General features: G+C 59.4%; 13 protein-coding genes across 30 annotated transcripts; 7 read left to right on the top strand and 6 right to left on the bottom strand.

Moving 5' to 3' along the window:
* Positions 1-4,451: 4,451 nt before the first annotated feature.
* EEF1A2 (eukaryotic translation elongation factor 1 alpha 2) lies at positions 4,452-13,034 on the bottom strand. The gene is made up of 8 exons (XM_082644952.1): positions 12,959-13,034; positions 11,400-11,620; positions 9,612-9,791; positions 8,849-9,145; positions 7,806-7,956; positions 6,388-6,644; positions 5,504-5,738; positions 4,452-4,855 (listed from the first exon to the last, which is right to left on the bottom strand). The coding sequence occupies exons 2-8, from the start codon at positions 11,541-11,543 to the stop codon at positions 4,728-4,730; spliced, it is 1,392 nt and encodes a 463-aa protein (XP_082501078.1). The 5' UTR covers positions 11,544-11,620; positions 12,959-13,034; the 3' UTR covers positions 4,452-4,727.
* A 22,029-nt stretch (positions 13,035-35,063) lies between these two features.
* PPDPF (pancreatic progenitor cell differentiation and proliferation factor) lies at positions 35,064-36,626 on the top strand. Its single transcript, XM_082643884.1, has 5 exons — positions 35,064-35,200; positions 35,625-35,705; positions 35,925-36,002; positions 36,090-36,186; positions 36,260-36,626. Exons 2-5 carry the CDS (start codon positions 35,651-35,653, stop codon positions 36,375-36,377), a joined length of 348 nt encoding a protein of 115 aa, XP_082500010.1. The 5' UTR covers positions 35,064-35,200; positions 35,625-35,650; the 3' UTR covers positions 36,378-36,626.
* A 718-nt stretch (positions 36,627-37,344) lies between these two features.
* Positions 37,345-45,162, bottom strand: LOC309816415 (protein-tyrosine kinase 6-like). Its single transcript, XM_082643883.1, is given in 10 exon segments — positions 37,345-38,352; positions 38,586-38,749; positions 39,889-40,070; positions 41,338-41,499; positions 42,106-42,181; positions 42,183-42,236; positions 42,238-42,261; positions 42,795-42,955; positions 43,243-43,364; positions 44,893-45,162. Coding segments are annotated over 10 exon segments (1,326 nt in total). The 5' UTR covers positions 45,093-45,162; the 3' UTR covers positions 37,345-38,171.
* Positions 45,163-52,064: 6,902 nt separating this feature from the next.
* On the top strand, positions 52,065-53,018 carry FNDC11 (fibronectin type III domain containing 11; the record flags this gene model as incomplete). The annotated part of the gene is made up of 1 exon (XM_082644924.1): positions 52,065-53,018. The coding sequence occupies one exon, from the start codon at positions 52,065-52,067 to the stop codon at positions 53,016-53,018; it is 954 nt and encodes a 317-aa protein (XP_082501050.1).
* A 10,089-nt stretch (positions 53,019-63,107) lies between these two features.
* Positions 63,108-88,819, bottom strand: GMEB2 (glucocorticoid modulatory element binding protein 2). 2 transcript variants are annotated; one of them, XM_082600321.1, is made up of 10 exons: positions 88,769-88,819; positions 79,597-79,761; positions 79,133-79,230; positions 78,451-78,578; positions 72,777-72,880; positions 70,216-70,373; positions 68,317-68,388; positions 66,659-66,796; positions 66,247-66,369; positions 63,108-65,732 (listed from the first exon to the last, which is right to left on the bottom strand). In XM_082600321.1, the coding sequence occupies exons 2-10, from the start codon at positions 79,725-79,727 to the stop codon at positions 65,074-65,076; spliced, it is 1,611 nt and encodes a 536-aa protein (XP_082456447.1). In that variant the 5' UTR covers positions 79,728-79,761; positions 88,769-88,819; the 3' UTR covers positions 63,108-65,073. The 2 variants fall into 2 exon arrangements, with proteins under 2 accessions (XP_082456447.1, XP_082456448.1); XM_082600322.1 differs by lacking the exon at positions 88,769-88,819 and adding an exon at positions 87,785-87,844.
* Positions 88,820-95,766: 6,947 nt separating this feature from the next.
* STMN3 (stathmin 3) lies at positions 95,767-100,109 on the bottom strand. Its single transcript, XM_082643514.1, has 5 exons — positions 100,022-100,109; positions 99,616-99,791; positions 98,210-98,401; positions 96,578-97,692; positions 95,767-96,166 (listed from the first exon to the last, which is right to left on the bottom strand). Exons 1-4 carry the CDS (start codon positions 100,101-100,103, stop codon positions 97,633-97,635), a joined length of 510 nt encoding a protein of 169 aa, XP_082499640.1. The 5' UTR covers positions 100,104-100,109; the 3' UTR covers positions 95,767-96,166; positions 96,578-97,632.
* An 8,930-nt stretch (positions 100,110-109,039) lies between these two features.
* RTEL1 (regulator of telomere elongation helicase 1) lies at positions 109,040-137,168 on the top strand. 5 transcript variants are annotated; one of them, XM_082645023.1, is made up of 36 exons: positions 109,040-109,120; positions 109,823-110,083; positions 111,008-111,203; positions 111,478-111,571; positions 112,083-112,164; positions 112,366-112,426; positions 115,184-115,259; positions 115,699-115,783; positions 116,095-116,160; positions 116,852-117,005; positions 122,858-122,896; positions 122,970-123,048; positions 123,924-124,021; positions 124,524-124,579; positions 127,950-128,021; positions 128,144-128,225; positions 129,183-129,315; positions 129,413-129,526; positions 129,602-129,642; positions 129,795-129,880; positions 130,008-130,085; positions 130,430-130,507; positions 130,966-131,112; positions 131,194-131,309; positions 131,460-131,583; positions 131,674-131,821; positions 131,967-132,127; positions 132,713-132,808; positions 134,214-134,412; positions 134,589-134,729; positions 135,351-135,467; positions 135,634-135,803; positions 135,953-136,090; positions 136,217-136,354; positions 136,444-136,547; positions 136,684-137,168. In XM_082645023.1, exons 2-36 carry the CDS (start codon positions 109,982-109,984, stop codon positions 136,769-136,771), a joined length of 3,759 nt encoding a protein of 1,252 aa, XP_082501149.1. In that variant the 5' UTR covers positions 109,040-109,120; positions 109,823-109,981; the 3' UTR covers positions 136,772-137,168. The 5 variants fall into 5 exon arrangements, with proteins under 5 accessions (XP_082501149.1, XP_082501147.1, XP_082501150.1 ...); XM_082645021.1 differs by having other exon boundaries at positions 135,634-135,864; XM_082645022.1 differs by lacking the exon at positions 109,040-109,120 and adding an exon at positions 109,127-109,456 and having other exon boundaries at positions 135,634-135,864.
* A 52-nt stretch (positions 137,169-137,220) lies between these two features.
* On the top strand, positions 137,221-139,015 carry TNFRSF6B (TNF receptor superfamily member 6b). Its single transcript, XM_082645026.1, has 3 exons — positions 137,221-137,902; positions 137,993-138,196; positions 138,610-139,015. Exons 1-3 carry the CDS (start codon positions 137,506-137,508, stop codon positions 138,897-138,899), a joined length of 891 nt encoding a protein of 296 aa, XP_082501152.1. The 5' UTR covers positions 137,221-137,505; the 3' UTR covers positions 138,900-139,015.
* Positions 139,016-139,737: 722 nt separating this feature from the next.
* ARFRP1 (ARF related protein 1) lies at positions 139,738-146,296 on the bottom strand. Of its 5 annotated transcripts, none has more exons than XM_082645029.1 (8): positions 146,149-146,296; positions 145,566-145,664; positions 145,211-145,298; positions 144,921-145,003; positions 141,833-141,988; positions 141,554-141,619; positions 140,885-140,985; positions 139,738-140,815 (listed from the first exon to the last, which is right to left on the bottom strand). In XM_082645029.1, exons 2-8 carry the CDS (start codon positions 145,656-145,658, stop codon positions 140,728-140,730), a joined length of 675 nt encoding a protein of 224 aa, XP_082501155.1. In that variant the 5' UTR covers positions 145,659-145,664; positions 146,149-146,296; the 3' UTR covers positions 139,738-140,727. The 5 variants fall into 5 exon arrangements, 4 of the variants coding, with proteins under 4 accessions (XP_082501155.1, XP_082501158.1, XP_082501157.1 ...); XM_082645032.1 differs by having other exon boundaries at positions 141,554-141,624; positions 146,149-146,295; XM_082645031.1 differs by having other exon boundaries at positions 141,554-141,624; positions 141,833-141,914; positions 146,149-146,294.
* A 36-nt stretch (positions 146,297-146,332) lies between these two features.
* Positions 146,333-158,094, top strand: ZGPAT (zinc finger CCCH-type and G-patch domain containing). Of its 2 annotated transcripts, none has more exons than XM_082645028.1 (7): positions 146,333-146,428; positions 146,822-147,461; positions 155,663-155,796; positions 156,023-156,178; positions 156,829-156,948; positions 157,035-157,443; positions 157,686-158,094. In XM_082645028.1, exons 2-7 carry the CDS (start codon positions 146,878-146,880, stop codon positions 157,822-157,824), a joined length of 1,542 nt encoding a protein of 513 aa, XP_082501154.1. In that variant the 5' UTR covers positions 146,333-146,428; positions 146,822-146,877; the 3' UTR covers positions 157,825-158,094. The 2 variants fall into 2 exon arrangements, with proteins under 2 accessions (XP_082501154.1, XP_082501153.1); XM_082645027.1 differs by having other exon boundaries at positions 146,386-146,543.
* A 99-nt stretch (positions 158,095-158,193) lies between these two features.
* On the top strand, positions 158,194-161,027 carry LIME1 (Lck interacting transmembrane adaptor 1). The gene is made up of 4 exons (XM_082645033.1): positions 158,194-159,637; positions 159,815-159,872; positions 159,932-160,453; positions 160,552-161,027. Exons 1-4 carry the CDS (start codon positions 159,540-159,542, stop codon positions 160,867-160,869), a joined length of 996 nt encoding a protein of 331 aa, XP_082501159.1. The 5' UTR covers positions 158,194-159,539; the 3' UTR covers positions 160,870-161,027.
* Positions 161,028-161,764: 737 nt separating this feature from the next.
* Positions 161,765-165,383, top strand: SLC2A4RG (SLC2A4 regulator). Of its 4 annotated transcripts, XM_082643364.1 has the most exons (8): positions 161,772-162,002; positions 162,293-162,417; positions 163,336-163,445; positions 163,940-164,118; positions 164,190-164,290; positions 164,375-164,615; positions 164,703-164,794; positions 164,885-165,383. In XM_082643364.1, the coding sequence occupies exons 1-8, from the start codon at positions 161,892-161,894 to the stop codon at positions 164,994-164,996; spliced, it is 1,071 nt and encodes a 356-aa protein (XP_082499490.1). In that variant the 5' UTR covers positions 161,772-161,891; the 3' UTR covers positions 164,997-165,383. The 4 variants fall into 4 exon arrangements, with proteins under 4 accessions (XP_082499492.1, XP_082499493.1, XP_082499490.1 ...); XM_082643366.1 differs by having other exon boundaries at positions 161,765-162,002; positions 164,375-164,794; XM_082643367.1 differs by having other exon boundaries at positions 161,766-162,002; positions 164,378-164,794.
* A 1,016-nt stretch (positions 165,384-166,399) lies between these two features.
* On the bottom strand, positions 166,400-223,993 carry ZBTB46 (zinc finger and BTB domain containing 46). Of its 5 annotated transcripts, XM_082600468.1 has the most exons (6): positions 205,445-205,563; positions 204,338-205,306; positions 190,170-190,454; positions 185,433-185,556; positions 184,735-184,774; positions 172,824-172,851 (listed from the first exon to the last, which is right to left on the bottom strand). In XM_082600468.1, exons 1-5 carry the CDS (start codon positions 205,458-205,460, stop codon positions 184,750-184,752), a joined length of 1,419 nt encoding a protein of 472 aa, XP_082456594.1. In that variant the 5' UTR covers positions 205,461-205,563; the 3' UTR covers positions 172,824-172,851; positions 184,735-184,749. The 5 variants fall into 5 exon arrangements, with proteins under 5 accessions (XP_082456595.1, XP_082456591.1, XP_082456592.1 ...); XM_082600469.1 differs by lacking the exons at positions 184,735-184,774; positions 185,433-185,556; positions 205,445-205,563 and adding exons at positions 166,400-168,890; positions 223,844-223,993 and having other exon boundaries at positions 172,676-172,851; XM_082600465.1 differs by lacking the exons at positions 184,735-184,774; positions 185,433-185,556 and adding an exon at positions 166,400-168,890 and having other exon boundaries at positions 172,676-172,851.
* Positions 223,994-235,224: the final 11,231 nt, after the last annotated feature.

Genomic DNA, 235,224 nt, shown 5'->3' with positions numbered 1-235,224 from the left:
TCCTCCCCCACCCCTGCTTCCGGCCCCACTCGGCCCACAGCCCAGGCCCAGCCCCCGGTTTGCAGCTGATTGGACCTCTGCGCTGGCAGCTGATTCGACTGGGCTCCCAGCCATGAGCCCACGTCTGTGTGGCCCTCGCCCTCCGCAGCCGACCCCCAAAGAGAGACGCCAGGAAAGGAAGCAGCTCCACTGGACACCAAGCTCCGTTCCTCCCCAACCCACCCAGACCCACCCCAGTGAAGTCATGAGCAGCCAGCGCAGCCCCCCAGCCGGCTTCTCCCCGCACAGGCGCAGGACCGGGAAAGCTCCCCAGCGCTGCCTGAGTCCAGCCACCCACTGCGCCCTGGGCTCAATCCTGACTCCAGTCAGCCAGCCAGCCAGCAGTGCATCTACAGCCGGGACACAGCTTGTGCGGGCGCACACACACTCACACTCGTGCACACGTGTGCATGCTCATGCGTGCTCCCTCAAGCACGCACAAGATGCACACATGCACACACGCCTGCACACATTCGCTGCCCTGGCTCCCGTGGGCTCCAGGACCCCCACCACGTTCTCCCCACACTCCATACAGCCACACGCAGACGTGCACAGCTCCACACCCAGGTCACACTCACACAGGTGTGCACGGCTGGATACACACACCAGGGGCACTCGTGTAACCTGGCACACCCATGGTCCCACTCCGAGACGCACCAGGGCACCCAGGAGGAGACACACCCACAGCCCCCCACAAGGGCGGTCACTCCCTGGCGAGAAGCCCTGGGGTCTGAGGCCGCTGTCCAGACACAGGACTGTCACCACCAGGGTCACCCAGGTCCCTGGGGGAAGGAGGGAAGGTGCTTCCTGTCTTGAGGGGAGGGCACCGGGAGCCCTGGGGAGACAAGGGCAGGAGACAGATCAGATCTGGCCAGCTCAGCAGGACCCTGCAGCCCCAAGGACTCAGAAATCTTTCGGAGGTGCCCGAAGTGCACGTTGAAGCCGCCAGGCGGGTCCTGGCACATCTTGCTTTCAACTATTCCCCAGCCCAGCAGAGGGTGGAAGACCCGGCCCCGGGTCTCAGCTTCAGGGGGCAATCGCCCAGCCTGGGCTCCGGAACTAGCCCTATGGCCCCTACGTCCTGCGCAGCAGCCCCGGCATCCAGGCCCAGTGTGAGCGCTGGCCTGTGCCCCCTGCTCAGGTCCTGGCCCTGAGGCTGTACCCCCGCCTGCACCCCAGGGTGCCCTGTCCGGGCTGTGGTGCCACCCACCCTGTCCACCCGCCCTCTGCCTCTGAAGCTGACGCCCCGACCCCAAGGCCCAGTGGACCCCGCCCCCTACCCTGCTCCCCTGCCCCACCCACCCACCAGACCAAAGGGAGGGCCCCCCACGCCCTCCACTCACCACGCAGCCTCAGCCCGGACTCCGATGGCCGTGCCGGGAGCTGGACAGCAGCGGAGGCAGGCCAGGAGGCAGCTGCGCAGCCCCTGCGAGCACCTGACCGCAGGGGGCTCCTCCACCCACCATCTGCTTTGTCCCCACTGGCAGTGGGTGGAGCGGGGCAGGAACCAGCACCCTCACCGCCTGCACTACTGCCCAGGTCAGAGGTTCTCAGAGTTAGGTCCAGGCACCCCGGGGACCGAGAACCCTCCAGAAGGCCCTCAAGATCAAACTGTCTCCCAGTAACGCCAAGGCCTTGTCTTTGTCCCGCCCGTGCCCCCTCGTACAGTGGGGTTTTCAGAGCCACGTGATGTGTGCCGACTGCGCTGTGTGACCTTGAGTTTTAAATGTTTCTGCTTTCCTTTCCGGTGCACCAAGTCTATGGCTACCACCTCAGCGGTGTCTGACCTTGACTGGGTTTGAGAACCGACACCCAGAGTGTGACGCTGGGCCTCTGCTATCCCACCCAGCCCTCCCCTCCCACTGCCAGCCCCGAGGTGTGGCCAGTGCCCACCCTCCCCCTGAAGCCCCTCCCGCTGAGTGTGTTTGGCTCCCGGAACAGCCCAGAGACCCAGGCCCCTGCCCACCCCAGCTCTGCAGGGTGCTGCTGGTGGGGGCCCCGCCCCGCCCCCCCCCCCCCCCCCCGTCAGCAGAAAAATCCTGGGAGAGGTGCTGTATGTGCTGCCCCCACGTGGACACCTGGAGGTACTGCATGTCCCCGAGAGTGACGTCCGGATTTCTCCTCCTCTGCCCTGGGGAACCCCACCCTGAGCAAGGCACAGGGATGCAGAGAGGTCCAGTGCCCTGCCAGGCAACAGACTAGGAGCTTGTACCTTCCTGGGGCTGCCTTAATCACTCCATCCCCGAAGGGGGCCCAAGGCCCCTTCCGAGACCCTCTGAGAAACCCCACCCTCCACCGTGGCAGGGACCCCCATCTTCCTCAGACTCCGGTGGGAGTGGAGAAGTGCCCCCACCTCTGTCCTCACACTGTCCTGAGAGTCCATGAGCCTGGAATGATCTGTGTCCCCCACCCCAGGAATGCTCACCTGCAGGGGTGGGGGCAGTATGGCTGAAATCCCCCCACCCTTGACATCTGGACCACAACAGCCACTGGGACCAGAGGGTGAGGGTCCCCTCAGGGACCACGTTGGGGGGCTTCCTTTGACCCCAGCCGGGGGCTGGATTCATTCTTACCCTGTCTCAAGCTGACAGGTTTCTCTGGCTTGACCGCAATTCTAACTGGGCCAAGTGTAAAAGGACAGCTTCCTGGGACAGACAGCTGGCAGGGTCACAGCAGGTTGGCCCGGGGGGCCCAGGATGGGCCGCGGCTCAGGAGAGCGGCAGGGGGCACCCAGTTTCCTTGGGTAGGGCCACCAGATAAAACACACCAACAAGTGTGAATCTCAGGTAAGCAGTAAATACTTTTTCAGTGTACATAGTGTATGGGACGTGTTTATGTTCAAAAATTATCCACTGTTTATCTGAAATCCAGATTTGCCTGGGGTTCTGTGTCTCTGTTTGCCTACTCAAGCTGCCTTCCTTGGAGGCCTCTGAGGGTCAGCCCAGACCCTTCGCATGGGGGTCTGCAGGCCGCCAGCACTGGGGAAGTGGGTCCCACTCCACACTCGGCTTGGCTAGTCTGGTTGCCCTTCTTCTGGTCCTACGCTCCCTTCATGCGCCCTCCGGGGGCCCACCCCCACTTTGGGACTGGGCGGGGAGACACCACAGTCCCTCCGTGGACACCCCTGCACCCCAGCACCCATCTGTCCTGGCTGGCCCCTCACTCGGTGGCATAATTCCCATCACCACCCAGGGTGGTGGGCTGCATATGCTCCCGAAGAGTTCAGGCCTCAGGCCCTGGAACCTGTGATGTGACAAGTGTCAAGGAAGTGTTTTGCAGAGGTGACTAAATCAAGGATCTTGAGTGGAGATGATCCTGGATTATCCAGGGGGCTCTTCAGTGACCTCCCTTATAAGCAGTTGGCAGAGGAGATTTGACCCAGAGAAGAGGAGACCATGTGACCATGGAGGCAGAGACTGGGGGCATGTGGCCACAAGCCAAGGGACTTCGGCAGCCACCAGGAGCTGCAAGAGGCACGGACCGGACCCTCCCCCACAGCCTCTGGAGGGAGCGGGCCCTGCCCACACTGGATCTTGTCCCAGTGGTACTAGACTGTGGGAGAGTCCATTTCTGTCGTTTTAAGCTGCCAGCTTGAGGCCCATTTGTTGCTGCAGCCCCAGGGGACTCATACACTAGGGGACCCTGTGGTTGGCCTGCTGCTCACCCTGGAGGGGACGCCCCACAGCCCAGTTCCCGCTGCAGGCGGGCAAGTCTGCACTGTGCCCGCAGTCAGGGATCTGCTCAGCCCCGCCCTGAGCTCCATCTGCAGCACCAACACCCGGCTCGGGCCAGGGGCTGCTTTCTGGAAGCAGGGAGAGCTGGGCAGGGAGCCATCCCTCCCCCCCCACCACCGTGCTTGCTGACCAAGGTCAGGGCTTGTTCTGGGGTTCCAGGGGCTGGAGTTCCTGGCTGTGCCGGGGGCCCCACTGAGGAGCAGGATGGCAGTGGTGCTGCGTCCAGCCACAAGTGACCGGCCTAGGGGTGGGAGTTGGGGAGGTTAAGAGTGGGCTTCCAAGAGCGTGGGAGCTTGAAAACCCGGGTGAACAACAGTGTGTGTGACAGTCACTCGTGGGGCATGGGCCCTCAGTTCATCCCATTCTCAGAGAGACCCCCAACACATTCAACCCCGCTTCTGCGGATCCAAAGTGACTCATTCTTTGTCCTGGGTGCCCCCACTGGGGGAACGCCAAAGCCCCCTCACCAGCTGGACTCTGGATCCAGTGCCCCACCGCCCCCCTGGGTAGCACAGGTGGACACCTGGCCAGGTCGCCCACAGGGGTGGTGGGTGCTGGGCGGGACGCCAGGTTGGACGGGGCTGGCAACTTGGTGGGGGGCCAGGAGGTGTCCTAACGAGCGCCCTCCCGCAGGGCGAGCCGCCCACCCCCCAACAGCAGGCGCACACGGCTCCGGGGTCGCTCAGTTTATTGGTAAAACGGGCACTGAGCGTGGCAAAGGCTGGACGCGGAAGCCGGGGCGGCGGCGGGGGCGCTTTTCCTCTTAAAGAACTTCCACTGGACCTTGATGGCGAGCATCCAGTCGCTGACGGAGAGCCTCTTACAAGCGGAGGTGCAGACATGCGCCTGGCGGCGGGGCGGGGCGCCGGGACCGCGCCGGGAGCGGGGCCGGGGGTAGGGGCGGGGGCGGGGCGCGGCGCCGCCGGGGAGGGTCGCGCCGCGGGCGCCCGCGCTTCACTTGCCCGCCTTCTGCGCCTTCTGCGCCGATTTGGTGACCTTACCGGCGCCGCCACTCTTCTTCTCCACATTCTTGATGACGCCCACGGCCACCGTCTGCCGCATGTCGCGCACGGCGAAGCGGCCTGCGGGGAGGAGGCGTGAGGCGCGGGCCGGGATACAGCGCGCAGGCGCACTCGCGCCCGCAGCATCCTCCCCAGCCCCTGGCCCTGGGGCGGGACCCTAGCGCTGGGCACCGAGCTCTCTGCGCCTGTTTCGAGGGGGGCGGGGGCAGTGGAGTACGAGGCTCCTGTCTCCTTAGGTGGCAGGAATAACACACATAGGACTCCACCAAGGCGTCGTTGTGGGAATTAAATGGTATGTGAACAGTACTTAGGGCAGGCTGGTGCAGAGAGTACAGTACACCCTTCTAGCTATCTTGAAGATGGCCAGCAACCTTGCATAAGGCAGCTCTCTGATATAGGTCTGTGGGTCATCCTTGGGGTATCTGTGGGGCGGGCCAGCTGGAGGCAGGCGGCCAGTCCTAACTCTGCCACCAGACTAGCTGTGGGCCTTGGGTGAGTCTGCAGAACAGGGTACCATCCCAGGCCCACCCAGTGGGGCCACCTGTGCTCCATGAGACAAAGACCAAGGCCGGGGGTCTCCTGCTAAGCTCTAAGCTGCAGCGGAAAAGTGCAGGACCCTCCGTCCACCCCACCCCCACAGTGGTCCTCTGCCCTTGGCCTGGATTGGCCACCACCCCAGGGCTGCTCCTCCCTCACCACCCAGCTCACCGAGAGGTGGGTACTGGGAGAAGCTCTCCACACACATGGGCTTCCCCGGGACCATCTCCACGATGGCCGCATCGCCGGACTTCAGGGACTTGGGGTTGTCCTCCAACTTCTTTCCAGAGCGCCGGTCAATCTTCTCCTTCAGCTCAGCAAACTTGCAGGCGATGTGGGCTGTGTGGCAGTCAATGACCGGCGAGTAGCCAGCGCTGATCTGCCCAGGGTGGTTCAGAATGATGACCTGTGGACAGAGGTGCATGAGGCCATCAGGCACACGCAGGTGGGCGCAGGGGGAGGGCACAGAGCTGGAGGAGGCTCTGCCCATCCCCAGGTCCCTGGGGCCCAGAGTGCTGACCATGGAGGAAGGTCAGTCTAGGGGGGACCCAGGCCCCCGGACCTGGACCCCGAGGTCCTCTTCAAGCATCTAAAAAGCCACAAGAGATAAACAATGATGAGGGCACTGTTTGAAAGGGCCAGCGGTCAGAGCAAAGATGGGGGATGACAAAACCGGACTTCGATTATCATATTTCAATTATATCTCAGTAAAGCCAATTTAAAGAGTCCTAGTCACGTGAGGAGGTGACTGAAGAGGGCACAGTGAAAATGTGGAGAATAAAGTATCACAGGCCTGTCCCAGGCAATAAACGGATAAAAGTGTTTTCAGGACCAAAGTGGGACCTCAGTGAGGCTGGGAGCACCAAGGCCGGGGTGCACCCCGCCTGCTCTTCCTGCCTGCGCCCTCGGCCGGCTTCAACCCTGCCCGGCCTCAGGGGCCCACTCTGCGAAGCAGGGGTCTCAGTCCTCCCCGGCGCCAGGCAGCCGCCTCGCCTGAGGACAGCCCTGGTACTGGTGGTGGTGGTGGGGGTCCCTGCCGGCCACGGGCTGCCCACCTGGGACGTGAACTGGGCGGCCTCCTGGGGCGGATCGGACTTGCTGTCCCCGCACACATTGCCCCTGCGGATGTCCTTGACTGACACGTTCTTCACGTTAAAGCCTACGTTGTCCCCGGGCAGGGCCTCGCTCAGCGCCTCATGGTGCATCTCCACTGACTTCACCTCCGTGGTGATGTTCACAGGCGCGAAGGTCACCACCATGCCCGGCCGGAGGATGCCCGTCTCCACTCGGCCCACGGGCACGGTGCCAATGCCTGGGCCGAGAGGAAGGGGGCCGTGAGGGCAGGCTGGCGTCAGGGGTGCCCTGTCCTCCCTGGCAGGTGGGGGGTAGCCACGTGGCGGGAGGGAGGGGAGAGGGAGACCCCAGGCAAGGCGGACGCTGACACGTTCAGACAGAAGTGGAGGCTTCCACGCCCCGCCAGCGGAAGAAGGGACTGAGGGAGAGAGTTCCCAGAGCACAGGGAGAATGGGCAAGGAGGGGTCCCACCCCTGCCCCCGGGTGGCAGCTTTCCCCGGAGGAGGCACTGGGGGACCCTCCTCTGAGGCCCCACCCTGTGAGGCAGAAGCACTGAGCAGATTGAGGACCAGCCCACTCAAGGTGGTCTGCCCGGCGCTGGTGCTGCTGTCTTGAGGGTCATTCCCAAAGGGGCGTGGGTGCCCCTGCACTTCTCAGGATCTGTTTACACGGTGTGGCTGCCCAAGGGGGGTCTGGTGCTCCCCAGAGTGGGGGACGGGGGGCGGGGGGCTCCAGCTGGTCTCCCTGGCTGTGACAGAGGCTCGTGTGGCATCGCGGAGACTGAGGCTGGTGGCTGTTCTCTGTGCTGGGTGAGTGTGACACCCCCATCCTGCACACAGCCCCTGCATCTCTGCCACAGCCTCCGGGCTGGGAGTCCCCCATCGCTGCCCCCTCGTGGGCCTCATACTTGTTTATGGTTCTATATCATTTCATGACCAGCTTTTCTCACTCCTGCAGTGGATCGTGTCTCCCACAAGACAGGGATCTCCAGGTGGGGAGTAATATGTGACTCTCCCTGTGCCACCAGCTCCTGGTATAGGGCTGGGCACTTATCTGGAGGGAGGAAGACCCTGGCCAACTCGGGACAGACTGATGGACGGGCGGGGGGAGGGGGGTGGATAAATGGACCGATGGATGGATGCATGGATGGACTGATGAAGAAATGGATAATAGATGGGTCAGGGGTGGGGATGGAGAGATGGACAGATAGATGCATGGATGGAGATGGGTGGATGGGTAGCCCCCCGGAAAGCGTGCAGCATGGGGGAAGGGGCTGAAATAACCCGGCCCGGATGCTCCTGGTCAGGGGCCCATTCTCAGGAGGGGGTCTGAGGGCAGAGCTGGCCAGGCGTGCAGGGTGGGTGCTGCAGCGGGCGGTGGTGATGGAGCCCTCACTCACCGCCGATCTTGTACACATCCTGCAGCGGCAGGCGCAGGGGCTTGTCTGTGGGGCGTGTGGGGGGCAGGATGGTGTCCAGGGCCTCCAGCAGGGACACGCCACTGGCGTTCCCTTCCTTCCGCTCCACTTTCCAGCCCTTGAACCACGGCATCTGGGCAGGAGGAAGAAGGCACCGTCCTAGAGCCCCCGCGCCCCCGCGCCACCCACCCCACAGCCATGGCCTCCGGGCCCACGGTTGGCTCACCCCTCCCTACGTGAGACCCCACGAGGGGAGCTCGATCTACGAGATACAAGCCGGCAGCCCGGCCAGAAGGGGCGGCCCCCAACCACGGGTGCAGGGCTGAGTTTCCCCTGGGGAAACTCCCCTGGGGAGATACCCCCGTGCCCACCTCCCTCAGTGTGGGCAGCTGCAGCCTGGCCAGGACTAGTGACCCCTGCTGGGCCAGGGGTGGCCTCTGGCTTGACCGGGTGAGGCACTTGGTCTCGGGCTCCACAAATTCAAAACAGCCAGGTCCCGCTCATCACCTCCTACCGAGTCAGAGTCCCCAGGACATGGGCTGCCAGAGCCACCAGCTTCCCAGCTGACCCCAGAGAGCCAACCCTCGGCCCTTTGCTGTCCCGGCCTGCTCTGGGCCTCGGGGAGGTGCCTGGGGGGCCTCGGGGAGGCCTGGGAGGCCTTTTGGCCTTGGCTCCTGGGGGAGATGCAACTCTGCCACGCAGGTCTCTGGAGACAGAGACAGGGCAAGGAGGCCTGGGCCCCGGCAGCCGCTGCCCCCGCAGTGTCAGCCTGGGGGGTGGGGGGGCGTGTCCCTGGCCAGAGAAGGGGCTGCAGCGGCTTTTGCCAGCCTCACGGGGAGGCTGAGCTGAGGGCAGAGCGTCTGGTCCCCCAGGAGCCTGGGGCTTCCACCAGCGCGGACACCCACAGGGGGCTGGCACCGCAATTGCAGCGCAGCCCTCTGACCTCCTGCTGGCTGTCTGTGCCCGCCCTGACCCAGGGCCCTCAGGGGGAGGTCCGAGCAGCCCCACCACTGCCGGGCACTCACGTTGGGCGAGGGCTCCAGCATGTTGTCGCCGTGCCAGCCCGAGATGGGCACAAAGGGCACGGTGGCTGGGTTGTAGCCAATCTTCTTGATGTAGGCGCTGACCTCCTTGACGATCTCGTCGTAGCGCTTCTCGCTGTAGGCGGGCTCCGTGGAGTCCATCTTGTTGACCCCCACGATAAGCTGCTTCACGCCCAGCGTGTAGGCCAGCAGTGCGTGCTCCCGGGTCTGCCCGTTCTTGGAGATGCCCGCCTCAAACTCGCCCACTCCCGCCGCTACGATCAACACGGCGCAGTCCGCCTGCCCGGCAGGTCGGGCGAGGTGAGCCCAGACCTCGCCCAGCACCCAAGCCCAGGCCCCTCTGGGCAGCAGACAGGGGCCTGGGCCATCGCCTGGGCATGGAACCTGGGGGTCCCAACCTTAGGGGCAGTGTCTGTCTGTCTGTGTGAATCCCCTGGCAATGTCGGATTGTCCGGGGGCATTTCTGCCCACATTTCAGTGTCCCCATCCTGGCCTCTGTGTCTTCTGTGAAGGTGGCCCTGACAGTGGCTGGCTGTCCTTACAGGCACCCTTGCCTGGCTGAGATGCTGGGGCACTTAGTTCTTTGGGGGGGGGCGAGTGGTGACAAAGGTGAGGGGTCTCATGCCCTGGCGAGGAATCAGAGGAGACCCAACTACCGCTCACCGATTCCAGGGCCCCCCAGGGTCTCCTGGATGGTGCCCTCGCCCCACCTCCCGTTCCCCCAGGCCCCCGAGGCCCCGCCCACCTGGGATGTGCCTGTGATCATGTTCTTGATGAAGTCGCGGTGGCCTGGGGCGTCGATGATGGTGATGTAGTACTTGGTGGTCTCAAATTTCCAGAGGGAGATGTCGATGGTGATGCCGCGCTCCCGCTCGGCCTTCAGCTTGTCCAGCACCCAGGCGTACTTGAAGGAGCCCTTCCCCATCTGGAGGGGTGGGGACGTGGCTCAGGACGGGACCAGGACTCAGCTGGCCTGGCCACGGGTCCCCCTGGGCCGCGGGAGCAGCATGTCACAGCAGAGAGACCCCTCGCTACTGCTGGAACCCTGGGACTCTGGACCCACCTCTGGAACCGGGGACACCCGGACCTCATCCCTGCCCTGCCCAGACCGGTCTCCTGCCGCCTAAACGGGCGCCACCAGCAGGGGGCGCAAGGGCCTGGAAGCAGCCTGAGAGCCGCCCTGGTTTCAAGCCCTCCCCTGGCTGAGGGCTCCCCTTTATCTGAAGCCAGGGTCCCCCCCACCGCACCCCCCAGATCCCTGTGTCAGCTGATGACCCCACTGGGTTTCAGGCTGTCCAACCAAAAAGCCCCTCTGTGATTTTTTTTTTCTTTCTTTTTTTTAGGGAAAAAGAAAGAAAGAAATCAGATGAGGTGACAAGGACGGACCTGGCTTTCCAGTTCTTTCTACAGCCGCTAAAGCTCCCCAGTGGCTCTGAGGCTCCTCCTCCACTCCCCGCCCCACCTGACCAGGGAAAGCAAGGCTGGGCTGCCCTCTCCCAACACCTGTGCCAAGTGCCCAGCGAGACCCCCATGCCCAGGGTCAGGGCTGCGGTCAGAGTGGCAGCTGTGGTCACTGCCCAGCTGGTCAAAGCTCCCTGCCAGGACCATGCACAGACAGGGCTCTGCCCTCCAGGGAGGCTGCCCAGCCAGGGCCCAGCTAGACCCGAACCAGACACCCTGCAAACACCCTCAGCCCCCCTCAACACTAGCCCCACAGGGAAGAAGAGTCACAGCTTTGGGGCCCAGGAGCACCCCCACGGCCCCATGAGCAGGGTTCAGCCCAGGCCAGCAGCTGCCGCCTCCTGAGCCCTGGCACCAGCCATCCAGGTGAGACCCCTCCCAGCTCCCCAACAGGAGCTTCTCCCAGAGCTCAGGGGCGGAGGTGGGAGACACAGAGAGCAGACCCCCACTCCATGGACACTTCCCACCCATGGGTCTCGGACGCTTGAGAGGATCAGCTTCGAGAAATGCGGGGTCAGCCATCAGGGCCCCTCTCATCCTCACCAGGTGACAAAGACTCCCCCCAAAAAAGGGTGCCACCCTGGACAAGCAGCCTGCCCCGGCCCGGCATGAGAAAATGGAGCTGATGGGCTGGATGCCCATCAATCAGCTATTAATAGCCGCTCTGAGTCCTGGCCCAGCCCTGGGACAAGCGAGGACAGCGCCACCTCCAGCCCCAGACCTCAGCCCTGGGGGAACCCAACCCTGGGGGCTCAGAGACAGTGACCTATACTGGGAGAAATGCACCTCCAGCCCCTCCCCCGCCTGGGGCTGGTCCAGCAGGTCATTCCACCTCCCCCCGACCAGGCACCTCCTCAGAGAGAGGCTCCCCCCGCTGCCCCCATGCCTTTCCCATCTGGATGCTGTGACATACACATCTCCCACATGGGGTCCTTGGGGCTCACGCCCCTCTTGCCCCAGAGGAGTTCATCTGAGCTACGTGCCCCAGGGTCAGGGAAGCATCAGCCCGGCTACCATGTGGGAACCCAAACTCATGGTGGAGACAAAGGTGGGAGCCCCCCCCAGGGCTCACCTCGGCCGCCTCCTTTTCAAACTTCTCGATGGTCCTCTTGTCGATGCCCCCGCATTTGTAGATGAGGTGGCCAGTCGTGGTGGACTTGCCCGAGTCCACGTGGCCAATGACCACGATGTTGATGTGGGTCTTCTCCTTGCCCATTCTGCCCGGGGTGTGGGGAGGGGCTGGCACGACCTGGGGTGTCCTGGCTCAGGGCGAGGGGACACTGAGCAGTGACTCTGTGGGTCGAGGTGGGGAGCAAAGGTGATGGAGGGCCTCAGAGAGAAGCCCAGCAAAGACACTGCCCTGCACAGGTTGGGAGCACACCCTGACCACATTCCGGGCCCCCAAGGCCGGAGCCAGGTCTCCGTGTTTAGCTGAGCAGAGCCCGGGGGCAAGCCCAAACGGGCCAGTAGCCGTAAATGTCTGAATGCTGTGCCCACAGAGCACCCCCACCATGAAAGAGGTTAACCCCCATCTAGAGAAACCGAGAAACACCAGCCTGGGTGAGCCCCGTGACCAGTCAGGAGCCTGGTGATGAGTCACCCTGCCCCGCTCTCCAGTGCCCTGTCCCCGGTGCTTGCTCCCCACCCACAGTCTTGGGCTGGGACGCGGCACCCGATCCCAGCCCCCACCCCCCTCCCCGCAGAGCCGCCATGGTGGGGAGACGGTCAGTGCTTCCCACTCCCCTCCTCAAGCAGGGATGGCGCCATCTTCCCCTCATCCCTGCCTGGCAGGCTGGCACCGGGGAGACAGCCTGGCCCAGAGCTCAAGCAGGGCGAGGCAGTGCCCAGATCAGGGGCCCAGAATAGCTCGGGCCCTCCCCGGGGTCTGGACGGGGGCAGACAGTAGGGCAGGGAGGTGGGGGTCCCTGCTGTGTCCAGAGGAGGGAGAATCTGGCCCCAGCAGCCAAGCTCAGCAGATACCAGACAGAGATGCTCTCAGCCTGGTGGGGGCAGAGGGCCATACCCTCCCCCTTCCCTCTGGTCACAGGGTCACAGCCCCTGCCCCATCCTGGAGGTCAGTGGAGAAACCTAGGCAGCCCGGGGTGGGGGTGGCAGGTGGCTGGGGAAGGGAAAGCGGGAGAAAACGGTGCACCCTAGGGTGCGGACACCAGGTGGACACCGCCTGCCCGGGTGGAGGTGGGGTGGCAAGGACCCCTCAAGTCTCACAGCCTCCCTCTCCCCCTCTACTTCGGGGTGGGCACCCCCAGCGCCCACCCTCACCAGCCCCCAGCGCTGACGACCCTTCCCGAACCCCACAGGGCCCTCCCCGGGCGATCCCAAGGTCACGGCTGCAGGTTGATCGCCACCGCCCAGGAGACTCGCCCCTGCCGCGGCAGCCCCGTAAACAAGCGCTACCGCGGTGCCCCCACCCCACCCAGGGCCGCCCGGGGGGCTGGCCCCGGTGCTGGGTCCGGAGTCCCTGGGCGGGCAGCCGATCTCCTCGGGGAGCAGCGCAGCCTCGCCAGGCGCCGGGGCCGACCAGTCTCTGCCCCTGGGACTGGTCCCCGGGGAAGGGACCCTCTGCGGAAAGCTGGGGGCGGGGGTGGGGACCCGGAGGCCCAGCGTCCTTACCCGGAGCCGAGGTCTCAGCCAGAGGGACTGGCGGCGCCGGCGCCGGCGGTTTTATCTCTCCAGGAGGGGGTCCACCTATTGACGGAGCAGGCGCAGTGCACTGCACCCCTGCAGTACGGCAATGCGGTACCGGCGCGGGCGGGGCCGGGGGCGGGGATGCGAGGGATGCAGGGATGCAGGGATACAGGGACAGCGGGCCCGCGGACGCACGCGAGTGCGACAGGGACGCGAGAGCAGGATGTGGCGAGGGAGCGAGCTACAAAGGCGGAGACGAGACGCACCCGGAGGGAGCGCGGGCGGGGAGAGAAAAACAGGCGGAGGCGGCGAGAGCCGGATGGGGAGAGGGCGCGGAAAGGAGGGAGGCGCAGAGATGGAGAGAGGCCCGGAGAGAAACAGCTAGCGGCAGAGGGCAGATACAGCAAGGCTGGAACGCCAGGCTCGGCACGCGAGGGGCGAGCAGCGCCGCGCCGAGCACAAAAAGACGTTTGGATCATAAAAGGAGGTCCCAGGGACGGGCCAGTCCGCAAGGACGGGGCGGGTGGGGGCAGGGGAGGAGCAGGTCAGGCCTGGGGGGTGGCTGGGGTCGGCGTCTGGGCGGCTGTCTGCCGGCACCTGATTTACATGGTGCTGTGTTCTGAGACATCTCTCCGGGGTGGCCCAGGGGATGCCGGCCCCCTGGTGGGGCCTCAGAATCTGCTTGTTTCCAAGCCCCCTGCCCCCTCATGTGCCTGCCACACAGACTTGCCCCAGCAGGCCCCCCGAAGCCAGGCTTCTGCACCCCGGCCCCGTGGTGTGGCATGGAAACTGTGGCCTCCAGGGTCCCCTCAGCTCAGCATCAGCAGATCCAGTCCGCTCAGCCTCCCTCCCAAGCCCTGGAAAGAACTGTTTTCTACTCTGGGCCCCTTTTGGTACAGGGACCACTTGAAGTCCACCCCCAGAGCCCACTGCAATCCTTGAGGGCTGCCCTGGTCTGCGCACATGGGCCGGGGTCCCAGGGACGCAGAGTTTGCCAAGGAAAGAAATCAGCTCTCAGAGAGTCCCAGGCTGTGGCCCTGAGGCCTCCCCTTGATCTGTAGGAAGCCGGATGTCCCTGAGGATCCTGGGCAGACCAGGGCAATGACCAAAATGGGTTTTGAGGTGGGGGATGGGTTAGTGAAGACCAGGGTCATGGCCTCTTCCGGGACCTCTGACCTTGTCAGCTCACCCATTACCGCATCCCCCCATGGCCGTGTCTCCATCTGCCTCAGAGCCCGAGGACACTCAGGTTATGGTCAGAGTCTCGGAGAAGGCGGGGCAGGGTCTCAAAAAATGTGTGGGGGGCGCAGAGGCCCCGGGGTCATCACCTCCTGGTGGGGCAGTGCCCACGGGGAGCCCCCAGAGGTGGGACCCCCAGCAGGTAAGGAAGTAAAGATGGGCCGGGGCAGTGGTTGGGCGCCAAGCAGGTCTCCCTGCCCCGTGGGGAGGGTCTTTCTGGGAGGGGAGGGGCCCTCCTGCCGGGCTGTCCCTGTGTCCGCCCACAGACCGGGCGAGAGGGGCTGGCAAGTGACCCGGCACTTCCTCGTGCTGCTGATGCCATCAAACAGTAGCCAGGAATTAAAAATAAACGCCTGTGCGGAAAGCACGGCCCCCCCGCCCTGCCCAGCTGGCCTCTGTGTTTAATGCGTCGCAGGATCTGGGAGATGCCGTGACTGACCGAGGCTGGGATGGGACGGACCGAGGGGGCAGGAGGCCCGGGTCCCTGTGGACACCCCCCCAACTTCCCCCAGGGATCTCCAGCTGCCTGAAGGCTCAGAGGGTGTTTATCAGACGCCCGCACGGGCCTGAGGCTCACCTCTCTGCTCTGGGCTCACCCACTGCTGTCGCCTGGCAGGAACCAAACCGCACTGGGCTGCCTGCACCAGGGGCTGGGAGGCTGTGCTCCCCAGAGCAATGGCCGCTGCTAATGGAAGGCAACGTCCCCCCCAAGGACCTGCTCGCTGACCTGGGGCAGGGGTCTCCAGTGGTTCCTCCAAGAGGCCTCCATGTCCCCAGGACATGCCCATCCGTCCTCAGCCGGACCACCTGCAGGGCCCTGGGAGCCCGGGCAAGATGGCGTCTGGAGACACTGGGCTCACACAGTGGAGACACGGAGGGAGGTACGGTGCCACATAACCCCGACCAGCAGCGCAGGGCTGCACCACCGCGTGGTCCAGCTAACTGGTGAACAGCTGCACCACCACATGGTCCAGCTAACTGATGAACAGCTGCACCACCGCATGGTCCAGCTAACTGGTGAACAGCTGCTAACTACTGAATAGTGTTTAATGACTACTAACTACTGATTCGTACTTAATAACCACTGAATAGTACTAAATAACTAATCGCTGACTAGTACTGAATAACTATGAAATACTAAGCAATCCTAAACACTATGTGATGCACTAAACAGCCACAGTCACCAAGCCTTGCATGGTGGGGCTCCCAGGCAGCCTGAGGACCCATGGACCAAGAGCCAACTGGGCACAGAGAAGCAAAGCACAGTGCCCAAGGTCACACAGCAAGGAGGGCAGAGCTTGCGGAAGGCTTGGAAGGCCTGAGCCGGGGCAGCGTTACTTCTGGACAAGCCCGCCCAGGTCCCAGCTATGCTCCTCCCTTCTCCCAGGTCAGGCTCCACCCCTGTAGCCCTTTTCCCACACCTGAGCCACTGGTCACAGTGGCCCCCCGTAGCAGCCAAGGGTATGGGTGGGGGGACGAGCAAAGAAGGGACTCCTGCTCATGAGGCTGGAGCAGCCTCCCAGGGCACTTTCTGGGGAGGGGGCAGGGGGAGGGATACAGGCCCCACCTTCTCAGCCCCTCCAGTAGCTCCCAGGCCCAGCCACGAGCTGTTTGGGGCGGGGCGACACAAACAACCCCCTCTTTGGCTGGCAGGGATTTTCACGAGCCTGGGGAAAGAAGATCCAGCTAAAATTAACCGTTATCAAGCTGTCAGCCCTGGAAATAAACCTGCCTCCCATTGGCTGCGGGTGATGTCACTGCTGGGTTAATAATAACCTGTGAATGCAGAGCTTTCCACCTGTACGTGTGCCTTCCTGGGGGGCCACGGCCCCAGCAGGTAGGGGCCAGCAACCTGGGTGATGGTCACAGGGGCCCACACAGCGGCCTGAGGCGTGGGTGGGGGGAGGGGAGGGCTGCGGGGTGTCTCAGAATGACATCACCCCCCGGCCTTGGGCCACGGACTGCCCTCTGCCCCTTGGGCATCGGTGTGCATCCTTACATGTAGGGTCAGTCGCACCTGTCTCCCAGCCTACCTGGGCAGCAGGACCCTGGACGGCCTCAGGGACACACTCCCCTGCCCCCAGCTCTCCAGGCTGGGCACCCAGGGGACCGAGCTGCCCTTGAGGCCGCTAATTAAGTGGTCTCCATGGTGAAGAGGAGCTCTTGGCTACCAGATCCCCTCAGAAGAGCAAGGTCACAGCCCCTAATCAGAGAAGGGAGCGGGGCCGGGCGGAGCCAGACCAGGTGCACACCAGCAAGACCCCAAGGCCAGCCAAGGCCCCACCAGCCTGCCAGCCCTGTGCTCGGTTTCACTGCCGAGTGAAAGTAAGTCGGGGCGACTTACTGGACAATCCAGGCCCCCAAACACACCTCCCGCCAAACCCAGCGTGTCTGGGAGGGTTTGTGAGGCTGACCTGAGTCAGCCAGGGAAGCCTAGAGAGGGGGACACAGCCCCTCAGAGAGGAGGAGGGCAGCTGGCCTGCCCTGCCCCCATCCACGCTGGGGCCACTGGAGCTGCGGGGCCACCGGTACCTGCCACGCAGCAGGGAGCCGTCACCATGGTGAAGGAGCTGCTGGCTCGCAGGCTCCTCCCCACAGGCCCTCACTCCCCAGGCACCCGGGGCGGGGGGCGGGCACCCATGCTTAGAGGGCAGCGGCAGCCCTGCCTGCACTGGCCCAGCTCCACCTGCTTCCCGCGAGCAGAGAGGGGGTCTGGCGGGCTGGGCCCTGGCTCTGGGCCGGTGTGCAGGGTCAGAGGCTCCAGCCTGGTGCCAGGAATAGGGAGTGGCCAGGCCCCCCATTTGGCCCATTGCAGGCTGGGATGCCAACCAGAGACGGGGAGGGACCAGCCTCTCGGGCCAAGAAGGGGCAGCCCTGCAGTGGGGCTGGGGACACAGGGGAGAACCAGGGGAGGGCTACAGGCTCACCGACCCCCACCACAGTCGCCTTCTCTGGGCCCAGGAGAAAGAAGGGAGCAGGTGGGCATTTGTTGCATCACCTAGCTTCTCCTGCACCTTGCTCGGTTCCCCTGGGCCCCTGGAGTGGGGGAGGGAGAGGCCTCAGTGCTAAGCCAGCCTCCCCACCCCCAGGTTCAGAAATTTCCCTGAGGAACAGGAAGAGCCTTAGCAACTCTGCAGCCTGCCTTTTCTGCTCTTTGAACAGAGCTCCCCTCAGCTGGGCAGTTGGGAATAACCTGCCTCAGGGGCTGGGGACCTCAGGGGCTCTTAGGATGAACTGATGCAGGAGGCTTTGGGCGGGGAAAGGACCGGGCACCAAGGGAGACAGGGCTCCAGCCTGCCTTTGACCAACTTAGAGAAACGTGCACAAATTAGAAACGTGCTTGACCACCAGATCACGAAATAGAGCACCGCATCATGCCCTCAAAGCCAACCACTCCCTTGGCTTCTCCCACTATACATCACTGTGCCTGCTCTTAAGCTTTGCGTGATTGTGTTCTTTTTTCTGGCTTCTTTCACCTGCCGTCATGTTTGTGACATGCACACTTGCTGCTGCATTTGGGAGGTGTTTGGGTTTTTTTCACTGCTGTGTAGTATTCCATTTCCAGTTTTGAGCTACTGAACCTTAAGCTGCTACGAACCTCCCCTGCGTGCCCTTGTGCAAGCATTTCTGTTTGCTGTGCGCCACAGGGGTGGGGTTTGAGCTGCAGCGTGTGTACATTATGCCAGTCATGCTTTTACTGCCTCTTGGCTGTAAGTTCATTTGCCACCGGCTCTGTGACAGTGGACAAAATTACAGTAAGCATTTCGCCTTTATAGTGAGCTGATCCACTTTTGCTGAGCAGGCAATGAAGGGTGAATTTACATCTAGGAGGAAATTAATTGACAGCTGGTGTTCTTCCTTGACAAGGAGGAAATTTTACTATTTCTTCACACGTCTAGTGATTTTTGACTGAATACTGAACATTCTGTAAAGACTCTGGATTCTGTTATCTTCCTAGGAAGACTGTTGGTTCTCATTTTAGCAGCTATTCAATTACTGGACCTTTGTGGGCTTGTTTTCATGCTTTGTTGGTTTCGATCTGGGAACCCCAAAGTGCCTCACAAGACCCTCGACTTGGCAAGATTCAGCTTCCAGTTTCAGTCCCCCCAAAGCTCTTTATGGGGCTCAGTTTTAAATTTTCTTAGATGAGCCTAGAGTAGGCATTGCTGTAGGTTGTAGTCTTTTCTCCCAAAAATAAGTAAGCAGGTCTCTCCATTCTGGCTGGGCCCAAGTGCCAGTGCCCTAGCGGTCCAGTAGTTAAGACTTCATGCTTCCACTGCAGGGGGCACAAGTTCGATCCCTGGTCGGGGAACTAAGATCCCACATGCTGCATGGCACCGCCAAAAAAAAAAAGGCGTGCCTGGACTCCTGACCCATGGAAGCTGGGTATATATAGTAAATGTGTGTGTGTGCGGGGGGAGTTTGAGGTTTTTTGGGGGGTTTTAATTGAAGTATAGTTGATTTACAATGTTGTGTTAATTTCTGCTGTACAGCAAAGTGATTCAGTTATACATATATATACATTCTTTTTTATGTTCTTTTCTATTATGATTTATCACAGGATATTGAATATAGTTCTTTGTGCTATACAGTAGGACCTTGTTGTTTATCCATCTTACATACAATAGTTTGCATCTGCTAACCCCAATCTCTCAATCCATCCCTGCCCCACCCCTCCTCCCCCTTGGCAATTACCAGTCTGTTCTCTATGTCTGTTTCCGTTGCGTAGATATGTTCATTTGTGTCATATTTTAGATTCCACATATAAGTGATATCATATGGTATTTATCTTTCTCTTTCTAACTTATTTCACTTAGCATGATAATATCTAGTTGCATCCATGTTGTTGCAAATGGCATTATTTCGTTCTTTTTTATGGCTGAGTAATACTCCATTGTATATACTGTATGGACCACATCTTCTTTATCCCTTCGTCTGTCGATGGACATTTAGGTTGTTTCCATGTCTTGGCTATTGTGAATAGTGCTGCTATGAACATAGGGGTGCATGGATCTTTTTGAATTATGATTTTCTCCAGATATATACCCAGGGGTGGGATTGCAGGATCACATGGTAGCTCTATTTTTAGTTTTCTGAGGACTCTCCATACTGTTGTTCATAGTGGCTGTACCAACTTACATTCCCACCAACAGCATAAAATGGCTCCCTTTTCTCCACATCCTCTCCAGCATTTGTTATTTCTAGACTTTTTAATGATGGCCATTCTGACTGGTGTGAGGTGGTACCTCATTGTAGTTCTGATTTGTAAAGGTGTGAGGTTTTTTTGTTTTGTTTTGTTTTGTTTTTGTGGTACGTGGGCCTCTCACCGCTGTGGCCTCTCCCGTTGCAGAGCACAGGCTCTGGACGTGCAGGCTCAGCGTCCATGGCTCACGGGCCCAGCCACTCCGTGGCATGTGGGATCTTCCCGGACCGGGGCACGAACCCGTGTCCCCTGCATCGGCAGGCAGACTCTCAACCACTGCGCCACCAGGGAAGCCCAAGGCATGTTTTTTAAAGCCACTAAATTTGCTATGCGGGAATAAATAGCTAGTACACAACCCATAGTGTCTGCTCTCGGGGAGGCCTCCAGCAGCACCCCCTCCAGCCCTCAGCCACACGCTCGAAGGGACCCCACATGAGTTTCTAGGCCCCAGCTGCTCTCTACCTTCAGCTGCCTTGCACCCCAGCTTCGGACTCCGAGCTTGCGGGGACCACCATGCTCTGCTTGGAGCCCTGCTTCAGGGCTGTGGTCAGACCATCCCCGGGGAGCCAGGAGGGTGGGCCCTTGAGAGCTCACAGCCCTGAGGGTCCAGTGTCCACTGACTGGAGCAGCTGCTGCCAGACTCCGTCCAGTTTCACAGTCATTTCTGGACGCTGGCTGGCCTTCCCGCCACTTCTCTGCGGTTGGAAGCAGGAGTTGAGTCCACACATGTCAACTTCTTTTCTGAAACAATTTCAAACTTACAGAAAAGTTGCAAGAGGACCAAGAAAGCTGCCTTATGCCCTGCGTCCACATCACTAATTCTTCATACCTGCCCTGTCTGCTGTACTGTTCTCTGTCTCTCTCTGTGTCTGCTTATATTATTGTCTCTGAAACATTTGAGAAAAGGTTGCATAAATCATTGCCTCGACCCCTTAATACTTCAGTGTACGTTTCCAGTTGATACAATCCCTCAATCTGCAGTCCAGCTTCTAATTGTGTCACTTGCCCCAGTGATATTTTTCGTAGCTGTATTTTTCCCAATCCAGGATCACACGTTGGTTTTGGTGGTCAAGGCTCTTAGTTTCCTTCATCTGAAACAGATCCTCGGCCATTTGTGTCTTTCATGACACAGACGTTTTTAAAGAGTGGAGACAAGCTGTTTTGCAGGATGTCCCTCTGCTGGGGGTTTTTCTCATGTCTCTGAATGAATAGATTCACATTTTATTTTTCCGGCAGGAATTCCACAGGAGCAATGCATGTCAGACAGGCAGGTGTCTGACGTCAGTGGCGGCGTTATCCTCGATCACCTGGTGGAGGTAGTGTCCACCAGCTTTCCCTACCGTGAAGTTACTCTTTTTCCCTTTGTAATGATTAAATACTTAACGAGGATGTACTTTGGATTCAATAAGTATCCTTTTCCTCATTAAAATCCCTCTCAGCGGGGCTTCCCTGGTGGCGCAGTGGTTGAGAGTCCGCGTGCCAATGCAGGGGACGCGGGTTCGTGCCCCGGTCTGGGAAGATTCCCACATGCCGCAGAGCGGCTGCGCCCGTGAGCCATGGCCACTGAGCCTGCGCGTCTGGAGCCTGTGTTCTGCAACAGGAGAGGCCACAACAGTGAGTGGCCAGCATACCACAAAAAAAAAAAAAAAAAAAAAATCCCTCTAAGCTTAGCACTCATGGAGAATTCTTAACTGAATCAATTTTACTGTGATGGTTGTGCTTTTTAAGTTATTTATATATTTTTATTTTTGAGTTATACAGAAAATTGAGTTTTTGAAAGATGTACAGTTCTGTGAATGTTAGCACGGGTGCAGACTCCTGTAGCCACACAGTTGGGACACAGAATCCCCCATGATCCTAAAAATCTCCCCTGTGCTCACCCTTTATACTCCCTCTTCCTCCTACTCAGAGTCACGGATCTCTTCCCCATCACCATAGCTTTGTCTTCTTGAGAATGTCACGTAAATGGAAGCCTACAGTGTGTTATGTTTTGGGTCCAGCTTTTCTTTTTATAAAGTGGGTTTTTTTTTGGTTTTTTGGGGTTTTTTAAAATTTATTTTTGGCCGCGTTGGGTCTTTGTGCGCACAGGCTTTCTCTAGTTGCAGCAAGGGGGGGCTACTCTTCGTTGTGGTGCGCAGGCTTCTCATTGCGGTGGCTTCTCTTTGTTGCAGAGCACAGGCTCTAGGCACGCAGGCTTCAGTAATTGTGGCACATGGGCTCAGTAGTTGTGGCTCACAGGCTCTAGAGCAAAGGCTCAGTAGTTGTGGCACACGGGCTTAGTTGCTCCATGGCATGTGGGATCTTCTCGGACCAGGGCTCAAACCCATGTCCCCTGCACTGGCAGGCAGATTCTTTTTTTTTTTTAACATATTTATTAGAGTATAATTGCCTTACAATGGTGTGTTAGTTGCTGCTGTATAACAAAGTGAATCAGCTATACATATACGTATATCCCCATATCTCCTCCCTCTTGCAGCAGGTGGATTCTTAACCGCTGCGCCACCAGGGAGGTCCCAGGTCCGGCTTCTTTCATTCAGCGTAATGCTTTGAGAGTCATCCAGGTGATTACGTGTTTCAGTGGTTCATTCCTTTTTAAAAATGAATGGTTTTCCATGTGTGGATGGACCGCAATTTGCTTATCCTTCACCCACTAGATGATGTCTGGGTTGTTTCCAGTCTTGGCAGTTATGAATAAAGCCACCATAGACATTTGTGTACAGGTTTTTGCGAACATAAGTTTGAATTTCTCTTGGACAAATGCCCAGAAGTGGGATTGCTTGATCACTTGTCAGGCGTGTGACTCACTTTTTAAGAAACTGCCACACTGATCTCCAGAGTACTGGTGCCATTTTGCATGCCACAGCAGTTGGTGAGAGTTCCAGTTGCTCCACGCCCTCAGTAGCACTTGTTCTTGTCAGTCTCTTGTTGGAAATTTTGTTTTAGCTCTTCTAACGGATGTGCAGTGCTATCCCATCCTGGTTTTAATTGCATTTCTCTTATACCCGATGATGTTGAAGAACTTTCCCTGTGCTGAATGGTGCATTCTCTTTAGTGAAGTTCCATTCAGGTCTTTTATCCTTTTAAAAACAAACAGCTTTATTGAGATGTCATTTACATACCATAAAGTTCATCCATGTAAAGTACATATATATAAGGCATAATGCAGTGGCTTTTAGTGTATTTAGAGTTGTGCAACCATCATCATAATCTAATTTCTGAACTTTTTATCACCTCAGAAAGAAACCCCGAGCTATTAGGTAGTCACTCAAAGCAAGCCCCTGGCAACCACTAATCTACTTCCTGTCTCTGTGGGCTTGCCTGTTCTGGACATTTCATATAAATGGAATCATCCAGGATGTGGTCATCTGTGACTGGCTACTTTCACTTGGAGTGTTTTCAAGGCTCATCCACACTGTAGCCTGTGTCAGTGCCTCATTCAATTTTTTTTTGCCAACTAAAACCTCATTCCTTAGTTATACCGTATTTGGTCGTCATTCATCAGTTGATGGACCTTTGGGTTGTTCCCACTTTTTACCTAATAGGAATGATGCTGCCATGAACACTCCTGTCTGAGTTCTCTGTGTGGATATATGTTTTCACTTATCCTGAGTAGACATCTAGGAATAGAATTGTTGGGTCATATGGTGACTATATTTAACCTTTCAAGAAACTGCCAAACTGTTTTCCACAGCAGCTGCACCATTTTACATTCCCAACAGCAATGTAGGAGGGTTCCAACATCTCCACATACTCACCAACATTTGTTATGGGTCTGTCTTTTTGATTATAGTTATTCTATGGGTCTGAAGTGGTCTCTCATTGCAGTTTTGACCTGCAGTTCCCTAAAGACTAATGATGTTGAGCATCTTTTCATGTGCTTATCAGCCATATGTATATCTTCTTTGGAAAAATGTCTATTCGGAGCCTTAGCCCGATTTTTCAGTGGGTTGTTTATTTTCTTAGCGTGGAGTTTTGAGAGCTCTTTATGTATTCTGAATACAAGGCCTTCATCAGATATTTGACTTGCAAATATTTTCTCCCTGTCTGCGGCTTGTCTTTTTATTCACTTAACAGTCATTCGTAGCACAAAAGTTTTTCATTTTGATGAAGTCCAATGCACCCAATTTTTTCTTGTGTGGAATGATCCATTGACATTGGCAAACCCCAGATCACAAAGATTTTCTCCCCTATTTTCTTCTAAAAGTTTTATAGTTTTACATTTACATACAATATCCATCTTGAGTTAATTTTCATATAAGGTGTGAGATTTAGGTCAAGATTCATTTTTCTTGCTTATGGATGTCCAGTTCTTCCAGCATCATTTGTCTAGAGATTATACTTTCTCCATTGAATGACTTTTGCACCTTTGTCAAAGCACCATTGGACCTATGTGTGGAGCTATTTCTGGACTCTGTTCTGTTACACTGATTTTTGTGTCTATCTCCACACCAAGACCACACTGAATCGATTATTGCAGTTTTATAGCAATTGCTAAAATCAGGAAGTGTGTGAAAAGAATAATCTCTTTAACAAATGGTGCTGTGATAATTCTACATCCACTTGCAAAAGAATGAAGTTGGATCCCTACCTCACACCTTATACAAAAATTAACACGAAATGGACCAAAGGCCCAATAAATCTATAAAACGGTTAGAAGAAAACATAGGTGTAAATCTTCATGACCTTGGATTTGGCAATAGATTTTTAGATATGACACCAAAAACACAAGCAAAAAAGAAGAAATAGGTAAATTGGACTTCATCAAAATTTCAAACTTTCATGCAACAAGGGATACTATCAAGAAAGTGAAAACACAACCTACAGAATGGGAGAAAATATTTTCAAATCATAATGAGTAAGGGTCTAGTGTTCAGAATATATAAGGAACACTTACAACTCCATAATAAAAAGACAAATAACCCAATTTTTAAATGAGCAAAGGATATGAATAAACATTTATCCAGAGAAGATACACAAATTGTCAATAGGCACATGAAAAAATGCTCAACATCATTAGTCATTACGTACCTAATAACAGACCATCAAAATTATGAAGGAAAACTGTCTGAACTGAAGGAAGAAATAGAGAGTTCTACACTAATGGAGACTTCAATGCTCCCCTCTCAATAATGGACAGAGCAACCAGAGAGAAGATAAGGAAATAGGAGACTGAAATAACGTGCTAAACCGACTAGATGTAACAGACGTATGCAGAACACCCCACCCGACAACAGAACACATGTTCTTCTCAAGTGCACATGGGACAATTTCTACAATAGGCCATGTGTTAAGGCCACAAATTAAATCTCAGTAGATTTTTAAAGATAGATATCATACAAAGTGTCTTCTTCCACCACCATGGGATAAAGTTAGAAATCAATAACAGAAGTAAAATTCACAAATTTGTAGAAATTAAACCACACACTCAAACAACCAATAGATCAAAGAAGAAATCACAAAGAAAATTAGAAAATGCTTAGAGATGACTGATAATGAAAATACAACATATCAAAACTTAAGAGACATAGCAAATAATAATGCTAAGGGTAAAATTTATAGCTATACACACTTACATTAAAATCAAGAAAGATCTCAGACTTCCCTGGTGGCGCAGTGGTTAAGAATCCGCCTGCTAATGCAGGGGACACGGGTTTGAGCCCTGATCTGGGAAGATCCCACATGCCACAGAGCAGCTAAGCCCATGCGCCACAACTACTGAGCCTGAGCTCTAGAGCCCACGAGCCACAACTACTGAAGCCTGTGTCCCTAGAGCCCATGCTCTGCAACAAGAGAAGCCACCGCAATGAGAAGCCCGCACACCGCAAGGAAGAGTAGCCCCCACTCGCCACAACTAGAGAAAAGCCCGCGCGCAGCAATGAAGACACAACGCAGCCAAAAATTTTTAAATATAAATAAATAAATAAATAAAAATTTTAAAGTTAGAAAAAATAAACAAGAAAGATCTCACATCATCAACCTACCTTTATACCCTAAGGAACTAGAAGAAGGACAAACTAAACCCAAAGCTGGCAGAAGGAAGGAAATAGTAAGATTAGAGCAGAGATCAATGTAATATAGAATATAAAAACAGTAGAGAAAATCAATGAAACCAAAAGTTGGTTCTTTGAAAAAAATCAACAAAATTTCCTTTAGCTAGATAGGCTAAGAAAAAAAGAGAGAAGATTCAAATTACTACAGTCAGAACTAAGTCCTCGTATATATGGTCATATGATTTTTGACTAGAGTGCCAAGACTACAGGGAAAAAAGAGTCTTTTCAACCAATGGTGCTGGAAAACTGACTACCCACCTGCAAAAGGAAGAAGCTGGACCCTTACCTACACTATATACAAAAATTAACTCAAAATGGACCTAAAGGTAAGACCTAAAACTATAAAACTCTTAGAAGAAAACAGGAAAAAAATCTTCATGACATTGGGTTTGGCAATTATTTCTTGACTATAACACCAAGAGCACAGGTAACAAAAGAAAAAAAACAGACAAATTGGACTTCGTGAAACTTTATTAATTTGCACCTCAAAAGAAGCTATACACAGAGTAAAAGCGCAGCCCACAGAATGGAGGAAAAGAGTTGAAAGCAGGCATCTGATGAGGAACTGATATCCAGAATACATATAAAACTCCTAAAATTCAACAAGAAAACAGACAGCCTAATTCAAAAATGAGAAAAATACTTGAACAGACATGTCTCCAAAGAAGATATACAAATGGCCAAGGAGCACATGAAATGCGGCTCAACATCACTGGTCATTAGGGAAATTCAAATCAGAACTACAATGAGATACCACATTGGACAGAATGTAGAGAAATATGAACCCTTGTGCACTGTTGGTAAGAATGTAAAATGGTACAGCCACTATGCAAAACACTATGGTAGTTCCCAAAAATATTAAAAATAGAATTACCATATGATCCAGCAACTCTACTTCTGGGTATATACCCTAGAGAACTGAAAGCAGGGTCTCAAAGAGAGATTTGTACACCCGTATTCATAGCAGAATTATTCAAAATAGTTAAAATGGGGAAGTGGATCCAAGTGTCCATAAGCAGATGAATGGATAAGCAAAATGTGGCCTATGCATGCAACGGAATATTATTCAACCTGGAAAAGGAAGGCAATTCTGAAACAAGCTACACCATGGGTAAACCTCGAGGACAGTGTGCCAGGTAGCCAGTCACAGAAAGACAAATACTGGGTGATCCCACCTACACGAGATACTTAGTCAAAATCATACGAAGAGAAAGTCGAATGATGTTTCTGGGAGGAGGGGAAATGGGGAGTGATGGCTTAATGGGGACAGAGTTTCAAGTTTACAAGATGAAAGAGCTTTGGAGACAGTTGGTGCTGACGGCTGTGCAACATAATGAATGTATTTATTACCACTGAACTGCACCCTTCAGAATGGCTAAGATGGGAATTCCCTGGCAGCCCAGCGGTTAGGACTCTGCTTTCACAGCCGAGGCCAGGGTTCGATCCCTGGTCGGGCAACTAAGATCCTGCAAGCCGGCGGCACAGCCAAAGGAAAAATAAAATGGTTAAGGGCTTCCCTGGTGGCGCAGTGGTTGAGAGTCCGCCTGCCGATGCAGGGGACGCGTGTTCGTGCCCCGGTCCGGGAAGATCCCACATGCCGCGGAGCGGCTGGGCCCGTGAGCCATGGCCAATGAGCCTGCGCGTCCGGAGCCTGTGCTCCGCAACGGGAGAGGCCACAACAGTGAGAGGCCCGTGTACCGCAAAAAAAAAATAAAAATAAAAATAAATAAATAAATAAAATGGTTAAACTGTTATGTGTATTTTACTGCAATAAAAAAATTTTTTTTGGAAAAAAAAAGAAAGTACTGATGCATGCTACAATATGGACGAACTTTGAAAACAGTACGCTGAGTGAAACAAGCCAGACACAAAAGACCAGACCACATGCTGTATGATTCCATTTATATGAAATGTCCAGAATAGGTAAAATCATAGAGACAGAAAGTAGATTAATGGGGCTGAGGGAGGGGTGTTGCTTAATGGATACAGGGTTTCATTTTGGGCTGGGGATGAAATGTTTTGGAACTAGATAGAGGTGATGGTTACACAGCATTGTCAATGTATTAAATGGTTGCCACTAAATTGCCCACTTTAAAATGGTTAGTTTTAGTTTATGGGAATTTTACCTCAATAAAAAGATTTGGGTATTGCAATTTCTCTATATTCTTATTTTTCAAAAGTGTTTTAGTTATCATAGTTCATTTGTCTTTCTGTGTTAATTTTAGGATCTACATCTTTTTAAAAAATTTGCTGAGATTTTTATTGGAATTGCACTAAATCTATATGTCAGTTTGGAGGGAACCGATGTCTTTACCGTGTTGGGTCTTCATTTACTTAGGCCCTCTTTGATTTCTTTCATTAGCTTTAATGTTTGGCCTACAAATCCTATCTGTGTTTTATTAGGTTTATAGCTAAGTGTTTCATGTCAGAGTGTCACTATTATAAATGGTATTTAAAAAAATTTCTGCTTGTAAAATCCCTAGTATGTAGCACTACGATTGATTTTTGCCCATTGCCTTTGTATCTTGCTAATCTCATTCACTCAGTTAGGTTTTTTATAGATTCCTTGACGACAGACCACCACGTTGTCTGTGAAGAGGGACAGTTTTATTCCTCACTTGCAATCAGCATGCCTTTTGTTTCTTTTTCTTGCCTCGTTGTATGGGCCTTGACTTCCAGTAGACGCTGAATATTCATCGCGAGAGTGGACATCTTTGCTCTCTACCCAGGCCTGGTGGGAGGACCCTGTCTTCCTCCATCCAGCGCGGTGCTGGCCGGGAGCTCGCGGGTGTGAGCGACGCTCTTGACAAGATCGAAGACGCCCTTTCCTATTCCTCGTTTCCGTGGTTCTGATCATGAACGTGTTTGTCAAGCTCATTCTCCGTCATTTGACGCGAGCGCTCACGCTTGTGTGTTGGTGCATTTTTACAGCAGCCTCTTTAAAGCCTTTGTCAGTCGTTACGGCATCTGCCAGCCCAGAGTCAGTGTTTGTTGGCTGGGTGCTGTTTCTCAGGCCAGCTGAGGTCCTCCTGATGCTTTGCCCTGGGTAATTTTATTTTATTTATTTTTAATTTTTTTGGCTGCACCGTGAGGCTTGCAGGATCTTAGTACCAGGGGTTGAACCCAGGCCCTCAGCAATGAAAGCTTGGAATCCTAACCACTGGACCACCAGGGAATTCCCTCGCTGAGTAATTTTCGATCTTATCCTGAAGTTCAGTATTCTTGATGAATAAACACTGATTTGTCATATGCCTTGGGTGGGATTCCAGGGCACTGAAATGCTTGCTTCTGACAGTTGTTCCCAGGTTTGTATTTGCTTTTTGGGGAGAGTCTTTCTGACCTCCTCACTCCTTCATGCTGGAAATCTGTAATGTCTTTTACTACACAATTCACCCTTTCATCAACTATATTTCTTTTTTTTTTTTTTTTTTTTTCAGTACGCGGGCCTCTCACTGTTGTGGCCTCTCCCGTTGCGGAGCACAGGCTCCGGACGCGCAGGCTCAGCGGCCGTGGCTCACGGGCCCAGCCGCTCCGCGGCATGTGGGATCTTCCCGGACCGGGGCACGAACCTGTGTCCCCTGCATTGGCAGGCGGACTCTCAACCACTGCACCACCAGGGAAGCCCAACTATATTTCTTGAACACCCACAACAGGGCTGATTCTTTCTTAGCCACTGGGGACTGAACAGGTGCAAGCTCAGCCCTCCTAGATTCTACTTAACCAGCAAAAAAACCAATTAGGTTATTTCCAGTAGTGAAAAGTGCTATAAATAGTGACTTTCACTAAGCACCTGCTATGCGCCAGGTCCTGGCACTTCCCGTTTTACCGACAAGGACACTGGGAAACAGCGGATGCTGGCTGCTGCTCCCTGAGGAATCATCTGGCCACACAAAGTGCCCCCACACAGTAGGCATTCATTAAACATTAGTCAGTAGTTTTATTTCTTCTGCAGATGGTGACCTCACCTACAGAGGCCCAGCTCCTGCTAGAGAGCCCGGCAGTCACTGCCACCAGGGAAGAGGTCTTCTGACCGGAAGGCAAGGGGCGGTCCGTGCCGTGGTCCTGGTGGGGAACCCCATTCTCCAGGAGCAGGTGGAGGAGCCCCGAGGGCCCCAGCCCTGCTCGGACTTTCCAGAGCCCTCACCTCACCCCCAAACGCCTGTGGCCAGAGCAACCACATGGGCACCGTGACAGCAACAGCCCCTGGGTTTGAGCAGCACCTGGCCCCTCCTGTCCGGTCTTCACAGAACACCTGTCAGGAAGGTTCTGTCACCACCCCAGTCCTGGCGGGAGGGGATGGGGCTCGGGAACAGCAGGAGGCCCCGCTGCACAGCAGGGACCCGAACCCCAGGCCCAAGCCTTGCCCCCCCAGCCTTGGGAGCCCACGGCCATCAGCCATCCTGCCCCTTCCACAGTGCAGACGTCCTGCGTGTGGCCATCTCCAGCCCTCCAGAGGATTCTCCTGTCACCACTTCCCAGGTGGCTGGAGGCTCATGTGCTGCGTCCTGACCCCGCGCCCAGCCTGCCCACCCTGAGCCCTGCACGAGCCTCCAGGCACACGGGCCATCACCCCCTGGGGCCAGTGGAAAGGAAGGGCTGACCTCTCCTGAGCTTGGCCCCTGTCCCAGACCCCGTCACCACCCACCGTAAAGACGGAGCAACCCCTGCCCAGGCCTCGCGGGTCACCATGGGCTGCCGGTGTTTGGGAACCTGCATGACCCCGTGTTTCCCCAAGGCTGGAGCCACACCCGGGGGTGGCCAGCAAGACAAGGGCCCTGAGGTGGACCCAGCGCCTCCGAGGACACCAGACGGGGGTGCAGCTCCTCTGGAGGTCATCCCATGCCATCTACGCATGGGCTGGGGTGGACCAGATGGAGGCCGAGACCCCTCACCCCTTTCCCCGTTCTAACCAGGACATGTCCCCATCTGCTCCGGGTCCCCGATGTTAGCTGTGGGGAGTGACTGGCGGAGCCCCACCTTCCTGGCTTAGTAAATGCAGCCTTTACACATTCGCTTTTAAAAAAACAAACAAAACAAACCCTCTTTTTGGATAATCTGATCTGGAAGTCATTGGCGAGGTTGAGAGTGAGGTGGACAGGGGCAGGCTGGCCCAGCAGGCTGCTGGAGGGTGGCCTGGGGAGGTGGGAGGCACCGCCACCAGGGCTCCTTCAGGGAAGGCCTCCCCACCCGGCCAGGAGTGCTCAGCACACGGCCCCCACCGCCCCTCCTTCAGGGTCGGCCTGGGCTGCAAAGCCGCCACACCCCCAGGCTCACTTCCCCCGCTGGCTGCCTGGGGCCTGACGCAGGTCATCCTGACGGTCTCTCCTCGCTCCGGGGCTCCCCATGGGCCCGCCGCAGCCCCACTGGGCAGCCGCCTGAGCTGACACCACCCCTCGCCCAGTCCTGCGTCCTCCCGGCTCCCCCCACAGGTGCAGGTCACCAACACACATTCTGCACCCCAACCCCTGCCTCAGCAGCTGCTCCCAAGACACTTCTACAGGAGGGAATCCCAGACAGGAAGTGGCCACAGCGGGTCACAGCCGTGTGCCCTGCCGGCCCAGGGTCCCAAACCCTGGCGGCCAAGGGTGACCCCAGGGCACGGCTGGCCTCGCCCTCAGCCCCGGAGGCACAGGCTTCACAGGCTCTGCCCAGAGAGGGGGTCACGTGGCCTGATCAGGCTCAGGAGGGCCCTGCTGGCTGAAGCCAGAGAACCGGGGTGGAGAGAATGGAACGGAGTTGAGGGCCACCAAGCTCTGAATATGGAAGAGGGAGCAACAGCCCCCAGGAAGTCTCAGCTCCGAGCCGGGCAGGGGGCAGCCAGAGGACCCCTCCCGGTACTTGTCCCCCCTCCCCGAACCCTCCTCGCCAGCTGCCCAGGCCTGAGCCAGGCCCAGGGAGCCCCAGGGAGGGAGCAGCCCGGGCCCCATGGGGAACAGATGGGGGTGTGGCTGCGTTGGGGCCGTCCCAGGGGCCCGGCACTGTTTGTGAGCCGGACGACGGAGGAGAGGCTGCATAGGCCCCGGGGGCGGGATGGCCCAGGTTGTGAGGCCGGCACAGAGTGACAAAGGTGCCACATGCTCTCCCCCACCCCATCCCCTGGGGAGCCCCTGGGACAGCTCATCTTCTGCTCCCCTCCAGGAGGTAGAACCTGACTTCAACCGCCCCATACCCACAGCCCAGTGCACCAGGGCTCTCTCCAGCCCCAGGGCCTTTGCACCTCCCTGAACTAGTGCTGAGATAGCACGTTCTGAGCCTCTGGGGACTGAGCCTGGAGAGGGCAGGGGCTCCTGCTCACCGCCCCTGGCACACCTGGCCTTGCACTGCCTGCGTCACGGCGGGTTACCCATGGCTCTGGATGGCTGGAAGCCACAGCAGCAAGGCCGGCACCAGCCTCCCTCCCCGAGCCCCTCCCAGCAGAAGCCCTGGTGGCCCTCCTGCCCCTAAGCTGACCCTGTTCTCTAGAGCAGCCCCCAAGTCTCAGCTCTCTCTGCTCAGACTCCGCCATGGGATGGCTCTACCCCAGGGGTTCCAACCCATCTGGCCTCCCACTTCTCACACGGCTGCTCCCCCCTCCCCCGGGAGTACTCGGCGTGCCTCCTGGGCCCCCGGAATGGCACCAACCCTCATTCCCCCAGCTGTGTCCCCTCCTGAGTGACCACCAGGCCCACGATTTGGACAGGGCACCTCACCAAACCTTACCCACCTCCTGACCATATGAGCGGTCCATGGCCCTGGGCAGGCCCCTCATGCTGGCCTCCCCAGCTTCGGGCCCTGGCACCCCAGTCCTGTTGGAGGCATGCATGAGGGGCACCCCACGAGATGCCCACACACTCAGCCGCCGACCACAGGGACACGGGAGTTCACAGAAGGGGCAGAGAGCCCTGTGGCTGAGGGTCCTTCAGAGCAAGACAAGCCTGGGTCTTGCCGGAACATTCCATCCTCCTGGTGTCAACTGCACTGACCAACCTGCTCTGTCAGTGACCCCTCAGGCCTGGCTGCCTCTCCCACTACAGGTCCTGCCACTGGCCCCCACCCCGTCCAAGGCCAGCAGCCCCCCTGCTCTTGCCCGGCAGCTCTGAGCGCCGGGCCCCTCCCCAGCTCCTCTTCAGCTGAAGCCTGACAACCCCTCTCCTGTCCCCCCTCACCGAGTGGGGACCCTCCTTCTGGGCTGGCCCCTCTGCTGGAAGGGGCGCCTACCTGACTCACCACCACTCCCCGTGCCGAGCCGAGCTGTTTGCACACAGTAGGTGCTCAGCCAACCCGAGCACTGGGTGAACAGAACAGCACACGGTCCAGTCAGGGCCCCCGTCTCACTCAGAGACCCCTTTCAGCGCCCCTGCCTGGCTCCTGTGTCCCTACCACAAACCCACGAAGGCGGTGCCCTTGTCCTCAGTTTCCCCAGCACGCGGCCAGAGCTGGCACCCGCCACCTTCGCAAACCACACAACACCCAACCCAATCATGCTTCAAGCTCACCGGAGGCTGCCCCTCACTTGGGGACGGCCCTGACGCTGCCAGCTTCCAACCGGTGGTGTGTCTCAGGGGAGGGCAGGAGGGGTAGACACGTGCAACCGGGCAAGTCGGTGGGCTGGGGTGAGGGCGCTCTGTTGCCCATCCCAGGCAAACATGTGGTCAGGGGCTGGCAGCAGAGCTGAGACCAGAGGGGAGAGGCTGCCCCGCACAGTGGGTGGCTCCATGAGGCCCTGAGCAGAGCTGATGGCCAGAGCCCACATGGACCCAAATGGCCAATAACCCAGCAACAGGGCCCTGGCACATTTGATCCACGACCAGGCTCAGGGTTTGGTGAGCATGGGAGGAGTGGGGGATGGCAAATGGCCCTTAAGAATTAAATTTGATTTGCAGTAAAGTCACCATCCAGAATTAACGCCCTGGAGGAGGGCAGGAAGACGGCCAGGCCGTGCCTGTGGTGACCCTGGGAAGCAAAGGTCTCTGGCTGTGAAGGGAGGTTGGGGTGAGGGCTTGGGGGACCACGCAGCTCTCCTTCAGGGTCTTGTCTCACGGGTATGAGCAATCCAGCTGACCCTCTCTGTGAACCACGGTTATCTTGGAAGCCCACGAAAGATGCGGCTGGATGGGTGGCAGGGAGAGACGCTGGAACCGTCCTTTTCCCAGTGACCAGAAGGGGCCCAGTCCATGGGGACACCAGGAAGAGACAGGGGAGGCCGAGAAGGAAAGAGAGTCACCTGGGCCAGGTAGCTGCACCCCCTCCAGGGTCCCCTGGCCACACTGTGACCCAAGCCAGGTCGCAGTTGAGGTCAGCAGCTTTGACCCCCACCCAGCCCAGTAAAGGGTCACATCCAGGGGCAGCAAGGCCGCTCCCCTCCTGGGGCCTCAGTTTCTCCGTCTCCTGAGTGAGAAGTGGTACTGAGGTTCAGGAATCCTGGAGGGGTCCTTGAGGGGGTGTGAGGATATGGAGGGCCCAGCCCAGGGGGTTATGGGATCTTCCTGATGGCCCCCCACCGAAGCCGCCACAGATCTCCTGAGACGCCCCCCGCCAGCCACCAGGGGCGAGACTGCCCAGCCAGGGCCTAGTGCCAAAGAGCCATGGAGAGGACAGGGGGACTTCCCCTCCCTACAGAGGGAGGCTGGGGGTCGGGGGGAAGGCTGATTTCCACACTGGAAAGGAAGTCCTCCTCCCGGTTGAAAAGCCAGGGTGTGTCAGGGCCCAGGCACTGCAGGGAACATTCTGGGGGATCTTTACCCCACCCACTGACACGAGCTCCCCCTCTGCCCGCCCTCCTTTCCTCTCTCCCTCCTCCCCCACCCACGCCTTGCAAGCCGCTGGATGCAAGCTGGAATGGGGAGTGGGTTCCAGAGCCCCCAGAGCTGTGAGGGGGACATGGGTAGGCTCCCCATCTTCCCACCTGCAATGAAGTCCCTGAAGGGCTGGAAAGCTAGAGGCACACAGCTCGTTCTGGGTACCACCCAGGCCGACAGCTGGGAGAGGGCACCCGCTGGCGGGGGCCCACGTCTGGTTGAGCAGATGTCCCCCAAGTATGGGTGAGAGTGGGGAGTGCCCCATCCTGAGCACAGAAGGCCAGAGCAGAGGGGCACTGCAAGGGCTGGGCCTGCGGGGCTCAGCCCAGGGCTGGGGGCAGCGGCAGAAACAGATCGGAAGTGCAGGGGCCACCGTCCGGCACCCCCGCCGCCTCCACGGAGCTGGAAAGGTGGAGACAGACTGGACCAGCAGCGGGCGTGGGTCCAAAAGGATGGCCAGGGCCCGGGAAGGTGGGACGAGAGGTGGGAGACAGGCCCTGCTCTAGGACTGGGGCAGAGGTTATTTAACCACCCCAAGCCCAGGTCAGGCCGGGATAGGCTGCCCGGGGAAGCCCAGGTCAGACGGACGCTGCCGGGCTGGACTTCCTCCAAGGGCGGCCAGCTAGGGCCAGGCCACGGGGGCGGGGCCGGGAGGGGCGGGGCCAGGCTGAGCTTGGGGCGGGGCCTAATAGGCCTCGCAGGGGTCCTGGGCGGGACTGGAGCCTAGCAGGGGCGGGGCCTCGCCGGGGCTGGGGCGGGGCCGGGATCGGGGCGGAGCTCTCAGGGCGCGGGGCGGTGCTGCCATATAAGGGGGGCGCGTCCGCGCATGCGCGCCCCGCGCGTCTAGGTCGTGGAGCCGTCGGTTGTGGCCTCCTTCGCAGATGGGCTCAGTGGCCTAGCGCCCAGATCCCCGCCGTCCGTGATTGAGCGCCGAGGCCCGCGAGGGGTTGCCGCCGAGGTGAGGGCCCGGGCGGCGCGTGGGTGGGGTCTAGCGGCCCGAATGGGAGCGACGGCTGGCGGGGCGGACCGCTCGGCGTCCGGGAGGACCGAAGGGCGCGGGTGGGGAGGGGGCGGCGGGCAGGGCCCGGGGCGCGGAGCTGGGAGCGCGCAGGCTGCAGGCAGGGCTGCTTCCCGGAGCCCCAGGCCGGCGGCCCCGCGCACAAAGCGCCTTTGTTGTCCCGCGCGGCCTGTTCGGGCTGGTTAGAGCCGCCCGCGCGGAGAGGGCGGTCCCGGAGTTCCGGAGCCCCGCCTCGGCTCGATAAACAAACCCGGCCTCCGCCCCTCCCGAGAGCCCACGCGGCTGACCCTGGGGTCCGGGTGGGGAGTGCCCTTCGCGAGAGGCATCGGTGACTGAAGGGGCTCCCCGACCCCCGCGTGCGCAGGTTCCCACCAGCCCACAAGCAAGAGCATGGCAGCCATCCCCTCCAGCGGCTCGCTCGTGGCCACCCACGACTACTACCGGCGTAAGTAAGCCCCTTGCCCGCCCCCCCACCAAGTCTGACCCGGGCTCCCCCACCCAGCTTGTGGTGTCAGCTTCAGTTCCTTGAGAATCCGTACCCGAGCAGGGGGTGAGCGGCTAAGGACCCCTGGCACCGGCCCTGTGCTGCAGGCAAAGCCCGCTCTTGGTCCGGTGGGCTGGGGGCTCAGTGCCCTGTGGAGCTGACCTGGCCTCTTCTCTCCAGGCCGCCTGGGCTCCACTTCCAGTAACAGCTCCTGCGGAAGTGCCGAGTACCCTGGGGAAGGCATCCCCCGCCACCCCGGTGAGCGCAGATCCACCCCTGGCTGTCCCCAGGGACTGACTGGAGGGAGTGGGCAGCAGCACCCTGACCTCACTTTGCTTCTCTCAGGTCTCCCCAGAGCTGACCCGGGACACTGGTGGGCTAGCTTCTTTTTCGGGAAGTCCACTCTCCCATTCATGGCCACAGTGTTGGAGTCCCCAGAGCAGTGAGTCCACCTTCCTGGGGGCCAGTGGGGGCGGGCAGTTGGTAGCAGCCTCTGACCACGTGCTCTCCTCCAGCTCAGAACCAGCCCAGGCCTCCACCGGCATGATCACCTGTGACCTGGCTCGGGAAGCCGTGGGGAAGCAGCAGCCTGGCGGCCAGCCTGGCCAAACCAACTACAGGCCCCCGTCCTGAGCGGCCACCACCAGCTGCCGGGCTTCCTCCCAAGGCGCTAGGCTCATCAGAGCCCCCCCCTCCTTCCCCTCCCTGAGAGTGAGCAGGCTGAAGCCAACAGAAGCAGTTGGGTTTTTAATATCAAAACAGCAAAACACCAAAAAGGAAGTTGAGAGAACTCCACTCTTTACTATCCAAGCCACATGAGAGCCTTCCCGGCACCCTCTGACCTGTGCCTTGCACCGAGTGGAAAATAAACTCCAAGCAGCCAGCAGCCACATGGTGTGTGTGTGAGCTCCATGCCACCCCCACCCCCATGGGAGAAGTCACCAACCCCTCAAACTTCTCACTTCCTGGGCGATGGGGAGCTGGCCCTGCTCCCTGGGCCTTCCTGGGGTCCCTCCCTAGGGGACCACCTCTGAGATCTGACTCAGGTTCACGTGCGCAGACAGCTCCGGTGAGTGTGGAGCCTTGTATCTGAGAAGAGGTGGGGTGCCTTGCTATTCTGGGGAGCCGGGGAGAGCAGGCAGTCCCAGGGCAGCCACTGAGGTCAGGGTCCTCTGAGTGAGCCCGCCTCGGCCCCTGCTGCCACGGCAGGAGACAGGGTCTCTGGCTTGGGTCCGGAGCCCTCGAAAGACCTCGAGGAGGCCGTCCTCAACCTGGTGTGGAGCAGCTCACACGCCCTGCTCTCTCCCACGTGCCTTCCAGTAAGGGCGGCGTCTCCTGTAGCCTCTTGTAGGGCACACTCTGGGCAGGGCCCCCGGCAGCCAAAACTTCCAGGGTGAGGGGAAGGGGGTGTGGGAGGCTCTAGTGGGCCCCCACCCGGGGCAGCCCAGCTTTGGGCAGAGTCCTACTCGGGAGCTCTGTGTGTGGCTGGGGAGTGGTCTCATCCTCTGCTGGCCTCCTGGGGGCAGGCGTGGGGGGTAGGCTGGTGGCGTCCACATGCCTCAGTGGCCGGCAGAGACTGGCCGGGGCCTGGGGGTCAGGAGAGGGCAGTTCAGTGAGGGGGCGGACAGAGGGTGTGAGGGCGGTGGCTTAGAGGGGTGGCCTCCACTGGTTAGCGGGCTGGGCTTAGCTGGCCACCCCACCCCAGCTCTGCTCTAAATCACGGGAGCCCATCCCAAGGCATTTGGGTGGCTCGTGGCCCCCAGAGGCTGCACCTTCTGTCCTGCCTGCCCTCAATGTGTCCAGGCACGGTTAGCCTGACCCCCACCCAGTCCTTTCGGTCACAGTGTCCAGACGTGGCCCCCAGACCCCCCGGTGGCAGCTGCCGTTTGCCGAGGCAGCTGGATAGGAACAGCGGCTGGCCCCAGGGAGCAGGCGTCAGTGCCCCTGTTTCCACAGAGGACTGGGGGGTCCACGCCCCCTTATATCCAGGTCTCAGGCAAGGCCAGAGGGCAAAGGGAGTGCAGCCAAAGCCTAGGTCCCCACCACGCATGTCCAGGGAGGCTCAGCCCTGATCCTGACAGCTGGTGGGCTTTGGGTCAGGACCAGGGACAGGTCCACTCCCTTAGGAAAGAGAGGCGACCTGGCTCCTGGAGCCCCAGGGCAGGTGTTGGCTGTGGAGGTCCCAGCACTTTCCAGGAGCTGGTGTCAGGCGAAGAGGCAGTCCCAGCTCCTGGCTGCACTGGGCAACAGGCGGGCCCAGGGCTGCCCGAGCCCCTTCTCGGGAGTGTCCGGCTGGTTCTGGGAGCTGTGGGTACCTTCAGCAAATCCTCAGTAAATCTGGGCCAGCGCACTCCCATGATCCGAGGTGGCTCAGGCCCCTCACGAGGGCTGGCCTGGCCCTCAGGCAGTGGCAAGGAGGCGGCCGACTCAGAGCAGGTTCTCGTACCTTCTGAGGCTGGAGAGCTTTTCCCGCAGCCCTTTGAAGCGGGGCCTCTGCTCGGGGTCCCTGTGCCAGCACGAGAGCATCAGCTTGTGTGTGGTGGGCGGGCACTTCAGGGGGCAGGGCATGCGGTAGCCCGCCTCTACCCTCAGGAAGGTACGGACATGCCTGTGGCGGGCAGGACAAGAGGGGCTGTGGAGGCAGGGAGGCCAGTGCCGTCCCCCCTCCCCCAGGAAGCCTTGGGCTGTGCCCTCGCCCTCTGCTTCCCTGGCACTCACTTCTAACTTCCTCCCTCTGGACGGTGACGCCTGGAAGGCATCAGGCACCCAGTGAATGGTGCAGGGGCCGTGTCCAGGTGACGGCCCCCTCCCGCCCTGCCCGCAGTCGGCAACACTGGGCGCCCAGTACCTGGATAGGGCATCTGACCCCTGCTGAAAATCTCATGGAGGAGAACCCCGAAGGACCAGATGTCAGATTTGATGGAGTAATGCCCTCGGGAGAGTGCCTCAGGGGCGGTCCACATCCAGTAAAGGATGCTGTGGTCATGGGAGAGGTAGACATTTTGCAATCAGACACGCTGGGGGCGGGCCTGGGGGCCGCCTGCACCCTCCCTCCCCGCAGCGTGGACAGGTTCGGGGAGCCCGGTGCTTGGTGGGCAACTGCGGTCGGGACCCACACTGTGTCAGGGCTTCCTGGGACCCGTGCTGCCCAAGCTGAGTAGGCAGAACCCGCCCCAAATGCCAACAGGCCCCGCCCCAGAGGACCATAGTCGCAAAACCCAGCAGAGAGCTTCCCAGGACAAGGGGCAGAGTTTCTCCAGAAGTGAGCTGCAAGGAGACACCGGGAGGGGTGGTGGGTTAGCAGCCAAGCTGGCGTGATGCTGGGGTCCGCTCGAGGAGCACACTGGCATGGCTGACACTTAGCTCTGGGGCATCAAGATTAAAGGAACCCCTCAATTTCTCAGTGTGTGACTGGGAGTCCTGGAGTGACTCCCTGGACTGGGAGTCCTGGGGTGCTGGTATCACCTGCCTGCTGGGCCACGCTGAGCACGGAAGCAGGACACTGGCCAAGGGCGAGTGAGGGTTGGGCCTGCTCGCCCCCCCGGCCCTGCCGCCTGCGCGCTCTGCCCTGCTTTGCTGCCCACCCACTCAGCAGGGACTTCCCTGCCCCCAGCCTCTGGGCGCCCGAGCTGGCCCCATTTAGCTGTCCTCCTGGACTCATCCAAGTGCCTGCACTGCCCTCCCAGGAGCCTCCTGATCCCATTAAGACCCAGCTCCGGGGGCTTCCCTGGTGGCACAGTGGTTATGAATCCATCTGCCAACGCAGGGGACACAAGTTCGATCCCTGGTCCGGGAAGATCCCACATGCCGCGGAGCAACTAAGCCCGTGCGCCGCAACTACTGAGCCTGCGCTCTAGAACCACGAGCCACAACTACTGAAGCCTGCACGCCTAGAGCCTGTGCTCCACAAGAGAAGCCACCGCAATGAGAAGCCCGCGCACTACAACGAAGAGTAGCCCCCGCTCGCCCAAACTAGAGGAAGCTCGCGTGCAGCAACAAAGACCCAACGCAGCCAAAAATAAAATAATTTTTTAAAAAAAGACCCAGCTCGGGCTCCACAGCCCACATCTCACCTGAGGGCGGGAGGCCCACGGGAACCTCCAGCTCCCTGCACCCTCTGCTCTCCGCCCTCCCCTGGCCCTACCTTGATGAGCCTGGCCAGCCCGAAGTCCCCGATTTTGCAGATGTTGTTTTCCCCCACGAGGATGTTCCTGGCGGCCAGGTCCCCGTGGATGTAATTCTGCAATTCCAGGTAGCACATGCCCTCGGCCACCTGTGCTGCAATGCCCACCAGCTCCGAGGTGGGCAGGGTTTTCTCATCGGAGTCTGCAGAGGCCAGGGGAGGCCAGGGTGAGTGGGGCCAGCCAGGGCCAAGTCCTCTCTGCAGACTCCTGCGCTCAGGATTGGGGCTGGGACAAAGGGCAGATGGCCTGATTTAAAATTGGAACTGTGGACCCACTGCAGCCCTTGTGGAGGGCTATTAGGTATCAGAGCTACCACAGTCTATACATACCCTTTGGAATTTCCTTCTGGGAATCCACACTGAAGCAATAGGAACTCAAAGACTTATGTACAAAGATGTTCATCACAGCATTATTTACACAGTTAAAAACCTCAAAAGGTTTCAACAACAACAGGCGCCTGTGTGGACGTGGCACATCCACGTGGTGGTGCACAGACCGTCAGGATTTCATTTCTGATGAACAATTAGTGATACAGGAAACTACAGTGATCAAGTGAAAAGCACTGCAAATGTTGCCGTATTAAAATATACCCCCCGGGGTGAGATAAGGAGGGTGGGAGGGAGACGCAAGGAGGAGGAGATATGGGGATATATGTATGCATATGGCTGATTCACTTTGTTATACAGCAGAAACTAACACAGCACTCTAAAGCAATTATACTCCAATTATACTTCAATAAATTATACTCCAATTATTTACTTGTTTAAAATGAATAAAATAAAATATACCCCCAGATACACACATATGCATACTGGATGTCATTTATCCTGCGGTGCACATTTCTTCCCATTTCAGCGTCTCTGAAATTGGGCTGCATCTGCATACAATGGCGCCTCCACGAATTGGCTGCGATTGTCTGGTTTGGGTGTTAAATGAAACAATGGGGCTTGTTATAGATGATGAGGTCTGTGCATCAACGAGATACGTGGTGTGTGAGCGTGCGTGTGCGAGTGTGGGTGTGTAAGCAGACAAACACCCGGAGGAGGGACAGCGCCTTCTAGGAAGAGAGAACAGCAGTGAGAAGCAGGCCTGTGTGTGCCACAAGTGGGAGGGGTGGGCAGCCACGCCAAGCGTTTGATTTAAATGGCCTCAGTTCATCGTAGGTGTAGGAATGATGAGTGGCTTTTCTTGTCTTTGTTCTTATCTGTATTTTGTCAAATTCCTGCAATGAACGGATGGTACATTTATCACAAGATATTTTAAATCCTTTCTTAAAACTGAAAAGGCAATCCCAGGCTGTCTGGTGAATGGTATGCGGGGGCGGGGGGCGGGTTTTCTTTTTCTTTCTGTGCCTGTTTCCTGTTCCCTCCAGCGGGCACGAATCATTCTGGTCCCCCCACCCCGCTCACCCCGCAGCAGCTCCAGCAGGCTCCCCTTGGGCAGGAGCTCTGTGATGATGTACACAGGGTCCCCCACGGACGCCACAGCGTACAGTGCCAGGACGTGCCTGTGCCGCAGCTTCTTCATGGCCTGGATCTCCGACTGGAACGTGCGCTGACGCAGAAGGTCAGCTGTCGGGGCAGGGGGGCGGCCTTGCTGGGTGCAGCCTTCGAAGGAGCTGAGCCCCTGTCCCACCCCACCCCCCGCCCGCACACAGCAGTGGCTCAGAAAATGTGGGCGCCCTCCCCGACGCCCCAGCTCCCAAGCCAGGATGCCAGGGCAGACACAGCCTGGTCCCCGACGTTCACACAAGGGTCCCCAGGGACCACAGACAGACACCCCCATGTGGTTTACGCCTGCCCAAGACAGATGTGGAGCTGGAACACCCCCTCCCAAGTGTGTTCCCTTGCACCCCTGGGCCCCTGGTTCCTGAAGTGGGCGATCCCAACCTCTGGTGGGTCCCAAGAAGATTTTAGATGAACCTTTTCAGATTTCTAGTGATCTACTTATTTTAATGGATTTCCTTCCATTTATATTAAGAATTTAAAATTCCCTTTTAAGATAAATGCATTTAGGTAACAGCATGAAAGGAGAATGCCACCCGGACACTGCGGTAGGTGCCACAGGTGATCCAAGTTAGGGTGGTGAGTGGTTGGCAGGGCGTCAGGGCCCAGGGCTGGTGGGCTGCCCCACCCCCGTGAGTAAAGCCAGAAGTCCCTGGCCTGGAGCCCGCTCACCTCGGACGATCACCTTGATGGCCACTCGGACCTTGTCCTTCCAGAGCCCTTCGAAGACCTCCCCAAAGTAGCCAGAAGCCCAGCTTCCTGCAGAGCGTGAACTCTTCCCGCAGCCTCTCCCAGTCGTCACAAGTTGGGCAGGGGCTCTGGCTCATGCTGCAGGGACACGGGGCGGGGGCACCCGTCCTCGGGAAGTCAGCCCCTGGTCTATCCTCAAATGTAGGGCCACGTCCTGCTTGGGAGGGTCCCAGTGTCCGGCATGTGGCCAGGCTCTCCCAGGGGCCGCCCCAAGCCTGGCTGACCCCTGCTGTGTCCTGCAAACAAACGCCACCCCGCCTCCCCCACACCTGCTCTGGGCCAGTGACACTGGCCTCAGTGCCACTCACACAAAACTCCTGTCTGGCTGCTAGCCGGGGCACGTGGCCCAAGCTCCCACCAGCCCAGAGAGACTCAGGACGTAGCAGGAGCACAGCTGACCTCTAGCTGGCCCAAGGGTGAGAGTGACTGGGCAAAGGAGGACACGTCCCCTGCCCACCGTCCCCCCGTGCCCGGCTCTGTACAACCACGGTTCCCACGTAGCCAGAGTCCCTGGGCTGAGTGTCCCTAGGGGTCCCCCAGCCAGTCATGGAGTCAGGACCCACACCCACCTCCACCCGAGGTCGTGTCACTGTAGGGGGCAGGGGGCCTACCTTTTGGTGGGGCGAGGTCAGCCACAGGCCATGGGACAGGCTCTGGGCCTCGTGGTGGTCCACGAGCTCAGGCAGGCCAGGGAAGGACACAGCCTCTTTGAGGTGCAACTGGCCGTCCTGCCACCAGATCCTGTAATGGCAAACGGTCTGCTGGTCCCGCACTGGACGGAGGGGACGCTCATGCACAGGCGCTAAGAGGGGCCCACTGGCAGGGGTTCCCCCAATGCGGAAAGGAGAGAACCGGCCAGACCCCAGGGAAGGCACCCAGGCCACGGGGCCTGCACCCACTGAGGGTCAGAGCTCCCAGAGCAGGGCCTGGACGCCACAGCACAGTGGAGGGGACAGGCCAGAGGGGCTGGGCTCTGCACACACGAAGGGTTTAGGGACAGGAGCCCCAAAGTCAGGCCCAGGTGGGGCTGCGGAGCGGGCAGGGGCGGGAAGCGGGTACCCGAGAGGACGCAGTTGGCGCCCGGCTTCTCGCTGACCCGCATCAGGAAGGCCCCCAGCTCAGTGCCCGCAGCCTGCAGTCGGTGCAGGGCTTCCGAGTGAGAGATCCGGCCAAAGAACCACCTGCGGGGCGGGGGGGACCCTGAGCGGCACGGCCCCTGCCTGTGCCCCCCACCGAGTCCCAGCCCACACCTGATCCTGCACCTGCCCCCAACCCTGGCCCACAGCCGCCCGCTGACACCCACTGACCCAAAGGCCCCTTCTTTGCCCATCACCGACCCCAAATGTCCCAAGTGGCCAGTTCTGGACCCCAGGAAAGACCCTGGTGACCCAGAAGTGGAGAAGGCCCCTCCCACTACCCTTCCCGGACTGTCCCCCGTCTGTGGGGACAGAGTCCCCCATCCTGTGGGTACAGCAGCCCCCCACCAGCCTCGGAGGTGGCTCTGTGGCCATGCTCTTGGACCACATCGTTCTGTGACTCTGTGGCCACCTTGTGCACCCGGGCCACAGGCACGCCATGCTGTAGCACCGTGGGACCTGGGGACGCACACGCACCCGCACATGTCCACAGGCATTCTCACACCCCAGCTCCCAGCGCCAGGGCAGGGCTGGGCCTGCGGAGTTTCCCAGGGGACCTCTGCTGCCAGCCGCCCCGCCCTTGCACCCTCGGCTCCCTCAGGCCCCGTTGGAACATGGGTCCCTGCACGGAAGACCACTGCCCAGCACTGAGCCCTGCGGGGTCTGCGGGCCACCCCAACCAATCCAGCACCTCTGGAATCTCTCCCATTTGCCCCACCCCCTGCCAACCACCCGGCCTCCTCCCACTTCTCGAATGTGCTGGGTTCCCAGCGCCCGGGGCCTCTGCACTGGCAGTACCGGCCCCTGCCTCATCACTGCCGGGAGCCCTGCCTGAGATGGTCCTGTGTGCGCCGTGCTTCTATGTCTCCCCCAGGAGGGGCGACCCTGCCCGTGTCGGCTCCGGCACACAGCAGGTGCTCAGTCGTGGCGTGCACAGGCACACGGGGGGGCCGTGGGAATCCCTCTGCCGGACCCCCCCGTCCAGAGCTCAGGGAACCACCTGGGGTCGTGTGGACACACGCACGCCGGGCTGCGCCTGTGGCCCAAGCTTGCTGGGCCGCCCTCAGGCCCACGGTTGTCTCTGGGAGCCACCTTGCCAGCGATGGGCAGCCGTGCTGGTACGGGCAACAGGTCTGTGGCCCACACCCGGGCGGGCCTGTCGCAATGGCCTTCCCGCTCCCTCTGACTAGGCCAACAGGCTGCTTTCCGGTGTTTGGAAGGTGAGCGAAGCTTCACTCCCCAAAACGCCCGGGCTCTGCCTTGGACTCACTGTCAGCTCGCTGCTCTTCTCTGGGTCCCGGCACGGAGGAGGGGCCGGAGCCTCTGCAGCCCCCATCCCCAGATGTCACACAGCAGAAGCCCGGCCAGGGATCCCAAGGCCAGGATGGTAGGCCCAGCCCCACTGGGGGGGCAGGGAGATGGAGCCACGGGCCACTCCTCCTTGGCAGCCCAGGGTCCCTGCCCGCACCCAGAGCCCAGCCACAGCGGTGCAGAGCTCTGTCCTGATAGACGCCCTGCAGGGCCCAGGGACGGGCAACTTGGAGTGACCCACAAGGGCCGTGGGGAGACTCACGGCTCCAACCCCACCGTCTCCTTCTCGGCCAGGGCCCTGCCCACCCCGTCCAGCAGCACGGTCCACCGCCACTCCTCCTCCTTTCTGGCCACGTGGAAGAGGTCCCCTGCCCGGAAGCTCAGCTCCTCGGCTGTGTGGGCCTCGAAGTCCCAGAGGCCCACATACTTGGGGCCCAGGGGAGCCTGGCCCGGGGACCCCATGGCCAGGGCAGTGGCAGAGCTGGGCCGCCTGGCCTCACCGCCTCTGCTCCAGCGGGAAGCAGCATGTGGGCAGGGCTGACCCTCACAGGCCGTCCCCGCCCCACTGAGCCGCCGCTCAGTTCCGTGTGACAAGGCAGCCGGGCCAGCCACACCTGTGCCACCAGAGATGCCCCTCCCAGGCCTCCCCAAGCACCCTAGGCTCTATACCAAGGGCCACCTGTCTTCCCACCCCCTGGGCCAGGTCAGTCTGGGCGCTGCTGCTACCCACCCGCTGGGGGAAACCTGCCCAAGTGGCCACTCAGATGCCCCTGCCCACATGGTCAGACCTAAGTGCCAGGAGGGTGGGGTCATCAATCAGACGGGGGCACTCAGCCAGGGGGCGTGGGACTCAGAGCTGGAGGGTAAAGGGCAAGGCACACCCTCCCCAACCTCCCAGGGCTGCTGGGACTGAGCCGGGACTCAGGGACGGCCGGGGGGGCTGCCTCTCTGCCCGCCCCCAAAGGAGCTCCCCCAAGGCCCAGGTGCCTCCTCCCAGCGGGAAGCTGGGGTGCCAGGGACTATGCCCCCTACAGAAGGGCTGTGAGGAGGATGACCAGGGGAAATCGAACACTATCCCTACTTGTTGGCGCTTTCCCTTTTATTGAGAAGAGATTATGGCACCACCTGCCTCACTTTGAGATCAGCAACAGGTATTTAACAAGCTCGTGAGCATATGGGGCAACCCGCTGACCAAGGAGGGGCGGGGCCCAGAGGGGAGGGGCGGAGCTGCTCAGCATCCTCAGGCTCCCTCACCCGGCACGCCCACCCCTCTCCGCCGGCCAGAACGGCCAGAACGCTCCGGGCCCCTCGGGCCTTGGGCTCCACCCGTGAGCCGTTTCCGGGGGGCCTCGGGGAGACGTGCCAGGTCCTGCCTGAACCACACGGGGAAACGGGAGGGATCCGAGGCTGAGGTCTGGGCCCCTCCCAGGGCACCAGCATCAAACCTGTTCAGCTTGTGCTGATGACACGCCCCAGGGGTGTGCCAGTGACCCCCACGCACACCTGGCTCCCCTGTCACCCCGTCCAGCACGCCCCTCCCCTCGCAGGACGCCTGCCAGCTCTGCCCCCCACACACCCCAGTCCCAGGACACAGAGTGAGCCCTTCAGTGTGTTCGGAGCCCCGAGCCCCACACTGCTGCTTGGTCTGGGAACCGCCCAGCACCGGGGGAGCCCAGCTCCAGCCCTCACCCTCGGGCCCCTCAGCTCTCCCAAGACAGGATAGAGGAGGGTCAGGGGCTGTAGCCCAAGTCAGAGCTGAGGCCTGGCTGCCCGGAGTCCCAAAAGGCTCAGGCGAAATCCTCCTGCCCCCTCCCCACATCTGCCTGGGTCAGGGGGACGGTGTCCAAGGCTCTGACCTACAACCAGGGTGGCTGGGGCCTTCCTGAAGTGGCCTGTCCTCCCCTCCTCCCTCTGGGCTGCCTCTGCCCGAGGTGTCACCCCCCGCCGCCAATTTCTCCAACCCTACAGATTCTGTTCTCTGAGCATCTGAGCAGCCCCGGCGGGGGGGTCACTTATCTGCACCTGAGGGTCCCAGCTTCCCCAGCCGGTGCCAGCCCCCGGGTGGGACCTGTGGTCATGGTGGGGACTAACTGGCCGCTGCGAGGCAGCAGAGCTGACCCTCCAGGGACTGAGGAGCTGGGGCGGCCATGCACGCCTCAGCTGGACAGCAGTGAGCCTCTCTGTGGGGGTTGAGGGGTCTCCCCGGCCCGCCGGCCTGGGGACAGGAGCCAGGTAGCTGGGGCTGAGGACACCACGAGTGTGGCAGCCCTTGCATCTCAGCGCAGACACACAGTCATTAGTTCTTCCTCCCAGCAGCCCCTCCCCTCCCCCAGGACCCTGCCAGCCGCCTCCAGGAGCTGCTCTCAGGGTCCGTCCTCCACCTGGAGGGACCGTAGGCCCCTACCCATCAGAACGGTTGGCTGTGGGGTGGTGGCCTGGAGTCCTCTCAGAAGGCACCTTCCTGTGAATCAGGCTTTTCCCCCAGATGCAAATCCCCCAGGAGACTGTGGGGACGCTGAGAGGCCCCCAGGATGCTGGAGGTGGCCTGAGTGAAGCTGAGACCTGCTGCTGGTCGGCAGAGACTGAGCTTGGTGCAAGACCAGGGGCCCGCGTCAGGGCAGCTGAGCCTAGCTTTGCTAGCCCTGTTCACCAACCAGCTTCTGGCCTGTTCTCAGCCAGCATATCACCTCTTGGTGCTGGGGCTGGGAAGAGGCATCTCTGACCCGAGGGTTCCTCAGCTGGCGCCCCCTCCATCTAGAAGTCAGGGATGGGACTTCCCTGGAGGCGCAGTGGTTAAGAATACGTCTGCCAATGCAGGGGACACGGGTTCGAGCCCTGGTTTGGGAAGATCCCACATGCCGCGGAGCAGCTAAGCCCGTGAGCCACAACTACTGAGCCTCTGCTCTAGAGCCCATGGGCCACAACTACTGAGCCCACGAGCCACAACAACTGAAGCCCACGAGCCACAACTACTGAAGCCTGTGCGCCTAGAGCCCGTGCTCTGCAACAAGAGAAGGCACCAAAATGAGAAGCCCACACACCGCAACGAAGAGTAGCCCCTGCTCGCTGCAACTAGAGAAAGCCAGCGTGCAGCAACAAAGACCCAATGCAGCCAAAAATAGATAAATAAAATAAATAAATAGAAGCCAGGGGTTACAGTGGCCAAGACATTCAGGAGAAAGACAGGTAAGGACCACACCCAGAGTGTGGATCAAATGTTTGAGGCCCATGTACTGTGTCCATAGCCACATGGCAGGGCCCTGCTCAGCGCTGGCACACAGCTGTGCCGGGAGGCTACCCTGTCCTGCGTACCCTGAGCCCGCGCCAAAAGGTCACCTCCTCTGGAAGAGTGCCCAGCCTCTGCTTCCCCCCATGATCACAGACTGGCATGCAAATAGACAAGTGTCTGTGCCAGCCTCTCCCCACCTGTAGACTGCCCTGGCCCTAGGGACCGAGGGCACTCAGGGCAATGGGTGGCTCCCCCACCTTATCCACCGCTCAAATGAACCTCTTTGGGAGCAGTCCCAAAGGCCAGGGCCATGTCTGCCCCACACCTGGCCCAGAGCAGGGGGGAGGGGGCCAGGTGAGTGAGGACAGGTGAGAAGGGTGGGTGAAGACATCTCTGTGACCCAGCTTATCACCCCTTCCACCCCCGGGTCACCACCTCACCCCCTCACAGCACAAGCTCACTCCTGTCCTCACCGTCTCACTCAGAACTGCATCCCAGTCCCCAGTGCCCTGCCCTCCAAGAAATGACCCCGTCAGCAAGGATTGCTGGATGCCAGGCCTGAATCCCTGGGTGTGAGCAGGAGGGCCTGGCGAGTGTGGCATGCGCACACACCATCCAGCCAGCTCGCGGCTCAGCTTAACCACGCCTGCCAGAGTCACTGCCACTTTCCCTCCTAGCGGAATCAGGTGCCCAGGCACACCATCCCTGCACCACACCTTTCTGCTTGCTTACCACTGTGAGGCGGGGCCTGGAGGAGTCATGCTGGACGTGCAGTCCCCAGACTCTATCCTGGCTTACTCCTGTCTCCCCAGAAGGGGCGGTACGCACGGTTGGTTCCAGAGCGTCTCAGGGGCGGCCTTGGCCACGCAGGTGATGGGCACGAGACCCGTGCAGGGCCAGCCCGCGAGCCTGCGGGCGAGGATGTAGCCGCCCTCCTCCCTGAGGGCGTGCAGCCTCTCCCCGCGGCTGACACTCAGCTCCTCCGCGCTCCGCGCCGTGAAGTCAGCGCCCTGAAGAGCTGCGCGGGGGCCGGGGGGTTGCAGGGCTCCGCGGTGGGGGGCTCCGCTGCCGCGGGTTCCGGCTCCACGTCGGCGTCGGAGTCCGGGTTCGGGAACCGCGGCGCGCCCGCCGGCCAGATCTTGTCCCACAAGAAGGACAGGAAGGTCAGCTGCTTCCTGAGGAAGGGCTCCACGCCCGGCGGTGCGCCAGGCCCTGCAGGGGACGGAGAGGGTGCAGCAGCGGGGCTCGGGGACCCCGACGGGGAGAAACTGGAGGGGCGGCGCGACGGTGAGCGCTGGAGCCTCGCTGCGCGGCGCCCCTGCTGGCGCAGGGTGGGCGGGTGAGAGTCGCTCCAGAGGCCCCCGCCCGCTCCCTGCGGTGCTCACATCGGCGCAGGGTGGCCCTCCAGCCCCGGCCACACGACGGCCGCCGCTCTCCTCGACCTCTAGGGTGTCTCGCGGGCAGGGCTGGTTCCCCAACCGCTCCGAGCCGCGTGCGTCTGGCGCGGGATCGGTCCCAGGACGGCGTCGGGGCGGGGCCTGGAAGAGGGTTTCCCGAAACCTGCGTCTGGGTGGGGCTATGGGGCGGGGTCTAGGTGGGTGGGGCTGTGGTGGGTGGGGTCTCGTGGGCTGTAGACGGGGACGCGGGGTGGTCCCTGTGGGGAAGGAGACGTCTGCGTCTTGACTGTCAAGGTCACGCTCGTGGTGTGATCTTGTAGGACAGCTCCGCTAGGTGTTCCCCTTGGGGGAAATGGGCAAAGGGTGCTTGGGATCTCTGTGTCATTTCTTACAACTGCAGGTGAATCCACAATTATCTCAAAACTGAAAGTTTAATTTTAAAAATTTAGCTGAGGAACAAGAAATAGGAAAAAAAAAAAAAAGACGGGGCCAGAGATGGCAGAGGTCCAGGACATGCCTGACCCAGAGCAGGAGGGGAGACTGCTCCGCCGTCCACCCTCTCTGTGGGTGGGCCGCAGGGCTGCGGGCGGCTTCCTCTCACCACTTTCCAGGTGCCGGCCTCCCCCTCAACCTTCAGAGAGCACCCCCTTTCCAAATAATCCAACTCTTGCGTTTCAGACCCCTAAATAACGACATAACAACAGCTACAACTTACAGAGTTAGCGCCCAGGGCACCCACGCACTCCCTCCCACGCCTGGACCCAGAGGACAGGCTGATGGGCGCTTAGCCCGGCAAAGCCTGCTCCCAAGAGTGAGGCTACCGGGAGTGGTGGGCGTGCCCTGGGAGGCACCTGCCACGGAACAGAATGGGAGGGGAGCTCAGGGGCAGACACCCTGTCCTGGAAGGGTCCCCACCAGTGACCTGCAAGGGGGTGGAGGCAAGTGGCGTCCCTCGGCTTGAGGAGGCATCCCGGCCGGGGCTCGGGCCGTGACACCCCAGGTTCCCAGGGAAGGGAGCGAAGCCTCTGGACGATCTGTCTGAGCTGAAACCTGGGGGCGGGCCCGGGGCTGAGACTCGTTGGTTCCTTCAGTCGGGTCCTGGGGTGGGGAGCGAGCCCCTCGCGACCTGCCCGCAGCCCCTCAGGTCGAGGTCGCCCGACCCCCACACCCTGGGCTCTCCGCCCACCCCGCCCCCCAGCCCCGGGGGGCGGGACGTCACAAAGGCCCGCGGTCCCCATGGCAACCCGCGGAACGCCGCGGCGCAAGGCTGGGCACCCCGGCTCGGCACACAGTCGGCAGCCCTGCTCCGCCCACTGCAGGACGAAGGGCAAGTGGGCGCGGGGAGGCGGGCTGGGGGGATGGAGGACTAGGGTGGTGTGGCGGAGGTGGGCAGGCGGGCGCGGGCGGCGGTCGGTTGGGGGGCAGTGGGCCTGGGGCCGGGGTGGTGGTGTAGGGGGTCTCGGAGGCGAGGAGGGTGTAGGTCTTGGGGAGGAGGGCCAGGACAGGAGGCTTCTTTGGAGGAGTTCACCAGCAGCCCCTCTGCCTTTTCCACCTGAGAGACGGTGGGCATCTGGAAACACCTCGGATCTGGACCCATAGCCAGGTCTGGAGCTAGAGTTCTCTCCAGAGGCAGCTTGAATCTGCCCCAGGCTCCGGCCACCGCCCAGATACCCTGTCTGCAGTGTCCAGGAGCAGGGTCTGCAGCCTCTGCCCCAGGAAGGTCAAGGCCTGGCATCGGGGGAGGGAGACCAACTTGGGGCCCAGCCTCACTGCCCCTTAGCAGAGCAGCCTTGGGCGAGTCACTCAGCCTCTCAACTCCCGTTTGGAATTCATCCAACCCCTGACACCACTGAGTCTGTCTCACTGCCCTTGGGGGTGGCTGGGACCTGGGACAGCACCCGGGGATGCTGGTCCCTCCTGCAAGGAGCCCCAGCCTTGTGGTCAGGGCCTGCCAGCCTGGGAGCACAGCTCTGCCCAGCTGTGGGGTGCACTGGCCCCTCCCACAGACACTCAGAGCTGGGAACCCAGGTTGGAGAGGGGTGCAGAAGGACACTCAGGCTCTGGGGTCTACGGTGGGCTAGAAGCCTGGATTGAGAGCAAGCTACGAACTGTTCTAGCTTCAGGCACCCCATCTGAGAGGCAGGGTAACCATTCAGGGGCTTTACTCATGGACTCAGTGAGCTCATGGAGGTCCTGAGGCCCCAGGACACAGCAGGGCTCGGTAACAAGGAACTGGCATGTTTCCTTCTCAGAGCTGAGGCCGGCAGCCACCCTGCCTCCTGGGCTAGGCCCCGGTCATCTGCTCTGCACCTGTAGTGGGGCGTGGAAGGTGTGCAGGACAGTGGTGTCCCCAGCTGGGGTCTGGTGCTGCTCAGACAGGATCACACTGAATCCTGTCAACAGCTCCAGGGAGCAGCGTGACCCCCTTTCAGACACGGCCGCAAAGCTGGGCAGTGGCTGGGCTTTCCGCACGGGCCATCCCGGCCCAGAGCCCCCGTCTCAGCCCTGCCCTGTGTCATCACAAACGACCATCAGTAGAGTGTCGTGCTGGCCCCTGCGGTGTTAGCTTTTATCTAGATCTGCAGCCTGCTCACCTGGCCCTCCAAGCAGCCCCTTTCCAGAGAGACGAGCCCTCCCCACAGAGTCCTCCCCGCACCCCCCCCAGCAGGCTAGAGGGCCCAGCATGGGGCCAGTGGGCCTGAAGTCACCCCCACACAAACACTGCCCCGAGTGAGCCTCTGGGTGGGCGGCAGAGGCCAGTCTGACCGTCCCGCTCATACCCTGCCCTCCACCTGCTGCTCCCAGACCATGAACTTGCAGGTGACTGGCCTGGACCCGGACAGAATGAAGCTGGACAGCCCTCAGTGCTTCCCGGACCAGGAGGAGGCGGAGAAGGCCGAGGATCGGCAGCTGCTGGAGCCTGAGACTTGGCGGACCCACGTGGAGCGCCGCAACGCTCTGCGCAAGTTCCTGACCTCGGACCTGAGCCCCCATCTGCTCAAGCGCCACCACGCCCATGTGGAGCTCCTCAAGAAGAGCTCCTACTACGTCAAGATCCTCCCCAAGCACCTGGGGCTGGGCAACCGGAACCGGCAGGTGCTGTCCACCATGTTCCAGTTCATCGAGCCCCTGAAGTTCCAGCGCATGAAGAAGGTGGGCGCGGACCAGGCCAAGATCCAGCTCTTGCTGCTCGGGGAGCTGCTGGGGCAGCTGGGCCACAGCTACTCTGAGCTGGACGCCCTGCTTGAGTCACCGGACCCTCGGCCCTTCCTGGCGGAATGGGGGCTCGTGGAGCAGCGGCTGGCAGACCTGTCGGCCGTCATGGACAGCTTCCTGGCCACGATGGTGCCAGGGCGCCTGCACATGAAACACCACCTGGTGTCTGACATCAAGGCCACCAAGATCCCCCACATCCAGCTCATGCTGAGCACCAAGCTGCCCGTCATATTTGACCGCCAGGAGTCGGTGGCCCACCACGACTGGGTCAGCCTGCAGTGGTATGTCACCCTCCAGCCGGCCGTGCCAGAGCAGTTTGAGCTGCACTACGAGCTGCTGGACCCACAGACACAGCAGGAGTGCAGGCAGTGTGGCATCATCACCGTGGCCGCCTGCGCCTTTGACGTCCAAAACCTGCTGCCCAACCGCTCCTACAAGTTCACTATCAAGAGGGTGGAGGGCAACATGCTGGTGTACGAGCCCTGGCTGGACAGCCTCACCCTGCAGACCAGGCCTAGGTCCCCTGAAGGTCCCGCCCCCCCGTAGGCTGGGCAAGCTAGGCCCGGCCCTGACCACACCTTCCTAGAAATGATTTTTTAGTACTTATCCACTAATAAAGGGGAGTATAAACACACATAGACAATTGAAGAAACAACCCTACTTACTTTTTAAAGGAGGCGGCAGCCACATGAGTGTTTTTCCTGACTCAGCCCAGCCCACCCACAAGTCCCTGGCCCCCCCAGCTCCTGCTTCCTTTTCTAGGGGGCGCCCCAGGCTGGCCTTTCCAGGACACTGACTCCTGGAGCAAGAAGCCTCAGCCCTGGCACGGCGCCGCCACTACCCATGAGGACAGCTGGTCCGAGGCTCTGCGGGGCGGCAGCCCCAGCCCCTCCCCCGTCCATCTCCCCCATCCCCATCACAATAACCAGCTGTAACACCTGGGCACAGGCTCTGGCCATCTTTCCTGCCTCTTACACTGGGATTCCTCAAGGGAGGGCAATACCCCCAAGTCCTGCCCAGACCCCAGTGGGGGCAGTCACTATCTGCAGTCACAGATAGGCCCCAGTACTATCAGCCCCAGCTTCATCGAGGCCAGGGGGCCCAAGGCCAAGAGGACATTTTATTATTTTTTAAAATGACAATAAAAGTACTATCTTCTCCCCAAAAGAAGCTGAAGAACCCCCATTATGAGGTGGGTGAGGGTCCTAGCAAGGGAGCCTGGTAGGGTAACACCCCCCCAGATCCACACAAATGCATACCTTCTGTTTGGGGGGGGCCTCCCTACAGCCCATCGCCCCTCCCCACCAGCTCCTGGTGTCCAGCCCCAGACGGGCGACCTAGAGAGTCTGTCCTTGCCCGCCAGTGTGACCCCCAGCCCGGCCAGCAGCTCGCTCACTTCCTGAAGGCGACGCAGTCATCGGCGTCTACCTGCTCCAGCAGCTTGGCCCTCCGGGTCCAGGAGGGGCAGCGCCGTGTACCCTGGCTACGGCCGAGGAGGACTGTCCACGGGAAAAGGCCAGAGCCACCCTCAGTACACTGCTGACCAGCTTTCCGTACGCACACCGTGATGGTCACTAGGACAGCAGGCCCCTGAGAAGATAAGGTGTGGCCAGGGCAAGGGGTCAGGAACAGGGCCCCTCCCCCACTGAGAAGCGGTTTGGTGAGGGGGGGACCTTAACTGGGTCGGAAAGGCCCAGCACCACCCACCCCAGCTATGGCCAGTGTCCCCTGCAGGGTTGGTATGGTCTCAGCCTGCGGCTCCCCTCCCAGGCCTCTCCAGCCGCCTGCGAGCTGCTGTATGCCACCCAGGGGGTCCAGCCACACTGTCATGCTATCTGTGGGTATGAGGGGCTCCCTCCTGGATGTCCTGCAGATGGAGTTGTCCCAAGGCTCCCAGGGGTCCAGGGCAGAGTCACTGTACTTGCTCCACGGAAATGTCCGGCACAGCAGAGGGTGGGGCGTGGCAGAGAGAAGTCTGGGGAGGGGACAAGAGCAGGAGCCGGCCAGGGGACCAGAGATGTGGGTTTGTGCTGGGTCACACTGATCCAGAGACCCGCACGCTGGGGTGAGGGCTCGCCAAGGGAGCTGCCCTTGGGTCCTGGGGCCTGGCACGCCGTCCGGGGGGACTTCAGGGTTGGCGCTTCCCTCCCCTGGTCCCGCCTCGCGACCTCACTGGGTAAGGCCGTGCTACTGCAGGTACCCGGCTGTGGGCGGCTCTGAAGCACCCTCCCGGTGTGGCCATGGAGGCCGGGGCACAGGTCCGCGTCCGCCCCGCCCCATCGTGCCCGCGGCTTTGTGCCTCGCTGGCCTCGCTCTCATCTGGACTCGTTGGCTGCCTGGCACACACAGCCGCAGGCTTCAAATCGCGCCCCAGACTTAAAAGCTTGGCCCTCACTGCGACGAGGCCCCGCCCTCTGCCCGCAGCCCCACCTCGCAGCTGTCTGACCGCGGCCCAGCCCCGCTTCCTGCGCCCTGCCCTCGGGGCTTCAACGCCTCTTCCTCCCCGAAGCCCTCCCTGACTCCAGGTTGATGAGGGCTTGGCTCCCTGCCTCGGGGCATGTGCTCCTCCTCTGTTCTAGCGCTTTTTCGCGAGACCCTAGAATTCCCCATGCCTTTGTGGCTGCCCTAGAAGAGAAGTGCCCTTTGGAGCAGGGCTCACCGGGCTGTCGCCACTGCACAGAGGCCATGGGGAAGTGGAATTGCACTGAGAGCGGTTTCCCAGGTCAGAGCTGCCTCGGGAAGGGCTGGGGTCGGGGGCACAGGTTTCCACAGAAGGCAGGACAAAAAGGCACCCTGAGGGGCAGGTGAAGGTCCTCAATCCTGCAAAGAAATGCACACCCGGGCAGGTTGTCCCAAAGGCCCTGACCTGGGAGCAGGCCTGAGGGTGTGAGGGAGCTGCAGAAATCTGGGTGGAGCACATGACAGCCGCCTGGGACACCTCCATCATAGCCCTGCACCCCCGCAGGGGTCTTGTCATCTGGTTCCCCTCCCAGGGTGCCAGCCCCTGAAGGACACAGGGCTGTGGGTCTGAGTTAGACAGGGCAGTGGGGCAGAGAAAAGGTGGCCTTTTCCAGGGAGGCCTCCTTGAGTGTGGGCTGAGGACCCTGTTCCAGTAAAAGACACTGGCTTTTGGTGTATTTTTTTTTTTAAATGGGACTTCCCTGGTGGCGCAGTGGTTAAGAATCCACCTGCCAATGCAGGCGACACGGGTTCAATCCCTGGTCCGGGAAGATCCCACATGCCGCAGAGCAGCTAAGCCCCCTGTGCCACAGCTACTGAGCCTGCGTGCCACAACTACTGAAGCCCGCGTGCCTAGAGCCTGTGCTCCGCAACAAGAGAAGCCACCACAATGAGAAGCCCACGCACCGCAATGAAGAGTAGCCCCTGCTCGCCGCAACTAGAGAAAAGCCTGGGCACCGCAATGAAGACCCAACGCAGCCAAATATAAACAAATAAATAAATTTTTTTAAAAAATGAAGTGAGGGGCTTCCCTGGTGGCGCAGTCGTTGAGAGTCCGCCTGCCAATGCAGGGGACACAGGTTCGTGCCCCGGTCCAGGAAGATCCCACATGTCGCGGAGTGGCTGGGCCCGTGAGCCATGGCCACTGAGCCTGCGCGTCCGGAGCCTGTGCTCCGTAATGGGAGAGGCCACAACAGTGAGAGGCCCGAGTACCACAAAAAAAAAAAAAAAAAAAAAAAAAAAAATGAAGTGAGCCCCACAGACGGCACCCAGTGTGGTCAGGGACAGCCAGAGACCCAGGAGCAGCCCTGACAGGACTCCCTTCCTGACCCCAAACCTTCCCAGGGACACCAAGTCTCGTGCCGGTCCAGGACCCCCCTACCCCCGAGATGCTCCCTGTCACCAAATGTCCCAGCACTGCAGGTCAGCAGGGAGGGTGGGATCACAGACCCTACCTCCTTTCTCCCAAGTTTGCGCACCAGGTGTGGCCTGGCCTGCTCCCAGCCCTGGAGAAGCCGAGACAAGGAGGTGGCGACTGTGGCCACGCCGGCTCCATGATCCCTGCTTGGTCAGGCGGGTGCAGGCGGCTGGGAGGTGGCCAGCATGAGCACTGAAGGCACGTGGGATCCTGCTGAGGGGCCCCCCCAGGCAGCGGCAGCAGAGGGCTCCCCCCCATTGTCCTGGCAGCCTGAGGGTGGTGGGCGGATGGGGTCTCCAGGAAGACACGATGGCCCCTCTGGACCTGCAGACGGCAGGCCGGCACCAGGCTGTGCTGGGTCTCACAGGTGTCCAGGTGTCCACTCCAGAGTGGGCAGCAGCAGTGTGGGAGGAGCTGGTCTCCTGCCAGTGGGGGGGAGGGGTCCGTGGAAGTCCCCCCCGAGTGCCCCTCCCCCCCAGGGAGCGGCCCCAGCCCTCCCCACCCCCCAGCAGTTCTTACCGATGACACAGAGCGCCACCTGGGCCCGGGTGAGGTTCATTTGTCCTCGTTGGCCGCGGGTCCAGGCCGCTCTCCAGGCAGGCACAGACGGTGCTCACCAGGGCGCCGCGCCACTCGCTCCCTAGTGGGGGCTGGGGGGCGTGGTGAGGCCCCTGCCGCCCACCCACCTGACCCGCCACCCCCAGGCCCCTGCTGCCGCCAGCCTCACCCCGTCTCTGGGTGACGGAGCACACGGTCACGCCGGTGACACCAGCTTCCTCAAGTCTCTTTCTGATCTCCAACACCTGGGCATGGTAGGGCTCGAGGACGGCGATGTCCCCAGGGTCCACTGTCCCTCTCAGGGTCAGCTGTTTGGTGATGCAGACCTGAGGGACCAGGCGGTGCGGGTGAAGCCAGCCCTGGTGCCTGTCACGCCCTGGGCTCCTTCGACGCCTCTACGTCTACCCCCAGGGAGCCACCCCTGTGCAAAGGGGACCAGGGAAGGTCCTCGCCCCCTTGGTTCATCAACACCAGCAGGCTGTCCTCGGGGCTCTGCACATCACCAGAGGTGACAGAGCTCCTCGCTCAAGTGGCCCAGGATGCTGGGCGGCTGCCTCAGGCCCTGCCACGGCTTTAACCTCTTTTTGTAGAACTCCACAGCAGGGAAAGCACAGACGCCCTCGTGCTGTAAGGCAAGTACCTGAGCCAGGGTCAAGGCCCGGCTGGCCGTCGCCCACGCCGGGGCCAAGGGTCCAGCTGCTCACCATGCAGTACTGCGTGTCCAGTGGGAGGGCGTCCCTGTGGAACCTCTTGAACAGAGACCCGTCCAGGCCCAGGTTTTGCAGCTGCTCATTCTTGACCACAGGCTGCAGCTGCTTGTGGTCCCCAAGAAGAACCACCTGGAGGGACAGGCACGCATGGTCCTGACCCCCCATGGCCATCACCGCCCCACCATGAAGCTGCCCTCCACGTGGTCCCTGCACCCTGGGCGGGAGGCCACACCCGGTGACATCTGCCCAAGCACCGAGCTCACCGCTCGCTTCACTTACTTTAGCCTGTGAGAAGCTCACCAGCAGGATGAGGGTCTTGGGCTCAGTGGCCGTGCCCGCCTCGTCCACGAGCATCTGCCAGACGTCCAGGTCCTTGAGGCCGGCGGAGGCTGCACGCGACATGGGGCACGTGGCCCGAGAAGCAGGCCCCTGGCCGATCTACGTGCTCCAGGCAAAGGCTGAGGCCAGGCGCCATGGTCCACAACTGCAGGGCCCGCGCCAGGAGCCCACACTGCAGGGCAGCGCTGAGCCGCGCCTGCAGCGTATCCCCGTTGCCCGCTCCTTCTGGCGCGGCTCCCAGGCTCCCGAGGCCGGGGCTCCTTCTGTCGCGGCTGCTCCTTCACTAGCTTCCAAGGCAGCATCCACGGGACGGTACTGCGTGGGGCCCTCAGGGTGACCAGCCTGGCCCCTCCTTCTCTGCACCAGACACCCCCCAGAATCGCCCCGCGGGGCAGCCTAATCACAGCCTCAGGAGAGGCTACTGCAGAGCCCAGACCCCCGCTGACCCACACCCGGCTGTACTGACCCCTCACCTCAGAGTGGACAGTGAAGGTCCAGGTGTGCTGAGTTTGCCTCTCCTGGGCCTGATGCGCCAGGGGCTGGTTGCAGTGCATAGATACGCCTTCAGCAGTCTCAGCCAGCTGCACAGGGAAGCCTGGCCCCAGCCCTGCCCCCAGCCACTCTCTCAGCCTCCACTTACCACCAGGACCTCACTGCGGCTCTGCTGGTATTCGGCCAGCGGCCGGGCCTGGTAAGGCACCAGCCCCTCCCGCCAGGCTGTGTGCTCCCTCAGCGCCACGGTCCCGGTGCGCTGGGTCCGCTCCTGCAGCTCCTGCTCTGAATGCGCCTTGGTGCACACGTCCCCGACCTCACAGAGGTTGGGCCTGGGGGGCGAGGGAGGGGGGCAAGAATAAATTCCGCAAGACGGCGCCTGGCACAGGCGGCTTCCCTATACCTCCCTTCCCCACCCCTCAGAGGCTGGGGAGGTGCTGGCCACACAGAGGGGACAGGGAACCCTGGTTCAAGCTGAAGGTGGGCGCATTCCACCGCCCCATCCTCACCTCGGGCAGAGCTCCAGCGTGGAAAGCCCAGCAGGCAGGCTGCGGCGCTTCCAGGGCACTGTCATGTCTAAGGGCAGCATCTGTGTATGCTCCATGGCGGAGGGCGCTGGAAGCAGGGAGAGCAGGGCTGGAGGAAGCGGCCCCCCTACTCCGCGCGGATGGCTTCGGCCAGGCGCGCAGCTCACCCGGGCCCCGCTGCCCCGCACCCGGGTCTTCAGCCCCGACGGCTGCTGCAGTACTCACGCTCAAAGGTCCAGATCGGCGCCTCCCCGGGGCCCCTGGCAAAGGGCCGCTGGTTGTGGTGGCGCCGGCAGCCGAGCCCCGGCTGTAGGAGCGGCAGAGCTGGCCGCGTGAGCCGCGGGATGGTGGGCGGGCGGTCTGCCTCACGCCGCACCCTGCTCCCAGGCAGCTGGCTTCAGGCGGGCCAGCGGGATCTCTTGGGGCAGCTGTGCTCCAGCCTGCTCAGGAGGTAAGTCTTTTCCATCAAGCCACTGGGTGCAGCGGAAGCAGCCCAGACACAGGTCCACCCGGGCGCGCAGGCCGGCCAGAGATAGCTCCTCGGCGGCTTTGCGACCCTGGCAGTGCCATCTCTGATGCTGGCCTGGCTCTGTGGGGCGGTATCTGAGGCTCAGCTGGTCCTCTGGGCTGTTCACCTGCGATGAGAAATCTGGGACACGAGGACCGAGGGGCCATGCACACCGGGCAGGGGCTCGGACACACTCTGCCTCTCCCACAGGCAAGGGGACTGACGGTGACACAAAGATGTTTTATTTATTTATTTTTATTTTTTATTGTTTATTAGTTTCTGCTTTATAACAAAGTGAATCAGTCATACATGTACAAAAGATGATGTTTTAAAAGGAAATGGAGCGTCAGCCCTGCGTCAGAGAACCCACCGCTCCAAAGGGAAAACCTGAGTCCACCTCCAGCAGGGGACCAGCGGTGCGAGCCCAGCCCGGGTTGATGGCCATAAACAGGGGCGGTTGGAGCCGGTTCAGGACCAGAGTCCAGAGATCGCTGACTCTCCCCTGAGCGATTGTGCCCCCAGCTGACTCAAACGTCTGAGTGTGGAAATTACCTCATGCCCCCCACTCCACTGCCCCCTCCCCCAGTCCCAGGGCCGCCCCCAGACCACAGCGGCCTCTCCGCCCCTGGGGTCGCCCCGCGATCCCTCTGCTGGTCCACGTGGGAGAGCCCCTGGGTCTCTGAGCAGAATTCTAGTCAGGCCCCGCCAGGGTCGCCGGAAGGCAGGGAGAGTGTGACCCTGGGCAGTTTGCTGAAAGGGCTGCAGGTTTGCGGGGAGAGAAACCCAGAAAAACAGAGCATGTGGAAGGGTGCTCCCAGCAGAGCTGGTGGGCGGCCCCCGCCCAGGAAGGGGCCCTTTCCTCAACGGCACCAGCCAGCCTGGGTGGGAGGGGACCTGCCCTCTAACCCGGGGAGACTCTAAGGTTATATCTACCCCCCTTAAATCCACCAAAGATGTCTGGCCTGTGCCAGGCATCACCCACCATTACTTGCCGTGACCTCATCCAGCCTCACCTCCTAGATTGTAGAGCTGCCTGGACAAGGGGAGGGCCGGCCGTGTAACCAGCAGATACAGGGACGTGTCAGGGACCCCGTGCTCCTCCTGGCTCTCCTGGGAGACACCGGAGTCACAGACGCATCTCCCAGCTCCACCACAGAGACCCCCAGACTGTGCCATGACCGTTTTAAGCCACCACCTTTTGGGGTGATGTCTTGCACAGCAACAGATGACTGATATACCAACACCCACCCTCCCACAGAAAGCCCATCCACGTCCACCCATGTGGGTGTCCTGTTGGGAGGGGCGGCAATGGAAGATTCCCATTAAGTCAGGAAGTTGGCTGAGTGCCATGAACTGTCACGTCAGGAGCCTCAACGTATACAAACATCCAGCTACAGGAAAACATTCCAAAAATAACAGCAGAAACAGAAGACCTGTGGGTGAGCCTAACAACAAATATGCAAGAGAACTGAAGAGCTCCCGAGAGCCGCAATAGAACACCTCTGATGATGGGATGGATAAGGAGACGCAGTCAGTCCTTCCTAAATGGATCTAAGAGTTCAATGCAATTCCCGTAAAAATGCGAAGACGAATTAGAGGGCAGGTAAGCTGATTTTTTTAAAAATTTTTATCTTTTTAGCATTTATTTATTTATTTGGCTGCTCTGGGTCTTAGTTGCGGCATGCATGCGGGATCCAGTTCCTTGACCAGGGGTTGAACCCGGGCCCCCTGCACTGGGAGCTCGGAGTCTTACCCACAGGACCACCAGGGAAGTCCCTGATAAGCTGATTTTAAAGTTCATTTGGAAAAGCACAACATAAACGAGCAAGAATAGGCAGGAAAATTATTACAAAGACGAGAACTAGGAAATTGAAGGAGAGAGAACACTCCCAAATTCAGCATTATCCTGATACCAAAGCCAGTTAAGGACACCACAGGAAAAGAAAATTACAGACCAATAATACCCCTGATGAATATAGATGCAAAAATTCTCAACAAAATATTAGCAAACTGAATTCAACAGCACATTTAAAATGCTGGGCTTATAGAAGGGCTATACCACAGCATAACAAAGGCCGTATGTGACAAACCCACACTTAACTCGATGGTGAAAAGTGAAAAGCCTTTCCTTTTAAGATCAGGAACAAGAGAGGGATGCCCACACTCGCCGTTTCGTTCATTCATTCATTTATGGCTGTGTTGGGTCTTCGTTGCTGCGCGCAGGCTTTCTCTAGTTGTGGCGAGCAGGGGCTACTCCTAGTTGTGGTGCGCAGGCTTCTCATTGCAGTGGCTTCTCTTGTTGCAGAGCACAGGCTCTAGGCACGTGGGCTTCAGGAGCTGCAGCACACAGGCTCAGTAGTTGTGGCTCGCGGGCTCTACGGCGCAGGCTCAGTAGTTGTGGCACACGAGCTTAGTTGCTCCGCAGCATGTGGGATCTTCCTGGACCAGGGCTCAAACCCGTGTCCCCTCTCCGCACTTGGTCTCTCCTGCCTGCCCAGGCGCTGACACTGCCCAGGGCCCCTCAGTGCGCTCTGCCCCTGGAGTGGCTATGCCCTGTTCACGGCCCTGGACATCTTCCACTCCCGACATGCCCCCTTGGGTGGTTCTCAGGCCACAGGAGACAGGCTCAGAGGAGTCAGTGGGGTCCTGGGCAGGCCCCACAGCTGAGAACACGGGAGCAGCCAGTGGGAGTGGGCGGAGGTGGGCAGTCGCCCGCCTGGGCTGCAGAGCTTCCCCAAACACCTCGGCCACGGCCACGGGCGAGGAGGACCCTGCGGCGTGGCCAGGGGCTTTCCTCCTGAGGAGTGGCGATGGGGGATGGTGGTCACGTGACCCCTAGAAAGGGCTGCGTGGAGATGCAAGAGACCGAAGACACAGAGGGACCCATAGCCTCTGCAAGGACCAGCCTAGGTGGTCAGCTCAGTCAGCAACTGCAGCTTCCGATCAGGACCAACCAGAGAGCCAATGTGTCCCCCAAACTGGTCGTGAAGGATGCCCCCTTGCCAGCCCCCTCCAGCGAACAACACCGGCTTCCCTACCCCCACAGGCCTCCCCAGCGGCAGCACCGCCCCGAGGTGAGCCCCCTGCCCGTTCTCTGGCAGGGCTTGACGGCGATGACCCTGGGGCAGAGAATGGGTGCTGGGGACGACGGGCAGGAAGACCCCAGCCCTGGACGCTGGCAGGAGCCTCCGACCCGGACGTCCAGGGAGCCCCATTCCCACACCGGCCCTGCACCCGCTCCGGACAAGCGGCTCAACCTCTACCACGTGGAGGGGTCATCAGGCCATGGCCCATCAGCGCGGCAGCCCACGTTTGATTCCAGGACCCAGAGGCCTCACCGCTGCCCGTGAGCAGTTAAGCCCGACCACCCTCACGTGTGAGAACACAGAGCACAGCCCACTGGCCGTGGTCTGCTGGTCGTGGTGACTCCAGGCAAGTCCACTGCACATGGGGGAGATCCAAGGCCAGACGCTCGACCTCAGGGCAGCAGAAGGGCTGTAGGCCCCTGGACCACCCTCTCCAGAGCAGGCTGGGGAGCGGGCAGGCACCGCCCCCAGGGGGCGCGTCCCCATGTCACCCACCCCCTCACAGCCTTTCATCACCAGACACACACACAAGTTATGAAAAACGTTTTTATTTTAAATCAAAGTACCAAGCAGATACTTGCAAAACAACATACAAAGTAGAACTCAGATGCCTCCCTTCCCCAGGCTGCCTCCGAGCCCCACAGATTCGGTTCTACCTTCCCAGACGCCCGAGCCGGGACAGCCTGCACGCGCCCGGTGGGTGGAAGGGGGAAGTGGTGGGTGGCGACAGCGAGATGGCCCGACCCCACAGTGGGCTGAAGTTTCCTGGAGGACAGTGGGCCCCTCCCCACACCCCAGGCTCAGGGCCCGCCAGGCGCCGGTGTCCGCAGGAGCAGCTGTCGCTGGCTTCCGTCCGTGTGGCTCTGAAACCCACTTTCCCCCTGGTGCCACGTGTCCTGCGGGCGGGGCGGCTTCCGAGAGGTGGCAGGTCTGACCGGAGAGGCTCCAAGCACAAGCCGCCCGGTTCCACTCACGACACGTTCTGATACGGTCTGAGCCGGACTCGGGACGGGCTGGGCGCCTTGTCCGCGGGCTCCCACTGCACGTGTATCAGAGACGCGCCTGGAAGAGGAGCGTGTAGCAAACAGGGAAGTGACATCGCGCTGACACCAGCAGGCCCGAGACAACGGCCAACCAGACGTGACGGAAACAAAACAGCCTCGGTGCTTGATGCGGGGCGAGGGCGCTGAGGTGGGGTCCGGGCCACCTGACAGACGGAAGGACGGATGGATGGATGGACGGAGCCCAGTTCCCTTCAAAGTGCGAGGCGGGCAGTGGCTTCTCTCTGGGTCTCCACAGGTGACAGACAGGAGGCCCAGGGTGCCCGTGGGGACCCTCTGCTGCAGTGGCTCAAGGCCTGCAGGAAGGCTCCTCCCTGCTCTTCCTCCTGAGTCCACAACCAGAAGACCAGAGGGCCGGCTGGCCCACGGATATCCTTCCCGCGAGCATCTGGGTGCCCCCACCTCACCCAGCACTGGCCCCGAACGCCCTGGGGCACCAGTGTTGGCCGGTGGGGTGCAGCCCGCCTCCAGGAGAGGGCCCCACCAGCACGCTGAACACAGGGGATCACGAGCCCTGATCTGAGGCGCGTCCCAACTGGGAGTGAACCCTCCAGAGCCCCTGCTTGTTCCTTCCACGCGCCCTCCTCAGGCCAAAGCCGCAGGGGACACCCACCATCTCGCTCCCCTGGGGGCCCTTCCGACAGTCCCTGTGTACAAAACACTCTGGAACCCAGAACAGATTGGGAAGCCTAGGCACTCAGCGTCGTTTAGGTTGAAAGCACTATAAACCTGACTCTTCCTAGAAGCCTACTAAGGAGTTCACTTAAAAATACCCCCAGAGCGTGTGCGATGGCCCCTGAGCCCCTGAGCAACTGCCAGGCAGGAGTGGGGGCGGGGTGCCCCGCTCTGGCCTGTGTTGCTCAGGCCCCTCGGCCCCTCTGGCCAGGCAGGTGCCCCGGGGTCTGCACGCCGACCCCTGGGTGCCCTGCAGCACCACCGATACCTGTTCCAGAGATGGGAGAACAGGGTGCTGGCCACGCTGAACCTACAGAAAACTGTGGGAAGAAACCAAATCCATAGGATCCATGGGTTTCCACACTTGGGGACGGTTCCCAAGACATGTGTTAGTAACGGCCGACCCCAGCCGGCGGGCCGAGGCCCCGCTCCCTGCCCTGCTTCTGCTGCCAGCTGCACCTGGGCCCCCTTGGCCTCCCCGACCTGGCTCCTGACCAAGGCCCCACATGTAAACAGTATTAATAAGCAACAGATGGAAAAATATATTTCCCAAGAAAACAGGGGAGGAGGCTCAGAACCCGGAGACCCGTGTCTCAGGCTGCCGCCATGTCCCTCTCCTCTCCTCTCCGTCTGTTTTGGCGTTTCCTCTCTTTGGTTCAGCAGCCCCGTGTGGCCCGCCGGGTGCCAGCGCTGTGCTCCCGGCCAGCCACGGCCTGAGGAGAGGTGGCCAGCCCTGTGCCCACGAGGGGCCTTGCCTTCTGCCGACGGCTACTTGTGCTCGTGGCCCTCCGCCATGGCGGCCACCTCGATGGTGGCCGTGTGCTCCTCGGGTCCCGGGGCGGCCACGGCGCTCTCAACAGCTCCCGTGGGCACTGTCACAATGGTGCTGCCCCCCGGTGAAACCTGGGCCACGTTCTGCAGGGTGGGGCCCAGGCCGGGCAGGGTGAGCAGCTGCAGCGGGCTCACCACCTTGACCACAGTGCTGCCGTCCTGCATGGCGGCTGTGCTCAGGACCGTGAGGCTGGACGCGTCCGGGTGGATCTCCACCGTGCTGGGGAAGGTGGTGCCCGAGGAGGCCAGCACCGTGTAGCCCCCAAGCAGCGGTGAAGCGGGGGAGCTTGCCGGAGCAGCCTGGGGCATGGCCTTGCCCAGCATGGGGGAGGGCAGGGTGGACACCACTTTGCCCAGCGGCACGCTGGTGAGCTGGGAGACGGGCACACCGGGGGTCAGGGCGATCTGGGCGGACTGGGCGAGCACCTGCGAGGCAATGGCGGCTGGCCCGGACGTGGCCCTTGCAAGCCGGGGCCGCTTCACAGGCGGGGGCAGGGAGACAGGCGTCAGCGTCATGAGCACGTTGCTGAGGTGCTGCGACTTGTGCTTGAGCTCCTTGGCCCGACGGCGGTGCTCGTCACACTGCTGCTCCAGGGCTGCGGGGACAGCGACAGGGCGTGACTGCGGGGCACAGCGGGCACCCACAACCTGCCCTGGCCAGGGCCTGCGCTGACTTGGGGCCTGACCCGCATGTCCTCAGAGTGAGGCTCCGTCCTGTCCCCCACGGCCCTTGCAGTGACACTCTCTGTGGGGCTGCTCTGATGGGGACCCACTGCTCTGAGGAAGCAGAAGAGTCACATCCTGAGCAGCTGCCTTGCGCTGCCCGACGTGGGGACAGGACTTCCCTGTTCTCTACTGTGTTCCAATCATCCTAGCGCTCACAGGAAATCTGCCTTGGTGACGTATTAAGATACGGAGGGCACAGCACGTAAGCAGCCTGTCTCATGCGTGGCCACAGGCACCTCCCCAGGAAGGCGCCACCTCACAGGCAAACCGCGGGGCCGAGGGTGAATTCACGGGAAGTCTGGCTGGGGTCATCTTGGTGTCACCGAGCCCATGCCCCCGCAGCTCCCGCGCAGCTGTGCGGGTCACAGCGCAAGGCCAGCGCACCTGCCAGGTCGCGGGCGTACTGCTCCCGAGAGCGGTCCATCTGGCACTTGTGGCTGGCCAGCACCTTCTTCACGAGGTCCAGCATGCCGAAGTTCTGCACGATGTTGTTGAGGAGGACGGCGTCTGCAAGGGCAGGGCGAGCACACGGGGAGCACGGGCACCCCACAGCCCCCGGTGAGATGAGGGATGGGGCCCAGCAGGTTCCTGATTCCCGGGCTCAGCTTCGTCCCGGTGGCAAGGAGGGACCTGGTGGGAGCAGGCTAACCGCCCACCCCCGCCGACGCTGGGGCTCAGCTCGGAGCCAGAAGGAGCAGGCTGCACCCATGGCGTCCTGAAGCCGCCCACCACCGCCACCACCACGAGCAGAAGAGGCCTCCGGGCCCACAGACCAGGGCAGGGCAAGGCCGCTCACCTCGGAGCTGCAGAGGAGGGTCCTGGACCCGCTGCTGCAGACCCTTCATGGTCTCCACCAGCTCCTGGTGGAACTCCTGTATGACCTCGTCCAGCAGGCCTGCATCCTTCAGCCCTCGCCAGAAGGCGAACGTGTCATCTGGGAGAGAAGGAGAGGCTCAGAGGTGGGGAGTCCTGCACAGGCAGCCCCACCGCCGGCTCCAACCACACGGAGGACCAGAGAACTGCCAGGGGGACACGGCTCTGAGGGGCAGCTGTGTCCCCCACAGCCATATGCGCAGGGCCCGTGGGTCGGCCCTGCGCTTCCTGCAAGAGGACGGCCCCCGGCGGTCTGCAAAGGCGAAGCCAGCCGCAAATCGGAGCCCCGCCCCAACACACCCCCTGGGTGAAAAGCCGCGGGAAGGCCCCGCCCGCTCCGCGAGACGCCCAGGAAGGCCCCGCCTCCCCACCTTGACAAGTCCTGGGAAGGCCCTGCCCCCGCCCTGAGAAGCCCAGGAAGGCCCCGCCCCTGCCGCGAGACGTCCAGGAAGGCCCCGCCTCCCCACCTTGACAAGCCCCGGGAAGGCCCCGCCCCCACCGTGAGAAGCCCAGGAAGGCCCCGCCCCTGCCGTGAGACGCCCAGGAAAGCCCCGCCTCCCCACCTTGACAAGTCCTGGGAAGGCCCTGCCCCCGCCCTGAGAAGCCCAGGAAGGCCCCGCCCCTGCCGCGAGACGCCCAGGAAGGCCCCGCCTCCCCACCTTGACAAGTCCTGGGAAGGCCCTGCCCCCGCCCTGAGAAGCCCAGGAAGGCCCCGCCCCTGCCGCGAGACGCCCAGGAAAGCCCCGCCTCCCCACCTTGACAAGTCCTGGGAAGGCCCTGCCCCCGCCCTGAGAAGCCCAGGAAGGCCCCGCCCCTGCCGCGAGACGCCCAGGAAGGCCCCGCCTCCCCACCTTGACAAGTCCTGGGAAGGCCCTGCCCCCGCCCTGAGAAGCCCAGGAAGGCCCCGCCCCTGCCGCGAGACGCCCAGGAAGGCCCCGCCTCCCCACCTTGACAAGTCCTGGGAAGGCCCTGCCCCCGCCATGAGAAGCCCAGGAAGGCCCCGCCCCTGCCGTGAGAAGCCCAGGAAGGCCCCGCCTCCCCACCTTGACAAGTCCTGGGAAGGCCCTGCCCCCGCCCTGAGAAGCCCAGGAAGGCCCCGCCCCTGCCGCGAGACGCCCAGGAAGGCCCCGCCTCCCCACCTTGACAAGTCCTGGGAAGGCCCTGTCCCCGCCATGAGAAGCCCAGGAAGGCCCCGCCCGCTCCGCGAGACGCCCAGGAAAGCCCCGCCTCCCCACCTTGACAAGTCCTGGGAAGGCCCTGCCCCCGCCATGAGAAGCCCAGGAAGGCCCCGCCCCTGCCGCGAGACGCCCAGGAAAGCCCCGCCTCCCCACCTTGACAAGTCCTGGGAAGGCCCTGCCCCCGCCCTGAGAAGCCCAGGAAGGCCCCGCCCCTGCCGCGAGAAGCCCAGGAAGGCCCCGCCTCCCCACCTTGACAAGTCCTGGGAAGGCCCTGCCCCCGCCATGAGAAGCCCAGGAAGGCCCCGCCCCTGCCGTGAGAAGCCCAGGAAGGCCCCGCCTCCCCACCTTGACAAGCCCCGGGAAGGCCCCGCCCCCACCGTGAGAAGCCCAGGAAGGCCCGCACCTCCGACGGCTGTGGTCCAGTCCCCAGGGTCCTCACAAGTCTCGATGGTGATAGTGGCAGGAGCCCCATTCACTGCAACCAAGATGAGCCCGGTGAGCCTCACCTGCGACAGGCCAGCATCCCACCCACCACCCACCCCAGCTCTGACTCGCTGCCCCCACCCGCATTTTCACAAAATTGACTGAGGTGCATGAGCACAACAGAGCATACACGTGCCTTGCGTTCTCATTTCACTGTTAAACATGTACAAAGAAGGAGCTGGAACATGCCTCCTCGAACCTGTCCACGTGTCCTCAACATTCTGCTGTCCTTGTCGCGGTCACGAGCTTCTACAGCCTGCTGGCCAGGGGCCACAGGCCAGCCTTCCTGCCTGGCCTGCTCTTGGGGTCTCTGTCTCACTGACACCAAGCGTCCATCTCAGCAGCTACCATGTTTCCATTTTTGTAAATCAGAAGTGGGACTTAGAGATGCAAGCCACCCAAGCTGGTTCACCTCTGACTCTAGTGTCTGCAGGGTCCTGGACACAGTTTGGATTTGGCCATTTGGGGCTTAGAAACAAGCCTGGAAACCTAACCTCTGGGTAAGCTTTCTGACCTCATGCCAGCCTCTTTCACATCTGACAAAGACGTCGTGCTGGGGTTGTTAGATGCCTGAAATAGCTCTTTCTTAGTCTGGGCTGATACAGAGCTTTTAACTCCACGAGAGGCAACTCAGGTGTTCTGAGGACTCTGGCTGGAGACCACCACGGAGGTGAGTTTAAGCAAAGCGACAGACCATCCAAGCCACCCAGGGACAACAGACTTCTAAGAGCTAAACCCCAAAACCCCATGTGGCCTTTACCGGACACGGCGCTCTGACTGGAGCGTCAGCGCCCGGAGCCTTCCTGGAGATCTGTCACTGCGGCCGCCTTTTACAAGGCAGAACAGAGAGTCTGGACCCAATGACCCGGAGGAGGCCCTGTTCCCACGGAAGCCCCCGGCCCACCAGGAGTGCTGTCTCCCTGTGTCTCCTGGGGGCGGGGGCCTTGCCGTGACCCAGCCCCTCCCACACTGTGTAGTGCAGTCCCAGGGCCGGCCCTGACTGCTGGCAGCCTGCGTGTTCCTAGAGCTCCTGGGAGGGACTCCCAAACTGGGCCGGCTGCCAGGCCGTGAAGGTAGGGTGCAGGGACTCATTCGGGGTGAACCCCAGGACCTCACTTTGACCCCGAGCCTCCCTCTCCATCCTCCCAAGTACAGGACAAGGCCCCTCGACCAACCACCGTCTGGTCAGCCATGAGGACAGTCCCTGGCCACACGGCAGCAGGCCCAGACTGACCTGTGGAGCAACAACTTAGGGACAATGCAATTCCCATCACAGGAAAGGTAGCGCCACCGAGTTATCAATGGGCAACATGAACAGGGAACTTGGGACCGGATTTCATGCTAACTTGTTTTAAAAAGAATCTCTGTATTCAAAAATCTGGAAGGAACTCCAGGAAATGTTTAGTCCTTCCACCAGTCAGAGCAACAGATGCCAACACAGAACATCATAAACACATCAACAAATCTCAAGTTGCAGGGAAGTGCACGAGCCGGAACCAAGTGCCACGGGGAGCGGCCCCAGGGCCAGGACAGATGGCAGACCAGGCGTGTGGGGCACTCCCTGAACTGGTCCCAGGTTGGGGTGGGCCCTGGACGTTTGCTCTGTTGTTCTTCATGCTTTTCTCTGCATATGAATCATTGTATTTTATAATAAACATGGCTTAAAAAGAGGACGTACGTCAGTCTTCCCTGTGGATGGAACAGCAGTTCAGCTAGACTTCCTCGGTGAGGAAGGAGGAGGTGGCTGCTGACCCCTGGGGCCTGGGAGGGACAGCTGAGCGGACAGGGAGGCCCCGCCTGTGGCCGGCCCAGCACGTACCGTCGGCCGTGGCGGGCGTGAGCGGGATGTACTCAGCCGGCGTGGGGCTGCCCAGGGACGCACGGGCCCCCGAGAGGTCGATCTTGGTGCTGCGGCAGGTGTTGGAGCAGACCCTGTCGTGCTGGTAGAAGTCCAGCTCCCCGGAGTCCATGATCTTCCTGAGCGGAGGAGGGCGGGGCGTCAGCCGTGGAAGGCCTGCCCCGGGGCGGGCCCACAGCGGTGTGTCTGCGCAGGCAGGCTCCACCGGGGCTCCCGGGCCGGCCTCGCCAACGCCCCAGCACGGCTCTCTCAGCCGGCATGGGCACGCCTGCGTGCGGCTCTGTCCACAGGAAGAGCGACCGCAGTGGCTGCTGCGCCGAGGGAGGTGGCTGTCGAGAGACGCCGGTCGGCACCGAGGGGCCGGGCCTCTGCGAGACGCTCTGCGGCCTGCCAGCCCCGGCGGGGGACTCAGGGCCAACAGAGGTGCTGACGGTGGCACACCCGCCTTGTGCGTGGCCCAAACAGCGAGGCCCTCCGGGAGCACCAGCAGCACCAGCGCCTCTGGGTGCTCGCCGTGTCACCTCCCGGCCTCAGTTTACCAGGACGGCACCACACACACCCTGCCTGCTGGGACGCCCCCAGGCCCTCCCCTCTGGCCTCTCCCAGAGGGCCTGGACTCCAGTTCGGCGCATCTCGACTGGCCCGCCTCAACCCGCGAAGGGATCGGACGGCTCTGGGCTGCCGCCCACCTCGGCCTCGGGGCAGCGTGAACGCGCTGGCTCCAGGGAGTGCGGCAGATGGCACCTCCCGGCGGTGCTCTTCCAATGAAACGGTCACAGCCGCACCACCAGGATACGCCCGGCGGCAGGTGGGGCTGAGAGAGGAAAGAGCTGGGTCGATGGGAGGGTGCAAAGCTGCTCCGGGGGAAGGAAGGGGCTCCCTAGGGAGAGTGACAGGGCTCCCACGGGCTGCAGGCGCCCAGGGCAGCAGACAAGCCCAAGGACAGCAAGACGCCGCTTCCCCTGGGAATAAGCACAGGAAGGAGCAACAAAGCGACCAGATCCCGCCACTCTGGACACCATGAAAAACCATGGCTGTCTCTGGACAGACAGGCAGCAGGGGCCAATTCAGAGGGGCAAGCCGTTACCACCAAAGCAGGAAATGTTAAAACGTGGAAATTAGGCATTAACGTTCCTGGGGGTATAAACACAAAAGCCTAGTCTGTCCTCAGCCTTCTTGGAAGCGGCATCACCCTTCCCGTTTCACAGGTGGAAGGGAGGAGCTCAGAAGGCCACCCGTGACAGGCCACACCCACCAGGGCGGCTGGTGGGACGGGCACCGCAGAGGGCCCTATGGGAGAGCCTGAGCAGGACACTCCAGACACTTGACATTCTTGGAACTGATGTCGGTGTGAAGTAGCAAAGAGCCGGCCTGAAGCTTCCCACCAATTCCTACTCAATTTCAAAGGGAAGACAAAGTGTACAGGGAGAAAGGTGACTAGACACCTCACCAAGACCCCGCCACCGACAAGGGAAGCCGATGGGGCACAGGCCAGCAGGACTGACTCTAAAACCAGGAAGTTGGGGCTCTAGGCCAAGACCCCCTGAGAGCGTCAATGCTACAACTGTCACAAGGTCACAGGAACAGTGCAGCTTCGAGGAGACCAATGCTGCCAGTGAACACAGACAGTCCGGACAGGGCCCTTGCTGGCAGACTGGCCATCCAGAAAGGACAGTGTCTGGACAACTGGACAGACGAATGCACAGCAGCTTAAAGAAGCGCCGGCTCTCAACAGGGACCCGAGTCTGGGGTGATGGCGGGAGGCACACGGGGGCAGGTGCTGCCTCAGGAGGAAGAAGGCTGGCCTGGCCACTGTCCTGATGCGCAGACAGCTTCACAGCCGGTGTCTTCCTGGTGACACAGTCACAGGTGCCTCAGTAAGGGACTGGTGGTGATCAAACCAAGACAGAAAGGGCCTCCCTGGGGGTGCAGTGGTTGGGAATCCGCCTGCCAATGCAGGGGACACGGGTTCGAGCCCTGGTCCAGGAAGATCCCACATGCCGCGGAGCAACTAAGCCCGTGCGCCACAACTACTGAGCCTGAGCTCTAGAGCCTACGAGCCACAACTACTGAGCCCACGCTCCACAACTACTGAGCCCACGCTCCACAACTACTGAAGTCCGCACTACTCCTAGAGCCCGTGCTCCGCAACAAGAGAAGCCACCGCAGTGAGAAGCCCGCGCACCGCAACGAAGAGTAGCCCCTGCTTGCCGCAACTAGAGAAAGCCCAGATGCAGCAACAAAGACCCAATGCAGCCAAAAACAATAAATAAATTTTTTAAAAAAAGCAAGACAGAAACCCCTGCAAGTCTGACAGGGTCACGTGCTGGCAGGGGTGTGGGCGGCCCAGCCCCGGGGACGCTGTCCACAATCCTCATGCAGAAAATGCCCCTCATCTTCAAAACGCAAAACCCAATGAGAAAGCAGTGGCCACAGTGCTCCCCGACATAGGGTCACCGGCCCATCCCTGCCCAGTCCCTCCCGCCGGTCCCCCGCCCCATCCTGTCTCCCGCCCCACCCACCTGAGCATGATGCCGTTCATGCGGATGGCTCGCTTCCAGTCCTTCAGGGTGGACTTGCCGGCCAGGTGCACAAACTCCTTGGGGCTGATGACATGCTCGTCGTACTGTGGAGGGAAGAGCAGAGCGGAATCAGCCCAGAGCCTCCCCACGGCCCTTCCCTCCTGCCTGACACCACCCGCCCCCAGAGCCGGCCTGGGAAAGGGGGTAGACGGCAGGGCAGATGCGGTGGAGCCGTGGGCCAGCTCTCAACCTGACATTCAGGATTCAGGAAAGAATCACCCTGTGAGACGAGCCTGACCCCTGTGCACAGGGGCTGGAGCGGGGAGCTGGCCTCCTCCTGCCCCAGCGGGTAGTCAGACACTGACCCCCAGCAGGGAGGGAGCTAAGTGCTTGGCGCTTCCCCCCAGCCACACACCCAATGCCTGGGACCCAAGGACCCCACACCACTCAGAAAGGCACAGCACTCTCTCCCTCCCTTCAGACAGCAACTGGCAAACCTCCTTATGCATAACTTATTCCACAAATAATGTACACATATGTCACACCAAGTAACAGGAGACACAGTGCACAGGGTCAGCTGTGAATGTCCCTTCAGCCGGCCTGGCCCACCCCTAACGGCAGCCTTCACGGCCCAGGAGCACACGTCCACTTCAAAGTCAGGGAACTGCTCCCCCCCCCTCACAGGTCTGCTAGTTTCCCCCAACAGTGGCCTGAGAAGGTAAAGTATCCTATTCAGTCTTATTAAACAAGAAATTACCGGAACCAAAGAACCAACGTAAAACTGCCCTTACTTAGAAAACAAAGGACTTCCCTGGTGGCACGGAGGTTAAGGATCCGCCTGCCAGTGCAGGGGACATGGGTTCGAGCCCTGGTCCGGGAAGATCCCACGTGCTATGGAGCAACAAAGTCAGTGCACAACAACTACTGAGCCTGCGCTCTAGAGCCTGTGAGCCACAACTACTGAGCCCACATGCCACAACTACTGAAGCCCATGCCTCTAGAGCCCGTGCTCAGCAACAAGAAAAGCCACCGCAATGAGAAGCCCACGCACCTCAATGAAGAGTAGCCCCCGCTCTCTGCACCTAGAGAAAGCCTGCGCACAGCTTTATTTAAAAAAAAAAAGAAAACAAGCAGGCTGGGGATGGGTAAGTCACTGGTCTCAGCAGAGGCAGAAACGAAAGCTCCAACTGTGGCCTGGATGCACAGCTGGACCCTGGCCAGGGTGCCGGCCGTCCCAGGCGTCCCCTTCCCAGGGTTCCCCTTGCCCGGCGGCTGCCTTTCGGGCGCCCTGCAGTCTGTGTCAGGTTGGGCCCAGGTTACCATGCCACTGGAGCAAAAGCACCTCAACTCAGCCACACTTGCTTTGTAGCGCTCCACAGATAGTCATATTCTGCAAATTGGAGGTTCGTGACAACCCCGTTTTGAGCAAGGCTATCGGCACCGTTTTTCAAGAGCAGTTGCTCACTTCCGGTCTGTGTGACACTTTCTGGTAATTCTCGCAATATTTCAAACTTTTTCGTCATTACTATGGTTGTTACGGTGACGTGTGAGCAGTGATCTTTGACGTTACCACTGCCGCTCCGAAAGCCCAGATGACGGCCAGCATTTTTTAGCAATAAAGTACTTTTAAGTTGAGGTATGTACATCGTTTTCAGACATACTGCTGTGACACCATTAACAGGGCACAGTCTAGTGTAAACATAATGTTTACATGTGCGAGGAAACCAAACCGTGTGTGTGACTCTTACTGCGACATGGGCTTTACTGAGGCGGTCTGGAACTGAACCTGCAGCGTCTCCGAGGTCTGCCTGTATCTCCAGTGCACTTGGTCGCGGCAAACGCCACCAGCCTGGGAAGCCCCTCTTGACTGGAAGCAGCTGTCCTAACTGCCTGAGCCCTGCACTCTTTCTCTGAGTCAGGAAGCCACTCATCCACTCAGTCAGCTGGTCGGGAGCCAGGCCTGAGCCTGGGCAGACAGGCAGAGTCAGAGTCGGAGGACCTCACCGGCCACTGCCCGAGCCCAGGAAGTCCACACTGGGCCCGGCCTCTGCCCCCACCACGTGACACCCTCTCTGGCCATCGCCTCTGGCCCTGCCCACACCCGGACGCCGCAGCACCACCTGCCGGCCTGTCTCTCCCTTGCGCCTTGTGCGCACCCCCATCCCGTCTCCCTCTGGGGGACCACGCTCTCCTCTGCTGGTTGGGCAGGTGTGCCCCACTGTCGGTGGGCCAGCTGACCCCACTCACAGCCCTCCCACCACCCCACCACAGAGCGTGCAGAGCCTCCTAGGACGCGCAGCAGCACTGCAGAGCCCATCACCTTAGACTCACTCACCTCCCCCGCTCTCCACGCCTCCAGCCACCTAAAAGCTCCTCTCTGGAACCACTTTCCCTCTGCCTGAAATCATTTCTTAGAATACCTTTACTTACGACTTGCTGGTGGCAAACACAGTTTTGCCTGAAAATGTCTTTGTTTCTCCTAATTTCTGAAGACGATTTCACTGTGTGCAGCCTTCCTCTCCTGGCACAAGGAGACCCGCCCTGCGCCAGTCCCCTGGCTCCCTGGGAGTCTTTAGAGCTCAGCTGCCAGGGGAGTCTTGCTCCACTGCTCTCGTTATTACATCTCTTTTGCTTCTAACTTTTAATTCTGCTGTGATTTCAACCTTATAAAATAACTGCAGGTACAGTCAGAGCCCCAGCGGCCCCTTCCCCAGGCTCGCTCTCCACACAGCGCCCAACTCTAAACGCTTGCGGGGTAGCCACCCTGAGTCCTTCACGCCTATTTTCTGAGAACAAGGTTCCTACATAACCACACACAGCTCTCAACATCAGGAAACTACCATTAATGTATTATTATCTGATCCACAGGCAATATTCCAATTTCACAAACTGTCCCAATAATGGTCTTTGTGGCAACTTTTCTCTGATGCAGGACATGGCCTGATTTCGCGCTGCACTGACCACTGCGTCTTGCCTCCTTGACCCAGAGCAGCTCCTCGGCCTGATGGTGTCTTCCTGACCTCAACATCTGTGAAGCACGCAGGTCAGTGTTTTTGTAGACAAAAATTGTGCCCCTCAGTTTTTGTCTGTCTGACGTTTTCCCAAGTAGAGTCGGGTTGTGGGTTTTTGTCGGGAATGCCACAGAATCCCTGCCCATTCGATCAGAAGGCCGGGATGGAGGCTGGTCCCGATACTGATGCCCAAACGTCATCACATTTAGGGAGTGATCTGCAGGCTTCCCCCTGCCGTTCCTGCTTTGCCTCTGTAAGCAGTACCTCAATGATCGGGGTACCTGGAGACCAAATGTCCGTCATCCAGCTTCCCCTGACTAGTTTCAGCACCCCCTTGTGGCACTCTGGCTCCAGCACCCCTTCTACATTTGTTAGTTGGTGTAAGAGTTTAACCTCTCCCTTGTGTCAATGTAAATAAATAACATGAAATACACTGCAATAAATATGGGCCCATAGATTCTTGTTTTTACTTGAATCATAATCCATAACTATCATTCATTATTCTGATGCTAAAGCGTCCCAGGAGCCAGTGGAAGGTCCTCTGCACTGGCACCCATGTAGATTTTGAAATGTGGCTGGTTTCTTCTTATTCATTCAGTTTAGGATCTGCTACGTCTCTTGAACTCTGGGCTGCTCTCTTTCCTTGGTTACGAACGTTCTCAGACGCTCTCTCCTCTCAGAATTCAGATAGATGCATTAGACTTTCTTGTGCTTCCATTTTCCCTCATGACATTTTGGGGGATCATTGTCTGGATAACTTCTTCACTTCTCTCTTCCATTTCACTAATTATCTCTTCAACTGTGTCTAATGTGCTGTAAAATCCATCCACTTAAGTGTTCAATTTTAATTCTGTTTTTCACTTCTAGTTTTTTTTTTTTAATATTTATTTGGTTGCACTGGGTCTTAGTTGCAGGAGGTGGGCTCCTTAGTTGCAGCTCATGAGCTCCTTAGTTGTGGCATGCAAACTCTTAGTTGCAGCATGCATGTGGGATCTAGTTCCCTGACCAGGGATCAAACCCAGGCCCCCTGCATTTGGAGTCTTATCCACTGTGCCACCAGGGAAGTCCCTCTAGCTTGTTGTTGTTGTTATTTTTAATTAATTTTTGTGTGTGTGTGTGTGTGGCTGTGTTGAGTCTTCATTGCTGTGCATGGGCTTTCTCTAGTTGCGGTGAGCAGGGGCTACTCTTAGTTGCGGTTCACAGGCCTCTCATTGTGGTGGCTTCTCTTGTTGTGGAGCACGGGCTCTAGGCGCTCGGGCTTCAGTAGTTGTGACACGCAGGCTCAGTAGTTGTGGCTCACGGGCTCTAGAGCGCAGGCTCAGTAGTTGTGGTGCACGGGCTTAGTTGCTCTGCGGCATGTGGGATCTTCCTGGACCAGGGCTTGAACCCATGTCCCCTGCATTGGCAGGCAGATTCTTTTTTTTTTTTGGCAGGCAGATTCTTAACCACCGCGCCACCAGGGAAGCCCTCTTTTATTTCTTGAAGTAAATTAAACGTAATTATTTTATATTCTGTGTCTCAAAATTCCAACCTGCAGCATTTGTGGGTCCGATTCTGCTATCTGTGGTTTCTGTGTGCACTCATTCAGGTGCTTTATTTCCTGTGTGCTCAGTGTTTTGTTTTGCTTTACTGTGAGCTGCTCCTTTTCTTGGAACTTTGTCTGTCAAAATCACTTGAAACCTGAGATAAAGATGAGTTCTACCAAAAAGGATTTTTCATTTGCTTTTGTCAGATTCCTGGGGGAGCTGCCAGCCAGGAACAACCTACGACTAAACTCTTAGCTAAAGGTGTTCACACTATACAGGCCACATGTGAATCCTCAAGAGGGTTCTCTCTTCCACCCGGTGCTAAGACATGAGACAGGAGTTTTCCATGCCCTGGGGGATAGAGGGGACGGGGAGTATGTGATTAGCATACTCTCTAACCCCCAACACTGAGGGTAGAGACCTCTGGAAGTAGGAGTATCACAGGGACAATCTCTGCCCCCAACAACACACGCAAGTTGGGAGCCCTGGGCTTCACCTTCTCATCTCCAGCCCCATGAGGCTGAGAAAATCAGTGTCGGGCAAAGGCTCTCAGACAAAAGCCGGGGTTGGCGCTTGGCCTCCCTCTATAATCCACCTTTATTCAGGCCCTGGGCATGACTATTTCGTCCTCTTTTACCAGCTTAAGGAGGTATCTAGAAGATGCGTTACGAAAATATCTTAAGTGGCATTTTTGGCTGTTTTCAGCACAAGGTGAGTCTGGGTACCTAAACCATCGCGTTGCAGAAGGAGCCGACCTCTCCCCTCCGTCTCACTCACGGCTGCTGCTGAGTCTTTGCAAAGCATCCCTCTCGTTCAACCTGCCCAGCAGAGTCACTGCCAATCCCAGCGTCAGCAGAGCTGCCTTCCCAGCCTCTCTCCACAGCTTTGCTCCAGGAACAGAGCATCTCTGCCCTGAGGCTCTCCGTGTGCCCCAGCGACAATCCTGTCTGTCCCTGAAGGCTCCTTCCTTCTCCTCTGCTCTCCCAAGCACGGGATTTCTGCCTTCTGAACTGCCCCCACAGGTCACACCCCCTGCTGTAGGGGTCTTCTTTTGTTTGCTTCACAGCTGCGGTACTGGGGGCCCCTCCCTGCAGCCCGGCACGCAGGCCTGTGCTCTGGTTGCACCAGAACCCTCACCTGAACACACTTCACATTGATGCCGGGGCACACAAACTTCCTCCAGATCAGGTTGGCTCTGCTGTCCCCGCAGGTGATGGGGTACACGATCTCGGCCTCCAGGCTCTCCTCCTCTTCAGCCATCTTCACTTCTCACCAGGTGTGTCGACAGGGAAAGGGGCAACATAGAAAATCAGTTACAACTTCTCCAAAGCACTTCCCGCAGAAGCACAACATTAACTACCAACCTAGAAACCAGAAACTAAAATCCAGGAGGGACTGAGACAGGACCAAGGTGGGCGGGGACATTTCTCATCAGCCCGAAATAAAGAGCCGCTGAAGGAAACAAACATTACCTGGCACAATTCCAGAGAAAACCTATTCTTAACATTTGGAAGAGCTCTGAGGCCTTCAGTGTTAGGCAACAGGAAAAGACCAAAGGTGATAAATCATCTTCACTGCCACTCACTGACAGCTACACTAAGTAGAACCGCAAAACCAAGCTCTCCCCGCCAGCCACAGGCCAAGGCCACACCTGGAGACCCTGGAGCCAGGGCCTCTGTGGCGCCACCTCTGAAGAAGAGCCCACAGGGGAGCCTCAGGAGCCTCTGACTGGCCCCCTACTGATGGGAGGACCGTCCCCTCGGAAAAGCCACCTCCAGAGTTGCCTGCGGGCGCTGCCACGAGAAGGCAGGCTCCCTACCTAGCACGGCCTCCTTGAGCTGCGAGGACGCTGTGAACGCGGCTGCAGCAGCTGCCGCGGCGTCTTCCGTCTCCATGTTACCCTCCGTCAGGTCACTCCTGGAACAGAGGGGAGAAAGGACACGTTAACGCCCGCAACGACAGCCGGCCCCGCGCTCTGCTCCCACTTCTGCCCGACCTTCCAGTCCAGCCCGAGGTCAGGGCGCGGCAGGCTCAGGGCCACGCGCTGCCTGTCACCGCGCTGCTGACCCCACAGGCGTTGCTCCTTGGCTTCCCTTGGAAAACCCAGTTCCTAACTGGCCCTACTGTGTTCTTGTCAGAGGAGAAGTTACCGTGCGCTTAGGGACACGAAGCTGTGACCTTGGTGTCGGGAGAAGAGTCAGGGAAGCGTTACTCGCTCCTGGCCGGGTGGCGGCTCCGCGTCCCCTGGCGCCCCCTGCCCCCAGGCCGGGTGCCCATCCTCACCCGTGCGGGCCCAGGTTGGTGGTGACCAGCACGGTCTTCACCTCCTCCACGCCGCTGCCATCCGCCGCCGTATCGGGCGTCGTCACCACCACCACCTCCTCCATGTGGACGCTCACGTCGGGGGTGGCCATGGCTCAGCGGACAGGAGGCGCCAGGGCACCGGGCCTGCAGTGCAACAGGGGGGCACAGGGTCTGCATGGGGACCTCGCTACCTTCTGACAGAAGCAATGCAAGAGAAGCGCTCTTCCAGGGCCTCGGGCTCTGGCAAGGATGGAGTGAGCACTGAGAAAGGAAGCCCTGGAAGAATCTCGGAGCCATGACAGGCCTGAAAGCCCACTGGTCACCTGCGGGGGACGGGGAAGGAACCAGAATGTGGGCAGACACTTCTGGAGGTGGGTCCCACGCCCTGAACTCAGGGCTGTGCACAGAAAGCCCGCGGAGGGACTTTCCTGGCGGTCCAGTGGTTAAGACTCTGTGCTTCTACTGCAGAAGGCATGGGTTCGATCCCTGGTCGGGGAACTAAGATCCCGCGTGCTGAAGCACGACCCAAAAACAGACAAAAGAAAGCCCTTGGAGATGAATCCTGTCTCTGGTCTGGGGGACCCTCCCAGGCATTATTTTGTCTTCACTGGCTCTGCCCTCCAGCAAGCCCCAGGGCCTCTAAACTCCATGACAGTCACGGCCAGGCAGGCACCGAAAACTCCGGGGACCCAGAGGCACCCCACTGCTCTCCTGCTCTCCATCCTGTGGCGCTTGGCTCAGGGCAGACCAGGTACTGATGCATCGTAGCACAGAGGACACGTAAGAGACCTGGCTTTTAGCCAAAGCACAAGGAAGGGGGTTCTGGGGGTCAGAGAGTATGCAGGAGACTGCGGAGAGGAGGGAGGCAGAAAGGGCCTGCCCCCAGCTGTGCGCGAAGGCCTGGGTCCCTCCTCACCTGTCCGCGTGTGGACCTGACCCTAAATGGCAAAAACCAAAGATGTCGAGGACCGACCTCCAGGATCGACCCCCACCCAGGTTTCAGACTGGCCTTGGGTGGCACCTATGGGACAGATCCAGAGAACACTGCACAGGCTGGAAGGCTGAACTGACTCAGGACCACGCCCGCCCAGAGGGGGCTCAGAACCCACAAGCCAGGTCCATTTCCTGCTACAACAAAATGCTCCATCCTCCACGGGGTTTAAACAAGAGCCAGAATCTCACAACACAATATTCAACGTATCCAGAATATGATCCAGAATTATCTAACACACAAAGAACCAGGAAAGTCTGACCAATTCTCAAGGGAAAAATTATACAAGAGAAGCCCATACAAGGTGACCACTGGAATCCACAGTGACCTCAGAGCTGCGGGCGCTCCTGCTTCACAAGTGGAGCCAGCCGTCCTTGAAAGGGCTGCCGCAGGAACCGAAGTCACAGCCAAGCGGAAATTTGAAAATTAAAAAATGTAATAACAGAAATAAAAAAATCTACCAGGTGGGCTCAATATCAGAATGGAGATGAGAGAGGAAAGAGATACAGCAATGAAAATAAAGATAGATCAGTACAAATGATCTAATCTGAACAACAGAAAGAAGATAGAAAAACAAAATGAACAGAGCTTCAGGGAATGCAGAACAATATAAAAAGTTGGCCATCTGTATCACCAGAGTCCCAGAAGGAAAGAAGGAAAAAGTGTGATGCTAAAAAAACTCTGAAAAAATAATAGCTGAACACTTCCCAAATGTAGTGAAAAATATAAACTTACACATCAAGAAGCTCAACAAACCTCACAAAGGATAAACTCAAAGAAATCTACACCCAGAACATAATCAAACTGCCGAAAACTAACAACAATGTTAAGAACATTCCAAAAGCAAAAGGTATGTATTTCCACATGAGAACAACAATTTGAAGGCCTGTGGGACTCTCTCCTCAGAACCACAGAGCCCGAGGCAGGGACATTTTTAACGTGCTGAAAGAAAAGAACCTCGGCCCAGGATTCTGCAACAGTGAGAAGATCCTTTAGAAATGAAGGCACAATAAAGACATTTTCAGATAAAGGAAAATTAAGAGAACTGGCCACAATCAGACCTAATGCAGTACTTCAGACAGAAGGAAATTACAGCAGAGGGAAGCCTGGAACTTCAGGAATGAAGGAAGGCAACCGAAGTGGTGAGTATCTGGATAAACACAATAAATGGTTGTTCCCTTCGGTTCTTTAGGCGTGTCTGACAGCTGAAAGCAAACATTCAACCCTGCTGGTGGGACTCAGTGTGCACAAACATAGACCACCTCCAGCTTCAAAGGGGATGGTGCCAGGGCCTACACGGTGGTCCCGCTTCTCTATCCCTCTGAAGGGGGAGAACACTGTTCTAAGCAGACAGAAAACTCAAGTCCTTCAACATGTGAATGGGGGAGCAAACTGCATATTCCATGGAATGACCTCTGGAAGGTCATCCAGAGACGAAAGAAGTGAGGTAGGAAGCCACAAAAAGACACGGCGGGGACTTCCCTGGTGGCACAGTGGTTAAGAATCTGCCTGCCAGGCTTCCCCAGTGGCGCAGTGGTTGAGAATCCGCCTGCCGATGCAGAGGACATGGGTTCGTGCCCCGGTCCGGGAAGATCCCACATGCCACGGAGAGGCTGGGCCCGTGAGCCATGGCCGCTGAGCCTGCGCGTCCGGAGCCTGTGCTCTGCAACGGGAGAGGCCATAATAGTGAGAGGCCCGTGTACCGCAAAAAAAAAAAAAAAAAAAAAAAAAAAGAATCCGCCTGCCAATGCAGGGGACACGGGTTCGAGCCCTGGTCCAGGAAGATCCCACATGCCATGGAGCAGCTAAGCCCGTGTGCCACAACTACGGAGCCTGCGCTCTAGAGCCCACAAGCCACAACTACTGAGCCCACGTGCCAAAACTACTGAAGCCCACATGCCTAGAGCCCGTGCTCCGCAACAAGAGAAGCCACCGCAATGAGAAGCCCGTGCACCGCAACGAAGAGTAGCCCCTGCTCACCATAACTAGAGAAAGCCCACGCGCAGCAACAAAGACCCAACGCAGCCATAAATAAATAAATTTATTTATTTATTTAAAAAAAGACACGGCAGACCCTTAAATGCACACTGTGAAGTCACAGAAGCCAGCCTGAAGAGACCAGTGGTTGCCAGAGGGTTGGGGGGGGGTGGGCAGGAGGATGAATAGGCGAAGCACAGAGGATGTTTAGGGCAGTGAAACTACTCTGTGTGATACTGTCGTGGTGGATATTCACCATCACGCATCTGTCAAAACCCACGGGATGTACACCACCAAGGGGGCACCCCAAGGTAAACTATGGGCTTTGGATGGTTCTGATGTGTCAATGTAGGTTCATTCTTCGTAAAAAAACATACCCTCTGTTGAGTGATTTCATTGATAGGGGAAGCCATGCACGTGTGGGGGCAGGGAGTACATGGGAAGTCTCTAGAACTCTTTCTCAATTTTGTTGTAAACCTGAAAGTGCTCTGAAAACTTAAGTCTTAATTAAAAAATATAAAAATAAAACATACACTGTACAACACCAAAAGTGAACCCCAATGTAAACTAAAGACTCTGGCTGATGACGGGTCAACTGGGGTTTGTGATTGTACAAACATACTACTCTGGTGAGGATGTTAGTGCTGCGGGAGGCTGGGAAGGGGGCACATGGGAACTCTGGGGGCTCCTGCTCAACTGTGCTGTGAACATAAACCTGCCCCCAAATGAAGTATGTATATTACAATACAGCGAACAGAGAATATAGCGGAAAATGCAAAGACAAGCTATAGGTGGAAGAAAATGCTTGCAAATTGCCATGTCTGACAAAGAACTTGCATGCAGAATATACAAAGAACTCAACAACAACACAATTTAAAAGCAGGCAGGAGTGGGGCCTTCCCTGGTGGTCCAGTGGTTAATAATCCGCCTTCCAATGCAGGGGACGCGGGTTTGAGCCCTGGTCAGGGAACTTAGGATCCCACATGCCACAGAGCAACTAAGCCTGCACGACGCAACTAAGACCCGACGCAGCCAAATAAACAAATACATTTTTAAAATAAATAAATGAAAGTAGGCAGAAGGTTTGAGCAGACACTTCACCAAAAGAGAAGTCCAAATAAGCACACAGAGGGACTTCCCTGGTGGTCCCGTGGTTAAGACTCTGCAGTCCCAGTGCAGGGGGCCTGGGTTTGATCCCTGGTCAGGGAACTAGAGCCCGCACGCCGCAACTAAAGGAGCCCGCACGCCGCAACTAAAGGAGCCCGCACGCCGCAACTAAAGGAGCCCGCACGCCGCAACTAAAGGAGCCCGCACGCCGCAACTAAAGGAGCCCGCACGCCGCAACTAAAAGACCCAGTGCAGCCGAATAAATAAATAAGTAAATAAATATTAAAAAACAGTAAACACACAGAAAGATGCTCGACATCATTAACCCACAGGAAAATGCAAACTAAAACCATAACGATACTACCACACCTATTAGAACAGCTTAAAAAGCTGGCGATACAAAGACTGTGAGGATGTGCAGCAACTGGAACTCTCACACACAGCTGCTCGGTGCGGCCACTCTGAAAAGGGTCTGGATGTTTCTCAGAAGGCTACATGTACTCTTATTACATGACCCAGCAACCCCACTCCTAAGTATCTGCCCCACAGAAACGAAGACCTGGGTTTCTTTCAAAACCTGTACACACAATTCTATGACAGCTTTATTCATAACTGTCAGAAACTGGAAACAACTCAAATGACCTTCAATAGATGAAAAGAGAAACAAACCTTACAGAAGAATACTCCTCAGCAATAAAAATAAATAAATAAATAAGCTACTTGATATGTGCAACAAGCTGGATGGATCTCCAGAGAATCATGCTGAGGGGGTTACACACGCAGACCCTGGAGGTATCAGCCACCACAATAAAGTGAATGTCACCATAAAGTGAGGCACATGACATTTTCCGTTTCTCAGTGCATATAAAAGTTATATCTACACTATATTATAGTCTATTATGTGTACAATAGCATTATGCCTAAAAATGACATACATATCTTAATGAAAAAATAATTTATTGCTAAAAAATACTAACCACCATCTGAGCCCTCAGAGTCTTAGTAGTGACATCAAAGATCACGGATCACAGATCACTGTAACAAACATATTAATAATGCAAGAGTTTCAAAAATTCCGAGAATTACCAAAATGTGACACAGAGACCCAAACTGAACAAATGTTGTTGGAAAAATGGAGCTGATAGACTTGCGCGACGCAAGGTTGTCACGAACCTTCAATTTGTAAAAAATACAGTATCTGCGAAGCACAAAAAGTGAAGCCCAATAAAACAAGGTGGGCCTGTAGGCTGTATGAGTCCACTTACATGACATTTTGGAAAAGACAAAACTCTAGTGATAAGAGAACAAATCATTGGTGCCAGGGGCTGGGGGAGGAGGATGAGGCATAAAAGGACAGCACAAGGGAGATTCTGGGGGTGATGGGATTGTTCTGTATTCCGATCATGGGGGCAGCTACATGATGAATCTATACAGGTGTTAAACTCATACAACTGTACACCAAACAACCATAAAAGTTTACCATTTGCGAATCTTTTAAAAAAATTAAATTGGCCAAAAAAAAAGCTACTGTATCCTGGCATATATGGTCAACTGATTTTTGCCAAGGGTGCCAAGACCATTCAATGGGGAATGGGGACAGTCTCATCCATATGTGGAGCTGGGACAACTGGACATCTGCAGGCAAAAGAATGAGGCTGGACCCTTACACCACAGACAAAAATTAACATAAAATGGATCAAAGTTCCAAACGTAAGAGCAAATACTGTAAAACCCTTAGAAGAAAACACAGGGGAAAATCTTCCTGACACTGGATTTGGCAAAGATTTCTTTTTCTTTTCCTTCTTTTTTTCGTTTTTTTTGGCCGCACCAGCACAGCTTGTGGGATGTTAGTTTCCTGCCCAGGGATGGAACCCAGGCCCTCAGCAGTGAGAGCGCAGAGTCCTAACCACTGGACCATCAGGGAGTTCCCTGGCAATGATTTCTTGAATATGACACCAAAAGCACAGGCAAAAAAAGAAAAAACAGGTAAATTAGACTCCGTTAACATTAAAAACTATTGTGCATCAAAGGACACTCTCAGGAGGCCGAAAAGACAACCTACACACTGGAAGAAAGTGCCTGCAAAGCATGTGTCTGCCAAGGGATTCACATCCAGGATACAGCTCAACAAGAACAAAACAACTTAAACCGTGGGCAAAGGACTCAGAGTAGACATTTCTCCGAAGGAAATATGCAAATAACCTGTACGCCATTGAAAAGATGCCCAACCACCCTAATCACTAGGGAAACGCACACAAAAGCCACAAGGAGGTACCACTTCACACCCATCAGGATGGTTATTATAAACAAACACACGCAAAGTACACGTGGTCAGGACGCGGAGAAGCTGGGAACACGGTGCAGCACTAGCTGACAAGCACAACGGTGCAGCCGCTGTGGGAATCAGCCTGGCAGTTTCTCAAAAAGCTACATGTAGGGGGGCTTCCCTGGCGGCCCAGCAGTTAAGACTCCGCGGTTCCACTGCAGGGGGCATGGGTTCAATCCCTGGTTGGGGAAGTAAGATTCTGCAAGCCGCACATTGGCCAAAAAAAAAAGACCACTTTAAAATCGGCCTTAAAGTAACATTGCTCCGTGGTGCTTGGCTCTCACCGAGGTACCACTGCTTCACCGGGTGGACTCCAAGGGGGCCAGAAAGCCACGCTTGAGCTCAAAGCTGCAGAAAGGCAGGGACCCACCCTATGGGCGGCTGTCCTCACCCACATCTCGAAACCGCACAGAGCGCTAAGCAGTGGGAACACACAAACCGGAATTCCTGCCTCTCCAATATCAAGTTTTCAAAATTCTTCTTTCCCAATTAACCTTGAGGTAAAGAAGATAGGAGGAAGTATTTCTAAAGTAGCATTCTTAGGCATAAATATACAAAAACAGGACAAAAATGTGAGTGTGCGGTCAGTACATTGGATTCAGATCTGACTTTCCGTGTCTTCCAAATAATCACAAATATTTTCTTTTGATAAAAATACCACTAGAAACATAGCAGAAGTCACAAAGCAGTGGCCCATGGACACAACTTTTTTTAATATATATTTATTTATCTATCTTGGCTGCGCAGGGTCTTAGTTGCAGCACGCCTGATCTTCATTGCAGCATGCGGGATCTTTAGTTGTGGCATGCAAATTCTTAGTTGCAGCATTCATGCGGGATCTAGTTCCCTGACCAGGGATCGAACTCAGGCCCCCTGCATTGGGAGCACAGTCTTACCCACTGGACCACCAGGGAAGTCCCAGCACAATTTCTTTGATTCTCACTGTGTTTCAAATTTTTTAATTAGTTGCCAGCTTTTTCAAATTTTACAGGGTTCACATTTTAAAAATCCAGATTTCCGGCTTCTCTTGAAAAATGTCACAAGAATTCATCTCTAGAGGTGGTCCCCCTAGTCCTGCATTTCCTTGAGAATCTGGGCTTCCTGGCCCTGCCCTCCTGTGGGGCGAGGGGGGCGCAATGCACTAGCTGACCAGTCTCGACCACACCCTGCGTCACACCCAGCCAGGACGCACCCGGCTCTTAAGTGTATGATGTATATGTACAAATCCCCGCCCCACCCCCCGTCCAGTATGTCTTCCCAAAGTTTTACACTTCCTACAAAGAAACAATTTTTGAACAGTTTGCTTAATTTATCTTGTTATATTTGGAATTTATTTAATCCATTTGGTTTTACCCTAAACGGACTGACCTACACTGTGGTACACTGTTGGTGGGAATGTAAATTGGTGCAGCCACTATGAAAACAGTACCCAGGTTCCTCAAAAGACTAAAAATAGAACTACCATGTGTTCAGCAACCCCACTTCTGGGTGTATATCGGAAGGAAAACAAATCAGGATACCCAAGAGACACCTGTGCCCCATGTTCACTGCAGCGTTATTTACAATAGCCAAGATGTGGAAGCAACCTAAATGCCCACGGACAGATGAGTGAATAAAAATTTGGTATACACATACAATGAAATATAACTTAGCCTTAAAAAAAAAAAAAGGAAATTTTGCCATTTGTGACAACGTGGATGGATGTAGAGATCATTCTAAGGGAAATAAGCCAGACACAGGACAAAATACTACATGCTACCACTTACATGAGGACTCTCTAATAGTCAAACGCGGAGAAGCAGACAGTGGAACGGTGGTTGCCAGGAGCTGGTGGAGGGGGAATGGGACACATCAAAAAGTACAAAGCTTCACTTATGCGAAATGACTAAGTCCTAGAGGTCTAAGTTACAGCATAGGGCCTATGGTTAACAATATCGTACTGTATACTTAAAATTTTGCTAGTTCAGCGTTCTTATCACAAACTAATAAGAGCGGGAATAAACTTCTGGAGGCGATTGACAGGTTAATAGCATAGATTGTGGTTTTATGGGTGCACACTTAACTCATCAAGTTATATACTTCAGTTATGCACAGATTTTTGTAAGTTAAAAAAGACTGATGTAACTGAAACTGTATTTGCAGTGTTAGCAAAGAAAGAAAACGTTGATTCACTGGAAGTGTCGCTCGACTACATGAACTATAAAGTTAAATATGTAACAGGTCATTACTGGCAATGGACCCATATTGATTGGTTCCTACCACGGGGTTCAAGCAAATACGGGTCTCACTAAAGGGTTGCACGCACGCGGCCCCCAAGGGAAAGGGGGGGCATTCACCAGGCACCCACGAGAGGGGCTGTATCCACAAGGCCCCCAAGGGAGAGGGGCATCCGCGCGGCCCCCACGGGAAGGGCGGGGATTATCCACGCGGCCCCCAGGGAAGGGGAGAATTCACGCGGTCCCACGGTAAGGGGGGGTATCCACGCGGCCCTCTCCACGCAGCCCCGCCTAGGGCCCTCCCCGGCACCCGCCGCCCGCGGCCCGCCGCCTTCCGGCAAGATGGAAGCCGCGCCGCCGCCGACGCGCCTGACGCGGGCCCGTGACGCCCGTGACGCCCGCCGCGCGCCGCCGCCCCTCCCCCGCTCCCCTCCCCCCGCCGTAACGTCCTGACGCTCCGCAGGGACCCCTGACTGGACGGCGGCGCGCGGCGGAGCGAGAGGCCTCGCCACAGGGGGGGCGGCGGGCGCTTACCTGGGCCGCGGCCGGGCCTGCGCGGGCGCCAGCGGGCGGGCGGCGGCGGCGGCGGCGGCTGCGGCGGCGGCGGCCGCGGGCTCCGCTCCTTGTTGGGGATTCGGCGGCGGCGGCGGCGGCGGCGGCCCGGGCGCGCGCTTCCTAGTGACGCAGGCGGCGGGGCCGCGCACGCACGGGCAAGGGCGAGCCCGGATATTTATTTGGCGCTCGGCCGGGAAGCGGGAGGTGCCGAGAAATAAGTCCCGGCTGGGCCCGACGCGCGTGCGCGCGGGCGAGGGCAGGGCCGGAGGTGGGTGCTTCGGCTCCTTGCTGGGCGGGTGCTCCGCGACCCGCCCGCTGGCTCAGCTGCCGGGACTGGCGGACACACCTGCTCGGCGCGGACTTCCCGGGTAGAGGGTGCGTAGGGGGACGCGCTTAGGGTTGGCGAGAAAGGTGAGTGACCTGCCCGCGTGTGCAAAGGGTCTCCCCAGAGGCAGGCGGGAGGGCTGCCCCGGGAGTCGTACAGTCCGAATCCTGCGATTATCATGGCTTATTTTTGTAGCAAGCGTTAAAAACGGCTTTGAACATCCTCACTTCTGGATCCGCGCGGCTCCCCCCAGTGTTCCTGTGTCGGCCCCCAGCCGCGCTGTCCTGTGCTGGCCCCCAGCCGCGCTGTCCTGTGCTGTAGTCACTGGCCACGTGTGCTCATTTCAATTTACGTTAACAAGTTAAAATTCAGTTCCTGCGCAATCACAGAGGCATTAAAAGACACCCTGATGAAGGGTTAGGAACGACTTGAAAACTCTCTTTTTTAATGGCTGGAGTGCAAAGTCCCTGCGTTTTCCAGAACGTGAGAAGGTTAGCATCACTCAGCTTTCCTGGAGTTCCTTTGACTTGGGAGCGAGTACAAACAGGCCTTGCTGTTTGATTGAAAGGTGCAGTGGGGGCCCAGGGGGTGGTGAGTGGGGTCACCTGCCCTGCCCAGGCCGGGGCACTTGTGAGGCATCCTGTTCCTGCCCCAGGACTCCTGGAGGAAGCGCTGCAGCCGTGGTGGGGTTGGGCACATCCCCACATCTCCCTGTTCTCTGTCTCCCCACCTGCACCCGGCAGTCAGGGGGACCCAGAGGGTGGCTGAGGCTGGCTGTTCTCAGACCAGGGAAGGCACGTGCGAAGTCTCCTCGTGTGTGGTGTCACTGCTCTGGCTGCTGTCAGCTGCAGGAGACTCGGGTGCCCAGTGAAAGGCTGCGGGGTCTGCGGATGCTCCCTGTCGGGAGACAGAGAAGACAGAAAACAAATGCCTTCTTTAGGACCAAGCCGTGAACCTGTGTTCATACGTAGGTAGGAAGACTACTGAAGGCCATTTCCCAGACTGGGAAGTTTCAAGCAAACTTCATTTCAGTGATGTTATAATTGGGAGAGTTAACGCTTTCATTCTGTTTTCAATAATATAGAGTGTACTCAAGCAAGTGATGAAAAGGTCACTGTTTTTAAAGATTAAACTATTGAGCCTATGTCAGTGCAGCTATTTTATCATCTGGTAAATACAAGAGCAGGTGTGTCTGGTCTGTGCATATCATTTATTTGAGTTTCCCTGTCCTCACGTTCCGGAAGTAAATGCCCATAAAGTCAAAGGGAGAGGGCTTCCCTGGTGGCACAGTGGTTAAGAATCCACCTGCCAACGCAGAGGACACGGGTTTGAGCCCTGGTCCGGGAAGATCCCACGTGCCACGGAGCAGCTAAGCCCGTGCGCCACAGCTGCCGAGCCTGCTCTCTAGAGCCTGCGAGCCACAACTACTGAGCCCAACTACCGAAACCCATGTACCTAGAGCCCGTGCTCCGCAACAAGAGAAGCCATCGCAGTGAGAAGCCCACGCACCACAAGGAAGAGTAGCCCCGCTCGCCGCAACTAGAGAAAGCCCGCGTGCAACAACGAAGACCCAACACAGCCAAAAATAAAATAAATTTTAAAAATTAATTAATTTAAAAAAATGTTAAAGGGAGAAAGCTCAGAAGGATGCAAGAGGCAGACCAGGCCAGGTCCTGCTGCTACACAGTTGGGATGAGCTGTGGCCGCTGGCCCTGGAGTATGGGCACCCCAGACTCCCCATTCTGAGTTTCCACTGCTGCGTGGCCTCCACGTATTTCTACCACAGGACCTCAGGCCTGGCGTTTGAATCTGCGCTCACCTTTTCTGTCTCCGAAGCATTGGGCTCTGCTTGGCTGACAGGATGGATTAGTTTCTCCTGGGGTCTGGGGTGGTGATTTCTCCCCTGTGCTCCCAAGGGGAGGGGAGCTTCCACTCTTGGTTTACTACAGAGGAGAGTAAACCAGGAGAGACGGAGTGTCATCATGGGCCCAAGGATGCTGTGGGGTTGTCATGCCCCACCCTCTACTTCGTCTCCACCACACACAGCCCCTGACCAGACTGGAAGCAGGACCAAGGCAGGCCCAGCTTACCCAGCAATAACCTGTCCCTCCCTTCCTCCACTCTGCAGGCCCCGAGGTCCAGGACCTCCTGCCTGGGGGAGGGTGACACACGCACTGGGAATTACAGAACCGTGCACAGGTAAAAGGTGTGTTTAAGCTCAGGACAGACCATTCAACCCGTGTAAGAATATGAAAGGTTTATTGATATGGTTTCAGATGCACAGTGCAGCCAACCTTTAAGAAACTACCCCTCATCTAGCTTTGGTTTAGTATTAAAGACCAAGCTATTGAAATAGTTTCTTTTTCCAACCATATATCTGTGTGTGGCTAGATTTTTTTCTCATATGCTTCAACCATTCTAATTCTTTTCTTTTTTAAGGAAAACGTCACTTTTTCATTATAAAATGTTAACATGTAATGGGTGTATCATTTTTTCGTGAATAACTTTTTTTTTAAATAAATTTATTTAATTTATTTATTTTTGGCCGCGTTGGGTCTTCATTGCTACGCGCGGGCTTTTCTCTAGTTGCGGAGAGCGGGGGCTTCTCATTGTCATGGCTTCTCTTGTTGCGGAGCACGGGCTCTAGGCGCGCAGGCTCAGTAGTTGTGGCGCACAGGCTTAGTTGCTCCGCGGCATGTGGGGTCTTCCTGGACAAGGGCTCGAACCCGTGTCCCTTGCATTGGCAGGTGGATTCTTAACCATTGCGCCGCCAGGGAAGCCCCTGAATTACTGATTTTTTAAAATATGTATTTGGCCGCAGCGGTTCTTAGTTGCACCATGCGGGATCTTTAGTTGCAGCATGCAGGATCCAGTTCCCTGACCAGGGGTCGAACCCGGGCCCCCTGCATTGGGGGCACAGAGTGTTAACCACTGGACCACCAGGGAAGTCCCTGAATTGCGGGTTTTTTGTTTGTTTGTTTTAATTTTTGGCCGCACCACATGGCTTGCAGGATCTTAGTTCCATGACCAGGGATCGAACCTGCGCCCTCAGCAGTGAAAGTGCAGAGTCCTAACCACTGGACCACCAGGGAATTCCCTGAATTACTGTTTTTTTAATTTCTGGGTTTTAATTCCCAGTGTGGTCCCTGTCATCCCGAATAGCCCACGTAAACAGCTCTTTGGGGGTCCTCCACAAATTTTAAGATTATAAGAGGTCCCTGGAACCAAAAAGTTGGGGAAGTTTTCTCAGAAATCCTAGTACATCCATGAAATAGATGATTGTCCGACGCTTGAAGCGATGTTTGTGAGGACGTAGGAGAAGTGTGAACACGCGTCTCAGAGGTCTGAACTCGGGCTCACTTCAGCACCTCTTGAGGGGTAAGTCCTCTCCAGGGGAAGGAGTTTGGTGGATCAAGACTTTTGTCTTTATACTTTGTAGTGTGCAGTGAACACGTATTATGTTTGTAACCAGAAAAAATGTTAGTGTCATAAGATAACGCCTACTCTGTTTTCCTCGTAGTGGACCTTGTGAGGTTAAAAACTTTTTTTTTTTTTTTTTGCGGTAGGCGGGCCTCTCACTGTTGTGGTCTCTCCCGTTGCGGAGCACAGGCTCCGGATGCGCAGGCTCAGCGGCCATGGCTCATGGGCCCAGCTGCTCCGCGGCATGTGGGACCTTCCCGGACCGGGACACAAACCCGTGTCCCCTGCATCAGCAGGTGGACTCTCAACCACTGCGCCACCAGGGAAGCCCGGTTAAAAACATTTTAACGTGCTTTAAAAAATCATAAACTACCATATGTAACATAAGGTTTTATTGACTCACATGCAGTTTCTCACAGGGCAGGGCCTGGGTTTTCAAATCCATCACTGTTCTCTGGAGTGAGACACACAGATGTAATAAGCACTCACTAAACTCATGTTGAATACATAAATTAGTGCATGGATGTTTTAAAGTTACGAATTATGTACCTACAACTGCTGCCTGGGATTGACTCGTGTCCTCCAGAGATGTGGTGACGTCACAAGTCCCAGGGCCTCAGAATGAGCCCTTATTTGGAACTAGGGTTGTTGCAGGTATAATTAGTTAAATAATGAGGTCGTGTTGGATTGGGGATCCCTAATCCAGTGACTGGTGTCCCATAGGGACAGACACACAGAGGGAGAGGCAGAGACACGTGTGCTGCGTCCACAAGCCAAGAATAGCCGGTGTCCAGCAGCGCCCGGCCTCAAGTTCCCAATCCCTGGGGTGGCCCCCACTGCGTGGAGGCTGGCACTGCTCATCACAGCGCCAGCCACCTGCGGGGGATAGAAGTCCAAACACTTCATTCCTGGCATCCTGACATCCAGGTCGCCAAGGAGAGCGCGATGCAGCCGAGCACCGACAGGACGAGCTTTACTCAGGAGAGAAGAGACCAGGTCGGCTTCCACCGTGGGCCTCGTCCCCACGCCGGGTCCTCCCCCTGCTGCTGGCTTGCACGCACCCATCTTGTGCTGCAGGAAGGACCTGACCCCTCCTGAGGAGTCTGACGTGCTGAGCGCTGGGGGTGCATCCATCTCACAACCGGAGGGAGGCCCACACACAGGCTCTGTGGGCCCCCATCTGTTGAAAAGAAACGGTGCTGTTCTTAGTGGCCCTTCGGGGGGCGGAGAGACTGCCTTTCCCGACAGCTGAAGCTGGGAGGGCCGATCCTGGCCCTCCCCTCCCCTCCAGTCCTGAGGGAGGTGGCCTGGCAACACCTGACTTCCAACTGAAAGGAGACACCTCTGTGGTTTCAAGGCCCCTAGTTTGTTGCACACGTTACAAGCAGTCGAGAAAACGAATACAGCTGCCAAATAGCACAATTGTTTTTCCTCAGCAGAAAGAGAAACAGCTGCAGTTTGTACCCACTCTTGCCACCTTCCCTTCTACTCAGCCACACCTGAGCTTGCCCGGCAAGGATGCGTGAGGGGCTGGAGGGAGGCCCCGCTGGGACAGGCGTCTGTCTGTGCTTCCATCTTGCCTGCCTTGCTGGACACCCTGTTTCACGGTGGGGGCCCACTGCTGCCCCCAGGCACCGAGCCAGCACCCACTGTGTCCAGAACTCACAGGGTCATCAAGGCAGAGTGTCTGAGGTGGTTTTAAAACCTGTCCCCAGAGTCTGTGACATTCCTCCTTTCCAAGGTGGGGCCTCACCCACCCCCCCACCCCACCCCCGCCTTGAGGGTAGGCTGTTCTTAATGACTCACTTGGGCCTCTGTGACTAGTCCACGCCCATGTGAGCCAGCCCACTTGGAAGTGGGCACTCCAAGCCCACGCAGCCTCCAGACAACCTCCACTGGTGTCCTGACTACAGCCTCCTGAGAGGCTCTGGGCCAGAACCACCCATCTCCTGGAGTCCTGACTCAACAGAAATGATGTTGGTTGTTTTCAGCCACTGCTTGGACTCACTTGTTACACAGCAGTGGGTAACGAATACAACTCTAACTGGCTTCCCAGGAGTCCCCGTTTGTTTGCTGCTCTTTGTTAAGGAGAAGCGTGATTGCTTTTCTGCAAAGGATTCCCCATCATCTCCCAACCTCAGAGACTCCATATGGTGACTGCCCCTCAGTGCCTTACCAGGGCCACCTAAGAGGTAAGAGGCCCTGACCTTGACCAGCTGCTCTTCTGGGAGTTCCAGGGCTGTGCGCTTCTATGTGGTGAGCATGTGGCTGTGAACCCAGATGACAGGCATGCAGAACTCACGCCTCATAAAAATATTTTCCGTGTATTTCCTTCCACTCCTGCAGATTTCTGATGTCTCCACCTTACTGGAGGCTGTGTGTCCTGGGTTCTGACTTTCCCACCTCTCCCTGGACAGGGGAAGGTGGGGAGATGGTGAGAGTTCCCTGGAGCCTGGGGAAGTAGCTAGGACTGCCCCAGGAGAGGGCTGTGGGTTTGGGGAGAGGTGAGTGGGTCTCTGGGTCCTGGGGAGCAGCCATCTCTCCAGGGCCTGTACCTGAGGTCCGTGTGTGGACCTGAGCATGGCTCAGCGTGGACGTTACGAAACATGCCTTCTCCCCAGCAGAGGGGTCCCTCCCTGCTGGGCACCCCAAGGGGCAGTTCGGGTCCCCTAGGACAGACATGTCCACCAGTGTGAGTCACGATGTCTGCTTGTCTCTTTTTGCCACTGCAGGTCCCCATGTTGGGGCCAGATCTGTGTCTGTGAACCATTAGCTGCCCAACGGGGTCCACAGAGCCATGGGACACACCCTGGGATTCTAGGACCACCCCCCATCCAAGCAAGTGGTGAGAAGGGCAGGCCGCAGACCTCAGACCCCGATCTTCCTCTGCAGCGGCAAGCTGAGAGCCCGGCCCACAGGAGGGCACCGCCCTGGGGGAGCTGGGGTGGCCCCACCTGCAGCGGAGGTCCCAGCCTTCTCCCTCCCACCCCCACTGTCTCCTGGGGCTCCAGAAGGGAAAGTGGGCTCGCGTGCTGTTTATATGCTCTTTTCTTAAAATCGCCATTGTCATGAGAACTGTTCGCAGTTGTGGTGATGACACACAAGGGTGGGGTTTCCAGGGGGACGCTTGCCCAGGCAGTGGCCTCGCAGCTCATCTGACCCCACAGATGCAGGACACACGCTGGGACAGTTCAAGCGTTTCTTAAACACACACATTTTTTTTAATCGTTCATTTGATTTAATTTTTAAGTTCACTTTTACTACGTGGATGAGATGGGTGTGTATTACACTAGGGCTTCCGCTATGAGAGAGCTGCCACCGCTCAGAGAAATCCAACCCTCAGTCCCTTTCCGCTCCCCTTTCTGAGTCCCACAAAAGCCACCGGTGGGCACTGCTGGGTTCCAGTCCTGGCTTGTCACTCCCTCGGGGGCTGTCTCAGTGGGGACAGGGAAGGGGGGCACAGGTCCCAACTTCCCCCGAAGCCCACTGCAATGGATCAGTACCCACCCATGCTCCCTGGCTTGGCTCTGGGAGGTCGCCAGCAGTGTCCCCATAGGTTTCTGTAGAACGAAAGCCAGGGGCACTGAGGGCTGCAATCATCTGGTTTCTGAGGCACTGGCTCTGGGTCCTTCCTGCAAGAAACACCTCATGCTTTCCACCAAGAGGCTGGCCAGCGAGGACTCGGACCCAAGCACCCAGTCGTGGGGCTGGTCTGCCATGGAGAAGAGGCGGCTGCTGCTCTGTCCAAGCAGGTAGCCGTCCTCGAAGGCTGGCGCTGGGGGGTCTGGAGGTGCCCCCAGACTGAGGGAGGGGGAGGAGGCCAGCCGAGGAGGGTCTTGGCAGGAGATAGAGCCAGGCCTCCAACCTGCAGGCTGGCCAGAGTGGGCCACCAGCCAGGAATGGAAGGATGGAGCAGGTGAGGAGGTGGCTTGGGAACCCTGTCCCCTGCCCCCCTGACATCTGAATCTTCAGGCACTGGTCCCCCACCCCCCAGCATCTACTCAGGGCTCCCAGAGGGGCACTTCTGGCTGCCACCCACTCACACTGGGCCGCCTGTCCAGAGGTGCACCTGAAAGCCCTGTGGCCAGGAGCAGTGTGGGAGCATCTTTTGACCAGAGCAGAGGGCACACGGGAGGGGGCTGAGACTCCAAAGGGCTATAAGGATGGGTCCTCCAAGGGCATCTGCAAAGCCTGGAGAAGGAGAGGAAGGGCAGTGGGAGGCTGGCTTTCCCCGCACAGGTGCTGGGCCAGAAGGAAGAGGGCCCTTCTGGGAGGAGGGGCCAGCACGTGTCCATGCTGCCCACAACCCTCTAGACCACGGCAGCTTGCTCATAGGTCCCTGGTGGAACATGCCCACTCCCCTGAAGACCCAGGCCAAGCCATACCCCACCACCACTCCAGCCAAGGGCAATGACCGAAGCCTCCCAGGCCAGCCAAGGGTGCCAACCTCAGGCCAGGGGGTCTCAGAGGGCCCCTGTGCCACCACATTAAAGCGTGCTGCAGCTCATACCCACCAGTTCCAAAAAGCACCACTGCACACGGGGTTCCCAGGGCTGGCCAGTGACAGGGTACCTGGCCCCCACTGCCCAGAGGTCCTTCTCTGTCCAAGTCTGTCTTCCTCCGCCCCCTCCTGCGTGCCCAGCCCCTCTCCCAGGGGAGGACATCCAGGTGGAGGTGGCCCTGCCTGCCGGCAGGAGCTGCCTCAAAAAACATGCCCTAAGTGACAAGGTGCTCACAGCACAACCCAGCACAAGGACCTGCGTGTTCCTGCCACCATCAATGGATTTATTGAGGTCGCCACCACGTCCACTAAGAGGGCTGCCAAGAGGGGACCCAGCCACTGCCAGCCTGGGGCCTGAACTGCGGGGCTGTGTGCCACGCCCTGGGGGCTCCACAGGAAGAGCCTGTGGTCAAAGCCTTGCCACGAGGGCTGGACAGCTCGGAATGCGGAAAGAGAAGCTGAAGCTGGGAGAACAGGAGGGGAGGAGGAACGGGAGCAAAAGCTGCATCTAGACAAAGTCGAACAAAACAAAACCGAAACCCAGTTGTGTTCTTGTCTCATGTCGGGATCCAGGCGCCGCGGTGTCCAAACGGCCGCTTAGCCGGACATCTCCTCCCGCTGCTCCTTGTTCCTGCGCACTTCGGCAGCGTGCAGCTCCTGCGGGACAGGCGGGGTGGGCGGGGCCCTGCAGCCGGTAGGGGCGGGGGCCTGCCCCCCACCCCTCCTGGGCTCTGGGGGCCCTATGGTCTTTTCCTCCCTAGACTGGCTCGGTCCCAGGTGCGGCAGATGCGACCAATGAGGACCCCTTAGTGACCAGGAGCAACAGAGGGCAGGGGCAGGCCCGCGTCACGGACTGAAAGTGCGGCTTGAGGGTGGGGGCTGGCCCTCAGTGAGCCTGGGGTGGTGTCCAGACCGGAGCATTGTGACTCAGGGAATTTCTCCGGGAGTGCAGGCTCGGGGCTCCCCGGAACTAACCTGGTCCCGCTCGCAGGGAGGCTGCTGCGGTCTGGGCAGGGGCTCGCCTCACCCTGGCTAGCCCCAGTAGGACGGGGCGTCACGGGGAGGCCGGACTGCGGGAGCGCTGCTGGCGTAGTGGGCAGGGACCGGCCAAAGGCCGAAAGAAGGGGCTCCTGGGGGCCCCCTGCGTCGGGCCCCGCCCCGCCCCGGCGCGCACCTTCTCGCGCAGCCGCTCACGCAGCGCGGCCAAGTGCGCCTCGCGGATCTCCTTGCTGAGCTCCATCTTGTAGTTGAGCTTCTCCTCGGCCATGCGGCTGAAGTTGTTGTTCTCCTCCAGCGCCTTGTGCAGCACCTCGCGCTCGTGCTCGCGCCGCTCCGCCAGCTGCTTCAGCACCTGCGCCTCCTGCGTCTGCGCGGGCGGCCGGGCGGGCGAGAGTGAGGGTCGGCCGGACCCACCCCGCCCCGTCACGCCTCCCTGCGCCGCTCTTCGAGCCCCGCCCAGTGCCCCGCGCCCCGCCCCGCCGCCCCGCCGCCCCGCCGCCCCGCCCAAGCCCACCGCCTCCCGCCCACCGGACTCGTCCTCGGGGAGTTCGGGGCCGCACTGTCCTGCCGTCAGCTGGGGTGACCACCTCATCCCCAGGCAAGCCCTCCCTGTCCACCCTCGGCCGCAGAGCTGCCCCCTCCCCGCTGGGCTCCGGGCGCCCCCGCTCCATCCCGCTCCAGAGTCCGAGCTGCCCTCGGGGAATGTGGGAGGAGCGGAGGAAGATCTTGCGGGCTGTCGCGGAGCCTTCCCCGTCTTTTCCTCAAACGTCTGCCCGCTGAGCACAAAGTAGGTGCTTAATACACACCGGGTTCTGAGCTCCCTAAGGTGCTGGGGGCGGTGGAGGGGTCCCAGGGCCGCTAGGGAAGGGACGAGTTGGAACGAGGAGGGTGGGGCTGCTGGCGCCACTGTCCGGCCCTGCTGGTGGCCGCGGGAGTTGACCCGAGGCGCCCAGAGGTAATTGGCCTCCCTCAGCCTCCTTCAGAAGGCTGCTGGGCTCCACCAACGTGCCAGTCACTACTAGTTAACCCGGAGAAGCCTGGGTCCCCAGGGCTCACCGGTCCTGCCGCAAGGGGGATAGAGCTGCTGCCCCTGCCCAGTGGGCTTGGGCACCAGGACAGCACTCCTGAGAACACGTGCTTCTCTGCGTGTGTCTCGGTTTCAGAGGGGCTGGTGTGAGAAAGGGTGGGGAGGGGCCTGCTTCTCCCAGGGGCCCCCTGAGCTCTGAGCTCATGGAAACCCTTCCTTCACGCTCCCCTGCTCAGGAGGCTGTCGCCCAGCCTCCTCTCCCAGGGCCCCTCCTGGGGCTACCACCTGACCCTCCCCCCCTGCCAGCATGGCCAAGGGTGCCCCTCCCAGCAGTATCTGGTTCCTGTCTTCCTCCAGCTGGCTGCCAATGAGGAATCCTTCCTCCCCCGTCTCATTCTGATGGCTCAGGAGGTGGCCCCGGGACCATGAGACCCTCTCTGCTGCAGGCCCACAGCCCATCGAGTGCTTGGAGCACCCCGCACCTTGGGGACGCGGTCTGTGGCCAGCAAGGCCCCCGACCGTCTTTATCAGGGCCCAGAGGGGTGGCTCCTTACCTTCCTCCGCCCCTCAGCTGCCTCCAGCCGCTTCTGCAGCTCCTCCAGGGAGGTGTCCTTCCTCTTGGGGGGGGAGGAGAGCATGGGACTCTCCGGGGACAGGTCGGAAGGGGACTTGAGGATGACCTCAAAGCTCTGGCCGGAGGCCCTCTTGTCCAGCTGCTTCACCTCCATGTCTGCAGGGCAAGAGCAGATGGGGGCTTCAGGGGGGCTGCTCAAGGAGGGGGCAGGCCGAGCACACACCCAAGTCAAGGGTTGAGAGGAGGGCTGAGGCTGCTCACGTGGGACTCCCAGGACCGCCCCCCCCCACAGGGACCCCTCTCCGGAAGGCAGCCAAGCGGGGGTTCACAGACGCCACGGGAGGGGGTAGCGAGGCCGTGGCGGGGCAGCAGCCGGGCACACTCACCCCCGTACTGGTAGATGGTGTTGGGGTGCGGCTGTGAGTAGAAGCAGGAACAGAGGAGGGACAGCACCGACAGCTCCTTCATCTTCCTGTAGGCTGCGGGTGTGAGGCCGGCCTGAGCAGGCGCCGTCCCTCGCACCTCCAGCCCCACCTCCCCGGATGCCCAGGCCTCCCTGCCTCTGCCCCCGTTGCTGCCCCCATGCGCCTGTCTGGGAGCCCGTTTACCTCGCTCTTTTGTGTCCCACATCTCTGACTCTCTCTGTCCCTCCCTCCCTCCCAGATGTTGGCTGTCTTTCCCTGGGCATGCCTCCCCGTGGGTGTCCTGCACTGGTCTTTCTGTTCCTGTCTCTGAGTCCCTGCCCGCCCCCCCCCGTGTCTTTGTCTCTCTCTCCCTCCTTTTCTCTCTCTTGGCATTTCTGTCTGTGACTCCATCCCTCTGTCTTTGTGGCTCTCCATATGTCACGACCTCTCTTTGGATCTTTACGTCTCCATGACTCTCTGTCACTGTGTATCTTCCCGACTCTCCCCCCCTCTGCCGCTCCACGTACTTCTCCTTCCTCCCCTTTCCCTCTCATGGACACTTGCCCGGTCAGTGGAGAGGTTAACCCCCACACTCGTGACTGGGCCAGCACAAACGTAGAGCTTCTGCAGGCAGCACTTTCTTGCGCTGCGCACTTAGGTGAAGCCCTCAGACCCTCCTGTCTGCCCCCCAGCCCACCCCCCATTTGCCCTGTAGTGCGCCCACCGTGGGATGAAATCAGGTTCTCGGCAGACACACACTGGCTGCTCATCAAAAGCCAAAGGGACGGGAGCTGTCCGTTCAGCACCACAGCCTGCCCTCTGGCCTTGCGGGGTGAGTGCCCACAGCCAGTGTCCACACTACCCAACCAGGAAAGGAGGTAAGCCTGCTGAGGCCCTGAGCCTTGTCAGGGGAGGGGAGATGCTCGCTCTCAGAATGGAAATAATTGAGCTCTTCGTGGTTTGTTCATAGCAAGCCAGGCCCCAAAGGAGACACGTGGGTCTGACGTCTCACTGGCTCTCAACAATCCTGTGTGCCCAGTACTGTCACCCCCACTCAACAAAGAGGACACTGGGCCCAGGTAGCTGGGTGACTTGTTCAAAGCTCCTCCAGGGCAACCCCAGGTGGTCTGTGTTCTTTCCACCGCTGCAGTAGGTCCCAAAGACTAGGGGGCTCAGACCCATGCACCTGCCTCCCTGGCTGGAGAAGCTAGTATAGGTCTCTAGAGAGATACTCCACGGAGAGCGACTCCGGCTTCCATGAAAGAGCATGCGTAGTTACCCACAGCAGTCTTCTGTGGGGCAGACAGGTTGGACAAGAAACTTTGTGATGAAATTTCACACAAGATAATGTTTTTAAATTGATTTCACGTAAAATTGGGGAAAATGCTGGTGTAGAAACAGGACACAGGACAGAAGTGACCAGGCCCTGTCTGAGGGAACAGCTTGCTGTGAGCAGGGTCCTCTGACAACCAGTGCGGAGAATGATGTTATTTGATCTAAATGTCCTGATGACCCAGACTCTTCTGGAGACAGCCCAAGAAGTTGTGACGGGAGCAGAGGGATCCTGAGCAAGCAGCAGGGAGAGCCTTTGGGGTCTTGGAGGAGAAGCAGGGCAAAGACACATGACTTGGTCACTGGCTCAGCAGTGTGGGAGGGAGGGCCAGGTAGGGGTAGGCCTCAAAGGGGATTTTGGCCTGACCTGTCGAGTTTGCTTTTTCACAGGCAGAATCTACTCATGTATTACTTATGTCATTAAAAGTTAACTTTAGAAAGGAGGCTGAGGGGTACCTCCCAGGACGTGTGCCTGGGAGGTAGAGGAGGCAGGACCGGGCAGAGCAGCTGTCCAGGAGCAGCAGAGCAGGAGATGTTTGGACACTTGGAGAAGCTGGGGAGGTAGCCAGGCCTGTGCTCAGAAGGGAAGGTGGGCCAGAAAGTGAGAGGGAGTCTGGTCAGAGGCCAGGGAGGAGGGGCCTCGGTCTAACCCTGCCAGCACCCACCACTCTGGCAACAGACACCAGCCCCCTACCCTGACCTTTCAGAGAGTCCTTTCTCATCCCGCGTTAAAACCTCCGAAAGAGTTCACCTTACAGGCCAGGAACCTGGGGCCTCACAGCTGCTCAAGGCCCTCTCTGCCTCAAGCCTGAGATTTTCCCAGGAAAAGGGCTGCAGATTAATAACAGAGGAATTTTACAGACAAATGCCAGGGGCTCCCTTCCAGGCAACTGTCACCTCAGCCTGGAGGGGGGCTGGTGGCAATTCAGGGGCAGGGGGGGGAGCTTGGGCAGGCGAGAGGGGAGAGGGCTGGGGGCTCGAGACCGAGGTCAGAGTCTCCGAGGTCATGGCTCTGCCCGGGGGACAAGTGTCCAACTGGGAAGTGAAGGACTATGTCCCGCGGCTGCAAACAGGGACGCAGCTTGGCGTCTGGGGGTCGTGGAGACCCCCTGGGTTGGTGGCCTTTGAGGACCTTCCTTCTCAGAAGACCCTTCCTCAAGAAGCCCAGTAGGAAGGGGCGCCTCCCCAGGAGGGGGCTTGGGAGTGAGGCCTGCGCTGTGGTCTGGCTGCAGGTCAGAGGGGACTGCATGGTGGGTGGGGAACCGGCAAATTTGGAGAGAGTGAGCAGGGGGCAGCCTGCACCGGGGTTGGAGGTCAGGGCTGGGCCCAGCCACATGCAAGACGGGAGGGTACAGCTGTATCTTCAGAGCCGGAGGGGCTTAAAGTTCCTCTCGTTGCAGAGGGAAGAGGTGGAGGCCCAGAGCTCTCCACAGACATAGCTCCAGCCAGGAAGTGGGGCCTCGAGGCACGCCCTCCCTTTTCTCTCCTCACCAGGACCCTCTCTTCCTTCCCCATCACTGACTTCAGAAAGTCATTAAAAACAAATCTCTACCATGAACTGGATTGCTTTGATCCCCCCTTTATAGTAAATGTTAAACATGCAAAAATGCATATTGGCCTTTTGGATGATGACATCTCAGAAGAGCAAGAGTTAGAAGGCACCAGATCAGCCTAGAGCACCTGGTAACAACAATAATCGTGCTCAAGGGGGATGGGGTGGGCACATCACACCCTTCCTCCAAACTGACTCTCAAGACCAGCCAGCCCAGGCAGACTCCCTCATCAGCCTCATTTCTACAGAGGAGAAGGAGGTGCAGAGAGGGCAAGTGGCACCCCCAAAGTCACACAGCATGCCAGCATGGCAGCCCTGTCACGAGCCCAGGCCTCTGCACTTTCCTGTTGGGAGCCCCATGGTGGGTGGGGGAGGTCTCCCAGAACTAGGAGGGAAGGGGCCCCACAGATTCCCGCTCACCCCTAAAAGGGCCCTGGAGGCTGCTGCTAACTGCCTCCTAACAGATGGGGCTTGTTGCCACCCAGGCTGCCCCTTTCTCACTTGTCAGAGTCGGGAGCCCAGCATGGCAGGAGCTGACAGCAGAATTCACCTTTCTCTGGGAAGTGTGGCTACAGCAGTCATGCTGCCTGGCATGGACTGGACACTCACCCCTTGCCAGGCCCCAGGCCAAGCACTGTCTCCTGAAATAGCTCATTCCACCCTCAGAACAAGCCTAGGGGAGGCGCTGTCACTATCACGGTCACCCAGATGGGGAGATTGAGCCCCTGAGAGTCTACGTAGCAGGTGCAAGGCCTTGCAGCTTGCCAGAGTTGCATGAGGAGATGAACACGAGCAAGTCTACAGAAGTGCCTGAAGAGCTGAGCACCTGGGAAGGACACCAAGACGCAGTGTCCTCAGAACGTAGCCCATCAGGAGGCACTCAAGGGAGAGGCAGGGGCAAAGCTTTCCAATCTATGCACAAAGATGAGGCTAAGAGCAATCCTGCAGCGACCACAGACCAGAGCAGAGGTGACACTTCAAGGCCACTGAGGCACGAAAGTCTGCTCCAATCAAAGATGTGTTTTCAGAGAGAAGCCACAGCTGGTTCACTTACACCAATTTTGGCCACAGTTACCGGCGCTGTCACGTAGCCACTTCTGGGCCAGACCTCTCTCCTATCAAACTGCTATGGCCGGGAGAAGCTGCAGGTGAGCACAGGTGTGTGTACACACAGGCTGCACTCTATAGAGGGCAGTGCTGATGACAGAACATGAAAGGCCCAGCCCCACGTGATGTCAGCTACGAGCAGTTCTCCAGCTGGCACTGCAGTATGTCTTTGCTGGCCATGCTGGACAAAACTGACCAATTGCACTTATGGTCTCCTTTCTTTTTTCTTAAAAAAAAATTTTTTTTTTTTGGCTGCGTTGGGCCTTCACTGTTGCACGTGGGCTTTCTCTAGTTGCTGCGAGTAAGGGCTACTCTTCGTTGTGGTGCACAGGCTTCTCATCATTGCGGTGGCTTCTCTTGTTGCAGAGCACGGGCTCTGGGCATGCGGGCTTCAGTAGTTGTGGCATGTGGGCTCAGTAGTTGTGGCGCACGGGCTTAGTTGCTCCGCGGCATGTGGGATCTTCCCGGACCAGGGATCGAACCCGTGTCTCCTGCATTGGCAGGTGGGTTCTTAACCGCTGTGCCACCAGGGAAGTCCCATGGTCTCCTTCTTGACACCAGGGGTAACTTGGACACCCAGAACAATCCTGGGAAAAAGCATGGGTCAGCAGTGCCCCAAAGTCTGGCCAAGAAGAGGGTCTGGTGCCAGGAAACTCTAAGGTCGGGGGGTCTGGGCCCAAGCCCTGACGGCCAACGATGGTGTGGCTTCGTCTGTGGCCCTCCAGCGCCTAACCTCAGTCTGCTCATGTCAGAGGATGAGAAGGAGGCCTGTTGTGCAGGGGTTTTACCAACGGGGTGAAAAGCTGATAAATGCTCCCAGGAGTGGCTGCCCACTGTCCCCCAGCTCAGGCACAGATGGTGAATGAGGAGGCACAGACCTGCCCCCGTGTGGGACTGGGGCAGCACTGGCGACCCTCACCTGCTGGTCCCAGTATCTCTGGGGATGTCAGGGAGAGGGCAGGGGGCGTATGAAGTCCAGATGGATAAGACCCCCAGATGGATTTGGGGGTGTGTGGTCAGTAACGCACGTGGTCCCCTGCCAGGCTCCTGCATAAGTCACTGGGGGCCAGAACCCCCGGCCCTGAGGGGCGGGGTCAGGGCGTAGCACACGTGGGTGGGCGGAGCTCTGGCGCCTCAGGCAGAAGCGGCGCTGCGGAGAGAGTCGAACTAGCGGGGGAGAGGGGATTGCAGAGAGCCGCCCCCAGGGCGGACGGAAGGGTGGGCGAGGTGACGGGGGGCGGGGGGCCGCCCGCCCGCCTAGCCATCTCGGGCACCGAGTGCAAAGGTGAAGCCCGTCCTGGGAAAGGCAGACTGGGCAGAGCGTTCCTGGGGAGAGCGACCCCCGCGTCCTTGCGCCGGGGGTCGCCTGGCAGCACTCCCGCGTCCAGTATCTGTCCCGCGTTTCCCGCCTCGCCCGGTGCCCGCCCCTCCGCGGCAGCTCCGCGCCTGCTGCAGGCCCGGGAGGAGAGGGTCATTGCCGTTGAGGGCGGTGGTCTGCAGCTGGGGAGGTGGAGCGGAGGGGGAGGGAGGGGCAGACGCCCCCATCCTAGAAAGAAAGGCTCGGAAACAGCGGCAGCCCATCCCCCATCCAAACCCGCAGTGTAAAGGGCGGTGGCTTTTTCGACCGGGGCGGGTGGCACCGTGTCACAGAGGGTGGTCCCGAGCCCGCGGCGGCGAGGGGAGGGGGCGGCGACGCGAGGTGCGGGCGCGGCTCGGCTCAGGTTTCCGTTTCCCGTCTTCTCGCAGCGCCCCCTCCCGTCCCCCGGCCCCTCCGTTGGCGCAGGGAGAGCCTGGGCCCCGCCGGCCCCGGGCTGGGACTCCTGCAAAGGGTCCCGCGCTCCTCCCTCTGACCCCCGAGAAGGCGCGGTCCGACCCGGGTCTGCGGTCGCCGGGCGCCTCCAGGGACCCCGCCCGCATCCCGCGAGCGCGCCCACCCAGGGTTCTCGGAGCCATCCTGAGGCAGTCGCTCCCGGCCTGGTACAGCGGCGCCCCAAGGGGCAAGGGCACCCCCGCACCGATGCCCCCACCCCGAGCGGAGCCCCTGCTCTGTGGCCCAAGTCCGTTAGGCCGGCGCCGCAATCCCTGCCTTATGGGAACCGGGTCTCCCCACCCGGCGGCCCTGAACCCCGTCTCCTGCGGGTTCCGCCCGGAGAGCGCCCGCGCCCTTGCAGAGCGTGGGGTCCGAGATGGGAAAACACTCCGTAATCGGCCCAGCGGTGGGCGAGGCCAGACAATAGCCTCTGCTCAGATCCGCCGCCCCAGGACTCCCGAAGCCCCGGTGCCTACCGGACACGGTGCTGGCCATGGTGCTGGCGGCGGTGGGGTTGCGGAGGCCGGAGAGGCGCGGGCGGTGGCTGGAGCTGCAGTCGGCGAATGCTGCAGTGTCGGGGAGGGGAGGGGGCAAGGGAGGGCAGGAGGCGGGAGCAGCGGGGAGAGGGAGGGAGAGAGAGAGAGAGAAAGCGCCTGGCTGTTGCACAGGCTGCAGCCGTCAGAGGGAGGGGATGATGGGAGGGGATGATGGGAGGGGAGAGATCAGCCTGGGACGCAGAGCTGAGCGCTGCAACCCGTTGCCCATCCTCCCACCGCTCACCACTTGGAGCCGGTGCCCCGCCAACTTGGCTTTGTGCACTCTCGGGGGGATGGCGGAAACAGCCCCCAATTCCCCAGGGTGGGTGCAGCAGGGGCGATAGGCCTCAACATCAAAGTGGGGTAGGAGAGCTCTTCACTGAGGCCAGTGGAGGCTGGGAGGTGCCTTCTGTGCGCCCAGGCTTGTGCTGAGGACAAAGCGAGTCATGGATGGTGAGGGTGGGGGCTGGTCTGGAAGGCCTCCAGGGGCATCCGAGAGCAGCTCCTGAGGCAGAGAAGAGGGTAAATTGATGTGAAGAGGCCTAGAACAAAGGCTTTGGAGCGAGACGGAGACTGGAGCCAATCCCAGCTCTGACATCTACTTGCTGTGTGACTGAGGGCGAGTTTCTGACCTCTCTGGGCCTCCATTTCTCGGGTGTGAGATGAGACAATGGTGTCAGTCCCCAGGTGGTGTAGGAGAGATGTGCACACTTGGTGAGTCGGTGGCGTCCTGCCCCTCCCCCTGCCAGACTCAGGGTTTTGGTTGATACCCCCAAAGGCAGAGCTGTTCCCGCAGTGACCATGTCACCTCTTTGGTGATGAGGATGGGAAGTCAGGCAGAGGGAGCGTTATTCCCATTTTAGGGACGGAGCCACCGAGGCCAAGAGAAATGCTGACTCCACAAGCAATGAAGTCCTAGAGCCAGATCTAGATCTCTGGAAAACCTCGGGAACACACAGAAAGATGAGGAGGGCCCAGGACCCCTGTGTGCACACACAGCAAGCGTGTGACTGGTTAACATCTGTCCTGTGGTCCACATGGGGTCTGGTCCACCGTGGGAGTCCCACAAAGCCTGGCAGAGCAGACGCTCAGTGCAAGTTCGTTGACTTGATCGAGATCGCTGTGCCTGCTGAGTGGGCTTGCTATGGCCAGCCTTCTTTTCCCCTTCTGCTCACCTCTCAGGACTCAGTACCACAGCATTTATGTGTTATAATTAATAGGAGCCTGGGCAGGAGTCCCTATGCACAATGTGTGACCAGGGTCCTCAGCTCCATTTCTGGCCCAGGAGTTTGCCAAGTCTCTGGGTCCTGGACTTCCCTTCCTTGGACTTTTATGGGGGAAATGTCATTACTTTCAGAAGACGGTGGGTGTGGAGGTGAAGAGTGGGACTCCTGGCTCTGGGACTTGCTGCCGTCTTTGGGAAATCTACTAACCACCCACCCTGTGCTTCCTTTCGTCACCTGTAAGGAGTGGGTCATAAAAGCACTTATCTCAGGGGTCGTTGGAATAACAACCGTGTTAATGCCTGCATGGATGATACTGAAATGTGTGCCTAGTGAGCATTCAGCAAGTGTGTGGCTGGGTCTCCTCTTCTCCAAGCTCCCTGCTGAGATAGGCACTCTACTGTCCCCTCACTGGAACAAGTGGGTGTGGGTGGATGCCAGTGTGTGCCAGGGGCTTCCCCAAGCATGATCTCACACACATCAGCCTAGACACTCATGTGGCATTCAAGTGCCATCAGTGGGAAAACATCTGGACATTAAACAGCCCACGAGACCCTCTAAAATCAGCCTTGCCAGCTGACTGTGGGCTGTCACTTCAGCGTCCATTTCTTCCTGGTGCTCTTTGGGGCATGCTGGGGTCACCTAGACAAACACTTCTTTTTTTAAAAAATATTTATTTATTTGGTTGCACTGGGTCTTAGTTGCGTCTCATGGGCTCCTTAGTTGTGGAATGTGAACTCTTAGTTGCAGCATGCATGTGGGTTCTAGTTCCCTGGATCAGGGATGGAACCTGGGCACCCTGCATTGCGATTGCAGAGTCTCAACCACTGCGGCACCAGGGACGTCCATAGACAAACACTTCTGACCACACAGAGCTGTGCAGACCCCTGGAACCTCTCTGTTGACTGCCAGCTGGTGCCCCTGGAACCTCTCTGTTGACTGCCAGCTGGTGCTCGGTGCTGGGGATTCAGAGGTCCCGCCCTGACCAGTGGGGGACATTGACCGGAAAAGCGGCTGGACCCAGAGAACAGTAAGGAGAGGAGCTGGTGAGGCCCTCAGGAGCCGAGTCATGGGCAAGGAGCAGCCATTTGCGAAATTTAGGGAGAGTGATCAGCTCAGACTCGAGGCTTAAAAAGACCTCTGGGTCTTTCGAGAAAAGGGGAACCACAGGAAACCTGTTAGAAGGCTTGTGCTGTTGTCCGGGCAGTTGTCCGAGGGGGCTTGGCCCAGGGGGGAAGTGGAATGGAGACCCTGGTGGGGAGGGAGGAGACGGCGGGACCCCAGGTTCGTGCCCCCGGACGAGGAGGTGCCGGTCACCGGGTTCAGGGTCAATGGAAGGGGCGGGTGGGACGTGGAACGCTGCGCGCCAGCAGAGCGCGGACCCCGAGGGAGGGGACCAGTTTCCGGCCGGAGCACTGCGCAGCGGACCGGAATTGGGGGCGGAAGTGCAGCGCGTTCAGGGATGACTGCGCGCCTAAGCCCGCAAGGTCGTACCGGCTGCCTGCTGAGGACGCGGTGGTGGTGAGTCGGACGGACTGGTGCGACGTCTTGGAGATCCCGGTCGTGGAAGGCTCCCCGCGGAGACCCTGGCACTGGAACCTGTGCCCAAGCGGCGGCTTCCGCAAGTGCAACTCCCGGCAGGCCCCGTGCAGCCCTCGGGCCGCGCGCTGGCGATTTTGGCGCGCTGCATTGTGGGGCGCGTAGTGCCCGGCTCCGCGCTCGTGGAGGGGGCCGGGCCCGCGGGAAGGGCGGCCCGGCGGAGTTTAGGAGCGCGGGCTGTTAGTCCGAGTATCCAGGCGAAACCAGGCCTCGGGAGGCTGAGTGGTTTGCTGGGCGCCCCACGGATTCGCGTCCCAGGTCAGAGCAGCACACGTGCTCTTTCGCTGCCCACCTGGGAGGGATGGGGCTGGCCCGTGGAGCGGAGGGTTGGGAGCCGCAGGGGCGGGGGGTCCCGACCGGCCCAGGCTGGGGGGGCTCCGCTGGGAACTGTGGCCCCTCAAGCTCTGGCGGAGGTCAATACAATGTTATTGAGGGTGGAGCACGTGGAGCTGCATGGGGCGGGAGAACAAGGCAGGGCCGACATCTCTCCGAGCTCATTGTGACAGGATGTTACAGGCTCGCCTTCGGACCTGTCTGCGGAGGCACTGCCTGAGGGGACTGGTGAAGTGGCTTGGCGCTCGGGAAAGGGTCGCTACAGTCTTGTCATTGTCGTCTCTGCCATAGGGGCTCCCGTGGAGAACGTGTCCCAGCGGCACAGGCTGGCATAACTTACCTGGAGCGGCTGAGACCCTGTGATGTTCGGAGGGGGGTTTGTCTCGCAGACCCACACAGCCTGCGTTTCAGCCAACCTCTGTGTCCGCCCGAGACCGGGAGTAGGCCAGTATGCCCAAGATAACCCTGAATGGTGTGACAGTGGATTTCCCTTTCCAGCCATACAAATGCCAAGAGGAGTACATGAGCAAGGTCTTGGAGTGTCTGCAGAAGGTGAGGCTGCAGACTGAGGGGCTTGTAACCGGGGGATGGGTCAGAGTGGGTAGAGCCTCAGCAAGACCTAATGTACGTCCTGTTTACTCTGGCCAGGTCCTATTGGTGACGCTACCCTTCTGGACGTGGGAGTCGACCATAAATAGGGCTCATGTTTTAGGTGGGGTAGGAGAGATGCTACACAAACAAAAAGCATAATTCTAGACGGTGAGGAGTGCTGTAAAGAAAAGACATAAGGTGATAGGCTTAAGAGTGCCTTGGGGGCCTCTCTGCGCAGGTGGAATGTGAGCTGAGGCCAAGCGATGAGGAGCGGCCAGCTGAGGGCCTGGAGGAAGTATTTCCACACAGAGGGACAGGTGGTGCCCAGCCCTGGTTAGGGGAGGTCGTTAAACCTCAGGGGGTGCAGCTTGCTTTCTGCTGGGTTTCTGGGCATGCCCTCTTGTACCCTGCCCAAGCCCCCAGCCCTTGAGGGCTGCCTCTGTAGCTGGGGCCATATTCCCATTCCTGCGGCAGCTGGGGACAGCTTTGCGGACATGCCTGTGTCTGCCCAGGTTTCCACTCAGGCTACCGGCTGAGAGCTATGTAGACCGTCAGATTCCATTCAGGTAGTGTAACTGCTTGGATCCAGAATCACAGAATCAAACTCCTTTTCTGGTGCTTGACACCTAATTAGTCATCTTCCTATTTATATTAGGCTGAAAAATACTGTGGTATTTTGGGTAATGCTCTGTAAATTGTTTTCTAACGAGACCTGGTTTGACCTACAGCTTTTGGTTTGAGAGTGGAGAGGTCCTGCGGCACTTTACGTCCCCCGCTGAGTGGGGCCAGAGCTGCCCCGGGGCTGCAGGGCTTGTCTCAGGTGGGCTGTGTGGCCTGCGGAGCCTGCCCCTGCTTCCCCGTGACCCTGTTCCCCACCCCATTTAGAAAGTGAACGGCGTTCTGGAGAGCCCCACGGGCACGGGGAAGACGCTGTGTCTCCTCTGCAGCACGCTGGCCTGGCGAGAGCACCTCCGAGACGCAGTCTCTGCCCGCAGAATTGCCGAGAGGGTGTCAGGGGAACTCTTCCTTGACCGCGCCTTGGCGTCCTGGGGGAATGCTGCCCTGGAAGGAGATGTCCCAGGTGATGCCCCTTTTTGCCCCTCTCCTGGCCCCGGGCTGGGAGGCGGGGAAGGAAGGAGGGTTGTAGCTGCCACGTCATTTCTCGCCGTCCTGGCTGTAAACCTAGGGTCAGAGCCTTAGGGCCAAATGAGGACCCTGCAGAGACCCACTGCACTCCTTCATGTAGCGAGCATCGGGCATCCAACGCTTAGCTGTCCCCGGGCCGAGTTAGCTGAGTGCCCCGGGTTAACTGCACACGTGGGCCGTGACCTGTCCTGTTCCCTTGTGCCGGGCAGCGTGCTACGCGGACGTCCCAAAGATCATTTACGCCTCCAGGACCCACTCGCAGCTCACTCAGGTCATCAGTGAGCTCCGGAGCACCTCCTACCGGTGGGTCAGGCGGCGTCCACCCCTGCCTCGGGGTCACGGGGGTGTTCTGCCTGGACCCCACCCTGGGGACGCGCCGTGCTCTGGCTGTGGGGCTGCCGCCCTGACCTCAGGCTCATACCCTGAGCTCCTCGCAGCCATCGGGGTGTCAGCTGTGGGTGTGGGTCAGGGCAGCTGCGCGGGGGAGGCCCTGCCCCGTGTTGGACCCCCCAGCACTGCTGCAGGAGAGTTGGTGTCCCCTCCCCGCCGGCCTCCCACGAGAGGGAGCATGCAGGTGGCAAGGTCTCCCCAAGGTCTGCCCCAGTCTCTCGGCCTCGCCCTGGACACTGACTCAGCGGGCCGTGCCACGTGAAAGCCCCTCTCGAGCCGACCCAGCCACTCCCTCTGGCTGCCCGGCGGGCGTGTGAGCCAGGCTTCCCTGGGCTTTGGGTGCAGCCACGTGGCTCCTGCCGCTGGACGGCGCTGGGGGACCCGCCCTCTGATCCTTGGGCCCCCCAACCGTCTCCTCCACCAGGCCCCGAGTGTGCGTGCTGGGCTCCCGGGAGCAGCTGTGTATCCATCCTGAGGTGAAGAAGCAGGAGAGTAACCACATGCAGGTGAGCTCCTGGGGCGCCCGGCCTGGCCTTGGCGCGTCTGCTGCTGCTGCGTGGGTGCTGCCCGGGCTTTAGAGCCCCCAGCTGTGCCCCTGGGGGACGGAGGGGTAAAGAGCTGGCGGGGGTGGAGCTGGCAGGGGGTGCCTGGCTGGGGCTGGGGCAGGGCTCGGCCGTCACACGAGCCCAGACCTTGTCCTCACCCAGGTCCATTTGTGCCGCAAGAAGGTGGCAAGTCGCTCCTGTCACTTCTACAACAACGTGGAAGGTGAGAGGGCTGCAGGGGGAGGGGAGTTTGGGCGCCTCTGAGGGCTGGGCTCAGCGGCCTCCTGGGCTGCTGGCTGCTGCCCCTCGGCGCTCCGGCCTGGCTGTCCCCCGCGCCGGGCTGTCGAGGTGCCCGAGCTCTGTCTCCTGATGACCGGCGTTGGCTGGCGTGCGTGCAGAGCAGCGCACGCGGTGGGGCCGAGGAAGCGCCTGAACCGTGCAGACAGCATGCTTTGTGCAGAGTGCGTGCTCCCTTCTGGAAGGCTGGAAATTGGGCGCCTGCCAGGCAGGGGTGCCCATGTGAGCGGCCCCCAGTGCCCCCCTGGGCGCTGGGTCTCTGGAGAGCATTTCACTCGTCGTCTCAGCTCGTTCTGGGGGTGTCAGCCAGGGAGGGGGTTCTGGAAGTTCCTCCACGTGTTTTTCCCTTTGCTGATTCTGTGCTGCATCCTGTCACTGCCGCCTGTCACTCGGTGGGTATGACGTGCCCTGAGCCCCTGGGGTCCTCCCAGTGACGACTCCAGCCTCATCCAGAAACGCGTGAGAGCGGGAAGCACAGTGTCTGTGATGATGGCAGCCTGGGCGCGGCGAGGCCGTGTGACCGCGGGTGCCCGGGGCCCTGGGAAGGGAGCCCTTGGTCTCCTGTCCCCAGCTTTCTTGGGGCCCAGAGTGGAGGGGCGGCACTGGTGCCCTTGCCTCCAAATTCCTGCTTCTCCGCCTGTGGCTGCCCTTTGTGTCGGTCAGGACTTCTGGAGCCAGAGGTGGTGGCAGAGTGGCTTCTCTGTGGTGTGGCCTTTCCAGACAGGGCTGTGTGGCCTGGGGGTGGAGTCAGGGTTCCTTCTGTTTCCTGCCTTAGGGTTGGGACTCAGACCCTGCGGTGAGCCGGGCCCCGGAGAGTTCACATTGGTGACCCGCAGGCCACCGTCTACTCGGGCTGGGAGATCCCAGCGGGCCAGGCCTGTGCTAGGCAGTGGGTCAGGACAGCAGTACAGTCCCAGAGGCCTGAGCTGGGAGTCCCAGCGCCCTTGGAGAGATGGAGGGGGGTTGCCTGATGCGGGCTTGGGCTCCGGCGGGCCGGCTGTGGGTAGGGCTGCACGGCTTGGCCTCTGGGGCGATGACCCAGGGTCCCAGGCTCGTTCCTCACCACCTTCCCCTTGGCGGTGTCCCTTGGTCTGGTGGCGCCGAGGACCCTCAGGACAGCAGTGAAGTGTAAGGCTGAGGATGGCCTGAGGCAGCTGTCGTGGCCCCGGGCTGGAGACCGCTGGCCGCCGACTCTGCTGCCCCGTCGGCGTCGGGCCTGTGGGTGTCAGGTCACCTGAAGGCTGCTCTCTTGTCCTCGTTCCCCCACTGCTCGGCCCTCTGCCCTCAGTCCTGCCTTCCCACGGGCCCTGGCGTCAGGCCCCTCCCCGCTGCCCCAGGCCCTGCATGGCAGAGCAGGGGCTGTCCCAGCTGGCCTGCTGGCTCCAGCCTCTGTGTCCCCTCCCCAGCCCCTGCCCCTGCTCTGCTGTGCTCCCTCCGCCTGCTCGTCGAGGGCATCCGCTCACCATAAGCCGGTGTACCCTGGCTGTCTCAACCTCCTTTGCCAGCTGACCCACGGGATGCAGTGGGGTGTCTCCAGCAGGTGCCTAGGCCTTGGAGGGAGAGAGGAGTGGGAGAGACCCCAGGAGGGGTCTGAGAGGCGTGCCGAGTGGGACCCTGCCCGGCTGCGGGAGCAAGCAGTGTGGCCCGGCCAGGCCCCTCGTCCTCTTCTCCACTGTCGCCTCCTCTCTACTGCCCTCTCTTCCTCGCCCCCCCTCCCCAGCCCCCCTCGCCCCAGGTAGGTTACGGAGCTCTGGGGCCGGCCTGCCGCAGAGCGTGTCGACTGCCTGGTCTGTTGCTATGGTGCTGCTGAGTGGATGGCTCTTCTTCCCTCCCCTGCCTGCTGTCTGCGGGGGGGCACCCTGGGGGCAGTCGCTGCTGAGGGCCTGTGTGTCCCGGTCTGTGCAGTTAAGGGCTGGGCCTGGTACCTGCCCCAGTGGAGCTGGGAGCCGGGGACCTGGGTCCACATGGGGCTGCCCTGAGACTCTGGGTGCTTATTAGAGGAGACCTTTGCTCCCATCTGCTGGGATAGGCCTGGGTGTTGCTGGGTTACAGTACTTCCCTGGCCGATTCCTACGGGCCCAACTGAGGGGCCTGTGTCCCTTCTTGAGGCCCGTCCTGCCCAGGGACACACAGCCAGCAGGGAGTGGGGCCTGTCGGGGCTGCATCCTGAGGAAGGGCCCCAAGGCTGCAGGGCCTCAGGTGGGCTCTGCGCCTCCCGCCCGCCCGGCCCCAGCTCTGTACCCCTGCCCGGGCAGCATAGGCAGGGACAGCTCAGTGTTCTTGGTGCTGGCCGTGTGGAGCCTGGCTTCCTTAAGAGGGAGACTCTGGGCTTGTTCTTGGGGGGGATGGTGAAATGAGAGGAAGGGACTTGGTGCCAGACTGAAGCCTGATTGCAGGGCAGGTGCCCCGGGGCTCATGGGAGCCACCCGGCCTGGAGAGCATCTGGTGATGACAGGCTGAGGGCCGGCCCCCACCCCACCCCACCCCGGGGTCTCCTCTTGGTATTTAGCCTTAGGCGTGCAGCCGCCCAAGGCACAGAGCAGGGCTCCCTTGGGACTCGCTTTAGGCTTGGCACCCTCCCCAGGGGCTGCCTGTTGCCAGGAGCCATTCCATCCCGGGTGCCTCCTGCGGTCCGGGGACTCTGGACCAGAGAGCCTGTGTTTACTCCTGCCCGTGTCCCCAGAGAAGAGCCTGGAGCCGGAGCTGGCCAGCCCCATCCTGGACATTGAGGACCTGGTCAGGAGCGGGACCAGGCACAGGTAACCCCACCAGGGCTGGGCTCCCTCCACGTGCAGAGGCAGGTCCATTTCTCTGCTGAAGTGTTGTAAGAAGTGAGATGCTCTTTCCCAGCCCCCAGCCCCCTGCCCCCGCCCGGTGGGCCTTTGTTCTTGGGGCCTCCAGCTCGTCCGGAGAGGATACTGCCCCTCCTCTCTGACGCTGGCTGCGACCTCCTAGCTCCAGGGCTCCGGTCGTGGTGACACATGCCCGACTGTCCTGCTTCTCACCATCTCATCCACCTGCCCAGGATCAGGCAGATCTTTTTGTATATTTTTAAATGGGTGACCCACTCACATGGTTGAAAACTGATGGTGTGAGGGGTGGCCGGCACGCCTTCCCGCCGCCCCAGGCCCCGGCGCTCTCACGCCCCGGGGAACCCTCCCAGCCTGCGCTGTGCCCCAGCACCTCCCCTCCCTCCAGACTGTGCCCCTACTACCTGTCTCGGAACCTGAAGCAGCAGGCCGACATCATCTTCATGCCCTACAACTACCTGTTGGACGCCAAGGTAAGGCCTCGGCCTGCGTAGCTGACGGTGCCTGATGGCAGGGCGTGTCCCGGGCTCGGGAGGGGCCGGCAGAGCCCGTGCTGGGATCAGACCTTCGCTCGGAGCCAGCACTTGGAGCCGCAGGCTCGCACCAAGGGACCAGCCCCTCACCGGCCCGAGGCTGTGACTTGTGCTGAGCTCTAGGAGTGTGTGGCCTGGTAGGAGTGAGGGGACCCCACGCGGCCAGGGTCCATGTCCCTCTCTCCAGCTGGACCCCACAAGGCCACCTGGGAGCATCAGCCACAGCCTGGCGTCCTCCTCTCTTGGTGTAGAGCCGCCGTGCACATGGCATCGACCTGAAGGGGACGGTCGTGGTCTTCGATGAAGCTCACAACGTGGTGAGTGTCTGGGTGGCCTTCCCGACACCCCCTTCCTCCTGCCCACTTTCTTGCACACAACAGCTGGGCCTTTCTGTCCAGACCCCCGCGTCTCACCGTCAGGACCAAGCAAAACTGGGCAAGGTGGGCCGCCGACCTGTGCCCACCATTTGCACGCAAGACCCCCAGACCCTTCCTGCCATCTCATTCCTTCTCTTCCCTTGTGTCCCTGGTGGCTGCCTCCCTGCCGCCTGCTCGCCCTGCCCCTCCTGTCCTGTGGCCTCTGTCAGGGCCCAAGGACCATGTCTCCAGGAGTGGTGGTCCTTGACCAGAGCACTGGAGGAAGGCCACCTGGGGAGCCTGGAGGGGTCCACAAGAGCCTGGCATCCTCAGCCCCACTGGGGTCCAGGCAGTTGTTGCCATGGGGACGGTGGGCCCATGGGCCAGATTCGGCTTTCGAGAGAAGCTAGAAGCTAGAGCTTAATGGGAAATTTTCTAACTATAAAATGTAGGCAGCTCAAGTAAAATTGTTTTCAAACACTGTCTGAGCCAGACATCCATCTCTGGACCAGTTTGAGACCCGGCCTTGAGAACACAAGGTGGGGCTTGGGCGGCTCTTGCTTCCCCTCCCTCTGCCCGCCCCCCCCCCCCACCTCCGCCTCATGGAGCCCCGTGATGGGTGTGCTCGTGACGGGTGTGCTCGGGCTCACAGGAGAAGATGTGTGAGGAGGCCGCATCCTTCGACCTGACGCCCCATGACGTGGCTTCGGGCCTGGACGTGATAGACCAGGTGCTGGAGGAGCAGACCAAGGTGGCGCAGCAGGCCGACCTCCACCCGGAGTTCAGCGCGGACTCCGCCAGCTCAGGTGTGCTCGCGGGCCGGGACCGCAGACCAGGCGAGGGGCCAGTCTGCCCAGGGCGCTTCTTTCAAGTCTGCCTCAGGGGCAGCGCCAGCCTCTGTAAGAGTCTTCTTGGCCTCACAGATGGAGGTGGGGAGGTGGGTACCGCCCAGCCTGTCAGCACTTTCTCAAGTCCTTTTCACTGTTTTCCGGGGGTGTGAACTTGCCTCTGCTGCATAGAAGTGAAAACCAAGGGTGTCAGCCGTGATGACATTTGGTAATGACCTGCGAGCATCGCCCACAGGAACGACGCTCAGAGAGTCGAATCCCGCGTTTTCCTTTTGCAGCAGTGATTGCGGTGTGTGTAGGACGCAGTTGGTTTGTCCAGACGTTCTGCGTGGCCTTCGTTAGTGTTAGGAATCCACCTTTCACTCACCAGACCACTTTGTAGCGAGCGTTTCTCCTGTCGAGTTGCTGCAGGTTCGTAGCATTTGCGCCCGGCCCTGTGGACGTCACCCACGTCCCGCCGTGTCCTTCACGCGAGTGTGGGGCGGGGCGTGAACAGCCTCAGCTTCCCGGTCCCTTTACGGTCACACACGTGGACAGACCAGAGGCACAGACGCCCCTTCTCCCGCCAAGCCACCTGCTTCGGCCCCCTCTGCGAGGGTCTCCGGGCCTCCTGGGACGCGCTCACAGGTTGTGTTGGGGGAGAGAGGGTGTGTAAACGGCTTTGTGTGTTTAGCACAGAAGTTCTCAAACCTGTTGGCTTCAGGACGCTTTATGTCTTAAACTTTACGTTCTTGAAACTTACTGAGCTTTGTTTATGTGAGTTACATCTATGGGTAATTAGTGTGTTAGAAGTAAAAACTAAAAAACTAAATAACAAACCATTACGTGTCAGTTTCCTAGAGCTGCCTTAACAAAGTACCACAGGCTGGGAGGCTTCAACAACAGCAGTTTATCCTCTCAGTTCTGGGGCTAGACGTCCACTTGTTGGGTGTCAGCCAGGGTGGCTCCTTCTGTGAGTCCCCGGGGCATGTGCTCCAGGCCTTTCTGTCCCAGCTCTGGTAGCTGCTGGCAGACCTGGGCTTGTAGGCGCCTCGCTCGAGTCTCGCTCCATCTTCACATGGTGTCCTCTCTCATGGGGATGCCTGTCACTGGATGAGGGCCCAACCCAGTCCTCTAGGACCTCATCCTCACCATATCTGCAAATAAGGTCACATTCACAGGGGTCAGGCTTTAGGATTTGAACATAGCTTTCTGGAGGGCACAATTAAACGCATGACATGTTCACATAAATAGCATTTTTTTGGAGAAATAACTATTTTAAAAATTAGAAGAGTGGCATTATCTCAGTTTTGCAAATCTCTTTAATATCTGGCTTAATACAAGGCAATTGGATCTCGTAACTGTTCCTGCTTTGGGCTGACGTGATACTACACCTCATAGCTGTATTCATGTCCTAGTGCTGCTGAAAGAAATTTCCAGACTTAGCTTAAAGCACCTCAAATGTATTACCTCATGGTGCCCAGAAGCCTAGGATGGGCCAGCAGTGCTCTTCCTTCTGAGTCTGCAGAGGGGTATCCGTTTCCTGGTCTTTAACGGCTTCTAGAGGTGCCACGTTGTTCGGCTTGTGGCCCCACGTCTCTGACCTCTGTTTCTTCGGTCTCCTCTGATTCTGTAAGGACCCTGCTGTTCCATTTAGGGCCACCCCAGATAATCCAGGATTGCCGCCCCATCTCAAGGTCCTCAACTTCATTGTGTCTGCGAGTCCCTTTTGCTGCGAAGCTGACCTATTCATGGGTTCCAGGGATTAGAACGCAGACGTGTGGGGACCAGTATCAGCCTCTGGGAAACCACACTGTATTTTTTTTTTTTTTTTGGCGATACGCGGGCCTCTCACTGTTGTGGTTTCCCCCGCTGCAGAGCACAGACTCCGGACGCGCAGGCTCAGCGGCCATGGCTCACGGGCCCAGCCGCTCCGCGGCATGTGGGATCTTCCCGGACCGGGGCCCGAACCCGCGTCCCCTGCATCGGCAGGCGGACTCTCAACCACTGCGCCACCAGGGAAGCCCTACACTGTATATTTGTGAGAGGCAGAAGGAAAAAGGCAAATCGCGTATCAGTAGGAATAGCGGTAGCGGCAGTAGCGGCACCACGACGGTAGGGCGGCCCTGCGGCCGTCCCGGACAGGTCTTGGGCCAGGTCCCTTGGCCTGCTGTGCTCTGCTGCTTAGGTGTCCTCATGGATGCATGGTCCTTGCTTCCCCGTCCTTACCTGCGATGGGAATTTCTAAGTCAGCTGCTTTCGGCCCTGAATGCATGCACCTGAGTAGTAGGTCAGTGTTTCTCCAGGGACGTATCTAGGAATGGATTTTCTCATTGACAGTCACGTGCATCATAAGCCTTGCTGTTTTAAAATTGTCTTTTACTTTTAAAGTTGGATGTCGTTTTAGGACTTTTTTTGCTTTTTAAAGCCCAGTAATTTTGCTGCAGTTTGTCTCAGTGTTGATTTTCCGGGTCGACGTATGATGACCTCTTTCAGGCTGTCGCTCCAAGTCTCCTCTTACCTGGGAGGATGTTGTCCTCCCAGGCAGCGCTCACGGCCCGGCCTTGCTTCGGTTTCTGCTCCAGGGATCATGTCGTGTCTCTTCCACCTGAGTTCAGAACCTGTCACTCTCTCAGATCCTTTTGTCTCTATTTTTCTTTGACTTATAAAAAACTCCCCCCTTTCACCATCTGTTTCTTTTAAGATGATGTGGCACGTATCTACTTTTGTGTTCTTCTAATTTAATCTTTATTTCTCAAGTGTTTTTTCTCCTCGTTGTGTCTGAGTTCTGTTGCTTCATCTCTGAGCTTTAGAAAACCTGGCTCGTGTTGTTGTTTCACGTCTTGCATCCTGTTCCAACACCGTCATTTCCTGTTTTCTCACCAGCTCACAGATAACTTGCTGCAGCTGCCGCGTGCCTCCCCCAGAGCCCGCGGCTGAGGCTCTGCCCCGTTTGACCAGCCCCCCACCGAGTGGACAGGTTCCCTCTTTCTCTGCCTCCTTCAGGGCGGTTGCCGGCCTGACACCTTGACTCCGTGTCTTAGCGTGTGTTTCCTGAGAACAAGGACGTTCTCTTTGACGATCCGATCATAAAACCAGCATCCGTACTGCACTCTCGTCTAATCGGCAGCCACATTAGAATCTTCCCAGCTGTCCTCAGTAAGGCCCGAAACACAGCCACCCCTCTGCCTGGTGCCGTGGTCTCCGGGCCTGTGAAGAGAAAGGCTAGTTATTTCGTGGACTGTCCTACAGTTTGGATTTGTCTGCTGTGTTCTCGTGGTTGGATTCAGGTTTTGCGTTTTGGTGGGAATACCGCGGATTTGCGTCGTCTCGCAGGTGACATTGGTGACGTTAACTTCAGTCTGGTTACGTGATGGCTGCTGGGTGTTTCTGCTGTGAAGTCACTGCTTTTCCATTTGTGATTCTTAAGTCATTTGTGGCATCCATTAATGAGTCGTCCCTGAATTAATGATTTCCATAATGTTTGCAGAATGAAGAGTCTTCTTATCCTCCCATCTTCTGTGTGAGGTCTTATACTAACCTCCACATCCGTGTCAGCGTGTGAGTCCACGTGCTTCCGCACTCGCCCCCACGCCCGTGTGCGTAGAGTTGTGAGTTCACGCTCTCCCCCGCCCCAGGTTTAGTCCAGAACCACGCAGTTCATTCTTCTTCCTCCCTTTCCATGTTTGTAACACCTTTGCTGAGAAAACGAGCTTCCATTCTTTCTCAGTATCGTACTTACTTGTTTGATCCTAGAACCCACAGACAGTTGTTTGAGAACTGCCAGCCCACCCACGATAAATGAACATCTACTCACTAGGTTTAATGTTTGTTCACGTCCTTTTTGTCGTTGGTCTGTGACCACAGAGTGAAAACACTCATTCAGAGGCTCCTTGGGTTGTTTCTTTCCGCTTCACTGTGGTCATATTATTCATTTTAAGCTCATTTGTTATGTTTATATTTCATTTCATACTCCATTTTTTGCCGTTTATGTTGATTTTATTTATTTTTGGCTGTGTTGGGTCTCAGTTGCACGTGGGCTTTTCTCTAGTTGTGGCGAGTGGGCTACTCTTCATTGTGGTGCGTGGGCTTCTCACTGCGGTGGCTTCTCTTATTGTGGAGCATGGGCTCTAGGCGCACGGGCTTCAGTAGTTGTGGCGTGTGGGCTCAGTAGTAGTGGCTCGCGGGCTCTAGAGCGCAGGCTCAGTAGTTCTGGCGCACGGGCTTAGTTTCTCCGCGGCATGTGGGATCTTCCCAGACCAGGGCTCGAACCCGTGTCTCCTGCATTGGCAGGCGGATTCTTTTTTTTTTTTTTTTTTTTTTTTGTGGTATGTGGGCCTCTCACTGTTGTGGCCTCTCCCGTTGCAGAGCACAGGCTCCAGACGCGCAGGCTCAGCGGCCATGGCTCACGGGCCCAGCCGCTCCGCGGCACGTGGGATCTTCCCGGACCGGGGCACGAACCCGTGTCCCCTGCATTGGCAGGCAGACTCTCAACCACTGCGCCACCAGGGAAGCCCGGCAGGCGGATTCTTAACCACTGCAGCACCACCAGGGAAGTCCCAGCAGGCGGATTCTTTTTTTTTTTTTTTTAAAGAAGATGTTGAGAGTAGGAGTTTATTAATTTATTTATTTTTGCTGTGTTGTGTCTTCGTTTCTGTGCGAGGGCTTTCTCTAGTTGTGGCAAGTGGGGGCCACTCTTCATCGCGGTGTGTGGGCCTCTCACTATCGCGGCCTCTCTTGTTGCGGAGCACAAGCTCCAGATGCGCAGGCTCAGTAGTTGTGGCGCACGGGCCCAGTTGCTCCGCAGCATGTGGGATCCTCCCAGACCAGGGCTTGAACCCTTGTCCCCTCATTGGCAGTCAGATTCTCAACCACTGCGCCACCAGGGAAGCCCTCCTTAGCTGCTTTTGTCCATGACAGTTTCTCAGACCTCCCTTGGTGGTTTGGAGGAGGATTGCTCTGACGTGGTGTAGAATGCCCCTTCACTGGGGCTTGGATTTGTGTGACGTTTCTCCCCTGGACATACAGGGGTGTGGGATTTGGGGAGGAAGGGCTCAGATGTGCAGGGCCCGCCTCACTGTACCACATCCAGGTCCCTGCAGTCAAGTCCGCATTACTTATGACCTTGATTGCCAGCTGAGGTCGGCTTTGTCAGGGGCTCCAAGTGACTCGTTCCCCTCCTTTCCACACTGTCCTCTTTGGACGGAGGTCACTCTGCACAGCCCACACCTAAGGAGTGGGGTTATTCACCCAGGTGTCAATCTCCAGGACCCTGCGTTAGGCAGCAGCTTCTTAGAAGTAACACCAACATCACAGGCACCCAGAGCGAAACTAGATGAACGGGACGTAACAAAATCAAACACTTCTGTGCATCAGGGGACACCATCAAGAAAGCAAAGACATCCCACAGAACAGGAAGAAGTTTTTGCAAATAACGTGTCTGATAAGGGATTTGTATCTAAAATAGGGAGGAAACCTTTAACGACTCAACAAAAAGACAACCCAACCCAATTGAAAAATGGGCAAAAGATATAAATAGACACTTCTTGAAAGATACACAGATGGCCAGTATGCACAGGGAAAAAGGAGCCCATTGGTCATCAGGAAAGTGCAGCTCAGAACCACGTTCATGTGCATGTCCACAGGGTCTCTCTGAAGGTGACCGCCCCCCTCAACTCAGGCTGCTGCTTCCAGGTCAAGTTCCAGCCATGTGGGTTTCAGAGCCTCTTCTGTCAGTGTCTTGCCCTCCACACCAGCATCGTGGTTCCTTAGGACGGGGTGGTGGAATTAGAAGGATGCAGACTTGTGTATTTGCGCTTTCCCTTGCCCAGGGCTGAACTTGGAGCTGGAGGACCTCGCGAAGCTGAAGAGTAAGTTCCCCCTCCTCCCGCCTGCCGTGGACTGCCCCCCACAGCCCCGCCCTGAGAGCCCCTAACCCCACAGCGATCCTGCTTCGTCTGGAGGGTGCCATCGACGCCGTGGAGCTGCCTGGAGGTGATGGCGGTGTCACCAAGCCTGGGAGGTGAGGGACCTAGCAGGGCGGGTGTGCCGGGCTCTGTCCCTGCAGCATTCCGCCCCACGTGGCCTGGAATGTCACTGGGTCGAAATCCGGAGAGTCTTTCCGTCTTGGAGGTCCGGGAGGGTTTGGTCATTGAGAGGGTCGCACCGCCACCCTCTCCTCTGGTTCACCCCTCTGCGCTGCAGTTGCCTTTTAGAACGAGGCGCCTGCCTCTGTGCCACCTTCTGTTAGGACGAAAAGTCGCCTGGAACGTTCTGAACGTCCCACAGGCCTCTGAGCCGCAGGGTTTGTTCCCCGTGGGATGGTGGCCTGGGGCAGGTGTCGCTCTCCTCGGTGCACCACTGCCAGCTGCGCTGGGACCCAGGCCCAGGTCTGTCGCGGCAGGGAATGTTCTGGAATGTTCTAGAGCGCTGGGCTGCCTGCCTTGTCCCTGAGCCCCATCTGCCCCGCTCTGCTCAGGCCCTCGCAGGGCCTGGTTGCTTCCTAAATGGCCCTGATGCCTCCCTGGCTCCCACACCCACAGGGCTTCCTCTGCAGCTTCCACTGCCCACCCTCCCTCCTAACTCTCCAGAACTGCCCTTTGGGTGCCCTGCCCAGAGCCACCACCTCAGGGAGGCCCTGATGACCTCCTCCTGGCCCCCATGCGGGGCCCGAGTCCCGAGCCCAGGCCTTTTTCTGGGTATACACCGGTCTCATGCAGGCCACTGTCCTCCCCACTGGGGCTCCTGAGGGGAGAGGCCTTTCACCTCCAGGTTTGGGCCTCCCCAGAGGCTCAGAGCTTGTTTCTGGGTGAAGGAAACTTAAAATGCTTTTGGCTGTTAGGTTCCCGAAGTGCAGCCTAATCTCCTGCCAGGCCTGAGCTGCCTCTTTCCTCGTAGCTACATCTTTGAGCTGTTTGCCGAAGCCCAGATAACGTTTCACACCAAGGGCTGCATCCTTGACTCCCTGGACCAGATCATCCAACACCTGGCAGGACGTGAGTCCCCGGCCACCATGCGCCCTGTGGCTGACTCCTTACTCGGGCGCAGCCTGACAGGAATTTGGCCCATGGAGCTGCCTTTCTGATTCGGATGTTGAGATCTTAGCATGTTTGGTGGCATGTGTCCTGTAAAGAGCGGGCTTCCCTGTTTAACCCCTTCTAGGAAAGAGCCGTGAGGGGCCCGGGTGGGGCTGCGGGCCCCTCATCCTCCCCCCAAACCTCCTGTGCTCTGTTTCTGCCCGGAGGGTTTCCATGGGACCGCTTCCCAGAGGCTGTGCCACGGAGCCCTCTGGTCTCACCGGGGGCGCCCAGCCTTGCCTGCTCCTGGGCTGTGGGCAGCCCCAGCCTTATCTGGCTGCAGAGCCGCTCTTCTTGTCCCACTGACCCACTGGGAAGGCCCACTGGGAAGACAGGGTGAGCTGCCCTCTGAGGGCATGCCCCTCAGCCGACATGGAGGCTGGAGAACCCAGTGGATGGTCAGCACCCGCTGCCCCTACAGGTACAGGGCTGTTCACCAACACGGCAGGGCTGCAGAAGCTGGCAGACATCATCCAGGTAGGGACCGCTGCCACGAGGACGTGGTGTCTCCTTTTCTTTCCTGATGGAAGTTGGTGGGGCTTCCTTCTGCAGAGCTGCGATAGATTCTAGACTTGGGGAAGGACAAGGCTCCCCCAGCGTACGCTTCAAGTCAGCACTGCAGGGCTGTTTTCCTCTCGCCCTGAGCACCCGCCCGCAGGCCTTGAGGGCGGGGCCGCTTAGGGTGAGAGTCTGGCAGGTCCCTGCAGTTTTCAGACAGGCCCAGCGGCTCCTGCCCAGCCAGCTGCCGCCTTTTCTCCAGTTTCTTGTTGACACAGCTTTTCAGGGGAAAGTTAATGCGGGAGCCCGTGCCAGAGTGGGGGGCACGGACTCTGTCCCCCAGCCCCTGTTGCGTTGCTGGGCCAGCCTCGCCCAGGGGGCGTTGAGACGAGGGGTGGGTGTGTCCCGTCGACGCCCATTAGGTGGGGCCTGGGGCTGGTGTTTGGAGTCGGTGGGTGGTCTGCACGTCCTCTGGGCCAGGCCGGCCTCAGTCTGGGCTTTGGGATCCGCTTGGGGGTAGGGGCAGCCTCCAGGGCTCACCGAGCCCCTCCTCTGCCACATGCAGACCCCACTTTCCCCAGGCCAGGCAACCAGGGGGGCTGTCACACGCCTCAGGGCCTCTGGATGTGACCACTTCCTGCCCCTAACGTGCTGTCCCGTGTGTCCGGCTGAGCCGCTTTCTCAGCTCAAGTGGACAGGCCAGGGCCTGCCTTCCTTTAGCTGCGTGGCTGCCCAGCTGGCCGCTGAGGGCCAGTCTCATGGTTCCAGGCGCTCCAGCCCCTCCTGCGCCTCGCTGGGCCTTTCTGCAGAGGCCCCTCCGCGGCCATTGGTCCTTGGGGAAACCGGGGCACCCGAGGCCCTGTGTGGCATGTGCATGGCTGCCCATGCTGCACGGGGTTACGGTGGGGTGTGCCTGGCTGCAGGCAGGCTCAGTGGGCTCGAGGCCCTGGGTGACCTGCCCGGCAGTGCATCACTCTGTCGCCCCCTCCTTGTCTCTCCCACCCCTCGCGGTGCTTCCACGGCTACACGACATCTTCCACGCTGCCCGCCAGGCCTGCGGTCGGCCTGTGCAGGGCGGCATCCCTGGGGCCCCTGGCCACACCCACAGGTGCTCATCATGATGGGATGTGGGATGAGCACCTGCTGGGTCACACTTCCTCCAGCTGGAGGGGACATGACAGGCTGGTGAGCGAGTATGGCCCATAGGCAGCTTGGGCAGCAGAGGAAGCTGAGTCACCCGCCAGGGGCTACTTAGAGCATCTGCCAAGGGAAATTCCAAACCAATGGGGTTAGTGGTGTTTGGCTTCCAGAGAATATGGAGCAGGGAAGGACCCGCTCCATAAACAGGTGTCGGGGAGAGGAGGGGGCCGTGCAGGCCCGGAGTGAGGGCGCCCCGGCCCGCTGGCCTGTTCAGCTGCAGGGACCCGTGAGGAGGGCGGGAGGACGGGCAGAGGGTGCCATGGAGGGAGGGCCCACCTGGCAGGGGCAGGGCCTCCAGGGCAGGGCCGGGGCGCCGCAGCTGGGGCTCGGGACTCCCTGGAGACCCAGCAGTAACGGTGGGTCACCGCCCGGGGGGCAGAGGCCTGGGACGCTTGCTGCCCCGGCAGGAAGTGATGGGAGGAGGGGGGCAGAGCCCGGGCCTGCAGGATGCCACGCTAGAATGTTCCTTCTCCATGACTCCAGCTGCTCTTCCAGCCCCATCCCCGCCTCACAGATGGGACGGAGCCCCCAGGGTGGAGTGCAGAGCTGGCCGTGGGCAGGCAGCAGAGCCCAGGCCGGGCAGGGTGGCCGCAGCAGGCTCCCCCGGGGCCACAGCTGCACCCGCGCCAGCCACCTCCTCCCGCCACCCACCCGTGTCCGGCACTTGGACACAGGGCAGCCACACGGCTGTCTGAAACTCCTGGCCATCACTTGAGGTGTGAGGGCCGCTCTGGGGCCACAGTGCAGGGGTTTGCAGAGGAAGCCATGGCCCCAGAGTGGCCTCACCAGGCGGTGTGGCCTCTGCTCCGGGGTCAAGTCCAGTGTGTGTGGTTCCGTCCTTGCAGGCGGACACTGTGGTGAATCGCGAGGCCAGGTGTTTTGCCGTCTGGACAATGCAAGTGCTTCTCGAAGCTCCTCTCACCGTTGGTACTTACTCCTCACAGGCTGCACTGTACCCGCAGGCCGTGCTTCTGGGCCCTCACATGCAAGGCCGTGGGGTGCGCGCTGCTCCTCCTGCCCCTGCGCCCGCACCCCCTGGGCCTGTCAGGGGTTTGCTGAGAACAGGCTGCTGACCCGGGCTTCCCAGGCCTTTCCTGTTTGTAGGGAGATGTGGTGGGTGAGGCTCCTGCCCACGGGTGCTGGTGGTGCCGGCCTTCTCTGTTTTCACGGACACCGGGTAGAAGTCGTGGCCTCATCTTCAGCCTCTAACCCAGCAGAAGGCGCCTGGGAGTGACGTGAAGGCCCGGGGCCGTGGAACACGCCGTCCCTTTTGAACGTGTCTTGGCCTTGTTTCCACCAGCCGAGTATCAGAGTCAGATTGTTCCCTTTCTGTGAGGAGCCTCTCGGGCTTTGGCTGGGGTGCCTTGGACTTGCGGGTTATTGTGGGGAGAGCCGGGGCTCTGTGATGTCCAGAGGTCCGGCTCTGTTCTCCAGGACGACCTCACAGACTGTTCCGGAGGAAGTGACGTCTGTCTCTTGCTTTATCTCCAGTGTTACATACTTTTTGCTGCTGTTGTGGAAGGGCTCTTTTTAACTCACTGGTGCTTGTGTGCAAGAAAAGTATTGACTTTTATTTGTTGGCCTTGTGTGAAGCTATCTTACTAAGTTTTCAGTTCTAAAATTTTGTTGTTTGGTTTTCTGGATTTTCTAAGTAGATGGTCCTGTTGTTTGTAGCGTCTAGTGTGTTGTATTTTCTGCCCCCATATTTATCCCTCTTGTGGTTTTTTCTTGGCTTGTTGCATTGGCTAAGAGTACAATTCTGCTTATTTTACTTAGGGATTAATTTCATCCTATTACTTCTCGATGTAAACGGGGTTCCTTTCCCCTATCCCCTGACCCAGCCCTGGGGGAGAGCAGAGAGGGCGGGCTGCTGACCTGGACCCGGTCCCCTTGAGAGCCCTGGACTGGCTGCCGAGGAGGGGCCTGCAGGGCGGCTGTGTCTCTAGTGCGGTGGGGCCCCTGATGGGAGGGGACAGGCAGCTCCGGCTCCTTAGCCTGGGGTCCTGCCCCAGGGACGCTGTTGGCTTGGAAGCAGGGGCAGGTGGTGGCTGTGTCCTGAGTGTCCGTCTGTCCTGGGTGGGAGGGACTCAGCAGGAGTGGCAGCCTCTAGCGTGTCCTGCTGACTTTGTCCCTCATCTCTGCTGTTCAGATCGTGTTTAGCGTGGACCCTGCTGAAGGTGGCCCCAGTTCCATGGTGGGGCCGGGGTGTCAGTCCTACAAGGTGGGTCTGCTTCCTGGATGGGGAGCTCCCGGGCCACGGTCTCAGTCCCACAAGGTGGGGCTGCCTCCAGGATGGGGGCTCCCGAGTGGAGCCGAGGACACCTATCCACTCCACCTCTCCAGGTGCACATCCACCCTGATGCTGGTCACCGGAGGACAGCTCAGCGGTCAGATGCCTGGAACGCCACGGCGGCCAGAAAGCAAGGTACGGCACCTCGGGTGGCTGGGACATGCTCCCCCTGGGGCGGTGCCCCGTCCAGCTGCGGGCTCCCGGCCGCCTGTCGGTCCAGCCTTCTCCAGGTGATGCCCCACCTGCCCTCTAAGAGTCAGAGCTGTCAAAGTGAGAGACCTCCGAGGGTCCGGTGGCCCACGGCCTGCCTGGAGTTCCCACAGGGGTTGGCCCTCAGACCCCCGCTGGACAGAGGAGCCAGAGCGCCCCGAGACCGGGCTCCTGGCTCCCCAGCGTCCTCCGTGGTCACTCCTGTCCTTGCTGGTGCAGGGCTGGCCCAGGACAGTATGGACTCGGAACCGTGCTTCCGTCCTCCCCACCGAGGGGCAGGTCCCATCCCGAAAGTTGGAAAAGGCTTCTCTGGTCCCAGAAAGTGGTTTGCTCTTTTCTGGGAAGTGTCCCTGCTGACCTGTGACGTGGTCTTGACCCGAGAGGCACAGTTCCAGCATCCGCTTGTGCTATTCCACCTCCTGTTTCCGGAGCCACTGGGAGCGCATGGGAGGGCCGGCGTGTCTGCCCGCAGGCCCTGCTCTGGCATCCTCCCTGGCTGGGCAGGACGTGTGTAGGATGTTGCCCCGGCTTCCTGCCTCCAGGGGCTGTGGGCCTGCGCCCCTCCCTCTTCTGCAGTCCCACCTGGAGTATAGGGACGGGGAGGCTGGCTCTTCACTGAGCCACAAGGACGTCTGGGGTTGGGGTAGGCTGACTTCTCTGGAAGTGACTTCAGCATCCCCCTCCCCCGGCCCCAGGATGCTGGCGGGCTTCTCCGGTCTGCTTCCTGCTCCTGGAACCTCCCTCCTGGGACGAGGGAGGGCGGGCAGGCCCCCCGTGGGAGACTTGTGCACCTGGGCCCCAGGGCCCAGCACTGCCTTGGGGGACCCAGGGTGGCTGCTGGGCAAGCGGCTTGGGCCTCACGCGTGCCCCCGCCCCCCGCAGGGAAGGTCCTGAGCTACTGGTGCTTCAGCCCTGGCCACAGCATGCGTGAGCTGGTCCACCAGGGCGTCCGCACCCTCATCCTCACCAGCGGCACACTGGCCCCCGTGTCCTCCTTCACCCTGGAGATGCAGATGTAAGGGCTGACCCTTGGCCCCCCCCGGGGGGCCCTGGGCTGCCGGGGGGGCTGGGGGTTCAGGATCTCACAGGGGCCACCCCCTGCCTCCCTCCAGCCCTTTCCCAGTCTGCCTGGAGAACCCACACGTCATCGACAAGCACCAGATCTGGGTGGGGATTGTCCCCAAAGGCCCCGACGGAGCCCAGCTGAGCTCGGCCTTTGACAAACGGTAGGGGGCCTGCTGGGTGAGGCGGGTGGCCGAGTGCCAGGCCCCTCATGGCAACAGCCCCCCGGTTCCTTGCAGGTTCTCTGATGAGTGCTTGTCGTCCCTGGGGAAGGCACTGGGTGAGTGCCCATGCTGTCCATTCCTGAGCCCCTGCCCCGTTCCGGGGTCGCCCGCCCCCACTCCACTCCCTGTCCTGACTGGTCTTCCTGGGGGGCTGGAGGGGTCCTCTGCGGACATCCTCTGCTGCTGACCCAGGCCATGGTGCTTGCAGGCAACATCGCCCGTGTGGTCCCGCACGGGCTCCTGGTCTTCTTCCCTTCCTACCCCGTCATGGAGAAAAGCCTGGAGTTCTGGCGGGTGAGTCCCTCCTTCCAGTGTTTTCTGGGGCCGGGAGGGAGCCCCAGACAGCCAAGGGTCTGGCAGGGCTGGGCCGTGTGTCTTTGAGAAGGTGTGACGGGCGTTCCCTCTCTGCCTGCTCCCATAGGCCCATGACTTTGCCAGGAAGCTGGAGGTCCTGAAGCCCCTGTTCGTGGAGCCAAGGACCAAAGGAGGCTTCTCGGAGGTCTGGGTCACCGGGGCTCCCTCCCCCTGCCCTGGGCTCAGGCCAGCCCCGGGGTGTGTGTGGCCAAGGGCCTGCTGGCCTTTTAGGAAGTTTGGGCTTGGGGACGATAGCAGCAGGTCTGCCCCCACCCCCCAGCCCCGGGGCCCCTGGGTTTTCTGGGCACGGCAAGCAGACACTGGATGCTGGCTTCAGGTCAGCCTGGGAGCCCACGCCACGAACATGCTGCTGCAGCTCTGCTGGCCTGCCTCCTGGCTCGGACGGTGCTTCATCTTGCAGGGTGATTTCTGGGGGTCTTGCTCAAGGAGGCGAGGGGCCAGGCCGGGCTGACCAGCCTCCCCTTCCAGGTGATGGAGGCTTTCTACACGAGAGTCGCTGCCCCCGGGTCCAGTGGGGCCGCCTTCCTGGCTGTGTGCCGGGGGAAGGTGAGGCCTCTGAGGTCCGGGTCCCACACACCTGGCTCCTTATCCCCTCCTGGAACCTGTGCCTGAGGGCGGCTTAGGGCTCGTCACCTGGGGGCCGCACCGTGGGCAGGAGAGGCCAGTCACCTCCCTCAGGCCCCATGTCCAGCAGACACAGGAGGGTGTGGCCCTGCTGGTCCTGTAGGGGCTGGCCCTGGGGTCCTAGGCTGGGCATTGGGGCCCACACATGGGCAGTGGGCAGTGGGCAGGTGGGCCGGAGGAGGTTCTGAGAATAAGAAGTTGGTTGTGGGGTTCTGGGAGCGGTGGACCCCAGGTACAGCCTGGTTCGAAGTTGGAGGTCTCTCCCACCCGCATCCTGGGGGTTGTGGGGCTGTGAGGGTCCAGGCACAGGTGGGCCCTTAGGGAAGGTTCTGGGCTTGAGTGGAGGCAGATGGGGGAAAAGAGTGCCCGCTGCCTCCCAGGCCAGCGAGGGGCTGGACTTCGCAGACGCGAATGGCCGTGGAGTGATCGTCACGGGCCTCCCGTACCCCCCCCGCATGGACCCCCGGGTTGTCCTCAAGATGCAGTTCCTGGATGAGATGAAGGGCCAGAATGGGGCCCGGGACCAGGTGAGAGGCTGTGCGGCTGAGGGTGGGCAGGTGGTGCTCAAGCCCCCGTGGCTGAGCCAGCCCCCCGCCCCGGCCCCACAGTTCCTCTCCGGGCACGACTGGTACCGGCAGCAGGCATCCAGGGCTGTGAACCAGGCCATTGGGCGGGTGATCCGGCATCGCCATGACTACGGGGCTGTCTTCCTCTGCGACCACAGGTGCAGGCCACCCCCCCGCCCCCCCCACCCCGCGCTCTCAGGCCAGAGCCCTTGCCCCTGGACACTGGCTCTTCCCTCTGGTGAGTCTGCCAGGGAGCTGGGCTCCGGGGCAGGCGGGGCTCCCGGGCTGACGGCCCCACCGCCCTGCAGGTTCAGCTCTGCGGACGCCAGAGCCCAGCTGCCCTCCTGGGTGCGTCCCCACGTCAAGGTGTATGACAGCTTCGGCCACGTCATCCGAGATGTGGCCCAGTTCTTCCGCGTCGCTCAGAGAACCGTGAGTCTTAGCGCTAGCTGGCCGTGCCCTCGTGTCCCATCCAGGGGAAGGAGCAGGGTGGGACCTCCACAACCTCCTGTGAACGTCTAGATGCCCGTGCTGGCCCCCCGAGCTGCTGCTCCGAGTCTGGGCAAAGGAGAAGGCACTGCCTCGGTGGCCGTGTCACCCGGCCCTCTCCACACCAGGAAGGCCACGAGTCTGGATGTGCACGTCCCTAGCCTGAGGCGCAGACGCACAGGTGCGTGTGGCTGGGCGACACACCGGGTGGGGCCCCACAGGGTGGAGGGCGGGGCGCCTCCCGCAGGGTGGTGGCACGCTGGGGCCGACGACCGGAGTGCCCGGCAGGCGGTGGTGGACTTCCTCAGCCACGCGTGCTCCTGCAGGCTTGCTGGTCACCGGGGATGCCGAGGGCAGCCTTTGTGTGGAGTACGAGCAGGAACCCATCCGGGCCCAGCGGAGGCCTGTGGGGCTGCTGGCCGCCCTGGAACACAGCGAGCAGCTGGCCGAGGGGCCTGGGGATGAGGCCCTGCCTGCGGAGGACGAGGTGCGGGGGCCGGGCTCCCTGGGGAGGGACACGGATGGCTCGGCCCATCTGGGCTTGGGCGCCACCATGCTCACCCTTGCACACCCGCTGGTCGGGAGGGCAGGGGGATTTCAGCGGATGCCTGGTGGTGCTGTGTGCCTGCCCCGCCCTGGCACAGCCCCCAGCCCTCAGCTGGTTCCCCAACACGCCCCCGTGCTGGACACGGTCCGCTCACTTCCCGCTCCTGCTGTGCCTGAGCCTGGCCCTTTCTGGGAGCCTGAGCTGCGGGCAGGATGTTCTGCCCTGGGGCCTTTGTCCAGAAGCGCATAATTCCCCAGCTGACCTGAAGCTCCCTGCTTCCCGCCGGGCGTCAGTGCCCGCTCCCTGCTGTCCCGCCCTCTAGGCCCAGGGCGCAGCTGCCCCACTCGTGTTTCTCGTCCCTTCCCGCCAGTGCCCTTCAGTTACTGCCACGCTGCTGCCCGGGACCTGCTCTCGCACTTGGTTCCCTGCAAGGGGCCGAGGGTACTTCTTCCGCCCTGCCGCCCAGGGCAGTGTCAGGGCTTCGGGGCCCTGAGGGCCTGTTGGACACACCTGTGTCGCCCTCAGGCCCTCCGCCACTCCGCCCCGTGGGGCCCTCGTGAGAAGAGACCAGCGGAGGAGCAGCGTGGCAGGCGGAGGAAGGTCAGGCTGGTCGTCGGCCCGGTACGTGGGCGGCCCGCAGACGGAGGAAGCTTGGTTGGCGCCTCGGCCGGTGTGGCTCAGGGTGGTGTGAGGTGTGAGCGGGCCAGACCTGCCCACTGGCCTGACTCAGCTGTCCCCGCTGGGGAACAGGCTCTGCAGGCGCTCTGCAGGCGTGCCGGCTGGAGCCGGGGCCCAGGGGAGGGGGCAGCCGGGCCTGAGGGCGGGTGCAGGGGTGGAGGGAGGGCAGCAGACGCAGGGCCCGCACCAGCCCCACCAGCGGTGTTTGGCTGGATTCACTTCCTCACAGACGAGCTGCTTGTTCTGCGGATCCCACTGTCACCCTCCACCCGCCAGGCTCATGCTGTGCCAGGGCCTGGCCTGCTCTGATCCCCTCCCTTTTCTCCTTTGATATTTTACTGTGAGAACATCTCACCTCCACTCAGCTCTCAGAACCAGCACGGGGTTCCCATGTGCCCTTTGCTGCAGTGCCACCGCCTGCCTCACGTCTCCTCCCCCTTACTGGGGTCCCTGGGCAGTGCCCCCCCTCAGGGCAGACCCTCCACACTTTGGAGTCCTGCACTCTTGGCAGATTTGGGCCTTCCGTTTTGTGTTGCTTTTTGGTGGGGCGGTCGGGTCCACACAGGCCCGTGGGCTCCATCCACAGAAGGTGCTGTCTTCCCAGCTGGGCAGGAGCCAGGCCTGGCCCTTTGGCAGGTCTGGTGTGGGGCCTGCAGCCGGGCTGGCTCCCTGGCCCGGGCCAGGCTGGGCTGTTGGCACGAACGTGGATGGTGAGGCGCCTGCGTGTGAGGCGCCTGCGTGTGAGGCGCCTGCGTGTGAGGCACGTGGTGTTCCCAGCCTCGGATGAAGGCAGTGAAGAGCAGCTGAGTTACACCCTAGAAGCTCCAGAAAGCCCCAAATGCTGGTGCCTCTGTCCGCCACCCTTGGCTTCTGGGAAGAACCAGGCAGTGCCCAAGGGACTGACACTGAGGAAGTGGCCTAGGTGCCAGGGGCCTGGGCCTCTGAGGGCCAAGCTGGGGGGCAGCCTGGGAGCCTGGAGGGTCCTTTTCGAGGGTCCGGGATCAGGGCTGGGGTGTGCGGCAGAAGCAGGGCCCGGGGGTGTTTGAAGTCCTGGCACGTTGAGAAGCGCCCCCTGCCATGGGCACCAGGACCTCAGCAGAGGAGCAGGAGCCACCAGCCTGGGCAAGGCCAGCCTGCACTCTGTCCCTCTGCTGTGCTCAGCGGGCCCGGCCATTTAAGCTGAAGCTAACCCGGGGCCCCTGCCAGCCCCTCCTGGCTGCCCTTGGTGACCCCAGCTGGGCCAGGCCAGCTAAGCATCCTCCGCAGCAGCCCCTGACAGCAGCTCGCTGCCCCTGCAGACAGGGAGGGTTGATGCCTCTTGACAGGGGCACCGGCTGTGTGTCGGCAGGAGGAGCCAGAAGCCGGCGTGGACACAGGCGGGGCCAAGCTGTTCATGGCGGCCGTGAAGCAGGCGCTGAGCCAGGCCAGCTTCGACACCTTTACCCAGGCCCTGCGGGATTACAAGGGCTCCGATGACCTCGCGGCCCTGGCCGCTCACCTTGGCCCCCTCTTTGCCGAGGACCCCAAGAAGCACAGCCTGCTCCAAGGTGCCTTGGCCAGTAGAGGCTGCCCATTTGAGGGTCCCACCCTGGGGGCCGTGCTGCGGCCATGGGCTGGGGGGCCACCAGGGTCCCCGGTTGACCTGCAGAGGTGTGGGTGGGGACCCCGTGCAGTGGCTGCAGCCCCGGGGACCTGCAGGCCCAGACCACGCCCCTCCCCACAGGCTTCTATCAGTTCGTGCGGCCCCACCACAAGCAGCAGTTTGAGGAGGTCTGCCGCCAACTGACGGGCCGAGGCTGCAGCTCCGGGCCCGAGCATGGCCTTCTGCGGAGGTGGGGAGCACAACCGGCCCTGGACTCCAGCGGTGAGACGGGCCCTGCCTGGGTGGGACCCTCAAACTCAGACCCTGAGGGTGGGGTGGCAGCTGGCCCTTGGAGTGGGTCCTCATGTGGCCCAGCCTCCCTGTTCTTGAGGCTGACAGATCCGTGCCGGGTGCCCCACTCTGGGGAGGTGTGGGCCCCCAGAAGGCACATGGCCCGGGCCTCCCAGGAGGACCTGCGCCTGGGGAGTCGTGTACACATAGGGGTCCTGGAGCCCCGTCCACCCCAGTCTCTACCTGGAGTGGGCCCTGCAGGTCCGGAGCCTGGGAGTCGCTGTCCCCATTTGTTACAGGAGAGCCCATCTCTGGACGAGACTTCCCCAAGGGCGGGAATCACAGGGGGCCCCTGGGGTTGGAGATTCCAGCCTGAGTCACCCTTCTGCTCCCTTCTTGACTGGGGTGTCCTTGTGCCTGTCCCCCACTGTCCTGCCCCCCATTTAAGGCAGGGGAGGAGGCCTGCCTGCTCCCAGCTGCCAGGGGCCTCCTGCGGTTGTCTGAGGAGAGTTTGAAGCCCGGTCTCCCCTTGGACAGACCCATCCCCTCCTTGGTCATGCTCTGGATCCTCAGGGACCAGCTGGGCGCCTCCTTGTCTCTGTGTTTCTTTAGGAAGGAGGGAGCCTGACCCTAAGCTGACCATGTCCCAGGGTGCAGCCAGGCAGCTGGACCCCCGCGAACACCTGAACCAGGGCCGGCCCCACCTGGCCTCCGGGCTGCTCCCTGCAGGTACCTGGTCCCTGAAGAGGCTTTGGACCAGAGCCAGGAGCAGAGGGAAGACCCTGGCGGGGAGGAGTTTCCTGGGGGCCGCTGTGGTTCTGTGCCCCCAGAGCAGGGGAGGCCAACGTGATTTCCTGGGAAGCTGGCGGACTGAGATGTGTTACCTTCCCACTAGGAGACCCCAGCCGCCGGCCTCCTGAGGGGTCTGGAGCCCCCGGAGCAAAGAAGCACCCGCTTGCCGTGAGTGCCTACTTGGCCGATGCCCGCAGGGCCCTGGGGGCCATAGGCTACAGCCAGCTCCTGGCGGCACTGACCACGTACAAGCAGGATGACGACTTCGAGAAGGTGGTGGCCGTGGTGGCCTCACTCACCACTGCAAAGCCTGAGGACTTGCCCCTGCTGCAGAGCAAGTGGCCCGCGTGGGAGGCGGGTGGGGGCGGGCAGTGGGGTGGGCGGCAGGGCCACGCCTGAGCGATGCTCTGCGCTCCCAGCAGGGTTCGGCATGTTCGTGCGCCCTCACCACAAGCAGCGCTTCCGGCAGACGTGTGCGGGCCTGGGCGCCCCGGCCCTGGGACCCTGGGAGGGGAGCCCTGCTGCGCCTTCTGACCCCGCCTGCGGGGCTCGCGGGCCAGGTAGGGCCGCCTGTCTGGTGCTCCTGCCGCCCTGTCGCCCCAGCCCCCCTCAGCCCTGGCAGGGTGGGCAGGTGGGCAGCAGGGAAGTGCCAGGCACCCCTCCGATTCACTCCCTCCTGTCTCCAGGCCCCTCACTGCCAGAGAAACCCCCCGGGAAGACCCAGAGCAAGATCTCCTCCTTCCTTACGCAGAGGCCGGCTCAGGGGGCGGGGGCTCCCGGCCGGCCCCCTGGTGCCCCCTGCGGGCAGGCACAGTCCGAGTGGGGTAGGTCTCTTGGGAGGGGCTGCAGGGACCATGGGGAGTGGGGGCCCAGCCCGAGCAGGCCTGTGGTGCTCACGTCAGCCCCCTTGCAGTGGGCTTGGTGTGTCCTGGCTGCAGGGCGGAGGACGTGGTCCCCTTCCAGTGCCCCTCCTGCGACTTCCACTGCTGCCGGGCCTGTTGGCGACAGCACCTCCAGGTCGGCAGCCAGACCCTGTGGACCCGGCCCTGTCCCCTGTGGACGTGGCCTGTTGGGCGTTGCCCCACATGGTGGGCTGAGGGGCTGGGGTGGGCAGTGGGGTCTGGCAGGTGTGTCCAGCGCCCTCTCTCCACAGGTCTCTAGGACGTGCCCGGCCTGCCATGCTGCCACCAGAAAGCAGAGCCTCACGCAGGTCTTCTGGCCGGAGCCCCAGTGAACATTGAGACCCTCTGGGTGCTGCAGGGTCTGCAGAGGCTGAGGCTGCCCCTGCCTGGGGCGCAGCCTGGACACTTGCCTGTCGGCTGGGGGTGAGCCAGGCCTGATACCAGAAACCCCTTGGCCAAGCGTGCACCTGACGGGGAGGCCAGTCCAGTGTCCGTGGGGAACCCCCTGAGACGGCAGCAGGATCTGGGCCCCCTGTGAGAGGCCCCGAGGCCACCTTGGGGTCTGGGGTGGGTCCACTGGAAGGTGCTTCCCCAGAACGTCCCTGACCACCAGCTTGTGGGTGGAGCCCCAGCAGGAAGGAGGGGAGGCCTGCACCTTCTGTCCCGGGGACCTTCCAGGGACCTGCTTGTTCCTCAGGGGCCAGGGTTCTAATAAAGCTGCCGGCACTGCTGGGAAGCGGTCTGTGTGGCCCGGCCTTGGTGGTGGGCTGGGGGAACCTGGAAGGAAGGAGGCGTCCGGGCAGCCTCCCTCGCACCTGGTTTGTTCAGAGCAGGAGCCGCTACCCCCTCCACCCGCCGGTTGCCAGGCCTGGTAACGGGGTCAGGAGCTGCCCATGGTGCTGCTGGCCCGTACGGGACCGCCCTGACACTGGGCTCTGCGGAGGGAGGGGTCGAAGCCCGGGCCCCCAGGTGGCCGACCGCTCCCCTCAGGCTGGGCGGGGCTCCTCGGGGGCGTGGCCAAGCCAGCCCTTATAGGACGCGGCCCGGGAGGCCGCCGCCACTCCAGCGAGACCATGAGGCCCCTGCTGTGGCCGCTGCCGGTGCTGCTGCTGGCGCTTGCGGCGCGGGGGACGGCGGTGGGCGCGCCCACCTACCCGAGGCGGGACGCGGAGACGGGGGAGTGGCTGGCGTGTGACAAGTGCCCCCCGGGCACCTTCGTGCAGCAACCTTGCGGCCGGGACAACCCCACGACGTGCGGCGCGTGCCCGCCACGCCACTACACGGAGTTCTGGAACTACCTGGAGCGCTGCCGCTACTGCAACGTCATCTGCGGGGAGCGCGAGGAGGAGGCGCGGCCGTGCGGGGCCACCCACAACCGTGCCTGCCGCTGTCGCCCCGGCTTCTTCGCGCACGCCGGCTTCTGCCTGGAGCACGCGCCCTGCCCGCCGGGCGCAGGCGTGGTCGCCCCCGGTGGGTGCAGGGCGGGGCCGCGGCGCCGGGCCCTCCGCCGAACGGAGCCAACCCGGCTCCCCTGACGCCGGCTTCCCCGTTCGTCCTCAGGCACCCCCAGCCAGAACACGCAGTGCCAACCGTGCTCCCCGGGCACCTTCTCTGCCAGCAGCTCGAGCTCGGAGCGGTGCCAGCCCCACCGCAACTGCACGGCCCTGGGCCTGGCCATCAACGTGCCGGGCTCCCCGTTCCACGATGCTCTGTGCACCAAATGCACGGGCTTCCCGCTCGGCTTGCTGGAGCCGGGGGCACCGGGTGAGCGGGGCGGGGGGCGTGGAGGCCCCGATGGGCTCCTGGGAAGGGCTTCCGGAAGCGTGGTGGGGGCAGCCTAGGGGATGCACTTGGCTGAGGGCGTCGGCGCTGGCGCGTGATGCCGTTTCTCGCCGACGTCGGGAAACAGGCTCCGAGGGTTTAAACGGCTTGCGGGAGGGCACGGCAGCGAGCGTGGCGGGTCCCCTTCACGTCGCATCTCACTCCCGGCATCGGCCTACGAGCCCCACCTCCTTGCCGGCCGTTTCCCGCGGTCCCCCGGACCCTCCAGCACGGCTCCAGCCTCACCCACTCGTTAGCGCGCGGGGATCCCTCGGTCCTGTCCCTCCGGGGCGCGGAGGGACGCTCACGGCACGCTGGCAGTTAGCCGGGTACCCCTTCGCCCCTCCCTCCCGCAGGGACCGAAGAGTGCCAGCGCGCCGTGGTCGACTTCGTGGCTTTCCAGGACCTCTCTCGCAGGAGGCTCCAGCGGCTGCAGCAGGCGCTCGCGGGCCCCGGGGCGCCGAGTCCGCCGCCGCCGCAAAGGGAGGACCGCGCAGCGCTGCAGCGGAGGCTGTGGCGGCAGCTCACGGAGCTCCGAGAGGCGCAACCCGGGACGCTGGGGGCACGGCTGCTGCGGGCGCTGCGCGCGGCCAGGCTATCCGGGCTGGAGCGCAGCGTCCGCGAGCGCTTTCTCCGCACGCGCTGAGCACTCTCCCCGTTATCTATTCGCTCCCGGCCCGAGCCCCCGCGTGGGCGACCCGCAAGTCGCACCTAAGTAGGCTTTGGACCCGGCCCCTGGGGCGTTAAATGTATTTTCACAAAGCCGATTGGCAAACGAGTGTGGTGTCTGGCCGGCGCGCAGTGGGCACACCTGGCGGGGTGCACCCTGCTGCCTCCCCCCGCCCCGATTGGGACGGACCCTCGATGGGGAGAGGGTTGTGGGGGACGGGGACAGCGGGTGGCAGCCGTCCCCAGGCCTCACTGCGTGATCCTCCCCGCCCCAGCTGTGCTCTCAGTGGTTAGGATGGTGTGGAGGGAGGGTTGCCCAGTCCCCGGGCGCTCACCGTGGAACAGAAGCCAGCCCGGAGTGGCCAACACGCCAGCCCGTGCGTCCTGGGGTACCAGGAGAAGCGTCCCCCTCAAATTACCCCTCCTTTGGGCTCCACCCTCAAAGCAGCAGGGGATTTCCCAGCAAGGGACCAGCCAAGACCTCCCGATAGGACAGCGTGTCTCACTCGCTTTCTGGGAAACGTCGCTTTTCCCTTCTGGGGCAGGTCTGGATGACGGCTTGACTCATCAATCCAGGGGGACTCCCAGTCCTGGCCTGGCAGCCCCCTGCTAGCCCCGGAACTGCCTGCCTGACCCCCAGGAAGGGCCCCAGGGCAGGCAGGGTCACAGCCCCCCACTCCCCCATGACTCACATCACCTGCAGCTGGTCCCCAGCCCCAGCCTGACTCATCCCTTCCCAGCATCTCCTCCTGGGCCCCATTGAGGAGAGCAGCTGGGGCTGGCTGTGACCCTCAGACACAAAGCCACCAGGCCTCTGGAGTAACGGTGGACAGGAGCCACTCCAACTGTCTTTATTTCACCCATGGCTAGGCTCATGGGGGTTTGGCAGCTCCTGCAGGGGCCGTGGGGGAGGGTCCTGAGGACCAGCCTTACCTGGAGGGCCTCTGCTCCTGGACACGGGCCTGGAAAGGGGTTTCTAGATGGCTCACCCCAGCCCTGAGGGGGACCCCGCCCTTCACCGCCAGCTGGAAGCGCAGGCCCAGCACACCACCAGCCCAACCCCCGGAGGTGGTAACTGTGGTCATCCTAGGTGGGTGGCAGGCAGGCTTGCGCACGGGGGGCGGGGGGGTGATGCCCACTCCCAGCACAACCGCCTAGCTTTACCGTCCTTGCTGGGGATCAAAACAAGGTGGCTGGGCCAGTGGAGGGGGCACACAGCCTCCCAGGCAGGTCTCCCCTGCCCCGTCCTGAGGCTGCATCGGGACAGGGACGGAGGCGAGCCCAGGTCTTCCTCAAGCTGACACCAGCCCCCCAGTCCGCCTCCAGGATCAGAAGGGACAGAGGCTGAGGACAGCCATGGCCCCCCAGCCCCCTCCGTGGGCACGATGCGTGGAGCAGCGCTGGGCACTGTGAAGGGCCCCACACCTCCGGAAACATCCAGTTCCAGGCAGCTGCCCCACAAGGCCCCACAAGGGTCCAGGCCGGCAGGCCTGCTGGAGCAGCAGCTCCAAAGGGAGTGGTGGCCTGCCAAGGCCTCACCCCAGGGCCCCAAAACTGGGCCTCGGGGGCGGGGTCCAGGCGCGATGTGGGGGTCTGGTGGGGTCCCTGCCGCCCCAGCTCCCCTTGGCAGAAGAAGCCTCCGGATGCCTACGCTTTTCTGAATACAGAGAAAAGTTTGTCTTAGAAGAAAAACAAAGCAAGTAGAACCACCACAAGGCAAAGCCAACCCAGCCCCCAGGGGGATCAGCGGCGGAGCCAGCAGGAGCTCTTCCGGATGAGCGGTGGGCGCCCTGGGCTGGCTGTGCCTATGTGATGTCCCGCTGCCGCGGCGGCCGGTGCACGTTCCGCACGACGCACTTCACCATCCACTCGATGCCCTCGCGCACCCCCTTGCTGCGGAGACAGCGGGTGTGAGGCGGGGCCAGCGCGGGCCCCGGCGCCCAGGGCGAGAGCCGCACTCACCCCGTGAGGGCCGAGCAGGCCTGGGTCAGGAGGTCGCGCCTGCCGATCTTGGAGGCGCAGTCGCTGAACACGGTCTTGATGTCGGGGATGGAGAGGCAAGTCTGGGGGAGGCGAGGCTGTGAGGTCAGGCTCCCAACGGCCCTACCTCAGGGCAGTTCCTAGAGCTGCAGGGGGCACCCTGGGGCTACTCCGCCCAGGAGGGGTCCTGCCTGGCGAGCAGCCTCAGGGGAGCAGGTGTCAGGTTAAGTCTACAGGGCAGCAGCGGTGGTCCGAGACGCAGCCTGGCAGCCACGACCGAGATGCTCTAGGATCGTGCCACCGGCCTGCTCGGGGCCCCATCCACGCGGATGGCCGCTGCACCACCACTGGCCAGCGGTCCCAGGGGATGAGGCCAGCACAGCTACTGTGCTCAAGGGCAGCAGACAGGTCGGGGTCAGGGCTGACTCCCACCCTGGTCCCTCTGCATTTTCTTTCCAGAGCTTGCTTTCACCTGGGTCTGCCCAGCAGGAGGCTCCTGGTCCCTGGCATCACTGCGGCCAGAGGCCTGGGGTGGGGGAGGGGCTCTGCCCCGGGGCAGCCGTGCTCCGGTGTCTGAGAAAGGCAGCAGCCCTCCCCTGGGAGAGGCACCCTGTCCCCCGGGAGTGGGGCCCGTTGGGCCCAGGGGCTCACCTCAACGTCCTGCTTGTTGGCCAGCACCAGGATGGGGACACCGTCCAGCGCCTCGCTTGTGACCATCTTCTCTGGGGCGAGCAGAGAGGCGGCAGTGAGCGCCCTTTGTCCGCCTCTGCCCAGAGGTCCCCAGGCCCTCGCGGACCCCCTACAGGCGTGGACGCACTCGGCTGGGGCCCTCCTGATCTGGCGCCCGCCCCCCCCAGCCCAGCTCTGGAAGCAGGCTGTGCAGACGGACCGCCCGCTCCCCGCCTCCCCGGCCTGGCCAGCCACACAAACCGAATGCTTGCTTGGACTCGGACAGCCGCTCCTCGTCCGTGGAGTCGATGACGTAGATGACGCCGTGGCACTCGGCGTAGTACTGGGCGGGAGCAGAACGGGGTGCTGAGCCGCGGGCGCCCGGCCCCCCGCTGGAAGACCCTTCGGGGGTGCTTCCTGGGGGCGGGGAGGGAGGGCGGAGTGGAGCGGCACCCCAGAACCCCAGGGCCGGGGTGGCCACCTCCCTCGCCCACTGGCCGGGTGCTGTGCTCCGAACACCGCTTCAGCCTCCGCTCCTAGGACCCACCCACGCCTGCTGGCCTGACGGCGGCCGGAGGGGAAGGTATGGGGCTCGGGGTCTCAGCAGACCTGCGGGTGGGAGCAGCGGCGGCTTGCCATTGGGGAGCCACGGAAAGCCCACCGAGGGGCGAGTCCAGAACATTCAAAGCAGTTCTGTCCCCTGCGTGGGACAGAACCAACACCTGAGCCAGCGCCAGCGAGCTCAGAGCTCTGCAGGCTGGACCGGGGCCGGGAGGGTGGCCGGTCCTGGGTTCCCTGCCAGCAGCGGCCACACAGGAGCCACCCCGACACTTAAAACCACCAGAGCCCGGGGTGTGGGGAGAGCTATGGGGGGTGAACGGCAGCACCCCTGGGAAAGGACAGACACACGAAACGGGCCTGGCAAGTCGGCCTTCTATCCCGCTCAGAAAAGAGCACGGAAATGCCCACATTGGCGGAGCGGGTGACGCCCCCAGGCCCACTCCGGCTCCTGCCCAGCGTGAGCCCAGGAACCCGGAACACCCACATGTGCCACAGGGCATGACGCCGACTTGTTCCCCCCCCTCACCAGTACAAGTCAAGCCTTTGTACCTGCGCTCGCTACGGAGAAGGAAGCCCGACACGGGTGGCCTCCGGGTCTGCAGACCGCGTGTCCCACACCCGGGGCCTCTCTGGCCAGCCTGCTGGGTGACGCAGGGCCAGGAGCTGCAGCCCGACCGTGGAGGCCTCCGAGGCAGGAGGGGACAGCGTGGGGTTTGCAGCGAGCCAGTGAGGGAATCACCGCTCTGCCCGTGGGGCCCCTGTGGTGGCAGGGGACTTCAACCCATGTGCAACCGGGCCCCGGCAGACGGGGCCACCAGGTCCACCGCCACGCCCTCGGGCATCGGGCGACGGCCAGGCAGCTGCGGCAGGGGCAGGAGTGGCACCCCTGGGGCTGAGCGTGAGCCCAACCCGGAGTGCAAGGGGCTGCCGAGCCCGCGGCACCCGCCGTGCCCAGACCCTGATGGTGGTGCCACCTGTGGCCTCACACTGGAGGGACAGAGGCCAGAAGTCACCCCTGTGGCAGGGCGCCAGGGCGTCTGCTTGGTCCACAGACCTGGCCTGAGGCTGGCACGTGCACAGACCCGTGGGCAGCAGCATGCGGCACGAGCGGAGGTGCGGGATGGACGGAGAGCAGTGGACACGCGAGCGAAGATCCGCCAGACCGTGCCGGATGGCACGGGGGTGGGGGGCAGGCCCCACGACAGAGTCTCAGAACCAGAGGGGGAGCAGAAGCCCCACTTCCCACCCCTCCTGGTGACTCAGAGTTGGGGTTAGGGGTTTGGTCACCTCCATGCTACCCGCTCACAGGGGCCAGCGAGGCGCCCACCCTGGCAGGGGCACCTGACGCCGTAGGCAGACTGCAGGGCACCCACTCCACCCGAGTCACAGAGCACGCGAGCAGCCCAGGGTTCCCCCGAGACGGCAGGCTCAGCGATTGGGGCTCAGCCCCTTGTGATGAGGCAACGAGGCCACGCCACCAACAGACGTGGAAGCTGGTGGGGGGATGGGGGGACACGACCAACCCAGCTTCCCCTCAGGAGGAGCCGGTCCCCAGAGGCGTGTGTGTGCAGGCGCACCTGTCACCGGCCGTGGCCTGGCTGCTGTGAGAAGCAGTGCACCCAGTGCTCATCCCCTTGTTGGCTCCTGCAAGACCCACTCTGACCCATAAAGAGCCACCTGACCATATCACAGCCGCCCAGGGCAGCCCACCGTGGTGACCCGCCACAGGGCTGGAGTCCCAGCCAGCGTGGCCCGACGTGGGGCAGCATCTGAGATGACCCCGCCCCTGCCTAGGCCCGCGGCCCCCCCATACACTTGCACCCCAACCTCTGCCGCAGCATCTGCCCCCAAGACCCTGGCCTATGACAGAACGTCAGGACCTGTTTCACACTCCCCATGTGAGTCTAGAGTTTGCACAGACAGCCCCTAGCTTGGCTCTGCCTTGGTCCGACTTAAATGGCCACAGGGGATCTGTCAGTGACCTTCTGGCCGTAGGATGGAACCTGTCCTCTTGGCTGGAGGTCAGGACGGGGGGGACACTTTGGGAGGAAATAGGAAAAAGTGACCAGGTACCTGCTGCTGGGGTCAAACCAGAAATCAAGACCAGGGCACTGAGCCACCGGCAAGTGCTGGGATGGGCACATCTGCCCCCAGAATCAGGGTGAACCTGTCTGTGCCCCTGGCACTAGGCTGTACCAAACCCGCCATGCCAATCCCTTGGGAGGGGGCTGAGGGAAGAGGCTTGTCCTGCCCTGTTCTCTGCTGGACCGCGGTGCCTGGCACAGGTGGAGCTGAAGACCGACTCCAGTCCTGAGGTCTCAGAAACGCTTCAAACCTACCTCGAAAGAGGAGACACGTGCTGTGGGCCGTGGAGGACACCCTCCCCTGATGGGGAAGGGGCCACCATGGAGGACAGGCCCTAAGCTAGGACTGAGGGAGGACCCAGTAGGGGAGACTCAGGCCCCGGTGCTGCAGCTGAGCACCAAACAGGCGTTGCGTCTCCCCCAGGTCTGCTCCTCGACCATTCTTCATCTCGTCCCATTCTGATTAGCAACAAAATCTCTAAGCCAAAAGGAACCGAGTTTGTCCCGGCTCTTGGGGGGAGTGACTTGGGAACTGGGCTGGAGGTGAGCCTCAGGAACCAAGTGGGTGACAGAAGCCGCCAACAGGAAGAAAACAAGGGGAGTCCCAGGCCTTCTGAGGAAAGGGAGGAAGAGACCACGGTGCCAGCTAGAGAGATGGCACGACAGGCAGGCCAGGGAGTTGATGTGGCATCCGCCCACCTTACCTTGTCCCACAAGGACTGCAGCTCCTCCTGCCCCCCTAGGTCCCAGAACATGAGGCGGGCCTTTCCAAAGTCCACAGTGCCGACTGGGGAGAAAAGGAGACAGGTGAGGCTGTGGCCTTGGTCCCTGACACGCGGGCTCCCAGCTCTCCCGGGAGGAGCAGGCGGTGCCGGCGCTCCGCAATGCTGGGGCCAATGGGAGCCGGAGCAGCGGCCTCACCCTTGGCCTCCGTACACCGCAGCATCCTCAGGGCTCCGCCCCCCAAACCCACAGCCCTAAAGGACCCCCTTACTGTTTAGGCCCACAGTGGTAGTGATTTTGGACAGACTCATCCCCTTGTAGTTCTTGTTGAACCGGGTCTTTGACTGCTCCAAGAAGGTCTAAAGGTAGAGAGAAAGAGAGGCGTGACGTGAGAACTGGGAGACTTCTCATGGCTGCTTCACAAATACCCCTACTTGGGCCTATTCCTCTAAATTGAAGCAAAACAAAACAACGGTTTGCTTTTAAAGCAGCTAGCGGTAACTGTCCCATGGCCTTAAGCGGAATTCGGATCCTATCTTGGTACAGAACACGCAGCTAAAAGCATAAAACCAACAGGACTATAGGGCAGCGGGGGAGTAGGGGTGTTGACACGGGACCGCACGTACCGTCTTCCCGGCGTTGTCCAGACCCAAGATCAGGATGCAGTACTCATCCTTCTGGAACATGTACTTATACAGGCCGGACAGCAGGGTGTACATCCTGCCCTGGGAACCCAAAATCGGTCACGGGCGAACCGGCCCGCACCGCGCCTCCCCAGCGCCCCCCAACGGGCAGAGGGTCTGTCTGCCCGCTTGACCGCTCAGAGCTGGAGCCTGAGCGGGGCTCCTCCTGACCCGCTTCCCCTCAGCCCGGCACTGCCGCCGCCGCCTTCGCCTCCGCAACTGCTCCCGCCTTGGCCCGGAGCTCCCGGCGCCCTCCCTCCCACTCCCGGCCCGGCCAGGGCGCTCCGCTCGCAGGCAAAAGGCGGCCCGTCCCGCCCCGCTTCACCCCGAGCGCGGCCCCCGCTCCCCAGCCCGGGCTCCCCTCGGGCTTCGCTCCGCTCGGGTCTCCCCGCGAGCCGCCCGCCTCGCACCCGGCCTGCCGCGGGCGCCTCTCAGAGGCGGGGCGCGTGGGTGCGCGTGGAGGGTGGCGCGGTAGACTGCGGACCGCCGGGCCCGGGCCCAGCTCCGCTCGCCCGCCTCGACTTACCTGAGCCCGCCCGGCCGGGCCGCGGAGCCGGGGAGCCGGGGAGCCAAAGAGCCGTCGGAACCGCAGCGCGCCTGGCCCTCCGACCCCACGCTGACCCCGCGCTGACCCCGCGTGGCGCCCGACGGGACGCCGGCTGGCCACCCGGGGAGGGGCGGAGCCGTCCCGGCGGCCCCTGCGCCAGGCACTTCCGGCGGCGGCGGCGGCGGCGGCGGCGCTGGCGCTCGGGCGGAAGTTCCTGTCGGCTGCGGGGGCGGAAGCGGGCGCCGGGCGGCTTTGGCCGGTGAGGCCGGCAGGCCGTCTGTGGCGGCAGCCGGGAGACGGCACAGAGGAGGGCCGGGCCGGAGGCGACGGGGTCTGGGCGACGGGGCCTGGGCCCTTGGTGGCAGGCCGAGCGGGTGCGGGCGGCGCGGGCCCTGGGGGGTTGGCCCGGCCGGAGGCATCGGGGGGAACTTGACGGCAGCTCCCGGGAAGGGAGCGGAGGCCGTGGGGGCAGCGGCCAAGGGCTGGCTCTGGCTCTTCTTCTCGGAGCTGGAAACTTCTCTCGGCCCAAACGGGAGGCAGGGCGGTTCACGGTTCCGCAGGCTGTCCGCCGAGGGCGGCGATTGGCCAGCGCTCAGTGCCGGCCTCGCGGGGGCGGCCGGTCCCGGGTTCATCCGGCTTCTCTTCCCCGCAGCGCTGGCTCCCACGCCTCCCCTCTGAGGACCCAGGGACCCGGCCCCTCCCGACAGGATGGACGAGGAGAGCCTGCAGACCGCCCTCCGGACCTACGACGCGCAGCTGCAGCAGGTGGAGCTGGCTCTGGGCACTGGCCTGGATCCCTCGGAGCTGGCAGACCTGCGCCAGCTGCAGGGGGACCTGAAGGAGCTGATCGAGCTCACTGAGGCCAGCCTGGTGTCCGTCAGGAAGAGCAAGCTGCTGGCGGCCTTGGATGGAGAGCGCCCAGCCCAGGAGGACGCTGAGTACTTGGCTTTCCAGAAGGCCATTGCTGAGGCAGTGGAGGTGCCAGTAGCCCCCGAGGCAGAATTGGAGACTGTTCCTATGAGAGAGACCGGGCCAGGACCCACGGAGCCTGGGCGGGAGGAGGACGAGGGGGAGGACGAGGACGGGGCAGAGCTGAGTGGGAGGAAGGTGAATGCCCCCTACTACAGTGCCTGGGGCACCCTGGAGTATCACAACGCCATGATCGTGGGCACCGAGGAGGCGGATGATGGCGCCCCGGGCGTGCGCGTACTCTATCTCTACCCCACTCACAAGTCCCTGAAGCCTTGCCCATTCTTCCTGGAGGGGAAGTGCCGTTTCCAGGAGAGCTGCAGGTAAGGCCTAGGTTCCCGGGGCCCCTGGGGGCGTTGGGGGGGGGGTGGATTGCAGACAGGATCAGGGGCTAGGTGGGCTTTCTGGGCTTTGAAGTTTTGGAGTTTTGTCCGTCTTTGCCCAGCAGAGTGCTGACAAGAAGAGAACTTGGGGGGCAGGGGATTCTTCTAGCAGTGTTCTTGTTTAGGTGTTTAATTGGATTTTCTCCGGGTAGATGAAGAAGTATGGAAGGGCTGATGTTGAAAAGAATGGACTCCCCCCGCTCCGCCCCCATCACCAGTTTTATTCTTCAGAATGAAACTTCTAAAATTTGCTTTTATTATAGAAACTTTATTATAGAGGTTGTCAAACACATATGAAGTTAGAGGGAGTAGTGTACAGGCTGCCCGTGCTCCAGCTTCAGGCGTCATTGTCCATCAAGATCGTGCCAGTCTTGTTTCAACTCTTCCTGCCTCTGGATTACCTTAAAGCAAGTTGTAGAAATTACTGGGCTTTTCACTTATAAATACTTAAGAATACCACCCTAACCTGAGTGATAAGGATGTTATTTTAAAAACTATCCCCATGTCGCCATCACACTTACGGAATTTAACAGCAATACTTTGTTCGCATTCACATTTCCACAGTTGTAATGATGTTGCTTTTTGTTTAAGCACATGACTTTAACTTTGCTTCTTTTTACTTTTTTTTTGCAAAGAATACTGACCGAGATTTCCAGGAGATGATTTTCTTTTTTAGCCAATTGTCCGGGGTAACTTCCTTCAGTTCTTCCGCTGTCTTGTTTCTTTATAGATTCTTGCTGAGCCCAAAGTCTTATTTGCTACATTTCCCCCTTTTTTCCTTTCTTTCCCAGTCAGTTTTGTGAAAGGCGTAGCGTGCATACAGGAGAGTGCACGACAAATCAGTCCTAGGCCTCCCCCAGCTCCCACGGGGTGGGCGCGCCCCTCTCCTCAGCCAACAGTCAAGGAGCGGAGGAGGGAGCCTTCCATCCTTTCTGCCTCTGGTCCCTCTGGAGGGTTCCTCCCCGTCCCTGTGCCACGTCCTGTGTGGGGATGAGAACTAACGTGTCCCTGGGCAGGCACCGTTGCGAGGATTTCACGCGTATTAACTCACCTGGCAGCAGACCCGCCAGGTAGGCCGTGAGGCTGCTGGGGTCGCTGGGGCTCCCAGGCAGCCAGGCTCTGAGACGAGCCGGCTCCCCTCTGCCCTGCTCTCAGCTGCTGCCTGCTGTCAGCTTTAGGCCCAACCCATGCAGCCCACGAACATGCCTCTCACCACCACCCGGGTCGGATAGTTATTTTCTTGCATTTGCTTTGGATTTTTAAAATTTACTTATTGAAAGTTTTATCTGAAAATTTTATTTTAAAGATGAAATAGACAGCGTTGAAGCACCCTGTGACCCACCACTCTGTCGCAGTCCCCTCCCCTTCTTGGGAGGCCTGGTGTCACATCTGTGGTGTGTTTCTCTCTAGTATACGTGAGACCTTTATAGACACGTGTATCTGTGAATAGGACATATTTGTGTTTTATTTTCTAATTAAATGGTTAGCATGCAGGATGCTTCATTTTGCAGCTCTTCTCACAGAGAAAAGTCCACGTTGATATTTATAGGACTATTTTGTGCATTTTAACTGCTGTGTTATTTTCCTCATGAATATGCCACATTTTGTTCTGTCTCCTGGTGTTTCCCAGTTTGTTTGTTTCTTTTAATTAATTGATTGATTGATTGCTGCGTTGGGTCTTCGTTGCTGCGTGCGGGCTTTCTCTAGTTGCGGTGAGCGGGGGCTACTCTTCGTTGAGGTGCGCGGGCTTCTTATTGCAGTGGCTTCTCTTGTTGCGGAGCACGGGCTGTAGAGCACAGGCTCGGTAGTTGTGGCACGCGGGCTCAGCAGTTGTAGCTCGTGGGCTCTAGAGCACAGGCTCAGTAGTTGTGACGCACGGGCTTAGTTGCTCCGCGGCATGTGGGATCTTCCCGGACCAGGGCTCAAACCTGTGTCCCCTGAATTGGCAGGTGCATTCTTAACCACTGCACCACCAGGGAAGTCCAGTTTCCCAGTTGTTATTTATTACGGGCAACGTGCTGTGAACATCCTAGTGCACATCTTTTGTCCCTGGTGAGAATGTCCCCGGTGTGTAGCAGTGTGGAGAACACACGCATTTTCTGTCCTTGTGCGCTGTGCGGTTCCCAGTCCCTGGTCTGCTCCATAGTCACCCTCGGTCACATTCTCTTACTTGTGAATTCGTGCCCACTGAGAGCTGGGGAGGTGATCTTGATTGAACTTGTATTTCCTTGACTATTAGCAAGATTGAGCATTTTTTCGTACATTTGTTGTAACTTCATCACTCTGTGTTTCAATATCCTTATCCGTAAGACAGAGATGAGCATGTCTCTCGCAGTTGTTGGGAGAACGGGATGCGTTAGTAGAAGTAAAAGAATATTGAACAGTAGCTAACATGTAGCAAGGACACAACGAACTTCAAATTTTTATCTTGTTATTGTAAAATAAAATCAGACAGGAAGTAAAGAAATAGCATGAGGAATCATTGTAACACCCTAGTACTTGCTGCTCAGATCAAAACTACAAATTTGCCAATTACCCCAGGAGCCCCTCTGTTTGCCTCAGCCCAGGCACAGCCTTCTCCGTCCTCCGAAAAGAAGCACTCTCTAGACTTTTATGATGATCACTTCCTTGTGTTCTTTGTTGCTTGTCACTCAGGTGCGGCTGGGGTGTAAACGCTGTAGTTTAATCTCGCTCGCTTTTTAAGGCTGCTGTGTCTGCACCCCGCCCCCTCCCACCCCCGCCTTTCCTGGCCTCACAGTTTCACTGTTGAAGGACCAGACCCTTTGACCATCATCGACCGCCCTGGTGCAGCCCAGCATGTTCCTGTGTTCACCGCAGGCTGGCATCTGCACCCAGGGACCTGGTCACACTCAGGACCCCCAGTTGGGCATGTCTCTAGGTGTTGTGCTTTCGTCAGGAGGCACCTGATGTATAGCTGCCAACGGTGCTCAACGCCGAGATCCACTGATACAGTGTGGATTGCAAAAAAGATCTCTTTAATTCTGTCAGTTCATTTACTAGCCGACCGTTATAGAGAGATGCCTTTCCTTGTCTACAATTTGGCTACCTAGTGGTACAGGTCAGATGGAAAAGGCAGGGTAATGCCGGACTTTTCTGTTTTGTTTCCTTGGTTTCCAAGATAGCAATTTGGTTCTCTTTCATCCTGAGGTGATAAATTGGCTTTTAAAAAATATTTAATATCCATATGGACTGATGGATTGAAATATATTTGATGAATTTCAGTCCACAGAGATTCTGATTTTTTTTATTTTTTTTATTTTTTATTTTTTGCGGTACGCGGGCCTCTCACTGTTGTGGCCTCTCCCATTGCGGAACACAGGCTCCGGACGCGCAGGCTCAGCGGCCATGGCTCACGGGCCCAGCCGCTCCGCAGCATGTGGGATCTTCCCGGACCGGGGCACGAACCTGTGTCCCCTGCATAGGCAGGTGGACTCTCAACCACTGCGCCACCAGGGAAGCCCAGATTCTGTTCTTTATTGAAAGAACAATGAAATTGTCTCACCCTTGTCAAGTGGGAGCTTCTTCAGGTTGGCTCCCACATCCTTTTGACACAGCCCCAGGAGTCAGGGTTTCCCACAGTCATCTGCACTCTTCCTACCCCAGACCTGAAGGCACCCAAGTCTCCAAGAAGCCCTGGTTTCTTTTAATGGGAGATGGTATTTCACAACCCATAGTGGGGGCACTGGGATGCACTTTGCTGCTAGTTGATTCATCGCTGTAGGCTTTTTCAGCAGACGGAACTAGGAAATATAGGTGGACACACACTAATGTACGTGTTAGTGTATGTACCCATACCACATACTTATGTTTTTAAGGACAAATACCTTGTGAATTTATACTGATATTTCCAATTCAAATTAAGGACTGCAGTGTTTCTACTTAATCTTTTCTGGATCACATCCGTATTTCCTTCTTTACGCCAGGACTCTGGTTCTCAAGGACATAGGGAATTGGACATATGGACATATGGCTCCAAAGGACCCATAATTAATTTGTTTTATCCCATTTTACACACACAGGACACTCAGAATAACAACATTCATTCTTTAATTATGATGATTGAAAACTGTTAAAAGCATTTTTACATGTACGACTACCCACACTCTCCCTCTGTCTTTGTAGTTGCACTGGACCTGCGTTTTGGGTCTTGTGGCCGTGACAGCCGTTGTTTCCCTTTTATTCCCAACCTTAGTTCTAGAAGGACCTTTGCATTTCATGCTTACCATCATTCCATCTGTTGGGGTCTTTTTAGCGTTTCAGTTGTCTGAGACTCGTTTTCTGGTAGATTCTTCAGGAAGGGCTCACAGGAATAATGTTTCCGGAGATCTGGCATGTTGATTAGGTTCTGTTTGTGTCTTTTATTCTGGAAGAGCAGTTTTGTTGACTACATTACGTCCCCTTCACACGAACGAGCTCTGTTCCGACAGCGTGTTCATAAGTGCAATTTGTTCATAAGTCCAACAAAGTCGGCCTAGGTGCCCGACAAACACAATCAGCTATAGAGTACCGTACTGTAATAGGCTGTTAATACTTTTCACACAAGTAATACATAAACAACAACACAAAAATAAAACATTTTTAATCTTACAGTACCCTGAAAAGTACAGCAGGACAGTACAACAGCTGGCATGCAGTGGCATGTTTGCATCTTTGAAAGTTCGCAACTTGAAGGTTCGTAGGTAGGGGACTTACTGTATGAGATTCTTGTCTCGTATTACTTTCCTTGAATATTTCATATAACTTACTCCATTTTGACATAAAATATTGTTGAAAATTTCCCTTGTAAATCACATGCTCTAATGGTGTAAGGGTCCAGGTTCATTCTTTTGCATGTAGGTATCCAGTTTCCCAGTACCATTTGTTGAAAGAACTGTCCTTTCCCCATTGAATTGTCATGACACCCCTGACGAGACCTGACTGATGTGTGTGAGGGGTTATTTCTGGATTCTCTCATCCAGTTCATTGGTCCACACCAATGGACTGGATGTGTTTATGCCAATACCTACTGTTTGGATGACTGTAGCTTTGTAGTAAGTTTTGAAGTCAGGAAGTACATAGTCCTCAAACGTTTTTTCTTAAGATTCTTTTGGCTATTCAAGGTCCATTGCATTTCCATATGAATTTTAAAATCAGCTTGTCCAATTCTGTGTAAAAGAAGATTGGAATTTTGATAGGAATTGCATTGCATCTGTAGATCAATGTGGGTGGTATTGCCATCCTAATAATATGAAGTCTTCTAATGTATGAACATGGGATCTCTTTCCAATTATGTAGGTCTTTAATTTCTTTCAGCAATGTTTGTAGTTCACAAGCCTTGGTTAAATTTATTTCTAAGTATTTTATTCATTTTCATGCTGCTGTAAATGAAATTATTTCATTTTTAGATTGTGCATTTTTAGTGTATTAATATACAACTGACCTTTCTGTGTTGATCTTATATCCTGTAACACTGTCAGATTCATTTTTTAGCTCTAATAGGATTTTTTGTGGATTATTTAGGGTTTTCTATATATACAATTATGTCATTGACAAATAGAGGTACTTTTGCTTCTTTTTAAAAAAAATTTTTTTTTGGCTGCATTGGGTCTTCGTTGCTGTTCTCGGGCTTTCTCTAGCTGCGGCGAACAGGGGGCTACTACTCTTCGTTGTGGTGCGCGGGCTTCTCATTGCAGTGGCTTCTCTTGTGGAGCGCGGGCTCTAGAGCGCAGGCTCAGTAGTTGTGGCGCACGGGCTTAGTTGCTCTGTGGCACGTGGGATCTTCCCAGACCAGGGCTCAAGCCCGTGTGCCTTGCATCGGCAGGCGGATTCTTAACCACTGTGCCTCCAGGGAAGTTCCTGAGTGTTTTTACCATGCGAGGGTGTTGGATTTGTTTCAAGTATCTTCTCTGTATCCGTTGACCTGCTGGTTTTCTGTTACTGTGCTCCGTCTCATTGAACGGTTTTCGTGTGTTGAACCACCCTTGCATTCCTGGGATCAACCAAACTGAGCTGTGGCGTATACTCATTCTAAGTGCTTGTTTTCTGGTTCAAGTTTTTACTTATTCTGGAGTGTATTTTCGTGAATGTTGTGAAGCAGATGATCGAGTTGGGTGTCGTTGGGGTTGTTTGTATGGGAAAAACCAACTTTTAATGTTTTCCCTATGAAATCCGTAGCGTGTCTTTTCCTGCCTCGTTGGTAACACCTCCTCTGTCCTGCGTGAAGTTCGTTGTATGAGAGGCTCTTCCCGGGGGCACCTGGTTCCATTCCTCAGGCTGCCTATGCTCTCAGATGACATCGTTTCATGGACACGCTGTTAACTACACCCCGTGGTTGGGAACTTAGGTTATTTCCAAGTCTTTCATGTTTGGGTCACATCCTTCTGGCTCAGTCCTTACATACTTCCATTATTGTTGTTTTAGGGTCATTCCCTAGAAGCGCTTGCTGGATTAAGGGGGACACCAAATTTTAGGGCTTCTAAGAGTACCAAAGATTCTCTTTTTTTTTTTTTGCAGTACGCGGGCCTCACTGTTGTGGCCTCTCCCGTCGCGGAGCACAGGCTCAGCGGCCACGGCTCACGGGCCCAGCCGCCCCGCGGCATGTGGGATCTTCCCAGACCGGGGCACGAACCCGTGTCCCCTGCATCGGCAGGCGGACTCTCAACCACTGCGCCACCAGGGAAGCCCCCAAAGATTCTTGCAGGGAGTTTAGTTGGTGGCGTCTGTGGTGTCTGGGTGTGTTGAGGGGGTGTTTGGCCAAATTCACCGAGTCTGGGCATCTTTCCTCAGTTGAAGAGGGCTTTTCAACCACCGTGCCCACTGCAGGACACGTGGGCCAGTTTTGCAGCTGCTGGTGCCACTGGCCGTTGGTAGTACCCTGGGTGCCTGAGGACAGTCAGGGGTGAGAAGGAACTGGCCAGAACCCCGCCAGGGAGGCATCCGAGGCCACCTTTGTTTGCTCCTGGAAGGTGACTGAAATGCCTTGTTTCCTCTCCTTTCTCCCCATGGACTCCACCCAGGAGACCAGCCATGGCAGGGCTGCCTGTGTGTCCGGAGCGAGTGCCCGTCTTCACTTACTCTCTTGGGGTTAGAACCGCTTCCTCCTTGCATTGGGGGCGCAGCAGGAGACGTGTGCGTGGTTGCTTCCTGTCTTTATCTGGCGAAGTTAGAGGTTGCAGCCTTCTGTTCCCACTCCCCCCCCACCTCCTCCCTCCCGGTTTTCGTTTTGGTTTCACTGTTTCACTGACGTCTAGAAGTCGAGGCAGCACTATTACGACCAGCTCTTTCTAATTGCCTGGGGGGGACTCAGTCCTGTGAGAGCACGCAGACACACCTGCCTTGATGACCTGTTGTATCTGGTGGAGAGGCGCCAGGGAGCTCTCATCACAAGGATGTCTACCAGCCATGTGTGTGCCTGTGTGTACATGACTCTAGCCCAGAAGGCTGGGGAGAAACTCGAAGCGTCTTTTCCTCAGGGTACCCAGGTCCATCCTGAGAGTGAGAGCACAAGCACAAGTGTGTGTGTGTCCGTACATGTGCATGCACATATGTACACGTGTGCACGTGTCCATACACGTGTGCATGTACATTGCATATGTGTGTAGGTGAGTGCTTGTGTATGCTGTGTAAGTGTGCGTGTGTGTGCATGTGTACCTGTGTGCGCACACGTTTGTGTGCATGTGTGTGCACGTGTGTATGAGTGTGCACGTGCATACTTGTGTGCGCGTGTATGTGTGCACATGTGTGCATGTGTGTGCGCACACGTGTATGCATGCATAAATGTGTGTATTGTGCACATGTGTGTAGAAATGCATGTATGGGTGTGTGCACATGTGCGCATGGGTTGTGTGCATACATGTATACTCGTGTTCAGTGTGTATTGTGTGTGCATGTGTGCGTGGGTGTGTACTGTGTGCGTGTTTGTACACGTGTGTGTTCGGTGGATGTGTGTACATGTGTGCATGGGTTTGTGTGTCATATGTTTGTACACACGTGTTCAGCAGATATGTATGTAGATGTGTGTGTCTGTCTCCCTGTCCATCCTTCCTGTCCAGGCGGTCTCCAGGCAGGTAGACTGGATCCTCCTGGCTCATGGGGCCCTGGTGGCCGTATCTGAGTCTGCATTCCTATGGCCCTCTCTGCAGGTTCTCCCACGGGCAGGTGGTCTCTGTGGATGAGCTGCGCCCTTTCCAGGACCCAGACCTGAGCTCCCTGCAGGCCGGCTCTGCGTGTCTGGCCAAGCGGCAGGATGGCCTGTGGTACCCAGCGCGGATCACTGGTGAGGCTGCCCGGGGCCTCCCTGACGGGGTCCTTTCTGGGAAGCCCTCCCCGTGTGTCACACGTTAGTCCTGCCCAACCCCTCCTCTGTTTGGGCATTGGGATCCCACCCCACGCCCAAGAGGAGCAAGGCCCCGCCTTGGCCTCGGCCCCGCCCTGCTCCCAGCTTTCAGAGTGTCTCCTTCCATGTGTTGAGGCCACTGCGCTGCTGCCTTGTGCCCCTCCAGATGTGGACAGTGGCTACTACACGGTCAAATTTGACTCTCTGCTGTTGAAAGAGGCCGTGGTGGAGGGGGACAGCATCCTGCCCCCGCTGCGCACGGAGCCCGCAGGCTCCTCTGACTCGGACAGCAGTGACGTGGACGACCCCAGCTGTGCTCGAGGTATGGTTGCTGCCACGCCAAGAGGCTCCTGGTTGGCAGGGTCCCATATTGTGGTCAGTAGGAGGACACAGTCGGGGCAGGGGGCAGGCGCGAGGCCCCCACCGCGGGCAGGGGAGACGAGAGGGTGCGTGACGGGTCTGGGGCAGGTCTGGAGACCCACAGGTGCAGAAACCCAGAATGATGACAGTCCCACGCGAGCCACAGTAGATGGGACGCACAGGAAGGGACGGTTTCCTGCAGGGCACGGGGACCTGGCGGTGGACAGAGGAACTGGCTAACAGTGTCTGGCCCTCCCCCAGGGGGGTGTCCGCCTGCGATCCGTTAGCCAAGTTGTCCATGCTGATGGCGGGGAGGACTGAGCCGGCAGGTAGAGGCGGGCACTCCTGTTAGGGGAACGGCAGCACCCACCTCCAGGGAATAGGAAAGGGGCCACCACGTGAGCAGGTCGTGACCCTGAAGTGTGGAGAGGGCTGGGCTCTGCCACAGGCTCTGCCTGTCGTTCGCACCACACAGCCCTGGGCAACTGGCAGGGAGCCAGGGGTGCCGGGGATTGGCCCTGGCCCAGAGCTGAGCTCTTGGGCTAACCTTGACCGGAGCCCAGGGTGCCCCGCGTCCAGCTGGGTTAAGCTGTTGCCCTCTGATGCTCGCAGTGGTGGAACCTGGTGCTGCCGACGCCGGGACCTGCAGCTCTGCCTTCGCCGGCTGGGAGGTGCACACGCGGGGCATCGGCTCCAGACTCCTCGCCAAGATGGGCTATGAGTTTGGCAAGGGTGAGTGTGCGCTGCACGGCGGGGCGAAGGGCTCCCTCAGCACGGCCCCGGAGTCCAGGGGCAGTGCCAGCTCCGTGTACCCCCAGGTCTGGGCCGGCACGCGGAGGGCCGGGTGGAGCCCATCCACGCTGTGGTGCTGCCGCGAGGCAAGTCGCTGGACCAGTGCGCGGAGATCCTGCAGAAGAGGACCGGGGGCAGCCAGGCTGGCGCCAGCAGGCCCCCAAAATGCCGGGGCAGAGGGCGCGGGCCTAGGGGCCGCCCACCGTCTCGCAATGTGTTTGACTTCCTGAACGAGAAGCTGAAAGGCGGGGCTCCTGGGGCCCTGGAGGCAGGGGTGGCGCCCCCGGGGAGGAGGAGTGGTGAGGAGGTGTACCACGCCAGCAGGAGTGCCAAGCGCGCCCTGAGCCTGCAGCTCTTCCAAACGGAGGAGAAGATCGAGCAGACCCAGCGAGCCATCCAGGGCATCCAGGAGGCCCTTGCCCGCAATGCTGGCCGGTACGTGTGGGCCCTGCCCGGGCCACGCCGCACCCCGGCCCGTGGTGCCTGGGTGAGAGCTCGCCCCGACCCGAGGGCGGCGGGCCAGATCTGAGGAGGGGCTGGAGGGTGGCGGGCAGTGCTGAGTGGCGGGCCGGATCTGAGGAGGGGCTGGAGGGTGGCGGGCAGTGCTGAGTGGCGGGCCGGATCTGAGGAGGGGCTGGAGGGTGGCAGGCAGTGCTGAATGGCGGGCCCCTCCCCAGGCACAGCCTGACAGCAGCCCAGCTGCAGGAGAAGCTGGCGGGAGCCCAGCGGCAGCTGGGGCAGCTCCGGGCCCAGGAGGCGGGCCTGCAGAGGGAACAGAGGAAGGCGGACACCCACAAGAAGATGACCGAGTTCTAGGGCCCCACACGTGGCGTGGACAGAGCTCAGGGACCCCGGCTCCCGCTGCCCGCAGGAAGACCAGCTGTCGCTCGACAGCTAGGACGCCACCGGAGGAGGGGCCCGCCCTCACAGCTGGCCGCCTTGCCAGCCTCGGGCATGTGGCCACTGCTGAGAGGAGACAGGCTGCAGGGGTTCCTGACACTTCCTTGACCATTGAGCCCACCTACCAGTGTCCTGGGCTGTCTCCTGAGCAAGGACATTAAAGTGACTTTGTTGCATTGTCTTTTAGTGGAGGCTCGGCTGGCTGTGGGGACTTTGAGGAGGAGGGGTTTTTGCACCGGGTCACGGGGCTGGGCTGGAGGGGTCCTGAGTGAGGGTGCTGCCCAGCACCCTGCCCAGAGGCAGAGGGCCCAGGAGGACGGGCATCCTTGCTGCTCTCCCAGATGGTCACAGCCTAGGGTGCCCCCCACGTTGCCTGACACCCACAGACGGGTGAGCCCGGTGCTGCAGTGATGGAAGGAGACCATGGCTGTGCGGGGCCAAGAGGGAGCGCCATTATCGAGGCAGGAGGACCCGGTGGGGCGGGGGGTGTTGGCACCCTGGGTCTGTGCCTGCCTGTTTTGTTGCCCACACGCACCCACTGCATCGTGGGTGGAGACAACATGATTTAGGGCCTCCGATCAGCACCAGCTCACAGCACACCCTTGCCAAGTCCCATCTAGGCCCCAGGCAGGGCCACAGCAGGTGAGTGAGGCTGCCGTGGCGGCTGCGTGGGAAGACGCGGCGTGGTGCATGGGCAGGAAGTGAGGTGGGGAGCTGGGCCGAGGGCGACACAGGCCTTGTGGCTCGAGGTGCCCAAGCTGCCCGCCACCCTAGGTGGTGGAGGAGGCGCACCAGCCCCAGCCTTGGTGAGTGCCCGCTCTGTCCTCCAGCCTGGCTAAGGCTCCGGGCCCCTTGGTGCCTTCCTAGGGCAGCTGAAGGCAGGGGTCTGGGAAGACTGGGCCCTACCAGGTCAGGGCATTGGGACCTGGGCCCTCTGGTGAGGAAAGCCCATTCCCTGGGTCTGAGCAGACTGGCCCCCACCTTCGGAGACAGCTCCATGCTGCTGGCCCCTCACCTCCGGCACCTGTGCCAAGACTCCAGGAAGCGGATGTCTGATGGCAGGGACAGTTGGAGGGGAGGGATGGAGAGCCAGGGGTGGGGTGGCCAGTGTCCAAAGCAGCCCTTCCTGCCTGCTGACCCCCAGCTTTCCAGCCTCTCAGGGGGCCAGTTTCTGTAGTGGACAGCTAAGGGGCATCACCTGGACAGGAGCCATGCCTGGGATGTGACCTGGGGGCCTCCCCGGCTCTCAGGTTTGGCCTCAGTGACCACAGTGGGGCCGTGGCCAGGTACCAGCTGCCCTGCCCCTCCTCAGCTGGCCGCGCTCGGCCATCACTGGAGTCATCCTTGCCAACTCAGGTCCTCTGGGGGCCAGGCAGAGCGTGCCTCACCCCTCACCAGCAGACCCTGGGAGAGGCGGGAGGGTGGGCGCTGAGGCTGTGTCCCCTCGGCCTCCGTAGGAGGGAGAGGCTGCTGAGCCTTGGGGTTTTCTGTGCTGAGGCAGAGCGTGGGGTGGGGGTGGGGGGACCTTCCAGCAGCACAGGGCGCAGAGGTGGGGCTGTCGGGTTGGTGCCCAGTCCCTCAGCCCCCGGCACCCTGTCTTCTGCCCCCAGGCCCATCCACGGCTTCGCAGGATGAGGCCACAGGTACCCTCAGCCCCTCCTGCCCTCTGGGGCCTAGGGCGCCTCGCCCTGCTCCTCTGGCTGTGGATGTCGCGCACAGCGTGCCACAGGTGTGACCGTCCCTGGGCCGGGTGAGGCCTGGCTCAGCTCTACAGCCAGAGGAGGTGGGACTCAGGCAGGCCCAGCACCCGCTCTCTACACACACGTCCCCATGGGCCTTGGACTGGAGGCCGATGCCTCTGACCCGCGCCTCTGCCTCCCCGCTCTGATGACCCTCTTGCACCCAGGAAGCGGGCACAGAGGCAGCTGTCTGGGCCGCAGGGCAGTGTAATGCCAGCAGAAGCGGTGAGTGCCAGGGTGTCCCTGGGGCCAGCAGGGCACCGGCCAGCCTTCCTTGCCCCCAGTCACTGCTGAGACGACCCCACCACTGCTCCCTCGGTAAGTCGGACACCAGACTGCATGAGCTACACCGCAGCTGGCCCTGCAGCAGAGGTGAGCTGGTGGAAGGGCTGGGGCCTGGCGGTGGGCAGGCGTCCCCGGACCCCCAAGTAATCTCTGCCCTGCCCCCACCCTCAGCCCCACGGCCTGCCAGCATGGATCTGCACCCGCAATGGCAGGAGGCATCCAGAGGCACGACGACCAGGCCCCCGGCAGCCTTCCCACACCAGGAGCTGCCCCTGGCCACGCCCTCCACCGACCCTGAGGCCACCTATTCCAACGTGGGGCTGGCTGCCATCCCCAGAGCGGGGCTGGCAGTCACCTCTGGGGTGTGGGCAGGGGCACAGCTGACCAGCAGCTGTGCCAGGCCTGGTCCCAAGGCCAGACCCGTGGTGGCTGAGTATGCCTGTGTCCAGAAGCTCAAGGGAACAGATCGGGGCCCCCAAGGTCTGGAGCAGGGGAAAGTTGAGGCGACCCCAGCTGCTCAGGTGAAGTGAAGGGTGCGAGGTAGGGTGGGTGGGACTGGGCAGATCCTTGGCCGAGTGGATGGTGCTGACCCCTCCCTGGACTGGCTTCCTCTCTCCAGGTGGACATCCTGTATTCCAGCGTCAGCAAGCCTAAAAGGAGGGACCCAGGACCTTCCACAGACCAGCCAGACCCCAAGGGTGGGGAAGCGAGTTTGGCTCTGGGGAGTGACCTGGCCTACGAGGTTCTCCCTCTCAGGGGCCTGGGCGCGGACAAGAGCTTCCTGGAAAACGTGTATGAGAGCATCCAGGAGATGGGGGTCCCTGGGCACCTGGAACCCCCCAGCTCCAACTCCTACCAGGAGAGGCATGTGCAGGGCATGGAGACCCCCTGCTTCCTGTCTAAGCCTGGGAAGGGGTCTTCATCCCCTCTGCCTTGAACACCCAAGTACAGATGATCCTTCCTCCAGAGTGGGGTGCGACCCCTCACTTCCCCCAGAGTCCCCTCCCCCACACGCGGCTAACAGCACGAATTCCGGATAGCAGTGCTGTCAGCCTATGGGATCCCTGGGGTCCTGGCTGCCATGTTCTCTCCAGGGCAGGGTCTCAATAAAGCCCCAGCTCAGGGAGCATGAACACTGCTATACCTCAGCCTGCTCTTCTTGAAAGCCTGGGAGGCTTGGCGAGGTGGGGTCTGGAAGGAGTGAAAACCTCTCCTTGGGAATGGGCTTCCTCCCGCTGGGGGTGCTGGGTACCTGCGCCCTGTCACCTGGGGCCGCCGATGGTCGGGCTCAGAAGACCGAGTGGGGAGGGAGGCAAGCCCTGGCGGGCGGTCCTCAGGCCGAGGGGCTCCTCCGAGCGGTGAGCCGGCCCACAGGGTGGCTACCCCAGGGTGGGACCTTAACCCTGAACGACAGGGAAGGCTCCGCCACCCAGCCCCTGGAGTTACATAAGGGGCGCGGGAGGTGGGCAGTCGTGCGTTAAAGAATAACCTGCTCCCGGGAAGCCCGCCAAGGAGACGCGGCCTCCTCCCGGGTCCGGCAGCTCGCGCAGGGGCATCCCTCGAGGAAGCCGGCCCGCCCCGGCGACGGGGGCGCCGTGGCGGGGGCCGTCGGGCGGGCGGGCGGCAGAAGCCGGGCCCCCTCCCAGAGCGGCGCGGGAGCGGCCAGCGCGGGAGCAGCCGGCCAGGGGCGGGGTGTGGCCTCGGGGCGGTCCAATGGGCGCGGGGCGGGGCGGTCCAATGGGCGCGGGGCGGTCCAATGGGCGCGGGGCGGGCGGGGCCTCGGGCCGCGAGGAGGGGGCGGGGCCGGCCGGCAGCCTCCGGGCGGCGCGGCGCGGGCGGCGGCCGATCCAGGGCGGGGGTCGGTGGCCCGGCCAGCCCGGCCCAGCCCGGCCCGGCCCGGCCCGGGGCTGCGTCCGGAGCGTCCGCCCTCGCCGCTGCAGCCTCGGTACCCGGCCGGCCATGGAGGCCGAGCGCCCCCCGGCGCCCGGCCCGGGCTGCGGGCGCCCCCCACTCCGCGCCGCCGGCCGGGACCCCGCGGCCGCGCCCGTGTCGGTGCCCGCGCCGCCGCAGGTACCGGGCTGGGGGCGCCGACAAAGTTCCCGCTGCGAAGATGGCGTCGGGCTGCACGAACTTTGGGCCCCGGGGCGGGGCGGGCGGGGGCGGCGCGTCGCCGCGCGTGTCCGTGGGTCCGGCGGGGCTGGGCCGGCGCCCGGAGTGCTTCCCGCCGCGGCGGCCGGGGGCGGGGCCGGGGGCGGGGTCGCACCGGCCGCAGCCGGTTTGGGGGCGGGCACCATCGGGTCGGGGTGGCGGTGGGGGTGGGGACTCGGCCGCTGCCCGCGCTGAGCCGGCCGCGTCCGCAGGGCCCTGCCGTGGAGTTCGCGCTGCCGCAGGAGCCGGAGCCGCGGGCCGCGGACCTCGGGGCCCCGGGGGCGGGGGCGGCGGGGCCACCGACGCCGTCGGCGCACATCCCGGTGCCAGGGCATAGGTGAGCCGGTGTTCGCGTGCCAGGCCGAGGGGGCGTGTGCACCCGTGCGCCTGTGTGTGCAGGGGTGGTGGATGGGGCGCAGGCTGGAGCCTTCCAGACCCCACCCCTGCGAGGGGGGGCCTCGGTGGAGGGCAGGTCAGCATCCTGAACTGGGTTTCTGTTCTTGCCTTTCGGCTCTCCAGCCCTGGAGAAGTTAAGCAGAAATGACCGATGTATCAGTATGCCTTGTTCCTCCCCAAACCCTGAGGGCCAGAGCGCAGAACTGGGAGGGGGCGCCTGTCAGCCTCTGTGCCCAAGAGGCTGTGAGGCCCGCGTGAAATCGACTGTCCAGGCATCCCGGGGCCCCCGATGGCTGTCTCCCCAGCCCTGTCTGCAGAGAGAGAAACCCTCCCAGGTGCCTGACACCCCGGGCTGGCTGCGGAGGCGGGGGCGGGCTCTGGCCTTGCCCGCTGGGGCCCAGGGACCCGCTTGTGCTTCGAGCCCAGTCTCCCCTGGCTGCTGCTGACTGCTGGCTGCTCCCGCCCTCCCAGGTCTGGCGCTAGGCCCGCAGCTGCTGTTGCACAACCCTGGTTAATGTGTGATTGGGGGGAGGGCTGGCCTGGCCTGGCCCCACCGGCGGGGCCTCAGACCCCTGTCCAGCAGCAGGGTCTGAAGGAGCCATGGTGGAACAAAGCCCAGGCTGCAGAGAAGTCGGGCTTTGGAAAGACCCTGGTCCAGGCCTGTTCCCGGTGGTTCCTGGGGATTTGGAGCTCGGCAACCCGAGCTGGAGGTGGAGCTGGGCCTCCTGCCCGGCTCCTGGAGTGAGGGAGCTGGGTGCACACACGTGCCCAGGCCTGCACGTGTGCCGGGACGGGGACGGGCCTGGAGTACTTCTTGGGCCCTACCCACCCCCCCACTCCCCATCCCCATCTCCTCCAGAGCCCCCCCAGGAAAAGCCCGGCTGGACGAGGTCATGGCTGCCGCAGCCCTCACAAGCCTGTCCACCAGCCCCCTCCTGCTGGGGGCCCCGGCTGTAGCCTTCAGCACAGGTGAGACTTAGAGGCCTGGCTTGGGGTGGGGGGTGGCGGCAGGGCTCAGGACCACTGTCCCTCCAGGACCCTACAAGCTGCCCAGCCCCTGTGGGGCAAGCAGAGCCGCTCACCTGGAATACCGTCTTCTAAGTGCATCTCCTGAGGCCTAAAGCGACATCAGGACCCCCATGGCCCCTCCCCGCGGCCACAGCTGCAGTGCCCCAGGCCTGCAGGCCTCCATGACCTGTCCATCTCCACCTGGCTGGCCAGGCAGCTCCCCACCCCGTACTCTTCTGGTCTTCCTTCTCTGTGCTGGAGAGGCTCGTCCCCAGGCTGCCGTGGTCAGCTCCTCCCGGCCACTACCCCCTCCAAGAGGTTCTTTGCCCTCCAGGCTCACCTGTGGACAGGTGAACAGGCGGAGGTTTTGCACTCAGGGACTCGTAGCCAGCAGCGTCTGCAGCACAGCCGTGGCCCCCAAAAGTCCTGATGCTGGCGCCGGTGTGTGTCCGCAGAGCCCAGCTTGGAGCCCTGGAGGGAGGCCCCGGTGCGGCCGCCGGGCAGCAGCGGCAGCAGCGGGGATGGGGGCTGGGGCCCGACCAGCGACCAGTCCTCTCCACCTACCCCTTCGCCCCCGCTGCCCCCTGAGGCAGCCCACTTCCTGTTCGGGGAGCCTGCCCTGAGGAAGAGGAAGGTGAGCCACGGAAGCCCTTGGAGCGGGGTGGACGTGGGGGGCGCCGAGGCTGACCGCCCCCTGTCGCCCAGAGCTCGCTGCAGGGGCTGTTCCAGTGTCTGTGGAAGCGCTGCGGGAAGGTGCTGAGCTCGGCGTCAGGGATGCAGAGACACATCCGTCTGGTGCACCTGGGGTGCGGCGGGGCCGGGGGTGGGGGAGGGGCGGGGGGCGCCAGGCAGGCCTCTGCGTCAGCTCGCACCCCACCCCCGCCCCCCAGCAGGCGGCAGGCAGAGCCAGAGCAGAGCGACGGCGAGGAGGACTTCTACTACACGGAGCTGGACGTCGGCGTGGACTCGCTGACCGACGGGCTGTCTGGCCTGACCCCGGGGTCCCCCACGGCCTCTGTGCCGCCCGCCTTCCCCCGCCTGGAGCCTCTGGAGCCCCCGGCCCTGCCCATCCTGCTGCGCCCGCCCGCCCTGCCCCCGCCCCCGGTGCTGAGCTCCCTGCCCGCCCCCCAGGTGTGCCCCAGTGACCCCGCTTGCCAGGTGGGTGAGGCCTCGGGTGGCTCTGGAGGGGCGCGAGGCCACAGCAGCGTCTCCTCTCAGGGCTGCCTGGCACCCGTCCACCCGGAGCCACAGCCCATCCCGGTCAGGGCCTGCGCGCCAGCCCTGCCGGCCAAGCCCGGTGCCAACCCGAGGTGCGTGTGTGTGTAAAGGGGCCGGGGAAGGCACCGGGCAGGGAGGCTCCCGGCCCGACAGCACCCCATGCCCCCCATGTGTCCCCCCAGGAAGCCCCGAGGTGACGCCAAGAAGTGCCGGAAAGTGTATGGCATGGACCACCGGGACCTGTGGTGCACGGCCTGCCGCTGGAAGAAGGCCTGCCAACGCTTCCTGGACTGAGCCCCGCCCGCCGGGGCCTCTCCTAGCTGCAGGGTCTTCTTTTTAACCGGTGGGGGGCGGTCCCCACCACTCAAAGTGCCTCTGAAGAAACCAGCCTCTTGGCCTTTTGCACTAAAGCCAAACCTCACAGCTGTCCCCTTGGCCTGGGGTCCCGAGGGGTGGCCGCCCCCCACCTGTCGGCCCTGGACTTGTCAGGGGTGTGACGGGCCCCGCTTTGGGGCCACACGGGGCCGTCCTCGATGCACTTTGAGGGGTGTCGGGGAGGGGGCGCCCCTGCCCGCACTTAACCTGACTGTTTGAGGGCCCGGGTGGACATTTGTACGGTGTTTGCCAAGCTCAGGTGTCTTCACGTCTGGGCTGAACCAGGCGAGGAGTAACATTAAAGATTCGGGATTTTTCCAAAAGCTGTGTCTGCCTCCTGGGGGGAGGGACACAGAGCCGGGACCCCGCCATGGGCAGGGATGGCGGTGGGCAGACAGGAGGCCAGCAACCAGGCCACAAAGGGCTGGGGGTGGGGGTTACTCTCTGGCCCCGTCTACCCAGGGTGAGGCCAGAGGAGGGGACGCTGTCTGAAACACACACAAGGCATCTGCTCAAGCAGCAATTTCCCAGTTTATTGAAAGTGATCGCTTTGCAAGAAAGTCTAACTAATCCCGTCACAGAAAGGAGACCCACAGGCGGGCCCGGAGTGCGCCCGGCAGACAAGAAATCTCAAGACCACTAGGGAGGAGGTGCTGTTGGCCGTCGACGGCTCCGGGGAAGCAGGCGACAGCCGTGATGTCCCACTGACCAATTACAAAAGACTCCCCCAGATATGAAACACATCTCCAATACAAACACAGGTTTATAATAATTCATATAAAGTCGATATAATATAGATTATTCCCAGAAAAAATCAACAATCTTCAAACACTGCCCTTTTTCTGTCTGTTTTGTTTGTGTTGACAGGTTGAAAGCATGTTGAAAAAATAAATATTTAAGAAAAGCACACACACACAGCGCCCTCAATACAAGTAGTTCTAAAAAGGGCCACATACAAAACACAATATAGGATCTAAAAAATAAAAACACCATTAAGTATGGCTTTCTTAAGAGTTGCACATGTCACAGAATGAGCGAAAATAAGATTATCTTTCATATAATATTGCAAAAAGTTCCAGTTTTTGCATTTTTTGAGTTCTCTTTTTTAAAAAGGAAGATGTGCAAAGTTGGAAGCAGTAGCTGTGTCCTTTCAGTTGAGGTCCCTATCCAGTCCTGGCAGTGTTGTGACTGTTCCCAAACCCAGAGTTCAAGCATACAACCCGGTCAGGATCCAGAGCTTGATACAAAATCTTGGTTCCCCCGCCCCTCCCCCACCCCCAAAGACCTTGCCGCCCGATGGACCGCGTCCCACATCGGCGTTGCAGACACCAAACACAGACGCACACAGACAGAAAGGTACAAAATGTGAGATGTGATTTACACGCTTTTCCGCTTCATAAAAAAATATTTATTAGTTTAAACATTGATTTGAAAAAAAAAAAAATCACGTTAAAAAAGAAACCTTCGTTACACGTCTTTCCCTCCCGCCTCTGGAGGCGGTGTGTTCGCCTGCATCTCTGAAATCCAGCTCTCCAGTTAACCGCACACGAGAATAGTGAACACACGGGGTTCGGGGGCGGGAGGTGGGACCCTCGGCTTTCCAGGGTATTGTTTTGAGGAAGAAAATGCCCTTGTGGCACTGAGGGCCCCGTTAAAAGTCAGCCAGGACGGTCCAGAGCGGGAGCGAGCAGGTCCTGAGTGCGGCGCAAAGGTGGCCCGGGGCGCGGGCAGCGGGCTGAGAGGTGGCCCCGTACAAAACCCAGAGACGCTTGGTAGCAAAGGTCTGGTTTCCAAATGCATTTGATAAGAAAGTAAGTCTGTTTATAAAAGGGGTTAGAAAGTGGGGGAAAGGTACACAGTGGGGAGCCCCACCGAGGGGCTCAGCTGGGCCCCCACTGTGAAAGGCAGACAGGGGCACCGGCCCCAGAGGCACCCCAACCTGCCCTGGGCTCCTGCCCCCCGGCCCGGCCCGGCCCTTCCCTAAGGATGCCGGCGTTGAGGAGTTCGCAGCATCCCCAGCTGAGGATGGGAGGGCAGCCCTCTTCTGACTGAGAGAAAGGTGGCTATGTTTAAAACAAAGCAAAACAAAAAATGAAGCTGCAACTCCTCCCCGGGCAGGGCTTCAAGGACAGCACCCGTCCGTGTCCACGCAGCCAGCCACTTACTAAGGAGGGTTCTGTGGGATTTGCCTTTCTCCACCTAGAAAGAGTAGATGGGACCTGGGAGAAATGCAGTAAAGCCATTCGGCTCGCAGGCTGTGGGGAGAGAGAAAATCAAGCCAGTGTCTCCTTCGGCTCTAGCTCAGCACCCAAGGGGCCCTGGCACAGTGTCCCGCAGGGGCTCCCAAGCGAGGCGGGTGGAGGGGATGGAATGTATGTGTCACGAGCCTGAAAGGGAGACAGGCCGGGGTTGGGCCCACAGTGTCCTCACAGCACACGGTGGGGCCCTGGCTTCTCAGAAAAAAGAGAGAGAAGGGGTCGTAAGCGTGTTTAAAAGACGGCGAGGGGGCTTGGGAAGGAACCAAAGGAAAGACACGTCTGCGAGTGTCGTCGAGCGGGAGAGATAACACCGAACAGAACCATGTTACGTGCCAGCCTCAGTTTCCTTAGCTACTCACGGAACCGGGGCCCCGAGCACCTGGGGAGGGGGCGGCCCCCGCAGGCGGCGTGAGCAGCACTGGCGTTGGGGACACCATCCGGTGTTAGCAGCAACGAAGGCGAGCCGCCCGGAACGGTCAGCAGGAGTGGCCTGGGCGCGGCAGGACGGGTGGGGCGGAGGGGCAAGCCAGCCCAGAGAAGTGCACACAAAGGAAGAGGAGGCCCCTACGGTGGGAGCACCTGGGACCCCCGCCCAGCTGCCTCAGTGGGGGGATAGCACCTGGGCACCCTGGGCCGAGGTCGGCAGCTGCTATGTGTTGAGCACCAAAGCCCCGAGGCGGGAGGGCCGTGGGGCTTTCTGGACGCCAGACCTGGATCTCGCAGGCTGCCACCGGACGGCACAGCCCTCGAGGGCGGGGGGCAGCGGCAGCCGCCAGCAGTGACCCCACTGCTGAGAAAGGGGAGTGGAGGCGGGGAGGACTCGGCCCTGGACGGGGCCCAGGGTCAGGAGAACTTTCCTAACAGCTCCCGGACCCAGGCCTCGGGGCCACACTTGGGACCCCAGCCAGTGCTGGTCCTTTCTGGGCCACAGGCCACGGTGCGTCTGACGCCAGACCGGTGCGTCCTGGGCTCCCCTGATGCCCGCCCCGCGCCCCTGCTGGGGGAGGTGACAAGGGCTCTCCCTGGGCTCAGACCCGCCCCGCGCACGTCCCCAGCCCCACTCGCTGGGGCAGCACCCGCCTCTGAGCCCCAGGTGTCCTCGAGGGGTGGGGGAGAGCAGGTGAAGGGGGCCTGGGGCACACACAGGCGGGGGCGGCCGCGGCCCAGTGTCCGGCCCAGCCTAGGAGATCCAGGTGAAGTCCTTGTCGGTGCCCCGGGCAGGGCTGCGAGGCCCCCGCGGCGAGTCCTCGTCCTCCTTGTCGTCCCCCAGTAGTGTGTCCTCGGGGGCCAGGCCCACGTCGTCCTCGTCCTCGCCCAGCTCCTCCTCGCCCTCACCGCGTGGGTCCTCGGGGTCCTCCAGGTATGGCCCGTCGCCTGCGAACAGCTCAGGGGAGCCATCGGCGCCGCCGCCATCCAGGGGCCCGGCCCCGCCGCCGCCCGCGCAGTCGGCACACACGCCGTGGCGCCGCGAGCCGTGCTTGATGCCCACGCTGGCGGCCGACATGAACACGCGGCTACACAGCTTGCACACATACTTCTTGTCCTTGCTGTGCACCTGCGGGGGGGGCGGCGGTCAGTGGGGGGACGGCGGTCAGTGCGGGGACGGCGGTCAGTGCGGGGGACGGCGGTCAGTGCGGGGGGACGGCGGTCAGTGCGGGGGACGGCGGTCAGTGCGGGGACGGCGGTCAGTGCGGGGGACGGCGGTCAGTGGGGGGGGACGGCGGTCAGTGCGGGGGATGGAGGTCAGTGCGGGGACGGCGGTCAGTGCGGGGGACGGCGGTCAGTGCGGGGGACGGCGGTCAGTGCGGGGACGGCGGTCAGTGCGGGGGATGGAGGTCAGTGCGGGGGACGGCGGTCAGTGCGGGGGACGGCGGTCAGTGGGGGGGGACGGCGGTCAGTGCGGGGGACGGCGGTCAGTGCGGGGACGGCGGTCAGTGCGGGGGATGGAGGTCAGTGCGGGGGACGGCGGTCAGTGGGGGGACGGCGGTCAGTGCGGGGACGGCGGTCAGTGCGGGGGATGGAGGTCAGTGCGGGGGACGGCGGTCAGTGGGGGGACGGCGGTCAGTGCGGGGGATGGAGGTCAGTGCGGGGGACGGCGGTCAGTGCGGGGACGGCGGTCAGTGCGGGGGATGGAGGTCAGTGCGGGGGACGGCGGTCAGTGCGGGGGACGGCGGTCAGTGGGGGGGACGGCGGTCAGTGCGGGGGACGGCGGTCAGTGCGGGGACGGCGGTCAGTGCGGGGGATGGAGGTCAGTGCGGGGGACGGCGGTCAGTGGGGGGACGGCGGTCAGTGCGGGGACGGCGGTCAGTGCGGGGGATGGAGGTCAGTGCGGGGGACGGCGGTCAGTGGGGGGACGGCGGTCAGTGGGGGGACGGCGGTCAGTGCGGGGGATGGAGGTCAGTGCGGGGGGGGCGGCGGTCAGTGTGGGGGATGGAGGTCAGTGCGGGGGGGGCGGCGGTCAGTGGGGGGACGGCGGTCAGTGCGGGGGACGGCGGTCAGTGCGGGGGGACGGCGGTCAGTGGGGGGACGGCGGTCAGTGCGGGGACGGCGGTCAGTGCGGGGGATGGAGGTCAGTGCGGGGGACGGCGGTCAGTGCGGGGGACGGCGGTCAGTGGGGGGGGACGGCGGTCAGTGCGGGGGACGGCGGTCAGTGCGGCGACGGCGGTCAGTGCGGGGGATGGAGGTCAGTGCGGGGGACGGCGGTCAGTGGGGGGACGGCGGTCAGTGCGGGGGGACGGCGGTCAGTGGGGGGACGGCGGTCAGTGCGGGGGACGGCGGTCAGTGCGGGGGGGACGGCGGTCAGTGCGGGGGACGGCGGTCAGTGGGGGGACGGCGGTCAGTGCGGGGGGACGATGGTCAGTGGGGGGGGACGGCGGTCAGTGCGGGGGACGGAGGTCAGTGCGGGGGGACGGCGGTCAGTGCGGGGGACGGCGGTCAGTGCGGGGGGGACGGCGGTCAGTGCGGGGGGATGGCGGTCAGTGCGGGGGACGGCGGTCAGTGCGGGGGATGGAGGTCAGTGCGGGGGGATGGAGGTCAGTGCGGGGGGACGGCGGTCAGTGCGGGGGACGGCGGTCAGTGGGGGGACGGCGGTCAGTGCGGGGGGACGGCGGTCAGTGCGGGGGACGGCGGTCAGTGCGGGGGATGGAGGTCAGTGCGGGGGACGGAGGTCAGTGCGGGGGACGGCGGTCAGTGGGGGGACGGCGGTCAGTGCAGGGGGACGTACAGTCAGTGAGTGGAGGGGGAGGACTGGGTGGCCCAGAAGCTGAGGTCTGGGTGGGTGGGGGGCAGTCTGCTAGGCTGCTCAGACCCCTAGCCTTGGCCGGGAGCCACTACACAAAGCCGGGACACACAGAATTGCAGGTGCCACCAAAACTCGCCCCCACCCAGAGGGCTGCTGGGCACTAGGCCGGCCGTGTCCCGCCCCCCCCCCGGGGGCTTGCCCGGGGCTCAGATCTGCACTGGGGGTCATGCTGCCCCCACACCTCCCAGCAAAGAAGGCGGAGCACTCGCCTCCGCCCCGCCCCCGCTTTTGCCCCAGGAGGGCATGGCCAGGGCTCTGGTGGCTCCCGGCTTGGGCCTGGGGTCTTGGGGGCACGGGTGATGGGAGCCCAGGACAGCGGTGACCGAGAGGGACTCGAGGCACCTGCCTTCTGGGAAGCCGTCAGGACAGCCAGGAGCTGGGCTGAGTGCCCAGCCCGCGGGGCGGCAGGGTCAGGCATCCCCGGGGAACTGTGATTGCTGCTTGAATGCCGCCTCCTGCCTTTCTGAATTCTCCAACTGACGGGCCTGGCCGAGCGCCCTTGGCTTCCCAGCTCAGCAGTCCCGCAGACCACCGTGAACGTCTGCCTCATCACAGCCTTCCCTGAAACCCGACCACGAGGACCTACGACTGCTGCCAACCAGCCCAGGCAGGCGAGAGGCCGGACGCCCTGATCGGACGTCAGGAGGAGCTGGGCCGCCTCACAGGTTCTGATTCCAGAAACGAAGCCTCAAATCACTTGGGTCCTGGGACCCTTCCTGGGTCTTTTTCATTTGCTACATTTTAAACCTAGGGCTTCCGGGACCCTCTGCAAAGAACAAAGACCCCAGTCTGGTCACAGCAGGGCTGGGCGGTGGGGACAGTTCCCGGGGAGCCACGGAGCCTGTCCTCCGGGACCAGATGGCCGGACACTCATCCCAATGAACGCATGGATGGGCGGGGAAGGATGTGGGCGCCGTGGAGGCAGCTGCTGAGACTGCCCACCCCGCCCCTGCCCCCGGCTAAGCCTCCTGGGGCGAGCGGGGCGGGAACAAGCTGCCCCTCTGCCGTCAGGGGAGGTGCAGCTGCCTCCCAGCCCTGCAAACCTGTCCCTCCGGGGGACACAGGCATCCCGCAGTCCGCCAGCCTGGGCCCTGGCTCCGAGGGCTGCCTCCCCCTCCAGCTTTTCCACCTGGCCTCAGGGAGCCTCCCCGGGGAGCCCAGCCCCAAATGAGGCCCAGGCCGTGGGCTCTCCCTCGCTCCCTCGCGTGGCTCACCCCGTTGGGGCCACCCCTGAGGTCTCGCCTCGGCCCCCCTCGCTGCGGGGATGTGGCCCCTCCACCCCTCCTGCTGGTCAGAGGATCAGGGTGCTGCAGGGGTCCGACCCAGCCCGTGCGGCCCTGAGGCCCCCTCACTCATGACATCACCCCAGCGACCTCTCCCCACCCGTGCCCCAGCCGCCTGGCCTTCCTCGTTTCTCACCCACCCAAGGGTTCCTCACTTTGTGTTTTGGTGAATCTGCCTCCCTGTTTCAAGGGTGACCTTTTCTATCACTTCCTGGCCAAGCAAATTCATCTGCGCAGCACCTGTTCCTGAGCTGCGAGCCAGGCCGTCAGAACCTTCCAGGGGCTGTGGGGGAGAGGGGCCAGGATCCCACGGCAACTGTAGGACGGGGCACGGAGGAAGTGGCCACGTGGCAGAAGCCAGGGGGCAAGGGGCAGGGTCCTGGCAGGGGAGGGAGCACCTGCAGAGGCCGGGCTGGGGCAGCGGGGGCCCCGAAGGGGGAGCTGAGGAGTGGGGCTGCGGGGCGGTGTGCTCACCTGCCTTCTGCCCCTGGGGCCGGGGGCAGAGTTGCTCAGGAGGGATGTAGGGTTGGGGTGCCTCCCCGCTGTCCTGGTCTTTCCCCCCGCAGGGCGGACCCCACTTCAGGGCCTCCCGTGGCTTCCTGGACAGCCCACGTCCCCATCCTGCCCGGACACCGCAGCCTTGTGCAGAGCGTGCCCTGAACCGACCCTGTGCTGACCCCACGCTGACCCCACGCTGACCCACGCCGACCCCCCTCTGCCCACACGCCACCCCCACGTGGCCCTGCGCCCGCTCACCAGCGTGTGCCGCTTCATGTGCTCGCGCCGCGTGAACTTCTTCCCGCAGATCTCGCAGGGGTAGGGCCGCTCGCCCGTGTGGGAGCGCATGTGCCTCTTGAGGATGCACTGGTGCATGGCCGAGAAGCTGCAGTAGGGGCAGCGGAACTTCTTCCTGATGACGGTGAACTCGTTCACTGCAAGACAGGTGGCGGCCGGTCAGCCTGCGGACCCCGCACAGTCTGCCCACCGCCCGCACGCGGGTGTCCCCGTGGGGCTGGGGCTCCAGAGCCTCCAGTCAGGCCTGACCCAGAGCAGAGAGGGCTGCTCCCTCGTTCTAAGAAAGCGCGCTTCTCAGATCAGCCAGTACCTCCCGTGTCAGCCCCTAAAACACACGAGCGCACGCGCAGAATCAACAGAAACAGGAGCACGGACCCGTCTCCGCCGCGTCCACGTGTCCGCACGGCCGCAGCCGGGGTAGGGGTGCCACCTGGTGGACACGGCCCAGCGAGGGGCCACCAGCCCCCGCTGCGCAGCAAGCATCCGGCCTCACTGTCAATCCCCATGTTTCAGAGAGTGATACCATGGGCCCCCGGGCCGGGGCCACATTCCAGGGGGCTCAGGGGGGAGGTCAGGGGTTGGGGTCCGTGGGGTCAGTCCCGCGAGGCCCCCAGGCACTGGGCAGCTCACCCCGAGTGACGCCCTTTGTGCTGAGCACCCGCAGACACCGCAGTGACCCCCTTCTCGAGCCACAGGGCATCCGTCCAGGACTCAGACCTAAGGCCTCCTGGGTTGGTCATCCCAAGCTCACCAGGGTTGCTGGGAGCCCCCAAGTGCTCGATGGCACCTCGTCCTGGGTAGGGAGCCCGGGGCAGATGTCTGCTCTCCGGCCTCTGGAGGCAGGCCCCAGCCCACACACCACCCACAGTGCTCACCGGCCACACCCCAGCACCTACACCCAGGGGACAGACCAAGGGTCCCGACGGTCAGGCCAAAGGCAGGCAGGTGGGAGGAATGTACACCAGCAGCAGCGGGACCCCTGGTCAGACCCCACCAAATGTCCGTGCCTGGCAGGCCCTGGCCACGGTCACAGCTGCCCCCAGAAGTGCCAGAGGGAAGCAGACAAGAAAACAGAGGCTGCAACGTGACACAGCCCAGCGTGGGGAGAAGCCGGGGAAGCTAAGGTGACCAAAGCTGACCCCTCTCGCTCGACGGAGCCGGCCAGGCCACTGGACAAATGACGGGACAGTTCCATCCTGCCCAGCTCCCCCAACCCCAGGCCACCCCGCACAGCACACGGGGGCAGGGCCTTCGCCGCCGTCTCCGCAAAGCGTGAAGCGTGCCCCAGGCCTCCAATCCCTTCCAGTGCTCAGACCCAGCCCCGGGCAGGTCGCCATGGAAATGGTGCCAACTGGAAGGTGCATTGCAGTGACACGGAGCCCAACGGCCCTGGACACGCCCAGGCCCCCTGAGCATCGAGAGGCTGGTGCTCGCTCTGCACCTCCATCCCTGAAACACGCCAGGCAACACTTAGGAACGTTTTATCTTGCTTCTTAAACAAGCCGTACATTTTCTCTGAGACATCTTAAAAGGTGCCTGAATAATCAAGCAACCAGATTTCTTTATTTTCCAGAACATGGGTCAGTGAGACCGTCTGCAGGGCCTGCCAGGAGCCTGGCCCTTCTCATGGACCCAAGAGCTCTCACTCTGGCATCTCCCGCACCCACGGATGTCAGGCACCAGGGACACACCGTCCAGGATGACCCCTGTCCACGTGCAGGCCAGACAGCTTCACCAGGGGAGGCCATCACGGCTGCAAAACGGCTGTGCGGACCCCATCACATCATGACCGATGCCACCCCCAGGGCCCAGCCGCCTGCTTGCCTGACAGTGTCTGTGCACACAGAAGGGGCTCCATGTCCCCACCAAGCCTGGGCAGTCACCAGGTGTCTCTGAGAATCCAAGCCCTGTCCTAAGAAGTAAGACATTTTCTCATGTGTAGGAGCTTTCGACGTGCGTGTGGCTGGGAGCTGGGGCAGACGAGAGGCGAGAGGCGTGGACAGTCGCCCGTATCCCTTCACACAAGGCGGCCACAGTTCACAGCATGACGGCTGTGACCACATTTTCATGCTACGATTTTTAACTGCAAGTTCTTAAATGTGCGAATACACCATGATTTGTTCAACAAACATGTAAAGTGTTTCCATTTTTTCACCCTTGGGAGCAATGCTTCAGCAAAGTGCCTACAAAAGAACCTTTGCCCCTGGAGAGAAATCCTGAGAAGTGGGCCATGCTGGCCGTCGGGCCCCATGGGCCACGCACCCTCAGTCCTCCCGAGGGCCAAGGCCATGCTCCGGTACGCGGGACACAGATGGCGGTCACCGCTGTTAGCAGAGCTGCTCCCTGCAAGGCTGTAGGCTGGGGTCCCAGCTGCAGGGGCGACCAAAGCATCCGGCAGCTCTTGGACCCGTGAGGAAGCAGCCCTTCCTGGGTGGCGGCTCCAGCCTCCCCACGGAGGGCCCACAGACAGGTGGGTCCGGGTGAGGGTCCAAGACAGCACAGAGGGAAGGGCACCTAGCCTGGCATGTCTGGATGGACCGCACCTGGCAGCCCCCACTCTACGTCTCCCTTCCTGTCTGACCACCAGGCCCGGCCCGACCCGACCCACCTGGTCGACGAGGCAGCCACACGGCCCCCCACACCTGCCTCCCGCCGGTCACCCCAGCACAGACCCCGGCTTTCACGTCAGCACGGAACACAGCAAGTGCACCACCCACTCTGGGATGGAAAAGGCAGGTGAGGAGACAAGCCTTTAGGCTATTTTATTTCAAATAACTTTTTTGAGTTATTTTCTGCTTTCTATTCTGCTTCTATAAACATAAAATTAAAATCTGACTTATTTACTCTAGGCTGCATTTAACAATTCAGACCTACATGTTAAAAAAACACCCATCTCTGTACATAAGTGCTGTGCTTTTTCCCCAGAAACACAATTCAGCTGCACAAACATCAGCGTGACCCCCACCCCACGCCTCCACTGGGCACACAGCTGCAGGCTTCTGAACCTACCCCGTGATGAGGAATTTGCTGTTTTCTCTTTCTTTCTTTCTTTTTTCTTCTTTTTTTCTTTTTGGCCGCGTTGGGTCTTCGTTGCCGCACGCAGGCTTTTCTCTAGTTGTGGCGAGCGGGAGCTACTCTTCATTGTGGTACACAGTCTCATTGCAGTGTCTTCTCTTGTTGCGGAGCATGGGCTCTAAGGCACCCAGGCTCAGTAGTTGTGGCACGCAGGCTCAGTAGTTGTGGCGCACGGGCTTAGCTGCTCCGTGGCATGTGGGATCTTCCCAGACCAGGGCTCGAACCCGTGTCCCCTGCATCGGCAGATGGATTCTTAACCACTGCACCACCAGGGTAGTCCCAAATTTTGGTGTTTTCTTAATGTATTAGTTTCCTGCTAATACAAATATCCACAAACTGGGCAGCTTAAAGCAACAGACACCAGTCCTCTCTGTCCTGGAGGCCAGACATCTGAGGTCAAGGTATGGGCAGGGCCGCACTCTCTTCAGAGGCTCCAGGGGAGGGTCCTTCCTGCCTCTTCCAGTTTCTAGGGGCTCCAGGAGTCCCTGGGCTTGTGGCTGCGTCTCTCCCGTCTCTGCCTCCGTCTTCTCGTAGCTTCTCCTCTGTGTCTGTGTCTCCTCTTCTGTCTCTTATAAGGACACCCATCACTGGATTTAGGACCAACTGGATATTCCAAGGTGATATCATCTTAAGATCCTTAATTTAATTACGTCTGGAAAGACCCTTTTTCCAAATAGGGTCACATTCACAGGTACCAGGAATTAGGATGTGCACGTGTCTTTTGGGTGGAGGGCACCATGCAACCCACTACTTTCATGAACAGTACTGAGGAAGTTTCCATTGACTGTTATGATTAAAATAACTTCACATTGGGCTTCCCTGGTGGCGCAGTGGTTCAGAGTCCGCCTGCCGATGCAGGGGACACGGGTTCGTGCCCCGGTCCGGGAGGATCCCACGTGCCATGGAGCGGCTGGGCCCGTGAGCCATGGCCGCTGAGCCTGCGCGTCCGGAGCCTGTGCTCCGCAACGGGAGAGGCCACAACAGTGAGAGGCCCGCGTACTGCAAAAAATAAAAAAATAAAAAAATAATAATAGTAACTTCACTTGGGAAAGAAGCTAACACTTCCATAACTCGTGGTTTATAGTCTATATGTCTTAGAAAACCTTTCAACGTCATGTAGTTTGACTCTCTTAAACACACTAATAAAGCCTTAAAAATCCATGTAGAGAAAAAGTAATTGAAATAAATGAAAAAGTACAAATGGCATCAAATTGAAACGGACACTCTCTACCAATCTGCCCTAAAAATGGAGCCCTTTTGTCTGGAACCAAGTGTCCAGGAGGAACGGCAAGCTTGAACATGAGGAAGCGACGTCAGACGTCGGCACCAGATTATCTAAAGTATGAGGTTCAGTAACACTGAGCTACAATTTTGCAGAAATGTACACACGAGAATATACCACTCAGCAAAGCAGCCTTAGAGGAAGCCACGCCTCTGCCCAGCCCTGCAGAGAATCAGACCTGTCGTAAACGTCACTGACCAGTGAACGTTCCAGAACGATTTCAAGATAACACACAGGACACCAAGGAACTGCCAGCAAACCGAAGGCACTGGCAGGTTGCAGGTGAGCACAGAGGGGAGGTTTCTCCGGAAGGGCACGCAAGTCTTTAATCCGTCACTGTCCTGGATTTGTACTCTTCCTCTGATTGTAATTCTCAAGACACTGCACTTCAGAAAGGGATTCTAACTGGACCAAACTTTGCTTTTCCATTTATAAATTGACGTGGCCGCCACTTATTGTGCGTCAGAATATAGTGAAGCTATGATGTGTCCAAATTCCTTTCAGAAGGTTTTGAACCATATGTGAAGTGCACACACCTTAAGTGTACCTCTCGGTGAGCTTTCACCTGCAGACAGACCCGGGAACCACCACCCAAACAGGACACCGCACACCCAGGGGCCTGGGGCTGGTCAGTACCACCCACCCCAGGCGACGGCCGCTCGGCTCCCCATCACCAAACGCTGGGCTACATACAACTCGGTCTGTGGGGACCTGACACCCAGGTGGGGCCTTGCTCACTGAACATGGAGCCAGCGTGGCCTCGCTCGTTGCCATGTTGTCATCCACGTGACCACAGGACCCCGTGCCTGTTCGGCAGCGACGGGCAGTGGGCCAGGCTCTCACTTCTGCTGGACGCGCACCTGAGAAGAACATCTGGGCCCCAGTGGAATCAGCATCTCCCAGCCACCAACGACACCTAGCCCCTGGCCATTCGTACACCCTCTTCTGTGATGTGCTTGTCACGTCTTCTGATCCTTCACTGAGTTGCTTTTCCTCTGATGTTTTATTTTGGGGGGTACTTTTTGTTTGTTTTTTAAATTTTCTGGCTGCACCGCATGGCATAGGAGATCTTAGTTCCCCGACCAGGGATTGAACCCGGGCCCCCTGCATCGGAAGCTCGAAGTCTTAACCACTGGACCTCCAGGGAAGTCCCTGATGTTTCAGTTTTACGGATGCTTCTGAACCTGAGTCCTCTGTCAGACGTATTTATCGCAGACCTTGTCTCTAGTCTGTGACTGGCCTTTGCACTCTCATAATGGTGTCTTTTAGTGAAGAAATCAGTAATTTTAATAAATTTTTTTTTGGCCGTGCCGTGCGGCCTGCAGGATCTTAGTTCCCCGACCAGGGATTGAACCCAGGCCCCAGCAGTGAGAGCGCCGAGTCCTAACCACTGGACCGCCAGGGAAGTCCCATATGTTAATTTTTTTAATAAAAAATTTTATCAAACTTTCATCACGAGTGCTTCTTAAGAATTGCCTAAGAAACTTCTGCCCGTCAGCATGATCACGAGCACCACCGTCCCTGCTAAACACCTTCAGGTTTGTGGTCATTCCCATCTTAATTCTGAGGCAGGAATCAAGATTCATTCTTTCATCAACGCGGGCATCCAGCTCACTCGGGAAAGACCACCCGCCCCAGCGTCCTTGACAGGGGCCCACATCACAGTCCAGTCAGACCCTCGCCCACGGCCTCCTTGCCTGGCCCCCTTGGCTGCTGTCAGGCTGGGCGTCTGCCCCTCCTCCTCCGGATCCCCCGCTGTCTGCGTTGACCCTGTTCCCAGTCTCTGCACCCTGTGGCGCCTGGCCCTGTGACCGCGGCAGGGCTGCCCTCCCGGGGCGGGGGGGTGGGGGGCATTCCAAGAGATGATAAATAACCGGCCTGTGAGCACAGCTACCTGGCGACCAAGCCAGAGCCACCCTGTCCTGTACCAGCTCTCACACTCTGAGTCACAATGCCAGCCTGATCACCCCACGACCAGACAACCAGGGGCAGCCCCGTGTGCCCAACGGGGCTTCCCTCTGCTCAGTTTTGATACCCCGTGTTTTTTAGGGAATTTGCCCATTTCTTCCAACTTGTCAAAGGTGTTAGCATAAAATTGTTCACGATATTCTCTTATTATCATTCTAACGTCTATTGGATCTTAGCAATGATGTTTTTTATACTTTTTATTGACAATCAACTTCCCTCTCTTTTTACTGACCACTGTGACAGGAGTTTGTCTGTTTCATTCATCTTTCAGCGTACCGGCGTTTGGCTTTGGTCATTTTTCTGTTGTCCGTCTGCTTTCTATTTCCTTGATACTTGCTCTGTTTTGCTCCTCCAGCTTTCTTTGGGTTTAATTTGCTCTTCTTTTTCTCACGTCTTGACCCCCCAAATGACAACTTTCCTTCTTTTCTAGTAAGCGCAACTAAAACTATAAATGTCCCTTCAATACCACTTTAGGTGTATCCTCCAAGTTTTGGTATGTTGTCTTTTCATTATCATTCAGTTCAAAATATTTTATAATTTCCATTGTGACTTATTCTAGTATCTTTCTGTTGTTGATTTTTTTTTTTTTTTTTTTTTTTTTTTTTTTGTGGCACACGGGCCTCTCACTGTTGTGGCCTCTCCCGTTGCGGAGCACAGGCTCTGGACGCGCAGGCTCAGCGGCCATGGCTCATAGGCCCAGCCGCTCCGCGGCATGTGGGATCTTCCCGGACCGGGGCACGAACCCGCGTCCCCCGCATCAGCAGGCGGACTCTCAACCACTGCGCCACCAGGGAAGCCCTGTTGTTGGGTTTTTAAATCTAATTTCACGGAGGTTAGAGAGAACACTCTGCATGATTTCATCCTTTGGGATTTGCTGAGACCTGCGTTACAGTGCCGCTTGGTCTATTTTGTAAATGTTTCCTGTGCTTTTGGAATGTTCTGCACTTGTTTGGTGCAACGTACGACTTGGTTAACCATGTTGTTATAGGCCCATACTTCTCTGAAAAAAGATGCAAAACTCCTAAACAAAATAGCAAGCTGAGTCCAACGATATAGAAAAAGAACAGCACCTTGTGACTTGGTGGGTTTATTCCAGGAATTCAAGGTTAATATTTGAAAACTGTGTTCAAATCTTCTTCATCCTTACTGATATTTCGTAGGCTGATCTATCAATTACTGAGGAGATTTGTTAAAAATCCTCAACTCTAATTGTGGACTTGTTTCTTTCTCCTTTTAGTGCTGTCAACTATATTTAAAAAGCAAGCCTATGCATTTCAGGATCTGTGTTTCCCACTGACTGAACTGACTCTCGTGTCATTGTGTAGTGGCCTTAGAGCAACACACCTCCCAGTTTACTTTGCTGCTGACATCAATAAGCCTCTTTAGGCTGGTGTTTCCTTGGTTTCTCTTTTTTATCTTTTTGCTTGAAACCTTTCTATGCTCTTATCTACAAAGCATGTTATCTACAAACAACAAATTTTCTTTAAAAAGCAAGCTGATAATCTTTTCTTTTTCCTGCAGTGTTCAGTCCATTGGTAATAACAGGATTACTAGTAGAGTTGGGTGACATCTACCATCTCCCTATGTGTGTTCTATTCTGTCCTTGCATGACTTTTGTTCCTTTAAACTTCCTTGCTTGCTTGCTTTCAAATTAATCAGGTATGATTCCATTTTCCTCTTCATGAGCCTTTGAGCTGTATGTGATTTTGCCCATTGCTCATTGCAACTCTGTAGAGAAGGCAAGACTCATCCAACGGCCAAGCTCGCCACTGCCACCCCCCCACCCTTTGAGCTGTTTGTGCCACACGTTATGCTCCTATTTGAGTCAAAAACCCCACAAGGAGCCATAAATATTGCCTTAAATGATTAAGATCTTTCTCTAGAAGGATGTTTTTTAGTACTTCTTGTCAGCCAGCAGTGAATTCCCTCGGTTTTGTTTTCTCTGTGTGACACTGTCATCACGTAGCCTTGGTCTCGGGGGATACTTTTGCTGGATATAGAATACTGGTCTCGGCATTTCTGCAGTGCCTCAGAGACTAGCACCATCGTTTCCATTGAAAAGTCAGATGTCAATCTCGATGTTGTTCCTCTTCATATCTTTTTTCCTCTGGCTGCTTCTAAGATTATTTTTTAAACCTTTATATTTTTTTAAAATTTATTTTTTTATTTATTTTTGGCTGTGTTGGGTGTTTGTTGCTGTGCGCAGGCTTTCTCTAGTTGTGGCGAGCGGGGGCTACTTTTCAATGCGGTGCGCGGGCTTCTCATTGTAGTGGCTTCTCCTGTTGCAGAGCACGGGCTCTAGGCACACGGGCGTCAGTAGTTGTGGAGCATGGGCTTAGATGCTCTGTGGCATGTGGGATCTTCCCAGACCAGGGCTCGAACCTGTGTTCCCTGCATTGGCAGGTGGATTCTTAACCACTGCGCCACCAGGGAAGCCCAAGATTTTTATTTTTGTCTTTGGTTTTCAGTAGTTTGACTACAACATGCCCAGTTTTGTTTTTTGGTTGTTGTTTTATGTTAGTGTTCATCCTGCTGTGGGTTTGCTGAGCTTCTTGAATCTGTGGATTGATGTCTTTCATCAGTTCTGGAACGTTCTCGGCTATTGTCTCTTCGGATACTGCTTCTGCTCCATTTTCTCTCCTCTCTCCTCTGGACCCCAATTACACATGTATTAGACATTTTCACTGTTCCTCTGTGTGTCTTTGCTTGTCCCCATGCTTTTCTTTCCTAAGCTTCAGCCTGGATCCTCTCCATCGCTCTGTCTTCCAGTCTCCACGTCCTGTCTCAGGTGGTACCCAGACTGCTGTAAACTACTTAATGGATCCCAGCCTCACACATTGTATTTTCAGTTCCGGCAGGTTTGCTGGGCTCTTTTTTACAGATTCTTCCTTCCCTCAAGGACTGCAGCCTTCAAGTCCCACCTGCACGGATTGTTCCCCAGGATGTGTGTGTGTGTGTGTGTCTGTGTCTGTGTGTGTGTCTATCTTTGTGTATATGTGTATGTAGGTGTGTGTCTGTGTGTATATGTGTGCGTGATTTGGGGGGGCCAGGTTTTCAGGTAGTTTTTGCCTGGAGGGTAAGCCCGATACAAGCTAGTCATGGTTGAAACTGGAATTTCAAATTTTGTTTCAGAATTCTTTCTTTAAAATAAATTAGTGCCTTTTCTTAGCTCCTGAGTTATGTGCGACCACCAAACTGACAATGATCCAGACTGGATTCTTAAATATTTTAAATGCAGTACAGTAAGTTAGTATCCCCAAGAAAGTAGGAGTCCCCATTTCTACACACATACACACACGCATGCACACACACCCTACAACACGTGGTTAGTATCCGAGTTTGTGAGGCCACCCAGTCACATTTTATGAAAGTGGTAATAGGCCAGGAAGGCCACAGTAAACTTGTAGACATGGAGCAAGTTTTGTGGCAGTAAAGAGACCTAAATTACCAACCTTTTATTATTGCAATCCTTTCTATTCAAGAAAGATTAATATTACATATTGATAAAATTTTTAAAACTCTTTGAAATCAATACCTGAGCCAGGATATTTCAATGAGAAATTCAATAAAATGTAAGCAATGGAATACCTAAATGAACTTGCTTAAAATTTCATACGTTGGATGACAGTACTGTTTTAAGGGAAATAATATTAGAACTAAGAACAAACTCAGGGGCCATCTATCTTAAAATGTTTCCTATGTTCCCATCACTTTACCATCTATACATCTTTTTTAAAAGAAGAGATATTCTCTCTCTTTCTCTATCTTAAAAAGAAATTCAACTCATTTAAACTAAAAAATGCACCAAAAAAGTTCATTCATTTCTCCCACCCCCACCCCTGGAAATCACCAAACTGTTTGTTCTCTGTATCTATGAGCTTGATTGTTTTTTTTGCTTGTCTGTTTTTGTTTTTAGATTCCATATGTAAGTGAAATCATACAGTATTTGTCTTTCTCTGTCTGACTTATTTCACTTAGTATGATAAGCTCTAGATCCATCCATGTTGCTGCAAATGTCATTATTTCATTCTTTTTTATGGCTGAGTAATATCCCACGTGTGTGTGTGTGTTTATGTGTGTGTGTGTGTGTGTATACACACTGAATTTTCTTTATCCATTCATCCACTGATGGACACTCAGGTTGTTTCCATATCTTGGATATTGTAAATACTGCTTCAATGAACAAACCTATTTCTTTTAGGTACAATGGAAACTTTCTGAAATTTCTTCATTATTTAAAAAAATTAACAAAGCCTTTTCGCACAATACTGCGGGGCCTCTCCACAGGGCAGGCCTCCTTGCAGGCACAGGTCACGCTCCATCCACGCAGGGAAAAGTCCCACAAGCAAGAAAGTAACAGGGAAGCAGCCACAGGGTCGCATCCCCGGGGGCGCAGGTAACCCGGGGCCCAACATGGGTGGTGCACACGTGCATTCTACGACAGCATAACCCCATCTGGACACACAATCTCTGCTACCTAACAGCCAAAAATCCCACCATGACCAGCAAAAAAGGAAAGGAAAGCTTCCTTTTCTCAGAAATGTTGTTTATATGCAAACACGCACTTAATAAACCCTCTCAGAAGGAGTGACACTACCGACAGGTCTTTGAACTCCCAGGGACACTGCTCCAGTGGGGTCACCTTGGCAACAAGCATCCTGGGCCTCTCTCAAAGCCCAACTTTTCTCCATCTTCAGAACTCATCTAATGATTGTAAAGACTGGAGTGACTGGGGCAGGTGGGCAGCCTGAGCTGCACGTGGACCAGGCCCTGACCATGGCCACGGCCATGGGAGGTGGGAATGGGCCTGGCAACTCCAGGAATTCGGAACCTGGAATGGGCCACCTGCTTCCTTCCTAAGCCCACCTGCTGCTTGGCCAAGGGTCCTGGAGTCCCTGCATCCTCAGCCAACCACAGATGTGGGCCCAACGTGTCCAGGGCAGCTAGACACCAGCAAGGACAACGTGATCTTTCTGAGAAGAAGCCGGTTTGGTGACTCTTGTCTCCCTCACATGTGGCAGGCAGGGTACACCGAGGTCGTGGAGACTGCGCTTCATCCTCACATCTTTCTGGAAAGTAACGGGGTCAGAGCCATTTGGTTCCAAGATCTGACACAATCCCCACTGCCTGGAGGCTGGAGGTACACCTGTCCTACCTGCCCGCCACTGGGCACTCAAAGGCTTTCACCAGGCCTGGTGAAGGACTGGGGAAGTGACCGTTTTAAAGGCTCCACACTGACGCCTGGTGCCAGCTCTGCCGTCACCCGCTGGCCACCTGGACCCAACGCCAGGCTGCCCACAGCACAGAGGCCCATGCAGACGTCCGCCCCCAAGTGCCAAGCGCCTGTTCCAGCCTGGCCGCCTCAAAACCATTGTCTGCAGCGGAGGCGTCCGTCTCCTTGGGGCTCCTTAGCTGACTTCAGGGTGGAGCCCTGGGCAAGTCCATCCAGGCCGTGAAAGTGCTCCTGGCCACACAATGAGCCAGAAGGAGACCCTGGTCATCCTGGCCGGGCCGGCGGACCCCATGGAAACCCCAGGCACCTGTTGGAGCCACCTCCGGAGGGGTCCGTCCCTCGGCCCAGGCCTCCCGGTCCGAGGGACGTCAACCTAGAAGGAGAGACAGATGAGTTACAGGCCGTCGGGACGCGGTGGAATCGGGAAGACTGGAGTGCAGACGCGCGTCACCCCCTACTCACCTTGTCCCCGTCCAGTCACCACACGGAAACCGCCACGCGTCTGGAAAGGAAGCTGCAGTTAATTCTTGATGAACGGACGCGCGAAAAATCCACGTCAACAGAACGCCTGCCCCTCCCCCCCAAACCATCCTGTTTTCAAACGCACCGGAATAGCATTTGATTTATTTCAAATTACAAAATATGTGATCACGCTCTCCCTCCTTAAATATTTTTTCTTCAGGGAAACAATGGAGCCTAACAGACCTGTCTTTAAATAACCAGCTGTGACCTGAGGCACAGGAAGTGGATCTCAGACGCCTCGGGACAAACACGCAGCCACCGGCACCGGGGCAAAACCTGCTGGAGACGGGCTGGCACTGCTCAGTTTGAGGAACTGGGTTTTTAACTTGCTGCTGTATGAGTCTGTATATTAGGGGGGGAAATGCCCCCCAAAATATTTTAAATATCAAAATGGATTTAACTTCATACAACATGTTGCAACTATTACTGCAAAGCTGACACCTGTGTCACCTTGAGTGACATGGGGCCGAGGGGATTGTGGAGCGGAGGGTGGACGGGAAAGCAGCTGTGACCACACAGGCTCACCCAGGACATGCTGAGCACGCGGGTTCTGGGGCGCCATGCCCACGAGGACATGCGCGGCGGATGGGCGTCTGGCCGGGGCTGCCCCGACGTGGCTGGCCGCCCTCCTGTCTTACCTGGGCTGGGGAGGTGGCTGGCTCCCTGGGCTCCGTCTGGCCGGTCCCCAGAGCGGGCATCCCGGGCTCTGAGTGCAGGAGGGTGGAGGGGCTGGAGGGAGGTGACTCGGGTTGGCGCCAGGCCCTGGGGACACAGGAAACGAGTCTCACCCACGTGAACGGACACCAGCCGGCGGGCTGTAGAGAGTTCAGGAAGCACCGTCCTTGGCCATCCTGCGGTGAGCCGTGCGCTGCCATGTGGCGAGGCCCGGATCTCGCTGGGCAAGGGTGTTTGGGGGCTTCTATCAGCTCGCCACTCCCAAATGCCAGGGTGTCCACACGTGACTTGTCTGGGGCGGTGTCTCTCTCCCAGAAGCAACATGATTACAACGGGTGTCTGCACAGAAAGTCAGGACCCGTGGCGTGGACATGGCACACGCTCACCTGTGCTTGAGGAAGGATCTTCTGGAAAGTCCTTCATGGTGTGTCGACCTGACTATTTACCTAAAAGGGTGGTAATACTTCCATCAAATGCCCTTTCATAAGACATTGCTTAAGATTCCAGTATCAAGCCAGACTCAAGTAAAGTCCTTGATCATTTTAAACACCAGAAGGACATACTCTTTCAGCCACAATCAGAACGAACCCAGCTGCCACTGTTCCCCGATAGGTGTCGGGGGCGTCCCCGGAGAAACGCTGGGCGGGGGAAGCCCGCGGCTGGTGGCCCCCTGGTCCAGGGCAGACCCTGCCCGCCACCACCCCAGGTCTGAGCTCTCCTCCGTAGCAGCACATCCTTCCAACCAGACAGGGCAGCACCAACCATCGCCGTTAGGAGAAATCCTCGACTGCTGCCAGAGCCGTGGCGGCGACGTGCGCAGGACGGTCGGGGTTTCTGGGAGTTTGTGGACGGCGCCGCCCCTTGGGCACTCAGCCCTCAATACCCAGAGCGGCTGCTTCATCTCCACTTCATTCCCGTGAAATCAAAGTTACTCATGTTCTCTCAGCATTTTTCAAGGTCCCTCCTGGATCAACACACACCCACAAACACAGCTCAGGGAAATAGCTACATTTGTGTGCCATGAACGTGCTGGTCACGGTTTCTATTCAGTGAACAGTGACTTTTAACCGGTGGGATGCCAGCCTCCTGCTGCAAACGTAATAAGAGCAAAAGAATCAACTTAAACCGAATCAAAACAAAAAGTACAAAAGTCCTCTTATGGAGAAATCAGTTAAACAGTGATGATCCAGCAACGAAACCATCTGTGGAACTTAATTGCCAAGCCAAACGCTATCAGACTTGGGAAAGCAAGGAAACTCGGTTTTTCTCGGAGGCTCCAGAACCTTCCAGAAAGGACCTTTGGTTACGGCTCTGGGGCACAGCCTGTGGATTTGCTGCATTTAATTTGAACATCTGCGACCACCACCCCTTTCTTCTGCAACACTGCATGCCCGCAGGCCACAATGACGCACGGCAGGGTTTGCCACCTCGAGACCAGGACGACCCAGCAGGGCTGAGAGCCCCACTCAGCACACCCCACGCCACACAGGTGCCACCGTCAGACATCACGACGGGGACGTGCCCTCCCCGTCCCTCCAACCACGAGTCACGGCTACTGGAACGTCGGTCCTATGGGCCCCCCAATATTACAAAACAAAAGGCTCAGCCCTGGAAAAACCTCATTAACAACCTGAGGAGCCTGGGGGCTGGAGTCAGGAAATAGCCCCCCCAACGCCCTCAAACTGGATCAGGGGCGAAGGACCCCCAACACAGCAGCGCAGGGCTCCCATCTCCCTTCCGGGCCTCCCCGGAGGAAGCGCGCCAGGCTCTGCACCCACCGAGCTCGGGGGCATCTCCATACTGGAGCCCGGGGGGCGGTGCCACTGCTTTGCCATCTGTAGTGCCCAGTGTGAAGTCAGTTTTCTCCTTTGAATGTGTTTTTAGGTCCCCTGTGCTCCCCGGACTGGGGGTCGCCTGAGCTCAGGGCTCGCGTCACCACTGGGCGGCACCCAGGAGGGGTCTCCCCATCCGCACGCTCCCATCGGGCGACCCCTGACAACATCTGCAACTGAACGGAAACCATGGCCCGTCTGGAAGCAGAGCGGTGGCGGGGGGTGAATGCAGGGGCTCTGGGGGGCCTGACGCTTTGTCGCATCCGTGCACAGAAGCCAGCGCCTGTGAACTGAAAGGCACGGAGCAGATGCGCCCACGGGCGCTCCGCAGGGGCCGCCCAGCCCCGGCTCAACGCAGGAAGGCAGCTCGCGGCCCCTGCCCACCTGCCCGCCAGGGACGGAACGCCTGCCACAGGGAGGTGACGGCACAATCTTGGAAAATAAAGTTCTTCTCTGGATACTTCCATTCCTCATTTTAGTGTATGCCCAGAACAGGCAGATTTTACTTAGGATGTCAGAAAAGAATGTTCTAAAATAACCCATTCCTCCAGCAAGCCCTTCAGCCTCTCTGCCTGAGGGAACATGGGAGCCCATGCCTGGCCCCCTGGACACGGCCCAAGTCACCAGCTCCCAGCCGCCAACTTCTCAACCCTCTCGTAAGGGCAGAGCTAACGAAAAAAGTGGGAAATTTAGAGTATTTACAGCAAAGAGGTTAAAACATAATAGAAATAACAAAATATCAAAACCCACTAGTCGACTTCAGGCCGGGTTAGTCACAGACGTACTAAAAATAGAGCGGATGGGGTTTTACTCCCCTGCGCCCAGCTCCCTGCGAACTGCGAAGGGGGGCATGTGCACGCACGGGGCCTGGGGACGTGCCCGGGGTGGTGCAGCTGCCCAACTGCGTGTCCACTGGGAACAGACCACCCGACAGGGTCACCGCTCGCCCTCTGACTCCGCCCAGCTGCCCCACCTGCTGCCAGGACGGGTCTGGGCCTCTGCAGGGACAGGGCCGGAGGACAGGGGGCGCCCTCGGAAGTGAAGAGCATCTCTCCCTGTGCCTCACTCGTCCCAGAGCCCCGCAGTCAGACCCCTGGCTCACGGCTCATGGCCTGACCAAATGCGGGTGCAACCGGTGCTTTCGGGCCACCCGGACCCCTGGCCCCATCCCTAGCACAGCTCTGCACAGAGCACCAAAGGCCCGGGGAACAGGCCCACCCCGGAGGAGAAGGCTGCCAGACGCGGGGACAGGAGGAGAAACACCGAGAAACCGCCCCCCTTGTGACAACGCGGTTCAGCCACGGAGGAGCTGCTGCGGCCTCCTGGGGCCTCTGACACGCGGGGCTCACTCCTGCCAACTGGGAGCGTCCAGAAAGAGCCAGAACAAGTGTCCAGCCCTGCAGTTACACACCCAGCCTGCTCCTTCCACGACGTCCGTGAAGCTGCCCAGCCGTCCCCTCAGCAGGACGCTCACCTGCGGACTCGCCGATTCTAAACCCCAGATACCGCAGATACCCCAGGACCGCCTCCTCAAGCTACCAGATCATCACAAACCCAGCAGTTTCTGCTGACAAGTTCAGGGTTTGAGCTGAGCGGGAATGGACTAATATTGTGGAGCGTTTATCAAACACACTTGGCTTACGTGTCCCACGTTTCACATTCACAACAACTGTGTCAGTGACTATTGCTATTCCCATTTCTCAGATGCAAAAAATGAGGCCTAAACGTATTTTTTAAAGTGTGTCCAACAGCCTCGGGGGATTCACCCCTGGGTCTGACTTCACAGCCAAGTCCTACAACCGCCCTGGCGTCCCACCTGCCTCGGACTCGGCACAAGAAATAAAGACAATGTGGATGCTATTCTCCACGGTCAGAATTTATTAGCCACAAGCAATTTTCATCATGAATGCTTAGTATATTTTAGTGCTCGTGAAGACAAAGTCGTGAAAATATTGTTTTTAAAATTAGAGTAAAAATTAGAGACACACTCCCCAGACCCCCAACATTGGCTGCAGTTTTTCCTTTGCTTCCTTCAGTGGTGCTCAGGGACCCACACACAGCCCCGCCAGCCGTACATGCTCGGACCGCAGGGCCCTGGGATGGGGCCCTTCCCACGCCCTCTGCACTCAGAGCCACCTGTTTTGGGGTGTGTCACTCTGCCCCGAAGAGGGAAACGGGGCCACACCCGACTCTCCCTCACAGACACCAACCCAACAGAGTGTTTCTCTCGGGACGCCAGAGACATGGTCACACTGCCCCAGGCACCCAGGACCCGGGCACCCAGGATGGATGATGTTCAGAGCACCTGAGCCGAGGGGGAGTGGCACCTCCCAGGCCAGCGCCAGGGGGACCCTCGGCCAACACCACTGTACCATATCCGCTCCTTAGGTTACTCTGTTATTTGCTTGTGAGCGACTGGAATTCAGCTGGAGACACTCAAGGTGTAAACACAACACCCAAATCCTTTAAAAATCTCACGTGCCAGCAGCACTGCCTGGTAGAAAGCGAGGATCTGCAGCCTGGCCACGCTCCCCAGGCAGGATGAGTCGGCACAGGCAGGGGGCGAGGCCAGCAGAGGGAGCCCGAGCCCGTCACTTCCCAAGGCCTCCCCAGCGCAGGGGTCCCTGTCCCAGGCCTGCACAGCCCAGCACTTGTCAGCTCGATCAGGGTTTAGGGTTAGATGCCTCGATTTCAAGTGTGAACGTTCGGACAAGCACTCGGCCGCTCCCCTCCCGGTGCCCCGACAGCGCTGCCTCCTCTCCGAAGGCCCCTCGACCGCCACGACCCACACACACGCACGCACCCTCAGCGCGTCACGGGCTGAGGTGCGCCACTCCTGCCCACACTGCGCGCCCGCGTGGCACTTACGGGACAGGGAGTGGGTGCCCTTGGGCAGGTACTCCAGCAGCAGGGAGCTGTCATCTGCCAGCACGTCGGCCTTGAGGGCCAGCAGGCTGTTCTTACTCATAAGCGCCGCCCGCAGGTTGGCCACCGCGGTGGCCTGGTGCAGCGCGTCGTCCTTCTCCGGGGTGAGGGGGGCTCCCAGGTAGCTGCCTTCTCCTCCCAGGAGCCCCTCGTCCACATGTGTGTAGAGCTCGGGCCTCTCCCCGCGGCTGTCCGAGCTGCTGGCTTCAGCGACGGTCAAGTCCGCATCTGGGGAGGGAAACACGCGTTAGAGACCTCGCCTGTGGCTCAGGACCCTCCGAACAGCAAGCAGACAAGTTTAGGAGAAGCTGGAGCCACGAGCGTCCTGAACCCCAGCGGTCTGGCCTCAAGCCCGATCCCGGCCTGCCATGAAGTCCCAGGACAGTGGTGACATCACAGCCAAGACCTCGTGTGGGGCTCAACCCAGAACCCGGGGGCGGGGTGGGCGCCCACCCAGGACAGGGGGTCTGCTCCGGGGCTGAACATCTGGGTACTTTCACCTCTCAGAGAAGGGGCAACACTCAAAATGGATCAAAAAGCCCAAACTGGGGCTTCCCTGGTGGCGCAGTGGTTGAGAGCCTGCCTGCTGATGCAGGGGACATGGGTTCGTGCCCCGGTCCAGGAGGATCCCACATGCTGCAGAGCGGCTGGGCCCGTGAGCCACGGCCGCTGAGCCTGCGCGTCCGGAGCCCGTGCTCCGCAACGGGAGAGGCCACAACAGTGAGAGGCCCGCGTACCGCAAAAAAAAAAAAGCCCAAACTACACAACTCTTAGAAAACCTCCACGGCCTCAGACTGGGCCACGGGTTCTCGGCTGCGACACCGAAAGCACAAGCACTAACCAGACTGAACTGGACGTCGTCAAACATGAAACCCCTGAAGGCCTCAAAGGCCACCGCAACACAGTGAGAGGACGGGTGGGGGAGGATATCTGCAAACCGTACGCCTGACCCGACAGCCTGTCTAGACGCCACAGAGGACTTCACAGCTGCTCCATGAAAAGACAAATACCCCAGCTTCAAGGTGGGCAAAGGACATGAACAGACATTTGCCCAAAGAGGACACACGAACGGCCAGTGAGCAGTGCTCGGCGCCGTTCGTCGTCAGGGAAGCGCCACTCAGCAGCAGGTGGTCGTCCCCACGCCCTCTGGGACGGCTGCAACCCACAAGTGCCGACGGGACGTGGGACCTTGGAGCCCCCAGGCTGCTGGTAAAAACGTAAAATGCCGCGGCCGTGGTGCAAGAGCCTCAGGTCCTCAGAAGGGTGGACACCAAGTTGCCACGTGGCCCAGCATTTCCACCAGTGGGAGGACGTCCAAGAGGGGTAAGACCCACGTCCACGCTCAGAGCAACGGCACCTAGGACAGTCAGAAGTGGAGCAGCCCCAACGCCCACCTACCAATGAAGGATAAACACAGAGGAATATGATTCAGCCATAAAAAGGAATGACGCACTGGCGCAGGCTACGATGCGGACGGACCTCGAGCACGTTATGGCCGGTGAAAGGGACAAATACTGTCGAGTGCACTCACGTGAAATACCTAGAAAAGGCAAATCCACGGGGACAGGAGGAGACTGGGAGCTGCCAAGGGCCAGGGGAGATGGAGGGGGCGGGTCTTGTGGTGACTGTTAAGGGTGCAGGTTTCCTTCTGGGGTGATGAAAATGTTCTAAAGTCGACTGTGGTGACGGCTGCACAGTCCTGTGAATAGACTAGAACCCAGCGAATCACACACTTGAAATGGGTGAGTTGTCAGCAGTGTGAATTACATCTCAATAAAGCTGCTACTAACAAGAGGATTTGTGACAACCTCTAGCTCAGGGCCACGTAGGCAGGACCAGGAGCCTCCTGTACCATCTGGGCCACAGAGGTGCCCCCAGAACGGGCCGGCGCCAGATGGACCCCAGGGAGATCTGCTGCCTGGCCAGGGCCCCCCTGGGAACAAGTGGTGACTCGAGAAATCAAAACAGAAATGGGAAAGCAAGACCATTCCCGAGAGGAGGCGAAGGCAGGCGGGGGAAGAGGGATGGGCCACCCTTCTCCTCCCAGCCCCAGGCTGTCTTGGGAGGGGGGCAGCGGGGGCACTGGTGACGGGGGGATGCTGGGCAGCCTCAGATGTGGGACGGGCCCGTGAGCCAGTCCCGGGAACGACAGGTCCCTCCTCAGAACCCAGGGAAGCAGGGCCCAAGGCTGTGGAAATCAGAGAGACCCCGAACCAGCCTGAGCATCACACCCGGACGCAGCCTCGTGCACCTGGGAAGTGGGGTCAGCAGGTGCCAGGCAGCACCACAGGTGTCCCCATGTGGTGGTTCTATGGCTCCTCCCACAAACACATACTTGGAGGTGAGCGGAGGGCGGTAGGTGGACCACCCGCTCACAAAGCACAGGACCCGGTCCACGGAGCCAGGTGTGCAAGGCAAGGACGGCGGGGTCCGGGGGGCGCACGAGCTCCCCGCAGAGACCTGCACGCCAGGGTGGTGCCGAGTGCCGAGGCAAAGACACAGGAGGTTCCAGAAAGCTGAACTGAACGTGAAGAGGGAGAGAGCCCGGTGGTCCTCCCCACGAGACGCAGGAGGACAGAGGGTCCCCTGTGTCCTGAAGGGGCTCGGCCAGCCTCTGTCCCGTGACGGCCACCAGAGAGCAGAGCGACTTCCATGACGAGGCCACTCCTTAGCCGCCTTGATGGTGCACGAGAAAACTCGGACCCAGCCTGCTGCATGGTGCACCTTCGTTTTGGAGGAAATTACTCAAAGCTGCAGAACCAGAGGGCACGGAGTCAAGAACCACCATCAGACAATCCACCAGACTCACCCAAAATGCCTCAGACAGCTTTCACAGAACAGTTCAATCACTGCAAGCGATTGGACTTCTGACTGTGGTCCTTGGACAGGAGTCAGGATCAGAACCGAAGAGCCAGGGCCCCAGGCACCTTGGGGACACATGGCCACTGACCGATGTTTGCAGACACTCCCGAACTGGAAGGGCACATTTGTCCACGCAAGGTGCATAGGACTTGGGTTTTGGGGTGTGGGGAGGGCCCACCTCCGCAGAGCCCCTCAGGTGTCAAGCGCCCTGGGGGCACTGGAGCCCTGGGGAACAGGCTGAGAGATCACAGGGGCCCTGACCAGGGGCATCACGTCCCACAGGGCAGCACACCCTGGGTGCCACCACCTGGATGGGTCTAACCTCTCCCCAAGGATACAAGGCACCAAGGACACCGCTGAGGTGCAGCATCAGGCTACTGCTGACCGAAGCTCCGGAAGGATGCTTTCTTTTTTTCAAACTATAAGCCTTTTCATATTTTTCTGCCAATTCCTAAATGTTATATCAGCACTGACTTTGCATTTCTAGCCACTAAGTGTAGGGATTAAATCAAATTGAAATGAAGGCTTTGCCTCTGTCTGCACAGGCTCCTGTAAGACTTAAGCGGTTCTCAGTTCCGGGGCTGCAAAGGCCAGGATCTGGGTCCAGCAGGGCCCTGTTCCTGGTGGAGGCTGCTTCCTGGCTTGCAGACGGCCACCTCCCCGCTGTCCTCACCTCGTTGGGTGAGCAGACGGAGGGCGCAGGCTCTGAGGCGACGCAGATGCCGAGGGCCTCCGTTTATCCTGATGACTTCCTCAGTGGCCCCATCTCCAAATACAGCCACACCAGGGTTAGGGATTCAACATATGAATTTAGGGGACACAAACATTCAGCCCATAACAGACTGAAAACTAAAAAACACCAGATTTCAAAACCAAAATTTTAATGAAATTATATTAACAGTTTAAGTTCAAAAGCGTGTAAAAGAAATCAAGATTAGCTGAAAGATTCCAACCACACGTGAAAAGCTAAAAGTTGGGTTTCGAAGAAGGGTGTCTGGGGTCTGTTGACTGAGAACTGCCGTGAAACGAGGGGCGGGAGGGACCGGCGAGCCCGAGCCACAGACACACTTCACGGGCCGACGCTCTAAAGATGCTCGTGGGGGAGCAGTGAGGGGCCACGAGATGTAGGGTGACAGTGAAGGAAATGAAAGCCGTCAACTGAAAAATTCCCACATGAACATTTATGACTCAGGAAAGGTACCACCGTCCAGGGAACCAAGACCAGACACGCCTGTGCAGCTGTCAGGCTACCTGCGGTCAGTCAGTGACCTAACCTAGAGCCCTCGCGGGTCCAGTGAAGAGCCGGCTGCACAGCCCCGAGCAGCTCGTGATAGGACACGCGGACATGCTCTCAGCACCTGAGTGCACCCTCCATCTCCCAAGCCTTGCGGTCTGTCTGCTGAGCACCCAGGTCGAAATTCAAGCCCCCAGTTCTGGAAAGAGCACTTGGGACGTCTCCCAGTATAGGGATGATACCAGTCAAACGGAGCTTGGAAGGAACTGGTCATTCTGAAGATGAGAGTCCTGAAGGGGACCAGAAGGGCTAAGGGGACTTGACTCTCCGACATCATCTTGAGGGGCCGGGCACACGCACAGCACAGCCTAGGGCGCCCCATGCTGGCCCGGGTGGGCTCCTGCGCTCATGCTGGCATCCACCTTGGAGGTGCAGGGAGACCCAGTTTCCCCAGAATTTCTTGTTCAAATGAGAAAGCGGAGGAAAGTGCCCAGAAGGGAGAGGGTGTAAGGCCAACCCTGGGCCCTCCCAGGTCCTGAGCCTCCTGCCAGGCAGACAGGCTGGGAGCCTGGTGAAGGGCAGGGGGCAGGGGTGGTGCCTGAGGGCACCGGCCAGGCGCCAGGAGAGAGAGCAGGTCCTTCCCGGGCCCTTGCAGACCACAGCTTGACTTCAAAAGGACGGATTAGGACGCTGAGGTCAAAAATGAAATTCTACAAACAGAACAGGGAGTTGAAAGCAACAGTTAACATTGCAACAAATCCTTTCATAGATAAAGAGTTTGATGTTACTAAAGCCACAAAATAGGCTCTTACTAGATTATTGTTATCAAAAAACTAAAACCATTCCAAATACTCCGGCGGGGGGGGGGGTTGGGACCAATACAGCTGTCCTACCCGTTAGCAGCAGCAACGGCTTTTCTTTAGCAACTTGACATTCACGGGTTAAACTCAGACTTCATTTTGTGCTGCTTTCAGGTGGATCTCAGCTGGAGCCGGGAGAGCTGGGAAGCCAGGCTCGGACCTGAGCTTCAGGAACGGCCTCCAGCCTGAGCCATCAGCCACCATGTGTGACAGGACTGTCCCCAAGTCCCCTCCAGGCAGGGGCTCCTTCCTTCAGCTGCTAGAGCTCATCCACCAAGCGACAACCCTGAAAACGTCTCATCTAACATTTTACCTCTGAACAGTGACGAACGTAGACTCAGTGACTTAGAAAAAACCTTAAATAGTGAGGTTAAAAAACTGACAGGGACTTCCCTGGTGGTGCAGTGGTTAAGAATCTGCCTCCCAATGCCTGGGACACGGGTTCGAGCCCTGGTCCGGGAAGATCCCACATGCAGCGGAGCAACTAAGCCTGTGCGCCACAGCTACTGAGCCTGAGCTCTAGAGCCTGCGAGCCACAACTACTGAGTCCACGTGCCACAACTGCTGAAGCCGCACACCTAGAGCCCGTGCTCCGCAACAAGAGACGCCACCGCAGTGAGAAGCCCACGTACAGCAACGAAGAGCAGCCCCCGCTCGCCCCAACTAGAGAAAAGCCCGCGCACAGCAACAAAGACCCAACGCAGCCCAAAATAATAAAATTAAAAAAAATAAAAGTGCAGACCCTTTGAGCCAGCAATTCAACTATTAAAAAAACAAACAAACAGCTGACAAACCAGGGGCCAGATGAGGTGCGACGGGCTGGGCTGTTAGCTGTGGGGCGGTGGACCCCTTCCAGGTCACCTGGTGATGCCACAGGGGGCTTCCTCGGACAGAAGAGACCACGGCGGCAGTGCTAGCAGCTGGACGGGGAGACCGGCCACCAAGACAAGGGACAGAGTGTGTGTAGCCATTTCCCACACGCGTGTGATGGCAGGAAATGTCCCCCCACCGACCGCCCAGGGCAGGGGAAAAGGTGCTCAGGGCTTCTTCCCCAGGCTGACCTCTTTTTAATAAACAAGGCAACCAGGATGAAAATATCAACATCTAACTGTAAAGAGCCAAGTGCTAAATGTAAAGATTGATTCTAGAGCAGAAAGGGGTTTGGGGGGGCGGGTCCTTCTTCCTGTAAGTGATACATTGTAACATTTTAAAAATTTCACTCACAACCTTTGGCTGAAAAGCAGAAAACAGATTATAATTAAAATAAGCAGAATTTCTAAACAATTAAACTAGAAGATGCTGTGTGAGCTGCAAAGTGGGGAATAAACAGATGACGGAGCAGAGGAGGGAGCAAGTCCAGGGCCGGGGGTGATGGCACAGGGGCCGCCCTCACCACGAGGGCCTGGTCAAAAGCAGACACTCGGTTTCTAAGATTTCCCCAAATCTCCACTCTTCACGATTCTCAAAGATGCTCCCAAGCTGCCTTTGAGAGGCTTCCTGCACATGTCCCAGCCCAGCCTGTGGCCTCTCATCCAGGGAACAGGCACCCCGCGAACACAGATGTGTAAACAGCAACACAGCGGAACCTTCTGGATGAGTGGAAACTGCGGGGCCGAGGCTGTCTCCCCGGGGGACTCCACCTCCCGAGTTACAGCTCAGACCAGACCTTAGTCCTAACTTCCGCTAGATCTCACAAACAAGGCAAAAAAAAGTTCAAAAAACTATAATTATGCACTTTGTCCAAAATCTACCTTCTTACTTCATGTGTCTAAGGTGTATTATTTCTTAAGTGCTTCTTTATCCAAGTTAAAATCAAGTTACCTCATTTTCTTTAACTACCAAAATGTTTTCACTTCACAGAAGAAATTCTCTTTAATTAAAAATATATATACAGTTAGTAAGGTAGTTCCATGGGCAGGTGGTATCAGAACAGCTGGACACCACATGCAGAAGGTGACCGTGAAGGCAGACCCCTTGCCTGCCACATGCAAAGACCAGCATGCATCCCAGGCCTGTAGTCACACCCAATCCTCCAGGGGAACCACGGGAGAAACCTTTGTGACCTTAGGCAAAGGTCCCTTGGATTAGACCCAAATAGCATGAACCACAAAAGAAAAAAGTTCACATACTGGCCTTCATCAAAATTTAAAATGTGTACACTCTTCAAAAGACACTGTTACAGGAAAAAATGAGCCAAAGGCTGAGAGAGAATGTTTTCAGAGCACACACCTGACGAAGGACTTGCCACCAGGACACTCGGAGGATGCTCTACTCAGCAGAAGACGCTTCCCCAGGAAGAGGGGTCAATGGCTACTAGGAAACAATGCTCGTCGTCAGAGTGGGACCCCGGGCAGCACAGGGTGCTGGACGGCCCAGCCCTCAAACCCGCCACCATGCACAGCCCTGAGCACAGACCGCTCAAAGGAAGACAGGGGAGGCTGGTGAACCCCTGAGAAGACAGTCAGAAAACCATAAGGAACCTAGGGTCAGGACAGGAATAAAGACGCAGATGTAGAGACTGGACTTGAGGACACGGGAGGGGGAAGGGTAAGCTGGGATGAAGTGAGAGAGTGGTATGGACGTATATACACTACCAAATGTAAAATAGATAGCTAGTGGGAAGCAGCTGCATAGCACAGGGAGCTCAGCTGGGTGCTTTGTGACCACCTAGAGGGGTGGGATAGGGAGGGTGGGAGGGAGATGCAAGAGGGAGGGCATATGAGGATATATGTATGCATATAGCTGATTCACTTTGTTATAAAGCAGAAACTAAAAACATTGTAAAGCAATTATACTCCAATAAAGATGTTAAAAAAAAAAAAAAAGAAAACCATAAGGAGATGTCCCCACACCCTCCAGAACGGCTAAGATTTTAAAACAAACCAATCCACGGGATGCTGACACGAGCGTACATCACACACACCTGGTTTCTTGCACACACACTACCCGACGGCCCAGCAGCCCAGTCCTGGGAGGAATGCAGACAAATCACACAAATACTCGTCCTGGGATGTTCAGAGCAGCTTGATCATAATTGCCAGAAATCACCCAAATAACCCAAACGTCCATCAGCAGGTGTGTTACAGCAGAGAACGGAATAACGTTGGCAGTGAAAGGATGATTTGTGGACGCACGTGGCGGCCTGAGCAAACCCTGAGAGCGTGTTGGAAGTCACAGCCAGGGACAGATCAGAAGTTCCCGAGGCTGTGGAGGGAAGCAGCCCAGGGTCCCCTGCTGGTGACTGTGCAGGGCCAGGTTGGTTTCCGGCTGTGATGCTGACACATCAGCATTGGGGGAAGCTGCCTAACAGGTGCACGGGCTCTCTCTGCATTATTTCTTACAAGTGACTGTAAATCTGCATCATCTCAAAATGGACACAAGTGGACCGCACAGCACACCCTGTGTGACACCCTCCCTTGCAACCCCCAGGCTGGCAGGAGGCGGGGTGGGGTGGCCGGGGTCCAGAGGCTGAGGGGATGTCTTGAGGGGACGTCTGTCATCCAAAGGCACATGTATGGTGTGGGGAACGCGGGCTCTGGTGAGAGGCTGGCTGGAGTGCTGGGATGAGGTGCTGGTGTCGGCTCTCTGAAATTCAGAGAACGAGGTGGGTTTGGATGATCGGATGCATAAACATGTATACACAGCAAGACGTTAGCAGGTGGAGAATCTCAGTGCAGGCAGGCTCACTTTCGTTTTTTCAACTTTTCTGTAAGTGTGAATATTTCCCCCAATAAAATGGCAGGGAGAGAGACAATTATTCAAACCGTACACTTGAAATCTGTGCAGTTTATTTTTTTAATAAATTTATTTATTTTATTTTAGGCTGCATTGGGTCTTTGTTGCTGTGCACAGGCTTCTCTCTAGTTGAGGCGAGCGGGGGCTACTCCTCGTCGCGGTGTGCGGGCTTCTCACTGCGGTGGCTTCTCTTGTTGCGGAGCACGGGCTCTAGGCGCTCAGGCCTCAGCAGTTGTGGCATGCGAGCTCTAGAGCGTAGGCTCAGTAGTTGTGACGCACGGGCTTAGCTGCTCCGTGGCATGTGGGATCTTCCCGGACCAGGGCTCGAACCCGTGTCCCCTGCACTGGCAGGCGGATTCTTAACCACTGTGCCACCAGGGAAGCCCTGTGCAGTTTATTGAATGTATATCATACTTAAAACAATAGCAAAGGGAATGGCAGTTTTCACCAAAACACCTCGCTATTATCTGTGTTCCCATGATGGTCCCCGGGTGTCTGGGTCCTAATCTCCGCGAACATGTCACCTCACGTGGCAAAAGGGACTTTGCAAGTGTGACGGGAGATCACCCTGCCGGCCCAGGGGTCCCTGTCCACACAAGGGTCCATCTCAGAGGAAGAGGGAGGCATGAGGGCCAGAGCCAGCGAAGGGGATGCGGCACCAGAGCTGAGGGCCGAGTGACACAGGGCCACGGGCCAAGGAATGTGGCGCCTCTGGAAGCTGGAAAAGGCCGGGATTCTCCCCTGAGCCCCCAGAAGGATCCGGCCCTACGAACCGGCGACATCTGGGCAAGAGATAATACGGCTGGGCCGCTTCAAGCCACTAAGCCTGCGGTGATTTGTCACAGCAGCAGGAAACAGACACACCCCTAGAAACCCCTCTAGGTCTGCACCAAACACACACGTGCCACCAGCACCAGGCGGCACCGAGGGTCCCGGCAGCCGGGTCCCTCAGGGTCAGGACAGAGCCCACGGCTGGGGAAGGGGCGGGCACGCCCGCGGGCTCCATCAACAGCAGACTGGCCGGGAGAAACCAGCACACAGAGGCCGAGGCAGGACACACCGCCTGGGGAGGTGGTCCCCAGGACGGGTGTCGGGGTGTCTCGGGGGTGGGTCGTGCCCCCCTTGCCGGCTGAACATCTGGGATTCGACTTGGAAGAGTCAAATGTGTATGTTCTGCTTCCATCTTTTAAAAGTCTGATAAAAGCAGTAGCATAGAAGTTTTCAAATGAACAGTTAAAAATTACATTCACAACTCCTTTTAAAATCTCCATTTAAATGTAAGCTCCCAAGCTGTGCTTTTAAGTGTATGTATATAAATACATGTATAGGGCTTCCCTGGTGGCGCAGTGGTTGAGAGTCCGCCTGCCGATGCAGGGGACGTGGGTTCGTGCCCCGGTCCGGGAGGATCCCACATGCCGCGGAGCAGCTGGGCCCGTGAGCCATGGCCACTGAGCCTGCGCGTCCGGAGCCTGTGCTCCACAGCGGGTGGGGGGGCCACAGCAGTGAGAGGCCCGCGTACCGCAAAAAAAAAATACACGTATATACAGCAAATACAAAATGTACGAGCATCTCCCTGGGCACTTCAACACAACCAGAGCCTCCTTGTCCCTGGGAGGTGGGTGCCTGTGGGGCTTCGGTCCCCACCCGGGTCGGCACCCTGGGGGCGTCACTGTCACAGTGTCCAAACATCAGAAGAAAACACACACTTGGTTGAAGAGGACAAAACCCCTCAAATTCAAATCAAAACAGGACCCAGCGAGGTGGCGGCACGTCTGGGAACCTGCCTGGAAGCAGCAAAGGCAGGTGACCTCTGTGTCAGGCCAGCAGGGGGCGCCCGCGAGACCAGGAAGAGCTGAAACGCACCCTGGAGCAAATGAGCCGTGGAAAAGCTGCCAGCCGGCTCTGCCAGCACCAGGGCCCCAGCCAACCCCCACCCCTCTGTCGCGAGTGGAGCCTTGGGGGTCCCGAGAGCGACCGCGGGCCGCGCCCACCTGTCGCCTCCCAGGGGCCCCGCCTTGTCCTGACCCACCCAGACCCAGACCCTCCAGCTCCTCCACAGGGTGGGGTCGGGGGGTGGCCCTGGGTGACCAGCCTCGGCTCCCACATCTAGATGATGCGAGGCCTCAGGGGCTCTGTCTTCAGGAACTGAATTTTCTAGAAAGTCCAGGAACTCCCATTTCATCAGAAAAGAAGCTCTGCTGGCCACTCATCAAAGCCACAGTGATGAGGATCTCCAGTCCGGGTGGTAACTCAGAAGTGCGGCCTCAGGCCAGGACTGGGCGGCCAGGGGGGCACAGGCCAAGGGTCCCAGTCAGCGCCGAGCCCCACCCTCGCCCAGGCCCCGTCCCCAGCGAGCCCGCTCTCCTGGGCCAGCACGAGGGCCCCTCCCCCACCTCCCTTCTCAGCAGCAGGTACGTTCCCAACGTACCTCCCCATGAAGACCACTGCTGAGGTGTCAGGGCAGCAGCTGCCCCCTGACCACGGCCCCAAGGTCGACCAGAGGAGTTCCAGGCAATTCCGCTCATTTCTGAAAGGAAAACATCTGGGGGTACAGCCAAGGGAGGGGCTACTGGCCTGGCTTCAGCCCCAGCATCGAGCTGCAAGGGAAGAGACCCTCCGACCTGGGCCGGGGAGGGCTGGGCCCTGGCCCCAGCAGGACGGCAGCTGTGAGCTTAGAGCATCCACCAGAGTCTCCGGGGGCCACCTGCACGCCCTGAACCCGCTCTGTGGTCCCCACGTCCTCTTCAAAATCCCAGGACGCCAGGGCCCACCCTTACCGAGGTTCAGGGATAAACAGTTCCTCCTTCACGAGACCCACACGCTTTATTCTAGCTCAGCACTTTATTTCTGCAGATCCTTTTCGGGACACGTGTGGGATGTCGGGATGGGGCACCTGGGCTCTCCTGGCACCAGCTTCTGAACAAGTACAACCCACCGCATCGGAGGCTCACGGTCTTGGGAGCACAGACAAGGGGCCGAGGCCGGAGCCGGCAGCTACCACGGGCCCGGCCTGTGTCCATTGCACCTGCACGTTTAAACGCCGTTTCCCACAGCTGTAACCCAGAGGTACATTTCAATGGGTGTTTTCTTGGAAGCTACTGGGTTAGAGAGCACTTGGCTGCCTGCTTGGAAGAATCACTTTTAAACGTGAACAGGCCCCAGAGTCCCTGATGCCGAGGTGGGGACACCCAGGGGACAGGGCGGCGGTCCTGCTGCAGGGCTGGGCATCAGAGCATCTTCGTCAAGCGCCCTGAATGATCGGCAGGAACCGCCTGACACATTCCTTTGGAAAAGGGCCTTTTCTCCTATAAACAGGATGAGAAGAAAACAATACTCTCCTCTAAGATGTAATAAATCTTTAATGAAAGCAAACTCTCCTCCACTGGGGATCACAATTTATGCTTCCAAATCCCAGCCCAGGGCCAGGGCAGAGGAATAAATGGCCACCGTGACGGGCAGAGCCGTCCCACGCAAGCCCACACCTCGGGTCCTTGTCTTAGCAACTCAGGGGAAATCTCGCAGTTGCCTTGGTAACCCAAGGGATTTCAGACATTAGCAAGAGTACACCAGCAGAAATCACTTGTTGGATTCTAAAAACACCTTCTGCTCGACAACTGCATTTAAAACATCAAACCCACAGGCTTAAGGAGCGTCCTTGTCCTTCACATGCCGATGGGCTTCCCGATCTAGAGCCTCCAGCCCCTCGGCCCGCCGGACGACTCGTGATGGGGCAGGTGTAGGACAGGACTGGAAGGCTCTGCGGCCCTGACCCACCCAGAAGGTTCCTTAAGTCAGTCCCTGTGGACACTGCTCTCCAGGCTTTCGTCAGAGCTAAAGGGACGTTTAGGCGTCACGGAGAGAGCAGACACAGACAACCACTGTGCCGACCGCTGGCAGGGAGACAGGTGGGCTTTCTATCATCTCAGAAACGTAACCTTCTTCTGACAGTTCAGTTACACTCAACGGTTCTGCGGGGGGCTTCCCATCAGGGACACTGGCAATGTCATGACCGGGGTGGGCGGCTCCTGGCATCCAGTGGGAGGAGGCCAGGGCACTGCCGATGTCCTACAGCGCGAAGGACGCCACCTCACACAGAATCATCCTGCCGAGGGGGCGACACTGGTGGAACCGGCTTGGACTGAACCTGCAGGAGGCTGGCCCAGCGCTCGGGGCTGGGGATGCACAGGGGCAGTGAGAATGAGAACCAGTAAGAAAGGCTACAGCGTCTCCTGGGGGTGATGAGGAAGTTCTGGAGATGGATAGTGGCGATGTATTTAATGCCAATACACTTAAAAATGGTTAAAGGGGTGAAGTGCATGATACGTAGGTTTTACCACAATAATCACGCTGTTGTATCAAGAGCCCCAGGGTTGCCCTCCCAACCCCAGCACAGGCCTAGCATTGGTGACACCTTTCAGGGCTTGTGCCCACGGTCCACTGCCTTCTGTCCACCTCTGAGCCCCCACTGATTTCTACCCTCCTTCCTGGAGGGGCCTCCCCAACGCGGTCACTTGCCGAGAAGCCTCCATCCTGCTCTGGACCAACCCCTGTCCCACCAACGCCCCTCCTTACTCCAGACGCAGTCCTCGAGGTCCCATCTGCCACTCGGGGAAGCTCGGTGCAGCCGTGACTATCACATGCTCAGTGCCAGCAAGAGCACCTGGCATCTAGTAAACATTTCATTTGTTTACTATCCTGGGAGACAGATAAAGCCATCCTCCAGAGGGTGAGGGCCAGCGTCAACAAAGCTAAGCTAAGAGCCCTCACGGCTGACGGACTCGGGGTCCAGAAGGGGCTCCCCACCTGTGCGGTAACGCCCAGCGGCTGCTCTGTGGGCGAACCACAGAACCCGCACTTGTTGGCAACGAGGAAACACCCCTCACTGGGAGGGGAGCTTGTGGCCACGGCCCTCACGTGCCCAGGACGAAACACACACACGTGGTGTTTCTTCCACGTTGACAACAATGGCCACGGCCGGCGCCCACACACGTGGCCTGTCCTTCCCTTCCACCCGAGTCACGTCACTTCGTGCACTTCTTCATCTTTTTAACACTGTCATGTCTAAATCTTTAAAAATTAAGTTACGCCACCCAGTGCCTACGAGAGGCTCCACCACACCCCACGCTGGGGATCCTTCCGGGTGTCACCCCGCCTTTCCAGCTCCAGAAAATCCCCAGCCCAGCAGCCTCCGTGTGTCGGCGGCCCTGGCATGCCCGCCGGGACGCGTCGGCCACCTTCCCCGCGCTCACACCGATCTACTATGAAAGGGGGTGACCCGCGGAAAGCCACCAGCGTGAGCCTGGAAAGGTGCCCCTGCGTGGACAAAACGAGCAGCCCCAGGGCCACTGACCAACAGTGCCTTTGGGCTGCCCGTGACCCCAGGGCGCCTGAGCCCGGCCTGTACCAAACCAAAGGCTTACTTGAGTCTCGGCTGCTGAAGGGCCACCCGGACGTCGGGAGGAAAGATGGCAGCGGGGAGCCGGCCCGGCTGTCGTCCTCCACGTGCTGTGTGATGTGCCGGACCGTGTCTTTGTTTTTCCGATTCTTCCTCCGGCCCGTGGGCTGCCAGCCGTCCCCTGCCACCTGCTCCGAGAAGGAGTTCTGAGCGGCCCCATCCCCGGCGGATGGCGGCTCGCTGCCCCCATAGTGGGCCGGCGAGAGCTGCTCCTCCTTGACGTGCAGGGGCCCGTAGGCCGCGTCGCCAGGCCACAGCGGCTGGGAGGACAGGTCGGCGGGGCCGTCGGCCTTGGGCTCCTGGTCCTCCTTCCCGCAGCTGCTCCCGCCCTCGTGGCAGCTGGCGATGGCCGAGTCCCCAGAAGAGTTGGCGGGGCTCGTGCGGCGGGCCAGCCACGGGGAGATGCTCCTCCCGGCCATCACGGCGGAGATGAGGGCGTCTGCGCCGCTGCTGGGGGGGGCGCCCACCTCGAACTCCGAGAGCTCGTCTGAGGCGTCCGGCTTGATGCTGATGTCCAGCGCGGCCTTGATGAAGTCATGGCAGGCCTGCACAATGTCCGTCATCTGCAGGAAGCTGGCCGCTGACATCACCTCGATGACGTTCCTGCTGGTGAGGGCCAGGTGGGCGGAGTACATGAAGTCGATGATGGCCTTGAAGCCCTGGGCCGTGACGATGTCCAGGTGCGTGACCGTGGCCTGGTCGGACGCCTTCTGCACCTGGCAGTAGAGCGTCTTAAAGTAGCGGCTGCTGCCGAGCAGGACGTTCTTGTGCGCCTTGAAGACCTTGCCCTCGACCACCACGCACACGTCGCACAGGACGCCGTGCTGCCTCTGCTCGTTGAGCTCGTGGAGCAGATGCCGGTAGTGGGACGCGATTTCCATATCTTCCCGCCGGTTGTTCATCTGGGATCCCAGGGTGGTCTCTTCTATGGACTCTGTGGGGCAAGAATGGAAGGGTTACCCGCACGGTCGACACACACCCCGGGGGAGTTAGGAGGGTGCACGGAGGGCGGCCACCGGGCACAGGGCACTCGACGGTGGGCACCTGAACCAGCGTCCGGTTTGAGGCTCACCTGTCGTCGGGCACATGGCGCTCTGAACAGAATCCTACACGCTGCAGCCAACCCTCCGAGCAAACAAATATTCCAGAAAGGAGGAAAACACCCATCCACAGTCGAAGCGACTTTCTCACCCAAACAGAAACTCAGAACATCGAGGCCAAGTAACCCAGGGGCATCTTCATCCCTCACCCTTGAAGAAGCATCCTTTAAAAACAAAGCGACAACAACATCCTACACAAACAAAACCCCTAGAACAGGAAGGACTGAAGCTGCACATCCATAAACTCCCAAACTCCAGCCCAAGCCAGCTCCAGAGGCGGAAGGCCCTGTGACCAGCTCAGCCCCCAGGAAGGGGTCTTTGGGGGAGGGACCCAAGGTGATGAGAACCCCCTTCGCGGTCCCAAGCGCCCGAATCATTTCTCGAGCTGGGCCCCACACTCTGCTGTCCCCAGACTCGTCCCCCAGCTCTTTGCTGCTCCCAAAGTTTCCCGGGGCCACCGGACTGGGCAGACAAAACAACAGAACTTCAGTGCCGCCCAGACTGGAGGCCAGAGCCTGACAGAGGCCGAGGTGTGGGCAGGACTCCCTCGAAGGCCCCGCCGGGGGATGCATCCTGGCCTCCGTCAGCTTCTGCGGTGACCGGCAGTCCTCAGTGTCCTTGGCTCGTGGAAGCATCGCCCACCTCTGCCTCTGCCGTCTCCCTGCGTGTGTGTCTGTCCCAGTGTCCCCTCCTACAAGGACACGGTCACATCGGATTAGGCCCATCCTACTACCTCAGTACAAATCACATCCAAACTAGGTCAGGTTCTGAGGCGCTGGGGGCTAGGACTTCACTGTACGAAATCTGGGGCCAGGCTCACCGCATAAGACGCCCTGCAGAAGACAGGTCTTCCCTGATAAACACACGGTTTAACAGCTGGTCAAAGGTGCGGACATCTGTCCAGCTTTCCCCGGGGCGGAGCGCGGGGCCGCCTCATTTGTGCAACCCTTCCTTTAGACTTTACATTTCGCATCACCATCTGAGGTCACCTGGAAACGCCCACAGTCCCCAAGCTGGGAGAACGAGGCTGGGGAGGGTCCAAGCCTTTCAGTCCCTTGTCTCCCTCGACAGCCCACTCAGCACCGTCCCTGCCAGGCGAGAACAGAGACCCCCCGCTCCAACCAGTCCCCCGACTCGAAGACCAGAAGTAAACACGCTGCTTCGATCGTATGACAGCGGCGGGACCTGGCCCCGCGGACGGGCCCTGAGGAGAGCAGGCGCTCACAGCTGGCTGCAGGGGCCCCAGGCCCACAGCTGACACCCAGTGCTCGGCCCTGGGTGCGTGGACCACCCCCGAGGGTGGTCAGCAGCCGGTCTGCCCCTCCCCCAGGGCGTGAGAGGTGGGGAGGGGGACAGACAGGCCGTCCAGGTGTGGCTTCACACCGCACACCTGGCGTTACAGACTCAGGTTAGCCAGACGCTGAGGGAGGAACCGAAACACACGTCAAACCAGGAAATCGACCATTAAACTCAAAGCATCGGCTTCGTGCCCGGAGTCCACGCGGAGCTCCGGCCAAATATGGGGGGAGGTACTGAGAGCCCTAAGGACCCTGTGTTCAAGTTAGGGAGAGGCATGTTTCATCGCCTGACTTCCTATATGAATAATAAGCCTCCTTACTCGCCAGTGAAACAGAGAGCCTAAGAATTAGGAAGAACACTGAAAAGGGGCAAAATGCCAGTGCCATTTTAGAGAAGCAACAACTACCTCAGGGGGCTTGCAGTTCTCAAATAATTTCAACCCATATGGAAAGTTCTAAAATAAATTAATATTCAATCAGAGCAGCTTAAAATCAGTTATGTACTTCGTAGAGATTTTGTTGTAAGAAAACACAATTTTCATTAGGGAAAAAAATCACCTGTACACTAAAAAGAAAAGGCATCTAAAGGAATGATCATCAAAAATAGATTTGTCTGCGGGACTTCCCTGGCAGTTCAGTGGTTAGGACTCCGCGCTTCCACTGCAGGGCGCGCAGGTTCGATTCCTGGTTGAGGAACTAAGATCCCACGTGCCGTGCAGTGCAGCCAAAAAAAAAAAAACAAACAAACAACAAAAAAAACAAAAACAAAAAACGATTAGTCTGCTATGGAAATATTAAGGATACATGTAATTTATCCAATTTATCCAGGAAACTTTAGGGGAATAACTGAATTTGCATTACAAAGTTAGTTATGTCTCCATATCAGTAAGAGGTCATGAGGGTCCCACCCACCTGACCACAGCAGAAGAGCGGCTGCCCAGTTGCATTTCAGCAGCTGTGACCCTAAAAATGGAAGCATCCTGGGTAGTCATGTCATATGATGGCCTGATAAGAAAGATGCAGGCTTCAGACTAAAGCACACTCACCACAGTTTTTCTTTGAGGGCAAGGGCAGCAGAGCATCTGCTACTGTCCAGTGAAGATGCACCTGGCCATGGGTCACACAGCTGTTCAGGGAACACACACCTATGGGCCCACACCTGTTCACAGGACACACACCTGTGGACTGATAACCTGACTGTCATCTCTGAATTACCTGTGCTGCTGCACAGATCACAGGGCATTTTCATGCATCCAAAGGTCCACGCTGGCAGCCCTGTGAGGAAGGGACCCTCAGAGAGAAGCCTGCGGTCCTAAGGGACTCAGATGCCACACTGACAGGAGCAGCTAAGGCTGGGTGAGACCAAGGGGCATTTGTTGCCACACCGGCACCTGAGACTTCACTGAAGTGACCCATGTGCCATCTGGAAGCCACACCATCTCTCCAGTGTTTTTATTTCTCCTGTGGGGTCTCTACTGTCTATTTTATTTATAGCTTGCTAATCTCAAGACACTTCAGTTTCGGACAGAGTCACTTATGAAACGTGACCACTTTGGTGCCAGAACAACTTGAATCCATGTTCCAGACCAAACTCCAAAAGCTGCGTCGCCCTGCACAGTGCAGGGCTCAGGGCTGGCCGCCCTCACACAGGTAACCTGGGGCACAGGGACCATGCCAGAGACCCCACAGCGAGTGGCGCAGGGGGCAGCCGCGGGTCTGCCCCGCCCAGTGGGCAGCCTGCCAGCTGCGGGACACATTTCCAATCCCACAGCCTCCGGGAAGGGCGGAGGTGGTCTCCAAGCTGCCAGGCAGGGAAACTGAGGCTTGGAGATTCCCAGAGTCCGGCTGTCGGGGAGCCAACAAGCACATGCTGGGCGCCACCATCCCGGGCCCCCAAGTCTCACTGTTGCGAGACAGTTCCCACGACCCGAGAGACACAAGTCTCGGCTGCTCAGCACGGTGGCCCAGGGGCGAGGGGGGCTTTGAGGTCTCCCCCAAACAAGCCGCACTCAGATGTGAGCACAGATCTGCTCTGCCAGCCTCCTCTCTGAGAGGCAGGTACCCGATGTGGGTGTCAGGGGGGCTCCCCTGTCTGTCACTTCCAGGGTTCAGAGCCCCCAGCACCCCAATCCCAGAGCACCTCCCAAACCTTTTCCCTACAGCATCTGAAGGTAGAGGGGTCTCAACCAAAAGCCATCTTCACAAATTATCAGCAGGAGCTATGTGTCTTATTCATCCAGTGCATCCATGAGACCTCTGATGCTTCGTGGGCAAAAGCCAAATAAATTGCCAAGCCTCAAAATGCACAAGAACCATGAAACGTGGAGACCGCTGTGAGTACATTTCATTTGCTGCACTGTGTATTCAAAGTAGTAATTCCGGGAGCTGGATGGGGTATTTTTTTCCTCTGGTCCTTAAGGAGCTCCACCTGGAAGGCAGCTGGTTTTAATAAGAATGTAAAAGAGTGGATGCAATTTGGACGTGTGTCCTGCTGTACCCAAACAAGCCCCAGGTCTGTACAGGGACCTGGGCCCCTGGTGGGCCGGCCGCTCCCCCAGGCCAGTCACCAAGTCTCAGTCCAGAAAAACCCAACCTAGCAGGTAAGTGCCTCCAACGCCGACGGAACCTCCTTGCCAGCCCAACTTCGCCTCCCTTCTCACTTCTGCATTTTCATTGCACTCAATTTACACTTCTTGAAATTTTCCTTCACATGTTACCTAACGGGCAAATATTGTTTTAAGGCGGAAGCAAGATGCCTTTAGTGCTGGAACCAAGCCGCCCCGATGCTGGTCTGCAGAAGCCAAGCTGCTTCCCGCAGGCCCAACCGGCCGAGCCCATCTAAACAGCCCTTCCACAAAGACACGGGTGAATCTCTCGATAACTACGCGGCGTGAAAGCAGGACAAAGGAGACGGTGCAGGAGTCCCTGCCATGAAACCGGAACCTGCAAAGCGACCTACAGGGAAGGGGACAGAAGGCAGGTCAGGGGCTGCCTGGCCTGGGGACAGCGAGGGGGGGAGCCCCCGGGCGTGTGCAAACCCGTCCAACTACACTCTGACGAGTCGTTTGCTGTAAGCAAATCATTACAAGGTCGATTAGAATCTATTTTTATGGAAACATTCTTGTTCAACTACAAACATGTGCGTATCTATTGCCTTTTGCTGTGGGTCGCACCGTATCCCCCAAACTCACTCATCGGAGCCTTAATCCCCAGACCGCAGCATGTGACCTTATTTGGAAATAGGGCCCTTGCAGATGTAACTGGTTAAGACAAGGTCGTTAGGGTGGGCCCCGATCCAACGTGACATGTGTCCTTATAGGAAGGGGACACTGGGACACAGACACCTCACAGGGAGACGGCTGTGTGCTAACAGTGACGAGGCCACAGCCAAGGAACCAGCAGGAGCTGGAGAGATGCCTGGGACAGAGGGGGCGCGGCCCTTGCCCTCCAACTTCTGACCTCTGGGACTGCGACCGGATAAATCTCTGTCGTTTAAGACATTCAGCCCCGGGTTCTGTCAGGAGCCCCAGGACATATCATATCTACCACGGAACACCACGATGCCAACGGCGTGATTCAGCGTGGATGAAAAGCACTCTGATGCTTCTCGACAAGAAAAGCCCGCTCTGCCTAACCCCGGGTGTCCCAGGGCAGAACCCAGGCAGCTCAGCACCCTCTCTCCACGGACACTACTTCCCTCACCCCGAGGGTTACGACGTTCTGAAAAACCCAAGGTCAAGACACCAACGATGGGAAATCATGTCATAACCCACAGTTTATATACATCGTATTGTCAGTGTTCACAGTTGCCTTTTAAGATTTAAAACCGAGCTCCTGCCTGGGAAGAAATACTCCACATGCGTTAACAGAAGTCATCCTTAACTGCCTGATGGGGGCAGCTTCGCCCAAAGTTTCTCCGGTGACCACAGTCTGACGCCCTTGGGTGCTGGAGACCGGCACGATCCCAGAAGGCGAAGCTGTGCCGCCAGGATGGGCCCTGCCCCACCCTCCCCCTTGCTGCGGCCTCTTGCGGTTCCTTCGCTTCCATCCAGGCTGGAGTGGCCCCCACCCCGCCTTTCCCACCTGCGTAAACGTCACCTCGCTCTCAGGGTGCGCACCCTGACCGCGTATGGCTGGACGCGTCCTGTGACCCCGGGAACCCCCCCTTCCAAGACCGTTGGGGTGGCTTCCTCCACGCCCCGCCTGCCCAGCCCTCACTCTCAGCGGAGAAGGACCCACAGAGTCCAAGGGTCTCACCCAGGTCCCAGCGTTTCCCCAGGCTGTTTCCGCGTTGGCCCCTGCGGCGCCCAGGAGCCTGGAGCTGCACTGGGTGATGGCACCCAGGAGCCTGGAGCTGCGCTGGGTGCTGGCGCCCAGGCTGAGGACAAGGCTCCCCCAGCCACGATTCCAGAGCAGCACACAGGTGCCGCGAGGGCGCCCGCGCTTTGGCAGGGGCCAGGGTCGGGGAGACTTCCCAGAAGGGGGCACAGGCCAGTCAGGACAAGGGAGTAGGCGCTGGGAGGGGGAGGGCGGGGGGAGGGCCCCAGGAGGGAGCAGCACGTTGCGGGTGGTGCTGGCCTCTACACAAGGCCCCGTGAGCTGCCATTCCCGGGTTCAGGGCCTCGGCGGGGGGAGCCCTCCCATGCTGACCCTGGCCTGGAGCTAAGCAAGCCTCAAGGGGGCTGGACAGAGTCCACCTTCGCACTCCAGGTCTGCGCTGGCGTGGAGACAACACAGCAACCCCAGCGACCCAGCCGAGCCCTGAGCCTGGAGGTGCCAGGCCACCGAGCCACCGCCCTGGCCATTCCAGCCCAGCCCCAGAGGACCGCGGCCCTGACCGACGGAAGGACCGCGGAAGTCGGCCCCAGCACTTCGGGACACAGGAGCCCGTGTTTCAGGATGGTCAGAGTGCAGCGAGCAGTGGCCAAAACACAGGCAGCCCAGAGATGGCACAACACCTTGGGCGTCTGGCAGGAGAGAGCACGCGACAGTGAGATGGGGCAGGGCCAGGGAAAGACCCCGCAACCAGCCAGGGCGGTGCCAGTGTAGGCCTCAGGGTGGCACCAGCCACCGAGACCAAGAGTCCAGAGCCCAACTCACTGAGGGGAGACCTGGACTGTCACAGGGGAGCAGCCCCCACAGGGGGTCCCAGACATCCTGATTCGGGCTCTGGCACAGGGAAAGTGCCCAGGGCCCCGGGAACAAGTGGAGGGGCAGGGAGAGAACAGAAGAGACCAGGCAGGGACAGGGGAGACCTGCCTTAAAGGCCTCAGTCAGAGCCAAGGCCCCGGCCGGGCGCGGCGGCCCGAGAGCTCTGTCACTTCTGCTGGTGGGAGGCTGGTCGGGGGAATGACCGGGGAGAGAAAGAGGAAGAGGTCACCACTTGACCTGTGCTCCCAGGCACCTCCTGCTACACTCGACTCCCATTTTGGGTGTTGCGTCTCTAAACCGTGCTTCATCATAACGGGCAGCTAAAGTATCAGCTCCCTTACGTGCTCGTTTTACAGGTGAAGCGACAAAGGCAAACCCTGCTGTGGAATACAAAAGGGATGCAAGCGCCCCGCTGGTGACACTGCCTCCTCCTCCAGGGAGCCTCCAGGGGCTCCTCCCACTATGGCTCGCAAGGTGCCTCTGTCACCAGACACCTTGACACCTTCCCACCGAATCTGAGAGCCTCTCCACACAGGGACCACATCTCGACGCTGAACAGTCCTGGTGCACACCCTTGGGGGGGTCAACAAAACGACAGTACCGGGCTTCCCTGGTGGTGCAGTGGTTAAGAATCTGCCTGTCAGTGCAGGGAACACGGGTTCGAGCCCTGGTCCGGGAAGATCCCACGTGCCACGGAGCAACTAAGCCCGTGCGCCACAACTACTGAAGCCTGCGCTCTAGAGCCTGTGAGCCACAACTGAGCCCGCGTGCCTAGAGAATGTGCTCTGCCACAAAGAGTAGCCCCCGCTCGCCACAACTAGAGAAAGCCCGCGACCTGGCTGGTTGCGGGGTCTTTCCCTGGCCCTGCCCCATCTCATTGTCACATTGGATCTTGGCAGATTTAACCAAGTTAAAATGAGGTCATAACCCAAGTGGGTCTGATGTGTCACCAAAGGGGGAAATCTGGACACAGACATGCACAGAGGGACGAAGGCAGAGACAGGAAGGACGTGGCCACAAGCTCAGGGGCGCCTGGGCCCCAAGAGCTGAAGAGGCAGGAACGACCCTCCCCCAGAGCCCCCAGAGGGAACACAGCCCTGGACCCCTTGCTAAAAGGGAACACATTTCTGTTGTGTTTGCCATCAGTTTGTGGCACTTTTGTTACAAAAGCCCTAGAAAAAGCCACACATCCACTTAAAATTTTTGTAAATTTTTCTTAGAAAGAAAGCTGATCAGCTTAACAAGGCAGAAGAATGCTTTCCAAGGGTTTTAAATCTGAGATACGCTGTGACTCAAAATGTTAACTAACACTCGTGAGCCCTGCCGCCAAGAAAAACGTAGAATCTAAATAGGAAATAACCTAAAAGCAGTGCCTGTTCTCAAGCCATAGGATGGAATCTTTTGTTGTCTTTTTCAACTTTTTACTTTGAAACACTTTCCAACCTAAGGAAAAGTTACAAGAATAATTCAGAGAACTCCCACCTAACCCTTAACCAGAAACACCACTTTTTTTTTTTAACATTTTGCAACATTTGTTTACATCAAGTAACTGCTGGAATCTTTAATAGGTCTTTCTCTTTTGTTTGTTTGTTTATAAATTTATTTTAGGCTGCTTTGGTCTTCGTTGCTGTGCCTGGGTTTTTTCTAGTTGCCGCGAGCAGGGGCTACTCTTCGTTGCGGTGCATGGGCTTCTCATTGTGGTGCCTTCTCTCGTTTCGGAGCACGGGCTCTAGGTGCACGGGCTTCAGTAGTTGTGGCACGCGGGCTCAATAGTTGTGGCTCGAGGGCTCTAGAGCGCAGGCTCAGTAGTTGTGGTGCACGGGCTTAGTCCGTGGCATGTGGGATCTTCCTGGACCAGGGCTCGAACCCGTGTCCCCTGCATCAGCAGGCAGATTCTTAACCACTGCGCCACTGCACCACTGCCCCAGGGAAGCCCTATAGGTCTCTTTTTTCTTAAAAGTTGCATTGCTGGAAAACAAGAGAAGCCACCCAACAACCTAAGGTGCTGCCTGGGAAACCCAGTACTGATGGGTCGCTGGGCCTGGACCTGGAGCGGGCGGAAACGTGGTCCATCACTTTCCGGCGGGCGGCGGTGAGAGCGCCACGCAGGCCTGGACCAGCACAGATGTTTGCTCTGGCTTCCGACGGAATTTCAGCCACTAATCGGATGTTTCCAAGTCCTCACTATCACTTCCGCACAGGCCTTTCAGACAGTAAACACTCATTAGATGCTGAGTAAATGAAGGCTGGGTGGACGGCTGCTGGGTGGATGAAGAGTGTGTGTCTGCCACGAGGACCTGCGCCACGCGGCCCTCCAACAGCATGGACGTCAATGGCCCAGCAGTCCCGGACCTGACCAGGCCTCAGCAGTGAAGAGGTCACACTGGCCCCTGATAGGGGTGGGGGTGGGCTGATGCAGCAGCAGCTGGGGGCCCAGGCCAGGCCACAGGGCCTGAGGCAGGGGCGTATGATGGACGCAGGAGGCCAAGGTGGGACAGACCTGGCGGGAAACGGGTCCCAGCATGGGGATTACCTGGACCCACTAGGATTCAGCTGGGCGCCAGCTCAGCAGGTGCTGCGGGCCCCGGGGTGGGGGCTCCTTTGGGGAGAATCCCTGGGGGGAGGAGCCCCTGGGGGCCAGCTCCTCCTCCCCCTGGCTGGGGCCGGGCTTGGGCTCCAGGGAGGGCCTGTAGGTTGAGGGCACCCTGTCCCCCCTCCAGCATGGGAGGGATAGCCTTCCCCCAGGGAAGCCCTTCTCTGTCAAGTGCGGCTGGGACAGCTCCAAGGTGCTTTAAGACATGAAACCGTGATTCACGAGGTTGGAACTGGGAGTTGCCACTGACCTGGGGAGGGCCTCGGGGACACAGGGGCTCCCCAAGCCTGCCCTGGTGACAAGTGGCTGCAGCCCATGGGTAGGGGTCCCCCACCCAACCCGGGGGCTTCGCCATCCCTGCCACAGAACCGTGCAGCACGGTGGGGGTCAGGCTTGCTGGAGGTGGGCACCCCTGTGTTCGGACAAAGCCCACACAGGGGCTGTGCCGTGAAGCAAGGTGTCCTTCTGGAACTCGTGCCCCGACTCACAGATGTGCTGCATCTTCAGCCCCGATTCTACTTTTGGAACCTCCCCCAAGGAAATAACCGCAGCACACTGAGAACGAACAAGCCCCAACTCAGAGGAGAAAAACAATGTGCTTTCCAGGGGTGCTGAGAATTCATGAGAAATAAGTGGGAATCGGAGCAGCACGGACCCAGCACATGTGCTCTAACCCCCATCGCTCCACGCCAGTCCCTTATTCACAGACTCAGAGATGAAAGGCCTGTCCACCACCCGCTCGCATGGGGCCAGATGACACACTTCAGACCCAAGGTTGGTTTTTACCCAGGGACAAAAACGACTTACCTGGGAAAAAACTAAGGTAAAAATAGCTCATGGCCCCAAACAAACATTAAAACATTCGAAAGGAATAATCTTGCCAAACAAATTATGTTAAAAAAAATTCCAGGGCTTCCCTGGTGGTGCAGTGGTTCAGAGTCCGCCTGCCGATGCAGGGGATGCGGGTTCGTGCCCCGGTTTGGGAGGATCCCACATGCCGTGGAGTGGCTGGACCCGTGAGCCATGGCCGCTGGGCCTGCGCGTCCGGAGCTGGTGCTCCGCAGCGGGAGAGGCCACAGCAGTGAGAGGCCCGTGTACTGCAAAAAAAAAAAAAAATTCCAAGATGTTCCTATACTTTAGTAACCAATGGCAAATCTAGAATTTTTCAAATAAAACTTATATAGGTGATGATTATCTTGAAAATTCCATATACATCTCCTTGGGACTTCCCTGGCAGTCCAGTGGTCAGGACTCTGCGCTTCCAATGCAGGGTCACGGGTTCTATCCCTGGTCAGGGAACTAAGATCCGACTGCCTTGCAGCACAACCAAAAAAAAAAAAGTGAAAAAAACCCAAAACATATACATCTCCTTAACGAAAGGTACAAGAATCTTTCAAAGCAGGCAGTAAATATGAAAATGATTCGTTTTTACGTCAGAAATTCCGATGCAGACGTCACCGTCACACTTTGGACCCTGAGTACCAGACACATGGGTCCCCCTCGCCTGGGCTACTGACCCCTCACGGGATAACAGGGCAGGGCTCCTGAGGGTCAGAGGATGCCACCAGCCAGACCACCACGTGGGACCAACAGCTCTGATTTTTCAACAAACAGCACGAAACAGAATAAAGATCTCAGAGGCGCCACCCCAAGTGCAACCCACCCCGTCCCACCCCAGCAGGCGAGGGTCCTCATTCAGGGGGTGACCGTGAGGGTGAACTGAAGTGACGGCAAGGACCCTGGCCTCCCAAGGTTGTGGGGCCCCCAGGCTCCTGGTGACCTTGGGACCCACCGTAGAGGGACTTCGCCCGTGAACGTGGAGGACACGCCAGGGACAACAGCCCTGTCCACAACCACGGCCGCTGGTCACCATGGGGCACCTCCACACTCATCACTGTAAGAATCAGGAATTTCAGACCAGCCACTCAACAGCCTTACTTGATGGCACGTGAAGCTCCTCCTGTTACTACAGCAGGGAAGAAAGTTTTCTAGATTGTGAAGGCTATGTTTCAATAGCTGCTACACTTCGTTTTCCAGTGTCTCCTACAGGAAGCAATAAAAACGCCATCCAGAAAAGGGGCCACGAGTCTCACCAGCTGCCTGGGGGCAAGAAAGGCCTGGGTCCAACCTGGGGGGCAGACGGGCACACGGGTATCCAGCCGTGCAGACGGGTCCAGAGGAGGGGCTGGGTCCTGCTTTGGAGCGGCGGCAGCAAGTACCCACCCCAGCGGCCCCGTTGGGGACCCTGGGCTCCGCCTCTGCTCCCCGCCCCACGCCCTCCTCCGGGCCCTGCGCATCCGTCTCCGTGGCAGGTGTTGACATCTGTCTGCCCTGTCCCTTCCCCTCTGGGAAGCAGAGCAAGGACCTTGTTGGCTGCTGTGTCCCTGGACCAAGAGCCCTGCTTGCTGCAGGCGTGGGGGTGAGTGCAGGTCCGCAGAGTGAACTCACCAGTACCGTTGTCACTGGCCACGTCTGCTCTACTAGCAAGGGAAGGGCAGGAGTGAGAGGTGACAGCTGGAGACACACGAAGAGGCCTCAGGAAACGCTGGGATTGAGAAACGTATGTGGTAATGTGTCAGGCAAATACGAGCTGTAACGGTGTAGTGGGTTGAATCACGTCCCCCCAAAAGATAGGTTCAAGTCCTAACTGCAGGGGCACGTAACCTCATTTGGAAATAGGGTCTTTGCAGATGTAATAGAGTTAAGATTAGGTCATTACGGTAGACTCCAATTCAGTGTGACTGGTGTCCTTATAAGGAGAGGGAAATTTGGACACCAGGGTGAAGGCCATGAGAACAGGACAGGAGGTTGGAGGGATGTGTCTTGGCCATGAGCACCCAGGACTGCCAGCAGCCGCCAGAGACTAGAAGAGGCAGGAAGCGTCCTTCCCTGGAGCCTCCAGAGAGAGGGTGGCCCTGCCCGCACCTTGATTTAGGACTTCTGGCCTCCAGACTGTGAGAGAATAAAGCTCTATTGTTTTAAGCTGCCAGGTTGGTGGTCCTGTGCTCTGACAGCCCCAGGGAACTCATTTAAACAGCAGCCTAACTTACACCAACTGCTCCCCGGTCAGACGGTAGGAAAGGCCTCTGAGATGGGGCATGAGGGGTTCTCAACCAAGATCCACAAAGTCCAGTCTCACCCCTGGACCCTGGGCCAGGGTGCTGGTCCCCTCCCAGCGAGCGGCTGAGGGGGATATGGGGAGTGCACGTTCCCTGCCAGCAGGAAAAGGGACAACTCATTGTCTATCCTAATAGTTACATGTCCAAGAAAGTGTGCACCAAGAAAAATATAACTGAGATACCAAACTCACGACTTCATGGATATTCTTGCTTCTTAAGACGAGGTAAAAGAAATGTTAAGTAAATGTGAGGTCGGTGTGACCCACGGGCTGCATCGGGTGAGCTCGAGAGCTGGCGCTCGCCCTGCATTGCTTCTCCAAGGCTCGGTGAGTCTGCTGACCTCAGGGGAAGACACCCCGTCTTTGAAGGGCCACCTGTGCCTCAATGGAGCAGATCTGCCGGCCACAGCGAAGGCGGGTCCCCTGGCACTAACCCTCCCCGACCTGCTTCTCAGGCCCTCGAGGGCACTCACACACCTGGAAGTGCTCCCAGCTCCACGGCATCCTGACCCCCCGCTCACCACAGAGGAATCACGGTCCCCGCGGCCACGTGGTACTGCCACCACTGGGAAGTTCCACCCTCCCTCTGGTCCCGGGTCCAGGCAGGTGGGATTTCCACCCCACAAAGGAATCAAAAGCAGCAGATGATGGAGAAGCCAGACCAGAGAAGAGAAGGAAAGAGATTTAAAAGACCACCCATCCACAGCCAAGTGTGTATCACACTGTCCAGTAGAGCTCAGTGACTTTAATGGTAAGGGATGTCCAAGGACACCGTCGCCTTGTCACTCATTGTTCTGGTCTCATTCTACCAACAACGTAAGAAAAAAAGAGGGGGAATTCCCTGGCAGTCCAGTGGTTAGGACTCTGTGCTTTCACTGCCGAGGGCGCAGGTTCAATCCCTGGTCAGGGAACTAAGATCCTGCAAGCTGCGTGGTGTGGCCAAAAAAAAAAAAAAGAAAAAAATAGGAAAGGTCAAGGTACCCAATATTAAAGACCACCTGCTTCAGGTGCATAGTGAGCCTGTCATGATACGTGGTCCCTGACCTTCTGAAAAGTTCTTCAAAACACTCTGAGGTTGAGGGGGGAAAGTCTTCATATAAAATAAAAGCGATGAAATAACAGAGTTTCTATATCACCAGAGGCAATGGAAAAACACCATTACTTCCGGCTGGCCAGCCTGCTCCACTTTCTGTGTGAGAGAGGGCGTGGGCCATGGAGCCGGCCGCCACAGGGCTGCCGGGAAGGACCGGCTTTCAAGCGCAGACGGGCGGCTTCTTTAGAGACCAGGGGTCAGGGTGGGTCCTAGGCCAAGGTGCCTGGCTCCCTAGAAGGGGCGACGGCCACCTGTGTGCGTGACTCTGAACATCAGACGTCTCTGACTCGACCTTGTCTGGAGCACAGCGGACATCGCTGGCCCAGGACCTGGACGGCGGGGGCCTGGGCTGAGCAGCCAGAGGCCCCGCGATTCTGGGAGTGTTCCCCGCGGAGCTGGCTCCCTCCTGCCCCCGAAGGAAGCAGAGTCGTTTCTGAGCTGTCTTTGAACCTCCTAAGGAAAAGGAAACTGCTGCTCAGAAGCGGCATTACTTTGGATGGGATGGGATGAGAAAACAAAATAAACCTGCTCCAGACTTGGACGGGGCCACAGCAGTACGCAAAGGCCCATTCTAGGCGCCTGCCTGGCCCGCTCACACCAGAGGCGGATGCGCTGCCCACTTGCCCCACACCCCTGAGCTCCCCCAGGCGACCTGGCCCTCCCCACGAGTCTGCAGCACGCCTGACACTCACCCTCCCCCGCCTGGTTCTTCTGGGCCACCCTCCTGGTGGCTTTTCCATCGCCCTGTCCCCCCTCTCACCGTAACCAACTCTCCAGTGCACACAGAGCCCCGGTGCCTTCCCTCGCCCAGCGGGCCCAGAGTGGGTCCTGTGAGTGTGCTTTCCAGAAAGCCCTCCTGTCCGCATCTGCGCCCACACCGTCCCCGTGTAACTCGGTGCGGCCACCTCTGTGACTGGGGGCGGATGAGCCCTGGGAGTCCGTCCGGAGGGCAGCACGCCCGCACCGCAGGCCGGTGTGCGCCTGGTCTGGAGCGCTCGTGTTCTGCTGACCGACGGTCCTCCTGCCCCAGGCTCAGCCATGGGACAGCGTTCAGAGTGGCCGCAGAACACAGGTCAGACCCTCCTCGCGCCAGGTGACACACGCTCAGAGGGTGACTCGCCCAAAGCCGCCCAGGCCGTGCCGCCCACGTGTGTGCACCTTCACAGAGGCATCTCTGGATGCTTGAGATTCTCGAACCGTCCATTTGCAGCCCAAGACACAGAGTTGCCTTCTTTCTGCTCTACACAGAAGGGGTCTGACACGGGGCCTCAGGCCACCACATAGCACGGACAGGAGGGCTTTCAGACACACATCTGGATCTCTTCAGAAGAGGGCTGCACAGCTGGTCCACTCGGACAAGCAGTGCTGGGGTGCCACTTGGGGGCCAGGAAAAGGACAGCTTCCCCGAGACATTCCCCAAAAGACGAAGGGTGGTCTGTGGGCAAGGATGCTCAGGAAGTGATTCCTGCGCTGCAACACGTGCTTTGGAAGACGTCATTTGAAACTACACCACCTCTTGCCCCCATCCCAACAGCCAATCAGCCCCCAAAAGCTGCCTGGCCCCAAGAGTCCTGCCCTCTCACTGGCTACCCACTCTCGGCAAAGCAGAAGTTCGAACAGAATTTGCTGCACACGTACCGGAACCGGAGGCTGGCGCCATGGGCCCATCAGGGGCGGGGGAGGTGTCAGCACGGACACCCTTTCCCTCCAAGAGTCTTTAGAGAGCCCACCAGGTGGGCTACACCCTGTCCTGCTTCGAGCTCTCACTAGCATCTGTCACCACATCAGGTCACATCGGTGGTTCCTGTAGGCTCCCGCCCCCCCCCCACCCTTCCCAATGGGTCACCGGCCCCTCCGTGGGAACTCTGTCCCCAACCTGGGCTGAAGGCTGGTCCACAGCAAGCCCTCAATAAGGCCAAAAATCGTCATGAGTAAGAAACTCTGGGAATGTCTCTCTAACATGACTCAAAAAACACATCTGTCAAAACACAAAACCCCCGTAAATGCTGTTGAAAAATATGTTGACATTGTTTCTCAACTTTCTAAAGTGCCTAGGTCGCTAATTTTTTAAATCTAAATAATGGCATTTAAAAATACTTAGTCATTTAAAAATCTAAATAAGAGTTAAAGGCACTGTTGAGAGATACTGAAGGGAAAACTTTGCATAAATCACACTAAGGTCAGATCTGACTGGTCTAGCTTGTCCTTATCCTTTACTAGAAAAACTTTTCAGTTTGTTAGAAACAGTTACTTTTCTTTTCCATGATTTCTCCGTCTACGAGCAGAACCAGAGGACATGTTCTGTCGTCATCAGCAAACCAGAACACGAAGCCCGAGTACACACGTGTCAGGCACACAAAGTACCGAAGCTAGAAAGGCAGAAAAGAGGGAAACCGCCAATGATCCCATGGTTGAAGACCCCAGCTGTACTGGTCATACCAAAGCCAGAGCCAAGAGCAGAGGACACGAGAGCCAGGATTAGGACAAGACAACCGTATTTCAAAGACTGAAGTGAGTCTTGTGGCCTCAGTAGCGATTTTTCAATCATCTGTTTATTCTTGGGAGTTAGGCCATTCAAGCACACTTGTGGCAAGAAGAAGAATCCCTTTTGTTCCGGGGAGGGAGCAGATTCACAAGGGAATTCTTGACAATCTACCATCACTCAACCGATTCCAAAGTAGAATACGTTCGATCAGAGAGAAGAAAAAGCCTCCGTTTTTATGAGAACACGAAGCCCCCAGAACAGGGCACAAGAACTCTCCACCCACTTCAACACAGAGGCCAAGAGGGCACCTGGGCACATAAAGCATCAGCAAAATGAGGAATGAGTTCAAGTTCACGGCTCTTGGAGCCTGCTGAAGATGTTCTGCTGGGCTGTCCTCAGCTGGTCCAAGACCTCTGGTAGAGAGCAGGGCAGGAGCACAGCTGCCCCAGAAACACAGACCCCAGGGACACAGTGGCCCAGTTTCCCTTAATTTGAAAAACCCCACATAAGGACAATGTTGGAAAGTTTGTTAATATTTGGTTTAACGTGTTTGCAAATAACACATCTTCTGACTGTAAAAGGGTGTCCTTCCAGGTACCGGGAGGAGTCTCACCCATTCTCAGGGTCGACCTCACCTTCCTGTGCTAATGTGTGACCAAGGAGGGGGCGGCGGCCCCCTGACCCTGGGTGACCGAGCAGGGACACAGAGCACCCAAGAGCCCCTGCAGCCAACAGTCCGCCAGTCCTGAACATCAGAAACTGGATGTGGGAAAACAGCTCACTTTCAAACACGAAACAGCTAAACCTGAACAGAACTTATCTCATCAAAACAAAATTCTTTCGTGCAGGATGATCTCAATGAGGCCTAATGAAATCCTGTCCGGAGGCTGGCCTCCAGGAAAGGCTGAATTTTGGGTTTAGCCTAAATGCGTCCATTCCACCACTCCCTCAAGAGAACTCTCACAGTAAACTCCACACACACACCTCCTTCCCTTCAGTAAAAGAAATAAAAATAATTACTAGCTTTTTAGGGGAACACAGTGCCTAAGTTCCTACTTAAATCTAGTTAACTTCTGCCTCAGTACGCCCCTGGCTTAGTCATTTCTGTAATAGCAAGGTGTCCCAAAGTTTTCAGTTCACAGCACCTAAAACTACCATGAAATGTAGCAAGGAGAAGGAGTCCACTATGATAAAATTATATTGTTTACTTCATTATTCATGTGAAAAACCCTTCCGTAAATTTGCCTTTGGGGAACAAACTATTTCCCACTCCTGTAGAGTGGAAACACTGCTTTCACAGGCAGCACGCAGGCCAGCGATAGAGTGAATCCACAGTCTGCTACCCAAAAGGGAAGTTAGCTTTGATGATAAATCTAGTGTGAAAGATTCTACAGCTGATACAAGTAAAACGCACGCGAGGACTCCGCACAGGTGTCTGCGCGCAGCCGGGTTCGCTAAACCCGTTGCCTAATTAGCATTTCTGTAAACAATGCTGATAACAATCTTGCCTCCGCAATCCACGACAAACGCGTCGCTGAGATTGGAACACGGAAAGCGTGAGGAAATTCGCTGCGAATCTCGGTCAAACTTTCTTTTGTTTGTATTTCCTCGGTGTCAGAAAATATCAGTTCTTCGCCCATTTGGTTTGTACCTAGGCTCCTCCGTCCAGCCCTATTGTGCGTGCTCCGTTAAGCCTACAAATAATGAATTTGTTAGCAGGGGTGGAGGAACCCCAACTAGCCAGAACCCTCCTCCTGCTGCAGAAAATCCCCCATTTGCCATCGGGATTGAGTTGTCAGACAGTGACTCTTGCTACCCTGTGAAACTGACATGTCTATTTACAGAGAAACAAAGACGCTGCTCGCGGCGGACCCTGCTCCCTCCGCGCGCCCCGTCCGCTCTGCGCGCCCCGTCCCCTCCGCGCTTCTCTAGCCGCCCGGCCTCGAGGCCCCTGCGCCCAGGTTCAGCCAGTAATTAAAATGGAGACGAGGCCGGTGCCCGGCTTCAGGGGGAGACAATGACCCCCAAGGCCCGGCGGGGTGCGGGGAGCCGCCGCGCCCACCTCCCGCAGTTCAGACTCCTGGCAAACTCGGCGCGGGCGGGTCCGGGTGCGGCTCGCAAGCGCGGGCGGGGGGCGCGCGGGGCGGAGCGGGCGGGGGGCGCCAGGACGCCCCCGGGCTGCCTCCTGGGGCCGGGCGTTGACGCAGCAGAAATTACCAGCTGGAAAATTCCCCTTTTGGAGGTGACGGGGGAGGGAACGCGGCGGCGGCGGCAGGAGGCGCCGAGGGCGAGGGGCGCGGGGCAGCCCCGTCGCCGCCTCCGCCTCCGCGCGCAGCCCCGCGGGGACCCCGCGTCGCCCTCGCCCGCCCCGCCCCGCCCGCGCCACCGGAGATCAGGGAACGGAGGGGGCCGGGCGGGGGTCGCTACCGCCACCCCCGGAGCCGCAGCCGGGCGCGCCGATCGCCTTCGGGAGGGCGCCCCCGCGGGGCGGGGCGCGGCGGGGCGCGAGGGGCAGGCAGCGGGGGCGCGCCCGACTCGGAGCGGCCCCGGCCCGGAGCAGCCGGCCCGGCCCGAGCCCCGGGCCCGCCGCGATGCGCCGGCCCGGCCGCGGACAATGAGCCGGCGCCGCTTACCTGTGACCCCATGGGGCGCGGGCGAGGGCGGGCGCCGCGGCCGCCGGACCAGCGCGGGTGATCGCCGCGGCCGCCGGGCGAGCGCTGCGTCCGGGCGGGTCCGAGCTGCGCGCTCGCCTCGGCTGCTGTGTCCGTCTGTCCGTCCGTCTGTCCGTCAGGCCGGCGCGCGCCCCCGCGCCGCTCCAACCCCGCGGCCCCCGCCGCCCGCGCGCGCGCCCCGCCTGCGGACCCTGACCCCGCCCCCCGGCGCGCGCCCGGCCGCTGCTGATTGGCCCGCCTCCCGGCCCCGGCCCCGGCCACCGCCCCGGGCCCCGCCCCGCCGGCCCGGCCGCCGCCCCGCCCCTCGGTCGGCCGGCTCCGCTAGCGGGGCGGAGGGGGCCTCGGCGGGGGTCGGTTCGCCTCCGCCCCCCCGTGGGCGGCCGGACAGCGGAAGTGCGGGCTGGAGCTCGCTCGGCATTGTGGGAAGCCCCCTCTGCGGGGCTGGCGGGGGGCGGGGGCGGCGCGGCGTGGGGTCTCTAGGCGCCCGAGCCCCTTCCCACGGGGACCCAGCAGCCGGGAGACCACCGATGGGAGATGCGGGTCGGGACGAGGGCAACCCAGCCCTGCCCGGACTGCGCCCCTGGCGTTGCCCACGCGCCTGTTCCTCGGGGGCCCAGGGTCCCCGGGCCGCAGGCTGTCCGCGCCCCCCAACGCACAGACGCGCCGCGCGTGTCTCGCAAACTTCGCGCCTTCCCCGCAGGTTGTGCTGGCTGCGCGCTGTGCAGAGAAAAAGCGCTCCCACGGCGCCCAGGGGCTCGGGGCCGCGCTGTCGGGGACCTCGGCGCTCCCAGCGAGAGGCGCACCGCGGGGCAGAGGCCACGGGACAGTGCCTGCCACCGGGGCTTGAGTTTGGCCAACTGAGGAGCATCGGCGGCCGCGCGCGCGTCGGTCCTTCCCCCCCGCGAGGTCTGTCTGGGGGGTTCGGGGTCCTGCGAAGCAGCGGGTGCCCCGCTTTCCCCGCAAGCGATCTCTAATCGTGCTGCCCGAGATGGGCCCTGCGCGTCCCTTCTCGCCCCCGCTGTCCTCGAGTCCTCGGGCGGGCAGAATGGGAAGCGTGGCCCCGCATTCTTGGCTGGCCTGTGCGGGGGCAAAGGCCACCTCGCTTCCTCTCCCGGACGCGACGGTGGGAAGGGAGGTGAGCCTGTGGCTGGCCAGCCGCGGCAAGGGAGTCGAGCACGACCTGGCCATCCAATGGGGAGGCGCCGCAGGCAGTCTGCGCCCTACCTCCCTACGGGCCCAGCGCCGCGGAATTCCTGGGAAGGTGGGAGGCGGCGGGCCATTATGGATGCTTTCTCAGGATGTGTAAGGAGGCATTCACTGGGCTGCTGCTGGGGGAGGGCAGGCTTGGGGGGGGGGGGTGGATTCTCCCTGAGTGAACAAGGGCGGCCGCGGTCTGGCAGCCAGCGATGAAAGGCTGGGACACTCCCTCACTGCAGCCGGCGCCTGGAAATGGCCGTGCAGACACCCTCACCCCGCTCCCCGCTGCCTGCGCTGGCCCTGCCGGCACAGGGCCCCTCTCAGGCCTTTCCTGCGGAGGACCCCGGGTCTGGCACCGCAGGCCCACGTTTCCTGGGCCCTCTCAGGTGGGGGCTGGGTACAGCCATCCTCAGAAGTGCCTGCCTCTCGGCCTCCAGGAGGTTCTGGCCGGTCACTCTGTCCTTCCTGAGGGGACGGAGGGCACTCTCTGCGGGGGTCCTCCCCCACCTGCCTGCCTGGAGTGCAGTTGTAGCCCATGGAGCAAAGGATGCTGGGGAGACTGAGGAGGGCAGCCCGCCAGACAGAGGAGGACCATTCCCCTGATGGCTGCCCCCCGCGCCCGGAGAGAGCCCCCCTCACCACCAAGAGGGTTCGACCCCCAGACACTCTCCAAGGAGAACAGCGTTGCTAGGGTGCCACGTCCATCGTCCCTGCAGAACGGAGAGCTGCAGAGGCTGCCTTGGTGGAGCACACAGTGGTGCTCAGCCATTGCTCAGGAGACCTGCCCACGAGGACCTAGCCTCTTTCACCAGTACCAGGGCTCACCCCACCTGTTAGCCTAGGGCTTCTGGTCTTGGTAGAAAGTCTTACTGAGTTCTGGAATGAGTCCCTGGGGTCCTGGAACTCTCTCTCCCCTTCCCCTGCCCTGCATGATGATGAATCGAGCCTCCCGACCCCAGCAGCCCTGCCAGTGACTGGGGACTGAGCCTCTCATCTCTTCTCTTCCAAGAACAAACAGAAGGGCAAGCAGCTTGAGGAGGAGGCTGATAGACCAAAAAGGCAGAACCAAGGACCATCCCAGGGAGCTCTGATCACGCTTTGCCTAAAACTGAAGACAGTGAAGCTTTTGGGCGCTAATAACCCCCTATCATAGGAAGGAAGGGAGGGAGGGAGGGAGGGAGGGAGGAAGAAAGAAAGGGACAAAGGGAGGAAGGAAAGAAAGAAGAAAGGGGAAAGAAAGGAAGGAAGAGAAGAGCCAGTAGGAGCAGCGGTGGCCTCTCGGCGGAGCTGGGAGGAAGAGGAGGGTCACGCGGCTGGACTGCCTGGGGCCACCTGGGCGCATCTGCTCTGATGGGGAGATGCTGGCAGCACAGACCCAGGGCCCCCACGTTCATCAGTGCCGAGGCTCGGACTCAACAGCGGGCAGACGCCAGGCTTGGTCAAAAAGCCTCCACTCTTGCTGGGGTCCCCCGGACCCTGGAGCAGGTGACACATACTGCACTTCACCCCTAATACTGGCGTAGACCCTAGGAGGGAGCTGCACGTGACCACCAGTGGGTCCTTCACCGTCAGTAGAAGTGTGGCCTCTGTGAGGGCAGCTCTGCCCCGGAGGTGGCTCTAGCAACAGGCAAGGACCAAGCATGTGGGGTTGGCCTCTGTGGCACTCTTCAGCCACGGCACCTGGTGTCCAGAGGCAGCAAAGCCAACAGATGGGAGTCTGGGAGGGCCTGGGGAATAAGGTGCCTGAGATGCCACGATGAACCAGACGTGGTTCCTGCCCCTTGCTTCGCTGGAGGACAAGACAGATGAACAAATGGATGGTCAGTGGTCCTGCCACATGATGGTCCTTCTGGAACTTTACCCCCAGCCACATGTGTGAGCGCGTCTGGAGCCTGCCCAAGAGATACCTTGAGGCAGTGAGGGTCTGGGGGCCTGGAGAGATTAAGCATCCCCGAGGCCAGGGCTGGGAACCCAGGGGCCGAGGTGCAGAAGCGGCCAGGCCCACAGGTGTGCTTGCTGATGGCTGCCCCTCTGAGCGCGCTGCCTTCACGCCCACCTGCAGACCCCGGGCCGTTGAAGGGCAGGCTCAGTCCCCAGAGCTGCCTGGCTGGCAGGGCCCCTGCACCACGTGCTCAGCCAGCCCTCCACCTGCACTGTGTGGCTTCAGGGGGCAGAGTTGTTGGGAGGGGACCCAGCCCCACACCGGGGCTGCTCCCAGAGGCGCTTTGGGAAGAAATGTTCCTTCACCTCTCCCTTCCTAGTGTCCCCCTGGGCCAGCCCCCTCGCCAGGCCCTTCACCCCCACCCCCACCTCCCCCCAGGCAGCATCTCCCCATCTACCCCAGCTGGGTTCTCTAGGGCTGTCTTCATGGCAATCACTGGTCAGGAAACCTGCCTGTTTATCCTCCAGCCAGTGGTGTTGCTCAGCCGTCCCCATGGCAACAGCCCCGGGAGTCCTGCCCCTCCCAGGAAACTGCCCAGAACCTGTCCCTGTCCTCTCCAAGCCCCCGCTGGAAGCGGACAGGGAGGGAGAGAGGCTGAGGGCAGGGCAGGAGACGCAGCCTAAGGATGCCCGGGCCGCACGCAGAAACCGCCTCTGCGCGTCATCCCAGGCCCCGCGGGTGGACTGGGGGCCCGCCCTGGGCTGCAGCAGAGCCCCACCCGTGGGCCGGGGGCCGCCTGGCTGAGGCTGGAGCCTGCTCCTGGGCCTGGCTCGGCCGTGTCTGGTGCCAGCTGGCCCTGCCCTCCTACTGGGCCTCCCCGAGAGCTCCCTCCAGAGCCAGAGGCTACCTGCCAAGCCCACGCCTGCTCCACCCCAACTGTCCTCCCGGCCTGCGCCCCTGCCAAGCCCCACTGCCGCTCCAGCTGCCACCGCCAACTGTCACCCCGTTCCATTCCAAGCGCTCACCCGCAACCGTTCTTCCAAAATGCCACTGCCAAATGCCAGCCCCCTCCCTTCCTGAGCCCCCGCCCCCTCAGCCCGGCCCGCACCAGGGCCCTGCCTTCCTGACCTTCACTCCAGACAGAGGCTGGGCCACACCTGCCGTGTGCCTGGGAGGGGCTGGTGTCAGAGGGCAGGGGCAGAAAGCTGGAGGTGGGGGGGGGAGCTGACCCAGGCGGGGCGGGAACGCGGCAGAGCAGGGGGGCGGCAGCCTGGGCGAGCCCGGGGGCTGTGGGTGGAGCTGGTGCTTGTCCCTGCGGGTCTGCGAACAGCTTGGCCTGACCACTGACCTTGTCCTCTCCTGGCACTTCACCTCCCATCCCACCAGGCCTCTCTCTGGGGGGCCCCAGCACCCCCCCCGCGGGCCCTGCCCCCAGGGCTCAGCTGCCTGAGGCCGGCCCGACAGTGGATGGTGGCACCGGGCTCCCCTCTGGGCTGGCCCGGGTCCCTTTGTCATCTGACCCCACCCGCTCTGCGGCTCCAAGTCTTCTCCTTGCTGCCCCCCTTCCTCCCTAAGCCCCCCTTTCCCTGTTCATCCCTGTGGAGGCGTCGGTTCCCTGAGGACGCTTCCCTGATCCCCGCCCCACCCCCACGGGGGTCTCCACAGCCCCCGCTTCTCCTGGGCACACGGCAGGCATCCTACCCAACTGGGACCTCACTTGGCCCTGGGAGGAAAGGGGAAGACAGGGCCCGGCCGAGCCAGGAGGCACCGCTGCCAGCCGCAGGTGCGGGCCTGGGGCTGTAATTCCATCTCAGGCGGGCTCTGGAAACTGGGAGGCCGCGGGGGAGCAGCCAGTCAGCGCTGGAGCAGGGCAAGGGGGCTGGGGGCCTCCATCCCCGACGAGGAACGCAGCTGCTCCCCGGGGCCACAGCCACGGAGGCTCGCGTTGCAGAAGCTGGTGATGGCTGCAGATAGCCATGGAGGGTGGGGGTGGGAAGGGACACCGGGCTCTCCCCAGGGTCCTGTTCGGGAGCCGCCAGGCGGGGACACGAAAGGGGGGTGCTGGGGGCTACAGTCAGCCAGAGCCTGACCGAGCTCTGTCCTGGGAGGAAAGGGAGAGACGGGACACATTTTCTGAGCACCTACTCTGTGCCAGGAGTCTCCCCATGGGGTCACCTGGCCCAACTCCTCTGCTAGGGGCTGGGAGGGGGAGGAAAAGGAGGTGATGAGGGGCCCTGTCCCACCTGGACAAGGTACAGGCCCCTCCCCTCCCATCAGAGGAGGGTGTTCTGGGGTCCCTTTGGTGGGCTTGGAGAGGCCCCAACCCTGTGCGGTGCCAGCCCGCTGCCTCAGCCTCATCCATCCATCCACTCACGCACTTACTCAGCAACATTCATGGAGCACATCGAACCTGCCATATGCCACGTACATCCCAATATTGGAGAGCAAGACAGGACGCCTTTTATTCTGGGAAGGAGCCAGGCGGCGAGCAGGTCAGCCGAGAGGTCAGCCAGGGTGGACCCGGGAAGGGGGGTCCCTGGAGAAACGGCCGATGAGAGGGCGGGGCAGGGAAAACACAGGGGGAGCGTGTGCCAGTGCTGGTAGGACGGAAGGGCTCAGAAAGCAAAGGACAGAGGGACACGGGAGCTGATGGGAAAGGTGGCCAGAGCCGGGGCCATCTGAGCATCAGAATAACGTCCCGCTGGATATGACACAAAGCACAAAGTGACACGGCCGACATAAACGCAGGGCCGTGAGTCTGGGTCCTCCAGGAGGTGGAGGTGAGCCCTCACGCTCCTTGAGCGTGGAACCCCCTCTGAAGAACAGGGCGAAAAAGGGAAAGTGAGGGGCTTTAGCAGGGAGAGACCTGGCAGGCAGCCCCCTAGCCAAGTGATCAGGGACATCATGTGGCGACTACCCTCAGAGCACCTGGGCCCTGGCGGGTCGGGGGGGCTCCCACAGCTGTGCCTGGAGGGCCGCCCTGGCTTGGACCCCCTTCTCCAACCAGCCTCAACCTCAGACCCCGTTAGTCCAGGCCGCTGATGTGATGTGACAGGAAGGGTCCCTCACCTCTGCTGCTGTCTTCCCCCCAACTCATAACCCTGGTGTGATCATGAGAAAACACATCAGACAAACCCAAATTGAGGGACATGCTACAAAACACCTGACCAGCACGCCTCAAAACTGTCACGGTCATGAAAACAAGTGCTGTTCAGACAAACGGTCCCAGTCCAGAGGAGCCTAGGGAGACGTGAGGGCCCTGCAATGTGGTGCCCTGGATGGGGTCTTGGAGCAGGAGAGGGACACTGATGGAAGAACGGGTGAAATCCAAGTAGGGTTGGAGCTGCACTTAAGCGAAGCTGCCTCGGGGTTGCAGTGGTAACTTTAGGGGAAGCTGGGCCGGGAGAGGGGCACACAGGAACTCTGGGGACTCCCAAATGTCCCCGCTTTTCCATCTACCTAAAATCAGTCCAAAATAAAAAGACCCAACCAATCAATGGGACAAAACCTCCTCCTTCAGGCCTGGGGCTCGTTTTCACTTTGGGATCCGAAGGCTCCCAGTCTGCCCACCCTCAGGGCGCAGCAGCCAGGGGTGTAAACCCTGGACCCACGGAGGACTTGCCCCAGTGCCCTGCCGAGACCCTTGACCCAACCTCAGCCTGGCCTCCACTTGCACCAGTCATGTCCTTAAAGGTGACTCCAGCCCCCACACTGTCTTTTTGCTCAAAAAATCCCAATGTTGGGGCTTCCCTGGCGGTCCAGTGGTTAGGACTCCGTGCTTCCACTGCAGGGGGCGCAGGTCCCAGCCCTGTTCGGGGAACTAAGATCCCTGCGTGCCGTGCAGCACAGGCAAAAAAGAAATCGCAATGCTGCCAAACCCCAAAATGTGCTTTGTCCCAGTCTGTTCTCCCTTTGAACCCCCTGCATCTTTGTCTCAGCTGGAGTGGAGTCTCTCCCCGCTGCAGTAGACCGCATGAAATCCATCTCGCTGCCTCGAAGCTTGTCCGGGGCTGTTTCTGTTGACAGCTGCCATGAGCCTTCGTCATGCCTGTGTGCTTGCACACGTGTTTGTGGGCTCCTCGGGGGTGTGTGTGTGTGTGTGTTGGTGCATGGGTGTCTGTGTGTGTCCGGGTCCGTGTGTGTTTGTTCAGAGGCGACCACCAGGTTTGTACAAGAGTGTCTGGGAGTGTGTGTCCTGCTTTGCTCACTCCGGAGGGAACCAGGCCCAATTCTGGACACTGGGCAGGAGGTGGTCCCGCCCAAATCTCTGGAACGAGGGCAAGACGCCCTCCAGATGGGGAGGGGGGGATGTGGCTGCGGAGGTGAACAGCGTGCAGCTTGAGCCTGGCGGGGGGAAGTCCTCGCTGGGCCGAGCCCAGGTGCTCTGGGGGGCGATGACCTCAAAGGTCACCTGGGGCCATGTGGCGACTGCCGGGCAGGAGCTTCTGGGGTTTTCCACAGGCTGTAGGTCCCGTCACAGACTTTTGAAGAGGAGACGGGCTCGATCGAATGATCCAGAGATGTGTTTAGGACGAGAGCTGACGAGCCCTGGGTGGAGTGGATGCGGTCGATGAGGGAGAAGTGGGGGGAGCTGCCTCTCCGCTTGGCCGCGGGGCAGCGGGTGCCTGTTCAGGGGACAGGAAACCAGAGCGGGTGTGGGTGCGGGAGACACGCGGGTCTGTGGAGCAAGGCCAGGGCTGCAGGTGCCCAGCGGGGGCGGGGAGGCCTCAAAGGAGAGGAGCTGGCTTGGGTGCCTCTGACCCTGGGGCACGCAGCCCACACCCCAGTGTGGCTGGGATCAGGGGAGGTCATGTGGCAGAAGGGTGACCGCAGGGCACTCCTCTCTCCTGCTCACTGGAGTTTCAGAGGTCGCTTGGGCAGGGTCCCGCGCAGAGCTCTACCCTCAGAGCACCTGGGCCCTGGTGGGTCGGGGGGGCTCCCACAGCTGTGCCTGGAGGGCCGCTCTGGCTTGGACCCCCTTCTCCAACCAGCCTCAACCTCAGACCCCGTTAGTCCAGCCAGGACTCTCTCCCCACCTCGGCTGAGGGGTGGGACACCAGAGTCCGTGCTATGGGCCTCAGGGGCCCCCATTAAGATGGGGCAAACTGACCTACAGTCCTGCCCAGGTGGGACCAGCCCCCGAGGGACCCTCCCCTCACCCTGGCACAGCTCCGGGATGCAGCCAGCCCCACCACAGCTGGTGACCCTCCTTCCCACGGATGCCCCACACAGCCAGCGTCCAGGGCAGCCCAGCCCGAGGGCAGCAGGGAGCACCGGAAATGAAGTGGAATATGCCCCACCCTCCACCCCGTCTGCCAGCCTGCTCAGGAAGCCGGCTCACCCCTCACCACCATCCCCTGGGCCGGACCTGCGGACAGGTGGGTCCCAGGCCCACACACCTGCTATGGACGAGGGAGACTGCCAGCTGCAGGGGCACCACACCTGCCCTTTGGCTTTGCCTGACACCAGCTTCACAACGCCAGCCCGCCAGGGCCCAGATGCGGCGGTTCTTCTGCCCCAGGGCCTTTGCACCTGCTGTTCCCTCAACCTGGAATGCCTTTCCTGCTCCTACCCACCTGGTGGTTCTCAGCCGTCCTGAGGACCCACTCCCGACCCTGCCCCCCGGCCCGCCAAGACAGCTGTGCACTCTTGCTCAGGGAGAGTGGAGCCCGCCCAGACAGGGCTCCACTTTGGCCTAACGCCTGCACTTTTTGACTGTCCTTCGCCCCTCCCTGTGCTCCATGAGGGCATGGCCATGTCAGATTCCCTCTTGTGTCCTGGGTCCTGAGGGGCCAGCCTGGCCAGAATTGGGATCAATGCTCACTGTGTGACTTTGGGTAAATCACTTACTTCTCTGGGTGGCAGTCTGCACCTGAAGAACCCACCTGGCATAGCTGAGTGGGCTGAGCAAGACGGCAGGACACAAAAGCGGCCCCAAGGTGCCACCTCCCTTGTCAGCATCGTTATCACGGGGGTTAACAGTCACCAGGGCCAGGTGGGCACGATAAAGGGCCGGGCCAGGCGGGCACTGAGAGCAGGCTCCCGGCTTTCTGCTGTGGTTGCCAGCCTTGGATGTCCTGGGGGCACATCTTCCTGAGGGGATTGAGGCTGGGGTCACCCTGGGCTGCTGCTGGGAGCCCCAGGCAAGGCGGACAGGCCCTGGGAAGAGGCCGTGTTTGCCTGGTGTTGGGAGGTGAGTGAGAACTGCGGGGCAGTCTTCCTCCTCTGAGCCCTCAACCCCACACACCCAGGAGAGGGGCGGGGTGGGGGAAAGCCGGGGGAGGGGGCTAGAGGGGGCTCGGGGCCTTTGCCTTGGAAGGCCCCTGCCTGCGTGGAGCTGCTGGGGGGAGCCGGGAGGGGCAGCCATCCCACCTGGTCTGACCAGCCCCGCCTCACCGCCCCCAGACCCGGCCAGGACCCTCAGAGACCATCTCTGTGGCCACGCGTGTGTCTCTGTGGTTCGGGAGGGATCTGGGAGCGCAAGAGCCCAGTTCCCCAGTCCCCGGCCGCTGCTGTGGGCTGGGCTGCTCAGGGCTCTGCTCGCTCCTCCCCTGGGGGGTCCTGGTGCCGGGGTGGTTTGAAAACCAGAGCCTGGAGGCCTTATCAGACCACAGGTTTTCCTGAGGAAGGAAGGGTGGGTGTGGGCCGCCGGGATGGGACACCTCCTCTGGGCGTGCCCGCCGGGTGGAGGGCGCATGGGCGCTGCCCTCCTGTGGGGGGAGGACAGCCTCGCCCAGGGAGACCCTAGCCCAAGGCCCAGCCCGGCCAAGGACAAACAGACCCCAGGCTGGAGAGGCCCTAGGCCAGGCCTCGAGTCTAGGAGCCCCAGCGTGTGCACTCCCTGAAAGCAGGAGCAAATTGTAGCATTTCTGGGAGTGTCCACAGCACCCCCATAAGACCCTCAGAGAGAGCTGTGACCATGCAAACCGCAGCTCCACGTCTAGGGGGGCCCAAGGAAATACGTGCTCAGGTTCACAAAAGCCACACGTCCCAGAATGTTCAAGGACGCCCTCTTTGCGATAGCCCCAAACTGGAAAAACCCACTGCCCACCAGCAGCAGAGTATGTAAGTGAAATGCAGCTTGTCACACAGGGGACACTGGACAGCCAGGAGGATAGCCACCTGTGACTCCCGGCTGCACAGTGGCCTCGCTTCCACGGCAGGGCACCTTCAGAAACGGGCGGGACAGGCGGAGCCAGTGAGGTCAAACAGCAATAGCCTTTGGGATGTGGGCCCAAGGGGGCCTCCTGGGCTGGCCGTGTCCTCTTCTCCTGTTTCGGGTGCTGGTGATAAGTTGTGTTCAGTTTATGAAAACTCATTAACTATGTACTCAAGGTATGTGCACTTTTCAGTATGTATGTGGTTCGTCAATAAACAGTTACACAAAAAAAAACCAAATCCTCCACTGACCCCGCCCTGAGGGAAGATGCTTTCCTGGGGCTGTCGGTCCTCTTCCCTCCCTGCCCCAACCTGCCTCCTACCTGGGGCTCCAGGGAAGTGGGGGCCAGGAGGGGGCAGCCCCGGGGCAGGTGCTGGGGGCAGCCCTGGGACCCCTCCTACCTCTGGTGACTGAGGCTTTGCCAGGCTGTCTGCCCCAGGGCCTTCTCCGTTTCCTCAAGAGCAGGGCCCGAAGGAGCCCCAAGGCGGGGGTCCCGAAGCCTCGCAGGTGGGGCTGGGAGGATGTGTGACCCGCCCTGCTGGAGCCGCGCTGGCTGGCCTGGGAGTGCTGGCGTGGGCCCGGGACACCCGCCCTCTGCCCGCTGGGCCGGGGGTGCCTCCCGCCCTCGCCCTCCCCCGCGGTGCCTCTCCCCCTTCCGCCTCCAGAGGCCCCAGGGCTATTTTTAACTCGCCAGGGCTGCTGAGGATGGACAGAGCCTGGGGCTGGTGGGGAGAAGGCCCAGCAGCTACCCTCCTGCCACCACCCCTCCCGGGGTCCGGGCTTCCTGGGGGGGCACTGGTCGTTCTCGACCTTCGAGGAGAAACAGCACTCCACCCCACAAACATAGACATGCAGGAAGGCCACGTGGATACCCCAAGATTCAGACACACGCCTGGGATACAGACTCAAGCACACACGCATGTGCATACACACACAGGCACACATGCACATGCAAACACACACGCATGGCCCAGGGATGTGCTCAGAAACATACCAGAGGCACAGAGACTCAGGAGACAAATACAGGGACACGTAGACGGTCTCAGCCCTCCCCAGACAGCTAGTCCCCCTGGAAACACACACACACACACGGGCAGACACCCA

Source organism: Mesoplodon mirus (assembly GCF_964341445.2).
Source record: "Mesoplodon mirus genome assembly, chromosome: 15".
NCBI lineage: Eukaryota > Metazoa > Chordata > Mammalia > Artiodactyla > Ziphiidae > Mesoplodon > Mesoplodon mirus.
The sequence above is the reverse complement of the archived record's forward strand: the minus strand, read 5'-3'. Positions and strand labels throughout refer to the sequence as shown.

Bases quoted from the DNA above. Each gene is read 5' to 3' on its own strand.
- ARFRP1 (XM_082645029.1), bottom strand. From the start codon at position 145,658: ATGTACACCCTGCTGTCCGGCCTGTATAAGTACATGTTCCAGAAGGAT. The intron at 145,299-145,565 runs GTACGTGCGGTC...CTCTACCTTTAG, and splicing joins TGGACAACGCCGGGAAGACG to ACCTTCTTGGAGCAGTCAAA. The intron at 145,004-145,210 runs GTAAGGGGGTCC...TTTTCTCCCCAG, and splicing joins TACCACTGTGGGCCTAAACA to TCGGCACTGTGGACTTTGGA.
- ZBTB46 (XM_082600465.1), bottom strand. The intron at 190,455-204,337 runs GTAAGCCTTTGG...TTCCCTCCCCAG, and splicing joins CTTCAGCAGCCGAGACTCAA to ATGCGGACTTGACCGTCGCT. The intron at 168,891-172,675 runs GTGAGCGGGCGC...CCCCCCCCGCAG, and splicing joins ACATGAAGCGGCACACGCTG to GTGCACAGCAAGGACAAGAA.
- ZGPAT (XM_082645028.1), top strand. From the start codon at position 146,878: ATGGACGAGGAGAGCCTGCAGACCGCCCTCCGGACCTACGACGCGCAG. The intron at 155,797-156,022 runs GTGAGGCTGCCC...GTGCCCCTCCAG, and splicing joins GTACCCAGCGCGGATCACTG to ATGTGGACAGTGGCTACTAC. The intron at 157,444-157,685 runs GTACGTGTGGGC...GCCCCTCCCCAG, and splicing joins CTTGCCCGCAATGCTGGCCG to GCACAGCCTGACAGCAGCCC.
- SLC2A4RG (XM_082643366.1), top strand. From the start codon at position 161,892: ATGGAGGCCGAGCGCCCCCCGGCGCCCGGCCCGGGCTGCGGGCGCCCC. The intron at 162,003-162,292 runs GTACCGGGCTGG...CCGCGTCCGCAG, and splicing joins CGGTGCCCGCGCCGCCGCAG to GGCCCTGCCGTGGAGTTCGC. The intron at 164,795-164,884 runs GTGCGTGTGTGT...GTGTCCCCCCAG, and splicing joins AAGCCCGGTGCCAACCCGAG to GAAGCCCCGAGGTGACGCCA.
- GMEB2 (XM_082600321.1), bottom strand. From the start codon at position 79,727: ATGGCCACCCCCGACGTGAGCGTCCACATGGAGGAGGTGGTGGTGGTG. The intron at 70,374-72,776 runs GTGGGTGGGGCG...TCCTCCGCTCAG, and splicing joins ATGAACGGCATCATGCTCAG to GAAGATCATGGACTCCGGGG. The intron at 65,733-66,246 runs GTGCGCTGGCCT...CTGTCCCCGCAG, and splicing joins GTACGCCCGCGACCTGGCAG to CCCTGGAGCAGCAGTGTGAC.
- RTEL1 (XM_082645021.1), top strand. From the start codon at position 109,982: ATGCCCAAGATAACCCTGAATGGTGTGACAGTGGATTTCCCTTTCCAG. The intron at 134,413-134,588 runs GTGCCTTGGCCA...CCCTCCCCACAG, and splicing joins GAAGCACAGCCTGCTCCAAG to GCTTCTATCAGTTCGTGCGG. The intron at 135,468-135,633 runs GTACCTGGTCCC...CCTTCCCACTAG, and splicing joins CTCCGGGCTGCTCCCTGCAG to GAGACCCCAGCCGCCGGCCT.
- LIME1 (XM_082645033.1), top strand. From the start codon at position 159,540: ATGAGGCCACAGGTACCCTCAGCCCCTCCTGCCCTCTGGGGCCTAGGG. The intron at 159,873-159,931 runs GTGAGTGCCAGG...CCTTGCCCCCAG, and splicing joins GTGTAATGCCAGCAGAAGCG to TCACTGCTGAGACGACCCCA. The intron at 160,454-160,551 runs GTGAAGTGAAGG...TCCTCTCTCCAG, and splicing joins AGGCGACCCCAGCTGCTCAG to GTGGACATCCTGTATTCCAG.
- PPDPF (XM_082643884.1), top strand. From the start codon at position 35,651: ATGGCAGCCATCCCCTCCAGCGGCTCGCTCGTGGCCACCCACGACTAC. The intron at 35,706-35,924 runs GTAAGTAAGCCC...TCTTCTCTCCAG, and splicing joins CACCCACGACTACTACCGGC to GCCGCCTGGGCTCCACTTCC. The intron at 36,003-36,089 runs GTGAGCGCAGAT...TGCTTCTCTCAG, and splicing joins AGGCATCCCCCGCCACCCCG to GTCTCCCCAGAGCTGACCCG.
- STMN3 (XM_082643514.1), bottom strand. From the start codon at position 100,103: ATGAAGGAGCTGTCGGTGCTGTCCCTCCTCTGTTCCTGCTTCTACTCA. The intron at 99,792-100,021 runs GTGAGTGTGCCC...CTTGCCCTGCAG, and splicing joins CACCATCTACCAGTACGGGG to ACATGGAGGTGAAGCAGCTG. The intron at 97,693-98,209 runs GTGCGCGCCGGG...CCTGTCCCGCAG, and splicing joins GTGAGCGGCTGCGCGAGAAG to GAGCTGCACGCTGCCGAAGT.
- EEF1A2 (XM_082644952.1), bottom strand. From the start codon at position 11,543: ATGGGCAAGGAGAAGACCCACATCAACATCGTGGTCATTGGCCACGTG. The intron at 9,146-9,611 runs GTGGGCGGGGCC...CCTGCCGGGCAG, and splicing joins TGATCACAGGCACATCCCAG to GCGGACTGCGCCGTGTTGAT. The intron at 5,739-6,387 runs GTGGGCAGCCCG...CTCTGTCCACAG, and splicing joins CCGCCCAGTTCACGTCCCAG to GTCATCATTCTGAACCACCC.
- TNFRSF6B (XM_082645026.1), top strand. From the start codon at position 137,506: ATGAGGCCCCTGCTGTGGCCGCTGCCGGTGCTGCTGCTGGCGCTTGCG. The intron at 137,903-137,992 runs GTGGGTGCAGGG...GTTCGTCCTCAG, and splicing joins CGCAGGCGTGGTCGCCCCCG to GCACCCCCAGCCAGAACACG. The intron at 138,197-138,609 runs GTGAGCGGGGCG...TCCCTCCCGCAG, and splicing joins GCTGGAGCCGGGGGCACCGG to GGACCGAAGAGTGCCAGCGC.